The sequence below is a fragment of the Opisthocomus hoazin genome, chromosome 2 (assembly GCF_030867145.1).
Source record: "Opisthocomus hoazin isolate bOpiHoa1 chromosome 2, bOpiHoa1.hap1, whole genome shotgun sequence".
Lineage (NCBI taxonomy): Eukaryota > Metazoa > Chordata > Aves > Opisthocomiformes > Opisthocomidae > Opisthocomus > Opisthocomus hoazin.
The window spans coordinates 90,352,059-90,593,765 of NC_134415.1; the positions used below are offsets into that span (position 1 = coordinate 90,352,059).

At 43.4% G+C, this 241,707-nt stretch overlaps 5 protein-coding genes and 1 long non-coding RNA gene across 13 annotated transcripts; 2 read left to right on the forward strand and 4 right to left on the reverse strand.

The window, feature by feature from the left end:
• Nucleotides 1-51,184: 51,184 nt before the first annotated feature.
• LOC142360594 (uncharacterized) lies at nt 51,185-68,148 on the reverse strand. Its single transcript, XR_012763224.1, has 4 exons — nt 67,788-68,148; nt 62,593-62,681; nt 52,142-52,213; nt 51,185-51,214 (listed from the first exon to the last, which is right to left on the reverse strand). It is a non-coding gene; the product is annotated as an uncharacterized LOC142360594 (long non-coding RNA).
• AKIRIN2 (akirin 2) lies at nt 68,143-85,187 on the forward strand. Of its 3 annotated transcripts, none has more exons than XM_075414401.1 (5): nt 68,144-68,782; nt 79,662-79,805; nt 80,415-80,549; nt 84,439-84,510; nt 84,827-85,187. In XM_075414401.1, the coding sequence occupies exons 1-5, from the start codon at nt 68,584-68,586 to the stop codon at nt 84,835-84,837; spliced, it is 561 nt and encodes a 186-aa protein (XP_075270516.1). In that variant the 5' UTR covers nt 68,144-68,583; the 3' UTR covers nt 84,838-85,187. The 3 variants fall into 3 exon arrangements, with proteins under 3 accessions (XP_075270514.1, XP_075270516.1, XP_075270515.1); XM_075414400.1 differs by having other exon boundaries at nt 68,146-68,782; nt 80,400-80,549; XM_075414399.1 differs by lacking the exon at nt 84,827-85,187 and having other exon boundaries at nt 68,143-68,782; nt 80,400-80,549; nt 84,439-84,805.
• A 5,838-nt stretch (nt 85,188-91,025) lies between these two features.
• On the reverse strand, nt 91,026-133,857 carry ORC3 (origin recognition complex subunit 3). 4 transcript variants are annotated; one of them, XM_075414394.1, is made up of 20 exons: nt 133,776-133,857; nt 131,567-131,621; nt 128,783-128,880; nt 122,106-122,250; nt 120,711-120,815; nt 119,779-119,933; nt 115,713-115,849; nt 113,425-113,584; nt 112,502-112,615; nt 110,517-110,650; nt 110,007-110,070; nt 106,636-106,752; nt 105,657-105,736; nt 101,806-101,939; nt 99,523-99,605; nt 98,924-99,021; nt 97,887-98,028; nt 93,943-94,059; nt 92,754-92,833; nt 91,026-91,586 (listed from the first exon to the last, which is right to left on the reverse strand). In XM_075414394.1, exons 1-20 carry the CDS (start codon nt 133,797-133,799, stop codon nt 91,481-91,483), a joined length of 2,148 nt encoding a protein of 715 aa, XP_075270509.1. In that variant the 5' UTR covers nt 133,800-133,857; the 3' UTR covers nt 91,026-91,480. The 4 variants fall into 4 exon arrangements, with proteins under 4 accessions (XP_075270509.1, XP_075270508.1, XP_075270511.1 ...); XM_075414393.1 differs by having other exon boundaries at nt 99,523-99,608; XM_075414396.1 differs by lacking the exons at nt 122,106-122,250; nt 131,567-131,621; nt 133,776-133,857 and having other exon boundaries at nt 99,523-99,608; nt 128,783-128,869.
• Nucleotides 133,798-177,397, forward strand: RARS2 (arginyl-tRNA synthetase 2, mitochondrial). 2 transcript variants are annotated; one of them, XM_075414398.1, is made up of 20 exons: nt 133,798-134,004; nt 134,981-135,054; nt 135,666-135,771; nt 139,130-139,213; nt 144,147-144,244; nt 145,277-145,332; nt 146,852-146,935; nt 151,231-151,307; nt 154,825-154,980; nt 156,897-157,003; nt 157,622-157,717; nt 160,048-160,108; nt 164,294-164,370; nt 165,915-166,039; nt 170,132-170,199; nt 170,298-170,407; nt 171,443-171,538; nt 174,265-174,339; nt 175,253-175,316; nt 176,685-177,397. In XM_075414398.1, exons 1-20 carry the CDS (start codon nt 133,798-133,800, stop codon nt 176,769-176,771), a joined length of 1,908 nt encoding a protein of 635 aa, XP_075270513.1. In that variant the 3' UTR covers nt 176,772-177,397. The 2 variants fall into 2 exon arrangements, with proteins under 2 accessions (XP_075270513.1, XP_075270512.1); XM_075414397.1 differs by having other exon boundaries at nt 133,868-134,131.
• Nucleotides 177,398-178,062: 665 nt separating this feature from the next.
• On the reverse strand, nt 178,063-199,196 carry SLC35A1 (solute carrier family 35 member A1). The gene is made up of 8 exons (XM_075414402.1): nt 199,012-199,196; nt 196,178-196,355; nt 188,122-188,281; nt 187,584-187,736; nt 186,621-186,687; nt 183,266-183,442; nt 181,617-181,751; nt 178,063-180,292 (listed from the first exon to the last, which is right to left on the reverse strand). The coding sequence occupies exons 1-8, from the start codon at nt 199,100-199,102 to the stop codon at nt 180,162-180,164; spliced, it is 1,092 nt and encodes a 363-aa protein (XP_075270517.1). The 5' UTR covers nt 199,103-199,196; the 3' UTR covers nt 178,063-180,161.
• An 842-nt stretch (nt 199,197-200,038) lies between these two features.
• On the reverse strand, nt 200,039-218,897 carry CFAP206 (cilia and flagella associated protein 206). 2 transcript variants are annotated; one of them, XM_009939013.2, is made up of 12 exons: nt 218,653-218,897; nt 216,884-216,967; nt 216,466-216,556; nt 215,249-215,437; nt 214,824-214,982; nt 213,692-213,900; nt 211,107-211,226; nt 208,388-208,586; nt 207,535-207,672; nt 205,286-205,479; nt 204,071-204,214; nt 200,039-201,018 (listed from the first exon to the last, which is right to left on the reverse strand). In XM_009939013.2, exons 1-12 carry the CDS (start codon nt 218,758-218,760, stop codon nt 200,788-200,790), a joined length of 1,866 nt encoding a protein of 621 aa, XP_009937315.2. In that variant the 5' UTR covers nt 218,761-218,897; the 3' UTR covers nt 200,039-200,787. The 2 variants fall into 2 exon arrangements, with proteins under 2 accessions (XP_009937315.2, XP_075270518.1); XM_075414403.1 differs by lacking the exon at nt 215,249-215,437.
• Between the last annotated feature and the right edge of the window lie 22,810 nt (nt 218,898-241,707).

Genomic DNA, 241,707 nt, shown 5'->3' on the forward strand with positions numbered 1-241,707 from the left:
TCAGGAGTGGAGCTGAAGAAAGATCCAAAAGGCACGCAGAAGATGAATGAGTGGGCTGGATCCAACAGATAGGAGATACCAGTCATGTCTGCAGTTGGGCTTGAAAACACTTTGATGTTCCATTATTGTCTTCAGGCTTGTGCCCATTACTGTCTGGTCCCACTCATGTTCTGGCCATGACCTGATTCTAACTTGGTTGCCACCCCTGAATCAAACAAGCCCTAACTGTGTCCTGTGGTTGGAACTGAAGGCCTGGTGCCCATCATTGATACACTTGCCCTAGCCCCCTCCAACTGCGCAAAATGAGTTGAAGATGCTGACAGATCAGGATGGCTGGGTGTCAGCTGTAAATGATTCTGCACAACCAGGGAATCAAGGAATCATGCCTTCAGGCATGGCTGCAATAACATGTGAGAGTTTCAAGTTCAACCCAAACACTCCATCCCAACTCTGCTGCACTCCCACATTTGTTCTGGAGCAGTTATTTGCAAGCTTATAAAGAAGAAGAGTAGTCCTCTGATGTTTTGTTTTGTTTTTAGCCAGATCCATCCCAGTGCCTCTTCCACACATGGTCCCACAGACAGACGAAGCAGCAGACCTCAAGAGGCAATGAGCTCTCATGAAACCCTGGCTAGGAGTAAAGTAGGCAGGAGCTGCAAACACCAGTCCAGCCACTGGAAAATATATGCCCGTTTGTAGCTGTCCTGTTTCCCGTCACATTAATGCTGAAAGGCATTTCCTTTATCTTTCGAACATTCAGAGAGGGGAAGAGGAGCTAAGCTCACAGTGATTCTCGTTTCATGGGCAGGATACAACTGGCTATTATGGAGGCAGTGAATGAAGATGATTAATCATCACTCACTTTTTCAATCCATCAGATTAACACGGGACATACCTGCCATGTGGACAGTGTCCCTGCTCAACCCCATGTATACACAGCTTGAGTGGTGTGATTCAGTCTCACACGCCACCTTCTGAAGGGAAGAGACAGAGCCGTGAGTCAGTAGGACATGGCTCCAAGTGTTCTTAATGCAGTAGTGTCAGCCTCATCGAGCAGTGCTGAAATATTTATTAAACACAAACACAGAAGTGATTGTGCCTTCCTAACTTGGCGAAGCTTTCTGAAGAGTCAGAAGGCACAGCGCAGATCAGCTTAATTAAAATGTTTCATTTCAGAAGCTAATGATCCTCGTCCGGCTACAATGAACTCAAGGAAGAAAACAGAAAAAAATAAATGAACTAAGACATTATAATGAACTGTGGGACATACTAATAAGTGTGCATTTCCTTTTGTGATGCCCAGTTCCCCTTTGTGTACATACCAGCCAGGAAGCATATATCAGATAAAACAGATGATAGCTACGCCAAGGAAATCTGGGACCCTTAGCTGGTCTAATGGCTCAGCAAGCATTAAAGCTTCATTAGTAACTACAATGGAAATGAATAATGACTGTAATAAATAATGAACACTTGGCCCTTAGATAAGATGTACTACATTTCCCACTGTATATGCCAGTAGTTATGAGTATTTATAAGCTACAGTCACAAATGACTGGCTTGTGCTAAATGTAGCTTGGAGTAGGCAGACAAAATTTTCTTGGAAGTCTCTGGGCCAAATTCATCAGTGACGTCAGCGATACTTTCAGCAGTACCATTTGTCCCCCATCTGTGGAAGCAATGTGCAATTCAGTGCTTTAGAGTATTTGAAGGAAATGGCTACAAACGTGCACATAAAGTTTTGCTCTGTGTCCCTGCTCTTTGAACCCAAGGGTTCCTTGGGGCAGTCTGTAGGAAACTAGGAGGGGAACCAGGAGAGGTCTTGGGGAGGAAGCCTTTCCCAGAATCTGAAGGGCCACAGCTTCCTTGGGTGGGGAAGGATCAGACACCCGGGGCAGGAGTCAGAGGGCTGATGCTCTTTTCCCTTGGAGACCCTGAATGTGAAGGTGCCTTCCCATACACCCCCAAAGTTTGTTCTGCCTGCCTTCCCCAGCGGATGTGTGACCGCCACCGGTGTGTGGGAGAAGCCACTCTACGGAGGACTGCTGCGGGCAGTGCTGGGCAGGAGTCACCAGCATTTGCTTCCCCAGGTGCGCAAGTGTTTGAGCAGACCAACTCTGGAGTCACACTTTAATTGCTGGTCATGCAGGGGCACTTCAGGGCTTGTAAATTCAGAATAATAATTCAAAGCAACAGGTTCCTTAAAACAGCCAGTCAGTGACATCCCATCCTGCAAAGAGAGTGAGTCGAGCAGTGCTGCCAGTCCTTAGAAAGTGCCTAAGCTCTTCTGTGTCCCCTTGTCAGAGTCCAAAATGACTTAGTAGATTTCATTTTCCCTACTCCCAGGGTTCACTTTTCAGCCATATAAGGGGGAAAAAATGTTGCTAATATACCAGAAAGCTGGAAACATTAAAAAAAAGGGGGCTGTGGAATTTCTGCCAGCTAGCTGCAGGGGAGTGGGTTTCAGCCTGTGGTTTTATTAATCGCAGACCCCTATATGGCTTCCAGGAAGGTGCATAAGCCCAGAAGCTAGATGAAAGTCAGCTGCTAATGGTAGTTCTCTTGGTTAAATACACCCCTAGAAGTTCTCCACAGCCCCCCAGGGATCTTTGACCATGGGCTAAAAATTACTGCTGTAGCAGGGTAGGTATAAGAAAGAAGACAACCTCACTTGAGCGTCTACTTTCACAACCCCTGAATCCATGGGGAGCTGCTTCAGGGGCACGGGAAGGACGCAGCAATGATCTGGGTTTCATTGCTAAGGGACAGCGAGGCTGCCTGGTACCCTTGTGCTATGCTGCTGAAGAGCTGGATGCTCAGCTAGTAGAAACCGGTGCGTGCTGTCAAGAGAATTTGGACCTTGCAGTGCATTTATTTAGCTGTTAAAGGCACTTTCAGTGCTTTCAGTAAGCAGAATGTTTTCACAAAAAATTGGAGGCTTTCAGCAGACAGCACTGCAGTTCCTGCGAGGACTACACCTATGAAGAAACCCTCTTGGTAAACAGGAGGAAGGAGAAGGCCTTTTTAATCAGTGGCTGCAACAACATCCGTTTCTAGTAAAGCCTAGATGAGGGGCTACTCCGTCTCAGACAACATTTGCTCTGTTGGCACAACCTGTTGTAAGCCTGGTAGACTGAACAAAACATGAACAGAGACCTATTAAAACGTCAAGCTGCAAAACCCACAAGCAATGGAGGGTGTAATTACCTGGAGAACAAGTGCAAGGCTTTCTTGAACACCTATTTCTTTTCTTTGCACCAGTATTTTCCTGGCAGCTACGTGTGCTCTATCTACCAAAAATACATGGCCATCACAGTCAGCAGGGGAGACAGAGAAGTGGATGAGTTATGAGCAAAGCTGGACAAAACAAGAAGACAAACAGAAGCAAGAGCTTCTTAAAGATCGATAACTTTTTTAAATGCCAACAAAGACTATGAAGGAAGGCAGGCATATTTCTTATGAACAATTGTTACAGGGAGAAGAGGCAGCTGAGATGGGATATGAAAAATCTGAAGATGACAATGCCTAAAGGGAACAGCGTCATGACATTTCTTCAGGCTCCCAAAGTAATTCAAAAGGTTAAACTGAATTTCTTTAATCAGACATTATACTGAGTGGAATCTCTACAAGTAAAATCACATCACTGTATGACTGACCTTTCTTCTGGTAAGGACTTAAAATATGTATTTTTAATCAGTCAGAAGCCATTATGTTTATGAAAGAAAAATCAGCTTTTGAGACAAAATTATTTATGTGAGCAATATGGTTTTTGGCAGGCCAGAGTCACCAGAAAGTGTACTTTTCACAACTTAAATTCAGCCAAATACACAAGTACAGCTTTTGTTTTCCAAAACAATTGTTTTTTTTTTTTAAGGAAAAGAAAAGCAATTAAAATATAATCTATTTATCTTTGCTTTCTCATTAATGTCTTTGGTTCTTTCCCTAACAAAAGAAGGTATAAATCAATGATCCATTTCTTCAAAAGAACTAATTCCGCAAAACAAAAGAGCTGTAAGTGGATAAAAGCATCCCCCAAGAAATCCAAACCTGCCAAGCTCTGTTTTATTTTGTATTTCTCAAAGTCAAAAATGTCTGCAGTGAATATTTTCATATTCAGCCTCTGTGAGAGATCCTCTGAGCCAGGTTTCAGCTCAGAAGAAACTATTTTTCCTGTGAGGAGAGTGAGGGAGTCAGTGAAAACACAGCATGATAATACCCCTGTCGCCTAAAGTTTAGGTATAATAATTCCAGAAGGCACCACTGTAATGCACTTTGCTGAGGGATTCAGTGGACACATTGGTAACCATGAGAACAAAGCTCAGAGGGCTTGTGTGGAAACTTGAGGTGCAGCAACCCCAACATGAAATATACATTAGCCATGAAATCTGGTCATTATACAGCATCTCTCTGAGGGCTTTTCATGAAAATTCATGGCTGTTTTGGAACGAACCCGGATTTCAGAAGGACAGAGCTGCCATACCTCAGCATTCCTAGCTGGAAATTTAATGACAGAGAGGCAGAGCGCTGAGTGGTATGTTTCCTCATAGACTAGCCTGGCCCCAGGGAGGACAGAGATGGAGAAGGGTCCTTCCCACTGGGGCTGCAAGATACTGGGGAGAAGCCCTGGGCCGGTGGGTACTGCTTCTCCAGCCTCCAGCCACTGCTTGCCTGTCCCTGTCCCACAGGGCCATGGGACAGACGTAAGACAGGAGGTGCTAGCAGAAAAACATTGCTGCAAGGAGCCTGATCACAAGATGCATGCTGGGGGCTGACCAGACACTCCCCGGCACGTCAATAAGCATTTTATAACCCCGTGAGATGCACAGGGCCTTACATTTAAAAATGAAACTGCAGTAGAGGTCATGCACCCTCTTGTTCTCCACCACTTGACTGCAGGATTTCTCCCCAGACTAATTTTGCTCAAAGTAAAGCATAGGTGAGACTCAGTTCCAAGCAAGCAGGTGCCTTCTCTGTGAGTGCTCTGTACAAATTACTCTGTCAAGAAAATGTTCCAATTCAGGACTGAAGCTCTCAATAATATCGGGTAATGCCAAAATTGAGGCTACTGCAACTTTTAAGGGGGTGAGAAAAGCCAAGTTATTACTGCTAATAATGCATTTGCATTTCTTGGACCCCTTTGATCTGTCTACAACAATGCACTCCATCCCAGGGTGATACAATCAGCCTTTGGGTCTGAGAAGTCAGCAAGGGGCCACAGCCAGCGTAAAATACAGGCTTGAAATTCAGACCAGTTAAGGTTGGCGTTTTCTTAACTGACATCACCCATCTACAAGTCAGTCTCTGTGTTTGGTAAAGAGAAGGGGGCACTTCCAGTTATCCCCTCCTAAAAGAGATGAGAGAACCAGCTTTCTGAGAGATGCCCATCTCTGCTTGCCTGGAGAGGAGGCTTAGACTTTTACCTCAGATGAAGCGGAGGGTGTTTCAGCAGCTATGCTTCCATGAGAGGAAACCAGGAGATAGTGGCCTTGGAGAGCTGTCAAGGCTGTGATTTTTAGACATCGCTTTCAAAAACACTCCAGTGAAGAGTATGGCACTTCGAGGTCTTGGAGAAAATAGACTACAAACAGTCTCAGCTGGGCTCAGCCCTGTGTCATGAAGTAGCCAGGGTGGTCTCAAGCTACAAAGAAGTTATGCAAGAAGTCTCTGCCCTCCAGAAGCACACAGCCAAACAAATGAGGGATGAGAAAGATGCAAGCAAGCAGTAAATATTCCCTCTGCCTCATTTAATCAATATGGCAAGATTTGCTCTGGGTTGAAATGAAATCAATTTTCTGATGAAAAAATGTTTGAATTAAATTGTTATTAAATATTTCACCTGCATCCAATTTCCACAGAGATTTTAATTCAGTGTTGCAAAAACTTATGAACAGATACACTGTTCTTTCAGATGACAACAAAGGTACTTAGATTCAGAAATGCTGTTATGGTGTTGTACACAGCCTGGTTTCCTCATGTTCCTGTGCTTCAGTATCAGCGAAGCGACCAGGTACCACAGCCAGGTGAGCCCCATGACACCTCCATGGAGACACAATGGTCCATGCCAGCAGACACAGTCACACCACAGAGCCAAAGTGGGAGTGAGAAACATCTAAACTACCTTGCTCACTAGCTAGCACGTCAGATCTGAAGTATTTCAAGTTTTTTCTCAAAAACACAGGTATTTTCTGCTGAACAGTTTTGCCCACCTCCCCTTCACTGTCTCTGAAAAACGTCATAGGAAAATACCTGTTTACTAGCAAAGTCTAATTTGTACCCAGGGCAGGTCTCAGTCTCATGAAAAATGTGAAGATGGGAACCTGTCCCAGTCTTTCACTGGACCCAGCCTCCAGAGCATATTGTGCCTCCAGTTTCAATTAACGTCTGCAGGAACTGGGAACACATGACACTAACAGGGCTCAGGTCCCTCCAGGCTGACAAAGGTCTAGTTAACTGAACGGTTACCTAAGGATGTAGTACTGGTTAACTAAGGATGGAGTTCATCCATTGCACTGTCGGCGCTCTAGGAGAGCTCAATTACAAGCAAATTCACCTGCAACCACCCGAAAGCAGAGATCCATGTTGGGCATTTGTAGGCCTATCAGTTTCATCCTTGCTTCGATGAAACAAAAATGCAGTTTCCATTATGCAGTTGTCAGCGATTATGGGGAAATCACATGGCTGGGTTCCAGGTAAGGTGCTAAAAATACAATCCTGCAACCTCTTCATAGCAGCTTTAACGCTGTGGCTAGCAGAAGTCTATTAATAAACTCGTGTGAGGAACTAGCATAGAAATTTTCTTTTGGACCACAGCTGGGAGAGCGAACCACTCATGAATTTTATGTCCTTTTTAGTTTTCTTTCTTCTGAGAACTAAAGTTTTTTGCTCAGATAGTGAGAGCTCTTCAGCATCAAAAGCAGAAATAATTTTTTGAAGAAAAGCACCTTCTTTATAAAAAAAAAATGGACTAAACAATTTGAAAACAGAGGTGAAGATGCCAAAAAAAGAATCTAATCTTTTCCAAAATGCATCTGTTTCTGGGTCTGGAGTGGCACCATTCACTTGCAAGCTAAATGTAAGTGGACTTGAAGTTTTGAAAAGTGAAAGGAAGAAAAAAGAAAAAAGAATGTTAAAAAAAACCATTGTCTCCATTTTAAGATTTTCTACAAGAACGGTCATTTTCCAGCCTGCATGCACTTTTTTTCTGGCACAGGGACAAGTCCTGAGAACTCTGTTAGGTCAGGACAGATGGGATGGACCTTTTCTGGTCGATGGGTGGCCTTGCAGGTCAGGAAGCCCCCCTGGTCCCACAGGTCTCCTGTGCCAGGGGGCAACCCAGGTCATTTCATCACAGCACTGAAAAAGCAATCTTCTTCCTAAACCCTCCCAACAGCTTCAGCTCACATAACTTTTTGGATATGGAACACATCCCAAAGCCTAAACACAGGCTCGGATACCTTGGCATGTATCAAGATACCTATCTTAAGGAGCTGGTGGTTTTCAGAGGCTCATAGTTTCTAACTGTTATTGACAATCAAATGGATTTAAGCACATAGCTGCACTTTGCAGTGATTTTCCCAATGTATGAAAACTCTGGCCCGCATCTTCTAAGCGGAACTTCTGCAGCAGTCAAAGGAGCTAACTGTACATCCATCCCAGGGGTGCTGGTAAATCTGCCCATATTCAAAGAGTTTACAGGGGTGCTGAAGAGCAATTGTCCTCCAGGGAACGCCACAGCTAAAATCTACTGTCATAGGGTAACAAAAGTATGCCTCGCTTGCCAGCTCTTGGGGCTGCCTCTGGATGGTGCAGGTCTCAGGGTTGCTGTCTGGACACAGGAGAAGCTTGACCCAGACAGCAGTGGGAACTGAAACGGCCTGAGGAGTGGTGCAAGCCCAGAGCTGTGCACACACAGGGAGGAAAGCAAGGCAGGAACAGTGGGCTTGGAGGTGTCCACGAGTGCTGAGGGAGCTGGCAGATGTCATTGCTGGGCCACTCTCCATCATCTTTGAGAGGTCCTGGAGGACAGGAGAGGTGCCCGAGGACTGGAGAAAGGCCAGTGTCACTCCAGTCTTCAAAAAGGGCAAGAAGGAGGACCCAGGGAACTACAGGACAGTCAGCCTCACCTCCATCCTGGGAAAGGTGATGGAGCAGCTTATCCTGGAGCTCATCAACAAGCAAGTGGAGGAAAAGAAGGTTATCAGGAGTAGTCAGCATGAATTCACCAAGGGGAAATCACGCCTGACCAATCTGACAGCTTTCTATGATGACATGACTGGCTGGGTAGATGAAGGGAGAGCCGTGGATGTTGTCTACCTAGACTTCAGCAAGGCTTTCGACACAGTCTCCCATAATATCCTCCTAGGGAAGCTCAGGAAGTATGGGCTGGATGAGTGGTCGGTGAGGTGGATAGAGAACTGGCTGAATGGCAGAACTCAGAGGGCTGTCATCAGCGGCGCTGAGTCTGGTTGGAGGCTGGTAACTAGTGGTGTCCCCCAGGGGTCAGTACTGGGCCCAGTCTTGTTTAACTTCTTCATCAATAACCTGGATGAAGAGTTAGAATGTACCCTCAGCAAGTTTGCTGATGACACCAAGCTGGGAGGTGTGGTAGATACACCAGAAGGCTGTGCTGCCGTTCAGCGTGACCTGGACAGGCTGGAAAGTTGGGCAGAGAGGAACCTGATGAGGTTCAACAAAGGCAAATGCAGGGTCCTGCACCTGGGGAGGAACAACCCCATGCATCAGTACAGGCTCGGGGCGGAACTGCTGGAGAGCAGCTCTGTGGAGAGGGACCTGGGTGTCCTGGTGGACGACAGGTTAACCATGAGCCAGCAGTGTGCCCTGGCTGCCAAGAAGGCCAATGGGATCCTGGAGTGCATTAGGAGGAGTGTGGCCAGCAGGTCGAGGGAGGTTCTCCTTCCCCTCTACACTGCCCTAGTGAGGCCTCATCTGGAGTACTCTGTCCAGTTCTGGGCTCCCCAGTTCAAGAAAGTTGAGGAACTACTGGAGAGAGTCCAGCGGAGGGCTACAAGGATAGTGAGGGGATTGAAACATCTCTCCTGCGAGGAGAGGCTGAGGGAGCTGGGCTTGTTCAGCCTGAAGAAGAGAAGGCTGCAAGGGGACCTAATATATACTTACAGATATCTACAGGGTGGGTGTCAGGGGGATGGGGCCAAGCTCTTTTCAGTGGTGCCCAGCGACAGGACAAGGGGCAATGGGCACAAACTGAAGCATAGGAAGTTCCATCTGAACACGAGGAAGAACTTCTTCCCTCTGAGGATGACGGAGCACTGGAACAGGCTGCCCAGGGAGGTTGTGGAGTCTCCTTCTCTGGAGATATTCAAGACCCGCCTGGACAAGGTCCTGTGCAGCCTGCTGTAGGTGACCCTGCTCCGGCAAGGGGGTTGGACTAGATGACCCACAGAGGTCCCTTCCAACCCCTACCATTCTGTGATTCTGTGATTCTGTAAGCAACAGAGAGCCAGAGATGTCATGGCAGCTATTTGAGCTCTTTTTTGGGGTCTGTTTTATCTACATGGAGGAGAGAGGGGTCAGGGTGAAAAGATTATCTTTGCCAGGGCTGCTGTTTTTGGAGGTACGGTGGTGAGCCCAGTCAGGGCTGTGAGGTGAGGCTGGTAGGATCAAGATGCTTGGCCGTGCACAGAAGGCTCTCAAACAGCAGGGTGAGTGCACGCATGAGTCTGCATGTATGTCCCATGTGCACAGACATAGTGCTGTTGTCACTCAGCCCACGGCATGACTAGCAGAGCCTTTAAAAAGAAACCACACACGCACAAATATTTTATGTGCATGCCTTATACATAAGGCATGGGCCAAACGACTTGCCCACACAGTTCTGAAATGTACCCTTTTAATCCCTTTGGTGCCAAGGAAATGTTATTGACTACAAATGGTGACAGGGAGAATTGCACAATCCAGTCCATACGTATAAAAACCAGCAGGCTGAGCATAAATGCCTGTTTGAAGGAATACAGATGAATCAGTAATGATATTAGAGTGATTAGCCAACTGCCTTAATTGATATGTACAAAACCATATGTGCTTATAAGCTTACAAATGCTAACTCATGCTTATCACCATCTGCACAGAAAAGCCACAGTAAATTTCCTTTTCCTAAATGCAGGTTTGTCATTTTAAAAGAGATGGGCTGGGAAGGGTAGTGAAAGGCTGTGCCATGAAATGTCCATCGCCACTGGCACGTGGGTCTCTCTGAAACTGGATTTGTTCAGTGACTATAATAGAGGTTGGTTGTTGTCCAGGTCAGGGAAAAGAGATGAGAGAAATTTAACAACCAGCTTTTTAAGCAGAAAAATAAAAGCAAGTTCTTGTGACAAATTACGAGGAAGGACAGTTGTACATTGGGTCCCCTTCCTCTGCAGCTTTCTCCTGGCTCTTTCCTAGACTTGTATATGAACCCGCAGGAGAATGCTAAAGAAGAGCAATCCAGAAGTACCCAAATGACTTACCAGTCCACAGACAGGTCACTGGTCACCAAAACCGTTGGAAAAGCAATGATGGCGGGAAATGGCCAAGTGTATATTTTTCCCCAAAGTTGCTGTGAGAGCCTTTGGCTGGAGGTACAAGTCCTTATCACCACAACCAGGTGGGGTGTAGGGCGCTGTCTGAATTGCTGCAGAACAGTTCATGTCCATGGTCCCTCATCAACTTCAGGCAAAATCAGCTGCCTTTGTTTAAAATCAGGTGTGATGGTAGCTAAGCGAACAGCAAGAAGTAGCCTAGAATAACAGTCCCATTGCCAGGAAAATGATTTAGCCTGACTGGAGTGCTCTTGTGTCCATAAGCCAGCTCTGCTGGCTCTGCTGTGGAACCCTCATGCCAGGAGAAGAGCAGCAAACAACTTTAAGAAATGATCTCTTCAATCACCAGCAGTACTTGCTAGATGAGTCCAGGGCAAAGGAGAAACAAAGGTGCATCTCACCTAAAGTCAATAGCAGCAATGTAGATATAACCATGTGAGTTTGGTTCCTTTCTAGTTACCGGAGAGCAGGCTCTTCTAAACTCTAAATCCTGTGCTCTGTTTTAGTTTTTACATTAAGATGAGGTGAGTCACAGTGGAGACTCCACCAGCTACATCAACCAGAGCTCATCTAGCTACAGAGGGACCTCAGAGGGACTGTCTCTGGTGCATTTCGTGTATCCCGCATGGGTTGCTTTCCCTGCTAGAAGTTCTTATGCTCTCTGATGCTGTTTAAGCAACACTAGCAAAATAAAATCTTTTCGCTGGCTTATCTTCACTGGCCATCCCTTGGCTACAAATACGCTCCAGATCACTCACAGTCAAGGGCAATCAGTCATATTTCTGCTAATGTAGGCAGAACACACAACTGCAGTGTTGATACCAGCTCCGTGACTGGCCCTGGGGAGACAGCTGACACCCAACCTAGCATAAACCTCTCAAGATCATTGGGTCCCTCTGATTCAGCAGAGTGAGTTACGCATCACGTATTGGTTTTGTCAAGTAACAGGTGCCCTGTAAGGTTATGGGACAAATCCATGAAGATATTTAGGAGCTTACATTTTACTAAAAATCAGGAGATAAAGGAAAAAAGGTGCTTATACATCCCTGTGGCCTGAAGGCTAAGTCACTTCGTTAAGCAGCACAGATGAAAGTTTTATCCTGTCTATCTCCATAGCAAAATCCATCAGGCTTTTCTGTGCTGGAGCCTGCCATTTTTGACTTGGGCTTCACGGCAGAAGACTATTAAGAGAGAAAAATTGATAAGGATTCTCCTGACACTTCTGAAACACAGAGGACATGCATGTGTGACAGGGACAGGTGAGTTACTCTCGTTTTAAAAATCCTGACAGCGCTGTGCATTAATAGTGCCATAAATATTGTATCTGTGCTGCAAAGGAAGCTGAGAAGTTGTTATAATTCAGTTGTCACCATTGTGCTGGCACTGTGTTGTGTCTGGGTGACCTGCAGGCTCAGAATAATAACGAGGGCGATTCATCAGACCCCACTAGTGACAAAGTGGAGAGGGAGTATGTGATGGGTAAAGCCTTTGATCACATTAGACAATACCAGCTGAAGGAAGGATTGGGTGGGAAGGTGCATGTGAAAAGTACAATTTTTAGACAGGTCCCAGTAGTTCTCAAGTGACAGGGAATCCCTGGGTGCCGGCAATAAGTGTCAGTCACTGCCAATTTAACAGGTACGCCTGAAACAACTCACTCCTGAGGAGCTGGCAAACATGGCAGGGGAGCAAATAAGTAAGAACCTGATCCAGGGGCCCCCAAAATGTCCCCATCCCACCTGATGCTTCATGTTATTGCACCTCAGAAAAAACAATGTCTGGTCAAGCACAGCCGGTACGGGAACAAGCTCCAGGCCACCATCCAGCCTGTGTGTGGGCAAACTATGCCATAGGAACAGAGACTCCAGGTCATGTATGGTGGGCACCAGCACCTTGTGCATGGGGCCAAAACAATACAGCTTCAGTGCTTCCTGAGCCAGGCATTTGCAGAGCAAATCAGCCTCTTGGGAACCAGCTGCTCTAGAAGCCCAAGAAGCTTGGATTCGATGTAGAGTCAATATGTATGTAAGTCAGTGTAGTACACATTAAGTGTAGTGATGGATTTGAAAATCAACAGTAAATATAAAGCCAGAATCCAATGGAAATTTCTAAAGGCCTGTAGCAAAGCTTGTCTGTGATTCCAAAACTCAGTTTTACAACAAATATGGCAAAATAGAGCAACAATAGAACTCTATGTCAATAGCTGTGCTATAGCGAAAAAGAATCAGAAGGAACTTCAGAGGTCATCCAAATCACCCTCGTCCCAAGGAAGAGTCAACAATACGATTACCAGCTTGTTTAACCTGTATTTAAAAACCTCCAGTAGCTGCAATTTAAGCTGTGTGCTTCTCGTCCTACAGACATGGCAAAGCGGTTGTTCTCTTTCTCTTTACAGGTACTTTTAACAAATTTGGAGGCTGTTATCAGTCCTTCATTCTTTACACTCTTCTGGCCCATTTAGTTTAGTCTTTCTGTGGAGCCCATGGTTTTGAGATGTCAGTGGTGGTGTTCTCCTCTGCGTTATCCCCAGCTGATTCACGTTTTCTTTGAAGAGCAGCATCCGAAACTGAGCTTAGAGCTGCAGCAGAGGCCCTTCCAGTGCTGACCAGAGCAGGAGGAATATTTCATTTATGTTGCAGGTTAAACAGCTGTCTATATTCCCCACTGTAAAATTTACCCCTTTTTTTTTCATCATATAGACAGAGTTGGCTTACAATGACCCTGCAATCCATTGAAAACTGTCGTCTTTTCTGCAGATTTGCCGAAAACCGAGGATTTGCCATTACATATTTCTGTAAATGGCTGTTTCTACCCATGTGTGCTACCTTGAACTTATCCTTGTTGAAACTGACCCTCTTTATATTCCGACCATGCCTCCCATTTGGGAAGACTGTTTTGAATTTCCAGTCACTTTCAGCATGTTAGTAGTCCCTCCCAGGTACAAATCAGCTACAAATTTAGCAAGCATACATATTCTAGTCCATCATCCAAGTCATCAGTGGGAACACAGAACAGAGTTATGGCATCATCATAGCATGTCTTTATAGCATAGAGTAGTGGTTAGTATTTTAATCTAGAAGAAAACCTAAAGCCATGACCAGTGACATTTACAGGTGGCACAAACTGTGACATACTAAATAACCGCAAGTCAATTATACAAGGAGCTCAAGATCATTTCATAAACTGGATTCATCTGAGAAGCATGAATTCTAATATGCCAAAATGCAAATCAAAAGCATCTTTGGAAATGAAGAATGCAAGTCACACCTGTGGGATGAGGAAGTGTGTTTTGGAAATTGTGGCATTCAGACTTAACCCACTGAAAAGGGATCTTGAAGCAATACAGCAGCAAGGCATAACAACAACCCATGTACAAGTAAGCAGTAAATCATGAGGAAGAAAAAAACATCCAATGAAGGGATCTCTTAAAGAGTCAGAATGTCTCCTACATAAATATTTCCCAAGTTAAAATTAAAATGATAATTCATTTTTTTAAAAGGCTAGCAATGCACTTCTTTCAGATACCTTTCCACCTGAAAGATATCATCAGATATCATATGCAGATCAGCGCCTAAGATCTTCAGTGCCAGCATGATTGCTTACTCAGTGAAAGGAGTGGAGACTTTTGTGCTGTTGTCAGACACGAGGGCAGATTTGTGTATTCAAGGCACCAGACGGATGTGTGGGACAAAGAACAGAATACTGCCGTCCCCAAAAGAGTGTGCAATAATCCATTTCAAAGTCTTAGGCTGTAAGTTCAGATATGCAACAAACCAGCCGTTTCCATTTCTGAAAGTTTTAAACCAGGAAGTCTTCTTAGGTAGCCCCAGCTTGCCAGTATATCTGATCACAAATGACCTTTATGAATTATGGACTAGTATGGTTTTACAGCTGCAGAGTTGAGGCTGGGAGCTCTGTTCTGTGATCATTAATTTCACACAGCTGAATAGAGACCACTGAGATCGAGTGACTTGCCCAGAGACAGGTGACAACTGAAGAACTGAATGAAGTTCTTCAGTGCCTGAACCAAGAAGATTCAGGGCGATCTTATTGCTGAAGCTTTAACATGGGCTTTATTTGTTCTGCTGCAAGACCAGCAGGAAAAACCACTAACAGAACATATCTTCTAGGGGTTCATCAAAGAACAGAACAGAGCTCTTCAATTCCCTGCTAACAACTTTCCACAAACAGGAAGAAAGATTGCAGAGAAGAGGTGCAATGTCAGACCCCACATGGCAGCATTCTCAACCAAAGAACGAAAGTGCAGCAGCTGCCTGGTTTCTACCTCAGCCTCACAGTTAGACAACATCAGACCCTCACTGGGTCTGAAGTGCCACCCATCTCATCCAGCCCATTACCTCCAAGGATGGCTGTCTTGGATACACCAGAGGCTGGTGTGAGATCCTTCCTATACCCATGGCCGCAATTATGCAGGGTTATGCAAGTCTGCACTGGAAAAAACTCTGCCTATTTTGAAGATAGCATCGCAGTGGCAGCCATCTATCTAAACCTGCAAGGAGTTTCATCCAAGTAGGCTTCAGGATCCAGTGCCCTGGAGCACCCTGGGAAACTTTAAAAAAACAAGAGAAGACTTCTTTTTGCTGCTCGGTGATACTGAGAAAAAACTATTGTGCCAGTTTTCCCTAGTTGAGGTGCAGCTCTGAAATCTCCTTTATTTCCACATTTTTAACGTTTAGCTGCCTGAACTGGTCCCATACAGTACCGTACAGCTCCATCTACTTTCTAATGTATTTAAATGTATGCAATATAAGTGTGGCTACAGTGCAATTAAAGTGCCATTTCTGTTAATTTTAAATGTCAGTGCAATTAAAGTTCACAGATAATAATATTCATAGATCTGTAGAATTTCCTGTGGATTTTTTCAAGCTCCCCATTTAATATTTCTGGAGATTTCCATATGTGAAAACTTCATCTTCTGTTATCACCAGTGCTTGGTTAGTTGCAGAACTTCCTTACTCACAGAAGTACTATCTTTGACCTAAGGCTTGCCTGTGCTGAGTATCTGTTGCAGACTGATACGTGGTCATGCTAGACTTACTTTTCATCATTTTTTATCAAAAATCACCTGCAATTTTACAGTTCTTTAATCTGCAGACAACTTTACTGAGATACAGGGATAGTCCATCCCCATGCACACTGGAAACGGATAAATATCCTAGAGAAACAGCTACTGCATCTGCAGTGATCTCCTTCTGCTTTCACACAGGGCTATGCCAGTGACAGGCATCATACAGCCTGATTTTCGGAGTGCCATGCTGTCCTGGGGGCTTTCTGGCTGCCCTGTACCCTCCCTTTGCCACGGCTAGAGCAGAGCCAGACCCTTGCCACTGCTCCTGCCTGAGAAGCCCTGGGAACTCTTGTCTTCTTATTTGCTTCCCTGGTGAAAACCAAGAGACTCTTCCCCTCTGGAGATAGCAAAATTATTTATGTGTAGGAAATCTCAGGATTCCCCTGAATCATCACTGGGGTGCAAGTGGGTGTCTTGGAAAGGGAAAGCCGAAGTTCACATTTGCAAGGCCAAGCTACTGAAGCAGTAGGATGTTCTGGTTGGGTTGTAAAGAGATTGTCACAGCTTTCTCTTAACCATCCTATCACCTACAAGTCAGCCTCCCTGCCTCTGCTACTGGTGCAACTTCGGGCGTATTCTTCACAAACAAAATCAAAAGCAAGAGTTCTTATGGACTGTGCGTACCATTGGAGTATAACCCCTCCAAAAAAAAGAGGAAACCACATTAACTCAGCCAACAGCACACGTCGGGCAAGTGTACAGCCACTCCTGTCCCCAGCATGGAGAGACATCTTGAAGAAGACAAGCACAGCAGGCTTTCTGTGCAAGCACAAACTTCCCTACACCACCTTAAACAGCTTTTTTAGGTTTTCCCAGCTCTGGGTTTGCTCAATATTTTTACTTCTCATGTATTTTAACTTTGCGTGTTTAGTGCTAGATAATAAGAAAAAATCTGACACCATCACTCATCAAACAATTAAGGATGATTAATTAAACCTACCACAATCTCCCACAAAGTATGAAGCAAGCTTCATGCTATTGCAGTTATACACTAGTTTATGGGAAGTTACGATGATTCACGTCTAACATAAAACCAGCTGAGCACCTAGCTGACATATGGCTTCTGACTAAGGACACGGTGCTCTTAGACCTGGAACTGTTTCCTAGAGACATTTTTTTTCCACCATATGCCTTCTCCGTGCTTTGGCAAAGGACCCTCATTCCCAGCTTTTAGATTGTAAAACATGCACAAAGCTGTTGCATTAGGCAGACAACCCTCCTCAGCCTGCCTCCACCTTCCCTTCTTCTCATCATCGTCCAGCTACTCAGAGTATGGAGAAAGACATTCCCTCTCCAAATGGCCACTGAAAAGCTTGAATTAACTGGAAGAGTAACCAGGTTCCTCAAATTGAATAGAGCAATGAGAAAGCACTGAAGTCCATGGTACAGGAATACGGCAGTCAAATTGCCCTTTTCAGAAAGTAGCTGATATCCTACCACCTGCGATTTTTCACATTAGTTCATTCACCCCAACAATCATTCAGGTCACCTTACAGCACCACTGTGAAATACTTTTTTTTTTCAAGAAACTCCATATCCTCCCATGGAGCCAAAGAAGAGGTACCCAGGTCCCTCCCAGTGTTCCCAGTCAGAGAGTACAATCCAACTGCGCAGACCAAAGCTTTTCACGACAGTGTCTTCTGCATCATTTTTTAGCTTGTCCCAGCTCTGCTGGGACATTGCTGACACATAGCAATAAAGCAGCACTATTGGATCTCACATGTCAGAGCCCAAAACTGGTTCCTAGATGGGCTGTTGCAGAAACAAGTCTGGGAGAAGAGTCTGCTTGTTTCAGTCTCACCATCCTCAGGAGTGTGGCTCTGACGTCGCTGTGTGCATACAGATGTTCTCACAGCACGCTGATGAGGTTCAGCATCAGTGTGCTTCCTCAGTGAAAGCACTTGGGAAATGGCTGTCACCGACTTGCAAAAAAAAAAACAGAAGGAAATGGGACAAAACAAAGAGAATGTTGTGGATTATTTAACTGGACCACGAACCCCTTAATCCTGTTGCTTCCTAGTGCACAAAAGTCCCAGGAATCTGAAGGTTTTACTCCAAAATAGCAGCGTGGTTGACATGAAAGTAGTTTTATCACCATGGCAGAATTCAATGGCTACTTAAACACGGCTGTGACAGGGGTGAGGGGCTTGAGCCTGGTGGGGTGGACCCTCCTCTGTAGACACCTGCCTCCCTCCACCGACAAGCGGATTGCCCTTTTTTGGGTGGCAAAAGCAAATTATGTGGGGGTAAACTCCACCCAGCCTGAATGCACTGTGAAAGGTTTTCCTCATAGCCCTGATACCAATTCTCAGGCAGGAACATACCAAGAGCCAACAAACCTTGAGTGGGACCTCCTGCTGTCCACGCACCAACACTCCCATGGCAATGCCGGTGGGTTATTGCCGTGTGAGGGTTATCCCGGGCAGGCTCTGCTGCCTGCTGCGGGACGATGCCCTGCTCCATCACCTGCCATCCCCCAAGACCCCGACTCCCACGGCAGACTGATCACGTTGCAATAGCATCTCCCTGAGCCGCAGTGTCTGGAAAAGACGGCGGAGATCAGAAAGCAAATGTAGGAAGCTACACACCACAAGGAAGGATATGCTAGGTTTTATGGACTAAAGAGAAATCCCTCAGGGAGACAGTCCTTTGCATCATAAATAATGGATACACATCCTGCTGCCAAAGGAGACACCTATGGAACAGTTTATACAGCCTTATAAAACAAAATATTTTTGTCAGCCTGCTTTGCCTTGTAGTAATACCAAAGGAAAAGGAAACTTGTAGACAGCAAAAAATGAGTTGAACACATCTTCCCCGAAGTCTGCTGGATCCCAAGAGAATTTTTCTTTCTGATTTAATAAAGAAAGTCTGAATTCATAAACAGCTCCTTGAACTGAAATTTCTCCTTTGCTGAACTTGTATTCAGCCTCACTACCTATGTCTGTGATCTTGGCTTAGCATGATGGTTCATTCAGATCTGTCCAAAAACTGATAGCTCCGTAATCGTTTATGCAAAGAAAACCTTATCTGTTTCAAGCATAAAGTCTGATGGAAGAGAAAACTTACAGTTACAGAGGGCAAAATATATTTTGTCCTTATTTGGGCTGGTTTAAGCTTAGGGGATTGTAACACAGAGGGTCTGCTTGTTAATTTGTGTGTTTGTTTTGCTCTGGGAATGCAGCTCTTAAAACAATTAGTCATCTCAGAGAAATTAAACAGAAGAAGCAAATATGACTGTGAAAAAGGTATTATTCATGCCCACATTAACCAAAACACTCTTTTTCTTAAAAAAACAAAACAAAACTGTTACTTGATTTGAAAACTTATTGGGGCTATGAAATGCAAACAACTCGGGGATTTTCAGCACTCATGGGCAGGGAGGGAGAGGGCATGTGCCCAGTCAGGAAAGCTGCCCATTCCATGTGGAAGTAACGTGGCCAGAAAATGGATTCTGTGCAGTAGAAAATGGCTCTGCCGTGGCACTGAAACGGTGCTGCGTTTCAGTGTATTCATCATGAATTACAAGCAGCACACTTGCACAGCTGACAATATTAATATTCTGACCTTAATATTCACATTAGTATTCTGAAGCGACCCAGCCAAATTGAGTTTATAGCTTAGGTTAACCTTCCCGCTTAAACCCCCAGCTCTCTTACAACACAAAATCAGCAGCCTGCTAACGCTGACCGTGGCAAGGGATACCCCAGCGACAACCAGGCAGGAGGGAGGAAGGAAAGACACTCTAGGATCTCCCTCAGGAACGGCTGTGCCCCTTTCAGGCACACTTCTTGCCTTCTTTGGGATGGAGCCACAGGGGCACAGCCTGGCTCCACAGCACGACCAGGAGAAGCATGAGCATGCAACACGGAGAGCTTTGCTGACGCAGAGCTCCAAGTGCACCCTAAAACATATTTTTGCCTGCCACAGAGCATTTGGTGGGTACTAGTACCAGCTTGAGCTATCAGGAGGTTGGTTGGTCTACCAGGGTCATTGAGGTTGCAAAATCCATCTCTGACATCAGACTGACCCAAGCACAAACCTGGAGTCACCCCCGTTTACACCTCGTGGGTCTGTTCTTCAGACGATGAAGCAGAAAAACACATCTGGAGATTGGAGAGAGGGAGATGCCTTTGCTGTTTACAACATGTCAGGAGCATGAAGCAGGTACAAGAGCTGGGGTGGCCAAACGCCCTCTCCCCTCCCTGTGTACATACGGGGCCAGTGGTGGAGTCAGTGCCTGGTGGAGTCTGCCAGCGAGGACGGGTCCTCCTATTCCTCAGATGGGGACCACTCAGTTCCTGTCCAACGTGGAAGGGATGGGTTTTGGGGCTGACCATACAGCCTCCCGTTGCCTCTTGTGAAGCCAGCAGAACTCCCATCAAACTCCACCCAAGGAGGACACCAGGAACTACTGAAAATCTCCGTGCACAGATGGAAACCACAAGAAACGTCCATTTTTTCTTAGATGTTTACATTTTCCAGGGTTATTTAGGGATATTATTGAAAAAGCACCAGTCAGGAACAAGGAAAAGTGTGGCAGAGAGGAACGAGACCCCATTGTATTAGGGGCTGTACAGATCCCAAGAAGACACAGCCACTATGATAAGAGCAGGGATCATAAAACATGAATAGCCAACTTTGGATTCCTCGTCAGTGATCTTTTTGTATGTGGTGGCCCATGAATGCTCATGAAATGCTGTGTGTGTCACACAGAGATCATATTCAAAATGGTGCTGCTAAATCATATACAGGCAGTAGCCGCTGCTGCGGAAAACACCAGTTGTTCCCCTTGCACATCATCTGATGCTCCAGGCATGCTTGGGGAAGCCCTGGCCTGCCTGGCAGACAGCAGCTTCTCTCCTTTTATAAGCTCAGTAAGACAGAACTTTCCCCTGTAAAGAAACGCTGGGTTACTTTTGGTCATTTTTAACTTCAGCCGTTCAGTTCTGTGTTTTCCTTAAGGTCATGTTAAAGTCTTTACAATCCTTGCTTTGGATGGCAAAGAGAAAATGTCTGTCTTTGAGAAAAAGGCAACAAGCTCAATCTTTTCCTGCTGCATTTGAAGCTGCCAGGTAAAGAAAGGAAAACTCTTGCCGCATGACAAGGGACTCTCTTGGAGATGGCAACTTGTCTCATCTGTGTTTTTGCTGCTCCTAGCAACCCTTTGACAACACTGTTTATGTCTGAGATGCACAGCACAGAAATATCCAAGATCCTGTTAAAGAAAGCAGCTGGGGACAGACAATGCAACACAACTCATCTTTATAAAAGTGCTCTTCACGTGCAGCGGTCCCTGGTGTCCAACAGCAGAGCATCACACACCAATATGAGGCTACTGGAGCACCAGCCTTGAAGATGTGGGGTTACACCTCCCTACAAGCACACCACAGGGGATGCTGCCTCCTTCCCCAGCCATATGGCTGCTGGGAGTAAGCAGCGAGCACGAGCCCATGCCTTGGATCACGAGGACAGATTCATGCCAGTCATGATCTGCCATTACTTCAAGATGTGTTGAACAATGACAGTGGACAATCTGAATGAGTAATGGTCAGTAAAAAATAACAGCTTCAAAACCTGTCCCCTGCTAATGAGCAGAAATAAATGTTGTAGGGTGTGATTCAGAGAGCTTAATTGGTCCTGTGTCTTCTGAAAAAGCGGTGTCAGGGTCAAAAGAGTTTAAAACTAAGATGCGGTATGGACTGAGCACAGCTGGAGACCAGAGCCAAGCAGAGGTTGGGTCAACATCTGGAGATCCAAGAGAACAGCAGTGACTGGAGGCATAGCAAAAGGATAGCAAGGCTATTAACGAAAAATCATTAATTTCTCCAGAAACTAAATATATTGCATGTCCTGTGCTTCCCACTGATGTTTATAATCAAGTGCCAAGTTGCAAAGAAGAGGATCAAGACCCTGGAAAGCATGAGGCGGCTCTGAGGTGCTGCTGACAGCATGCAGGGCACACAAGGGGAGCCCAGCCCTGAGCAGACCATGGGGACAAACTTGGGAGGCTGTGAAGATCCAGCTCTGTCCTGCAAAAGAAGCAAACCTGTCTGAAGGTGTGCTACATGCAAAGCTCAGCGCCACAACTCCCATGTGCAACGCCTGTCCCTGCTAGCAGCCCATGTTTCACATACAAACACAACCATGGCTGGTCCTGGAAGGAAGAGTGTTTCTTCTTCCCCTGTGGTGATGATTTTAGAAGCAAAATACTAAGATTTGAATGTTTTATTTTAGCAGCGGATACAAGGAGTATGTGATGGCCCACTCCAGCAGCCCCTTTTCCAATCCAGCCTGATTTGGTGTCATTTCACTAGTTTGATGTCAATCTGTGTCTCCGCTGCCTTGACAAGGGCTGTCATTTGCATTAGCGGGAGATTAGAGTCGGGTCTTCGGTAGTCACTGGCAAACATTGGGACTGGAGGGATAATTTTCATCCGTAATCAAGGCTACAGAATAGCAGGCAAGCGGTTACGAGGCAGTCTCATCTGGGGTCTAAAGGCACTTAACTTGCAAATGGTGTTTGTTCTGCTCTCCTTCGGCAGCCCTTCGGTGTGTGCGCACATCTGCGCCTGGGAGCAGAAGAAGGAACCACATGCTTTATCAAAGATGACTGAATTCAGTATTCATTTTAAAACATTAAAACTTCAGATGGCTTCCCCGGGGTGGCCTTTATGTGACACAATTACACTGTTACTGAAACTTCCTTTCTTATTCTTGTATGACTTTCACTGGGGAAAATCACGCTGAAAGCAACAGCTATTTTACAAATATTATAGTTCTGGCTCTGACTGTTTGCCAAGACTTTCCATTAAGTGCAGGCTATGTAGAGTAAAAATACTGTGTCAAGGCCAATATGCACCAGGTAAAGTTTCATTAAACATCTTGGCTTTTATTACTCTGTTTGGCCAAAACCAAATAACATTACCTCTCCTTATCAGAAGATTTAACTTGCATGCAAGCCTGCTTTGATTTTTATTGCTGGTGCTTTTAGGAATCTCTTGAGTAAATTTTCAAGGTATTTGTAGGCATAAACAACAGCAGAAGGACCAGCAAGGTGTGCGGGCTGCCTCACACACTGTCAGCCTGATGGGAGAAGCAGCAGAGAGAAAGCAGCTCAGCTGTGGTTGAACCCAGGACATCCACATGCATGGACGGAAAGGTGCTAAGGCTTTGGGACAGTTACAGCGGTCATTTTTTTTTCTGCTAACTTTCCTCTTTCTCTTGATCCTAGCCCTTGCTTTTTGGCAAAACCCTTCAGTGATGATCCCCTCACCTTGTGCACATCATGTCCTAGAGGGACAGAAGCACCACCCCTATATGTCTTATTGTTAACACATGGGGTCCAGGTCAGACAGTAAGGAAAGGGTGTTTGGCCAAGGTTGCCAGGGCATTTTTAATGGTCACATTTGAATGTGAGAGCCCTGGGGCACTCTGCCAAACCAGTTTTCTCATTCCCACGTGGCTGAAAAGTAGGCACAAGGCAACTGCAAGGGTGAGGGAGGAGGAGTGGAGGAAGGCTTGGCCAGAGATGTTCTTGTGCCTGCTCTCCCACTTTCACAGCGATGGCACCCCCGTGTGCCTTTCAGAAATGTCACCATCTCCTGACTGGTGCTCCAGCTTACCTTACGCAGCCGCGCCTGGGGGAGCAGCACTGTGGTTTTAAGCTGCAGGAAAGTTACGTCAGCTTGAATGGGCAGGTTCCACTTCTGCAAATGTCACCCAGTGAGTGGTGTGGCCTCTTTTGGCCTACAGCGTTGTAGGCTCCTTTGGGCAGCCACAAGAGGGCAATAGGACCAAACCTAGCTTCTCCTGGCTGCGATGTCCCTTTCAGCAGAAAGCAGGCGCACGTAGAACTCATCCCTGCAAGATGCTGGTCGCTCAGTGAAGAACACTCGTTCAGAGCTGCCCGGAGTCAGGGAGATGCAGCCCTGGACCAGGAGCATCGATTAGGTCCTGCAGCCCCCAGCCAGGTCGGCCTTGCTCGGGAGCCATGAGTGGGGCGCAGGCGGAGAGCCATTGCTGATCCGCTCCCCTGGCCCTGTGTGGGGCCCAGCAAGGAGGGGACACTGCCAGTTCTGGTGCAGGAAGCTCAGTGGGAACTGCTCACCCTCTTTGCTCCATGGGAAGCAATCAGAGTTTTACCACTGCTTTCAGGACACAGCATCTTCCAGCTCTGCAACCTACCACCAGCAGGCACGTGTAATGACAAATGCTGTCAACATATTAAAATAATTGTGTCCTTTGACCATATTAAAAGCTGACGTGGTGTATTCTCACCATAACAAACCCCAGTGGGAACTGGATAAATGTTCCCGTCGTGAAAGTACACATTGTAGAGGGGTTCAGCAATTAGCTGCATCAGAATAAGGAAGAAACCTGCTATTTGCATAGAACATCACTGTATTTTACTTCTGTGCTTTCCATTTAGCAACCTTCAAACATTTTTTAAAGAGACAAGTAGAGGCAAGGACAAGAGGGAAAGCTGTATGTTTACATGCTAAACACAGTGTGCCTTGAGAATGGCAAAAAAGTCATATGACTGTTGAATCCAGGTCGGCTCTGTGTGAAAAATCTTGCTAATAGGCCTCATTACCACAGGGAAAATTAGTTCTTGCTGTTGGAGTTGTTATAAATGAGGGCTGTTAAAAGCTGAGTTTATTACTGTGAAGCTGGACTGTATTTTAAAATGTTATTGAAGATTTTCCAGTTACCTAATAATTTTATTAGGAACCACTTAAAAGATCAGCTGAAAACGTGGTAATTTCTGCATAATACAAACAAGACTTACTCTTCAGCACGCCAAGCTAATGTGGTTTTATATTTAAGGTTTATGTAAAGCAGCCATGGAGGTTAGAGATGCTGCTAACCTCCACGTGAGAACTGACTTACTAACAGAGATCAGCCCCACCAATACGCCAACGGGTTTTGAGAAGCCCCCCCTGAAAGCCTGTGGGGTGAACGTTAATACCCAGTAGGTTAAAGGGGACTACCACACACTGGGGACTGGCAATTCAGCTCCAGACAACTGGCTCAAATCCAGACCTAGTCACCAGTATCTAAAAGTAGTTAGCTCTAAGCAGCCTATCAGCCAGGGCATGATGGTCTGGGTTTCTCACGGACACCAGCCCTCACTGGCAGTCTCAGCAGAAGCTGGAGGTTAAGTGTGCACCTCAGCTGACCTGGGTTGAGCTCCCTGTGGAGCAGACACTGCTAACGGTCCCAGATGTTGTGTCAACAGAGGAGAGCACCCAGCTTCCCAGCTCAGAAGTTGAAGCCTGCTGGGCATATTTAATTCAGGTTTTAAAGTCAAATCGCAGGGCGAAAGGCATATCATCACTGCAAAGTTAACTGGACTTGCCCCAGCAAGCCATTGCCCCAGCTCAAAGACGTATCTCCTTGCAAAACCCTTTCCTCTGAGGTGGTCTACGAGGAAGCACAGGCTGGAGCTCACACTAGCACAGTATTTTGTCTGCGGTGACTTGGATGAGAGAACACAGATGATCATCACATCATGGCTGCTCATTCCCCCAGAAAGGCCCTCTGGGACTGGGAGGGGTGCAACACAAGTTTTCCCACTCTTCAGGACATGGGAATTCAGGACAACCTTCTCATTGCAAAAACTGGGAGCCACGGGATGTGCCTCACACCGTGGAGAGCTGTGTTGGCACGGGCATAACAGCACCAGGCTCCCTGCAAAGAGTGGACACCAGTCCCACAGACACCAGTCCGGCACCGGCAGCTCGGGTAACTCTGCAGCAGCGACGTACCCTGCTGTAAGGGATACGGCAGGGACAGCTGAGGAGGGTTTCGTTCCTTCAGCTGGATGAAGGGAGGTCAGGACAGGCCACAACTTCATCAGCTGATCTCACAGTGGTGACCCCTCACGGCGCAGCCCAGCAGACACCAAACTCCCCCTTCCATCTGCCTCCGCCATTTCCTGGAGCCAGGAGTTATGCAAAAGGTTTTGCTCCATTTCCCTCCATGGCTATCATGTCAGCTTGTGGGTAAATTGCCGTGACAATTAGGGAGAATAATGGGAAGATGTGACATATGTTTCTTTTACTCCAGCGCTGTCTGCTGAAAACTAGAACAAAAAGGTACCAGGCAGCTTCTTCCCTGCCTCTGGAATTTCATAAAGGGTGACTCCGAAGCGTTAAACAGGCAGAAATAATTACACTTGCACAGACTAAATTAAAAACAATGAAAGCGCATGATTTTCTTTGTAGCAACCCTTGCTTGCAGCAGTTCTGTGTGTTTCAGATAAATAGAGTGGATGCTGCGAAACCTTTTGGAGGCTAATCAAAACCTCTAACACAACAATAAAATCTTCTCACAGCTGGAGCCAGAGAGCAGCATTAATATTTACTAGCCAATGAGTATATTTACATGAAAGAGAGGATTCTAAGAGTATCTTCAATACGCAATTAAGGCATACACATAGGCTTGAAGGAAAATAAAATAGGATTTTTTTATTATGTCTATGCTAACGTCTCCAGTAATGGGCTAATAATTACAAATGTACAGGCAAGGTTCTTGCAGTAGAGAAGGCTTTGCTGCAAACTTTTTTCTCATTTAAGCACATCTCAAAGTCAATTGTGGCTTCTAAATTGTAGGACACAGAGGAACAAAAACCAAAGGTTTAATTTGGGATCAACTACTTCACCACACAGCTTATCAAGTAAGATGCAACTATGCATATATTTCACAAACGCACAGCTAACAATAGTACCTGGTTGGTGTTCAAGGCTAGAGAAAAATGGTTTGGAGAGCAAAATACATCCCTTTTAAGTAGAAAATATGAGGTCATATTCCTTTAGGTCTGCCCTTGTCTTTGGTGGGGTAGCCTTGCCCGGGCTGGGATCTTGCAGTGATGATGACCAAGAGCTGTGAGCGTGTACATCTCACAGTCCATAAGAATAGCAGGGCTTGTGAGGTCCACCTGGGTTTGCAGCACAGGGCACTGGGGCACACCATTTACAGCCCTGCCCTTCACAGGTAGCTTATTTCCACTGTACTGGCTTTTACTGACACATAATGACAACTCTGTGTCAAGCCAGAAGAATTAGAAGCTTTTAATATATTAACCAGGTGGTTTAACAAACAGGGGACAAAAGCATTTACGGAGGAGGTGGGAAGCCGTGTACGTCTCTCCATCATAACTCTCTCCACATCATCTGCACTGTCATAAGGGTTTTCCCAAGGAATGTTACATGTCAACACAGCCGCCTTACGGAGCCAGTTGCGTTTGCATAGCTCTTTTATCATCTGGTTTTAATTATAATGGTGCAGTAGTGCATGTGGCTTAGGTACAGTAGCTTACAGTGAAATGCTCTGGACATTCATTCCCATTTGTGCCAAGAAGCACCTAACTCCAGGGATGTTAGTAAGGCTTTGCTGCATTAGGACCTCAGTCTAATCCTGTCATTCTAGGCACGTTGTTTTTCATCTTTATGTATCTGTTATTCATTTGAATTTCTGCTACAGGAATATCAGTAGAATATCCTGTATATCCCACACCAAAACAGCTGAAAGATGGGAAAAGGAAATATTGTCGGTGTTCAATGAATGATCGCCTGCATCTTCTTGCCTTGAAATGTTTGAACAGTAAAAAAACTGAGCATCAATCTTAACAAAAAATATTGTATTGCTTCTATCAGTCATTTGTGGTTCCTTCTGTATCTTTCAAGGTTCTGTTATCCAAATGTTATCAAAACTGTATTGCTAGTGAAGGTCTTGAGCTTCATCCCTCTGTAAGGGGTTATTAAAAGCGAAAAGGGAAAGAAATTCAAACACCAAATTTATTTACCTTTTTTTGATTGTTTCTCTCAGCTTGCCTAATGGAAAGTCACAAACATCAGTTTCATGTTACTGGAATGAGTTTCACTTTCAGGTTGTCAGAGCTGCCATATTATGGCTGCCAGCACTGCAGGAGGATATTTATTGCTTGAAAAGCAACGGCTCCCACTGGATTTAGAAAACAATATAATTGCAGTATTTTATAGGGCTTAAGTTTCATAAATGCTGGAGGTGATTGGCTTCTCTCCCCCACCCTCAGCGTCGTTTCCTTCTCCCCCCCTCCGCTCCCCCAGGCTAGGTCTGGGACCACTCCAAGCCAGTGATGTTCTCTGCATGACAAGCGTGCTGACTTGCTGAAAGGAGAACAGCATTAATTGCCAGCTTAAGCCTAAAACCGCATGAGGGAATTGCTAAGCAAGGCTCGGGGTCAGGTACAACCAGCCTTACCCCTCTGAAGCCAGGAACGACACCAAATGTCATCAGACTACCCACACGCAGAGCACCCTGCTGCAGACCCCAGAGTGACCCTAGCACGTCAGAAGGCAGCATCATGCTGGCTTTCATCTCCCCAAACCAGCTATGTTAATTTTCATTCGGGGGGTAAGAAACAACAGTAAGGCCTTGGAAGAGATTCACGGGTTTGAGTGACGGAAAATAACTGAACATTCCTGTAACATTCAGAGTAAAGAAAGCAAGACTGAGTCTAGTTTTTATTTTGTTCTATCTGCAAGCCACATTTTCCAGAAAGAAACCACAGAGAAAGGAAAAAAAAATGGTAAGAAATGGAAAAGGATGGCACCTTAGAACTGGTTAGAGATAAGGAAAGCAGCTCTCTAATTTTAGGCAGAGACAGCAAGAAATGTTAAGAAAATAGATCCCAGTCCCTGGGCACAACCCAGCACTTGGCAGAATATTTAGTCAAGCCTTTGACATTGTTCCCCACAGCATCCTTCTGGAGAAACTAGCTGCCCATGGTTTGGGTGGGTATACTCTTCACTGGATAAAGAACTGGCTGAATGGCCGAGCCCAGAGAGTGGTGGTGAAAGGAGTTAAATCCAGCTGGCGGCCGGTCACGAGCTGTGTTCCCCAGCACTCAGTTTTGGGGCCAGTCTTGTTTAACATCTTCATCAATGATCTGGATGAGGGGATCGAGTGCTCCCTCAGGAAGTTTGCTGATGACACCAAGCTGGGTGGGAATGTTGATCTGCTCGAGGGTAGGAGGTCTCTGCAGAGGGATCTGGACAGACTGGATCGATGGACCAAGGCCAACTGTATGAGGTTCAACAAGGCCAAGTGCTGGGTCCTGCGCTTGGGTCACAACAACCCCATGTAATGCTACAGGCTTGGGGAGCAGTGGCTGGAAAGCTGCCCGGTGGGAAAGGACCTTGGGGGTGTTGGTTGACAGCCAGCTGGACATGAGCCAGCAGTATGCCCAGGTGGCCAAGAAGGCCAACGGCATCCTGGCTTGTATCAGGAATGGTGTGGCCAGCAGGAGTAGGGAGGTGATCGTTCCCCTGTACTCAGCACTGGTGAGGCCGCACCTGGAGTACTGTGTTCAGTTTTGGGCCCCTCACTGCAAGCAGGACATTGAGGTGCTGGAGTGTGTCCAGAGAAGGGCACCGAGGCTGGTGAGGGGTCTAGAGAACAAGTCCTACAAGGAGCGGCTGAGGGAACTGGGGCTGTTTAGTCTGGAGAACAGGAGGCTGAGGGGGTACCTTATTGCTCTCTACAACTACCTGAAAGGAGGTTGTAGTGAGGTGGGTGTTGGTCTCTTCTCCCAGGTAACTAGCGATGGGACGAGAGGCAATGGCCTGAAGTTGCATCAGGGGAGGTTTAGATTGGATATTAGGAAAAATTTCTTTACTGAAAGAGTGGTCAGGCACTGGAACAGGCTGCCCAGGGAGGTGGTGGAGTCACCATCCCTGGAGGTGTTCAAAAAAAGTGTAGATGTGGCACTTCGGAATATGGTTTAGTAGGCATGGTGGTGTTGGGCAGATGGTTAGCCTTGATCTTAGACGTCTTTTCTAACCTATGATTCTATGATTCTATGTTTCTATATTTTCCATAGGATTTAGGAAGAAATTTCCTTCATTTTTCCACACAAAATTTTCCGTACAAAGAATTTCCGAGCCGAAAAATACAAGAGAAATACATAGAAGTGCTTTAGCTCTGGGCCTTGAGTAGGGAAGCCATAGTTTAAAGTCACACAGAGAGTCCATAGGAAGATGCACTCCCCAACACGGCTTAGCAGCGTGGTCCTTCCCCCACGGTGTCAGCCAAGCCTCTCCTTCCCATCCCTGCACAAAGGTTATTGGGTGTTGGAGACACAAAATGCAGGTGCCACGGTGGTTCAGCACCGACATGCACTGCAGGTGGGGACCTCAACAACTTCAGCATGGCAACAGCATTGAAGTCTGTCCCAAAGGGGATACAGAAAATACCAGCAGACACTCAAAAGCAGAGAGCCTTTCTGGAAACAATCGCTTATGAGGGGGTTTAGAAAAGTTGTCTGAGGAAAATATGCAAGAGTTGTCCCTTTCAGAGCTCATGGGATGTAATTTCAGAGGCATGAACGTTTGCAGAAACTAGAGTTTCAGACACAAAATAAGTATCTTCAAGACTGTAATTATGTTTTTAAAAAAGAGAGAGTCAACGATCCTTGGCCCTATATGGAAGCTGCACAAAGCACATTTAAATATATCCTAATGAAGTAGGTGATGATTGCTTGAACACTGAACAGTCCCTAACCAGAAGCCTCTTCTAGAGAAAGTTCGAAGTGCTTGTTTTTCTCCTGCTTGTGGCCAATGTTTACAGCCAAAGAGGAGAGACAGCACTACTTAAGCTGATAATCAGCTTTTGCTTCTAACACAGTTTCAAAAGCTAGCTGGGCAGGTAACAGTGTATGAGAGGTTTGAACGTGTCCAGGGCTGAATTTATGCTGACACTGGACTGTGCTGTCATGCACAGACCAAAGACATGAGCTATGCAGCTGCTGCCAACAAGCCCTGGAAGCTGTTTATTCTGTCCAGTGGCCAGTTTTTATCTAAGCATGCACCAGCTAGGAGCTTCTCTGGTGACGTGAGCTTGCCCAAAGCCACACTTCAAAAAGGGTTATCAGTTATTTTCAGAGGAGACCAACGCAGGCATTAGCAGAGGGTCAGAGGAGATGTCACACCCGCTCTGACCACTGCTCAGCCAGGTCAATATCCAACCCTTTGTGGTGTTCTGGATGCCTGATGGCATGGGACACTCCAACCCTGTTTATGTCCTCACTTCTTAGGGTTTTTATTTCAGTGATCTCTGTGACCTTACAGTGATGTTGTTCATATCCATGTCTCTAAAGGCATGGCCCTTTGAGGTCATGTCTGTAGCTAAGGTGCATCGAACAGGTAGATGGTGGGACCTCATTCTCCAAACTGACTCATCACCTCCTCAGTATCTTGATGTTCCCAAAGTAGAAGACAAAGGATTTTATTACCTGCTGCCTGCATTTGTATAGCACTTGCCCAAGCTGTATTTGGTCTCAAGATCAGTGGCCTCACAGCAAAATACAAAAATTTAGATTGCAACAGATTGACCTGGTGAGAGTTGCCAACCGTGGCTTTCATAGCTGCTCTGACTGACTCCAAAATACTAAGGTTCCTCTTTGCTTGTAAAAAGTGTGGCTTGCAGAGCCTGTCACAGCATGCTGTAGGGGTACAACTAGTTCGTTTCATAGCCACTTCATAGTGCCTAATGCAGCACAAAGATAATTTCACTCTACAACACTAACTCCCAGGTTGGTACAACAGATTAAACTGATTAAATCTGGGCCATATCACCCCATAGGGCAATTCATAATGTCAATGGGGTGTTAAATGGTAAGAATTGTCCTTTTAGCAGTCAAGTCACACACCACCCACAGCCCATTGGAGTGCCCTTCTGTAAAGGTCTGTGTCAGGCCACGGGCCATGATATCACACCTGTGAGTCACCATGAAGGACCACCTCACTGAACTTTAGGTAACACGTGTATCTGCAGCTGATCCCTTGGCCAGTTCACAAAGAATGGGAGGGAGATAACCCACTGTGTACACAACGCTGACAATACTAACTATTTCACAAAATCCCGTTTCATTTTCCTGGGAAAAGCTGCTTTTGATCAGGTCCTGATGGGGATTTCCAGACCTCGACTGAACCAGCATTTGCTTCACTTGTGTTCTGGGCCATTTGGAGGTGGTTTCCAGAAAGGTCAGTTCCCTGCTTCTGCTGTTACCTTGGCTGACAACCCCAGGACATGAAGCACAGTCCCAGCCCATACCTGGGACTTGTCTCCTGTTAAATCGCAGATGTCCCAGGCTGTTCCCACCAGCTCTGAGCTATCTCTGCCACCAATATCATGTTAGGAAGCCTCTTTGTGCACCTCAGCACCTCTGCAGGGTTTATTGTTATTAGAATTGGCTTAAAGGAAGCTTGGAGGCAGCCCTGACATAAGCCATTACCTTGTCAAGGGCATATAGTTGTAGCACTGCAATTACAGGACTCTGCAGAGCCTGGACCTACAATACTTGTAGCCCAGAAGCAGCTTGTACAGGCTTTTTCCTGAAGCAATGAGGTAAGTTAGTAAAATGCCATTGCCCTTCGATTAAAATGCCATTGCTTTTAGAGTCCCATTTGCACATACAACCTTTTCTCATTGAATGAACCAGAAAGCAGGGCTCTTCTTCCCAATCCTACCGCACTGAAAGGGTCTCCTGCATCCCCCACCCCAGAACACACTCTCCCAGCACAGCTGAAGGGAACCAGCACATCAGGGCCACCTCTGAGCTGTGAAAGACCAAGGGTCAAAGGAAAGCCCATGGATGGAGGCTCCTCTCTGGAAAGATTCGACTTCTCCAATCTGTTTGTGTTAAAATCTCAAGGGCATTTAAACCACGAGGTCTAAGGAGAGCAGCTGCTGCAGTGCCACTCCAGAAAGAAGCAGTGTCCATTATTAATGGGTATAACCCTGCTGGTTTGCAGATCTCCTCCTCTCTAACTCCTGCGCAATCATCACACGCACAGCACTGTAGTGCCTATTCCTATCCCAAGGCCTCCTTTTGAGATGCTCCTCACACAGCCTGCCAAATGTCAGGATGGACAATTACCTCTGGTGATTGACACGAAGGAAGAGAGCTTTGGCAGTCATTAGCAGAGGCCTTCAGTACAACAAAACACACTCATCTATTTTTCTTCCTTCCTAAAACACAGCTTGTGAAGAGAGAAAGAAAAGGAGAAAGAAGAAAGAAAAAAAAAAGAGAAAGAAATAAAAAGAGAACAAGCAAGCAAGCTTCTTTTCCTTTCTGCAAATTAAGAGCTCTGTTTTCAATTTTTATGGTTTTTAACCTGAAGAACTGTACAATTCTCTTTTAAAGAAATATATAAATTGCCATTTGATAAAAAGAAGAAGTTTGCTCTCTAGTGGCTGAATTTAAATAGCTCAAAAAAACACAGGCTGTGAAAGAAAGGGAGAGCTTCATCCAAAATGTGCTCAGTTCCTTATCTTTGTGCCACTAAATATTTGCTCTTTGCCAATATTTACTATTGAACAACTACCTATGACCAGTGTGACTGTACTAAGGAAAACCAAAGTGCACAGTGTTAAGATCTAAACCTGTGGAGTTTCCAGTTGGAAAAGGAAATTACTTCTGTCTCTACATGCTTCCTGAGGTGGAAAGGTGCTAGGATGGAGTCTGAAGGGTGTACTGGTATGGAGGAGCACACTGCACAACCCAGTTGTCACTGGCCACAGAAAGCTTACAGGGAGTCCACTGAGGCAGTGGGTCATTCCTGCACTATGGCACTTCCATCCATCACGGTATTTTTGAGCTGAGATTGGCTTGTGCCACGAGTCAGGATGTCATGGGATGGGAGAGCGCAGGACCTGGGTAGTTGAGGTCAGGAGGGAGCAGCAGCTTTCCCCTGGCTGGGAGGAGGACCACAGATGCTGCCCAGGCTCCTGCACCCATCCCTGACTCCAGGGCACCTTGCAAAGCTGCACAGTCCAAGTCAGGATACAGAAGAGACTTCCACATTTCTGCACCTTTGCATTTCTGTCCCTGGTCTTCATCCTCAGGGATTTTAGAACAAGAAGATCCAGTCTGCTCCCCGCATCCAGTCCTGCCCTCCTGTTTCCTATCACAGAGACATCCATCGCAACCCCTCAGACCACATATAGACCCCAGCATCTGGGATCAGGACTGTGTTTCTGAAAAGTGCTTTTCCCAGGGTAGTCCCACTGCCTTTAAGAGAAGAAGGTCAGTGTCAGGTTGTCTGTGTGCCACCACTACCTCATTTCTCTGCTTACAGCATGTATGGCAGGAGAAGCCGGGTACTGCAGCGTGATGGGATTAGCCCAGCAACGGTAATGAATCAGACGTTTCCTATTAACAGCTAAGAGAGAAAGGGAAAAACAAAGAAACAAACCAAAGCTACAGCCTCAGCAAAGGCAAACCCCATCCAGTTCTCAATTTCTTTTAGTGCTATTATTTCATGGAAAAGCCCGTGAGACCTTACGCATCAGCAGCCAGATGGAGAAGGGGAAGATGCAGATGAAAGCGACAGCCAGGTCTCGAAGGCCCAACCGCTTGCGAGGCCCATTCCCAGGCAGAGTAATTGCCAATCAGAAGCAAACTACTTTATAATTAAAGCATTGTATGAGCAAGGGGATGTCTGGGGCTTTTCCTTAATTGCTAGATGTGGCAGGGAAGCACAGAAGCATGGAGAGAGGGGCTCAGGCAACACTTGCTGAAATCAAGGAGGGTTTTGCCACCGAGCTAATCCAGGGCAGGAGCACAGCTAGGGCAGGCGCAGAGGCAGTAGCAATCCTCCAGCCAAACCCTGTTCTGTCTTAGCCCAGGAGAGCATCTACACCACCTCCTCCTCCACACAGCTGGGGCAGGCAGGGGCACAGCCAGGCCCTTAGGGATCTCATTCCCAAAAGAGGAGCCCCAAGCATTTTGTCACCGTGGATCATGCAAGTTTGGACCGTGCCCCACTGCTTCTGCTGCTCTTGCTCCTGGTCTGCTGCCCAGCTCGCACGCTGCTTTGAGGAGCCCTTTGCAGAGCACGGGTCCTGAGAAAGTCCTCTACTGGGGAGTCCTTCCCTTTTCTTCCCATCATTCCTTCCCAGAAGATACGTCTAGGTGTTTGGCCATGATGTTGACTACCTCTCTTAGCTGCCCTGCTCCTAGTGCTCAGGAAATTCTCTTTTGCAGCTTAAAACCAGAGAGAGAGTGAAGTGGTTATCCAATCTGGTCTCCATAACCCGGTCCATTTGGCCTCCCAGGACTGAGCCCCTCTTGAGCATAGGTACATCTTTGAGAAATGGCGTTTATGGGAGAAGAAAAGCGGGGTGATAAAGAAAGCCCATTCCTGAGACCGAGCACTGGGTGTGGGAGGATCTCACCCCACAGAGCAGAAATTCTATTATTGGATACGACTGTTGAATTTTAATCTTGAAACAAATAATGTATACTCATTTACAGAACAAAAGCATCCACACCTCAGTCATATTTCATCATTATGGCATTGCAGCATTTTGGAAACTTCTTAAAGTTTGAGGTTAGTAATAGTGTAGATGAAAAATGCAGAACCAGCTTTAGAAACCATTTCTGAGTTTAATCAGACCCCTGGAGATGAGGAAGTGACTGGGTTCGTTTCTAGGGCTGTCTTTGGCTACAGCATCATTTCCTACTATGAGCTAGTCCAGAGCGGCACAACATCAGTGAGAACCAGACCCAGGTTTTGGGGCTCTTCGCAAATCCCTGACTTCCCCAGTAATCACCATCCTCTTCCAAGTTTTTCCAGCACCAGCTGCTACGGTGTGCTCTCATGCCCAACATCAGCTGGACCACACGGAGCTACTTCAGAGCAAGATGCTATTAATCCGTCTCAGAAGGGACCACCAACCTGTTCCTCTGATATAGGGCAGCAACAATATTGCTGAGCATACAGTTAGGTTGATGTTGAGACTAAATAAACCAGAGCTATGCTGGTGGGACTGGTAAAACAAAACATTCTTCTTCCTGGGGTTCTTCACTTCAAACAGGCCTGAGGAAAAACAAAATGTGTATCAGCATTCTCCTTCAAATATCAGAGCCCTTCCAGGATGTGGAAGCATCATATATTCCCTTTTCTTCCCATGAGTCCTTCCAAGAGACTATACCTATTAGCTTGGCCATGATATTGGACTACCTTCTCCAGCTGTTCTGCTTCTCATGCGATAGAGTCTAATGCCAGAAAGGTACCACTGTGACTGTCTTTTCTGATCTCCTACATAACCTGCCTCAGTGAACATCCTGGAAGTGATCAGATGTCCACCTTTAGGAAAAACACCATGAACGTTACGTTTCCTGTGAGGGAGAAACCACCACTTCAACCTTGGCTGAAGTCATTGAAGTCCAACAACTATTACACTTACTATAGGAAAATGCATCTTATTTTTGTTTAAGTTTGCTTACTTTCAGCTTCCACCCACTATTTTTTCTGTTCATCTGCTGGAACGAAGAGCATTCTGCCATTAAATATCTGTCCTCATCCAGTTGATGGTAAGCAGTGACCAGCCCTCTTCTCAGCCTTCTTTCCACTCAGCCAGACAGAGGGTGGTCCTGGAGACTTTCTAATGTGCTGCCACTTCTGTTCCCAGATTTGTGACTTCATGTTACATGTGTGTTGAAGCACATGTTGTTCGTTTGCACCCAGCTGAACAACTGATCCTCCTATGGCTGGACCTTAAACATTCTCCCTCATCATCTGCAGATGTCATCAGTAATGGGTCCTCCTTCCACAGGGTCAACAATATTTTCAGTAGAAACACAGCTTTTGGATAATCATTTGTATCTGTACTTATGGATTGATCCCCAGCAGTCACTGAAGACAAATCTAACACTGTTTAGGCAGATCAGAACCAAGAAAGTAGGTCTTCTGTGTAGGATGGAGGATCTTGTCTGGGAAGCAGTGATCCCAGAAAGGGCATGAGACAAGGAAGCAGGCTGAACACCAGGTTCTTGGGATGCCATGATGTTTGCTGGCCAATCTGATCCCTCTTTAATAAGGAGAAAGGGCAGATCTTGCCTGCCTGGAGGTATAAATCTGGCAGGGCTAAGCCTGAAACCCTGCCTCCCAAATGGCTTCCCCTCAGGAACAACCCCTCCTGCCTACAGATCGTAGGCCAACCTGGGTGAGAAGGACGTATCCATTGAGGTCTCCCTTGGCTTTTGAGGCTGGACACGATGTTCCAGATGGAAGATGAAGTCATCTAAGTTGCTGAAATGTCTCTCCCCAACCTTACAGAGTGTGGGGAGGCTGGCAGGAATGGCAAGCAGATCGGGAGGGGAGGGGGGATGTGTTAGTTCAACGTGACAAGAGTAGAAATTACATTGCACCAAGCTTTGATGTGTCCCCTAATAACCTCTCAGGAACAGTTTTTCTGATTTCCTTTCTGGCACTGTCACACAACTAGATTAGATTTTGCTTACAGACAATCCAACCCAGGCTTCACCAAAACCTAGGGCTTTCTGAACAGGACACGCTGGAAGTTTGTTAGAGTAAGTCACACTTCAGCAAAGCTGAATGTTGCATAAAGCGGCTCTTTTTTGACCAGCGTTGAATCTGAATGAATTCCTCTTTTGACTCAGCTTTCATTCCCTGGCATCTAAGACCTTGTGTCCCTGTTTTTTAAAGGGTCTTAGTTCCCATCTCACTGAAACTGAAATCAGGGCTGATTAATTCTGTTGACTTGGGTGCTGTGCTGTGAACAGGAGATGTCTTTTAATGTAGCTCAAACTTCTTTTAAAAGTGTATCTAAGGAATAAAAGTGAATGATGAGGTTGTTCTTATGTATTCTTAGTGTTGCCAGGGAAACCATTTCCTGCCTGTATTTATCCCAATTCATCTCTGTTTTTCAGGGAGGGGAGGTAAACCATCCAAAATAAACAGACAACACTCTTGAAATGAAGGTACTTGTTAATGAGATGGGGTACCCCCAAGGTACACAGCATGGGATCTGGTACTTTTCCAGTCAAGGTCACTAGTTGAAATACATCCTAAGTTAATGGCTTCTGGAAAAACACCTGATATAACAAATGGACAGTCTGTATTGCTGGTGGTCTCTGTCTAGTCCGTCTCGGATGGGGCTGTATCTCGGGAAAAAAAAAAGGCATTAATCAGCATTGTTGTGTGCAGCTGGCCCTTGAAGTCCATTCCCACCTAGAGCTGGTTCTTCCAGACCAGATTTGACACATGTCTGGAAAGCATTGCAGGGACTTGGCAATCCTGTGAGTAAGGAGAGGCACTTGTGGTGGGCCCACAGAAGCACTTGTGGTGCTCACAGAGCACCTTGCAGAGGATCTGAACCCCATGCAGGACCCTCAATATCACTGCCTGCCACAGGCTGACAAAATGTGGCCAGGACCCTTGTTCCTCAGGAGTGAATTGAATATATCCTTAGAAAAATAACAGAGGTGGAAAGAAACATGTGCAGCGGCCATTGGCTTGGTGGGATTGACTGCACATGAGAAAGGGTGCCCATCTCTTTCCCTCTTCCCAAGAAGGAGTCCAATACTCCTTGGAGGGGGATGGTTACATCCACGTTTATGCCATTAACCTAGACCTCAGTTTCTCACTTTTCCCGCGCTCTATGACCTCACCCCATGAGAAGTGGGTAACAGCACTTCTCTATCTCACAGAGGGGTAAATACATAAAAAATTGAGACGTGGAAATACCATCTTCTTGAGGAGTAAAAACATACTTTCAGTGACATTATTGCATAATTATCCTCCTGTCTTCAGTTCCCAACAGACAACACATCACACCCCTTGCACTTTCTAAGTCCCTGGCAGCAAGCAACCCTCTCGAATGGGAGCCCCCTTTCTGGAGATCTGAAGATCCACCTTGTCCTGGAGGAAAAAAAATAGCCCTGGGGCCCCCAGCCAGCAATTTGCACACAAGGTCCATGCAGACCCGATGGGCTGGTGTCCAACATGTGGCACATCACAATGTACAAGGAGAAAGCACAAGCATGAGGACCAGGATGCTGCCACATGCTTGCCACAGGTGTTCCCTTTGGGGCCACCGTGCCACCACTACCTTATTTCTCTGCTTACAGCAGAGTGGAGTAAACTGGAAGCCAAAACCCATGGTGATGGGCCCAGCAGGAGGGAAAGCAGGGTGGAGGAAAAGGTACCATGCTTGCCCTCCTTGTCTCTGTTCAGCTGTTCGTATCTCCCTGCCGTGTTTTCCATTTTGCAGTCTTAAACATTCCTCATCATGTCAGAGCAAGAGTTTAGTGGGAAAGCCCTCATCAAAAAGATTATATGCAAATACATTAAAATCGGAGCATATTGCTGGAGATGTATGTTGTGGATCCCGTGGGTGTGTTTGGCCTGTAGCTTTTCAACTAGAGAGTGCTGATTAGGCTGAAAACCAAACCCTGTGAAAGCCAAGGGCATTCTTCCAGTGACTCCAGTGGGTCGGGGATGCGGCTCCTCACGTTTGGTGCCCAAGCATTTCTGTTGATGTGTGAAGGAGGTGGCTGACCTGGCAGACACTGTGCCTGGCCATCGGGCTTTGCAGGACCCTGGGACGGGAAATGATGATGAAGGGTGATGAAAAGTTGGGGAGGAACTGGGCCCTCACCCAGGCACCCAGAACATCCTGCCATTTCTTCTCCTTTCCTAAAAGTGTGACCCAGCGTGCAACCACATCCCTCCTGGGAAAACAACTGAAGCAGTGTTTTGAAATACAAGCTCTCAAAACACTGCAAACTTCTGCATGGGCCTTTTCTATTTCTGAGAGGGTTTACTTCATTCGTCTCAATTGCCAGCAAACTTAGACTACGTCTCATTAAGCCAAAAGAAGAGTGGTGATGAAGGATTTAAGTAATCAGCTTTTAAACCAACCTAAATGAAAAAGATAAAACAGCTTTATGGAGACAGGCTATCCATCTGCAGATGTCACAGGCTGGGTTAAATTAGGCAGTCTCACCACACCCCTGCATTTGAGATAGCTCTGAGAGATAGCTAAGCACATATTTAAACCCAAACCAAAAGCAAACACACCAAGCTGCTCGAAATTATGGGCAGAGGAGTTGCCTATGCATTTTCTGATAGAGGGTGAGACTCCCTTCCCATGCCTTCGGCTGGTGATGGTCAACCCTGCAGCATCGGTCCAGGGCTTGGTCCGGGGAATGAGCTGCCAGGGGCAGGGGTGGTGGGGGAATTTCTGGCCCTAGCTTCCTACAAAAGGGAACATGCAGGGCGCTGCACCCTGTGTGTCGCCTTGAGCACAGGGTGTGCGTCAGGGGAAGGAGCAGGGAGGCAATACATGGAAGCAGACCTGTTGGATTCAGATCAGAAAATGTAACTGCCTGTAGAGCTGTCCGGGCTCAGGGTGAGAAAAAAAATCATGCTTACCAGCTCATGGAGCTGTCCTGGGCAAACCGGGGTGTGCACGCAGCAACTCCATCAGCAGAGACCTTTTGTCAGCTTGTTTTCAAGGAGATCATAGTTGATAGCTGCACCACAGACACTGCTTTCGGAGCCCTCGACCGCACTGCCATCACACCAGCCTTGCTTCAGTACTCTAGGGCAGAGCAGGAGTTCTCGGCTCCTGGGACATGGGTTGCATCTCGGTCTTACATCCTGAGACATTAGGGGTGAGTGAGGCACAGAGCTCTACCAGACCTGTGCTGCCCCAGTGCAGAGCCAGACTGGGGAGTTCCTGCACAGACCCCCAAGGGCTTAGGGACAGGCTGGGCTCGTGAGCCTGGCCCAGCAGCAAGACAGTGTCAGGACATACGCAGGGAGAGAGCAGCAGGCCTCCTGGGGTTGAGCAAAGGGCAGCAAAAAGGAGGCAGGAGGAGGGCTGGGGACAGGGCAAGGAGCTGGACCCAGGCATGTACCGAGTGTTGCCAGACAGAAACAATGCTGAGAATCATCATGTGGGCAATTGCTGGAGAGGGAGCCTGACACGTCCTGAACCCTCACTGTGTCTTAGGAAAAAACAAGTATGTTCTTGTAAGTAAACATGATTGACCTAACTTTATCATACTTTGCACCTCCTACCTACAACAACCTACACGACACTCAAGGCTCTTAGCTATCTGGATCAAAAAAATTGTTTGGAAAGCTACGTTTGCCCCAGCTATGTCACTGATTTTGGTCCCAACTGTTTATACTAAGGAACTCTTACATGTACAGCATACGTATTTTGAATACATAATATTGAACTGCTAAAAAGGCTTTTGTTTTGTGTTTTTATTTAGAGCAGTTCTTAAATCAAGACCTAGTCTGTCTCTTGACAGTATTATCCCTGCAACTTTCTGCTGTTCAGTAGATGGAAGGATGAAGTATCATTACGGCTTCTTGCCAACATGCAGTATGATGCAGCTAATTAAAGAAACATAAAGTTCATGTGCGATGCTAAAGATCACTTCTGTGCCTCTGAATGCACACTGGCATTAAATCAGCTGGGTAATGATGGGATAATTTTGTTCACCATTTTAAGTTGAGGTCTATACAGTCCATTATAGGAAGGAAATGTCATCTAATGATTTAGCTGAAGGTGATGTCAGATTGTATGGTCTATAATTTAAGCCAGATTTCTAATAATATTTTCATCTGGTGACTCTGAAGTATGAACTGGAATTGTCAAACTTCTGAGCACCCTTAAGCATAGGATACTTAAATAGCTGGAGACGCCAGAGGAGAGGCTCACAGCCTTGCTGCCCCTCTGCTGCCCCGCGCACCTCCTCCAGCTGGCAAAACAGCTCTCCGGGGTGGCATTTGCTGTATTTGCACAGGTAACGGCTGGGTGCACATGACGGCCTTACCCAGGCAAGAACCGAGCAACAGATGATAGGAAGCCTGAGAATAGGTGTGTCTCCTGCTCACACCCACGTCGCTGAGGAAAAACCAACAGGAAAACTGTGGCTTTGAAATGAGCAAAGGCAGTACAATAGAGTTAACCCTGGTAAACACATGCCTGCAGAGAGACAGGTGGCTATACCCAGAGCATCAGTGGTTTAATGCCAAATGTTGTAATAAACAAACAAATAAAATTTTTGCATTGCTTCAATACTGCAAATTTAAAGTTCTCTTTGAATAAAAAAAGACAACAAATCTCTTTAGATTTTGCATTTCTCAGGTTGTGTGTAATATTAGCACACAGCAGGGGCAGTAATTATTTTTTAATGAATAAAGATACATAAACTATGTGCCAGCCACAAAATCTCAGGGGACTGTATGTCACTTGCCCTCAGTCTCCACAGCCTCTGCTTGGAAGCCCATTTTACACAACCGGCCCATGCTGCATATCAGGAAGAGCGTTTCTAGGCCCATACTCCAGCCCCGTCAACCTTGGGGAAACATATGCCCTGGGACTTTGTCGGGTTGACAGTCCAGCTCTCGGGGCTCAAGGGATTGAAATCTTAACGATTTCAGGCTTCAGTTGCCATTTACCATTCCGATTTACCTGACCCACCAGCCTTGTACATCCCAACCCTCCAATCTCTCAGGCTGTGGAGCCCGAAGTGTTAGCAAAACTCTGCAGCAATGATGTGCTTGCACAAGGTTGAGGAAACAGGACAGATGAAAACCCAGGAAAGCTGGGCCATGACTGGCTGCCAGACACTGTGTTGGAGCAAGAATCACCGAAAATGGGAGTGTTTCCAGAAAGGGCACTGGCCACATCATTCATTCCTGACAGAGCTATGCAGCTGTTATTTAAGCCAGTCCTTGTCATGCCACAGTTCCCTGATAGCATCAGGAACTACAGGGACACTTGTCAAAACAGGATGACATCTAAAGATAGCATTGAACCTAAGGGAAAGGAATTTAAAAGAAAACAAATCACCATGGTTACAGCATAGGGTGAGAAAAGTGTTCCCTGTGTGTGGAAACCTGACTTGGGTGACCTTTGCTGAGATGGACTCCTGAGAGCTGCACAGAGCCAGCGAAAGGAAAACAGGGGAGTCTGAGCAATAAGCTAAGATATTTTAGTGTTCAAGGTTGTACAGCACAGCTGTCGCAAGTCAGACAACCCTGTGGAGCCCAAGGGCTCAGCCCAGGGGGCTCGGTGACTTGTAGCCACAGCAACTGGACCCCACATGCTGCTGCAGCGCTGGCAGTGAAGGTGGACATGCCAAATCCTCCACCACATGGCCAAGCACCTCTACCAACCCATCCAAACATCCCAGCCAAGCCACAGCTCAGAGCCGCGACCCAGTGATGCGCGGAAGCCAGTGTCAGGGTGCCTAACACCAAGCCAAATGCCACACAGTGCAAAGCTTTGATAAATTAGCTCTGGCTGCTCACACTTGTTTAAAATCGTTGGTGGGTTAACCTTGTACGAGCGTGCCCGGTGCTGGACGAGGTGCTGCTCACCCGTGCTGCTCTGCCTCTCGGCTGCATCATGTCCTCCCATGAGTGGCAGAAAGGCAGCATAAAGTCAGTGGCTAATCTGATAGCAGTCATGTGCCTGCTCTTGCCCAGCGCCTGTGGAATTGCAGCATGGGTCTGTAAAAGCGCTCATGGCTTCCCATGGCTTGGGGAAGGCCAGAGTCTGCTTATCTGTGCATCTGCTGGTGTATGAGTAAATACTTGGGGGTAAATTGTCACCCCTCTGTGCAGCTTGAAGCAACAGCTGGGGTACCACCTCGACTCTTGTCAAAGCCCATGCATTGGCTGGTCTTTATGCACGAGTGGTGAGCCTTCTGCTACAGCTCCACAGCAGCTTCTCACTCAGCCCCTGGCCAGGAGAGTGGGGAATGACAGGAGCAGTTCATACCTTTCACAGTGACTCCATTCCCTCCTGCTTCCCCCAGCATTGCTCTGCTTTGTGGCTTCCCTGACCTTTCTGTGATCCCAGGTCTGACCTGGAGGAGGGTTCCCACTGTATTGCTCAGCCTGAGCAGAGATGTTGCATGTCGCTACAACCCTTTGTCGTGGTTTAACCCCAGCTGGCAACTAAGCACCACGCAGCTGCTCTCTCACTCTCCCCTGGTGGGATGGGGGAGAGAATCAGAGGGCAAAAGTGAGAAAACTCATGGGTTGACATAAAAAAAGTTTAATAGGTAAAGCAAAAGCCGTGCACACAAGCAAAGCAAAAGAAGGAATTCATTCACTGATTCCCAGCAGCAGGCAGGTGTTCAGCCGTCTCCAGGAATGGAGATGGAGCAGGGCTCCATCACATGTAATGGTTACTTGGGAAGACAAATGCCATCACTCCGAACGTTCCCTCCTTCATTCTTCTTCTCCCCCAGCTTTATATGCTGAGCATGACGTCACATGGTATGGACTATGCCTTTGGTTAGCTGAGGTCAGCTGTCCTGGCTATGTCCCCTCCCAGTTTCTTGTGCACTCCCCATCTTCTCATTGGCAGGCCAGTATGAGAAGCTGAAAAGTCCTTGACTGCTTAGCAACAACTAAAACACCGCTGTACTAACAACGTTCTTCTCAAACTAAATCCAAAGCACAGCACTGTATCAGCTACTAGGAAGAAAATCAACTCTATGCCAGCCAAAACCAGGACACACTTTGACCAACACAGCTACCACGCGTAAGGCTTCTGGCACAGATGCAAGCTGGTTGTGCTATCAGAGTAGTAAAAACATAATAGAAACATTTGTCTACCCAGGCAAATCCAAAGGAAGTTCTTGGTCTTCTCTTCCCTGCCTTCTGCATGCTTCTATTTCAAACCTCACAAGCACTCAGGTAGCTAGGTATCCATCTTTCACCACCATGTGAAATGATGAGACCCAAACCAGAAGGATGTTGGTGTGAGAACTACTGGCACTGTATGTTTCTGAAACTCTTCTGAGCAACATGGCCAAGAAAGTCCTGCTTTGGTGACTTCAAAGAGAAAGTCCTCACAAATCCTCTCGCTCCTGAATTTCTCATTTGATACTTTTATGTGCAGTGGCCTTCTCTCCCAAGGCACTTTGTGCCAAGTTATGGCTGGATGGACTTTCCAACAGTGTTTGCAATACTCCAGAGGGGACAAATTTGCACAAAAACGTCACTTCCGTGCTGAGCTCAAAACAATGTCACATAACCAAACTGTGTGATCTGATGAAAGTTTGTTCTGATGATGTAATCCCAACCATGTTAAGTAACACTAAAGGGTGGCATTGCCATGGACACACAGTTTTTGCAATCCTCCCTTTTCTAGCTTACTCATGCACTTTAAGTTGAATGCAGCTGAACTAGTCCTCTATTTTCAGTAAAGTCCATCTTTGTATTTCTGACTGGTCTCTGTCTTCTTACTACTAAGCAACAGTGTATTCTTAGAGTTTTACTTTTACTGTACACAGATAACAGACAAAAGCAACAGGCTCAACATACAGAAGCAATGACAAAATTACTATACAGGATAGCAAATTTACAATTGCACCTTGCACTCCAGCCAGTGGTGGGTTTCTCTGTGGTGTGAAGGAAGAGGTGTGGTGTGAGGGCTAAAGGTGCTTTAGCCCTCTAAAAAGTACCCCTGTTAACACCAGCCAGTGCTGTGACTGCTATGGTGTACCACATCCTTTCTCCAAAATGCTAAATCAGTATTTTGGCTATGTAGACATTAAACATTTAAAAAAAAAAAATTAATCAACAGTTCAAAGCATCTGACTGAAATTCCCTTCAGCTTTCACTTCCCACTCTTCTGACACCATCCTTTCAGTATCTCTCCAGCCATCACAGAGTCCAGCCAGAGAGGAAGACTGAACAAATGCCGAAGCAGACAATGAACTTTTCCAGAATTACTTCATCTGTTGCAAATAAGTCGGCCTGTAAAATGCAATGGGAAAGGACAAACTCTTTGCTATGTTTTTAATTTGCTACACACCTTCAATATCTGAGTTAAAACTACAAATGATTATACTGTGGAGCAGAACCAAATGCATGATGGAGGCTACAAACAGATTTTATTGTTTACGTGTGGCCACTGCATAACATAAAGCACCCGACCATTTATTTCCCTAAACCAGTTGTATCAACACATCAGAAGGCACTGGGTGTTTTGCAGTTGGTTTTCATTTTTTTCCTCAGAACTATGTTGCAATATAGTTTTTAGCACGGAAATTTATCAAAAGTATTTACAGTTGGTTAAAAGTTCAAAGGGGCAAGATAGGAATTCAGATTAACTGGAAACCTAAACAAATATAAAGGAAAATGAGGATCAGATTCCAAAAACCTTGAAGTCTACCTCGGAAGCCTAACAAATGTTCTTGATTCGTGTTGGTTGTTAAAGAAGTGTAAATTCCATGATAAATTGATGTAGCTCCTGGGATGAATAAAATCAGTAATGTAATAACATTGAGTTAATACCATGCTGACGTTGATTGAGAATGAGTGCATAGAATTTGAGGTCTCCTTCCATGCACAAGGAGATATTAGTAAATCAGAGCCAGACTGCCAGTTAAACCTTGTTATTTCAGTGCAGATGAATAAAATAATGCATGATGAAGAGAGTAGGCTGAGAGTAAAGCTATTCAGGTGGAAGCTGAGTGTTCAGGGAGTCTATGATTCCTGAAAGGGAGCATGTGAAGAAGCCAATAATGCCCTCAGAAGGCTTGCAGAACCTGATTGCATGCGATTTCTTTTTCCATAGTTATTTCTATACAGGCAATGCCAGCAGGGATAGTTTTGAAGCAAAAGATCTTTACTCCAAGGAATGGGGCTCCAGTTCACAAATTAGTCTTCGCAATTTGTCTGCAATTTAGACCTGCATTATTGCATTCCCTTAGCATATGGTGAAACTGGTTGGTGAATGGGCCTGCTCCAGCTCCTAGTAGACCTGTTCCCTCTGGGCACACTCAGTATTCTTGCTACTTATATTTCACCCCTGTCAGGGGTGGAGAGTCAACACTGAGTGAGCTATAGTCCTCTATGAATACCCTGCTGAGAGCAACCAAAGGCTAATGGGAGGAATTTGTGGTTGCTATTATACTAACTTACACTTCAAGTCCCAAGTAAGGTTTAGATAACTAGGAGTTATGAGAAAACTAACAGAAAACCCAAAATAAAATGAGTGTGTGCAACAGAATGAGCAAATGAAGCCTCATTTCTTTGTCTTTCCTTCTTTACCCTTCCCCACTGGGATCCTCTGATATCTGGTAAGACTTCTGTCTCAGCAGAGGTGATATTTGACTTATTCACTCTCCCAATTTTCTGGAAAATTAATGTAACTTTGATATTGCTGAGGCTTCTATGCTTAGCTAGAGTTGGCCATCAGCGCAGCAGTCACTGGGAGGGATGAAGAGGTGATGAAGAGGTGCACATTCACAGGGCATGAACTGTAAGCTAGGTTTAAAAAAGTGTTCCCTTTATTATGATTAATGAAGTGGATTTGTTTTGAAGCAGGGAAGGGAAAATGGCTGCAGAAGTTCAGGGTGCTGCCGGGTCTCGACAACTACCTTTTGGAGCAGATGTGGGGAGGCTGCAGGAGCAGCACGATGACAGGAGTGACTTGGCCACACGTATGCAGAAGGCCATCACAGAGCCAGACCTCGGATTTCTCACTTCCAGCTATTCACCTTCAGAAAACACAAACAAAAGTCTCTCTTCTCTTGTGGCTGTGAGACTCACACATCAGCTGGATGACTCCTCTGATAAAATATTTAGACATCTGTTCAGACTCAACATCTAAAGTAAATCTCTCCCAGGCAAAGACCCCTTCGCTGCCACGATGAGAGACTCCTTCATGCCTGGGGTTTGTGGCAGCCTCGAACTCTCTGTAATAGCTGTGCTGGGATCCGTACTGCAGGCCCTACTGGTGATGAATAATTGCCTGACCAGTTAACAAACTATTCAAACTGACTCCTATGCGTGTACACCCTCCCCAGATGCATTGGACTGGAGGACTTTGCAGGGTGATCACCTGACCTTGCTTCCACTTGACCATCTGCAAGTTTGGCCACCAGCTTCAGTGGAAAGGGGAGACGAACCCTCCATGCTCCACAGGCTCCCTATCAGATACCGGTGTCTTCTAATCGCAGTTCATTGCGGTGTATAACTGTAGAGGCTGGTAAGTAATGAGGGAGTGAAGATGTCAGACACAAATACCCTTGAAAAAAGCTATTCTAACAAAACCATGTCAGGATCAAGAGAAGCACATTATCCTCAAGTTTGTGTGAATGAACCGGGGTTATTTGGCAGCTCTGTAGCTCATTCAGCTTTTTTTTTCTCTGAGTAAAACACCAAACTCATTCATTACAGTTCGCTTCAGGGCTCTTGGGAGCCACCCTGAAAGCTCTCCATCTGCAGCATGGACAGCTAATCTGGACAAATAATTTCAAACAGTTTAAGAAACAGTTTGATCCCCTAGGTAAAATAACCAAAGGTTAAAGGGACATCTTGGAGTGTATCTGCAGAGAATATAAATTGAGCTGTTTATTCATTCTCTCTGGAGCCTGTGCAAGGTTCAAATTGAGTTTATAAGCCTATCACCAAAATTCATTTTATAGAGTACCTTAAACATAAACTCCCACTCAGTCCAATCAAAGCTTTTCCAGCATGAAGCAGCTGAGCTACAATCGGTTCCCTTGTTCAGTCAGCCAAGTCAATGTTCTTAATCAGTATAAAAACATTAGAAGTCAAATGGTGTTTTTTAATGAAATGCGTTTGATCATCTTCCAAAGAGGTGGCAGAGGTCTATGGAAAGAAACATTCCTGCCTGCTCCTAGAAAACACATGTGAGCCCTGTAAAGTGCCAGGCTCTGAGAGGACCCTGTAGCTCGCTGATGACTGACCTAGTTATCCCAGGAAGAGGGTGCACCCCCTCACTCTTCACTCTAATCCACCTCCAGCCTGAACTCTTTGAGTTCTCTATTCCTGAAAACTCATTTATCTCAGCTCCTTCCACTGGATAATAATCAAGCCCCTGGGCTTTGCCAAAGATCAAAGTACGATTGCTCCAGTTGTCTCCGTTTCAAAATCTATTGCTTCTTTAGATGTTGTCATTGCTTATTCAGACAAAGCGACCTTATGCTGAAAGGAAACCCCACAGCAGCTGCAGATTAGAGACAGGACAATGTTTAGGAAGTGATGTATGCAGCACAGCATCCCTCTGTCTTTCTGGGTGCTCACTCAGTTGCTTGAGAGAGAGTGGATGTACACCCAAGAGCACTGCACGGACACAGCTGTCCCCAACAGCCACTTGTTGGTAGCACTGCTACAGGTCTGTTACAAACACAGGCCCATGGATGACAGCCTCTGCTCAGTGGTCATGCCATGTACACCCAGATGAGCTCCACAGATCAGCACGTCTGGCTGGAAGTTAAGGTCCTCTTTTGAACTTCTTGAACGTAAAGTCAATTCTTCCAGCAGTAGAGAAGGAGCTCCCTGGAGCCCACAGCCCTACATAGCACAGACAGGGAGAAAAATAACTAGCAATAGGATGAGAGGCAGTGGCCTCAAGTTGTGTCAGGGAAGGTTTAGATTGGATATTAGGAAAAATTTCTTTACTGAAAGAGTGGTCAGGCATTGGAACAGGCTGCCCAGGGAGGTGGTGGAGTCACCATCCCTGGAGGTGTTCAAAAAATGTGTAGCTGTGGCACTTCGGGACATGGTTTAGCAGTCATGGTGGTGTTGGGTTGACAGCTGGACTTGATGATCTTAGAGGTCTTTTCCAACCTTAGTGATTCTATGATTCTATGAAAAGCCACATCCTGGGCTGTCTGGTCCAGGACACCGATCACCCTGAGCACACTGGGAAATCAGTCATATTGCCCAAAGCTTCAGTGTGATTTGGGGTTGTCAAGCAGCTGGATCTCCCCACATTACAAAATGGAAGAATCAGGACAATACTGTCTTGCAGTCAAGTCCCTGATAGGCTCCCAACCCTCCTGATGTTTCTGTGCTACAAATGGTCTTATTCCAAAAGTCTTCAAGCACCGACTGCCAGAAACCATTTTACTACCCAAAGAGTAGCTCGGGCATGTGCCTCTACATGGCTGAAATAAAGATGATCAAGCAACATTCATGGCACGGGGAGTAAGAACCAGTGGGGAAAATGAGGCTGTTTTAGGAAATATAATTATTCTCTGGATTAGCTCTGGACTTCAAACATTTAGGGCCAGAAAATTAAAGTGAATTAAATTCTGATCCATGCAATTAAGTTACAGCAACAAGACAGCAGGGCCTTTTTCGATTCACGTGCTGGGAAAAAGAAAACGTCCTAACTAATGAAGATGCACTTCTGCATTCACGACATCCTCTCCTCCCTCCAAAAGGCTGTCCACAGAAGTGGGCAATAAGACCAACGTAACTGAGATTGTTTGAGGAAGATAGCTTACCGACAAGACCTAGTCACACGTGCAAGTAAGTCATCAACAAACATTTCAACTGTGAAAACCAAATTTGGCAGGAGAAGCTTTTTTTGCCATTGGAACTATGCTTGAAACTAGGCATCACTTGCAGTCATCAGACTTGTTGGACACATCACTACCCCATGGAGTTTAATCAGCAAAACCATAATCTCTCTTTAGGATAATATGGGCAGATTCTTCTTTCCACAGGGAGGCTTTGGGAGGCAGGAGGGATGTGTCCACATACTGGTTGGTGCAGGGAGCTGACTGATAGAAGGAACCTCCAACCAGGAGGCTGGAGTGGGGAGGAAGGAGACATTTAACAGAAAATTTTCATTTCCGTTTCTTTGTATTCTGATATCTTGCGCATCTGCAAAGATCTGATAATTTTAAAGAACTTCAAATAAAAGACAGGAGAAGTACCTGACCAAGCCTACTGGTTTGTTATGCATACTACCAATTCAGGCAAGCAGACTCCCATAAAGCCTGGACGACTGAGCCCCACTCCATTCACAAGATAAGAGCAGGAAGAAGAGAGCAGGTGAAGTTGTCAGAGATTCCACACTTTTGAAAACAGGAACAGTTCCTTGGGTTCCTAAAGACAGACTTGCGATGAAATTTTTACACCCACTTGTTAAAATCTTTATCTGATATCCTAGCAATATCCTGTGAGTAATCCCTAGCTTCAGGAACTACACGGATCAAGTATTTTTGTCCTGATGTCACTATCGCTTTCATAAATAAAGCACAGTCCTGGTTTTTTTCCAAATCTCCAGCAGTCAAGGTAGAGTTGAGGAGATGTACATTGAAGCATACAAATCTCAAGAACCTCTCCCCAGGCTGCTGATAATCCATCCTCTCTCCAACCATGTCACAATGTCTGTAAATCTACAGAAGTCTACACACGATGTCTAAGTGTTGCAGCTAGTGCTTTTTTATGCAAAGTATTCAATCTAAAGGAAAAGGTAAGCAAATTACTAGTTAAAGAATTAATTACTAGTTAAAGAAATAGAAATGAAGCACTGTTATCTCTCATTTTTGCCTTGTTAAGTGCCCACCAAGCTTATCAGCTTTGCCTTGTTAAGTGCCCATCAAGCATCCTCCTTGTGCATCCTCTTTTCTTATCACCACACAGTGACAGGCAACTCAGATCTTCCCTCCGCGAGCCTGACCACCTTACCCATATCACCGATCCCACAGCCCTGACCAGGTGCGACCACCCACTTTGGCACCCACACAGCCCAGTTCCATCTTGGTGCTTCTGCCCAGCTTCTTCCTGTTTGCTAACAGAAGCATGTTTGTGCTCAATTATAACTGCCATGCTACTGAATCACTGCAAGATACAGGACAGGAATTGAGTCAGGAGATTTCTAGGAATAGCACATCTTTGTGTTGCTGAGCTTTAGGGATTTGAAGAACCCATTTCTTATGGGTAATGAGATCTCCTCATTCAAATTCCTAAAAGTGAAAAATAAATGCCTTGTTCTTGCAGTTCTTCGTAATATAAATCACATATCTGTGCATGTCAAATATTGTTCACTTGTACTTTTCACCTGTAGTATACAGTGACAGAAAATGATTATACAGAGTAGTTGCTGCATTGTCATTGAAGAAGGCAGCTGACAACCTGGTTCGGTTCATGTAAAGCCTGTCAACAAGACTTAGAGATGATAACTTGTTACGCACTGTTGACTCTTAGTCATGATATTTATTGTGCTCTGTGTGAGATAATGGCAGGTTTGATCCTGCACCTTTGATAACAGTATGGGGTTTGTCATATATTTCAGAAGGAACAGGATAAGGAGGGTATCATTCTTTCTTCATTTTTGTTTCAGCCAAGTGAGAGGAATCATGTAGGACATCAACTGGAATAGTTCAACATAAAGCTTTCATCCTTCCCACCTTGTCCTGGTCACTAGATGTTGACACAGTTAGCTAGTGACCTAGATATCACTAGGATGATGACAAATGTCCATGTTGAGCGATTTTATCTTTGTTTTACTACAGCACTTCATGTGTATCCTCTAGCAGCCAGTGTTAATTGTTGTCTGAAGCAGGATACCAGACTTAAATCTGTTTGTCCTAGCATAGCAACCTCCATTTTCCCATAAATAAGGTGGGTGCATTTCTTTTTCTACCTGGCAGACTGGATGCAGTGTCTGTGCAAATAGTCACTAGACGGCCCCCTCCTTGCAGCCTCCACAAAACTAAGTCCTTGCTTCCCATATTTGCAGCACAGTGCCACAGTGTCGCCTGCTCCGCGACCCCAGGGTCCTGGCAGAGATGACTGGGCAGGCTTCAGCTGGCAAAGCAAGTGGATCATGGAAGACAGAGTGGCAGAAAGGCAAAAAGGGGTCAAGGAGATGTAGGGGTTGTCTCACCCACCTCAGGCACAGCTGGAAGATTGCCTACCCATGCTCTGTCATCCACGGGGCTGAGTGCGGTGTCCTGCCCATCCTGCACAAAGAATGAGTTCTCTAATGCATCACAGCCAAAGAAACTTTGGGTGCTCGCATTTAACATGAACAAAGAGCGACAGTGCCACTTCTAATTGCAGGCTGAGGAATTTAAACACAGCAGCTTTCACACAAGCCCCAATAATAATGCAAGGAGTGAGGGTCACAAGACCTCTGATGAGAAAAGGAAAAGGAGGAGAGTATAAGGCTCAGATCGTAAGAGGAGTATCAGGTTGTGTTTACGTAGCTAGGTAGGTAGTGTGATATGTGATTCAGATGTTTTTATGAGCCAGATCCATATAAATGCAAACTGGATAAAGCTTCCAGATTTCTTTGCGGTTCCATTGTGCTTTAAGGAATTATCACACTCCTGATGCTGTGCTGGAGAGGAAGAAGGTGACTTTCCCCCCAGGTGAAGCCTAGCTTGTCATGCAACAGCACCCGTATTTTCTCAACCAAAGGCTGCACAGCCACTTTGCCAGGAATGGGAGAGCCACACCCCATCAGCAGAAAATAGAGGGGATTGCAACAAACATCCCTTAAAAAAAATGTGCAGATCATAATGGCTGCAGGCCACAGCAGGCCATTTTCTATCCTTCAGTTAGTGATCTTCCAAATGACTCACCAGTGAGCATTGCATCAAGGGACATGCAATCTGCAAGGGCCATATCTAAGTATTCATTGACAGGACTGGTAGCACCACTTCTTTGAAGATTACCCAACTTCTCTTTATAACATCTCATTTTCAGTTTGCTCACAGCTCTGCCAACCCTTTATCAGTTCCAGCTCACATGTTTCAAGCTTAGTGCCAACCTACAGCTCACTGCCTGTTTGTTGGGTTTGGGAGTTTGGTTTGGTTGAGTTTGGGGTAGGTACTGTACTTTTCATTTATCCAGTTCAGCTGTTTCTAAGAGAGATTTTTCAAAAAAACAACAACAAAAGTTGTGTCTTTCTTCCTATAATTGCTCCCCGTGGCAGAGAACTGAAGTTTGTCAGGCTGATGGTCAAAAAGAGACTAATGAGAGAAACCTGAGCAATCTGAGCTAAGTGCTGGAGCAGAAGAGAAGGGCTCGGTCACTCGGTGTTTCACACAGACACAGAGCAGGCGGGGGACCAACAGCGACTGGTCAATCTCAGCCCCTCTAAATTGATGCCTGTTACCACATGGCACCTACTGCCTATTTATGCAGCACTACGACAGACAACATCATCATGAAGCGGGTTTGACCATCTCAGGAAGGGAGCGCTAAGCTGAACAAGGCAAAGGCATCAGACATGGGGAAGCAGGCTTGCGGGCAAGAACCCACCATCAGTGTGCAGTCTGCAGTCACTGAGTGATCCACTCATTCCTTGTGAGGGTGACATCTGCTTGGACCAAAACCAAGAGAACGACCTGTGAATCTGTCGTTGCTGTCTGCCTCTGTCATCAGTTTTCTTTCAGTCCAGAGAAAAGAGCCCTGCCAATTCATACAAACTAATTTAGAAGAGATTCTAACTAGTTTCTGGAGGTTAATACATTCTGTATGCTCCGGGCAGATACATGAGAACGATAGGCATGTGGCTACTTCTCGGACTTGGGAGATTGTTACGCCAGAGAGCCACCATCAATCAATCAATTAACATTGATTAATTAGGGGGGAAATGAAGGACGGCGAAGATACTGTAATCCTGTTTTATGAAAAATGGATCTGAGCATGTGTAAACTCCAAGCGTTGCTGAGCCATGGGCCCTGCAATATGAGGTGTCTGGAGTGGGATCAGAGACTCTGTGTGGTAGGAACAGAATCCTAGGGGTAGGAACAGGATCCTAGGGGAAGATGAGCTGCATCTTGGAGGAGGAAGAAAGGCTTTCTGCAGGGAGACCAGGCAACTATGTGAAGGCTACAGTAATAAAAGACGATGGATGACAGAAGAGGTAAAAGAAATTAGAGGGCTAAAGCTGGAGAAAGGGAGGGAGTAAAGCAAGGTAGAGATACTTGGAAGGGGGACTAATGCTAAGCGGAGGCAGGACCAGTGACAGTCTGTCCGCTTCCCACTCTCTCCGTTTAAGGACTGAAAGAGGACTAGAGAAGCTAAGACTAGCTCTTCCTACTTCCCAGGCCAGTCCCACCTGTGCCATGGCATATTGGAGAGCCCTTGCCACAGCCAGGCTGCAATGGAGAAAAAGCAGATACTAGGTCATGAGTCCCCCATTGGGGTACAGGCTGGTTCCCACAGCTGCATAAGGGTGTGATGGGATGTAGCCTGGACAAGTATTTGCAGCACCAGAGGGCACCAGACAGCAAGGAGCAGGTGTTAACTGGGTCCTTGGGGCTACAGACCTGAGGGGGTAGGAACAGGGGGCTGAGCTAGAAAAGTAGACAGGAAGGGCTATATGTCACGAGGGTCAGGGTGGCGATGTCATTTCATTTTTTCATTTGCTCTTTGTGACTGAGTAAATCTCAAGGCACACAGCTTCTGGGATTTCTCTCTCTGCTCTGTCAAATCAAGGAAATGAGGCTACAATGTAAATTTAACCTACCCCCTCTACTGCCTCTACCTCCTTTCAACTGGGCATGCCCATAACATGCATACCCCAAACATGGCTTTTCAGCAAGTGTAAAACGCTTTGAGGAAAAGGGAACCACCATAGCTACCTCACCTTGCAGTTGTGGTGAAACTTGCGCTGTTGGTCTGTACGGTCAGCACTCGTTTACAGCCCTAGAAGCAATGAGACACCTCATAAACCTTTCAGCCCTTGCACTGTCTCTCACAGCCCCCTCAGCCTAACACCAATGATACCATCTGCACTCCCCCGGTGTCTGCCACCGAAGCCATTGGTCTCAGTTGTATTCCTGCCCTCTGTTAACAATCCTGGTGGCAAGAAGGCCCAGAGGCACTCCCCGCGACACAAATCTCTGCACCGATACACTCATTTGAACACTGGAAAAACCAGGCTTCCTTTTTCCCTCTGTGTCCTTGTGCTCTGAAATTAGATTTCCTTAGATGTAGGGTAATTAAATACGAGTACTCTCCTCAGAAAAGGCACATCAGTCAGGCCATAGACCTAACTCTTCAGACGCATAACAGAGAGAAGTATTACATCCTGCCTGCACAGCCTGCTCAAAACCCAGTCTCAGGGCTCTAATGGACTGTTGAAGAGAAGCAGCTGTGGACAAAGCAGACTTCCAGCCTGGGAAATAACTGGGGGAAGAGAAAACACCCTACCTGGCATGATGATTTATGGATGTGTTCGGAGCAAGACTTTCAACTGTTCTCCAGCTACACAGTCATCTTCCTCTTTCTCCCCTACAAACCAGATCCTCTAAATACCCCATTTAGCTTCTTCCCCACTAAACTTCTTAGTCAGGTTGCTTCATTTCTAGCTTTGGATTTTGTCACAGTAACACAGTAACTGCTCAGAGCAATAAAGGCCTCCTTTGCAGAGGTCATCGCAGGGCCTTTCAGCTAAATTAGCTGCTTTAGTTCTGACAGCCTCTCATTTAAACTCACTTTCTTACTGCTCTGCTTGAGTTTCACAGCAAGCTGGGCCACCAAGACTGAAAGGATGTGGTCTACCAATCACACCGGAGATTAGCAACACCTTGTTTTGGAATGAAACCTAAGAAAAATATGAGGATGCGGCTGAATAGGAGTAAGTATTCAGAAAACCTTGATGTGTCGTCTTAATCATCTTCCTATTCATGAACGCACTTGAAACCTCTTACAAGGTTATGATAAGGAGCTGCTCACCAGTGTTACAAAAAGACAAAGCGTTCTGTTTTTTCCCGAGCAGCAAGTTACAACATGCAAGCGAACGTTGTGTGCAGAATACTTTTCACCTCCATGTTCCCATCCAGAACTGTATTTACCCTTGATAAATGATGAACTATGTCCTACAGCTGTGCTACATATTTCAGACTAACAAGGGCAGGAGGAAGGTCAGACCGATTCTGGAGCGCTGTCTATCGAGACAAAGGGACTCGTGCTATGTCACGTGCTCTCTATTTCATGTAGCCTAGCCTTAGACTATTTCCCGAATCCCTTGTTTTTCTGAGGACATGGCAACAGTTTATGTACACTGCTCTGAAGTTAAGACCCGGCCATCTTGTGTGTTTTTCCCTTCCTCTACCAAACATTATCTTGTTCCTTTAAACCCTGCTTAACCTTACTGCGGTTCCTGTTTCTCTGCAGGACCCATACACCAACAAGAGAAGTGAAAGCAGCTATTTCTGTTTCTTTCCACTGCTCTGAGCAGTGCCTGAATGCTTGAAAGTGAGTAAGAGCCAGAGGCATCTCCAAGAGGCTGAGTGAACATCCAGTTCCAGCTCAAAACAAAAGGGATCCATGAACTAACCCTCTGGTGCAAAATTTCTAGCTAGCACCCACCTAGTAATGGGAGTTTGCTCTGCTGTCAGCAACACATGGTCAGACTGCGCAGGAGCTGAACACTAAGGCAGCGATTCATCTCACTGAATGTTAGCTGTCTGAAAAATTCAGATGGTCATCTATGTCTCCTTAGCACACAATGCAGACAGACAGAAAAATAAGGGTTCATCACACCCACTTCATACATAATTTGGGCTGGAACATATTGTTCCTGGAAGGTGCCTCTTTGTCTCCATAGCAAGTAAAGACTGGTGTGGGCTAGAAGCTGAGCTGTCGGATGGCTGGGGTTAGGTGAGAGGCATCGAAACCGTCTTGAACAGCCACGTTTATCTGGGTCTTCTGCCAGTCTGTGCATTTGCATCTAGGATCTCCTGATGCTGTTACTTCCAAGGCATCCAGATGGCTGTTCGGTGGTGCCTCTGGTGACCCCATATCTCTGTTGCTTTCTGGCTGGTTTTGTTCTCGGGAAGTTACTTCCCTTCAACCAGGAACACACCTCTAGAAGTCCAAAGACAATGGGCTATGTGGAGTTAAAAAGGGAAGGTTACATCTCTCCTGCTCTTAATGGTGTCTGAAAAATGCCCAAAAGCTGCCCTTAAAAGAGCAGTTCTGTGAGCAGTGTAACTGGTGACTCCAAATTTCATATGGATTTCTGTTTACAGTTAAATTCTCTGATGCTTAATAACGTAAAAATGCCAATTACAGCTTCCGGACTTGGGGAGGTCATAATGATCCACTCCCATGTAAAGTGTCTGGTGTCAGCCATGAGTTCTGCCTGTTCCTTTCCTCCAGTGAAGGCATACACAGGGTATGCCTCTTCTAGAGAGCCAGCTACTGTACTGATCAGAATCGGCCTGCAAGGTCTAAGATCTGGGTAGGACAGCAGAAATACATAGTAGTCTTCCAATAAATACAGCAAGCCTCTTAAAACCACAAAAATAACCCATTTATACTGCGAAGAAGTAAACTAAGAATGGAAATACTTTTCGCTCTGTGCAACTTTTCATTGAAGAGTTTCCTTCACCTCTGCCTTCTTTCCCCGTTACATCACACCTTTGAAGGCACAGGCCTGGCAGACGGCAGGAAGAGAGCAGTTGTTTTTGTTATTATTTAGATATAGAGCACCTTAAAGTAAGCTAGTAACTGCTGAGTTGGGTGGAGAAGGCTTCCTGATGGAAAATTGTGCCTCTCTTTCCAGAAAAAAAAAAAAAAAAGAGGAGGTACTTGGAAAGATAAAGGGCAATTCAGACCTTTGAATGCTCTTATCATAAAACTGAATACGAAATAATTACCATAAATGAGGCAACTAGTTCCTACACCCTCTGCAACCTGGATGACATCCTTCTGTGTCATCAAAATAAAAGTTACTTGCAGAAAACACATTACTTACAACCTTATCTCAGCCACGTGAGCTCACACGTACAAGAGGAGAAGACCAAAGTCTTCTAAATCATCTCTCTGCAAAGAAATGAACTACAAAGATTTTAACTCTATTTCCTTCTCCAAAACACTGGCACCAGGACAGGCATGTGATTTTATCCCTAAACAGGGTGTTCCTTAGGCTCTTTGCCAATGTAATTGGCTTATTCATATCCTTCCCTTCCAGATTACCTCAGGGTGATTTACATCTTGGAGGCCTATAAACACTGATGATTCAGTACATGAAAACCAAAAACATTGTTCAGTGTCTGACAGGGTCCTCATTGGCTTTTGCCCCCAAATTGATTGTTCATATTGGAACAACCTAACATATAATCAACCTCTGACATAATCCTAATGTTATACAGACAAAAGAGCTTCTAAAACACAATGGGACTAATGTAATTTGTTTTTTACGGGTGTTTCTAGGTACTCAGCAGGAGCAAGCCAACAGGCAAGATTTTCAAATGTGAAGATACAGATGCTCCCAGCCCAGCTTCTTCAGTCTACTGGCCATTTTGAAGACTGTCTTCTTCTGATTTTCCATGAACAAACCACTGGGACTGAGGTGTAAAGAAATGCAGATACAAAGAGAATTTCATTTTCTCTCTCTGCAAAACATAACTTTCCTTGTAGCAATTCAACAGCTACTTAATATGGTGTTATTTAGAGCGAGCAGATGGACTTCCAGTGAATTCAGAACAAATTTCCTTCACATGTTGAACCTGAACTCTCTATCTAGGAAATGTTTTGCAGTCCAGTTCAGGACAACTTTACCTCACCTAACACAGAAACAAGCATAGACTTGTATTCCTGAATAAAGAAAAGGCTGAAAGATGTTTATTTTGCCTTTTTGTTGATGAAAGTCTTGGAGTTGCATGTGTCTCTCTCTTTTTGTAACATGAACAGTTTTGATAAAGTAGACCAGAAAACTTTACAGAACATACTTCTCTGTATCTTTGGTAATAATTTAATATATACTTGTCTCAGTACTCTCACAAAAAGCAGTCACTCAGTCTCCCTTCAGGGGAAGATTACTACACTCCATACTCAAACAGACTCCATTTTCTCCTTCATTACATGCCTCTGCAGTACTTTTCCTAAGCAAGCTCCCTGCTTCTAGACCAAACTTATTACCAGCTACATGGCCGCTCACACAAATCCAGCACCCTTCCAGTACGTTACCATTTTGCCTTCCAAAAAATTCTCCATGCTTAACACCCATGTCCCTAAGATCATCAACCAGCACTTTTTAATCCATTTCATGGTAAGATTTCCACAATGTCTTTAAATGCCACAGGTTGCTTTGTAAGGCGGTTCTCACCATTCTGATACTTGTTTTCATAAGGACTTTGGCATATCAGCTGCTAATAAAGTTTGTATTCTTTAATAACAGAGTTTATGCACTTAAATACCTGCCAGAGGATGAACAAATCTCTGCCATGTCAGCTGAAGTATTTCAAAGTCCAGCACTTTTAAATCAGCGCAAATGCCTTAAAACTCGTTTCCCTGTTTGCACTGACAGTTGTGGTTACAGGTGTTATGCACTTATAAGCTCTGCTTAGATATTAAAACTTGCACACAAATTCATTCACATTTGCATTCACTGAGTGTTTATCTACAAAAAATCTGCAATACATTTGTCATGCCCACATTGACTCTATATAACATGTTCACACAGAAGTTCCAAGCAACATCACAGAATTATTATAGTCCACATATGTAAATGCAAGTGCACCACTGCATGAGGCTTTTAATATATAATACAGGAGAGCAAACATGTAATGAAATCGTGGGAAGAATGAGGGGTGAACTCCCTAGAATTAAATCATATATGTATATAATTTTTATGAAAGGCAAGAATGTTTCACTCCTACCAAATACTTTAAAAACATTTATACCACACACAAACCAGTAAATAAAATTCAGATCTTACAAGAAGTGCACTGTAGGACCTGATCATTTAGAGTATTAGTGAGGCATTGCCTAACCGAGAGAAATAAACCCCACCCTCCAGACTCACTGCGGGAAAGTGGAGAGCTGGCAGCCCTGAGAATTCCTCCTCTTTGATCCACAATGAAAAAGGATAATAAGGGTGTACGAACTCACCCTTGCCTAGTTTTCACTTTCTTCAAGGTAAAGAGTTATGCTGATTCAGGACTCCGGTCGTGGCCCAGGAGAATTTTGTTCTTATACTCCCCACACATCAAATCTCTAGCTTTTAAAAAGTTCTCAAGATTTTCCCTCCCTTTCCTTAATTCAATCAATTCTAGTAACAGACGCTCCTTTGTTGCTTGTCACCAAAGTATTTTAAGCACTTTGAATCCTGTCTCATTTTATACTTGTTTCTAAAGGAGTCAGTTCTGGCCTTCAGCTCTTTGTTTTCTTTCAAAACCTTATTGAACGAGCTGTGCTCCTCTGCGTTCACTTCAAGGACACCATGTTTTCTTTTGTCATGATAACTCTCACTCTGAAATGCCTCAAACTTACAATCAAATGCAAAAATAAAACTCTCTTTTCCATTTACTCTTCTTAATAGCATCCTGATGGCTGCGCGTTTCAGAAGGACATGCTAGGGGTAACAATGCAGAAAACGATGTTAAATCCTTGCTCGTCATAGCTCAAGCAAGCAAAGCCGTTAATGCATTTTATTTGGCAATGTCCAGGTTATGTCTCTATATTTACAGTTTATGTTGCAACAGGGACTGACAGCTGCAGTAGGTCTGGCCCTCCCATCTGCACTGGGGCCACGTTAGCAGTGCCTTCTCTAAAATATTAAAGGTAAGCATGTGTTGTGCCAGCATTGGGTATTGTATGGAAAACCTGCTCCTGCTTCCACCCAAGTCAACAGGAAAACAAAACAGTCTAGGAGTCAGAGCTTTCCTTTCTTTATTCTTATTTAAATGACAACCAGTGTTTTATGTGGTTGTTTATTAAATAATAATAATACAATAATGCCCAGAGGCTCCAATTAGGACTGGGAAGTCACTGCAGCGGGATTGTGCAAAGGCAGAGGAAGGGACGGCGGGCTGGGAATTGGACGGCTCCCCAGCAGCGGGGAGCGTGGGCTGGAAGCCAGGTCCTCTCGGCAGGCGGGAAGGGCTGCTCCCAGCACTCCCCGTCACCGGCAGCAGCTGAGCCTTTTGTTTGCGTGGGAGTTTGATGTTCCTTGGGTTTTTGGGTTTTATCCGTTTGGGGTTTTTTAATGTCAAGATATAGAATAACCAGGAAGACATACAAAGAGGTTTTCTTCAAAGTAGCTGAGCCCCCGCAAAGGGAAAAAAAGGAGTGTATGTAGATGTATATGCTAATTCTTAGTAATTAAAACCAGAGTGCTGTGCTGGAGCTGTGCACAGGCTTTATTAGCTAATATTAAAACAAAGGGCTGATTTGCCTTCCACAGAAATTTCACCTTGGCAAAGCTCCGTGCACTGCAGCGGAGTTACTCCTCGCTTCACAATGTGAGCACAGGATCAGGCCAGGAGCCCTCAGGAAGGACTTGAAAGCCGATAACGAAACAAAAGGACAAACAGGAGGCACATGGGGAGGACAATCCTAAGGAGCGGGATAAGAACAAGCATGTTGCTCTTGGCAGAAAGTAACTAGCAAAAATTAATTGCGTAGCCAGCCTCCCGCTCAGTTCTTTTTGTTTTGTTATGAAACAGGATTTGTTTTTATTATAGAGGAATGGGATATATTTCAGCAGAGACATCTGAGCTGGACAGGCTTTATGGCAGAAGTACGTTTTATGGGGAGATTTGAATCAAGACAGAGTGGATTCGGTTCACAAGATGGGTGCAGTTGTTCCAGGCTGAAACAGAAAGGGCAGCTATGAATGAAAGCCCTCGGAGGAACACAGGAGGAGGGAAGAAAGGCAGCAAGTGATCAGAGGAAAACTGGGCTGGACCAGGGCATGTGGGAGCAAAGACACAAATCACGAATTCAGGCAGCAGCAGAACAATGCCGGGCCCCAAAGGTGAGGCCTGAAATCAAAGGGACGAACAACCCAAGAAGGCCCAAGAAGGGGCACAGCAGTGGCGAGATGCTGCCGCTCGGTGAGGAACAAGGCGGGGAGGGTAGTGAAAACTTTATCTGCTGGCATGGGGAACAGAGGGACCCCGAACTGGGTGGAAAGGAGAAGCTAAAGATTCCCTGGGAGAAACTTCTAGAAAGCTGGTAATTTATATGAGCATCTTCAGGCTAGAGGTTACCTAAGTCTGGGGAAGAATTTCAGAAACAAGATCTGAGGTGGGGAAGCAAGGTCTGAGACGGGGAAACAGGTCATTGGAAATTCTTCATAGAAGAACAAGTATGGCCTAAAACCAGCGTTCATATGTGGGAGAAAAGGGAGCAAACGAGCTTGGAGCATGACAGTATTACCTGTGGTGATGGATAAAAAACAAGGAAGAGATTTGCCAGCAGAAGTTGGTAATCATCTTCTGTTTTATGAATAGAAAAGTTAAGCTAAGTGAGAGGTACTGCACGGGATTGGCAAAGGAGGGCAGAGACGGGGAAGCAGAGGGGCAGATGGATCAGAGGTGAAGCAGCAGCTTAAGCAGTGGGTGTGTATAGATGGTACAGCTCGCATACATACCGCCCGCCCGCAAAACCAGGGAGCATCCCAGAGGTCAGCTGCAGAGGGAGGGAGGAGGTTTTTGAGAACAAAATGTAGCCAGATACTGTCTGAAAAAAAGAGAAGGATGGAAAAGACAGGTAAGATAGTGACAGAGAAGTTGAACCTGTAGTAAATTACCTGGGAAAATAAGAGTTTTAATTCAAGTCCTCAGTTCTTTGTTGCTCTCTGTAGAAAACTGAGTTTAATAAAAGTGAAATTTTCAGCTGGCTTCCACTGAGTTTCCACACAAAATTTCCAAAAAAGCAACAGGTCTGCAGTGAAAAGTACATGCCCATTTCTTCAATGTGCACAAGCTACAGGGCTACGTGTTGCGAGTGAACAGAATGGACAGTGTCTTAAATCTCCTCCTACACCCGAGGAAATTCGTAGAAAATAGTTAACACATCTCAGTTGTCACTGTGTCCTATGCTGTTTTTGTCACTAACATACTAGCACGGAAGAAAAGCCTGACCTTCACTATATCTCAGCCTGACACAGCTGTGTAACCTCACTGAGGATCGGGACTCCAGTCCACTGCAGCAGTCGAGGCATTCACAACTAACTCTGTGTTTGACCTCAGTGGCTCTTAATTCAGTTCAGTATTGCCTGTGTGATACTTGGCCTGTAATTTTTTTCACCATTCCACTTCATTGAGTTTTTGGTTGACTCGATTCTACTCTCCAGTTAATATGTAATACCATACTGCTCTTTTAGCCTTGCAATCACTTATGAAAAACTAATTGTCCCACAAAGATGTGATAGAACTTTTTAGAAAACATCTTTGTGTAAGAAGTGTACTTTTGCCTTCTGCACAGTGGCAGTCTTTTAAGGTCAAGAGCAAAGCAGAATTTAGTTTAATGCAGCGTGTCTCCAAATATTCAGGCAGGAAACATTCTATATGAAGTCTAAAAATCTGAATTCTTTACAAGAGAAGAAGGTAGGAAGATAACAGATAGGCATAATGTAAATGCTCATGCATTAAAATGTTTGACAGTGGAGGGTAAGGGTATGCAGGACATGGGGACGTAAGACCTTCTTTCCTTAGGCTGCGGTAACATTTCCAGTACCCCATGACGCTGCCCTCCCTATACTCCACTACTTTTGGCAAACCTCCTCAAGGTGGTCATTGACAATGGATGGAAGAGCGCACTGATCCACACTTCCCAGTGTTGACGCTTTCCTGAAATTGTCAAGGTAATTGCAGTAGTCAGAGCTGCAAAATTTTACTCGCTGCTTCCTAATTATTCTATGTCCAGGTCTGTTAGCACAATTCATGTGCATACACCAGTGAGTCTAGTAATTTTCCTTTTATAGCCTTGAAGTATTATCCTGAATATAGGTGAACTGACTCAAATGGGTTATTACCGCTTCACCTCCTTGCAAGTAAAAAGTTTAGTTTCACCGTGACTTTGGTGTTGCCACCTGATATTATGAAATGACTGCAAGGACTTCCTGGGTCATTCACGATAGTCTTGCTCCACTGAAGGAAACCATACCACACAACCTTTTTTCTTGAAATACTAGGCCTTTTCTAAGGACCATCTAAGCCTCGTCTGAAGATTTAGGTTTGATTTTGTGTATTTTCACCCACACTACTGCTACTGGAAGAGTGCTCTGGAAAATTCATTCCTCTGGAAGTTATAAATCTTCCTCTTATTTCCAGTTTGGGTGAGGTAACTGCCAGTTCCTGTATCAACACAGTCTGCATCACTAAAATAGATCTTAAAAATCTCCTGAACTTACCTCCTTCTTGCACTTTCAGAGACACATCACAGACTTCAACAGTTATTTGGTTGGGCCAATAACCTTTAACTAACAACCCCTTAACTTCTTCCAATAACTAAATTTTCCATTTCTGTTTTCCTAATCAGCCTGGTCACCCTTTTGTGGACAAGTTATGGCTTTAATTAATCTTTCCTGAACATGCATGAGTGGAAGTATATACAGTATTTCAGATGAAGTAGGTGTTTTCAATGTCTCTACTATTGGCAAATATACTTCTGTAGTTCTGCTGGAAATACCGTAGTACCTTGGGCCTAAGAAATACGTTTTTCCTATAGAAGGTCACTCCATGTTGCAGGTTCAGATCATAATTTTTTGGTACAGTTTACCAGCACAAGTCTGCACCTAAAGAAGCAGAGCCGACCGTCACTGACCTCTGGCTTTCATTCCTGTGCCTGTGTTTCCCTTCCCTATCCCTTGCCAGCACTATCTGTGCAACTGTATAGCAAAGCCGACCGAGAAATTTATTCCATTTTTCTTCTGGCTGTTTTTCCTACCTTACAATTCCTGCACTAATCCCCATTTTTTCATCTTAACTAATCCTTTTTCACTTGGCACCACACAAACGCTTCACTGAAGTCCTGACACACAAACTCCACTGCATTTTCTCTACAAAATCTGCAACCACAGCGTGTGCCCGGTACCTCAGTAAGAAATCTTCAGCATGCATGGCCAAATTCAAGTGGAATGACACTGCTTAATGTGACTTTTGATCACTTGGGGCGAGATGGAACATGCCCTAGAAAACAGCTCAGCTAAGTGGTGGTCACCGTGTTTGTGAGCATGACTCGTTAATGAGAAATGAGCCACTGTGTGAAGTGGGAGTAACACGGTTAGATGGCATAAAAGAAAAGATAAAGACTGTGAGGTGGCCCCTGCACCAAATCAATAGGCTGTCTCAAGGAAAAGGAAGAGGAAGCAGAGTCAAGATGGTATATAAAGAGAATGAGAGGAAGACAGAAAAAAAAAAAGAGAAAACAAAAAACAATGGGGGAATGGAGCAATGGCAGCAGAGGAAAGGGAAGAAAAGAGAATGCATAAAGACTAACATTTGGTCAACTACAACATTTCCATCACAGTCCCAAAGCAACACACTGAAAGGGTTACTTCCCCACTCCATTCAGAGCTGTACAAAGGTCAAAACGCTGTCCTGTGTCTGGACTTGTCTTTTTTACAGGTGTCACGCTTGAAGTGCAGATCCAATAAAATCTAGCACAGCACCATTTATAAATAAGCTCTCCCATTCCCAGTATTAATAAAATATGCTTGTACAATTTATTTTTAAAATATACTGTATAATTCTAAAGGAACCCCATGTAGCTCATAATGGGACACTGCAAATTGGTTATATAGTAAGTAAGTAAAAGAAAGAACAATACAAACAGTGGTTTGCAGCCTTGACCTATGGTGTTTCCTGCCACAATGAAAGTAAAAACACATGTTCCCTGACAACCATCAAGCACTTTGTCACTGCTGTTGGACATTTTGCTGCCTTAGGGCTTATCCACGTGCAAAGCTACATTGGTTTAGCTGGGTTTAATTTACTGCAAAGGGCTGTGTGAATTCTTCTTTTGACTTACATCAGACTTCATTCAGTTTAGCTCAACAAATTAAAGGTCAGATAAAGCCTTAGTAACTCTGTTGATCAGGACAATCATGGTTCTAATCAATTGCTTACAATTATAGTGCTGCCTGCATTGGCAAAAGCTTGCTCTCTAGTAGCTTATCTTGATGAAGTTTTGCCTGATTCCTCAGACTGTTTTAATTGACTCAAATTGTGCCTGAATTGTCCGGATTTGGTGTCATACGAGTTAATGTCACTGAATCTTTTCTGCTGCTGAATGCAGAATATATATATAAAATACTAAGTTCAGTGTGACAAATACTAAGTTCAGTGGGAAGTGCCGGCTATTCCAAAATTTAATTTTTTTTTCAACGTTGCACCCAAACACAGGCACTTCTCAGCATACAGACGAAGGCAGGAGTGGCTGTCTTGGTCACGTGTGGGCACAGGGCATTCCAAATTAAGCAAGTGCATCATACACATGCTGAAAGACACTCAGGGTTTCCTTAATTCAAAGCCTGCGAGAACAACTTTGCCTCAGTCTTCCCGGATGAAGCGCTTGGTCAGAATACTTAAGACTGTTGCACGAACACAGGGAAACTCACTGGTTAGGGAAATGTAATGGAAATGAAGAATTAAATGAATGGAAAACCAGACATCATAATTCCAAAGAAGAGTGTCCACAGAAGGAGTTATACCTGTATGGTAATAGGAGGACAATTATAACACTGTAATAACATCAGTACATTTCCTGAGCCTTGCTATGGAAAACCAGAACTCGTCTCAGATTTACAAAGGCTTGTCAGCATCCTCCTCACCAAGGAAACACTCCAAGTACTTCCTCTACAGAGGAAAAAGTAACAGCAGAGGCATCATTTAGCTGTTTTCTGTAATTAGTTTTACGCCAAGGCAAGTTGGGAAAACCTATAATGAATTTCACAGAATTGTTCCAACATCATCATGAGCTGTCACAGAAAGCAGATTGTTAATCACTATTTCTATTTTCGCTGGGCAAAATGGCTCTCCTAGGTCACCCCACTGCTTGAAACCTCAGTTATGCTAAAAGCAGCAGAGCCAGATTGCCAGCACAGGTACCAGATTCGTGTTTAGACTGACTGGGTGCTGTTATGGCTTAATTAACAATATATGCCACACATGGAACATGCAAAGCAAAAAAAACTTGCTTACAAATGATAGCAAGGTTTATTATGTGGTTTTTAAAATGTCATTAGAGAAAGGCCAGCTTATATTTCACATGACAATGAAAAAACACCAAGGCACTAAAATTTTGTGCCGGCATATTCCTGATTTTACCTTCCAAAGGCAACCTGTCTCTACCTTCACAGCTAAATTAACAGGATTAGGTACAGAACAGGTGAAGGTTACATGTGTTTGGGGATTTATCAACTCCCATCAGCTTTTCCACAGGGGTGAACTGCGACACAGCTTATCTGGGTTAGGAAGCCGAACAGGAAAGAGCCCTGCTCTTCCCACAAGCAGCTACGGTTCCTCGAACCTCGTCCCTCACCACCTTCCTTCAGCAAGAACGCCCTTTACGCAACTGCAAGGACACCGGTCGCTCACACCGAGACCCAACCTTTGGCATCGCGCGGCCTTTTCTGACGTGCCCTGAGCTGCTACCGCCACCCGCTCCTCCCACAGACGCCCCCAAACGCTCTTTGCCCCCACTTCACACTCGGACAAGCGCCCTGCGGACACGCAGCCGCTCTCGGACCCGCCCGGCGCCTGCGGTAACGGCAGGCCTGCGGTAACGGCAGGCCCCCGGCCGCGGCCTGGCGGGGCCTAGCGCGGGAGGCGCGGCTCTCACCCCTTTGTGTCCCCGGGACCCGAGGGGAGCCCCTTCCCCAGGGCCGCGCCGCTCCCTCGAGGGCGCCCAACCGCTTCCCGGTGACGGGGGCCGAGCCCGGCTCCCCGCGAACACCACCACCCCATCCCCACAACCCGCACCGCGACCTCCGAGGGGGGATTTAAATCAGAACCCGGAAGCCGGGGCGGGCGGCGCGGGGCATGCCGGGATTTGTAGCCCTCCCGGGCCCTGCGCTGCCGAGTCGCTGGGCCCGGAAACCACGAATCCCTTGAGCCTCCGCGGCCGCCAACGCCCCAGGAGCGCAGGCGCAGTGCGGGGGGCTGGTTTTCGAATCCGCGGCGTTCTTATTGACGTCATAGTACTGGTGCGGGAGTCGCAGGAGGGAAGCGCTGCCGCCGCCCGGGCCCAGCCGCCATCGCTCGTCATCGGCGGCCCCGGACCGGGTAGCCGGGCCCGGCCACGCGCCTCTCGGCCCGCCTCTCGCCTCACCACCGGCCGCGGGCGGAATTGGCCCGGCCCGGCCAGGGCAGGGCGGGCGGCGAGAGCGGGGATCCAGCCGGCCGAGCCGGAGCCGCCGGGGGGGCCGCGGCCGCTCCCCAGAGAGAGCCCGACGGGGAGGCGGCGGAGGCCCTGACGCAGCCGCCCCCTCCTCTCACCGCCGCCCTCCCTCCCTTCCCTTCCCCCAGCCCGCCCCAGACAGCGGGGAAGGCGCCTCTGGGCAGGGCCGGCCGCCGCCGCCGTCTCCCCTGCCCGTCGCTCCGAGCCCCCTTCTTCCGCCCCGCCGCCGCCCCGCGCCATGGCTTGCGGCGCCACGTTGAAAAGGACTCTGGATTTCGACCCGCTGCTCAGCCCGGTGTCCCCGAAGCGGAGGCGATGTGCGCCATTGTCAGCCCCGGCCTCGGCCTCCTCCTCCTCCTTCGCCGCCTCCTCCCCGCAGAAATACCTGCGCATGGAGCCCTCGCCCTTCGGAGAGGTGTCGTCCCGGCTCACCACAGGTGAGGGAGGCGGCCGCGCCGTGCCCGCAGCCTCCCCCGGGGTAGGAGGGGGGGGTGGGGGGGGGCGCCGGGGGACCTTGGCGGGGAGGGGGCGGCGGGTGCGCAGGGCAGGGGGCTGGCGAGGAGGAAGAACAGGGGTGGGGGGGTGGGTGTCGCGTCGTGTGTGTGTGTGTCCCCCACCTCCAGCCATTTTCTGTCGGGCTGGGCGGCTGGCAGCGGCGGGGGCCGGGGCGATCCCCGCCCGGCTTGGCACCGCCGCGGAGGAGACACAATAGAAATGGCCGTTTTGCAGCAGGAGAAGGGGAGGAGGGACGGGGAAGAAGGGGGGGGGCGCGGGTTGAGCCGATGCGGGCGGGTGGCCGCAGGAAAGGGGTTGGGGGGGGACGGGGACTAGAGAAGGGGATCCGGGGGAGGGGGGGGGGAACAAGGGGGGGGTCTTTGGTGGGGGAGGCTCGACCCGGTGCGGAGGGAAGGGGGAGGCCGGCGCTCCTCGCGTCGGGGACGGGCGCGGAGGATTCCCCCCCCCCCCCCCCGCCTTCCACGGGTGCCTGGCTGGGGGGGGTCGGGGGGAGGTGACGGCGGTGTCTGCGGGGCCGCGGCTCGCTGCCAGCCTGCGCCCGCAGCCCGCCATTGCCGGCGGGGCCAAGCGCTGCCCGAGCCGTGCGGCGGCACCTCCTCCGGGCGGCCGGGGGCGCGGGCCGCCGCCAGCCCCCCGCGGAACGGCGCTGGGAAGGGGCGAAAGCGGGGGAAACAAAGGGGCGATCCCGCACCCAGTCCCGGGGGTCCCGGCCTGCCGCCTCCGGAAAGTTCCGCCGGGGAAGCCGGTGGTGCGGCGAGGGTTCGGGTTGCCTTTAGGGCAGATAAAACGGAATCGGGCGAGAACGAAACGCTCTTCACGTTCTTAGCGTGCGGGAGAGCCCAGCCGACCGGCGGCCCTTAAAGCTCTCGGTTCCGCTGGTGTCGTCCATTAAAAATCCGTTGCACCGGCGAGCAGGGGGAGAAGGCAGGGGTGAATCTCGGCTGGGCGGGCAGGGTTGAGCGGCCTTTGGCACGGTCGGTGCGGCGGGCAGCTCCCAGCGAGGCGCGGGGGGGGTGGCTGAGCTGGCAGCCGTGCGGATCCCGCGTCCTTTGTGTGCGGGGGGAAAGCCCTCGGCGGTCCTTGCGGCAGGGTTCCCAGAGGCTGGTGCGCGCCGTGCTCCCTTTCACGCAAAAGCTGGCCCCGGATTACTGCTGGTGTTCCCGAGCAGCGAGTTCGAATGTGTTTTCAGATGGCCATCTCCTCCGTGCAGGAGGACAGTGCCTTGTTTCGATTTTCCGAGTTCTGAAAACTCCGCAGTAGAACGTAATTTTTTCACCGGTTTTAATCAAATTAAAAAAAAAAATGGCTATGGAGGAAACACGTAATTTTTTTACCGGTTTTAATAAAATTTAAAAAAAAAATTGCTATGGAGGGAACACGTAAAGGGCATACAAAGTACTTGCACTTGGCATCAGTACCTTGATATTTTTTTTGCACCTCTAGGAAAAGATCTTGAATGAGTCAGCGGTCTGGGATGAGAGTTGTGATGGATGGCACTCCCTGGTACAGCGAGGCGTTACATATGCTTTTACATAGATGTTTAAAATCAGAATTGACTCGGTTCTTTTTAGAATATAAGTGTTGCTTCGTTTCAAGGATTTCTTTTGGCTTGTTTCTTTTGGATTTGGAGAGCTTAGGTTATGAATATTTAATGTAAGTATTGTCCAGCCAGTAAATGTGTATTGCTGAAAGGAGACAAGTCAATAAAATTTTCATCAGTGATAACCTACTGCAGTATTTGAGGTAATACCTAAACTGCTATGTTAATGATTCTGAAGCTCTTAAAAACTAAAATGTTACCGAAGTTGAGCAAATACAAGCCTCATCTTCTCTTGAGAAAACCAGAAGTGCAGATGGTAATCCATGTGAAAAGGTGATTCTGTACGGAGAAGGGTGTGTTTTATGTAAGCCCTTTGTGTAACAGAATGAAGAGTGAAGGACAGTAAATCAGAATGTCTCTTAGAGCACTGTAATGCTCTTGAGCAAAACTTGAAGCGTTTATAAATTGTGCACATTTACATAGATTTTGCTTAAAAGCCCCCTCTGTGGTTTGTAACAAGAAAAAATATGTTTATACAGTGCTAGTGCAAATGTGACTGTTAAGCAGCTTTCTTAGTTTTTACTTTGAGTTGAATTTAGGGGTGTTAAGACATTGTGTATATTTCATTTTGACCATCAGGGAACAAAATAGAGCTTGTAATTTTTAAGGGGCCACTTGGAAGATTGTATGGGATTCAGCTCATCTAATTTTGTAAATGTACATCTGACCTAATAATTTGTGGTTCTCTTGATAGTTGGTTGGAAGAAACAGACGATTTGTTCTACAGCTCTGGCTTAAGATGAGGCAAAGCATGCTGTAGAAATGTGTATTGCTTTCTGTTGACTGTAAAGTGAACTTACAGGACCATTTCTGATGTAGATTTCTACATTTGGATCGGATAAATCTTGCTCTGTGCATGAAAAGAATTCCAGTCTGATTTTAAATGTTCCCAACTGAGTCACCATTTTATTCAGTTTTTATATTGGGAAATTTAGTAACAATAGCCAGAATTCAGTTGACTTATGGTTTTGTCAGTGTGTTACTGTAATACTTAGGCTTCCAACACTTAAAAAGTGGCTGTCTGAATTATGTTTAATGAAAATTAATGGTCATATGAGATCAGAGCTCTGCATATAAAACCTGATGCTGATACTTTAAGTTCACGCTTCAGCATTTTTCTTCTGTTGGATACTCTGTCCTCGTAGTGTTTAACTTCACCCAGTGGAGACTGTATCAGCACCAGAACTTCTTAACCGCATGGTTAATCATTTCAGAAATGAATTATCTGGAAGCAGAATATGGATTGATTGAGGGGGGTGCTGAGAACTAAGAATACAGTGTGGTGTTCAGATGAGAGAACAGCTGTCTTTATAGAGTGGGTATAGGCAAATAAACGATATGTCTGAGAGAGGGTATGCTTATTCAAGATGAAATTTATCTCTCACAAGAGTGTTTTAATATTTTGTGGTTATTTGAACAGCTGTTAGGTCACTTCCATTTTCTCAATGAATTTGGCAGCCAAGCTGTAATTGTGGCTCTACTGTCTATACTTTCTGTGGAATTACGCTTATTGGCTTAAGCATATTCTGAGTATGTTTGTTAATTTTTGGATACTATTGTTTGCATCTAGAATTATGTTTTTAAAATTGTGTTCACTATAAGCCATGCAGAACATATCTGCCTGGCATAAGATGGGTTCAATTTTGAAAGAGTGGCTCCTCTAAGAAGTTTTTGACTGTGTGAATACTACAGATGAGTTTCACTTTTATGTAAGTTCTAGCTATAAATGAGAATGAGACTGTGTGGTATTATCAGAATAACTGCACTTGGGTCTGGATGCCTGTGTGTAACGCCTTTGTATGTGTTCAGTGTCCTCTGAAGTCCTAAGGGTGCTGTCCTGTTTCAAAGCTGTTAAGTGATTACTAGAAGGTAAAAGGAGGAAGCAATGGCAGTATTTTTTTTTTTTTTTCTCTGTTCTCTGCTGGATGTTCTAAAGCATTATTTGCAGCTTTAGCCTGATGAAAGATTATGTTCCGTGGGGGGGGGGTGGAAGAATAAACTACACAGAAGTTGTTTTTAAATTTGAAGGCAGGTCAGTGTTAGAAAGCCTGCACGTCTGGATATTGCTGAGACTAAAGTGGGATATACAGTCAGAATAAATGGGGGCAGGGAGGAGGGAGAGGTAATGTTGACTTTAGGGATTTAAATCTACTAAATCATGATATATAGTAACTGAGAAGACAAACTGAGACCAGTAGCTTTCTTCCATACTCCTCACCCAAAATCAGAGGTTAACATGCAGCTGGAACTTTGTAGAATAAAAAAGAATGATGTACTTGAAAGCAGTTTGTGAAATCACTTAAAAATCCACAAACTTTTGCATCTGCACATGCAGTATTTTCCTCCATCTGAAACACTCATCTGCCTCACCACTTCCCCAGCAACTAACTGATGTTGCAAACCAAAAATTGTAGTGGGTGGGGTTATTGAGAACAATCCTTCAACTCGGGTCACTGGTTGAAACCAAGCAGAGATAGCGTCAAACGTTTGACAGAATATGGAAATTATTGAATTTATGCAGTATTTAGTAAGGAGTGTGCATAATTGGTATCTCTGAAGGCAGTTGTACGGTACGTGTCTGTGGTTAAAGATGGCAAATGGAGTTCGTTGTGAGAGTCCCTCTTTCGTGAAGGACTCTTTACAAACAGAAGGTAGAATAAATTTGCCTTTAATGTATACCTTTTTATTTCACAGAATAATCTGGGGAAAGAATGGATCTAATTGACACAAATTTTCAAAGTTAATGCAAGAAGAGTGAGAACTGGTAGTCTTCCCCGTAGATTGCCCTCTTGTGCGAACTTGACTACTTCTGTCTGAAACTTGGTCAGACAGTGGCCATGTACAGGTTTGACTTTTAAATGAACGGATCTAGTGGCTTTGGAGTGTGACACATTAGTAGTGCTGCATTTCTTTCTGCTTAATTTCTGTTTTGTTAATATTTATCCACATGTGTATTTATTGCTAAATGATCTTGGTGAGATGCCAGGTTTCTCATTGTGCTCTAGTGTTGTAGAAATCATTAGGATTTTAAAAAAACATTCCCATCCCTTTTTTTAAAAAAAAGCACATAATGGCTGCACCTGGACTTGATAATTTAATTTATATGAGAAATTTCTATGTAGATGCCTGTAGTGACTATAAATGTTAAACACCTTTGGTCGTAGATGTCATAAAATGTTGAAGCAGGTTTTTGTTTCAGTGGCAAGTCTGATAAATGCAGTGTGACCTTTTTTTATGGGAAGAGAAAGATACAATTGCTGTGTCTCATACATTTTGCATTGCTTGATTTATTTTTCATTCCTCAACCCCTTGATCGGGAAAACTGGGGTTTCCTGAAATAACACATTTGCAGAATGAGCTAATGCATATGTAGCCATCTGACTTGTTGTGGGAGAACCAGAACCTTCGTCAGATTGAGACCCTGAGTAATCTGATCTCGTGAGGTGGCCAGCTCTGTGCCTCGGAATCCATTGCGAGCTGCTTCTCTCCGTTCTGTAGCTACAGACACTGGTTGTCAAGTGTCAGCATGTCCCTGTTATCACTGTTCTCTCTGGCACTTAGAGCATGCTCCTCTGAGGTGAGCATGATTTCCAAAAGTATACATTCATTACTGAAGTCTCACAGACCATGCCTAATTAAGAAATGTAGCTGGAGTGATTGATGTTTATGACCAAAGCAAGAGAGTAAGAGGAATATCTGGGTTATTTTAATTTCTGTCTGTACCTGTGGATTCCCTGGTTAAGTAGATGTAAAAAGTGGAGAAGACTGTTACCCGTTGCTCTGCTGTAGTGCTGCCCTTAGGGGAAACTAGCTGCTTAAAATTAATGTTGTGTGTCAGTAGTCTGGTGGGGAGACCAAAACTAGGAATGTGGTAACATCAACTAAATGTTGAATAAGGGTGGTGGCCTAATGGAAGTGTTACAAATTTGAACTAGGACAGCAAAGCAGTTTTGCTTTAACAGGAGCTGAAATCCCTGAAGATGTATGCTGTTGGCATCAGGACAGCATTAGATTGATTCACTTAGAGGAAATCTCAGGCATGGTTCAGGTTTGAATGCATATGTTGAATGGTGACATTGCAAACTGAAACCTGAGCTATAGGTTTCATTTTGGGCCAGGAAAACTGCTACTCTGATTTCAGCCTGTTGAGTCACCTTCCTATGTGTTTTGCCAGAGTTTCCTTCAGCTAAATGAGAGAAGCCAGGAACTGAGATGAAAGGTTGCTAGTTCAAAAATCAAGTGTTGTCTTCCTATGCCCCCTCACCCCCCCCCCCCCCCCCCCCAAAAAAAAAAAAGGGAAAAAAATCCTTCAGGGGAAACAATCAGCACCTTCATAGTCGATAAGCAGTTATTAAAATGGAGAAAATAATTGTTTACCTTCTTACCTTTTAAAGTGGAGCTGCTGTTTCCCTTGTACATAGTTTCTAGGCAATTACAGATCAGGATGAAGTAATTAGATGACAGAACTGTGAAAAAGAATAACTTGCCTTTTTATCATGAATTAAAGGAAGTAAGAAGAAGGCATCACTCCTGGGAAATGAACATTTGGTTTTGTAATCCATTAGTGTGACAGATCATATTTCAGATGTCAAACTTGAATTCTGAACTGCCCCCTTCATGTTTCGTCCACTATTCATTAGGTGTGAAAGCAACTGAAATGTGATGTTTTGGTTGCCTGATCATACATCAGATTCTGGAAAAAGAATGGTGTGAATGCTGTCCATCTTAACTCAGTATTTCATGAACATATGTACTTGACTTTATGCTCTTAAGTACACAGAGCTCTAGGTAAAAGAGTATTCTGTGTATTTCGTTATATTCAGGTGAATTTAAGTGAATCTCCTATGCCTTTAGTGGTCATAGTGAGACAGTAGCAGTCTTTGTTTGTCATTCTTTGTCTTAGCCTTGAACCTGAAGGAGGAGAAGGGGGTGTATAATACAGTCTTGTGTAACTCACCGGGATTCGTGATCATCTTGAGTTTGAAATATCATTTATGAAGTATGCATTCGGTGTGTTGGCAGTGTGGCTTTTTCTTGCTGCTACCCTAGATTCAGCAGGCCTGATTTTTACTTTCAGCACCTCTGCCTGGTGTTTCTTGTTAGCTAACTCTGTGCCTGCAGAGGTGCCTCTAACCAGTAGGAAACACTCAGCACAGGGGATAAAATGAAATTAAAAAGAAGCTGAGGATAGGCCACAGTGACGTGTGTTTGATCACATTAAAAATATTCCTTTTGTCATCTCATAAATGAAATCATTGCCTGACATACAATGTCTGATTTGAACTTCCGCACCTATAAGACGGATGCAAGTCTTCATTTAAAATACCTAGTGAGTTCTAATGTATAAGATTCAAGTTCTCACTTCAGTTTTATAGTCTTAGAGAAGCTCACTTAGATTAGGTTTTCTTTAATGAGTGCACTTCCAGATCCTGAGTTTTTATATGTAATGCAATTTGTTAATTAAAATGCATGTCATTGTCGAAAAAGACAGTTTGGGCCTCCACATTGAGGAACTTTGTTAAAAAACTGTCCTGTGTTTGACACCAGTTAAATGCACATTTTGATTCAGTAGTCAGCTGCAGAGAGAATAGTAAGAGCTAATTGGAAGTAAAGAAAGTTAAGAAACTGAACTTGAAAAGGCAGGAAGGTTTTCTGGAATCAAAATTAGTCTGGAGAATGCGATCTGCTAACTTTAAGTGTTGTTTAACTGGGCCAGAGTTTTAAAGAGCTTTACAGTTAAATGTCTGCCATGTAGGTGTTATTCAAAAGTTGTCGAGTTTGCACTGCCTTAGTATTTCATAGCTTCTTTCAAGTGCTGAGATGCATTCTAAAATGTTTAGAACAGAGTATGCTTGTTCATCAAACATATTTTGTGGGTTTATTAAGTGAAACTGTAAATGCCAGCAGCAACTTGGTGCATTTAAACAACTTTTCTTACTCTAGTAGGTTATGAAAAAAAAAAAAATTCCATTTGGCATTCAGGTTTTCATTTAACATCAGTCATAAATATTTGCAAATTTACACTTCACAGTGGTTTTTTTTAAAGTCATAGATTTTATGCCACTGTATGTTAATAAAAATGACTGCTCAGTCTTTGCAGCTGCAAAAATGTGCTTGCTTAGTTTGAAGTATTGCTCGTCTGATCATTCATGTGAGAAGTCATTGAACAGTTTGATGTTATGTTAAACTTGTGTTTCTCGACTATCAATCTCCGCTTTACAAATGGTGGAAATGAGGAAGTATGAGATGAGTCATTCTCACAGTCATCCTGCCTGCTAGCAGCACAGTACTGAGTAGAGCTTGTAGTCTAGTTCTTCGGGCTGAGCAGTAGTGCCTTAAATCTTGCAAGCTAGACTAAACGGAGGAATACCATTTACCAGAGTTCGGTCAGGACTTCAGATTTCAGGCTTTTTGTCTCCTGGTGGCTGCTTGCAATGTAGACAGTGTATTGTCATGTTTAAATAGTCCCCTTCTCCATCCCACTTGGCTTAGTTTTATACCTTTACCTGAAGTTACAGTAATGCAAACTGTCAAAGTGGTTTTGTCAGGATGGGGATCTCCTAATGTATCTGTCAGTGGTGTTTCTTGAGATTTTTGATTTTTCAGAGCAAGATTTGAAGACGGCAAGTTAACAAGTGTTGCCAAGTTAAAGTAGATGAAATTACTGTAATATCAGTGAGATTTCTGTGTCACAATATAATTTCAAATAAAATCATGTATCCTTGGTTCACAGACCTTAATTTTCTATCACAGTTGTTACTCTTTTCCCCAAGTCAGTACCTGATTTCTCTGCCTCCACTCCCTGGTCCCTCCCTGCCCTTGCTGTTGCTTTTCATCCTTCTATTCTGACTGGTATTTTAACACTTTCTCTGAATTATTCCCTATTTAATTTGCAGGGGTTGTTAGGACTGGAGGAAATCTGGCTGATGATTGTTGTTTTAACTCTTGGAGTTTTATCCATTGATCAAAGTGCTTATTTTTTTTTCTTAATGATTTTGGTGGTTAATGTGGTTTGAGAAGGTTTATCAGCAGGTTTCTAAAAAAGAAGATTTTTAGTCAAAGTTGTTACATCCGAAATTTGACTGATGTTGTAGCTCATACGGAATTTGGAAAGTATGCCCAAGACGAAGCAGTCATAGTGAAGGATGCACGTGATCCGTTAAGGTCTTCAGTTAATGTAAATACAGTGTGAATGTTTGTGGTCACGTTTCTCATAGTGTAGACATGCTTTAGGACAGATGTTATCTTATGAGCTAATTTGGTTCCCACTCAAAATTATGCAGTATCACTTTAGTTAGAACAGCACTGGATTCTGAGGAAAAGTATTGTTTTACCACCATCATGCTGTTGACTAGAAACATTGCAGGGCCATTCTCCAACTGATGTGGTGTGTATGCATGTGACAAATTCTACATGGGTTTCTATTTAATTTTGGAAGCCTGACTGCATCTTGGTTTAACCTGTTTATATATTTCTGTACCATGCTGGAGTGGAGTATGTATCTTGTCCTACAGAAAATATAAATCCTTCAGCCACCCTTGAGAATTTTTTTCCCTGCTTTCTCATAGGTGCCTTCTCTTCATTTAATGTGCATCTTTACATCTTCTGCATTTGCTGCTTCTTTGACCAAGTTATTGATCCCTCTTTAGGGAGCTGAAAATCGTATAAACACTCTTGGGCATGGGACTGAAAAGGTATAAACCGCAAGGCCTTCATCAATGGACAAATGCCAAACAAGAAGCCTTTTTACTGAAAATGCTGGTATTCCTGTTGACTGGGAACGGTTTCCTCTCTTCTATGAGTTGGAAGCCCCCAGACTGATTTATGGAATTGAAGAACCACTGCAACAGTTAAACCTCTGAACTAGGAACTGGCAAATGTTTGCTTCTGCTTGGTCTGGCGTAGGCTTCAGCCACTGACTGCATACGCTGGCAGCTGAAGTTACTTGCTTCACATGGTTGCTTACTAGAAAATGTTCAGATGGGGAACCTCAATAGTGTCCTGTTTACAGACCTGAAAATTAGTTGTGAATTTTTCCTGGTATTGTATTGGCAAAATGCCAAACAGAAGTAGGAAGGTACTGAGTGAGTGGAGTCCTTTGCAACTCTGCTATGATCCCATTGATTTATGTGCATCTGAGTTTTGGAAATCTGTCCTTGCCAGAAGTTTGGAAGTCTCAGTGGAAGCTGATACTGTAGGGAAATTTTTTTAAATGCATTTGAAAGTAGGAATTCTCATAAAAAGGGAGTCTTTGGAAGTCCCTTTCTGTGAAAGTCTCATGTAAAAAAACAGAAAATGGCTGCTTTTCCTTCCCTTCAATATTTTACATTGCCAGAGGATATGCGGTTAGGGGACTGATATACCCAAGAGCCTTTTGGTACATGGAATTTCAAAGAGAAGGCATACAGGGTTGATAGTTTTATTGCAAGGATTACTTTTTCCCCGATAATTCTACAATAGAGATTATTAAAAGCAATTGCTGTATTTTATTCAGTGCAGTCAAATTCTGAACTACTTATTGCGATACTCCTTCAAAAGAGACTATTGATCGGTGCATTGTGTTTATTCGGCTAGATCTGAGGCTGCCAGAAATGTTGTGTAAGGCTTTTGTGTTTCGCCTGTCGGTTTCCAGTTCTTTGAGCTTTTAAGCAGTAGTTGCTTTATGCATATTTTGCCTAAATTGTGTTTTCCTCTCCGCTTTGCTGCCTATATGCCAGTAACTATACAGAGAGGAATGGTATTTCATGTACATGTTTCATTCTGGGAGTTTTTTTTTTACCGTTGACTGTGTGAATGATAAATGCTGTCTGGGGCAGAAAGGTGATTGCAAATTAAATGTATGACGGGAAGATGATGAATACCAGTAGAAGTTCCGTAGCCTGATTTTTGTACGTGTATGGTTGATAGTTCCTAAATTTTAACCTAACGCTGTGTTAGCAGTACTCTGGCACCAATACCTGACCTTAAATAACAGCATTTTTGCTAGCGTTCTGGTGAAAACAGTCTGGAGTTACCTTTCTTTTAGCTAGTTTCATTGTATGTGTCTTAGGTAAAACATAGTGGCTTTTGCAGGCCATATTTTAAGAGTCTAGCTTTTGTCATCTGTTACCTACAGTTTGGTCTTTGAGTGGAAATAAAGTTAAGTGAAATACTGAAATGTAATTATTTTAGGTTTGATTTTCTTACTGTTTTTCTTTCAGAACAAATTCTGTACAACATAAAACAGGAGTACAAACGCATGCAGAAGAGGAGACACTTAGAAAATAACTTCCAGCAGACAGATCCTTGTTGTTCTACTGATGCACAGCCACATGCATTTCTTCTTACTGGACCAGCTTTGCCAGGTACGTAGAAAATTATGTGTAATTCTGCTATGCGTTCTTAAACTCTGTTTGTATAAATTATTTTTCCTAGTGGTTTATTTTTCTGGTGGTTTATGGCACCTTCTCACCAGTTACGGTTGCTTTTTTTTAGCAATACTGGCATTGATCTGGAAGATTGTAACTTCTCATTTTAGGAATTGGTAGGACACAATGCTTGCATTGTTTTCAAGAGACCATCCTGCATACCCTGCCACTGATACTCTAATAGGCTTTTGCAAAGCAGCTGTCTTCACAAAAATGTACTGTACTGTACTTTTTACATAAAACAGAAGCAGAAGTTTGTAAATGGCAGCTGCCATGTAAATTGTTTTCACAGTGTTTGTGTAACACTCTTGGTGTTTTGATACCTGTGCGTATTATCCATTGTTGATATCTTCCTTTTGAGTGTCCAATTTTACTTCAGTAGTAATTAGAAGTGTTCAAATGGCAGAGAAAGGTTTCTCCAAATGTACTTTAAAGTTCCTTTAATGTAAAAGATGTGAAGAAGACTGATTATAAAAATGGTTTTGAACTACTTGTAAGTGTAAATTGGTATGCCCAAATATTTAATCTTAGGTACTTCATCTGCAGCATCATCACCATTGAAAAAAGAACAGCCCCTGTTTACTCTCAGACAAGTTGGAATGATCTGTGAACGTTTGCTGAAAGAACGTGAAGAGAAAATCCGTGAAGAGTATGAAGAAATTTTGACCACAAAACTTGCAGGTATGTTATAGTTCAAAAAAAATGCTTTAGGATGAGTTTGAAAGTCCTCTCATTTTTGTGTTAAACTGTTTTTTCTGACCTAATCTAAGGAATGAGATTGCATACAGGACAGAGAAAATGCTGTGTAGTCTCTTTGATAGGTTTTTTTTTTCTTCTGTGCTGCCTTGGATAGAAACTATGTCTCCTGGGTATTACTAATCATTGGAAACAGTGGTTCTATTTCAGATAGAACTTTCTCTTGCTATCGTGTTTGAATTGATCATTTCCTCCTCATTTTTTTTGCCAGAAAGACTTTCTATTCTACTGGCTTAAGAGCTCTTTGTGCAGGACTTTTTTTTTTTCCCTGCTTGGGAACTGACTTCCTTTTTCTGTTATTTGGCAAGAAGACAGTACCTAAGATTTCCCTTTCTCTTCCCAGCACTTACCATTACGCTGCTGCCAGTGGTGTTTAGTATTTGCTTGAGCATCAGTAGTTCAGCTGCATTTCTGATGCTCTGTGTTGAATTGTTGTGTTTTACATAATTCGGCTGGTAGTTTTGGCGTGTGATGCCAACTGATGTGGCATGTGATGTGATGCCATTTTCATAAGGATCACGTTAATGTCAGCATTGTAAATACGACCTTTCTTTAGTTCATAGAATCATAGAAAGTTTTGGGTCGGAAGGGACCCCTAGAGGTTTAGTCCAACCCCCCTGCAGCGAGCAGGGACACTGCTAACTAGATCAGGTTGCTCAGAGCCCTGTCCAACCTGGTCTTGAATGTTTCCATAGTTGTTGAAGTTCTCTACTTCTAAGCATCTTGCTAGCATTTGAGCACCTGAATTCTGTTGCATTCAGAGGTAGGTGCCTTCGCAGTGTGATTTGGTGTCTAATTGAATACTTAGTGTAATGACAGTGAACTACTTGGCAGCAAACCTGCTTTTGAATACCTGTGCCTGTTCTGCTTCCCACCTGAAAACACATCAGAATTAAAGTTTGCTAATCTCTTCAGGTGTGCCCATGCCGAAAGTCACTAGCCTTGTGGCAGGCTGGTGGGTTGCCTGTGACAGTATTGTCTCTGCACCTGAGCCTCTGTTCATGTTCTGTACTTGCTGATCTGCCACTGCTGTGTAAGAAATTACTATAGTTCTAAGTCCCTCTTAAATCTACATCTATTTACAGCTGTAACTAGAGCCCTAAATACTTAGGTTGCTTTGGGCCTGATATTCCATTTCTGCATTTTTCTTTTTAACCTGCTTCAGACTGATGAATTAGGAGACTGCAAGGCTTTTGTTTTTTTTTTGATTGGTGTGTGTTGGGAATTGGGTCATTTCTTGTATTCTCTTAAATGCATTTCAGTTAGCAGTGATCATGATAACCATTTGAAGACCAGAGATGTTTACATTTGTTTCAGACACCTTCTGAGAACAAACTTGTAGTTCTTTACAGCTGGAACCCCTCTGGCAAGTTCCTTACATGTGCTCCATCTGTCAGTCCCGAAAGGAACATTTTTATTTCTGTGTTTGGGAACGGAGGGGGATGGTTTCCGTTTGGAGGGTTGTGGTTTGCAGAGAGATGAGTTAGGTTTACTTGTTCTTACGATGCTGGTCACAGAAAGAGCTGTTAGAAAGATCATGTTACTGCGTCCCATATGTCAAGCCAACAGTAAATTTGCAGCATTCTATGGGAATTTAGAAAGAGAGATTTGCCAAAAGAATTTAGAAATTTCTTATGTGGAAGGCCAGTTACGTTTTTCTCCTGACAAAATGATTCTGTCTTTTTCAAAGCTCTGTACAGTAAGGTGATACTCATTCTTACAAACTAGTGAAGTCAATGGAAATGTAACTGGGAAGTCTGTAACAAATCTCAATTGAATAGCTTCTTTCAGGTGACTCAAGTGAATGTTTGGATACTTTCCTCATTACTTTCTGAATCACGGTTTTCTTGTAGGTAGTTAGCCAGACACTGCCTTTTTTTTCCTCTTCCCTATGTTCTTTGTGAGCAGTTGCCTTTCATGCAGTGTGTTTGATAAATGGAAAACTCAGATCACTTTAATGCCCCGATTTCCCCTCCTGCCTCTGTTACCTGAAACCGCTGTGTTAGCATAAACTTGGGTTTGCAAGATCCTTTGCTGATTTTAAAACCAGAGGAATGTAAGGGGCTAAGAGAAACTTTAGCTTGAAAGGGTTTCTAGAGTCTGTTGTGAAAAACAGCTTTTTGTACTAAAGGTCAAGTCGTAGAGTGTAGTAATCATGTTTGTATTCATGGCATTTAGCCACCTTTTGACTTAAAATAGATACTTAGAACATACCTGACACAGGATACCAGCGGTGTAAGTTCACTTAAATTTTCAAACAGTTCGCTGTAGGTTGCTCTTACCTTTGGGCTGCGTAACTTTCCCAATCTGAATGCCACAAGAAATGGGATTTTTAGGAACGGTGCATTCTTTAAATTTCCAAAGCCATAATTTGAACAAAGATGATGCTACAAAGCAGCTGTGTGTGTTGACTTAAACCTTTGAAGAAGAAAGCTTGCAAGTGGGTTTCTGGCCTTTGATACATCCTTTTAGAAAAAGTTCTAGTTGCTGTTATTTTTGGAGATGGTTTCTGGGCAACAGATCCTTCAATCTGCTCTTTGTGTTACTTTGTTGTTTGGCAAAGATGCTCGCATGGCTGCTGAAAAGCCATCAGTCAGAACGGCAGTGAAACAGAGGTCCTGCTGGTGGGCAGAGGGAAGTGGCTGCCGTGACCGTGGGCCCCTTCAGTCAGGGATGAGTGTCCATAGATCCTGGGGTCAGGTCCGCACTTCTGGCTGCTGCTGCACTGCTTGCTGATCACTGATACCCTGTTTACTTCGAAGGTGAAGCTCATCCCTGCAAGAGGATGGGGACTTTAATGGGGCAAACCTGTGGGACTAGGAACCACTACAAATCTAACTGCATTTTTGGTTGAAGATTGCCTTCTTTGACCTTGCCCTTTTCTCAGAGCACACCACATTGCTGCACATATATTTTTCCACAAGGGAGGAAGGGGAATGGAGAGGAGCGGCATCTGGTAGATATTACTCTCCTTGTTCAATTTCCTAATTCTGAAAGGTGATATCCTGCTGATGAGTGCAATATTATAACTGAATAAAATATTGCGAATGGATTTGTATGTATGTGTGTATAGAAGAAATAATCTTTCTGGAAATTAACAATGCCTAGTTCAAAGCTAAATTAATACGTTTGAGATCTAAATTTCATTTCAGATTACAAAGTAGCGGTTTTCATGAAGTCCGCAGTCAGCTATATAGTTGTCTCCTATTGTGGCTACTTTTGTGATTGGAATTAGTCAAGGGTTAGTCACTTAGCATTTCATCCTTTTAGGCTGTCGTTTGATTTTCTGGTGGTCACCAAAAATAATTTCTAACTCCGTAGCAAGTACTCTTCCTGTACTTCTGTGTTTCCATTTCATTAAATTAATTTTCTTGCATCTGGTAGTGATAGGAGCAGAGAGAAGTTAGTTTCCAGCCCCAGCCCTGTCCTCAGTGCTACGTTTGCTTAACTGCTCAGCCCCCATGATGGATCTGTGAAATGGGCACACTTCATTACTTCAAAATACAGTGTCTGATGCTTAGCTATGTGTTAGGTATATTGATTGTGCATGTGCAGCATAATTCTCTTTGAGCATATTGCTGTCTTTCCCATTACAGTAGTTTGTAAGGGAAAGTTTTAATTAAGGGGACATTTGCTGCATTGTTATTCTTGGGGATGGAAAAGAAATGGCAGCTATGAATGCTGTAAAGTCACTTAAAACTACTGTTAGTGGATGCGTGTTCTATTTATATGTTTTGTGTGTATAAAAAAGTAGCCTTGAATATTTTTCAGCTTGAGTTTATATACTCACACTTCTAATGCTTCATGCTTGCAGAACAATATGACGCATTTGTGAAGTTCACGCATGATCAAATCATGCGACGATATGGAGAACAGCCTGCCAGTTGTGAGTATCTATTTCTTCTGGTTCCTATAGCAGCATTAAATTACTGAATGCTCAATAATTTAAGCAGCCATTGTTTGTTGTTAAGCTTCAGCTAGGCCCCAGGTTAAAATACTTCATCTTGGTAATATGAAAGACCGAGGTTGAAAAGAAGATGGGAGATAAAATGCAGCTTTTGTTTAAAACACCTAGAGCTGACTCCCGTAACGTGCTGTTTTTTTATTTTTTAAGCAGGTTGTGATATTGCCGTAGCAGGTTTGTGATAAGAGCTGGCACTTGTTACCTCCATCATTAACTCTTGGGTTTTTTCTCTTTCCAGACGTTTCATGAATCACACTGTCTGCATACGTGGGCTGCCCTATACACCCTGTTTTATTGTTGCAAGCTGTCCCAGTAAAGACTTGCAGCAATGCCATACTTTTTCCCCCTGTGAACACAGGTTATTTCAAGCTTTTGTCAGTGGCAACCACTCTTATGCAGCAACTGGTTTTGGAGTGCTCCCTGATGTCAGTACCACCTGGATGTGGACCTTTGCTACCTGTAATAATACCAGTGGCCTCATTTGCTGTATCATTACAATTTGGCTTCTTATGTTAATAAGTTTGAAAAAGTAAAGGATTAAAGCTGGTGTTCTAGAAGTTGCCCTTCACTGGTTGTGTAAATAAAAATGTAGAATGACACTTCTGACTGAAGTTAGTGTGGTTTTCATAACTGTGCACTACAACAAAGCTGTAATCACAGTTAAGTTAGAATGTAATCCCAGGACATTTTTAAGCAAATAGCCCACAGTACTGCCTGTGAAATAGTGAAGGAGGGCATTTCTGTATTCCATGACTTTTTTGGGGGTTAAGAATGGGTTTATATGATTTCTCATTTTTGTAGTTTTTATTTATTCTATCAGTCTTTAACAAATGTTTATTGCTGCAATTTTTCAGTGTATCATTGTTTTACTGCCCTTGTAGTACTGGAATTTAGTTGGAAGAATAAAACATTTACTTCTAATCTGTTTGTTTTTAATATGCAGGTGGAACTTTGCTGTGTATGAATAAACTTAAATCTGAGTGTTTAATAGAAAACTTTATTTACTAGCAATAGCTGGTGGATCAGAATTTTAGATCAGGAGAACGAGGTGGATGAAAATCTCGGGTAGTTCTTCAGAGGGGAAGAAAACTTCCTTAGATTGGCTGTATTGTTTGCTGTGTAGAAGCACGTTTGTTACAGAACTGACAAGAAAATGTTGATTTAACTTGCTGCAGCTGACTCAAACAGCTGCGCTCATCTTCCTTCAGATGTCAATGACACATCAAAGGAAATCTGTTCATAAGGTAGAGCAGGCACTTGCACCACAAGCTGGAATTATGTAGGTATTGGAAGAGCTAAAGGTGTTGTAATCTTTGTGTTCAGGGTTGAGGAGTTTGTTGTCGGATACATTCAGCTATTTCCAGACTGCTTTATCAGTGCTGGCTGCTGCTGTCCGTGCAATTCTGAGGGAATGCCTGACAAGTTACTACATAGAATCACAGAATATGATGGCCAGTCCAGATCTGTGTGCTGTGGGGTAGAAGCATGGCTTACCAAATGACTTGGGTTATCTGCTTTGGGGACTTTAAAGCAGTTTCAAAGTAATGCTTTGGTTATAAACTGCTGTCTTCTCTGACTTACTATCAGCTTCTGGGTAAGCGGAAGTCTGTTGTGTTCTAGATCTTTGTGCCATTTCAAACTAACGGAAATTTTAGTTGAAACGTAATTGAAACTTCAGCTGGTAGATACACACATGTGATGAGCTCTAGTTCTTAGTGAACTTTTATTCACTTAGCAGTGAGATTACAGGTTCAGAATTCGTCACAGTATCAGAGTATTTTCTTACTCCCTTTCCTGAAACCGATGTTACCTAAATATTTGGATTATTTTTAGTATATTTCCAGATTCTCAGAAATGGGAAATCTTTGCTAGGCTCCCCTTTCAGTCTTCTGTTACTGAATATAAAGACAAAGCCATCAAGGGCTGTAATTTCTGTTGTCTGCTTCGGGGTTCGCAGCCCCGCTTCTTCCTGCTTCTCATGTTTTGACCTCCTCTTAACTTGCCCAGAGTAGGAAAACCACTGTTTCTAGGTGGACTACTACCCAAATTCCAGCATCCTGATACATCTCCTGTATCTCCTGTGTTCTAGAAGATCCTTGTTCCGACTTGATAGAAATGTGTGTATACCTAACTGATTATTTGAGATAGGAGTAGAATTAAGATACCAGCCATTGTGATTGTCTCTGCATCTCAGCTTATCTTTTCCTTTGGGATATTAAGAGTTATTATAAATAAGAAGTGACGTCATGTTAGCGCCCAGCCACTCCTGCGCTGCTCCAAATGAATGCATAATAAGCAGTCTTCTGACAGCTTAAATGTAATGCCACCACGGGTGCTTACGCATCACAGCTGTGGTATGCCTAATTTGTGACCATTTTGAAAACAAGCTTGCATTCTTTGAAATTTTTAATTTTCCAGCCTGATGCTTGTTCTGTCTTGGACTTAAGACTGGCTTCTTTCCTAGTCTTGGTGCCAATATCTGATGTGATGAATTTCACGTGAAAGGCTTGTTCTAACAGGTGACTTACTCTTTAGCAGGAAAATGGTTGACTCTTTGATTACTGTTGAAAAAAATTAGGAAAATTGGGGTGCTGTGAGGAGCAGGCTGGTGCTTAAACACAAACCTGCTGCTTTGGAGAGCCTTTTCAAAGGCTTTTGAGTCAAGTAGAAATGGGTAAGATTCAGTAACTACTGAATTCTTGGCACTGCATTTTGTGGTGGCCACATGTAGAATATTTTTGCAAATTGTATGTAACTGCAGTGTATCCAAAAGCAAAGCAAGCTGAGGACTTAACAGTGAAACCAAACAACTTGGTTAACCTGTTTTAAGGTAGTGATGTGTAAATTCTTTTGAAGCAGATCTGTTACTGTGTACTTTAAAAGCAGCATGGACCTCATAACTATGATTCTTGTGTCTAGATGTGAAAGCATGTAACCATCAGATTATGCACCATTTTTCAAGGTTGAAAAGAAAGGAGATTCAAGCAATTTTGTGTGCTGATGCTTGAGATCTGCCTGTGTCCTCTTGAACAGCAAGACCGTTAGCAGATTCTGGCTAGAAATTGTTGCTTTGTGGAGGCGCTCTCTATGCCTGAGATGCAAATTGGGAAAGATTTAGCTCTGTGATTCCACAGGGGGGAGGGGAAAAAAAACAACCCGGGGCTGGTGAAGTATTAAGAGTTCATGCTCTTGTTGTGAACCAGTGCTCGTGACCTTTGTATGGGAAGCCATTCTCTGAGATGAAAAAATGTGAGGATGAACGTTTGGCTTTTACAGGCACCTGGCTTATTCTTGTATTTTACTGCTGTTGTAGGGCTCAGGATAAAAGAAAAATTACCAAGTTTGTGTTTGAAACCAGTTACGCAGTAGTGTAAAGAGGTGTCCAAGAACAGCATCTGTAACAGTGGAGAAAGAGTAAACTATTCAAACAAGAGTTAACATCCTTTCAGGTCTGATTTTTGGTAGTATTGTTGAAAGATGTGTCTGCTGAAGAATCCAATACAGTTACCAGTTCAGAGGTGAGGTTTTACACTGTTACAGTTCCAGAGCTGGTACCACATTACAAACATTGGCCTTTTCTTTGTTTTGTTTTGTTTCTGTGTGCTTTCAGTGAACATTGCAGACAGAGAAGGTTTCCTGGAATATCTGCAGAACGTGTTATTACTGTGCAGACAGTTATAGAAAGTAAAATTTTAAAATTACATAGATATTTGCAGTTGAAATCTCCTGTGTTTGTATTTCAGCTAGGGCCATGTGAGGGTGAGTTTGGAATATTTACAACAAAAAGTAGTAAAATTAATTGTATGAGAGGAGCCAAATGTAAAATTCATACGGCATAGGCAGATTATCTGCCAGCAGAAAGCCTGGTGTTACTAGACCCCCTAGTCCCAGAATTTCATTAAAGGAGGGAAAAGCACAAGCTGTGTTTTCGTAGCTGTAGTATCTCTGCCGTTAATGGCATTGGTTCAGCATTTAGCGATGTTAAGCTCTTTCCAGGCAGCTAGGAAGCTGACTGCAAAGTCAAGCTTCTGAAGAAAGGCAAACGGAATGAAATTTATGACCAGTTTTGTTTAGTTTGTGTTTTTAACTGTCCAACCTTCCTGCCCTCCTTGCTGAAGAAAATGAAATTACACAGTTCTGCCTACATAATTTTAGTCTTAAGTATTTCCCCTTTATACATCTTACAGTCTGAAGTGCCAGGTTCTGAATTTGACCCTGAGAAACTGTATATAGCATAGCAAACATGTAACTTTAAGCTTCAAAATTTATGTTATTAGTTAAAGGGTAGAAACAGCCATTAACTATTGATTTTTCTGTTTTGATGTCATGTTGCCTGTGTATTTGGGGGTTAAAAGCCACACACTGTTGAGGCTTGCTTCTCTTGTATTTCCAAACATTTTACCTTCCAAAGGTGTGAAAGTTAGAGGGTGTGGGCTTGTCTTGTGTTGGGTGAGGCTGGGGAGGAGAGGCTGGAGGCAGGTGGCTGAGGACAGCTGTGCTGGGCACTTGGCTCCAGCTCCTCCTGCCGATATTCAGCTGTTTTGCTGCTCCCTTTCATCTGTCAAGTGTATTTGCAAGATAAATAGGTGAGGTTCAGCACTGAGGAGGGCTATCCAGCATTTCCCCCTTGCTGAAACGTCTCACTCTGCTGCTTGAAATCCTTACGTACAAAGACCACTATGGTGGAGGTGCTCTAGCTGGGTCTCTGGAGTGAGGAACATGGGTTTATTTACCTCTGTGTCTTGGTGGAAGAGAGAAACTTTTGCATCTGTTCCGCTGAGATACTAAAAATCCTTGCTCTCAGTTTTCCTCATGACATTTCCCAAGTTGTATGTTTAGGCAGTATAAAAGCTGATAAGCTGCTCATCCTCCTCAGCCTCTTAATTTGCCTGGCAGTGTTTAGAACTGGGCCCTCCCTTAAGCACAGCAGGAAGTGTTACTCTGTGTAATTAGAGCAATTGGAAAATACATGACTCCTACCTTCTTTGAGGGTATTTAAAACAAGCCCAGTCTATCTTATATACATTCCTGGGTAAACAGTCTGGTAAGTTATAGGGTCTTGTAATAGGACTTCCCCCCCTCCTAGAACAGATCTGGTTTATGCAAGTGGTTCGGTCTTCAGTGCTCCAGGCTATCATTTCCAGTTGTTCTGAGTAGGCTGAAGTGCCAGTGCAACTAAGCGAGAGGATCTGGATTCTAGTGGCAGCTGAACACGTGCACTAAAACCAGCACTTAAATGCCTCAAATAGAAGGAAAGTGAAGTCTGTAATCCTGTCCCAGTCCGCTAACGAAGTCTGGGAGTTTTCTGGAGGTAAATACCCAATAAACTAAGTAATCGCCAAGTTTTAAGTAGGCTGGGAGGGACAAAGTCTAAATGCTTTTCTCTAACTGCAGCCCTTTCCTAGGTGATAAGACTGACCTGAAGTCTCCACCCATCTTGTTGAAACACATGTGTTGGGGCCCGTGGGAGTTTATCAACGTATGGCAGACACACACGCTGTCCTGGGGGGAATTTCCCCTTTGGTTTCTAAGGCTTTTTCCATGGTTGGAAAACACAGGACACTGACATCAGCGTATACACATTTGCTCCCCAGACTGAGTCTGAGGGAGGGTGAAGCTCTAAGATCTGCAGTGTAGCTTTTGAGTGCCAAAGAAAAAAGGCTGGGCTGGTTAGGACATACCCATGTTACTCTGATACCTGGAATCGGGTGTATGTTTTTTCTTAACCTCAGCTCCCTGGGGACCAGAACTCCAGCAAGGACACAGGCTTGGGCACAGCACTTTTGTGGCTGTATGTTACAGTATCGGGCACTGATCTGTGACTGACCCTAGGCAGCCAACAGCAGCTCTAAGAGCTTGGGCTCCAAAGCAGAAGCAGCCATGAGCCATTCCAGTCCAGTTCCTACAGATGGTACAGCACTGGTAACCTGTACTTAGGTGTGGGCACTGCTCTGTGCTGGTGGAAGCTAAGGGCATGCACCCAGGGCTTGCTTACTGCCCAGGGCCAGGTGGCCAAGAAGGTTCTTTGATTGACAGTGCTCAGCTGACCGTTCTTCATGCTCAGCCAATAGTTGTTACTTTCACACAGCTGTTCCCTTTGCCTGTGTACAGTACAAAATCCTCAGCAAAAGAAAAACTTACAGTGTGTACTTTAGGTGTGGATTTTACTGCCTTCCTCCGATGTGCGTGAGTGCCATGCTCTCATTTAGTCTAGGCTTACACAAGTTCCCCTGACAGCAAAAGTCAGCTGGTACTAATCAACTTCACTAGAAAAAGGGAATGATTTAAACAATTTGCTTTTGCTCTTCTCAAAGAGCAAAAATTTGTATCTTTAAAATTATTCTGTCCCTTCTTCCTTCTCATGAAGGAGTTTTCAGGGAGTTATGACCAGTCTTGGTTTGAAGAACATGCAGCAGAGGGTAAACATGAACGCTCACTGTCTTTTTTAGCATACTGGTTTTATTTATTTTTAAATCTGTAGTTCAAGAATGTGGAAGGCATTTTATAATGATGACTCAAATCCCATCAGCTTATGAGCAAGTTAATATTGCTTCACTTCTGTAGCTTACACAGCCAGTGTTTTCCTTTTCGCTTGCTAGCCTGAATTATATCAGTACCATGTTAAATATCACACATCAAAGATTAAAACTGGCACAACAATACAGCATTTGGGACATGAGCATTAACAGAGCAGTACATTACACAGGGAGGCTGAGTATTAAAAAACAACATTGCTATTCAAGTCTGCCCAGGCACTGAAGAGTGTCTCTGCGAGCATTCAGTCATTGTTCACTTTGACTCAACATGCAGAGTTGGCGAGGACTCATTTAGTAGGAACACAGCCATTGCACAATGTGACAAAGAACAGGTTTATTAAGATTTTGGTGGCACATTAACAGCCTCCCCAGGTCAGCCTTGCCACGTGGTCGGTTTTCTGCTTGCTAGGTTTTATGAAGCCCAAGAGTTCCAGTTCAGAAACAGCTCGAATAAAACGAGCACTGGACGTTTCAGTAAAGGAAATGGAGTATGTTTTTATGACACATTGATGGAGACAATCCATTCTTCCTCTGGGAGGGAAAGATTTCTAAGTCATGGCAAGGACAGATGGCACAAACCGTGTTGCACACTAAAATTGTTGGAAATAAGGGCAGAGCATGATTTGCCCACAGAAGCACAAATCTTCAATCTAATCAGTATTTCTTTTGCTACATGCATACAATGTGGCAGTGAAGGAAGAGTTCCTTTCCCCATTGCTAAGAGAAGCTTAAGGCCTACAAAGGTAGTAATTTTGTAGTCTCTCAGAAAAAGGAAGAATTTATACTTTTACATTCCTTGACAAGAAGATGGGAAGATGACACACATATTTTTTATGGTTTTGTGAAACAGCACCACATTTGCTCTACTCACTAGTCACTACACCTTTCTTCTTGTGTTCCAGATGCATCTGTTCTTGAGTTAAATAGAGAATTTAGTTTTGTGTTAATTACCAGCGGAGCTGGCAACAAAGCAAAGGCCTTATACTAAAGGAATGCTAAGTGCAGTATTAAAGCATATAAATGTTCTTCATCTCTTCTCTGTGGCAGCACTACTGGTTGTAGCCATGAGTTTTGGTTCTAATGCTCCTACTTTAAATAGGAAAAGAACTTAAGAATCAGGACAAAATGAGAAGTAGAATGGAGAAACTAAAATTCTCAGCTCTAAGGTACTAGAACTCCTGGCTTCTACAGAGATACTGCTTTTGTAAGCATTGCCTCTGCTGGTGCTTCCATCTTCCTCATCGTAAACTACTGTCTCTCTTTCTCCATTTGCTCTCTAGGCCACAGCTAAACCTGTCATCTGTTGCCCAGTAATGCTCTCCCCGTATACAGCAGCTGTACCAACTCTCAGATGATTTAACCGAGTAGAATAGCTTCAGCTTGTTTCAAGGACTGTTGGTTCTGTTCCAGATCCAAACAGCTCCTACGGACAAAAGCTGCTCTCTTACCTCGCCACCCCCAGCCCAATTATTTCAGCTCATCTATTTCTCTGACATTTTCAGTACATTAGGGCTGTTTAAACTGGTTGTCTTATTTTTCTGGAATTAGTTATCAGTACACTTGAAACTGTATTTTAAAAATCCCGGTTCATTAATCCTGTAAGCATTTGAGAGAAATGAGAAAGGATACTGGATGATATCATCCACCTGGTCTGAGGAAGCTGCATCTGCGTTTGGTCCCTCAACTGCCATCACCACAGTTGAGAAAGCCTAGAAAGGGAAAAGCAGCACAATTTTAACACATTTCATAGACAGACAGAGCTGCATATAAAATAATGAGCTCTGAGCTGATGACTATCACTCAGGAGGAATGAGATCTCTGAATGATAACTCCACAAAATTGTCAGTTCAGCAGCAATCGAAAGAGCAAGCCAGGTTATGTATCACCACGGCAGAAATGCGGTATGAAAGACATCATTCTGTGTGAACTCGTGTGCCTGCATTTTAAATCCCAATACAGTTCCGGTCCCCAACCCGTTCTCACAAAAAATACAGAACTGGAAAACATTCTCAGAATGAGACTGCTCAAACATTCTGGAAGAACAAAGGGGATCAGCTGGCTGTGAAGAGTTCTATAAAATCGAGGGACAGTAAGAAGCTGGGTGGGAATCTTCTGTCTACTTTTATTTCTGATACAGAAACAAGGCAGCAGCAAACAAAACAGAACAAGTAAAAGGAGTGTCCTCTGCATCGCACGTAGTTAAGCTACAGAATTTCTTGCTAAAAGTTATACTGACAATGTAATCCAGGTATGCTTACAAAATACAGAGAAACCATTCCAGCTGAGGAAACTTTAGAGCTAAAACATGATGGTGAGCTAGGGAGTAGTTGGAGAGTATGTCTAATATTAACATATGTTCTCTTGTTACACTCTCTCTGCTTTTGGTGACCGCAGGAGACAGGATATCAGGCTAAAAGGACCTTTGCTCTTCCCTAGCACAAGCATTCTCTCCCAGAGCCCCATCTTGCCAAAGCAGCAGCACTTGCCTGTTCCCATAAAAGTGTCACGGAATACTTAAAAACAAAGGAGAAAAGGTAGCTTTGCCAAGCATAAAATCTGATCTGTGCAGAGCATAGAATAGAAGCAGAAGCAAAAGATTTCATCATGGAGTAGTAATGCTGAAAGTAAATGATTCACAGTAGTCAGAGGAAGACTCTGTGGGCTGGTGACTGGCGTTACCGTGTGTTCTTGCACAGGGGGGACTGAGGTGTGCAATGATTAAAGTTGTCAAAAGGGGCACTAAAGAAAAGCAGACATGCAGCATAAAGATAGAATACTTTTGAAAGCAGGTAAAGGCACTGTTTGCATTGTCACATACCTCTAACCAATCGACAAGATTGATTAATCTGCCACACTCCAAATGAAGCTTATACACAATGCATATGTCAGGGGCTTTATTAGAAATGCTTCCTCCATCACTCTTCAAAGCTTTATTCTGATGAAAAAAATATGAAGGCAGTAACTTTGATCAGTTTCTAATCCTGAGCAATCTCTAGGTCTAGATATAACATTATTTCAGGAAACTCACATAGTAGTTGTTTTAACCAAATATTTCCTAGTTGTGTGTTTAATGGCAAGTTGATGGTACAAAAGAAAAAAAAAACCCACAGGAAAGTAGGAAAACGTACCATTAAAAACAACAAACAAGCAATTAAAAAAAAAAAAATCACCTGGGTACTTCACTCCTGGTGTCCCTCTTACAATTTTGCACGCTTATGCAGTTTCTACTCTAATGAGTGCTTATGTGATTAAGCTTTCCCCCAATTCTTTTGCTAGTTCTACTTGCGTATCAGACAATACTCTGTTCTGTGGATTCAGGGAAAGAAACTAGTCGTGATTTGCCTCAGACTGTATTATGTAGAAAACAGAAGTGTGTCCCTCCCCCCTGCCCCCCTGAAAAGAAAGAGGAAGTCTTAGTATAGTTCTATCATCACATGTACTAAAAAGCAAAATTGCTTCTCTCATCTCGGAGTTTTATCTCTGAACTGTAACAATCACTTCTCTCTGGCTTGAAACTCGGCACCTATAGAGGCAAAAGCCTGATTTCTCACAAACTATTCTATATGTCAGGAAATTCAGGTGATCAGCACTGAACCATTTACTTGAGAAGTAAAAAAGCCACTTGAGCCAGAAGCAAAAGTCTCTGCAGAGCTGTGGAAATTTACAACATTTTGTATCAGTTCATAATTATTTTTTTCTGTTTTCAGTTTCATGCACTCCAAGAAGCCGGCTCTCTCAACAGGAAAACAACCACTGATCATTCCTTTCAGTTCAATGAAATTTTTGCTAAAATGCTTTTATGTGCTCATAAAATATACCAGTTACTTTTGGGAAGTCTGTAAAGCCCTAGCAAGGATACCTTCATAAATAACTGCTTTTCAAGACAGGAAAGAAGGTTGTGCAAAGAATATAACTTTGCTCGACCATCTCTAGGTTACCTTTCATAGATCTCAGTCCCTGCAATTTGTGAGACTTAGATTCAGTTTGGACTCTAGCACTTGCGAGACATTTCACAATTTCCAGAAAGCCTAACAGTTTTCAAGCTTGTTTATCCTGTACAAGGAACACAAAAGCTGCAGAGATTAGGTTAATGCCTGTCAGTTCAGTCCAGATGGCGTCCAGATAAATTCAGAGTAACACAGCTAAACCCTCAAAATGTTACAATCCAGACATGAATTTACCCAACTATAATTCAGGAGTGTACCATAATAGTTTCAAATACTACTGTGTTACTAACCGGCCCAGGTGAATTTACACCTTCTGGCTGATCTAGTGGGTCACCACTGCCCAGAGGAACGCCTAAGCGTTTCTCTTTCCCCCTCTGCTACTTCACCTAACTCTGTGGCTTCCTACCACTCGCTCATGTGCCGACTCTCGCATTGCTGGACACTGCATTGATTTTCTCATCTTAAGGCCAGAACAGTTCTCACAACCAAGACAGGATGCAACGCCTAGAGCAACTGCACTCTCCTGGAATGGGTTCATCTGTAGAAGTTAACATCTGGCTGGACCACATGCAAGCGCCAAGAATGATCCAGGAAAGGTATTCCTGATGGGCACTGCATGGTCTCTGCCAGCACCTGAAAGAATTCAGCCTCACTTGTGCTAATGAGGCCAAGTCTTTACAGTATAGCGGCAGGGAGCTGCAGCTGCGTGCGGTGAAACCTCAGCTTCCTGAGGCAGCAGCAGACACACTGTCCCCTGAGGAAATAACCAGACCGACAAGCAGGAAGCTGCCCTAGAACGAACAGCCAGTTGTGAAACCACCCGTACAGCACAGAGCTGCTGCTGCAGAAAAAGAGAAGGGTATGGGAGCGGGAGCAACCCACAACACTGCTGATGAGGGGTTTCTCTTGCTTGACCCTGCCCCAGAGGCTAGACAGAGGACAGACTTCTACCTTGCTCTGGAATTGATGTTACTATCTGTCCCAGGGACTAAATGTGAGTATTCGCTTTCCCTGATACGGGAGCTTAATTGCAACTCAAAAGATTTTCATTTCATAGCAATCAAAGTGTCTTCATAGGTAATAGGGCTCATTCCTTGACATCAGTGTGAAAAATTGCCCTTCTACTTGCATCTAAACCCCAGGAAGATCCAAGATCAGATTTCCTTGTGCTGACACCATGCTAAGCAGTGCCTTACTGGTATTCAGAGTTGTAACTTGTGGAATTTTCAAGGGATCAGTGAAAATTAAATTACACTTTTTTTGAGCGTTGTTTTTTTTTTTTTCCAAGGGTAAGTATGATCCTTGGTTCATGTTTTGCTAAATAAATAACTAGACTGGATACCTGTAAGAAATGCATCACATATTAATCATCTGCTGGTACTCCACTGAAGCAGATCCTTTTCTGTCCTAGCCTTCTGGAAGGTACAGCTCAAGAAAACTTTGCTTTGGTCATGGCCCAGTAAAGTACAAGCCATGCAAAAGTCATAATTAAGAAAAAATATTTCTTTGACTCACATGGATTAAAATGCTAAGAAAGGGACTCAGCCAATGCTGCTGCTGTTAGAAACTCTGCCAAACCTTGAAAATCTACTCAGAAAATAACAGAAATATGTTCAAGTATGTCAAAGAACAAAGTGCAGGATGAAAGGGCTTTAAATACTGTCAACTCATCAAAGAGAATACTTATTCAACACATCAGTATCTAGATTTTGTCAGCTGTCCTAATTATATTTTTAAAGGTTTTCTAAAAATACAAATTACTGAGGTTCATATTAGGTCTCTTTAGCAGTAGCCCACTTGCTACCTACTGTTTTCACAAATAAACTCTTTAAGTGGTTTTAGAAATAACTCCTGCACACAGCAAAACTTGCAACCCTCATTCAAACAGAGGCACAGTGCCAGCAAACCCAATAGGAACCGGGTTGTAGATTTCAAAGAATGATCTTTATCGAGTACAGTTCCTGGTAAGTGTTGGCTTTGGCTCAACATGCCATCACTCAGATACAGCTACAACCCAGGTTTTCTTCAAAACTGTAATGACATTTTTAAGGGAAATGCTAGGGCAAGAGGATAACTCCCAAGTAGCATCTATAATCAAGGACAAAAAAAAAAAAGTATGTTCACTCCTTTTCCAAATCGTGCTCTATTCCTTTCTTTCGGTCATCTTGTGAATTTGATTTATGAAGGAAGTAGAAAACAGGCTGCTTTTCTTCTCTAGAAAAGGGTAGGGTTAACCAATAGAATCGATGACAGTCCTTTTCTTGGACTTGGAAAAAAGATAGGATGTGAATACACAACAGATATTAAAATAAATTTAAAAAGAAAAACAAAGGACTCTTTAAATATACTGCATTTAAGCTATTGTTAATGTCATCACTCCGCCTGAACAGAGCCTTCACCTTACAGCAAGTCTACACAGGGAGGACTAAGCCCCAGCCCTGTAAAGAAAGTCTCTGGAAAAAGCCACAGACACGGTCTTTTTCCCCATGGACAATCATCCCATTTGTAATGGAGAACAAAATGACTTTTCTGCTACATCTACAGGAGAAAGAAAAGATCATGACTACAACAGGCTCTGGAAAATGGATTCCCCATATAAAACTCTTTCCATAACTTGCATTATTTCAGCCAGACAGATTCCCTAGCTCTTTGCAAAGTCCCCAGTTGCTTATCAACAGTAACTTGCTGGTTCTCTGCAAAACAGCTGAATGCGTGCCAAGATTCATGAAAGAGCAAAACTAAGCCTTACACATCATCCTCATGTGCAGCCTTCAGAAACTACTCCAGCACCACAAACAACTCGCTTGTTTCTTACCTTCAGGTAGCAGTACGGGTTATTCAAAGCTGTATGAAGTGCAGTCCTCGGGGCAGCATTTAAGTGCCCACGGAGAACACTGGCTGTGTTGAAATACACTATCTCATGCAGAGTCTTGTGGTCTGCAGGCACAAGGTAGTTTCTGAAAAAGCAACATGAGGTACGGGGGAAGGAGGGGAGATACAAGCTTTACCTTAAGGGAAACAACAGAAGCCTACTGCAGTCAGAGACTACAAGAACAAGTGTTTCCCAACCAGTACTGACAAATCTGAAAAAACAAGATGAACAGCGCTGAAATCAACTCTTAAGCAGGGAAGTCAGTTATTGCCAGCTCTACATCTAATGGATTTAGCATAGAACTTTAGCTGGGCCACTGACAAAATGAAAAATAAGGGCAGCAGCTGAAATGCCAACACCAGTCACGTACTCTGGTCCTTATCCATCTCGAGGCCTCATGATGACTCTCTGCTCATCTTTGTCTTCATATTTGAAGCATTTTTCTTGATACAGTCATACTTCTGTTAGCTTCTCTGCCTCTCCCCCCAAGGCTCTATAATTAACAAGTGCCTTCATCTCTTCCCCCACCCCAAGCCTTTCACATTTTCTGCTACAGAGCCTCCAAAACCCTATCTGCTATGCCTTGCTCACCAAAACAGTTCCCAAAATAGATAGGATATCACACTCGACATCTATAGAGTTTCATAAGTAGAACAGATCAGCAAAGATTAGGGTAAAAACTCTTGACTTTATTTTTCCACATATACCCAGTCCTCCCTCAGCTTTTTTTTCCTGTAGCCAAAATAAGTTGGTCAATTCATCTGCCAATTGCTTCTACTAATCTATGGAAAAGAGATTTTTATTTTTTTTTTAAATTATTATTTTTAGAGCCCCGATCAAAGAAAAAATAGGAGGAGACAAGTGTGTGCTTCATACTGCAGGGACCAAGACACAATCTTGACAAGATTAACACATTAGCAAGATTTCTGCTGCAACTTATGGTGCAAACTAATGCAGGAATATAAAACGGGAAAGCTCACCTTACAAGACTGTCTATATAGTCAACAACTTCAAAACGAAGCATTTCAAACTTTGTCAGTTTCTTAGACCGCCTTGATTCCTTCAACTCCAACAAAGTCTTTAAAAAAAAGTGGTGCATAAAACTACATGGGAGGTAGTTGTTTGCTGGAGAACACAATCTATATCTGGAGAACACAATCTATATGTTTAACATGTATAATTAATTTTTGCTGGCACGTCTTCACTGATGATGTCTGAAAGTGTGATTGTGCAGTTATTTTTATTCAGGCCAGTGTATTCAGTTCTCAAACTGGTAGGAGTTTGGGAAATTCAAAGAAATATGTATTAGGCAGAGCGTGTAATTTACAAGTTAAATAAGAAAAAACCCTCTAATTTGCATTTTAAAATCCTAGTTTATGACAGATATTTTCTATAATTTTCTATGTGTCAGGTGGGCCTGACATACATAGTTGGTACTTATTCATTCATTTTCAAGAAGAGTTACTTATATACAACCTTTACTCAGAGCTCCAGCAAGCTGGGAGGAACTAACCATGGACAATTACATCTTAAAAGATTCAGTTAAGGAACTAGTCAGTAAAGCCTACGCAGGCCTAACCTTCTGAAGATGATAAAGGTCTGTCTTCTTCTGGAGCTCCTTTTGTGACGATACGGACACATCTCGTTCTTGGAAAGCTTCTGCTACTAGAACAAAACTAATGTTTGGTATGTGGGGTAAACTTAGTCCTGACTACCTAAATAAACCCCCTAACCCAAGCAATCTGAGAAGTGTTCAGTTAACTTGTTCACATGGACCCAAACACAGGCAGCTTTTGAGTCTTGCACCTTGTAAAAGATATTGTTAAAATAGGAGTGTGCAGTGCAGCTTAACCAACAGTAAGTAACTGACTGAAGCAATTCAGCCCTGAGCAAAGATCCAGCACAAGCCTTGCACATCACTTGAGTTCTCCTTATGTCATCCTAGGTCATACTCTCAACATTTGTAAGCTGGACAGATAAGTACTAGATACTACTGATGTTTTAGGAGTATTCAAAAAAGCCACACATTGCCTATTTTTTCCTTCTCATGTGCAAAAAAGCCACTAAGGAATGAGTTCTCTCTACTTTACCCAGAAACTGCAACCAGAGCAGCAAACCAAAAGTGTGCTAACATATTTCATTGTCCAGTTTTATTCTCATCTTAATTTATAACAAAATTTTGTTTTCATGGCCATGTAGTTTGTTGATCAGTTGCACCAATAATTAGTAAATTTTAGGTAAAAACAAGGAAGCAAAAACTCCCTAAGCACAATCAATGCTAGGATGAGTGATAATCAAAAGAAAAGGTAACTAGATTTTCTTGCCTTACTTATGAAGATGGTAGTAAGACGGGGATTCTACCTATTGATCACAGGTAAAGCTCCCATCAGCAGTGACAATCATGATACATAAAAGCTTTTGGTGACCTATATAGATTGAGTTGGTATTTTCCAGTGCCCTGTGGACATCTGTATTTGTGTTGACGACTTCAAAACAGAGGACTTCCTCTCTCCACTACTACACTGAGGTATTTTGAGATGTTTTTTATCAAATCCTTCAGCTCAAAATAGACTGAACATAAGGATATTTTGTTTCCTCAAACTTCATGTTTTTATTTTTTCCAGTTCATTAGGCAGTTGGGAAGATGGACTTTGTTGTTGTTGTTAAAAAAAAATATTTTTGGACTATCCTTTCATTCTAAGGGCTCTTGTGGGAGATCTGGGTATATAACATTTCTGGCAGACTTCTGAAAATTCCTGCTGTGAATCAACACAATCACAGAAAAATACAGGCAGAAGTCAATACTTTTTTTCCAAACTAGATGAACCTTTAAGTTTTCCATTGTAGTTCAGATTCCTCAGTACTGGTATCTTCTGTGCCATATACAGCTTTTTGAAAGTGATCGCCTATTTCCACAGCCCTGCTATTACTACATCTATTCAAAAATACACAGTACAGGCAAGAGCCAATTCTTCTGAACAAGCCTCAGTTAACCCTAGAACGTTAGTTACATGGCATACTATGTTACATAGTACTACCATAGTTAACTAATATTAGACTGCATTTGGTGGCTTATTGCCTACTTGTCCAAATGCTGGGTAGCACCCACACTGATAACGAACTTCATTTAATATACATAAAACAGGCCAGATGATAACCACTTCATCTTCAAAAGGGAATCACAGGGGAGCACTCCTCTGTAGTTCAGGGGAAGCAACAAAATTCCTATTCCAGAAGAATGCTGGAATACGTCATAGTCCTATTTCAGAAGGGATACCGGCAGTTTCTGTTCACCTGCCTCCGAAAGACGGAAGAGGCTGCTGCTTCATTTGCCTTGCTTAACTTCCAAATATGTCCTCTACCATGAACAATCAAATATATGGGCCCGACAAGTGACAGCATGTCAGCAGAGCCCTGACCACTGGCACCTGGTGTCCTAGCTCTTCTATGAATTTAACTGAAGGTGAAAGAACTTTATATACATTTGGATTAAATACCATGTCATAAGGAAGTCTGCTCCTATTTATATCTGGTTTTATTTGTTAAATGTTTTTAATGATTGCAACATCTGGTAAAATGCTCAAAGTATGTGTATGACAGATTTAGTCAGTAATGTTTGCTGATCTGTCTAATGTCTTATCTTCTATCACTCTTCCGTATTATAAAAAGCATGATCCACATACCAATAAAGAATATAAACATTTCCTAATTTTGTGCACGTACTTAAAAATACTAAAATCCTGAAAAATCTGATGGTTTGATGCAAAACCAGGCTATCACCAGGGAAAATGATACCCATTGGTCACATTATAAAACAGCTTTCATACAATCTGCAATGGAATGTATGATGGTACACACCCACCTTCTAGTTTCTGAAATTGGGTCAAGAACTCCTTCAACTTCTCTACTGTCTTATCAAACTCCTTGCCAGAAGATGACACAAAAATTTCCACACATTGTTGAAGCATGGTTACCAAATCAGACTTATTCAGCATCCTAAAAGACACAATTGTTGGCTGAAGTTGAAACGCAGAATGATGAAACAGCTTTCAATGTTTTTAGTTGAAAAAAAGTTTAAAATTAATTTGAAAAACTCCTTATAAAAGAGAAAACCTCTAAGATTCAAGCTTTCAGTATTGCAGTAAAGTCAATTTTTTCTTTGCTGTCATTAACAGAAAGAAACAAATCAACTTGGACAGATGTCCTTCACGTTTTCCTGCAGAACTGACAATGAAAGTTTTTCTGATATTCTACCTAACAACACTTGCTGGACACAGAGTTATAAATTTAAAAAATAGAGTATGATAGGGTTCATAACTCATTCCCAAGAATGGCAAATGAAATTATAAAAGAGCCCCAGATTACTCTGTATTCACACATCCACAAAATCCATTACTCTCTGTGATTCAGAATGATTCTCAAATAAAATTTGAATTGCTGTTTTCTGTACTTCATTGCTGTAAACCTGACCACCACTAGAATCCCAGAACCATTTAAGATGGAAGGGACCTCTTGAGATTATCCAGCCCAACTGCCACCCTAGCATTTACTGACTTTTAATTATGTATTAGGGCATTTTATAAATGTCACCAAGCACTGCTCAGTCTCAGAATCTTCATTTAAAAGATATCAAAGTAAGTCCTTGCAAATATCCATAAATGAAATCCAGAATTACAGTCATTGCATCAAGCCAGTACCACTACATATGCATGTCACTTCGATGGGTTCCCATTGCTAAACACTCTGGATCTGAAAAATCACGCATGTGCATGTGTTAATAGCCGCTGTTACTAGCAGCCCCTCCCAGCCTTTTCTTGTGGCTTTGCTTTGTCTTATACAAAACAAAGGTGCTAACAGTTTAAGGATTTTAGAAGACACAAAAAACCACAAAAACCAGAGCATGACAAAAGAATGAAATGAAGGTGATCGGTGTGCCAGGCAGTGAGTGGGCCTCCGTTTCAGCTACCTAAATACTGACTAAGAAATTTAAGGAAGAATTTAGAAGAGGCTGCGGAAGCTTTACGGCTGTCTGGGGAGGCAACTGCAATTTGAGCTTCAGTTTCTAACTGGCAGTTGATACTAAATGCTCATAAAGGCTAGAATTTGAAACTTCAGTTTATCTGATTCAGGGTTATGGATTTTTGCAAGTTAGGTGTTGCCTTCAGATACACTTGTTTTGTACAGAAAAGCACCAGGATTTAACAACAGAAAGGGTGACCTTGACCACATAAAAGGCTAGAAAACATTTTGAAACTGTCTTGTAGAATACAACGGGTAAACAAGATAGCCTTCTTCCAAGTCAGACAAAACACCGCAATAATTAAACACCAAAGATGAAGAGAGAATAACCAGATTTGGAGATCGGTGAATGGGAAAGAACAAATTTATTTCAGCAGTATTATTCAAAAAGAATCTGCAAGTTCTAGAAAAACTTTTTTACTACAACAACAGGACTACAGGGCCCAAAGTACAGGCAAGAGGATGGTTATCACATATCAGGAAACAGTAAAGGATCCTTTTTCAACCTTTTGAGCTTGAGATTACTGCAAGGTATTCCAGGTATCAGAGAGTGGGGTTAAGATTTCGATTTGATTAGGAGACAGGCCTAAAGCAGAAAGGAAGATTATTCAGAGACGAGTTATGAACGAGAAGAAAGGAAGCTAGGACAAAAACCATGGAAGCTCTTCCTGAATGCTGAAGTGGGGAATCATCTGAGGAAGTGGTAACAGAGACTGGTCAACACCACAGTGACAACCAAGGGCAGGATTGTGATAAGCAGTATGTGATGAATGGCACCAGTGATTAGGAGACAAAAACAGAGTACAATGTCTAGACAGAAGACAACAGGTCAGACAGTCCTCAAAGTTTTGCCACCTAACAGCTTGATCAGATCTCCCAGCCAGTTAGCTCCCCATAACCAATCAACTGAGACACTCTCCAACATCTCTTCATCTTATCGCTCTTCTGATTGGATTAATCCAGTGTGAACTAAAGCTTACACACTCTCTCTGTCTCCCCATGGTGTTTTTTAGACTCTAGACAACTAGATGAAAGTAGAATAACTATTTTCTAGATTGCTAAAGTTAGATCATCTGGAACACCATCTTTGGGGAGAGCACGGATAAAAGCCAGTCCAAGGTAAGGCTGAAGTACAGAAACAAGGAAGCAACGAACCACTAAAGGAACTCAACGTAACAGCTGAAAACACCACATTCAAACATAATTCACCAGGGGCAAAAGAGACACTTTGTTACAAATCAAGAAATAAGCTGATGAAAAGCTTCTCTATTTTTTACTTTCTAAATACAAGGAAGAAAAGATGAACATTGAAAAGAAGAATAAGGGATGGGAAGGGGTGAACATAAGGATATTAACAGGTGATGTGGCCCCTGGGAAGGCAGAGGTATTAAGGAACAGTGAATAATAATAATGATCATGATCACTGTATTTCTATCAGAAGCTCCCACAGTGGGAGCCAGGACCAGAGGAAAAACAGGAGGGAGGTGAACACATAAGGAGATAAAGGGAGAGCAATCCAGAATCTCATGGCAGCATCAACTTTGAGATAGGAGAAGAGGCAGATGAATTCAGTGGAAGAGAGTAGATAAAACATAGGAGGAGAAAAAGGAGAGGAAAAAATGGCCAAGAGTTATTAGAGATTACAGAACAGATAGTACAGGAAAACAAAATGACACATTCGTGGGGAAGGGTTGATAGGTGATTAAGTGCTGTCAGGAGAGTCAGAGAAGGATTAAAAAGGAAAGACTGTAGAAATGACAAATCAAGCATGTAATCCTTTCAAAGGGATGAGGGTAAAAAACACAGCGCAGGCGATGTGTTAAGAACCACTCAGCGTGGCAACAGTACAGTTTGAAGAGTAAGTTTCCTTGTGTATATGAGCCCAGAAAATTATCCTCCACCCACCCACCACTGACATGGTTTTTCTATGCAATTTTGCTGTCAGACACATGAAACCTCACAAGCTCAGAGGCTCCTGAAGAGGCAGTTACGTTAACGGTGTTGCATCAGCCCCTTGTGCGACAGAACCGGTGTATTGTTTGAATGCATGCAGCTACCAGGAAACAGCCACTTGCCCTGATTAAGCACATTTAAAAGTCTGTAGCTGCAACTTTGCAATTGAAGGGGTTTCTGTTAAGAAAATGGGCTTAGATGACACTTCCATTTTAAACACTGACAGACAATACAAGTGTAGGCTCTCCTAAAATCCTAAACTCACAGTAACACAAAAAATTAACTCAGTCTCTGTACAAACTGTCAGAAAAAGAAGGCAGGGGGAAAGCAGTAAAATAAAAAAAAATAAGAAAGGCCTTAGCTACTCATTTGGAACAGATTCTAATTTTCACAACAGATTAAAATTTAGCCTGACTAAAACTGATAACGTGGTTGATAATATCTAACACAATTGTACTTTACAAGACAAAACCCAGCTGATGTTCTCATTCCCACACAAAAATCTTAGTGGTTTCAGCATAATTACTCAGGGCATAAGAGATATTAGAACCTGGTTGAGTTTCATGGAAAACAGTAGAAAGACAAAATTAAAACAGCAGTCAATTATACTTGCAAACAATCTGACAACTAGCTTCGAACAGGTAATATCCCCAGCTTTAAGACCCAGAATAACCGATGACTGATATTCTCCATATGTACAGTGGTATTAAAACAAAATGGGGAAAAAAAAAAAGAAATCACCTTGCCAGCTGAAGAGCTGACTTATACTCCTCTGTCTCCCACACTTGGTTTTCCAAACACGCACAGTGCAGCTCCCTGATCTGCTATGCAGGAGGTGAAGAAAGGATAGTGTTTTACAAACAAAGTAACTCTTACAAACAAGCTTTTCAAAAGTAATATGCAATTTCTTTGAAGCTTCTTTTCCAGAGATGCAGAATGATTGCAAAAAGAAATGAGAGCATTTAGTATCTTTACAGAGCTAAGCTCGTAGTGTTGCCACATTCCATGTGTTGCTCTGCACCAGGTTTCAAACAACTAACATTCAGATGAAGATAACTGCAGAGAACAGAAAGGAACTCCAATCAAATGCCCCAACTAAAACATCTTTTTATTCTCAAATACTGGGACGGTTCATGCTGATTTTGTAGCTAGGGACAGATTCTAATAACAGTGTGGAATACATTGAGAACCAGCAGACAAGTGCACATGCACAGAATGTATTGCTCTTCTAGTGGAAGAAGAAATTGTTCAGTGTGAGAAGGTGGATTTAATGACATTATAGCAATATTGCTGTTAAGAACAATTATCACTGTTCCACTACAATCATTTTATTCTGTACAGAAGGTTGTTAAAACTCAGTCTCTTAATCTGAATTTGACTAGCAAGCTAAACGGTGGTAGAAAAGTATACATTGTCTGCAATGCATACAGATAACCCCAGATGTGGGAAAGTCAATGTGCGGATTATTTTGCTGATCTGTGCATCTGCCGCCTCCTGGAAACTCGTTCCTGTTGACTGACAAGGTATCATCCACACCACTAAAGAAACCACATGCTGTTGTCCTCTGCCCATAGCAAGAAAGCATCTGTCTCCATTTTAAGACGCAGGGAGCAAAGCAGCAGAGTAGTAAGCAAAGAGAAAGAATAAATACTTCTTCAGATATCATACCTTGAAACAAAAAGCTCCCATGTTTCACTAAAAAGGAATAACAGTACGTCACCTGCTTGCCCAAAGGATGCTTTGGAAGAGAAGATGTGAAAACATGAAGACATCTCAGAACTGAAACATAATGTTCATGGTAAACATGCAAATCCTCCAGCAACTTCTGTGTTATTTCCTGCAGTGACAGAATAATTGTTTTATAAGTCATTCTGACATCCATTTATTTAAAACTCTCATAAAGCACTTAAAATGACTCTGAAGTTTTGATGTTGTGGTGTGCTAGGATTTAAACCACCAGTGTTAAACTAAGACTACTATGCAAAACAGCTGTATTTCAAGTTCAGTGTAATCACATTGCATATCATTAACTTTACTTTATTCCACCTTCTCACTGGAGAATTATAATTGGTTAGCATTATTATTTTACCATTTTAAACCACATTTAGCCTTTAGATTTTGTATGTCATCTCACAAAAACAGGACTATCTATACACTATACCTTTAATAGGTGATAAGACATTACATAGCTACTTTTACTCAAACCCTTATTATCTGCATTTTTATATTACAAATGCATTTAAAAATTTATTTCTTATATTGTGGGTGGCTGCTGTATTTATTAGTTAGGTAAAAAGACCAATTCACAGAAAATAAAAAAAATATGCAGTTGCTGTTCCTGTGTGCTCTTAATTTGACTTCTGTTTATTCACAGATTGAGAATTGCAGAAAAAAAAGTCATGTTTTAGGAAAAAGAAATTATTAACTGCTGCCGCTACTGAATTTACTGGATTGCATCTCATTATCACTGGCCACCCATGGAAGCATATATAACACTTCTGGAAAAATGCACTCAAAATTTCTAGTAGCTGTATTGAAGTACTTTGGGCTCATTACATTTAAGTTTGTGAATCAGAAGATCACCTCTCACCTATCTTCAGTTACAGAGGAAAAAAAACACAGGATTCTGTACATATTTTATTGCCATTTTGTTCAACTGTGAGCAAACTATTCCAAATGGAAAGAAAAAAATAACACAAGCCACTGAAGTTATCTAAAATTAAACCGAAACAAGGGTATCAAAGATTAAAAAGAAAAGCAAAACTTTATCTGCAGGCAACATACAGAAGTATTGACGTGGAAAGGTTAAGTATCATAGTGCAAAGACTGAAAGTAACAAAGACAGTGCTGCAGAGAGCTTTCTGATGTTAAAAAAAGTTCAATATGACTAAAAACATTAAAGACATTTCTCCCCACAGACTTTTTATCTTTTAAAATTTAAGGGTCACCGATACAACAATTGTTTAAATGATTTCCAAGACCTTAGGGTAGACACAAGTTTGTATTATAATTCTAAGCAGGATCATTAAAAAAATAAATAAGTATCCCCACCACAAAATAAGCTGAGAGAAGAAAACACATTCCCTTTAATGCTGCTACATCAATATTCTTCCCCCAAGCCAAGAGCATTACAGCATCTGTATTTCCTTCATCTTGTTTCCCAGCTCAAGCCTGGTGTAGTTAATATACATAAACCACAATGCAGTAGGACTATGTATTTTGCCAAATAACAGAGTGAAAAGGCATATTCTGTTTTAGAAGAGTTTGAAAATATTATCACAAGACTATGCAATGTTATTTCCATAAATATAGATTGTCACACATAATTTCAAATGAAATTTGCCATGAAAGCTTTCAGACAGTTGTAAGTAATTAGGATGCAAAATTGCTTTTAAAACTGATTATTCTGAATAGGTGGAACTCTTCCCATAGTTATTAAAAAAAGTGGTAACAACACGGAATATAAATTGCAGCTGACGAAGAGTATTGCAGGTTTAGGTGCTAAGCCTGAACAGCAAGTTTACCTGGTCCTGAACATGAACAGTAAATTTATATGAACTAGTACCATAGTGATTTTGAACATGTTTCCAAAGTTTGGAATGATACTGTAGATTTGTATGACATACAGAAGAAACAGCACCTTATTAATGCAGCAGTACGGCCTTTTCTCCCCAGGCAGACTACACTGCCAGCTTGGCAATGCAATAATAGTCCTGCCCCTATTGTAGGGATTAGAACAAGTGTCTTCCATTAAAATTTGTCTTAAGCTTCATATGCACATAAGCACAAGAATTCCAGCTTCTTTCCCAAACTTACAGGGTAAGGCTTGTGAAATGCTGGCTATATTAATAAACCTACAAAGCTTAAAACATATGAAGTTTAAGTTGATGAGTATTCAACTTTCAAAGTAGCAGCCCATCACATGGTCTTTAAACAAAGAAAAAGAGTCTCAGCTGCTCATTCCCAGTCCTTCCTTCCTCCTGTCTCAGCATTTATGCACCTGCAGAGTGAACGGCACTGGGGAAATCACTCTGCAGAAACAACCCAGCAAAAAAACTCCTAAGTCTTGTCTTTTTTTTGCTCAAGTTACTTTAATTGCATTGTTTCTCTGAGAACATTCATTGCACAGCCACACAAGCAGTTGTGCTGGCACATCTGCTGAGGTGTGAATAAACAGCAAGGAAACAGCTGTAGCTTAAGCTAATTTTGCCACTGAAGACTATGGATCATAAAATCATGTATAAATTATGTCTCGCCTTGACTACTATAATTGCACTGCACTTGCAAACTTGCCTGCTACCAACCTCTCTTCCAGCCATTAATATTGTTCTTCACACTTGAAAAGTCCTTACAGACCAGGCAGCTCTGCTAGGAGAAATTAATTGCTTTATCTCTAGTAGTATCACTTGCCTGACAGGTTAGCTACACTTGAGATGAAGTTGGGAGAAACCCTTTACCCTGGGCAATGCTTCTAATGGAAGTGGTTCAGCTGGTGAAAATAACCAGCAGATCTTTGTTGGTGAATTCCTAAAGGTCTCACAATAGTAGTAGCCTGACTTTAATCACCTGACAAACCTTCAGATAAATATGTAACATAAATTAAATTTTTACTCCTGTAAGACATCTAATGTGAATGTGTGCCGCGGGACCCAGACTGCCCTACTGAGTTCAATCAGAAACTACACAGAGGGTATGGAGGATTAAGAGCTTATGAAATAACGTCCAAAATTACTTGTTCTTTAAACACTTCACTGACTTTCCAAGAAAGTCAGTCTGAGTAAGCATTAAAAGACCAGGCCATAAATAAACCTTGTAACCTTATTTGTAAGTAGTTATATTTCTAGACATAGGTAAAAGTCGATGTAAGAAAAGTTGTACAGCTCTGTTTAAAGGTACACCTGGCAACCCTAGAGATCTGGAATTTTGACCAGCTGATCCCAGTTCTCCATTACTGGACATGAAGCACAGTATGTACTTTATGAAAGATGTTATGCGGAACTATACATCTTAGTCTTGTATTTTATTATGCCCCACAAACTAATACATTGGGGAAGTTATTTTTGCTCTCCAAAGACATTCTTCAAATTTTACCTTTAAGTAGCTGTCTGTTGTCAGCAGTGCAATCTGTTTCTCTGATACTTGACTTTCCACATACCTGATGGCAAGAAAAAACAAGAATATAAAGATAACAGAGTTAAAAAATTCAAAAAGATTATGCTACTATAAGGGTTTCTTCGGAAAGATTCAAAAAGTCAAACCCAGCAAGCTGAAAGACCAATCCAAAACTTTAGAGATGATGCTCCAAGCCAGCTTAACAAGTTCAAAAGTGATTTATAGATAAAATAGCTTGTTTCTGTATTAAGAACAAGAAAAAAAAAGTTCAAATGATTACACATCACAGAAGCTGTACTCTCTAGACCAGAATATTAAGGCTTCCCAAAAGTATTTAGAACTGTCCTTCTTTTGATCGATTTACCTTTGCTATACAAACATATGCACAAGTGATCTACAGTTTTCACAGAACTACATTAACAGATTCCTTTTACCTTTTTTAAAGCTGACTAAATACAAGATTGTCCAAAAAATTATTTCCCCTTTTACCTTCTGAAAGAGGGCAGTCTTCGAATGTTTTCACACTGATCATGTGATAAAGAATTTACTCTCTTCTTAGCATCTACCAGCTGGCAACACAGTATACTAAGGGGCTGGGAATAGAAGTGCTCCACAATACAGAGCTGAAAAACAAAGCAAGAACCAGTGATGTTAATAAAATTCATCCTCCCTGCTATAGCTACCCTTTAATGCTTTCTTATTACTACAGTGCCATATACTACAATGGTAGTGATGATATTCCTTTAAAAAAAAAATCATTACAGTTCATAAATATTCCAGAAGTCACTACAGGACACGGATTATTCAGTTTTAAATACAGTCACATAATTACTTTTTTTGCTGTATGCACTGTTTGTATTCAGTACCTCATCTTTCTCCCCCTCTTATATAATGGTACCTACAGCTTGTCGTATATTTTCTATTCACTTCTGTGAAGTACGGCATTCCTTAGGTTACATATTCAGCTCCAATGCTCACTAATAACAAAGAGTATACTTAAAGATATGAAAAGCAACTACTGTACACAAGCCAACTCATCACATCCTACTTTCAACTTCTGTTCCACGTACACAAAAATACACTGCTAAGCTCTTACTATGCACACACGCAAATGCGCTTTATCACTGATTTCAGCTGCACTAAATGTTTGTAGCATCAGGGCCTTGCAGAATAGTAGCATACACTCGTCACATCTATTCTTAAAAACAAAACAAGATCCCAATCAAACAGACTACCTCACTAAAAACTTTTAAAACACAAAAACTGTCTAAGGGGAAAGACACTTCCTGACAGAAAAGTTAACATCACTCCTAGACATAACGAGATGATGGTGATCTCTTGTATCTATCACTTAACTCAGGAAATCTGATCTGAAACTGGTTTGTCCTTGAATGCTTTTAACGCACAAAGACATAGTCATGTGCTGTCAGGGCTAGGACTTGTATTTTCCTATCAGGCCAATGGGGAACCATTAAATCCCGGTGACTCTTTCAAATAAGAGGAGTTGAAACCCATGCAAGCCCATGCAGGCCTGTCTGCATGAAGAGCTACTACAGCCATACTACAGCCAGGTATTCTCCTGCCCACGTGTAATCATTGAATCTTAGAGATCAATGAATCTGAGACACTCTAAAGGTATATGACACTAAAAGGGCATGTTCTACTAACAGGTTCAGTCATGGAACCAGGCAAGAAAGAAACAATTTCATAATGCTGCACTAAAACAGATTACAGGGACTACAAATTCTTCAGAGAACTCTTGTCCACTATCCACAAAAGCTACAAGGAGACTCAGACACAGAAATACATCTAGATATGACAATCTATATAAGCCAATAAAAATGTAATTATCATGCTCTGTACAGACTATTTTTGGAAAGCTTGAAGTCTTCTACTGTCTCCTCAGAGAGCAAATGTAACTCCCACATTGCTGCACCGCTGCTTGGAGCACAAGCACCACCTACTCTGAGGCAAAAAGTGACTGACCCTACAGCTCCTATTTCCCTGAAAAGGTAAGAAGTGTGCATCCAGAAACTGCCAGAAGAGTCCAAGTGGGGAAGAGACACTGCTGTAGCCTCCCACACCATGACAAGCCGGAGTACAAGGATCTGGTACAGGGGATCAGAGCTGGAGAGTTCTGCCAGGGGTGTTAGAAGTTACAAGTTCATCTACCGCAAAATATATGTCCTTCTACTCACTAAGGCAGGCTACCCTTTCAAACATTTTTTTTTTTTGTGGCCAAGTGAGTTTTTACATGCTTATTCATACCTGTTCTATGAGTTCTTCCTTGAAACCTTAGCAGTTAAGGTTTTAACTTTAAAACACTCACCTGTTCACAGATCCAAACTATTTCCAAAGACATTTTTTCATCCAACTCAGTGACAGCAAGATTAGGATCTAAGAAATCTTTTAGTGCCCAGTAATTACCCTTTGTTTTCACAACCATAACTTGAGTTCTTGTTACCGTTGCCTACCTGAAATCCTTTGATAAAATTCTGGACAGAAAAATCATGGTACAAGAATATGTTGATGAGAACCTGCAGAACTTTCTCACCCAGTTTAAAGGGAAACTGGGATGTCAGAAGCAGCTAAAGGAGACAAAAAGGAAAAGTAGCCATAGCAGAAACTCTTTCCTGAATTCATCTCAGCAAAATTTATACACACAATTTAATACAACTCTCAGTATATGTTAGCATTCAACCGAGATACTAAATGCACTGCCAACTTCTAAAAACAATATTTCTACTAAAATATCCATGCAAAGATTGATTTTCAGTTTACTATTTCACCACATTTTTGTAAGTACCTTTTACTAATATGCAACATTTGAAGTTAGTTTTGCCTAACACTATTTTTGTACTTACTTTTAAAATTAGTAACAACAGAATAGAGATTGATGTAACAACCAGGGACATCACTAATTTCAGCATGCGCAACAGCGATATTGGAAATCCCGCACAAAGCGGTGCACCAAGAATCGCACAGGCACAGCATCTACATGGCTTGACCATTTGGATAACTCTGCTCATTTTTGACAGGCAGCAAAATTCAGGCTGAGCTGAATTTTTCTATGTTTAAAGCTATCTTTTTCTGGAACAAACTAAACTCAAATCCAAGCCCTACTTTAATGAAGAGGTGGGAATGTCAAAGTGTAATTAACTGCCCAAGTATATATGCACAGATGTCAACGTAAATGAAAGATGAAAGCAGATGTGCAAGTGTGTCTCAATATGAGAAGGAAGCTCTCACTATTAAGCTACTCTGCAGCTGTGAGTAGAAATATCCAAAGTCCACAGCTCTCAGGAACAGATTCTATTTCAAAACCAACTTTTAAAGGCCACACATGTACACTGTGCTTGAATACACACACACTCCTCCTATTCAGAAAGCAAATTACCTTGTCAATTATAGTAGACAGGTGCTCCTTACAGGAAAGGGACTGGAAAAGCTCTATGCACAGCAGAGAGGAAACAGAGTGAGGAAGCAAGCTGTGGATAATCATTGGAGATGTAGCAATTCCAAAAATCAGTACTAGAGGTAATTCACGGATATGCTGACTAGATCATGGGGGAAGGGAGAAAAACATAATAGTTACATTACAGAAAATCATGAAACAAATGCATTGTGTTCCTACTACAGCACTGAGCTTAGATGCAGAAAGGAGTCAGTTAAAAGATTTGTTGCCAGTAAACCAAAAGAGTTTTGATGTGGAGTAAAATTAAAAAGAAAGAAAGCTATTTAAAGCCCTAAAGTAGAAAAGCAAATTAAATTATATTTTAGGATTCAGATTTCAGGAAGTGGCATAAAAAGCATCTTTTCAGTTAGAATGTTGTACTAGTCCTACCCTCCCAAGAAGTTGTATGCTGAGAACTGAATCTTATGTTTGTTTGTTTTTCTTTCAAAGAAAGAGAAAAAATAAGAACAGATATTAAACAGCTAACAGTCTCAAGAAAACTTACAAATTTTACACCATTTAATAATTTTAAAATATGAAACCTCTCTAATGTTCTATGTTCCCATTATACTTAAAAAAAAAACCAAAACAAAAAGAATTCCAGCTTGTCCAGATTCAATCTTCCTCTTCAGACAATTTTTCAATATATGCTTTGAGAACTGATACCCAGGACTGAATGCTGTATTGCTTGTGAACAGCACACAAATTATACAAAATACAGTGATTGCAGTACTATTTCATCATTATTTTCCATTTTTTGTTAGTTTTAAGGAGATACAAATTCTGCTATCTTAAATATCTTCTAGGTTAAAATTGACAATTTATTCCTTTCCTCTGTTGTCACCACAGGAACTTCTTGACCTTTGAGTTTTAATTGTTATCCCATAATTATCTCATTTCTCTAAATCCTCAAAAGTCATTATTAGATTTAAACATAAAGCCAATAAACTTCACATATTACTGCCCACTGCTGATAACCTAAAAGAGTATTGGACAGAAACTGAATCTCGCAATTAACAAACCAGAAGAACCTCTCACATTTACCCACTTCACCCTTATTAAACATGTTTTAAGACTGAAATGGAGAGAATAAACCCAATCTCTACAATTATCCCAAAGATCTTTTCAAAGTACTATGCAACTCTTCCAAGTTTCTGTTTTACCCATCTTCTACTTTACTTTAGTCAAGACAATCTTTAGTTACAAGTTTATTTGAATCTTCTAAACCTTTTTTCTGAAGAGACACACAGTCTATGAAAAAAAAGTGTATTTGCAAATAGTGGACTGACAGCCCTGAACTGCACTTCATCTATATTCCACATACTCGTAACTAGGCATTTATCTTTGACACAAAAAGTAAAATAAAACACAACACCTAAAAAACACTTAAAACTACACTGTCCCCTGCCTTACAGCCTATTTATTTCCAGGTAATTGTGCATTTATGCTTTTACTTCTTAAAATATTTCCCAGAGAACCCACTGCAGATCTGAAGTAAAAAAATATTTTTATTGTGGGTCTCTCAGCAAGTGGAGTTGCCTAGCCTTGTTTAGAGGTAATGTCAGGTGTGCACAGTGCAGCTGAATTAATTGTATAACTGCAGCCCCAATTCTGCTGAAACTATAGTTTCAGCCTGGGGACTAAATGTAAGATGCTCTTTTTGGAGAACAGCATGGGTTTTTTATTAGAATGCATGAGATGATATTGAGGAAGACGGGTTAAGGAAGGACAGAAGCACAGAAGCACCTGAAATAGTCAGCTACATATTACAGATCCTGGCCAACATTGAGAAATTATCTGGGTAAGTTTTACATACTCCTCTATTAGTAAGCCAGTGACCTTTAAGCAGCATTACATCAGTAGTCACATAACAAATATACTCTGAAAACAATTTAATAAGTCAACAGAAGAAAGATCCAGGCATCTTAAAAAATTAGTTTCACAGTCACAAATTCTGTAACAACTAGTAACAGTAAATCCTCTTATGTAAAGAATTAAATCAGCCACCCAATATCTCAACCCAGCCCTTGGGCACTCTGCTTCAGAGTCCCAAGTTAGCTTTAGGATAATTTTCCCCAAAACCTAGCAAACAGGTTTTTGCTCAATCGCTGCTGCAAAGAAGCAGCATCAGTATTTGATTCCAGCTCTCCACTGGCCTCATTGTTACACTTCAAAACAGCTGCAAACAGAAAATGGGTAAAGTGGAAGAATTAAACTTCAGGTGACGTTACCTGCTGATGACTATGAAGTCTTGAAGCACTTTTGTGGTGAAACTTTCCATGTCTTTGAATATAACTACAACTGGAGGAGACTGCCAGTGTCTAGAAGCAGAAGTTCTTTTTTTGCTTGGAGTTTTAGAATCTGTTTTCTATAAAGCCATTCATTATGCATTAATAAAAAGATGACAGGAAAATGAGAAGACTGAATCACAACTACTGTATTAGAATGCTCCAAAGTGACATGACTGACTTTTTGCTACAGTTGTACTAACTACTAGAATCTAGAATTACAACTTTTCTTCCTTCTGTTTGGCACACCAGGAAGTACAAAGAATAAACAAATTTTAAAAACCCACATTCCAACAAAGACAAGAGTAGCTCTGTGGGACAGAACTGGTGAAATCCTGTTGGGACCAAGGGAGACGACTTGAGTTGTGTACATGGACGTTGCCCATTTCCTGTATCTTTACTCAGTAATAAAAAGAGCATATATTCATTAAACATTTATTTAACACACTACTTTGATGAAGTCATCATAAAATCAAATCTAACTTTTATTCATGACAGAAACAAAACTTAAAACTTCATTAGTTTTATTAAATACAAAGATTCAAAAACATTTTGAAAGTTATTTTCTCACTGCTTGTCAATGTAGCATGGACTGCAGATAAGATAATGGCCCATTAGCACTAATGCGGTGCCTTTCCCCTGGATGGCTGCTCTGTCTTAAAGTTTTGTTTTAATGAACAAAACATCTCAGCACTCCTTGGAGAAAAGCATCTGGCATGAAGTTGATACTGTGTTTTAAGCTTCTAGTTCCCAGTTAAACATATGATAAAATAGTACTTAGAATCATAGAATGGTTTGGTTTGGAAGGGACCTTAAAGCTCTTCTCATTCCAGCCCCCCTGCCAAGGGCAGGGACATCTTCCACTAGACCAGGTTGCTCAAAGCCCCATCCAACCAGGCCTTGAACACTGCCAGGGAGGGCGCAGCCACAGCTTCTCCAGGCAACCTGGGCCAGTGTTTCACCACCTACACAGTAAAGAATTTATTTCTTACATCTGATCTAAATCTACCCTCATTCAGTTTAAAGCTATTACCCCTTGTCCTATCACTACAGGCCCTTGTCCATAAGTCCCTCTCCAGCTTTCTTGTAAGCCCCTTCAGGTACTGGAAGGCTACTATAAGGTCTCCCCGCAGCCTTCTCTTCTCCAGGCTGAACAGCCCCAACTCTCTCAGCATTTCCTCACACGAGAAGTGCTCCAGTCCTCAGATCATTTTTGTGGCCCTCCTCTGGACCCACTCCAACAGGTCCGTGTCTTTCCTGTTCTGAGGGCTTCAGAGCTGGACGCAGGACTCCAGGTGAGGTCTCACCAGAGCAGAGTAGAGGAGCAGAATCACCTCCCTCAACGCGCTGCCCGCACTTCTCTTGATGCAGCCCAGGATGCAGTTGGCCTTCTGGGCTGCAAGCACACATTGCCACATCATGCTGATCTTCTCAAGAATCAAAACCCCAAACGTCCTTCTCCTCAGGGCTACTCTCAATCCATTCTCTGCCCAGCCTGTATTTGTGCTTGGGATTGCCCCGACCCATGTGCAGGACCTTGCACTTGGCCTTGTTGAACCTCATGGGGTTTGCACATGCCAAACTCTCAAGCCTGTCAAGGTCCCTCTGGATGGCATCCCTTCCCTCCAGCGTGTTGACTGCGCAACACGGCTTGGTGTCATTGTCAAACTTGCTGAGGGTGCACTCAATCTCACTGTCCATGTTGCTGACCAAGATGTTAAACAGTGCTGGTCCCAACATCGACCCCTGAGGAACACCACTTGTCACTGGTCTCTGCTTGGACATCAAGCCATTGATTGCAACTCTTTGAGTATGACCATCCAGCCAATTCCTCATCCACCAAGTGGTCCATCTGTCAAATCCATGTCTCTCCAATTTAGAGACAAGGGTGTCCTGTGAGACAGTATCAAATGCTTTGCACAAGTCCAGGTAGATGATGTCAGTTGCTCCTCCCTTATTCACCGATACAGTCACCCCATCACAGAAGGCTACCAAATCTGTCAGGCACAATTTGCCCTCAGTGAAGCCGTGTTGCCTGTCACCAATCACCTCCTTCTCTTCCATGTGCCTTAGCATAGTTTCCAGGAGGATCTGCTCCATGATCTTGCTGCGTACAGAGGTGAGACTGACTGGCCTGTAGCTCCCTGGGTCTTCCTTTTTGCCCTTTTTACAAATGGGGGTTATGTTTCCCCTTTTCCAGTCAGCAGGAACTTCATCAGACTGCCACGACTTCTCGAATATCATGGACAGTAGCTTAGCAACTTCATCCTCTAGTCCCCTCAGGAACTGCGGATGCATGTGATCAGGTCCCATGGACTTGTGCAACTTCAGGTTCCTTAGATGGTCTCGAACCTGATCTCCTACAGTGGGTGGTTCTTCATTCTCCCAGTTAATGCCTTTGCCTTCTGCGATTTGGGCAGTGTGGCTGGAACACTTGCCAGTGAAGACCAAGGCAAAAAAGTCATTGCATGCCTCAGCCTTCTTCATATCCCAGGTAACCAGGTCTCCTGTTGCTTTCCAGAGAGGGCCCACATTTTCCCTAGCTTTCCTTTTATTACCGACCTGTAGAAGCTTTTCTTGCTGCCCTTGATGTCCCTAGCCAGATTTAATTCTATCAGGGCTTTAGCTTTCCTAACCTGATCCCTGGCTGCTCGGACAATTTCTCTGTTTTCCTCCCAGGCTACCTGTCCTTGATTCCACCCTCTGTAGGCTTCCTTCTTGTGTTTGACTTTGTCCAGGAGCTCCTTGTTCATCCATGGAGGCCACCTGGCATTTCTGCCTGACTTCCTCTTTGTTGGGATGCATCGCTCCTGAGCTTGGAGGAGGTGATCCTTGAATATTAACCAGCTTTCTTGAGCCCCCTCTTCCTTCTAGGGTTTTATTCCATGGTACCCTACTGAGCAGAGCCCTGAAGAGGCCAGAGTCTGCTCTCCTGAAGTCCAGGGTAGCGAGCTTGCTGTGCACCCTCCTCGCAGCCCTAAGGATCTTGAACTCTACTATTTCATTGTCTCTGCAGCCAAGGCTGCCCTTGAGCTTCACATTCCCCACCAGCCCCTCCTTGTTGGTGAGAGCAAGGTCCAGTATAGCACCTCTCCTTGTGGGCTCCTCTATCACTTGGAGAAGCAAGTTATCATCAGTGCATTCCATGAACGTCCTGGATTGCTTATGCCCTGCTGTGTTGTCCCTCCAACAGATATTGGGGTGGTCAAAGCCCCCCGTCAGGACCACGGCTTATGAACATGAGGCTGCTTCTATCTGTCTATAGAGGGCCTCGTCCACTCCGTCTTCCTGGTCAGGTGACTTGTAGTAGACCCCCACCATAATGTCACCTGTCCCCACTCTGCCTTTAATCCTGACTGATAAGCTCTCAGTCAGCTCCTCATCCATCCCCAGGCAGAGCACAATACACTCCAGCTGTTAACTGACACAGAGGGCGACAGTCCCTCCTTGTCTCCCCTGCCAGTCCCTCCTACAGAGCCTGTATCCTTCCATTCCAACACCCCAGTCACAGGTGCCATCCCTACCAGGTCTCCATGACGCCAATAAGACCATAGGCCTGCAGGCATGTGCACGTCTCTAACTCCTCTTGCTTGCTCCCCATGCTGCGTGCGTTTGCTTAGAGGCATTTCAGCTAGGCTCCTGACAAAGCTGATTTACTGGCTGGAGTTCCTTTGTGCTGCTCTTCAGGTGCTCTCCTGCTGACCTGTGATCCTTCTCCAGGCTCTGGGCATTTACTGCTGGCCCTAGCATTGTTTGTTTGTTTTCTTTTCCCTTGTTTTTCAGAATTCTGACATTCACACCTCATCAGAAACTAACTCCACATTTGTTATATATGTTACAGATTTATATTCAAATCACCACAATCTCAGTTACTTCTTAGTATTAAATGAAAATCTAACCATTTTTTCCACTATGGCACAGAAATTTCAGTTATTCAATTTCTTTTTTAAAAGCATCTAAAGGTCAGGCATTTTTATAAACTGGTGATATGAAAAAAAAGAAATCATACCTTTGTTACACTCTCATACCAGTTGATAAGAGAAGTCATTGAACAACGTATTCTATTCTGAGAAACCTGCACACAGTCGTCGTCTTCCAGTGAGTCCACATCTATATAGCAGTTCATCAGCTGCCCCATCAGCTTCTGCATCAGATTTTTTATGCCTTCACAATACGTTTTTAGACACACAGTAAAGGCATTTGGTTATTCGGTAACACTTCTCCATCTCATACTCTAAAAAATACCCCGAGTTATTACTTACTATTTTTCACTTTTCTAATTATTCTCCTTCTCTCTCCAGAATGCACATCTCATGCTCCAGAATGCTTAAAGTATTCACGATATGCACGTCGTTAATACAATCAAAATTATCCTATTAATTTGCTTAGATAGCAACAATTCAGGTTAAGATGTTGGCCCTGCACCTTTCCTGAACTCCAGCCACACACTGTAAGAGCGACCCAAAAATAAATAAGGCAGCCAACCCACAGATCTGGGGACGCTGCCATAAGGGATTTTAATCTTTTTACCTAAAAAATAAAAAAGGAGCAAGGAGAGTTTGACAAAACTTTATTCTACCCGTTCCCTCACTGTAATGACATGACTGTAAGCATTTAAAAAGTAGAATGCATACATACACTGTCCAATGAAACAAGAGGAAAGCCAACCTACAATATCAACGTGCAATACACTGAGCAGCACGCTCTTGACATTTATGCTACAACTAAGTAGTATTTCAATCTTCATTGTTTTAAACAGAACTGGATACCTCTTAAAATACAGCAGGCATTACTGCTATGTTAACATGGGACTGAGCAAATCTTTAGAAGGTCTTCAAGATCCCACCATCCCATTATTCTTACATTTGGGGGCATAAGCAAGAATTTCTAGTTAATTCATGGCCTATTCAGATGAAGAAGCAAAGCTATTGCAGTATTTACCTGGGCAATCTTTGGCTTCCAGCAAGGCTATATACGGAGTAACATTATTCTGAAGGACTTCTGAGAGACTTCTAAAAGTCAAGTTATGATCCGTAACATTTACACCTAAAAGACAAATTTATAAGAGTATTTTTCCTATCATTTGTGACCACAGTGATTGAATAATAAACTGAACAGCAGACAAAAACCAGAAGATATCTCAAATATTCAAGGAAGGAATGAAAAGCGTCACATCACCTACGAGGAAAGATGAAAAACTAGCACAAGATTAGACATATATGTTAATACTAGCTGATTAAAAGGAACAGGGAATCACTGCAAAGACCCCTCATATAGTTTGGGTTTTTTTTTTTTTTCAAAGAAAGATTTCTCAAGGGTGCAAACTTGCAAGAAGTAGGACTGGTTTTCTAACTTCCCTGCTACTCATACCCTCAGAAGCCATCCATAGCCATCTAAGGCCTGCAGACAAGAAGATGAAACTCACCTACTCTAGAAGAAGAGCAGTGCATATACCTGAGACTTGGATCCTCAAGTGGCTTATGTAAGAGGGAAAATTACTATGAGTTAGTATGAACTACAGTCTGAATTTACTATGAACTACTCGGTATTTAGTGCCTTTGTTAACATCCTTAGTCAATCAAAAAGAACAAGCCCCTCCAGCAGGCAATTCATAGCTTCTTCCACAGAAAATACAGAGCAGGAACTTCTCACTTTCTACTACATACAAAAACACACCACCTTTCAGGCTTTGTTGGTGCTCACATGGTAAATTTGACACACAGCCCTGATTTTAGGTTGCTTAAAATGAACCACTTAAAATGCAACCAGATTGCCTTGAACCAGGTTTAGGATCACAGCTATAACCCTTTGAAAGAAGCAGGGAGGGTGAGGTGGAAAAAAGACTTCAGAAATTCACTAACTTCAGTAATAAGATCTTCAGCTATTTTCTTCACCCTCTGCTCCTTTTCCAAGATAATGACACTGCTTTACTACACATAAAGATGCACTGCAAGAACATGTATATCAGAAATACAGAAGCTGCATGATTCGGCAGTTAGTCACAGAAACCACCAAGCATGTTGGTGGCAGAAACAGGGACAGAATCAAAGCACCTCCAGTGCCTCAGGAAAAAAAAAACAAAAAACACAAAAAACAAATCACTACCAGCTGCCCAAGACAGACCTTTAGGGAAGATGCTACCTTACTGCACTATTATGCATACAGACAAAGTGAAAGGACATCTTATCCTGCTTCCTTCTCCCAGCCCAATCTCTTCTCATTTCTGAAGCTGGTTTTGCTCACAGTAATTGCTGGAAGTCAGCAATACATTTTTCTTTGATCTCTGTGTCGGTTTTAAGCAGATGTACATAACAAAAAACATCTTTAAAAAATTACCTAAGATAAGAGCTGCAGCAGGGATTTCTCTGGACTTCATCCGACAAGTCCATTCTGTTGTCTTCTCTTGGAACTGAGAGTGAGACCGTCCCAAAAAACTTACTAGGTTATCAAATAACTGCTTATTTAAGTCTTCCTGTATTTGCTGTAAACAAACACAGAGAGATTTTATTTATAAAAATGTGGAAATACCAGAGTATCTTCCTTTTCCTACCCCTTTCCTGCATAATTTTTAATACTTAAAACTCCAGGGTAAAAATTTAAGTAACACTAAGTTTTCCTGTGAACTATAAATGTACTAATTTATTCACTGTGTGGCAAACACAGACATTTCCCATTTTGGAAGTTCTGGTCAAATGCCTTAACAATAACTTGGAAAGCTTAACTGTGTTGTCAGGCTTTAAAGAAGAAGAAAAAAACAACCATACTGACAAAGTATAAGTGACATAGGAGGAATAAAACAATATAATGAGTTTCTGGAAGAATGTTCAGGAAAATTCCTATCATTCCCTCTTGACTTACAAAACACCTGTAAACATTTTTCTGAGAAATCTGTATGAGAGTAAACATTCATCCCATCCAAATCTAATTCAGAATGAAAGCAAAAAAAAAGAAACAACCCCCTCCCCCAAAAAAAACAAACAAAGGAAAATATTCAGTATATTTTATAGGAAAAAATACTAAACCACAACTGCTACATTTGCTACACTGTCTTCCCTTTCAGGATGATTTTCATACAAGAACATGTATATGCAGGAAGATATGGAAAGATGAGAGAAAGCAGGGGGAGACAAAACTTTTAAAGGCAGATATATAGTGTCAGCATTTTGTATTTCTTTTATTATGTATGTGCCTTTGAATATCTGCCTCTAATCCAAGAATATGCCTTCTGCTAGAACAGACAAAAAAACCTGTACTCTGAAGTTCAGGATATCAGTATATACTCTAGAACATAGATGTCAGAAACAAGATTAAACCCCTGCCCCCACTAAAATCATCATCAAGATTTATTAGCAACAAGAAGTGACATACACAGCACTGAACTTGATTTTAAACAAAGTGGCAAAGGCCATCTCTAGCAGCATTGATGAGGCAGCTATCAAAAGGAGCTGTCACATCTCCGGATTACACACTGCCTGCTCAAAAACCTGAGCTCCATTCTCATTATACAGAAGAGTTCCTGTTGCTTTCCTGAACAACTGATAAAACTGTACACAAAGTAATCTTACTCTTTTTACCCTCTACTTATTAAAAAGTACTCTTCTGGCCTTTCTGATGTTGATTATGCACTTCTGAGCTCCCACCTGATAAAATTCTATGGCAACTCAGAAGAAACCGTAACATGTAATTTTAAAAAGAAGAGTTTACACCATCAGCTTTATAACAGCTCCTGTATTACCATACATTCCATAACAACGCTCTCAGCTCCTGCTTCAAAATCCATCAGACCTTGTGCTTCTTCTGATCATTATTGTACATGTTTTCCCTAAGCTGCCCTAAGAAGCACCTGAATCCTTACTTTGCATGGTTACAGTATATATTTTTTCTTCCAATGAGCACTTGTGAAGATGGAATTCAGTCTGCCATAGCACTACACATTTCGTAAAATCCACCAGTCTTCTTGTCAAAACAATTTTGTTTCTGGCACTACTTTGGTAGTGTTCCAGAAAGTACACTAGGCTGCTCTGCACCTCAAGTGTAACTCATTTACTTGCATGACACTGCTTACTCTGGAAAAGTCATTTGAACTGAAAGTTCAGTCCCTGCTACAACACTAGGTTTGGTCACAATTATCTGTTGTGAGGGCTGAAAACCATTATCTAAAACATTAGAGCTAAAATTACCATATCACAGCCCTGCACTTAGTCTTTTTGTTTCTAACCTGGATCCTGGTAGTGCAGCTGGAATTCCTCACTTTACAGGAAGGGAATGTTTCTGAAAGCCCTTGATGAGTTGTATCATAATAAGAACATTTGCAAGGCCATTGCTGACAGCAGGGGTCAAAACTGGGATACCTTCCAATACTGAAACAAAAAAGGTCCAAAAATCTACCTTCCAAAAAACAAAGGACAGTTCCTGCAGTACTTTTGCCAGCTTTTCAAGTTGTGGAAGCCTGAAAGCATATTATCGCCAAATGACAAGATGGCGCTGCCACAACTGCAGCACAGTTTATGACGGACATAAAAAGGCCAAGAGTGCTCTGCCACAACCTACTTGGAGGTCAAATCCTATTCATTCCTCAACATCTCAGACAGATAACAGCGAACTGGGAAAACACCAGCACAATCACATGGCCTGCCAAGAAATCATGAGGTAGCAGTACCGTGGCAAAAACTTTGGCGAATATCCTGCTAGGCTCCCTTAGCACACTACCAGAACCCCTGGAATAAAAGAACAAACCGACAAGCCACGCATTTCCCAGGTATTCTGCCCATGGATCAGGTCTACTACACCATGCTTTGAAAGTATATAAGAATAAAATCCTAACTGGATAAAGCCCTCACCTACCTGGTCTGACCTCACAGAGGACACCACTTTGAGCAGGAGTTCAAACTAGAGGCTTTCTAAGGTCCCTTCCAACCTGAATTATCACACAATTTTATATGTAAGAACAGTCATCACCTCCCAGTTTGCCAACGGTGGGATGAAAGGATGGTAATTCAAAACTTAGTAAAAAAAAATATATCAGAGATACCCCAGAAGTTGGATAAGGAAAACTCTACATATAGCACTAAAAGTAACTGCAGGTAACCTGCCCTTGGGTAGGCAAGGCCCATATCAATTTGTCAGCGTAGGATGAACTGTCTTCCACCAGGAGGAGAAAGTACAAAAGACAGTATTTGGCAAACTCCTAGCAGACAGACTCAAAGAAAACAAAGAGTAGGAGATTTAGAACAGGAAAGGGGGAGAGTAGTAGATGTTGTCTACCCCGACTTCAGCAAGGCTTTTAACACTGTCTCCCATAACATCCTCATAGGCAAGCTCAGGAAGTGTGGGCTGGAGGAGTGGTCAGTGAGGTAGACTGCGAACTGGCTGAATGGCAGAGCTCAGAGGGGTGTCATCAGCGATGCTGAGTCTAGTTGGAGGCTGGTAACTAGTGGTGTCCCTCAGTGGTCAGTACTTGGCCCAATCTTACTCAACTTATTCATCAACTACGGGCCTGTCAGCCTGACCTCAGTGCTGGGCAAGATTATGGAGCGATTCATCCTGAGTGCACTCACCATGCATGCGAAGGACAACCAGGGGACCAGGCCCAGCCAGCATGGGTTCATGAAAGTCAGGTCCTGCTTGACCAACCTGATTTCCTTCTATGACCAGGTGACCCAACTAGTGGATGAAGGTAAGGCTGTGGACGTCATCTACCTGGACTTTAGTAAGGCCTTTGACACTGGTCCCCACAGTATCCTCCCAGAGAAACTAGCTGCCTATGGTTTGGATAGGTGTACTCTTTGCTGGGTAAAAAACTGGCTGGATGGCCAAGCCCAGAGAGTGGTGGTGGTGAACGGAGTTAAATCCAGCTGGCAGCCGGTCACAAGTGCTGTTCCCCAGCACTCAGTTTTGGGTCCGGCCTTGTTTAACATCTTTATCAATGATCTGGATGAGGGGATCGAGTGCTCCCTCACAAGTTTGCAGATGACACCAAGCTGGGTGGAAGTGTCGATCTGCTTGGGGGTAGGAAGGCTCTGCAGAGGGATCTGGACAGACTGGATCGATGGGCCAAGGCCAACTGTATGAGGTTCAACAAGGCCAAATGCCGGGTCACAACAACCCCATGTAATGCTACAGGCTTGGGGAGCAGTGGCTGGAAAGCTGTCTGGCAGAAAAGGACCTTGGGGTGTTGGTTGACAGCCGGCTGGACATGAGCCAGGAGTGTGCCCAGGTGGCCAAGAAGGCCAACGGCATGCTGGCTTGTATCAGGAATGGTGTGGCCAGCAGGAGTAGGGAGGTGATCGTGCCCCTGTACTCGGCACTGGTGAGGCCGCACCTGGAGTACTGTGTTCAGTTTTGGGCCCCTCACTACAAGAAGGACACTGAGTTGCTGGAGCGTGTCCAGAGAACGAGGCTGATGAGGGGTCTAGAGAACAAGTCTCACGAGGAGCAGCTGAAGGAACTGGGGCTGTTTAGTCAGGAGAAGAGGAGGCTGAAGGGGCACCTTATTGCTCTCTACAACTGCTTGAAAGGAGGCTGTAGTGAGGTGGGTGTTGGTCTCTTCTCCCAGGTAACTAGCGATAGGACGAGAGGCAACGGCCTCAAGTTGTGTCAGGGGAGGTTTAGATTAGATATTAGGAAAAATTTCGTTACTGAAAGAGTGGTCAGACATTGCAACAGGCTGCCCAGGGAGGTGGTGGAGTCCCCATCCCTGGAGGCGTTCAAAAAACATGTAGATGTGGCACTTCAGGATACGGTTTCGTAGGCATGGTGGTGTTGGGCGTATGGTTGGACTCGATGATCTTAGAGGTCTTTTCCAACCTATGATTCTATGACCTGGATGAAGAGTTAGAGTGTACCCTCAGCAAGTTTGCTGATGACACCAACTGGGAGGAGTGGTGCAAACACTGGAAGGCTGTGCTGCCATTCAGCAAGACCTGGACAGGCTGGAGAGTTGGGTGCAGAGGCATCTGATGAAGTTCAACAAGGGCAAGTGCAGGGTACTGCATCTGGGGAGGAACAACCCCATGCACCAGTACAGGCTTGGGGCAGACCTGCTGGAGAACAGCTCTGTGGAGAGGGACCTGGGTGTCCTGGCTGCCAAAAAAGCTAATGGCACCCTGGGGTTCATTAAGAAGAGTGTGGCCAGCAGGTCAAGGGAGGTCCTCCTCCCCCTCTACTCTGCCCTAGTGAGACCCCATCTGGAGTACTCTGTCCAGTTCTGGGCTCCCCAGTTCAAGAAAGATGAGGAGCTACTGCAGAATGTCCAGCAGAGAGCTACACGGATGATTAGGGGAATGAATGCATCTCTCCTATGAGGAAAGGCTGAGGGAGCTGGGCTTGTTTAGCCTGAAGAAGTGAAGGGACAGAGGGGACCTTATAAATGCCTACAAAGATCTTAAGGGTGGGTGTCAGGAGGATGGGGCCAGACTCTTTTCAACGGTGCCCAGTGACAGGACAAGGGGCAATGGGCACAAACTGAGGCACAGGAAGTTCTGTCTGAACATGAGGAAGAACTTCTTCCCTCTGAGGGTGACGGAGCACTGGAACAGGCTGCCCAGAGGGGTTGTGGAGTCTCCTTCTCTGGAGATATTCAAGACCAGCCTGGACAAGGTCCTGTGCAGCCTGCTGTAGGTGACCCTCCTTCGGCAGGGGGGTTGGACTAGATGACCCACAGAGGTCCCTTCCAACCCCTACCATTCTGTGAAAGAATGATTTTCCAGATGGCAATGGCTCTGTGCTTCTGAGTGGTTAAGGGAGGCTTTCACTATGATGGGCTGTGCCTGCTGCTCTGGGAGAAATCATTGCAGAGCACTAGGAAAATAACCCACCACTTCTTCAACCTGAAAATCCTGCAGCCACTATTGGTGATGCAGAAGCATTGTCTCAAAAGCCTTGACAACTCTGTGCCAAAGAAAGCAGATCCAAGAAAAGGTCTTCCAGAATTATCTACAGAATGTCATATTCCCTATAGTCCACTGGGTAGCTGCCAATGCAGCTTCTGGTGCAGCTGACAACTTTACTGCCAATGCTGGTAGCTAATCCATCAAGCTGAAGCAGTTGGCAGGAAGACACCAAATATATCTCCACAAACTTCTGTGTTCTCTCTATAATCAGCACCACTACGTACTGCACTGTTTTGCACAGCCTGGCTAGTTACGGTTTGAAAAGTGTGCCGACTAGACAAAGTGAGATGGATCATGGAACAGCAGGAACAGAATTAGAGGAATTTATGAGTTTAGCCCAAGGGTCCAGATTGTAAGCTACATCCGGCTGGCTTCTACTGTACATCCCAAAACAAACTTTGCAAAAAAAAAAAAAAAAAAAAAATCTCATAATGTCTGGAGCCCAACAGCATATGGAATGCTTGCCCAGAATCCTTGACACTGAATAGCGGAGGAAATCGCTGCTGTACGGAAGCAATCATTCATACTGTACTACAAGCCAGCTGGCTGTAGGGACACAACAACAGCATGCCATCTAACACACAAGGATTAGGAGGCCACAGTTCAGTACAAAATTAACCAGATAACCCCACTGATACTGCCCATACTAATTCAGTAGACTACGCTTGCAGCTGTGTCATTCAGTATTTGATATCCATGCAGTTGTATTCACACAAATCCACTGTGAATCATGGACTGCTATGAACTCTGTAACACTGAGGTCAAGGGCAGCCTAAAATCCTCAGAGGGCTGGCAAGCACGTAACTGAATTGAAGGCAGAAAACAGCAGTATGCCAGGAATTAATAAAAAGGATAATTAGTAAGAAGAGAAGCTTAGAAGCACCAGCTTGAAGCATCAAAAGCATGTAGCTCTGTGGTTAGAAGTAATGTGTAATTGATGCATTTATTATTACTATTTTATATTCTGGGGAGGGATTTCAGTCTCAGTCAATATTTCTGTCCCTTTTATTGCTTTAACTAATTGCCCTTGTAAGCATGCAATAAAAGATCTCCAGAAACAAGGAAGGAAGCAACGTTGTTAGAAATACAAAACGCTGCTTTAGTACTAGGTGCAAGACTCACCTCAGTTTCCAATTTGATCTGATTCCATAAAGACTGGCAAGCAACAGATCGCAACTCAGCATCCTCTGAATCACTGCTTCCTTCTCTGAAATCATTAACTAGAAAGACAGAGAGCAAAGGCAAGCACAAATAAAATTATTAAAATAAAACACTTTTTGTTGAGAACACCACAAAGCACCTGGCTGAAACAAGATCATCTTAATATACATATATATCTGCGGGAGATGACTTTTCTCTTAACCAATTAACTGCTGGTATCTGTTAGAATAAGCGAGGGAAAAAGCAGAATCCATTACCCAAGTATGCAGGCAAAAGGTAAAGAACTAGCTTCCATCTCAAGTCCCAGATGAGCTAAAGGTCAAATCAAAACAAACAGTCTTTATTATTAAAATAAAATTTAAAAAAAAAAAAAAAAAAAAAGACTTTTGCTTGCGGGTCTCTTTCACCTATTAAATACTCAATCCTCCTTCACTATTACCGTCAGATATGAACCATAAAGGCTTGCAAGAATAGATACATGAAAATCCTTTCTGTTCCCCAGGGAAGAAGCAGCTAACACCAATTTCCTGAAAATAATAAGGTATACTGGCAAAGGACTGTCAGGTTACATGAAATACAGATTTTTTTCTTTTTTCTAAATACATTTAACCAATAAAACTATGCTACCACAACTTCTAAGCACAAACCAGGCTTACATTTCTGGCTCACTCCTAAACTGCCTCTCGCTTCTACACAAGCTCTTTTTGAAAAAGAAAAGGAGAATCAGATCCGTTTTGGTAAAGCAATGTCTTGGCACATTTTCTGAATACATCTGGCTTCCCAGGTGCTGCTCTGCCTCACAGATGTGAGCATACAAACTCCCGACCAGCTTCCAAATAAGAAGAAAAGACAGAGCTGGGAATAAAATGGGATACTGAATAGAAACTAGTATGAGTGATATTTTTCTCATTGTTTTTCCTTCCACCACATTCACACAGTCTACAGTTCCCTTAAAAAAAAAATAAATAAATAAAAAGCAGTACAGGCTTGGAACCATCCTTCTCCTCCCAGCATGCATTTAGCAGGCCTGCTGTACCTTTAATGCTTCACTAACACCACCTGGAAGAACACAAAGACTGAAGGTTAAGTAAATGGCCTGTTAACTGTTGTTACAAGGTGACATTAAACATAACAATTGATTTTCTTCTAAATGTATGCATATAAAAAAATAAATTTGCTAGCCATTAACGTGCCTTTAGTGGCCATTCAATGGAGCATCAGCAGTGGTCTGATCTCTACAAAAGAGCTGGTTGATGAGCGGATCCAATCTCTCAAAGCATTAAAAACACCCAAAACAGCTCTGTAAATGACAAACAAGAGGCATCCCACATCCTCCATTTTCATCGTCTCCCCTAAACACACATCTCATTTCTATCCCTAACAAAAAACACTTAAAATACATAACCCACTCTGATTACACAGGTCTCAGGCTTTTAGTTAACAAAAATCCAGCCACCACATTACCGGTAATATACCAAGGCGTAACATTCTTTTTGTACTACCAAAACTCAGACTACAGGTGCAAATCTGCACAGAAGGCCTCGTGTGATGCAACAGCATTATCAACTACCTGCTGGGAAGTTTCACAACTGAAACTTCACACTTGACAGGTTTGGGCTTCCAAACTGGACAGATGCACATCAAAGTAATGTTTATTTAGAACACCATTCTACCTAGCTGCTATGAGCAGCCAAACTAGCTCCCTTCCGCCTCTCTTTTAGGTGCAGTTCAGTCAAATTTATTTTTCTGTCTCAAAGCATTTGCTAGCTAGAACAACATGTTTAGTACGACTTATCCAAGCACTACTAATCTTGCAAAAATGAAAAGATAATATCCAGTAAGGGGTAAAATTTCGATGTGGTTCAAGTGCACAGGTCCTGGTTGTTGGTTTATTTATCTTGCAATGACAGACTGGATTCTACTTCCCTGCCTCTCATTCCCTGAGCTACTGATGTGCCAATTGTTATGGAAAAAAAAATTCGGGGTTCATTTTAAAGCAGGTGTTACAGTAAGTCCCTCTGGTAATGAATGAGCCTGTGGTGATTTCCACAAAAATCTCGCCTTACTACTTTCCCCTCCCTGTTTTTTTAACACAAATTGTCACACCTTTTGACAGCTCAGGTGCTGCCCCAAAAAGTTTAACCTGGGAATAAGAACAGTAAGTTTCCTAACTGAGTCTCAAATAGCAACTATTTAAGCAGCATTATTTGTGGCTCCAACAAGTCCTGTTCAGTCTCTCTCAAATGACAAGAGACTTGTACACACAACATAGAGGCTGAAGAAAATAAAATATATATAACAAACACTAGTGGAGGACAGCAGCCATGGGATTGTCACAAACGGCTTTTCTTTCTTCTTTTCCTCAAGCAACTTAGGCAAACTACCGAGAATATGATGAGACTTATGAATGGGATATAATTACTGAGTCCCACAGCTTAAAAGCACCTCATTCAGACTCTTTAGATAGTTCGTCAGTTAGTGAACAATTTATGGTAGCATGGAAAGGAGTTCTCCTGTAAAAAAGAAAATTGCAAAGATAGCTATATGATCTTGATTGCTGAAGATGAAAAAAACATTTACACTAGCCAACAATTTGCTGGGGTTCCTCTGAAGAAACGCGTTTTCAGCCATATCGACATCAAGGACCAACAGAAATCCACATGCAGCTATGACCGAATTCAATCAGATGTGGTGAACCTTCCAGGATTAACCCAAGCATAGCAATATATATCAAAATGCACTAACCTGTTTCATGAGACACCCTTCTCTTCTTTGGACTTGGTTTAAAAACAAAGCAGCCCTAGAAAATAAAATAAATTAAAAAAAACCCAAAAAAACTTCAATATGAGCATCAATCTGACTGGCTCCTGAGGCCACTTCATTCTCCTTTAATTTCAGTGTTCCATTAAACCAACAATTCGAACTGAATTGCCAGCATCTTAAGGATATCAATTTGCATGTTGTTCCTTTATATTCCCGTTTCAAGCTGGAAACTAGTAGAAGCTGTATCCCAGCATACCTGGGAGGAACTTTTTCATCTTTCCATTATGTTCTTCAATTTAACCATCAACTAGAACAGCAGCAGATTATTTGAAGCACCTCACAACCTCCAAAGAGTTTAGAATCAAGAGGAAACGATTCCCTGGGGACACATGCATAGAGTTTTCTCAGTACAGTTTCAGTTAAAAACAAACCAAAGAAAGCATGAGAGGCTGGGATAAACAGAAAAGATGATCCAGAATAATGCAACGAGTATCATAAAGTTACTTACAAAAGCCAATGACACCCTAGTTACAGAGGAAAAGTGCATCTCAACTCGAAAAAGAAAGATGTTTAGAAGCAGAATGACAAATGGTTTAGAAAAGGTTCAGATCAATAAAAACGCTGGCTCCAAGCAGGAAGAAATAAAACACAAGTATTAAGCTTTGAATTCTGGAAGATTTTTTTCCTGTTTCCTCTAGAAAATCTGAAGTGTCTCCCCTTACCCCCTCAAACAAAAACTCTTTTGAGTAATTAATTTCATGTATATCAGAAATCATATGCATGCCCCAACTCTCACTGTGAGGTTCCTGCGCTACAGCAAAGGGGAAGGAAACACACACGTGTTGAAGACAGATAAACAGACTGATTCAATCCTATATTTCTCAATGGAGATGCTTATATCACAGAATCACAGAATGTTCAGGGCTGGAAGGGACCTCTGTGGGTCATCTAGTCCAACCCTCCTGCCGAAGCAGGGTCACCTACAGCAGGCTGCACAGGACCTTGTCCAGGCAGGTCTTGAATATCTCCAGAGAAGGAGACTCCACAACCCCTCTGGGCAGCCTGTTCCAGTGCTCCGTCACCCTCAGAGGGAAGAAGTTCTTTCTCATGTTCAGACGGAACTTCCTGTGCCTCAGTTTGTGCCCGTTGCCCCTTGTCCTGTCACTGGGCACCGTTGAAAAGAGTCTGGCCCCATCCTCCTGACACCCACCCTTAAGATCTTTGTAGGCATTTATAAGGTCCCCTCTGTCCCTACTGCTAACCTTAACCACAGGCCAGATAAAGGCCTTCAGCTCAGAAATAATATCAAGGCGATAATGGATATTTAAGTGTGAGTGACAGCACTTTTAGTTTTATTTCTCCACCAAATTAGTTTTGGGGTAAGACGTAATTAGTGTTTCAAAGCGGCAGCAAGATGCCAACAGACTTCAGCTGGAAATAGAATTCGTATAATCATTAAGGCTGGAAAAGACCTCTAAGATCATCAGGCCCAACCATCAGCCCAACACCACCATACCTGCTAAACCATGTCCCGCAGTGCCGTATCCACACATTTTTCAAACACCTCCAGGGATGGGGACTCCACCACCTCCCTGGGCAGCCTGTGGCAATGCCTGACCACTATTTCAGTGAATAAATTTTTCCTAGTATCCAATCTAAGCCTGCCCTGACGCAACTTGAGGCCAAATAACAAAAGCACAGCCCTACTGCTCAGTTCTACGTGAGGTTTACTCCAAGTACGAACGCCCTTCGTGCGTCAGCAGGACCGCGCAGCAAGGCAGGAGGACTGACTGCCATGAGGAGAAAAAGCGCCTTGGGGAAAGCGGGACCGAGCGGGCGTCAGGGCACGGACGGAGAGGCCACCAAGCCCTGACACAGCAAGGGAAGGGACCGGACAGCGGAACGGAGCAACCGGGAGCCTGGGCGCAGCGGAGGCGGGAAACGGCGGCGGACGACGACGGGAAGAGGAGCAGCCGGGGACGCGACGGGGCCAGCCGGCGGGGCAGCACCCGCGCCGCTCTCCTCAGGGCGCCCGGAGCGCACCACCCCGGGCGGACGAAGCCCCCGTCCCGCCGAGGCCGGGGAGCAGCCAGCGCCGTGGGGACGCCGGCCCCGCCCGCCGCGGCACCAGGCCCGGAGCGAAGCCCGGCGGCCGTCTGGAGGGCAGCACCCACTCCCCCCCCCCGCTCACCTTGGAGACGGAGCACGTGCTCATGTCGCCCCACTCGCGTCCCGGGCCCGCGCGGTACCGGACGAGCGGCCCCGCCGCTGACGGAGGGGGAGAGAGACGGAGGGGCCCGTCGCGCTGGCTTCGCCGCTCTCCCCCCTCCCCCGCGCAGTGGGACAGCCCTCTCCGCCTCTGCTCGCCCCCCTCCGCGCCAAGCGGGACCAATGGGCGATTCCTCCCCGTTCTGAGAATGGTACGACCCAGCCCGCCCCTGGGCGGGCGGAAAGGCGAGGCGGGGGGGGGGAAGGGACGGCTGCGACCTTCCGCCTGGCGGCGCAGCCATGACAGCCTGTTCCTTTCGGAGGAGCATCGCTTCCCAGGTACGCCGCTCCCTCCCGCACCTTGGCCGGAGGAGGGGCGCGCCTTAACCGAGACTTACCATTTGCGCCCTCACCCAGACAACCCCCCCCCCCCCCCGAGCCTCTCACAGTGGGCCCGACCCGGCGCCGAGAGGCTCGGCGCGGGCTTCCCTGCCCCGCCTCCCTCTGGCGGCTGGGCCCGCCCACTCCCCCACGCGCGGGTGAGGGGTGTCCCTTCCGCCCGCGGCCCGCGGCGGGCGCTCTGAGGGGAGCGGGGAGTCCTCACGGACCCCTCATGGCCCCCTCCGCCTCCTACCGCGCGTGCCGCAGTCCCTAAAGCCTTAACTCGGTTTCCCCGCCCCGTGGGCTTCAGCCCGGCGGTAATTAATCGGGAGATTGGCGGGAAGCCATTGGTAGCTCGTTGGTGAGGCCCTGGCACGGTGTGAGCCTCCTTGTCCCCCAGTGAGGCTCACACAACAAGGAGGCGCACACCGTGCCAGGTGGTCCCCCAGTGAGCGGGATAAGCTCACTGAGGTGTGTGGCGACTACATAGGTCGATGAAGGCGTGCGAGGGTTTGATGGGATCCTTAACTTGGGGGGGAAACCTGCAGCTGTATGTGGTGGTTTGTCTTACTTTTTCTAAGGCTCCTTTAACATTTCTTGAGCTGTATTGGGGTTTTTTTTTTTGTTTGTTTTTCGGGGTTTTTTTGTATTGCTTGTAATAGTTAATAAATACTTGCTTTTTTACCTGGGTTGAAAGTTGCTTTCAGATATAAATGGTGCATCCCCCCACGAGTATTTAAACAGCGAGCTGTATTTTTCCTGGATCTTTTTTTGCTTATGCCACTTTGTTCTTCATTTCAAATTTAGCTTTCAAAGGTTTTGGATCTGCCAACAGAAAATTTAATAAAGTCCATATCTGCAGTTCCAGTCTCCAAAAAACGGTAGTGTTTACATTTTATCTTACAATGTTATGCCATGTTTTGTTATTTTCTGTTGTGCGTACTGTTGCAAGAGCTTAACAGGACTTTAGGAAAGAAAATACAGAAAAAAGAAACCTAAGCTAGTATACCAGTCCAATGATAAGAAGATACCTAAACCTAACTGCTGTATTTTTTCAACCAAGCTCAAAACAATTATAATTGCTTAAAAAGCTCTACAAATTATAGGCAGTGGTTGAGAGGCAAATGTTTCAGCATGAATGATCTGAATGCGAAACTGCTTAGGACCAACGTGAAGTTATTATGGATTATTTTTCAGTGTCCTGCTTGAGAGGTGTAATAATGTTAGCAAGTAAATTACATTTCTTCATGAACATAATTTTTGTGCGTTCTGAAATTATGTTCTCACCATATCTGCTTTCTGAGTGTATTAGTTAGAGTAAGGGTAATATCTGGCCTTCTGTTGCATCTTTCTAAACACAGTGAACTTTCAAGTATCTGTGACTGGTTTATGTTTGCCGATTAGACTTGTCATATGCAGAGTCAGTTTGGATCTGACAAATCTTCCCATCATTTCAACACTTTTTTTTTCTGATTTTCATCTTTTTTTTCAGGCATGTTGCTGATTTCCAGCTTTCCATTGCTTCTGTAATAGAAGACAGTTCTGGTAACTGTTCAGCACAAGATCTTCAGCTTCAAGCTCAGAAGCTAGCTGAAAGGGTATGCTAATGCATTAATCTTATCTATTTGATGAAATAACTGCAGACTAGAGGTGCAACAAGAAATGGTAGTCTTGGTAGTCTTTCTCTGTGCGTGTGTAGTTTAATGACTGCACCTAATGCAGCTGTACACGGAATCTTCACGTGGAATTGGAGAAGCAGTTTCAGTTAAGGTTCATGTGAAATTGCTGTTTTCAAATAGTTTGAGAGTGAATAATATTTGTGAAGTTAGGAGGGTATCTCTGTACTGCTGCGCAAAACTTGAGGAAAAAATTGAGCATGTAGTGGCTTGAAAAATCAAAGACAGAAAAATCCAGCACTGGGATGGCAATAGAGGAATTTAGCTTGTGGGTCAGACAGGCCATATTTGAAAATCCTTTACTGCTTGAAATTGACATTTCTTAGAACAGCAATGATTTCAGATGTGTTAGTCTGGGAAATGGCAGTAACTGAGGTGTTAAGACTAACTACAACATGAAACAGAAGCAGCATGCAAAACACGGTCTACAGAAGTGACACAAATCTTGAAGGAAGGGAAGGAAATAAAAATTTGGAGAAGCTGGCGTGCATAAAGTTGAACAAAAGTGGGATCAGAAAGGTGATGCTGAGGTTTGAGGGACCGTTTGAGCTGAGAAAAATCCTTTACAATACAAAAATGTGTTGCTGATGCCAATGTAGAGAAATATAAACTAGGAAGCTGTCTCAAAGTTAGTTACAAAGTGGAACTACATCACATAATGAAAGTGCAAACAAGATTCTTCATCTGCAACAGAAAGAGCAAGCTTGAGAAAGAGTCAGTTGGTTTGCTGTATGTTCAGGAGTTAAAAAGGACAAATAAAAACAGCTGTAATACTACTGAGGAGCTAAACTATTTCTCTATTTCTCCATTTCATTCTTCGCTGCTGAGAAGTTGAAGATAGCCATATGTTGGGCACATTCTTGTAACAGATGAACATTCTGACACAGGTGAAAGAAGAACTGATGGTGCACAAATGTACAACAAAACGTTCTGAAACAACTTAAAGGTGATAGAATTGTAGAATGGTTTGCTTTGGAAGAGACCTGCAAATGTCGTCTAGTTCAACCCTCATGCAATGGGCAGGGATATCTTCAACTAGATCAGGTTGTTCAGGTTGTACTTGATCTAGAACCATAAAATAATTCCGGTTGGAAAGGAACTTGAGAAGTTATCTGTTCCGGTCTTCTCCTCAGTGCAGGCTGTTGGGGGATTTTAGATGAGGTTGCTCAGGACTTTCGAAATCCTGTCAGGTTTTGAAAGCCTCCAAGGATTTGACAGCCTCTCTGGGCAACCTAGTCCAATGACTGTAACATCAAAATAACATTTTTTTTTTTTCCTTGTGTCTAGTCTACCACTTTAAAGACAGCTGCTGTTCCCAGTGGTTAGAAAGCTAGAAATTGTCTCTCTCCTTTATTGTTTGTGGCTCATTAAATAAACCTGGGACACTTAGCCCTACTTCTTTACACAGAACAGCAGTTGTACTGGTGAAGAAGAGCAGACCATCAATATAAGCCCCAAAACTAGATAGGCCGTGCTGGTTAGACAAAGGAAGAAAATTCCATTAATTGCTTAGAATGGTTTTTGCTGGGTAGTGGATAAAAGAGGTGCATTTAGTATAATTTGTTTAGACTGATCATGTCATCCACAAAGAAGGTAAGCAGTGTAGAAATTAGCAAAATTTGACCATATATAAAAGACCAGCGGAGAGACATAAGAATATAGGCACTGATCAGTTTTTGTCATGATAAACAGTTGATGGAGTGCCTCGAGGTTCAATAGTATGTTCTTAGTCACTTCTGAGGAAATAGGTCGCAATATTTGAACTATAGATATCTAGGTTAGGTAGAAGAGATGGAAGTACTTCTTGTTGACTAAAATAGCCTAAACAGTAAGGCAACACGATGCTAAAGGAAACAGAATGTGCACTGACATGCTGAGAATTGTCTGTCAGAAAGGTGAGAACTGTCTTGTTTCTGTGGGCTTTAGATTTTGTCTGGCTGACTGGTTCTTATTTCATCACTGGACTGTGAGTTCTCTGTGGAGGGGACATTGTGTTGTGGGTTTTTTATGCCCCTGTATGGCATAGTGGGATTCTGGTCCAAGCCTTAGGTAAGGGAAGATCTGGTTAGTAAAGAACCACAGGACAATTGGAGGAGAGGTTGTTAATGCTATGGAGAGGCTAGGTGAGCGCTCATATTAAAGAGAGATGAAAAAATAGATGACAAATGACAGATTATGTAGAAAAATGTTTAGCAGAATAAATGGTATGGAAAAAGTCCAGTGGGAATTTCTGTTTTCCTCTACCCTGTAACATAAGTAAAAAGGACCTTTCGTAAAATGAAAGAGTGGGAAATTCAGAGTCAATACAAGAACTACTTTTTCATGTAGGTTGTGAATAAACATTGGGATTTGTCGTTATTGGAGTTTGTGAAGGTTAAAGAACTTCAAGGCTAACCATGATTTCATCTTCTGGTTAAGTTAGTGCCTAAGTTGGAGACCTGGCGCGGGGGTAGAGTTGCTTCTTCATGCCAACGAGCTTCAGTAGGAATGTATAGCTTACCTCTCTCAAAGATATTAACCAAGTGATAAAGTGATTCTGTTGTCTGTTATGTGCTTTCCATCTCTCTTTTTTTTTTTTTTTCTTTTTGAAGACAATTTGTTGGTTATGAAAGACAGCTACTTCAAACCTGACAGGTTGAGATCCAAAATTCTCAGCCTGTGAAGAGAAGAAAATTTACGTGAAGAGGAGGCTGACATGAGGGCTTTGGTGCCCAAATGTTCCGTATGCGTTCAGAATTTTCAGAACGTGCCTTATGGAAATTTTAAATGACATTTTTAATAAATTCACCTTTAACATCTTTATTTTGTAGCATTGGATACTACAGAACATTGTCATTATAGTCAGAAACTTCAAGAAACAGCAGTCCAAAACTTCTGCCTCAGGATTTCTTAATGATATTGATGTAGGTTTTTTTTATTTTAAATGCTGTCAGGTACTGTGGAAGTTGCCAGATTATTTCAGCTTTTGTGTGTACAAAGAGATCAACTACTGCTCCAGTCAGGATGAAACACAGACTGTACATATGCAGGGACTGAAGTAAAACATATGTGTGACATTTCAGGCAGAGTTACATTCAGAGTTATTAAGCATGGATTGAAAATAATAAAATCGTCCCTTTTCCAACAGGATTGATTACATGATCTATTTGTGATTGCTTCAAACCAATAAGAAACATTTAATGTTTACAGTGGATTAAATTAATACTTAGAATGGATTGAATTACAATTTTCCAGTTTAGCTGTTTTCATATAGAGCTTCTGCTTTGTTTTGTTGTTTTAGCTAAAATGTGATGCTGTAGTGAGTGAAATCAGTGCTGGTCCAGGAACAGTGAACTTTACGATACACAGGGATTTATTAGCAAAGGTGAGTACTATTTTTCAGGTGCATTAAGGTAAAAATAAATTCGTCTATATAAACCTATAGAATACTTACTGTTCTCTTAGGAAGGTATTTTATATGTAAGACTTGTCTTTTGTAAGTTCTCCTCGAGGATCCCTGTTGCTGTTTTGTTATGTAGGCCTAGAATTTGGAATGAGGCTCACTAAAGTTTATCCTTATGGGAAACAATGTATCTACCATTCGCTGAGGATCCTAACTCCTCTTTTTCCTCTCCTCTCTGCTGTAAAAGGCAGGCATGGCATCTGCTTTGAGTTTCTACGGTATACAACTCAAAAGTTTTGATCTTGCATGTGAAGATTCTTATTTAGAATATAGAAGGATGATAAAAAGATACCTGAAATGAAAGTATTTGACAGCAGATCTATCATTACATACTTTGCTAAAAATAAAAGGGGGGGAGGGAAGATGTATTCTTCGAAGTCCAATGCCTGCCTGAAATCAAAAGCTTCATTTGTTAAACTAGTCACTTAAAGAAAGGAAGATACTGCTCAATCTACAAGAGTAGTGTCTGAGTTGTACTGTCTCTGGATTATTTGCAAGAACTTCATAAAGAGAAGTGTATGGCTTGTACTGTTAGTCTGGGGACTGAATGAAGGCTTTGCTAAGCCAGTTCAACTGATTTGTGGAGCAAGCTACATTGTGGTATTGTTCATGGCCCTAATCTATAGGGTTAGCAACTCATGTGGAAAAGGATATTGCAGTCTTAGAAAATTAACCACATGTGAATTAGGGGCAAGAAATCGGGTCTTACCTAATGCTGGTGAAGCGCTCTGCCTGTCAGGACTTTCACTGAGTTGCTTAGGCTTGTAGTCCTCTTTTCCTGAATGGCAAGACCCTTTCTTCTTGTGAATTGCTAGTGCTTAGGCATGCCTATCAATCAGTTGCTTTATTTATTGCCTTAAAAAAAAAAAATCCCTTTAATTTTTCATTAGCTGTTTATACATAAATATGAACATAGCAGCTGACTATTCACTGAAAGAGTAGTTTCAGTGGTAAATTTTATTCATGGACAGGATTTCAAAAAGTGCTTTACCTGTAGGGTTTTTAGTCAGTTTAATGATTCAAGCAAAACTATGTGTCTGGCCTAGTAGAGTTTTGCTGGGAAAAAATGTAGAATTAGGACATGTAATTTTGTATTGTGTCACTGAGGAGAGAGGAGGAGATAAAACCTAGCTGTGACTTTCACTGATAAGAAGAATAGTATGTGTCTAGCTTACCTTCATAGGTGCCATAATAGGAACAGAATTAACTGCTACCTTTTTTTTTTTAATTTATCCAATATCTATTGCAGAAGAATTTAAGGTGATTTTTGGAGGAGAAAAAAAATAAAGATTCCACTGAATGGAGTGAGATTTCCACTTTAGTTCATGTTGTTAAAGACCTCTATGATCTTCAAGAAGTTTGTCCAGTACATAACAGCTTCGGATGTTAGGTTTTGTAGTGTGTTGGTGTTGCTAATGAGTGATTTAGGCCACTTAAAGAATCACTGACAAAGGTATTAGCAAAAGTGATTTAAATAGGAATTTATAGAAGTCTGATCTAACAAAGTTCAATATCAAGGTTCACTCTGTTACCTACCACATGGATGGAACATACAAAGGAAAATCGAGTAGAAGCAAGATTTATTATACAGAAACTGAAGACAGAAAGGGTAAGGGACACCCTCCCTTTGAGTCATGTGGTCCAGAATGGACCCCTTTGCTTTCTGAACTCCTGCTCAGAGGAGCCCGCGTGCAGCTGATCCAGCCTTATCCTCAGACTTAACCAACAGTTTATGTCGGAAGGATTATATATGTCTAGCATCGGTCTAAGGTTTATTCACAGATACACAGAGAATCACAGGATTTTAGCAGCACTTACTCATTGATTTATTTAGCATTAACATAGTGATTTAATAGGATTCACTACAGTCACAACAGTGGAGTGTTTATGATTTGAGTCAATTCACACATACGCGCACATGGACACAAAGATATATATATATATATATAAGGGTACCTGTTTAAAAATTCCCCTTCAGTTAAGTGAAATATTCATTCAAATGTCTCGGCAGTTCTCGATGGGCGAAGGTTGAGCCTCAAGAGTGAAGGGTCCCTGGAGTTCAGCCAACGTCCTGTCTTCAGTGATGGTCCTCCAAACTTTGCGACCTTAAGAGTTTGTGGGCTCAGAGAGGCGACCCACTCAGAGGGAGGCGCTGGTCACAGCCCGCTGCGGTCCAGGAGAGCTCAGAGGGCCTCACTTGGTACCACTGTTTGTTGGGTCACAAGATAATTGACTTTAGGCATCAGTAAATTTCCATCCTGGCCACAATCTGTATTAGGTAATTCTGGTATCTTGGCAGTAACCGTACAATTCCCATACTTCCCAGACTGTACAGTTCTGACATTTACCAGGCGGGTGCGATCTGGGCAGCAGGAGTTCCAGGTGTGGTCAGGGAGTGCCTGATCGGCCCAGCTTGCAAAGACAAGAAAAGTGCCAAGTTGTCCCAGCTCACTGCTTTTGTAATGAAGGCAAGAACACAATGTTGGCTGGTTCTGAGATTGCCAGGTGGCTTGGTGAGGGGGCTGCACCACCACAACTGGCATCTGTCTGACAAACTGAAGTATGTAGGGTAGGTACAGGGGCTTACCTTGCTGTATGAATGCATTACTGACAATATAGTCAGCATAGGATTCCTCTTCCCACAAACTGTTCAAGCTGTTGAGGAAAATATTTTAAGGCATTTTTACACAGTCTCCTTACTTTCGAAGTAGACACACTTTTGCAGGGACTCTTCACAGTGTCCTTGCACACTCACAAGTGAGGGAAGGGAAGAATCACAGAATCACAGAATCACAGAATAGTAGGGGTTGGAAGGGACCTCTGTGGGTCATCTAGTCCAACCCCCCTGCCGAAGCAGGGTCACCTACAGCAGGCTGCACAGGACCTTGTCCAGGTGGGTCTTGAATATCTCCAGAGAAGGAGACTCCACAACCTCCCTGGGCAGCCTGTTCCAGTGCTCCGTCACCCTCAGAGGGAAGAAGTTCTTCCTCATGTTCAGCTGGAACTTCCTGTGCCTCAGTTTGTGCCCATTGCCCCTTGTCCTGTCACTGGGCACCATTGAAAAGAGCTTGGCCCCATCCTCCTGACACCCACCCTTCAGATATTTGTAGACATTTATAAGGTCCCCTCGCAGCCTTCTCTTCTTCAGGCTGAAAGATGACTAAGAAATGATCAGAAATGATCAGAAATGATCATGATTCAGATGGCTAAGAAAGAGTGTTTGGACACATGAGGATTAAACAGGGAGATTTCTTTGGCACTAAAGGACTAGAAAGCAGGCAGGCTTTTGGTGCCTAGAAAATCCTAGCAGTTTTAGTAGAATGCAAATGCATTATTTTTTCTTCTTCCTGTTATAGAGTTAAGTGACTTTGTGGTTCTGAGGAGGCTTAAATTCTCACAAAAGTCTCCTGTTTTTCTGTTTCCGCATTGTATATACATGCTCTCTTCCAATGAGAAAGGAAAAGAATATTAAGCAGATGCTATTCCTAAAAAGGATTAATGAAGAAATACAGTGGACAGTGATGCAAGGTAACTAGAAAGAGGTAGAAACATTAATGTGCCTCATGTTCTAGGATGAACAATGAAAGCAGTTTAAATTTATACTACCAAAATTAGAACTGGCTAAGCTTCTTTTGTCTGTGTTGCTTAAACCACTGGTTGATGTTTAAATATGATGTTAGACTTATGAATGACCCAACGTTCCATGAGCTGTTGTTGGAGTCTAGTGGCAGTGAAATGATGGAGAGGATTCTGTAGTAGTTGTTTTGTCTCTCAAATTGTCTTTAATGATAACCATGAAGACTAAAACTCCTGTACTTTTGTGTGAGATTTCCTGAAGCAAGAGAGCTGTGTTCATGTGCTATTCAGGTGACCTGCATACGTGTGGTAATGCTCATGCAGTCAGACCTTACGGGATTTCTTGTAGGCCCTCAGTCACAAGGAGTGTGTGGGAGATCTGATGTGTCCCAAGGTGCTGGACCTATGTGATCTGGCTGTGCTGTGCACAGCGGGTGTCCCCTATTTTCACACCTTGACAAAAACCTTGGATATAGGACAGGACTCATAGGAATTTCAGAGAAATGGCCAAACACCTTGAAGTGTGCCTAGAAAAGACATGTTCATGGGAAGAGGATGCTTTTGAGGAAGCCCAGAGGTATGGTATGTAGCTTTTTTAATTAATTAAAAAAGAAAAAAAAAAAAGCCTGTTGAGAATATTTGGGTGCACAGTGAGGTAAATTCTCTAGTCAAGCTTACTGCTCACAAGCACTCCTACTTTTTCATCCAAATCTATGGTCTAATTCTACAAGGTACTCTTTTTTATTTTAATATGTGTTATCTGAATTAGGAGAGGTGAGGGTACTGCTTAGAACCCTGTTTATGTGAGAAGTCTCTAATTTTACATGAGTTCACTGTTCTACCCACATTCTTGGGCTGAGTTTCTTTTTCTGCCCACCAATTACCCCTGGGTTACTCTCTTGCCCTTTCATGTCATGTAACTAAAAAATGATAAAAAACTGGGCTTTCCACTCCTCTTTAGGTTTCCACCAAAATCAGCCTTGATTTTCACCAAAATCTCTGCCTATAATTTCCCCAACTTTTTAATTGTTCAGATGCAGTTTTCAAAAGTTAATGGCATTTTCATCCGCACATGAGATTTTGTTTAACTGGCAGATTAGCCACCTAATTGCTATTGTGAATAAAGGCTGTGGGATCAGACTCCTGTGTGATTTGTAAACAGTTTTCCTGATCATGCTTTCTGTTGTTGAAACATATTTTCCTTTCTCTCTCTCTTTTTCTTTTTTTAATTTCTTTTTTTTTTTTTTAATTTTTTTTTGTTGTCTTCCTTGTGGTTTAGACTGTGGTGCAGCAGGTGCTGAAAGATGGCTCAGAGTATGGAGTAAAAAGTGAACTTTTCTCTACGGTGCCTAGACAAAAGGCAGTGATTGAGTTCAGGTAAGCACGTGTGATGAGTCCTGTGAGAAAATCGCCTTGTCTGCTGATTGATATTCATTGCTGTAATGTGTGATGCCTGTGAAGTTAAACCATATTTACAGTATTATATTCATCTGTATTTAATACTCTGATATATTTGACAAGTAGAGTAAAAGTTATGTGTAGGGAATTGAGGCTTTTTCCTAGAATATATTTTTGGTATTTAAAGAGTTCATGCTTCACAGTGCCCTCTGCTAAGAATATTCTCATTTAGTGCACAATAGCATTCAGTTTTTAAGTAGGCTTCTTGTATTTTGTTATCAGGAAGCATCATCTGAATTTTCAGCCACTAACCCGTTTCTTTTTTCACATTAATACCTTCCTTCCTAACTTGCTAAAGCAGCCAGACATTTCTCTTGCTAAATCTTCTCAATTGCTGGCCCCAAAGTTTCTGTCCAGTGCAATTTGTTCATGGTCACCTGCTCATGGAATGAGAGGTGGCTGACTCAGATCTCTTTATGTATAAATATTTTTGTTCGTTTGTACTCCCTATGCAGGCTTCCACAGTCATGGAAAGAGAGCACTTGGCTTTAATTTGGAGTGTGAATTTTCATAGCTGAACTCTCATTTTATTATCAGGGGTAAACATTTGTGGGTGCAGGCTTTTTTTTGGGGGGCCACTGTTCGCAGAAGAAGCTGTGAGTTTAGCTGCCGATTCTTGTACACAAGATCCCCTGTTCTGGTATAAGATTTATCTCTAAAGGTATGAGGAGAATGTTCCATATGTCCAAAACATGAAAAAAGTGTGGGGTTGTTTGTGTGGGGTTTTTTTCCCCTCTAACACTGTCTGTTACGTGATATTGGAGGAACAGCTGGCTGGATAGGAAATTTTGCTGTTCAGAACAGAAGCTAATCAGGGAATTTTAAGGGGAAATTGAAAACTGTGGGTTTATTTCAGTTCTTCTTCTATGTGCATGAGTTTAATTCTTTTGACTTGGTGATCTGGCAGTCTTGTACGTTGAGCAAACGTTATTTGTGAAAATTTTGTTACAGCTCCCCTAATATTGCCAAAAAGTTCCACATAGGACACTTGCGTTCCACGATAGTAGGTAAGTCTGCATTTAACTGTCTCCTAAAAGGGCTTCTTTGTCTCCCTGTTTCACCTGACAGCGGAACACTGCTAAGCTTTCACTCTTCTAGCAGAGTGGCTGTGTCAGGCTCGACTTGCTAATTAAAAACCTTTTGTTCATTATGCAGTGAATAGAAGAGCGTGATGTGTTGCTGGCAGATTTATTAAGTCACACGTAATGTAGTTTTATGAGTGTGAACATTAAATGAAGTATTTTTAAATTGTTCGACAAAGACACCCAGGGCAGTTTTCACTGAGGTGTTATGTGAGTTCTTTGAATTTTAAATTTCCAATTTGCACTGGATTGCAGAGTAGTCATAGTTATGTCTTGGTGGCTGTCTTGCAAAAAGCTTGCTTTTATTTGTTAATTACTTTATGGCAGTATTATTAACACAGTTGCTGTCATTTGTAATGGAATAATTAATAAGTTTATTGTGTGGTACTCCAATTGCATATAGAAAACATTCTTTCTCCTTCCTTTCCCTCTCACAATAAAAACTAGTAGGTTATTAGCAGAAGATCCTATAGCATATGTGCAGCCAATAATGTATTAGTTTTTAATTATATTTAATGTATCATGTATAATTATTAATTACATAAAGGTAGTAATTCTGCCTCTTCATGGACTGATAGTTGAGTGGAATTATGTATTTTTGGCTCTTTATATTCTATTTCTGGACCCTTTACTATAGAAAAAAATACTTTCAAAAATAGTTCTATAGATCAATGTTTGTCTAATGGTAAGAGTATGAATCGACTACAGAGAGTGGAATTGAAAGTAATTGCAAACTATAATACAGTGTGATAATAACAGGAGAAAGCTTTCTGCATTCTTTTACATCAGTATTGTATTTAAAAGGTACCCTTGAAGCACAGGAAAATAGAGGAAGGGATGCAAGTATTTTGTCTTTGTAAGTCTATGGTTGTAGCTAAGCTCAGGAGAAAGATGAAGGGTTTTGTTGTAGTAACAGAACCAAGACGTGCTTATGTGATACAGTAAGTTTGGAGCATATCAAACACCTGGTGCTGCTCCAGCAGTGTACAGAGATTCAGGACTTGAACTGAACTCAGTTCTCTAATGTCACAGTTAACTGCAGTTTGTGAATTTGAATACTTGCTTAACCTCCTGATATGAGGATGTCTTGACTATAACGGGAATTATGTTACTGCCACATATCTGTGAGAATACAAGAAGACTTTAAAAGGTGTTTTGCATGTTCATATACGTTGCAATATGTGCATGCACATACACGTGTATGTTTTTATTGTTGTTGTATGAGACACTTTATGGCTCCTTTCAAATGCCTAGCCTTGCTTTTCATGCTCAGAATACTATTGGTTTTAGTTCTGAAGTATTTTAGCAAATTCTGTGGAGTAGTTCGTCCGATTGCTTTTCCTCTTTATTTTGAATACAGATCATATACATATTGAAAAATGTTCTGTTGGGATGGGAGACTACCTGCAACTGAATAGTAATACCAGTTTTGTTTCCTTACCAGGGAATTTTATCGCAAATCTTAAGGTTGCACTGGGACATGAAGTAACAAGAATAAATTACCTTGGTGACTGGGGCATGCAGTTTGGTATGTTTTGATAATTGCTTCTCCTGTTCCCTTTTCTACTGTATAATATGGTCTAGGTTTCCAACTTCAGTTTTTGCAGGACCATTGGATTCACTCTTTGTCTGTGTTGTGGTGTTTTCTTTATCTCTTTTTTTTTTGTTCCCTGTGGAAACAAGTTCATTATTCATAGAGCATAATTAACTTCCACAGCAACTGCGTTTGGTAGGTTGAGGCCTGGACAGTTTGTATCTTTAAAGATATCCCAACACTTCCCCCAAAATACTCAGTTTCTCACTAAAATGTAGCAAAAGACGGGTGTGTAGGTGGAGAATGTGCAAGTGATCAGGCCCTAGAAGACTGTCAATCTTGCATGCATGCGCGTTTGTGTGCACACTCCTACTTATTCTGAAATGTCCATCAGAGAAGTGAGGACTGAAAAATCCCCTCATGTGCTGCCCAGCATGGGCTGATATTTATTCCCTGACCAGAGATCATTTATATCCAATTGCTGGATCTGTAAATATTCCTCTTATATGGCAGATGACCCATCTATAGGATTCACAACTTTGTTGATTTCAGTTGTTAATCTTGCATTTTAAATTGATCCATATTCTCCTCTCCTTTTCTAATTTCCTCCCACAAGCTTATTTGGACATATTTTTAGGCATTTAAAAAAATATAATCATACCCACTTCTTCGTTCTTGAAAGCTGGTATACCTGTGAAAACTATAAAACTCCCCCACATGTTTTGCAGTAGGTTCTGAAAACAATGTCCATACGCTTCTTTTTAAATGGCAAACACTTCTTTTTAAATGGCAAACACAAAGTGCAACGTCTGTTAAGCGGTCGCTTTTGCTCATTCCAGCCCTTATGCTGCCCCCTCCAGTTTCGCTGGTACCAGTGTTTATGTGGACATTTATGAATCAGCTTTATGAACAGAGCTGTGTTAAAAACTTAGTGTAAATACCCTACTTCTACTCCATTTCAGATTCAGCAGTGTAGATAACTAGAATGTATTCAGTTCTACCCATTCTCCTTCTAGAGTGTAAATTCCTAGGTTTTAGATAGTTGAATAAAACATTCTTATGACTGTGAGAGCAGTAATAGAATATTTTTTCCTTGGTTAAATTATTTCTTCCACAGCTCATCTTTCCTGATCCTGTTTCTGACCAAACAGCAGTTTATAGCAGAGCTTTGCTTCACATAGGATTTTTTTCGTAGGAACTGAATACAGAATGATTTCACCTAAAATTCAATAAATTTCATCATTGCATGTTTCATTCATTTTTTCCCCTTAGACATAATTTCATCACTATGTTAGTGTGTATAATGAATGTGGCAATGATAATTAAGCAATGAAATGCAATGTGGCTAAAGGGCTTCTCAGCTGACCTCATTCACTCTGTCTTTGAAGATACTAAATTGTACTCCTAAGTCTGAATATTGGGAATTTTATGGATTTTAATACAAAGTTTCCTGAAGGTATAAAGATCACAGTGCCTGTTATTTACCTGTGTACCTGTTGTCCAGCACACAACTGTTAGAATCATGCTTTTGACCTAGGAGTTCAAACTGCTTCTTTCAAAATGGGTGCTCACCTCTTTATTTGGGCTGGCTCAGCTCAAATATATGACAGAATCATAGAATCGTAGAATCATTAAGGTTGGAAAAGATCTCTAAGATCATCAAGTCCAACTGTCAATGCATCACCACCATGCCTGCTAAACCATGTCATGAAGTGCCACATCTACACATTTTTTGAACACCTCCAGGGATGGTGACTCCACCACTTACCTGGGCAGCCTGTTCCAATGCCTGACCACTCTCTCAGTAAAGAAATTTTTCCTAATATCCAGTCAAACCTCACCTGGTGCAACTTCAGGCTATTTCCTCTCACCCTATTGCTAGTTACCTGGGAGAAGAGACCAACACCTGCCTCGCTACAACCTCCTTTCAGGTAGTTGTAGAGAGTGATAAGGTCTCCCCTCAGCCTCCTCTTCTCCTGACTAAACAGCCCCAGTTTCTTCAGCCACTCCTTATGAGACTTGTTGTCTAGAACACTCACCAGCCTCATTGCCCTTCTGGACATGCTCCAGCAACTCAATGTCCTTCTTGTAGTGAGGGGCCCAAAACCGAACACAGTACTCCAGGTGCAGCCTCACCAGTGCCGAGTACAGGGCCACGATCAGCTCCCTGCTCCTGCTGGCCACGCTGTTCCTGATACAAGCCAGGATGCCGTTGGCCTTCTTGGCCACCTGGGCACACTGCTGGCTCATGTCCAGCCAGCTGTCAGCCAACACCCTCAGGTCTTTTTCCGCTGGCCAACTTTCCAGCCACTCTTCCCCAAGCCTATAGCATTGCATGGGGTTGTTGTGACCCAAGTGCAGGACCCGGCATTTGGCCTTGTTGAACCTCATACAGTTGGCCTTGGCCCATCGATCCAGTCTGTCCAGATCCCTCTGCAGAGACCTCCTACCCTCGAGCAGATCAACATTCCTGCCCAGCTTGGTGTCATCTGCAAAATTCCCGAGGGAGGACTCGATCCCCTCATCCAGATCATTGATAAAGATGTTAAACAAGACCGGACCCAAAACAGAGTGCTAGAGGACACCACTCGTGACCGGCCACCAGCTGGATTTAACTCTGTTCACCACCACCACTCTCTGGGCTTGGCCATCCAGGCAGTTTTTTACCCAGCAAAGCGTACACAAGTTTCATAACAAATATAGTCATGCTTCACAAAATTATAACATAGGAATGTTATTATAATGGTCCTTTCCCAGAAGCAGAGCTATAATTAACGATCTGTCAGCATTTCTATTATAACTGCTGTTGTCAGAGGCTTTAAAATGTAATAACTGAAAACATATTTTGCTGAAACATGGTAGAGAAGTCCTTAACCTTTAGGTGGTCTGGGGGAAGGTTTCTTAAGGTAACAAAGCTTCTACAGTCACACTATCTGTCCATCTGTCTTCCTGTCACTCTGCTCCTAATGAATTTTGAACTCATTGGCCAACTTCAGCCAGATCTGACAAAGAAAAATATCTCCAAGGGAACAAATTTCTTTTGGTATTGTGACAGTTGGCAGCCAAGTGAGGGTAGATATACAACGTAATGCCCTCTGGGAGGGAAAGTTAACTTCTGTGTTTAGCGTGCCGGCTAACCGTTCAGCACATCTAAGTCAGAATCAGTCCCAACACATGCTGCATCTTGCCAATAACTGAGTATAACAAGGGCTGGGGATAGTTTGGGGAAGAGAGAAATGTGTGGAAGGATGTATTTGGTTTGAATAAAAACTGGCAGTCTTGCTGGGGTTGGAGTGTGAAGCCAACATTGAAAAGTGGAATGTGTAGGTACACTAATATCTAAGAGTGATCATTAGGAAATCAAGCTCCGATTGCTCATAGAACAAGCTGTCCTTAAAGAAACTCCCTTTCAGTAGGATTAGACTCATTTTATTTCCTAAAACCTAACTTGTTTCTTACTGGTCTGCCATGGCTTCTATCGCACTCTGTTTCCAAGAGGGAAGTTCTTGAGACAGTGCTGTTTGTTTAGTTGCAGAGGGCTTTTCAAAGGGATACCTCCATGCTTGTTCCTCATATGCTGTCTTCACATCAGTCCTGGTCCTTGTCAGCTCAGGGGAATGATATGGTCTTAAAAGCAGCCTTAGAAAAGCTAAGAGGCTGCAGGGTTAATTATTGCTGGATTACTGAAGGAGTTAATAGGCTCTTTTGATTTAGACAATAAGACTGGGGTTTGGATTTCTTGCCCTTTCAGATTGCTTTCAGAAAGTGCTGAAGCTAAATTGGATACATCAAAAAAAGCTGCATATTGTCAGCATTCAGCAAAAAGTTCCCATGAAAATATTGCATGAGTGGTATGTGGAATACTGGTGTCCCAGTTTCTATTGTCCTTGAAATGATAATACTATTAAGGGAGGAAGAAAAACAAGGAGTTCTGAGCATGTGCTGTTGCTGGACTGTTTCCACTGTGTGGCTTCTCATTTACAGCTGGTTGCTGTGGGAAAGATAATTCTTTACAAGTCCAGAAACACAAATTCCATTTATGAGGAACTGAAAAATCAACGTGTTATTTCTTACTACTTTCTAGCTTTTAGAGTTTTAGGGTTTTTTTCATGCAGTGAAATACTAGGTTATGCTTTAGATTTGTTTTTGTAGCATACACCATTATATTGTTTTAAAAAGTAAGGCGTTTAGTTTATTACATACAGTGTTAAGATTAGACTTGCTTATGAAAACAACAGAACAATATACTCTGGGCTATTGTCTAACTCTGTATTTAATTGTCATTCAAGGCTTATTGGGTGTTGGTTTCCAACGCTTTGGCAACAAAGAAAAGCTAAAATCCAGTCCATTACAACATCTTTTTGAGGTAAGTTCAGAGAAGACCAACTAGGGACTTTGGAGGACAGTCCATTTAACTTAGCTGTCAGTTTTGTACAGAATGGTATGTCTGCAGGGTCGTGATGTGACTCATGTTGGATTCAAATGACATTGCTTGAAGGACTGGTGCTAGCCTGGGCCATGGCAGCAGAGACAGGTTTCATTAGACTGAAAAATATGCCCCATAAGGGAGGTAATCATATGGATACTTATGTTGCATTCATTGCTGTTACCACTGCAGCCAGCTTGACTGATATCAACTATCCTAACTGGGCATAGGTGACCACTGACCTCATTGTGTTAACTGCAGTGGAAATGGAGTCTTGTACCTGATGCTGTAGTATGTTGATGGCCAAAGCTGTGAAAAGAAGTGGCATGTATGGTGTAAAAATCCTCTTGTTAATAGTATTTTTAGGATAAGTAATATTTAATTTCCATTGCTCAATACACAATTCACTGTGGTTGGGAAAAAGGATCTTTAAAGTGTTTAGTATCAAATATGGAGCCTTAGCATATATAGGTGAAGAGGAGTGACTGTCACTTTCCAGAATACTGTTCTGGCTCTGCAGAACGCTCTTCTTTCTTCCATGAGTGTGAAAGAGCCAGGAGCATTAGAAGGTGCAGTTTCTGCTGGCAGGCTTTCAGGAAATGCCTTTCAGCAGTAGGGAAGGCTGTTTCATTGTAGGAGGTTGCCCACCATGCCCACCAGCACGATGCAAGTGCTATAGATTGCGTTTCTGTGTGTCAGGGACAAAACTGACTCAGTGGAGTGTCCAGGACAGCACTAAAGATTGAGGTAGTTTAACAAGCCTTGTTTTTCCAGGACTAATATGGTTTTGGTGATTGGTTTGCTCCGTTCAAATATGCCTAATGTCATCTGAGTTAGTATGTATTTCTTCAGCTTTACCAGTTCCTATGATACGTCTTGTGTCATACAATGCAATGAGCAAAAAAGGTTTTCATCAATCATTTGATACTTGTAGGTGGTCTTGGGTTGACAGCCATGCTGGGCCTAACACGTATACTGTATGTGAGAGGACATGACTTATGTACTTACCTGCACAACCATAAGCACAGGGGGACAAAATTTTCTGAACGGCTAATGTTCAAGGCCTCATCCTTCAAAAGAAAGATCTCGCATGTTAATGAGGCTTTGTCAGGGTTCTTGTGTGGCACTGTCAATTGTTCTTTTACTACAAAGCTGCGCTGTACTTCACCCTCTGAGCTGGGTATGGGAACTATTTCTAATGCCAGTGTTCAGGCAGTGTGTCACAGGATAACTGTGACGCATAAATCTGTGCACTGGCAAAGGAACAAACTGTATTTGAATACTTGGGTGCTCTACAGCTGATAGATATTAGGCAGATTGTTTATGTGGCAGAGTAGCTCCTGCTGAGTTTGCCAGCTTCTTTGACATAGATAAATTTTGTTCGCTTGTTGCATCCCCGAAGTCAGCTCAAGAAAATTGGTAGAGTCTCAACATGGAGGTGTTGTACAGCTGTAGGACTGATTTAAAGAGATGACAAGAAGTGGTCACATTCTTGTGGTTGTGTATTGCTGCAAACTATTTACTTATAATCTCAGTCCGTTCTTAAGATTTAAATTTTGAACACTTGAATTTTGCACTGAAGCTCTAAAATACCATTTATTGCAGTAACATGTAGGCTTTATGACCTTAAAAAAATTACCTTGAAGTGTAGAGAACAGTATTCAGTCAAGCTGCAAAAGGTTCTAAAACAGCAGTTGTCCGAGACCAAGTTAGTTTCTCAGATATTCCCCATTTTTAACTGTTTGTTCAGCTGTATTCCTGGTTTATATCAAAAACTGAGACGTGTTTCAAAGTGGTTTTTTTCTGCTGTTGTGTGAAACTAATCTTTCCTATAGTTCATTTAAAAAGAAAATTTCCTTAGCACTATTTCTGTGTAAATAAAAGTGTAGACAAATGTACCTTTCCAAACCTCCTGGCACATCAAAGATCGGGGGGCTGGTGTTAGAACGTGTGAAGCTTCTGATGGGGGAGGGGGAACATTGTTCTTGAAAGGGTTAAATTTTCCCTCTACTTTAAATATCTTTTTTGTGGCAGAACTAAGCAAACATTAATCTTTGCAGCTTGTCAACAGTACTGCCTATTAAAATCTCTAAAAATCTTGAGACATAAAAGGAAGGGGTAAAGTTCAAGAGTTTTGCTGTGGAAGCTTTTTTTTCCTTTAATAGGTGAAATTTATTTGAGCAACATATCTTGGGAAACTCCTTGTCTGAATATTGCAGGAGTGAAGTTTTTATATTTTTTTTTTTAATCAAGATTGCAATGATTTGGGGATCAAAACTCTCTCAGAAAGACTTAAACAGCATTGAACTATTTGGTTCTAAACACATTGTGTAACTAGTTAATTTAATTATTTTTATGTAGTACTTTAACTTTTTAAAAACTTTTCCATGGGCTTTCAAAATGCTACATGTGGAAAGCAAGGAATCATTGTCTGGGAAAATATTTGGTTTTTAGACATAAAGGAATATGTTATCATAGAACAGAATCATAGAATATCTCAAGCTGTAAGGGACCTATAAGGATCATTGAATCCAGCTCCCTGCTCCTTGCAGGACTACCTAAAACCAAACCATATGACTGAGAGCGTTGTCCAGACACTCCTCGAACTCTGACAGGCTTGGTGCTGCAGCCACTTCTGTGGGGAGTCAGTTCCAGTAACCGACCACCCTCTCGGTGAAGAATGTTTTCCTGATGTCTAGTCTGAACTCCCCCTGACGCAGCTTCATTCCATTTCCTCGAGTCCTGTCGCTGGTCGTCAGAGAGAGGAGATCAGCACCCCCCTCCCTGCCTGCTGCCCTCTTCGAGGAAGTTGTAGACTGCGATGAGGTCACCCCTCAGCATTCTCTTCTCCAAGCTGGAGACACAAATATGTTGTGCGTAGATAAAGTTGGCTAATACAAGAGTTTGTAATGCTTTTAGCAAACTGACAGTGCATATGTGTGTGTGGTCAGGTGCTGACATTCATATGCTTGACTTCAGCCACAGAGACACAGCATGTATTAGTGTGGGTGCACAGTACTATAAGTAAGTGACTTGGTTCAGAACTGTTGTGGGTTTTTTGAGCTTGTAAAACATTGAGTCATATCAACTTTGTGATCCTCTGAAGAAAAGTCTTTAGTTTAAAAGTCTGTGATGGTTTCTCTTTCATGCATAAATTATTCTATATGCTGCTGCTGCAATTGTTTCAACATTATGAAGATGACAGTAGTGACAGCAGAAAAGAATTATGGCCTTGGTCTTGTTTCAGGATAAGCTGCACATTTTGCTATTGGAGTTTGGACTACTCATTCATCCTTTAAATAGGAAATGTGTTCCTTTAATACAGCTTTACAATTTTGACATTACAAATATCATCTTTAAATGTATTTGTATTGTTCTCCTAGAACTTTGCTCTGCTTATTTTTATTGGAGGAGAGGATTATACTTCTTCAACGTTTTCAGTGCCATTATTTTTTAGGTGTATGTGCAGATTAACAAAGCAGCAGAAGATGAAAACATGAAAAAGCTGGCTAAGGATTTCTTTAGAAAACTGGAGGAACATGATGAGCAGACATTGTCACTTTGGAAACAATTTAGAGACTTCAGTATCGATGAATACATCCGGATTTATAAGGTACAAATCATCCACTGCTTTTTCTGTGTCGTTGATAAAATGGTCTCTTTGTCTGTTGCTCCATCAATCTAATTGACAGCGCACAGCACCTTGTCATCCAAGAGACTGCCAAGCAGCGAACTGACTTAGGAACAGAAGTTGCTGTAATGTTGTCAATTCGTTGCCTTTCCAATAAACTTTACACTGTTGTGCAGAAGATGTTTCTAAATATGCCAGGTTATGCCCCATTCTGTTTGGAAAAAGCACAGTAGTTGATTTAACATCCAAGCAGACTGTCACTTTAGTTTCTGACAGCCTAGATACATTTTGTTTAAGGGAGTCCATGTAATTGACCCTTTGACTAGTTTTCCCTTCTCAGAAGCCCTGAAGCTAGGAGTATGGTGCTAGGCAACAAAGCACGTCGGTGTTAGATAAGTACTGTTCAGTTTTGCTTAATCTTTGAAGTCAGCAACAACCCACTAAATTGAACAGTTTCCATGTAATAAATTCTATTAGGAGATAACTCTGTTTTCACACTTCTGATCTTGCATTATAATGCAGAGCTGTGTATGTTGCATATTAAATTGAGTGTAAGCAATTATAGCAGCAGGAGTTTACAATAGTAATTAGTACAAAAGTTACCTGCAGGTTGAGTTGAGCTAATACACAGCCATCTGTTGCATACTGTAATCTCAAGAATGGAGCCAGTGTCCACTGTTTTGTGAGAGATGTTTGTGCCACTGACCAAAAATGAATCGTATCAATTTGGGAAACAGGAGTGAGATATGCTTTCTGTCACTGAATTCAGTCTCTTGGTACTAATACTTTGTAATCTTACTGAAGAGTCTGTCTGAAAACCAGCTAGTGTTTTTCTTTCCCATATTCTTGCAATGAAATTCTGGAATGGGTGCCCAGTTTTGATGGGCTTAGACATTTTTTTCTAACTCCCAGCTCCAAAGAATTTGTGACTCATTGTATACCACTTCCTTGTTCTAGTATTATTCTTCACATAAAATTGCACTTTTCCATCTCCTTCCTCTTGATGTAGTTGTAGAAATCGCGTCTTCTTTCATCCTTGATTGCAAAGTTGAAAGAGAAATGGCCTGCCCTTTCCTGAATAATCCACATAACCTGGCTGTGCTGTAATTTCTTCCCTGAAACATATCACTGGATTCATGCTGGGTACCCTAAGTTAAGATCTCGTGAGACACAGCCTGGATAATTCTAGTGGAAAGCTGATCTGTTAGGGTAAGCGGGTGTTGGGCTGTGTATGCAACTGCGTCATGATGGTCACTCATCATTAATCACATGATGACTGATACAGCTCGATCTTTCTCTCCCAATTCCTTTTCAAACTAAAAAGTATCGAGCTGATGGACTGACAGCTTTGTTGCCCTCAGTTAAAAAACATGTATTATTACATTTTACCCGGTTTTGCCAGTTAAGGTCATCCTGTCTCTCCTAGGTGTACCCTCAGCCTTCCTGGTAATGGTGATTTCTGTGTGCTCAGCAATGTTTGTGAGCAGCCTCTGCTTTTTTTTTAATATTATTTCTTTTAGCATCCTTTTTAAATAGGATTGTTTTCAAGTCCAGATAACTTCTCTGCAGTCCACTGGTTTGGCGTCCAGCACAGCAAGTTAGAGACCTACCTCAGAATTTTTGCACAATTGCTCTCTCCAGTTTACTCCTAATTTCTCATGAACATTATATCCAACATTGTATTGAACTCGGGGAGATTAATTCTAATGCAGAAATCAATTAAATCAAAATCAAAAGATCCTTTCCTTTTAACAATGAAGTGACATTTCCTGGAATAAACTTGATCTTTGCACTCTACCTGACCTGTGACACAGACCTATCATCTGACTTAATTTGAAGAAGTGATCAGCCTCAATCTAACAATGTTTCCCTTCTTTGATATTCTTGGAACTTTTCAGCGTCTAGGAGTGCACTTTGATGAATATTCTGGAGAATCATTTTACCAAGAGAAGTCCCGGGAAGTTCTAAAGATGTTGGAGGAAAAAGGACTCCTTCAGAAAACAATGTATGAACTCATTATTCAATCTATTGGTGTAGTTGACTTAAGAGCTCAATTGCATTTCAAATGAAATATGATGAGTGAGGTGTGTGCATCATCTAAAGGGAAGAGTTTTCCTTAGATGGTTTTGGTAGCTGTTCTAGTAGAAGGCCAACAGCATTTGTGCAGTCACAGCTAAAAATTAAGTTTGCCTTTTCTTGTGGCTAGCACAGAAGCCTGGCTGTGACAAATTGGGTACAATGGCAGCGTTCAACTCAGAGTGGCCTTTTAGGCTGTTAATTAGTTTGGTAGCTGCATGTGCCATTTAACAAGCAGAATCAGATGAGATCCTTGCCTTGATGTGCTGCCTGGCTGAACTGGGACAGATGCTGTAGTCATGGAATGCACCAGAATATGGGCAGTTGGCTCCCTGGCATCAGCAGTGGTGACAACAAACTTAGAGGAATAGTCTTCAAAAAGGCTTAAAGGATACAGTAATTCAAAGAAAAGAATGAGATTGTCTACAGGTGGGGGGGTTCTATGGCAAGAGGCCTTCATTTCAATTCTGACCTCTATCTTACCTGAACTTTACCTGTGTTTTGGATCTGGCTTGCAGTTACTTCAGTGTTTTCTTTCAACTTACAGAAAAGGGACAGGAATTGTGGATCTTTCAGAAAAGAAAGACCTCTCATCATTTTCCACTGTCATGCGTAGTGATGGGACATCACTTTATATAACAAGGCAAGTAAGCCCATCTGTGTTTCTTGATGTTTATTTTGCCAGTAAACTTTTGTGCATGATTACATTTCTAACTAGTAGTAGAGATTTTGAAGCTTTTTTTTGCTGGGATGGAATACCTTGACAAATGAGTACACTGGAACTAGCAATGTAACTATGATGGGATGAAAATGGCTCAGGAAAAACAACTGCTTTTAAATACTTTTCCTCCCCTTAAGCAGTCTCTTTCCATAAATCATAAAACTATCTGCAGCTACTGACTCTGAAAACAAAGCTGGGATCTCTTCATCTAATAAACCTTTGCCAATAATGAAGGTTTTAGAAAGACCGTTGCTTAAAATGTTTATTGGCAGTGTGATGCAGACAAAAATGCCTTGTTCAGTCATGTCTTCCTTGACTCAGTGGACCACCAGCACTGTACCATCAGTTTTATCACTGTTTTCCTGCCATCTCACCAGTATGCCGAAATTCCTCTCGAGTATTTTAATATGGAAGCCTTAACAGTTTCTTTGTGCCAATAATGTAAATAAATCAGATGTCTACCCCTCAGGGCAAACTGTGTACAGCTTTTCAGGACGAGGGTATTGGAGAGATGCCGCAGTCAATCCTGCACGTTAGGGAGCTGCTGATCCTGTAGCCAGATGGAGGCAAGGCTGCTACAGCTCCATGTCCGCAGGTCCAACCAGTAGTAAGGCTGAACGGCTGTTCGCAGTAGGCACACAAACACACAGATACACATACACAGAGCCAACCAACCAGAGCAACACAGACAAAACCACTCAGCACTCAGACAGCATGAATGGCTTCATTTTGTTCCCCTCTGGCTGATTAGGGTGAAGGTCTAATAGTATGAATCAATATACGTGTATGTATGTGTATATATTATCTATGTAAGTAATATCCATATGTATTATATGTATAGAGTACATATACACAATGTGGATCTTCCCAGCAGCTGAGTTTCAACACTCAGGCTGCCCGTTAGCTGGCCCCTGAATCCCCAGGTCTCCCCAGTTGCTGACACCTGGGCATGTGAGCCCACAAGGCCCACAGCCCCGCTCCAGTTGCTGGTACAGACACAGCAGATCCTTCCACTAACTGGGCTTAGACACGCAGTCCATCCAGCAGCGGGCCCTGGATCCTCACTGCCCTGTTGCCTCCTACATAGAGACACACATGTACACAGGCGGGTCTCTCGGTTAACCCCCAGGCCCCGTGGTCTCTCCAGCAGTTGGCCTGGACGCCCTGATACCAGCAGTACAGACTCCTCTGGGTGCCTCATCTTTGAAGACACACATGTACCTGGCTCCCAGGGCACTTCACCTATTTGCTGGCTCGTTCAGCTTGATATTTGCTGTCAGTCACATGTGGACATGGGTGCCCACACTCCAGTTGTTGGCAGCGCAGATGCCTTGCCCCTGTAACCCATGGTGCGACTCCAGTTGCTATCACTTAATTTCACTTACCCCTAGTCCCTTCAGTTGCGGGCGCCACAGACACATGGCCTGTATGAGCTACAGTCCCCAACTCCAGTTACTGATACTTAGACCTCCAAACACACGTGCACACAGAAGAGAGAGCCCCTCACCCAGGAAAAGTTTAAAATGGAGTTTAATGAGAAGACAGGACAGACTGTGCTGATTAAGGTGCAGGGCACAACCTCGCAAACATACTAACCAGCAATCGGTTTACAAGCCTCCTGTCCCTTTTGTCATCTTCTTCTCTTTTCCCATCTTTGGTTTCTCCCCTAAGCATCTCTTGTGGAAATGCAAAATGCTTTCCCCTTACATCCCATGTGTCCCATGTCACTTAGGCAGTAACCTCCCTCAGTCAGAAGGTGGCCTGGAGAGCTGCTCCTGGTGACCCCTGAGGTGGGTTTCAGACTTGGACATGGGGCTGATGGCTCTCTTGTGACAGGCCTGGGAGAGGCTCAAGCAAGTTGTTTCTCTGTACTACTTCGTGTGTGTGTGAAGATGAGCTTTTTCTCATATAATCTAACACTGAGCACTGGGTTAGTTTTCCAGGAGAGGGTTGTTTCTCTCAAGCCTCCTAGTTGATTGATTGTCCCAGCAGGCAGGCAAAGACCAGACTTACTATGTGCATAAGAACTGTTTCCTCAGTAATTTTCATAGCTAGTCATTTAAAAAAACATTTCAAGCACGTCATGAACAAAGTATATATGTATACATGTCCTCTTTTTAATGTAAGGCATACATGGACCCCTCTAATCTGGCAGTCCTCTTCCCTCCGTACGAGTAGATTATTTTCCCAAGAGGCAAGTAATGAGGTATGTTTGAGTGAAAGTCCAAATAGTTTCTCATTATCTCTTTCAGAGATATTGCTGCTGCTATAGACCGAATGAATAAGCATAGCTGGGATACTATGATTTATGTGGTAAGTAATTCAAGATTCACCAAGCACTTTTGAGCCTGACTCTTGCCAATAATCCAGGGGGCCTCTTGCTCCCAGTATGACTTTGGCGCATGGTATTTTTGGCAGTAAAATAGGTGCCCTTACTGCCCAGCATCAGTGACTCGATGTGGCAGTTTATTGGTTCTGTTTCAGTTCATGACCCACAGAATGGTTAAAAAATCAGCTCTGGAGTTATTCTGTGTTTTAAAAATTCATTGCAATTCATTTTATAGGAACTTTTACTCAATTGACAGTGTATTTTCTATGTAAATGTTGTAATTAATATTTAAACAAGTCAGAAAAAGCTGTTAGTGTTATAAGGGGTTGTAAAATGTTAATTTAGATATTTAGAAATTAATGTTCTAAAATTAATCTGTCTGCTCTAAAGTCCTGATATCTTATCTGAGATGTAAATTTTTATGGCTTTGAACAGTGCCTTGGTTTCATTATGTAGAAATTGCACATCAAGTACTGCTTAATCAATGTGGACTAAGCAGTTGTAGACAAGGAATCTTTTTATATTTCTTGGATTGATTATTTTGCTGTTTAACAATTCCAACAGTATCAGTAATGAATAGCAAGATTATCTCCCCACTGGTGTGAAACTTTTTTTGCTTTAGTATCATCAAGGACATACCACATGGGGCTTCTAAATTTTCTGTTTCCCAGATTTAGAAAAAAGCATTTTGAAAAACGTCTTCTATTATGTGAAGTCAGTTAATGACTTATGGAAAAAATCTGTAGGTTTCTGGCATGTTATTTGTGATGTGTTTAGTAATGCCCATAATCTTGTCTGGTACAGCTCTTTAAAAAGCCAATATAATGTTACAAATACCATGATTCAGGGGAGGGGTCAATGAACATAAAATTAAGCACCCAGATAGTCTAAAGCGCAACTTTTAGTGAAGGCACATTCCTCCTTTTATTTTCAGTCCTCAGGAAGTTTCCAGTAGCTTGCTATTCCCACATGTGGTCATAGAACAGGGTTTTTTTGGTTGTGGGTTTTTTGGGGGGATTGTTTGGTTTTGGTGGGAGTTTTTTTGCTTCTGCTGACCGCACCACAGTAGATTTCACTGGCGGAGTGAAGAGCAGCGTGGCTCTTAAAGTGCAATGCATTAGGAGTTAAGGAAGCTCCCTGCCTAGTTCATGTGGGTAGGTAATTATTTGTACTTTTTATATCATGAGGTAGTAGAGACCAAGGCAGAGAAACAATTAGAAAGAAAGAAAATAGTTGGGTGGGTAATTTGCACAAATTAGGATGGGGGCTGAATGTTAAGCTAATGGAGTGAGCAAGTACAAAAGCAGTAGTCTTGAAGTTGGCTGGCTGCTCGTAGCTGAACTCCAGTAACTGTTCAGTTCCTTGCCTGAGCCTCTTTGATCTGCTCCTAGTCCAAACAGATATGCAGCGAAGCCAGACTGTGGTGTGATTGATGTGACCATTATAATCAACATCTCATTCAAGTTGGAAATGACAGATTAGCCTGTCTCATCCTGTTCTCTCAACCTTGCTGAGGTTGCATAGTTTTTGGATAACATGGTTAGCATTTCTGTCATTTCTGACTTTCTGAGGGCTGAGAAAGTGGGTCATAAAAAGGGAGGGCGGTAACATAAACTGTTAAGAGAGCTTGTGGGACAGACAGCCTGATGAGGGAATGACCAGCCTTGCTGAGTTTTGCTGCTCTTTTGTGGCAGTTCTTTGTAGTGGGTTGGGACTTCACTCAATGTTGCCAGAGGCAGGAGGACTTCATGGGTTTAAGCAAGAACACTAATGATTTTAGTCTTTAATTATTAAATACAAATGTATTTCAGAGTCCTGATCTTGTTACAAGAAAATTATTAGAGGCTCTGAAGTCTTATTTCATAAGATTATCTTATTTTCATCAGATCAACGTGTTTAAAATAACGTTGAATTTGTTTATTAGTTGTAATGCTGTAAGTCAGTGCATTCACCAATTTGTATTTTTTTAAAAAATCCTACTTGTTTCATAAAAATGCAGTGATACGAGCTAAATATTCAAAACATTTAAAAATGTGTGACGTATTATTAAAGAGGTGCTAAGATTCTGATGAATCTTGCATTCAAAACAGGAGATGAAAACACTTTTATATATAACGAATTAAATATAATCCGCGCTGTCAGACTGCAAACTTCTCCCTTAAAGCTAACCACTTGGACTACATTTGGACATGTATAATTCTGGGGCCTATATGGAAAAAATTGCTGTTCTTCATAATACGAATTTGTGTTATTTTTGCCATGCTGTGAAGCTATGAAAAAAAAGTAGTTTTATGAAATGGTAGTGTCTGCAGGTTCAGCTTTTTTAACCTGCTTACACATCCATGTTTTGAGTATTGCTTTTAGGCAGAAATGAAGTTGTGTGTTACTCCTAGTATTTATTGCCATCCTTCTTAACAAATTTCGTTTTCATGCAATTTTAATTACATGGATTGATCAAGCATAATGAAAACTCATTGTTACGCTTCTTGCCATATCACGCAGCATCCCAAAAACACAGGAGCTGATACTTAGTGTACGGGTGGCCAGCTGAAACCTGGGATTCAGCTCGTAGTGCCTGATAAGTACACTTATCTTGGCCTCTCTTTTCATGTTCTTATTTCCATGGGAATTTAAAGAATTATTGAAAAAATCTATTTGATTGTTATGAGATTATTTTCTGTTAATGGTTTTAAATACTCATCTGTATGCTATTTCTGTATGTGTTGGTCAAGACGAGTAATAACAAACTTAAGGCAGCTTTTAGTTTAGTTCAGTTTTAGCTGAAAATTCTGCTCTGTGAACAGTCACGAAGAAGCAATTAAGTTCAGAAAGACTGGAGTCTTTTGTCAGTGAGTATTGTCATGATTTGTCGCAATATCTACTCAAAGAAGACTGTGGTGCTCCAAAGAGGCTTTTTAAATGCTGTGATCGTGGTCCAGGTGGTGAGGGATGTGCTGTCGTGCAAACAAAACCAAACCAGCTTCTGTCATGGAACGTATAATCTCTTGTAAAACAGGAGAACAGAGATTAATGCAGACCTAGAGGGAAGCAGAGGAAACAGCAAGGCAGCATTGGCCAGTACAGTGAGATGGCCTTAGTCTGAACTTTATGAAGTTTATTGTGAGAGAGATCTGGCTTTGTTACAGGGTACAGAGAGCTTCTCCCATACGTAAGGTGCATGGAAAAGAGCTTGGAAGGCCGGGTTTGAAATGCTGACCACCGCTGCCCGTTTCTCAGCCTTGCTTGCAGATCAGCACAGAGCGGGGCGATGCGTAGGAGCGGAGCAGGCTGTAAGGAACTGTGAAAGAGGAGGCAGGTGCCTGAGGCTTGATGTAATGGCAGAGCTCAGAAAAACCGCAGATAAGCACTTCACTCAGTGCTCACTCCCCGTCTTGGAAAACCAAACAAATAAGGAAATAGTGGTTATTTGGTTATCACTGCAGTGTTCTCTAAGGAGCGATAAAGGAGTCTGAGAGATGTAGTCAAAGCAACTAGGTAAGAAAGTGAACTTTGTAGCAACAGCTGTAGCTAGAAATGCAAAGATCACTGTTAGACATAAAGAAATTTCCATCAGAAACTGCCGTGAGTCATAGGAGAGAGGAAGTGGAAGGGACCACAAGATATATCATTAAGACGGAAATGTGATCATTTATACTTTTTTTTTTTTTAATTATGCACCTGACTTATGACGTATAGCACCACAAATCATGCTGGAGACAAAAGAAACTAGTGGGCTCGAGAGAGAGATTTAAGAGGTGTTCTGTTTCTAAGCCAAAGGAACCTTCAAGTTTGGTGGTGTAAAACATGGGAATGTAACAAAAGCAGCAAGGTTCTGAAGTGAAAATGGAGGCATTTTGTTTGATGGGCAGCTAGCAGATTATGTGAAACTAAAGAACATCAAGGTTTCATTTCAATTCATGGCTTTGCCTTCGTGACCTAGGAATAATCATTTCTGAAAAGGTCGATTACTTTTTCTGAAAAGATGGAAAATCCCATTGCCATGGATTCCAGCTGTTACATTTTTCAAGCCTTGCCTGTCTTCATAGGTCTTAATTCTGCTTGCAGTGACTTACTGGCACAGTATCTCTGGTGTTGTGTGTTTGTGTGTTAAAATCTAATCCTTGTCAAACTTGGAGTGTTTTCTAATATGCATCAATTCTATTCCTTAGACAGATAAAAGTCAGAGTAATCACTTTCAACATTTGTTCCAAATACTGAAGCTCATGGGTTATGACTGGGCAGAAAGGTATGTATTTATGAATCTTAATTATATACTTTTTTTTTAAGAAGGGGTAGTATGTCCATTGGAATTTCAGTGGAGTGCTCTTTTGGAAAGAATCTCCTGATTGTGTGCACCTACCACCATGCTGTAGCACATCATATAGGCATTTTGGATGAAACTAAACTGCAGGTTACCTCAAGTTGTGTCAGGGGACGTTCAGATTGGATATTAGGAAAAATTTTGTTCCTGAAAGAGTGGTCAAGCATTGGAGCAGGCTGCCCAGGGAAGCAGTGGAGTCACCATCCCTGGAGGTGTTCAGAAAATGTGTGGATATGGCACTTCAAGACATGATTTAGCAGGCGTGGTGGTGTTGGGTTGATGGTTGGGCTTGATAATCTTAGAGGTCTTTTCCAACCTTAATGATTTTATGATTCTATACAAGATGTGCTACTGGTGTGCCACTAATGAACTCCAGAGTGCAAGCAGACATTTGGCCTGTAGGACCTAACTAATGCTAGTCCAATAATGAGTTAAAAGTAAGAAAACAAAACCCTCGGAACTGTCTGCAATGTGGGACTCAGGTCCTTGGCACCAGCTTTTTCACCCTGTATGCCCGCTCCTGCTGGTCCGCTTTATTTGAGAATGGAGACGTTGCCATGTGTTCAGGATGTGAAAAACAGCCATCACTCTCGTTTCACAGGTCTTTCGTAACTGCTTGATGTAAAAAAGGGAAACAATCTTTCAGAGACTTTATGGCGTAGCTTCTGGGATGTTGTGTGATCGCATATGAAATGATTACTTCTTGAAATATGATATTTTAGCGGAGATCTGAACCTGAGTTTGGATCATGCTTCAGGCCTGAAATATCTATTGCAGGGAAACGTATCCCCGCTGTTATTCATTGTAATTACCAATCTTGTTAGCAATCTGAGCAAAGGTCAATAATGGATCTGCAGACTAAATCATATTCTTGTCTGACAGACTGCATGTCTTTTGTGGTTAAATACAGGATTTTAGCCTTCAAGAATATTAGTCTGCCCCCTTTCACAGTGCTTAAAGTTGCACTAAAGTTACCTTAGGTTATGGATCCGGAATAATGCTTGGGATTATTGTGAGCAGAAGTAATGAATGTTTTATTATTAGCAATGATTAATTACACTTTTAGTTTAATGTGGCCACAATAGAACTGTTATGACTCCCTTTCTAATGTTATTAACAGATCTGTGTTGCCACAGTAATTTGATCCATCTACATCCTGCCTCTCCTCAATTTATTGCAGTTTATTGCATTGAGTCCTCTGTACTAAAGCTAGTAGCAAGAGAGGTTCCCAAGAGCACGCAAATGACCAGGTTATCATTATTCTGATCATAATTTTCCCATTATATAATAAGTATGGAGCTTTGGTTGCTGAAAGGAGAGTTACTGATCATATCACCAAGCTTCCCACGTTGGAGTGCTATTTATTCAGCTGTTATTGCTCTTTCCTGGTAAGAATCCAGCTCTGCAAACACTGCAAACATTTCTCTTGATTAAAATGTAATTTTAGATCCTGCTGCTTTTCAACACAGGTGCCAGCATGTGTCTTTTGGTCTAGTTCAAGGGATGAAGACTCGGAGAGGAGAAGTAATTTTCCTGGAAGATGTTTTAAATGAAGTTCGCTCAAGGATGTTACAAAACATGGCTTCTGCAAAAAGTTAGCTATTTCAGGTCTTACTAATTTCTTTCGATGTTCTGTGTTGGTCAAAAATGTGTCGTCTCTTCTACCCTTCACTTTTCCCTGCATCAGACTAATCGCAGTGATGTGCCCTGATCTGTGCACTTTTTATATCTCCCATAATACAATGTTAATCCTTTGCAACTCTGTGAATTTCCCTAAATTACAGATTTGCAAATTTTAACATTCAGTGAAATTATTTCATCATGCTTTTGCACTTGGAAGGAAGTACCAGCCTTTGGGGGACAACAGTTGCTTTTTTCTGGAGGGACAAACTAGTCAATAGTGGGGTTGGGGTTGGGGCTGGAGGTCGGGGAGCAGTCAAGATTTCATCCAAGGATTTGTAGCTCTGACAGTTTTCTCTGGCAAGATTGGCTGCAGCTCCTGCCTTGTCACCCTCCCAGCTTTGTGACTCTTTCTGGAGTCCCCAGGAGTTCACAGCTCTGTGGAAGGGGATGTTTGCCCACACCTTGGGCCGTTGCCTCTAGATGCCACAGAGATTCGTGCAGTTCCCAGAGAAAGGCTGCCCCCTCCTGTGCTTTCTGCAGTTACGTGCTGAACCAAATCTGTGAACTGGTCAGGTGAAGTAGTGAATTCACCTCAGCTTTTTTAATCCAGATCATTTTGCTTGTCGAGCGGACAAGGAGAAGGGGGGGCAGGCAGAATGACAGAAGGGTGACCCTTGATTCAAAACAGTTTTACTGCAGAGACGAACGGAGCTTAGAGCTTCAGTTTAAAGGTTAGTATCATAGCTGAGTGCAAAGCAAACTTACTTTTATGCTGCACTTGAACTGACACAGCAGAGGTACAGACCCATGTTCCATTGCATGAAAAGTAGGTTAAAAGAACAGCTAAAAGAAGTAACATGTTCAGATGGCACTGCAGCATTTCCCAGAGCTCATCCATTAGAGCCTAAATTCTACCTGTGCTTGTAGAAATTTTCCCCATTATGTTTGAATTCCTGCCTTACTTCCTTGTTCTTAAATTAGAAATCTTAAATCCCTGACTCATAGCAATGTCTTCAATGTTTGAAAAGTGGAAGATATTACAAACTTGTGTGTGGCATCAAAATGCCTCACTGTCATTGAAAAGATTTTGGGAGCTGGGCATCTAACAGCCAATGCTAGCTTTAAAAATCATGCATGCGTGGAGCTGAGCTGGTTAGTTAAATGTCTTTTTGTATAAACTCTTTCTTAGCTGTTAACTGTACACAGTTGTTCTGCTATTCAAGTTTCCATAATTGGCGTCCTTTCTCTTTCTAATCATCTCAATGAATCCTGCAGTACATGTAAGTCCTCTCTATAATGTCTGTTACTTCCTTTGCCACTTTGTTTTCTCTTAGTTTCTCTTTGTCTGTCTCATCAAGCGTCTGAACAAAAGCCTGAATTCTGAGACAGTTGTTCTATTTTGAAGCAAATCCCAGTTATGAAATGTAATAATGAAATCTAAACATATTTGTCTTTGTGAATGAATAGCCAGTCTGAGACTTCTCAGGGCTATGAACTATCCCCACACTTTTCAAGCTTAGTCCTTTCTGAATTGTGCAAATAGCAAAAGTATGAGTAGTTTGAACTACTCAAAGTTGTATCAGTTTGCTTTGCTGACCTGGCACAAAAGAAATAGCAAAGCAAAAGACAGAAATCGAAGTGTACTGAAACTGTACTGTAAAACTGTTTCAGCTTAAGTGGTGCTTTAAGAGAACGTCTGAATTCTCCATATTCTGCTGTTAGTGAGAAATCAGCTGGGACAGGAAATCGTAAGCTGAACTCTGCAAATTCAGTAGATTTCATATACCACATTAAAAAAATGTGCTTGGCCCTTGCTAAAGTGGCACAGATTTGCCTTGTAAAAGACTATGACAGGAAACCTCCTTTCTCTCCAGCAGAGACAAACAGGAAGAGGACACCCTGGTAGAGTGCACTGTGATCTGATTTTAAAAATAGAAAGCGTTATGTGTATCAAAACCATCGCCTTTTCACTAGGCAAGGTTGTGGGTCCAAACACAAGCAATTGATATCCCAGAAGATCCAACATCTAAAGTGCTGTTATGTAGGCAAGTTTACTGATGAACTGGAGCACTAGCTTGGCCCTGTGAACTTCCCAGTGAGACAGGGAATGAAGCAGGCCCTTGGGTGAATTTCTGTACACAACAGCATGCTGCTTGTCTGCTGCAGAATGTCACAGGAGTTGTGAAAAAGCTGGAAATAGCTTTGCAGGCATGTCTCTGCAGCTGTTGTGAGGACATTCTCTCTTAGACTCTTCCAGATTAATTAGGTTTTATAATTACAGACTTAAGTTCAGTCTATTAGTTAGAGGAGCTTTGGAGAAGTTCTTGCCATGTCTAGCAAGGGAGAAGGGCAAATCGTGCCTGACTAATCTAATGGCCTTCTATGATGGAGTGACTGCATCAGTGGACAGGGGAAGAGCTACGGATATCATCTACCTGGACTTCTGTAAGGCCTTTGATACAGTCCCCCACAACATTCTTGCCTCTAAATTGGCGAGATACAGATTTAATGGATGGACTGTTAGATGGATAAAGAGTTGGCTGGATGGCTATGTCCAGAGAGTTATATGTCAGTGGCTCAATGTCCAAGGTGGAAACCAGTAACTGGTGGTGTCCCTTAAGGGTACATACTGGGACCAATACTATTTAATATCTTCATCAATGACAGAGTGGGATTGAGTGCACCCTCAGCAAGCTTGCGGATGTGGTGTAGCTGATTCACCTGAGGGACAGGATGCCATCCAGAGGGACCTGGACAGGCTTGAGAAGTGGGCCTGTGTGAACATCATGAACTTCAACAAGGCCAGATGCAAGGTCCTGCACCTAGGTCAGGGCAACTATTGCTATCAGTGCAGACTGGGGGATGGATGGATTGAGAGCAGCCCTCCAGAGAGGGACGTGGGGGTACTGGTGGGTGAAAAATTGAACATGAGCTGGCAATGGGCAGTTGCAGCCCTGAAAGCCAATTGTATCCTGGGCTGCATCAAAAGAAGTGTGGCCACCAGGTCAAGGACAGTGATTCTCCCCCTTTACTCCACTCTAGTGAGACCCCACCTAGAGTACTGCGTCCAGTTCTGGGGTCTCCAGTCCAAGAAAGACATGGACCTGCTGGATTGGGTCCACAGGAGGGCCACAAAAATGATCAAAGGGCTGGAACACCTCTCCTGTGAGGAAAGGCTGAGAGAGTTGGAGATGTTCAACCTGGAGAAGAGAAGGCTGCAGGGAGGTGTTGTTATTGAAGCCTTTCATTATATAAAGCAAGCTTATAAGAAAGATGGAGAAAGACTTTTTCACAAGGGCCTGTAGTGACAGAACAATGGACAATGGTTTTAAACTGAAATAGAGTAGGTTTAGATTGGAAGGAAGAAACTTTTTACAACGAGGGTGGTGAAACACTAGGGTTGCCCAGAGAAGGTGTAGCTGCCCCCTCCCTGGAAGTGTTTAAGGCCAGGTTGGATGGAGCTTTGAGCAGCCTGGTCTAGTGGAAGGTGTCCCTGCCCATGCCAGGGGGGTTGGGCTAGATGACCTTTAAAGGTCCCTTCCAACCCAAACCATTCTGTGATGCAGTTCAGGTTCTCTGAGTATAGTCAGTTTTGATATCTACAGTTGGTGGAGTGAATACTCCCTCAGTGTACATCCAAGTGCTCCATTAGCCATTGGAACCATTTTTCTTCAACTATTTGTGGCTCCCTATCGCTTGGAGTTTTTAGACAAAATCTGAATTTCCCTGTCATTCTCTTCCTGATCTTAGACATCGGCCGTCTGAATTGTGAAGAGGAATTCAGTGTAGTCTGACTAGCCTGTTGTAATGAACCCTTCTGACCTTAAAATCTGTGTTACACATATTAGGGGAAGTGGGGAAAAGCCCATCTGAAACAGCTGTAGCTCAACTTTTAAGAAAGATTTGTATCCTAGACTTTTTTTGCTGCATGCATCCTGACAGTTTCTGTATTTCTAATTCACAGTTTTAGAAGATGCTGTTTTATTGGCATCTCCAAGTCTGAGCAAGGGAGTCGTTATGCTACTATGGAGTTAACGATTTCCTCTTCTCTGTTTCTCCTCAGCAACCAAAGAGGTAGAAGACCCTATGGAGACAGCAGAGAAAGTTGGTCTTGCGGCACTAATAATTCAGGTGAGTCTGAGCTGACTCCCAAGGTGTGTGCATCTTCTGTGAAAAGTTAAAATTGAGATGAAGAACCATAACTAGATGACATTAATTTGTTGTTGCAGGACTTCCGGGGCCTTTTGTCATCTGATTATCAATTTAGCTGGGATCGAGCTCTTCAAAGTCGTGGAGATACAGGCGTGTTCTTGCAATACACCCATGCCAGACTCCATAAGTAAGAGAAGCGTTTGCATGCAGAAGTACAGCTTGACATGTATTTTAACCTTATTAACTTACTGCTTTTTTAAGTAGTAGTGTTAACTCCTTCCCTAAGTATGACACATGCTCACTTTTTCAGCAGAGGTGTGAGTTTAGGGTAGGAGTCACTGAGACTTCCCAGAATAGCAAGCCAATTAAAATGAAATTTCCACCTCCTTTCCACAGGGCTGAGCTAACTGTCCATGTGGTTTCTCAGTTCTAGGAACAGCCTCTCTATGTGGTTGCTGCCAGTGATGGAGAATGGCGGCCCTAGGATTAAGGAAACTGATGTAAAAACCAAAATGCCGTACTTGTAAAATGCACGAAATCACAGAACTTAGATATTTTTTGCTGCCACTGTAGCTAGTGTTCTTTTATTTCGCACTGTTGGTAACTAAGGTTAAAAGCAGACCCCTTCCTGTTGACTCAGGTCAAACACCTGACATGTTTAATTATCTATTTAAAAGCATTTCAGAAGACTCCAGTTTGAAGAGTTTTTTCCAGTTATAGTAATGTCAGAGCATTTTTAATGCAGACATGGATATATATTTTCATTAAAAGCATGTAAGATACCTTCCTGGATCAGGCCGAAGGTCCATACCAACCTGGTACCGTGTCTGGGGCAGTGGTAACAGGAGGTGGTATTCGGGGAGAGCATGCAAGCCCAGTCCCTTTCTGTAGTCTATTCCTCTCATACTCCCTTGTCATCTAGGTATTGGTGGTACTAGGGTACCGTTACTGGGGTGTTGACTGCCTCCCTAGTCCTTCTACCGTCAGCTTCTGGACCTGTTGTCCATGCATCTCTTTAATCCTGTTAACACTGAATGGCTAGCACAATTTTTTTTTTTTTTAATCTTGGGTTGAAGGCAGCTGGTCTGTCTCAGTGTGCCGTTCAGCTTGAGCCGGAGATGCCTACCCTTTTTTCTTAAAAACACAAATTGCTATTTTTCTTGTTGAGCTTTGTGAACAAGAGTTTTTCATCCCACATTTGTTTTGCTTTCTTACATTCTAGTTTAGAACAGATGCATGGGAATGAGCGGCGAACCGACATTAATGTGGAGTGCTTGCAAGAGCCAGAGGCCATCTCTGTTCTTCAGCATCTTCTCAGGTTTGTCTGGTTTTCTTTCCAAATACCATTTCCCTTAAAATAAACTTATGGATTTGCTGCCAGCCTGTTGAGCAGGCACAGACTGCACAATCACAAGAGAAAAATGACTGTCAGGCAATGGCTTGTCTGTTGGGTCATACTGGTTGCAACAGTAGCCCTCACTTTAAATCTGCATGGACTTTAGGAGCCATATGAGGGAAAAAGCAATATTGGAACATACTCTGTGTACGTGAGCCTCCTAACTATTTCTTGTCCTCACAGAAATATGCTGATCTATATAAATATTAGCTGCAGATTTACTTGATCCCTCTTGCTCTGTTTTTGTTATGTGGGAAGGGGGAGAGGGAGTGCTCTTGGGTGAGGTGAAGTATATGCATGCACATTCAGTAGCTGAACATCCTTCAGAGCTACTGAGCGAGCACAGCTAATGCTTCTTAATAGCAGTAATGTTCTTCATTAATTCAGTCTTAAAGTTGAGCCGTTCCTGTTTTCATTATTTCGTAGGTGTGTAATTAAAATACGGAGACAAGGGAGTTGTCCATGTTGCACAGCCTGTGATGGAAGTAATTGAGGCTTTCAGAATTCCTAGTGAGAGGTCCTACTGCATGGAGTGCTGCACAGTGCCAGAGTTAACTCCTTTGGCCATGCCAAGGCCTGCTTGAGGGCATCTGTTTAAGATTTGGACTTCCAAAAGTCCTGCCTGAGTCCCAGGTGGCTCCTTTCAGCCTGCAACTGTAGGTTGCAGAGTCCTGCTGTTAACTGTAATTGCCTCAGGAGGTCTGCCTGCAGCTCATCGTATGCTGTGTGCTCTCTTGAGCGACAGCAAGACCAGGCAGCTCTCTAAGTAAGACCAGTAGTGTCTCATTTATCCAGTGCAGTTGTATTTCACAGAAAACTCCTGGGTCATTTCTCGGTTTTTATCAAATTAGTGCACAGCTGCCTGTCTTGTATGTGAAAACTGCCAGGGTTAATGTGTTTCAGGGTGATTTGCAGAGATTGCTGCATCCCAGACGTGTCCATTTCCAAACAGAGGTTCTTGCTCCACTGTATGGCTCTTGATTTTATACAGCTTCAGGTCTGCTTATTGCAAAGGCCCTGGAGTCTGGCCAGGCACTGTATGAAATCTGTGTGAAACATCTCCTGGGGCCTTGGCTTCCAGCAGAAAGCAGTGTTTAGGTGATCCGTTAGACCAGGCGCTCAGTGGCGAACAAATTCACATTTAAATGTCCCATGATTTCAGGAGTGACAATTACTGTTCAGTCCTCCTTGTGGGTTGCCATGAGTAGATTCTTCTTGAAAAGTTTCCGTGATAAGCACCCCTGAGTTGTTGGAAGCTCTCTTCTCGTGGCTCTGCTTCTGCTGTTTGAACAGCTACCAAACATTTGCCCTTAAAATTAGCTGACCAGTTCTGAATACCATTAACTTTGAGGACTAATGAATGGTAGTTTGAAGGTAGCATGTATATCCCTGCAAAAGTGGACTTACTTAACTGATGAAGTAATCTAACAAGCTGTCATAGACCAACACTGAAATGGCAGCTTCATGAAGCAACAAAGGTCATATCAAAAGAGGGGCCTCTTGGTTCGATACAGCCTTTGTTGCTTCATGAAGCTTTATTAATGGCTGTTTGATGGTGCTTGTTAATAGTAATTTTTCTATACCTATGTCGCTTGTCTGAGGAGCCAACAGCTGCCGGTCTCTAAGCTGTCCCTAAGGCAATGCAGAGGTTCCCCTGATGTTGTCTCTCTCACATCTGCTGCAGGGTGGTGTAAAGGCAGCGACCTTCCCTGTTTGAACAGCGGCCACCTGGGGCGTGCTGGCAGAGCTGAGCTGCTGAATGCTGGTGTAGGAGATGTTTTCTAGCTTACCCACCAAGGGAATGGGGAGTCCTCGCTCCCCGGTGCTGTAGCTCCGATGTGAGCACTGAGCCCTCCTCGTGAGAGCTCACTGCCCAGTTCTCCTGCAGCTTGCCTTTACAGGAGGGCGATCCCAGGGACGCTCAGCTTGGGCGTGCTAGCAGGGGTGGGCCTGGGAGCTGAGCAAAGACCTGGAAGTCCACTTTGAATCTGAAATCTGTTCAGCCCCAGAGGTGTTGGTGACTTCTTGCAGGCTGTGAAGAAGAGGATGTGCACAAGTGGGTAACAGAACACATGAAGAACAAAACATGCATCTCCATGACTCTGCCTGTATTATCCAGTTTAATACTGTCTTACATAGTCGATTTTATTCCAGGATTATGTAAACCCACTTTGTTTTTGCCGCTTCTAATGTTACAAGATTCCTTTTAGCTACTTAAAATTCTAAGCTCCATTTACTGAAGGCAGCATCCTCCAAGGGACTATTTTGACTGCCTTGGTTATTTAATACGTGTTTTTTGCTCCTAGGAACTTACAATTAGTGTTGAAATGTAAAACCAGACATAATGTTCCATGAGCAAATATAGCTCTTGTGTTCTCTTTGCTATAGCCTGCCTCTCTGAGCTCTGCCATCTACAGTGCCTGCACAATCAGGAGCAGAAGCAATCTCCTTGAATAATAAGTAAATGAGGAAGAAATAATCATTTGTGTGCTAATTATGTGGCTTAGGTCTGGTTCAGAAGATTATTTTTGTTAATTCTGCAGTTGTGGTTGTGTGTTTATTCTCACTTAAGCAAGTCTGATGAGCCTTATATCCAAGTACACCTTCCTACCACTTTACCACCACAGACCCCTTTTCTTTCTTCACAGGTATGACGAGGTCCTGTATAGATCTTCTCAGGATCTGCAGCCCAAGCACATTGTCAGCTACCTCCTCACACTTAGGTAAGGTGATTGCTGGTACTGGTGTGCGTCTCTAGTAAGGACAGGACTTCCTGAGCTGGCTTTGCAGCCCTCACACCTCCACTGCTTTGAAAAGTAAAAATGGTGGGAAGATGGAAATTTGTGGGACAGTTTCTCTGGAGCAGGAAAGGTATAAAGTAGGCTAGCAAATAACATAAATAGTAGAGATTGAGGCTGGAACCACGAACAAAGGAGCTAGGAGCCTACTCAGAAACTAACTGCTTTCAAAAAAAAAGAATCACTTGGCCATAACCCGGTGTCTGCACCCTAAATCACACTGGTCTAATCATGTCTTAAAGGGCAGATTAGAGTTGGTAATGTGCTCTTAGATCTCAAAATTTCAGCTAAGAAATTTTGTCGAAACCCTGTTTAACCACGGGTCTCAGCCTAGGTGTTGAGGTGGCCAGAGCATATTATTGCCGTGACTCATACTGCGTATGTGCCCTCCGTAGGGAGGGTCCCCTTCGGGACGGGTCCGATCTAACAGCACGGTGACACTGGCGCAGACTTGCTGGAGGCAGCTGTCGAGCCTGTGTGGGGGGAAGGCTTTTCAAGTTGATGAAAAGGGTATAAGGAATCACGCACCTTGGGAATGACAGGGCAGGCTCTCAAGGATCTTTCCAGGCCAGTTTTGGGGGGGGAAGGGGAGGGGTTTTTTTGTTTGTTTGTTTGTTTTGTTTTATGAGCATTAGTGTGATGATGGCATGCCCTGACAACATGCAGGCTACAGAAAACCATGCCCTCCCTCAGCCAGGTGAAAGAGGCTGCTGGAAATACGCCTCTGGCATGCTGCAGTTGCGGCTCTTCCAGTTCTGCTGCTTTCTGTAGCCCTTGACACTGCTCTTGTCAAGAGACTTGCTCGTTCTCACCATTTCATTTCTCTTTTCCCTTTCAGCCATCTGGCAGCCGTGGCACATAAAACTCTCCCTGTGAAAGGCAGCGCCCCTGACCTAGCCCAGGTATGGCGCAGCGGTGTTCGGTGGCCGGGGTCTGTGTAGGGCGTCCCAGAGGAACGATCCCCAGGGCTTTCCCAGCCCAGCTGGGTAACCACACAGGCGAATGTGCCCCTGCGGGCTAGCGAGCTGGCTCTCCCGTGGGCGGCACCGCGTCGGGATGGCAGGGGCTGCTGTTGGCGGCTGCGCCTTCGGGAAACAGCTGCTCTGCCTGATCTTCCCAAAACAGAACGCTCCATCAGGACAACTGCTCCAAACCCAGTCGAACCCCTTTGCTTCTCATCGCCTTTCCTTCTGCACTTTTGAAAAGGAAACATTTGGGCGCTTAACTTGCTGGTTAATTTCTGACGGTTTCCTTTAGTGGTTATGTGGGAAGACAGAGAATTAGGAGATAACTCAATCTCTCCCCTCCCTCTTGCCACCTGCATACCCCAAGTTGACTGTACTGCCTTTCTAGCTACAGCGCTGAGGCTGACAACTGTTAACGTGCAGTTCTAAATAGATGCAAATTATTTTCTATTGATCTCCCAGGCAATGACTGACCCCTTCCCTGCTCAGTAAATTATACACTAATTATACTGCCTTTTTGATTTCCTTTTTCATGTATTTCAAAAGCAGCTACCTATCTGATTTTTGGTAGGAAATAACATTTAACTGTTGAGCTGTGTTGTGGGGGGAAAAAATGTCAGTGGCACTGATGGAGCTGCACTCGGTAGTTGAGCTTAGATGCTATGGGTATTCCTGCCTCTGAAGGTGGGTCCATGTGTTCTTGGGAAGAGCAACAAAGACAGTCCAAGCTACAAGGAAAATTTCAGTTCCTTATTCTGTAGAAAAAAAAATTCATAAATATCTTACACTGTGAAAGCTTTCAAGAACTGTTTTTTGGAGTAAGGTTGATAGAGCCCTTCCCAAACAGCCATACACCAACAAGGGTGTGTGGCAGTTTCAAAGCAGCCCATGGGTGATTGACAGCCTCTGACTCAGACACAGTAAGAAGAATTCCAGCAGTCTCCTCAAGCTGTAACAGCCTGTGGTGCATCAAAGATTTGTCTCTTTTTAGTCATTGCTAGCTCCTCGGCAGGCATCTCCTCTGGTCGCTCTGCCCTGAGGGTACCAGTCTGGACTGGACTCCCCTTTCCAGCTTCCCTCTGTTGATGCTGCAGTGGGCGATCTGCAGCTGGTGTGGAGTCTGCCAGCACTGGTGTGTTACCCAGTGCTGGGGTGACGTGTGTCCCCGAATCCCAACGCCCTGCACGGGGACGGAGGATCCACACAGCGTTCTCACCTCTGACAGGCTGCTCCTGCCTGCTGGCCCGAGAACCACGTGCTGTGCTGTAGCAACGCTGTGAACTGACGGCTCTTCTTGTTTTCCAGGCAAGGCTCTGTCTCTTTCAAGCTGCACGCTCGGTTCTAGCGAACGGAATGAAACTTCTGGGCATTACACCTGTAACTCACATGTAACGAGGCTGCACGCCATGTAAAGGCACATCTCGCAGTAAAAGGATTTTTTTCAAGACACCATAAATACTCTCCTGTGTGTCATTGCTAGCGCAGCCTGGGAACCCTCTGTCCGCTCCTGGAGGTTTCTAAGCGCCCTCCTACCGACCGCAGAAGAGCTCGCGTGGCGCAGTCATCCGGGGCCCTCCCAGTCGCCGTCTCCCAGGCACGCGGCAGGAGTCGTGTACTTCAGCCGCCAGTCTACCTGGTATCCCCCATGAGAGAGAACTGCTCCGCGATTCCCTCTGTCAGCACAGCGTCCTGCCGGGAGAGGCAGTGGTACTGACTGCGCTGCCCCGAGCACTCGCAGGGCTCCTCTTCGGCGGCTGCCGTTGTGCGCAACAGCCGCAGGGGCTCCGTCTGCTGAAACGAACCGAGTCAGACCACGCCAGAGAATGTCTTCCTGGGTGCTGTGCTGCGCTCCCCTTCAGTAGCGTTAGCCAAGGCCAGCTGTCACATCCTGTTCCTCACCCGCTGCTGTCACAGTGCCAGTGCGATGGCGGGGCAGGAGGGTTTGTGGCCCAGCTGGTGGAGCAGGAACTATGGCGTTCCCTCGGCACCCCCGAGCCATCACACCACTGAGGAGAGGAGAGGAGAGGAGAGGAGAGGAGAGGAGAGGAGAGGAGAGGAGAGGAGAGGAGAGGAGAGGAGAGGAGAGGAGAGGAGAGGAGAGGAGAGGAGAGGAGAGGAGAGGAGAGGAGAGGAGAGGAGAGGAGAGGAGAGGAGAGGAGAGGAGAGGAGAGGAGAGGAGAGGAGAGGAGAGGAGAGGAGAGGAGAGGAGAGGAGAGGAGAGGAGAGGAGAGGAGAGGAGAGGAGAGGAGAGGAGAGGAGAGGAGAGGAGAGGAGAGGAGAGGAGAGGAGGAGCCCCACGTGTAAGGGGCTGTGGGTGGCTGCTCCCACCTCCCAAACACCCAACAGTACCCACCACCAGAGCAGCTCTGCGGTGGGACGCTGGTCAAGAGTCACAGAACAGCTGGCAAAAGGCAGAGAGGAGCATCCTCTGCCCCTGGAACAAAATTTAAGCCTGTCTGTTACCGCTCTTTTTATCATGCCCCACTTTCACGTAAAACCCAGCTGATTAACTCATGTCTGAAGGAATCTAACCAGGCTACAAACTTGGTCACTTCTTTGACTCCATTTTGAATGTAAAGGAGTTGCTCAAAGCACCAAAGTCAGTTTTCCCTCAGTGCAGAGTTGTAGTTTCTAAAAGGGTTGAACTGAGTGAGGCCCCAGAAAATGAGGGAGGAAGTTGAAATTATAGAGTTGGCACTCATAAATTAAATCAGAGCATAACATGCGTTACAGGAACACTTTTCAAGCATCACTGTTACGCACAAAGAGCGTACAAATAAAAATCTTCTAGTCTGACACTGAGTTGACACATCCATACTGAAGCCAGAGATACAAGAAGACACATGAACCTTCCTCTGTACAACTGGGGTTTGACAAAACACATAGAACAGAATATCCCTCTGCCAGCCACAGCAAGTGTAAAAAAACATTTGAAAAGTGAAAGAAAATCTGCAACTGAAGAGAAACACCAGTCTCTCGTTCTGACTTTTTAAACGAAAGAGTAAGTGCTGCTTCTGATCGCTCCTGGGTGAGTGATGCCTGAAACATGGTTACTCCTGGTGGAGCTGTGTCAGGACACACTGGAATTATCAGGAAAATTAAGGTTTATATGAAAAATGTAGCATTGCTCATCCATTAAGGAAAAGCATAAAATCAAAAGGAGCTCTAGGATGGGACACAGCTGCAGCAGGCATGCGAGGAATCCACTCACACAGCAACTCCCTGCAATGTACCATAGAGGATGGAGCGGAGTGGAGACTCTGTGGCCCCGCTCCGTGATGATAAAGCCGGAAGAAATGGTTCTCTAGAACTGATAAGCAGCTCATCTGGCCCCCTGAGCCAACAGGTTTTCGAAACCTTGCCAGAGTGCTATCCTCTCATGAACTTTGCTCGTTTTAATATCATTTTAATACCAAAACACACCTCCATCCCAAAGGCTACCCGCCTCCGAGGTGCGACCACTCCTCTTTGAGTCTGCGCCCTCGATTTTTTGTAAACTATACCTTTAAACGTGAAGCGAGAGAATTTTACACCAATCAATCATGATAAAAGGTATGTATGACTACAGTCACTCAAACTCCACCTTAAATGTAAAAGGATATAAAAATAGCCAGGGAAATGGGGGATTTTGGGAGAAGAAAATAACACCGTGAGCAAGTCAGGAAAACTCCACCTCAGACTGCCTCTGACAGCCGGGATCGGCCGACGGGCTGAGCCTTGCTTCTCCCCGCCTTGGGATGCCTTGGGTGAGACTTAAACTAAGCGCTTTTCTCGGGAATCTTAGAAATCTCTCTCGAGAGTTACTCCCTAATGTCTATAGCCAGGCTGTATTATTTATAACCTTTTCACACGTTTTATATTTGCACGTGCTTTCTTGCAGACAGTCACTATCACCGGCAATTCAAAAACCTCTATACCTGTTGCACAAATAAAACTGCACTGTTTCAGTAGCCAGTTGTCACAGATTCTCACTGAACGTGACCAAACGCGGCCGTGCTAGTTCATGAGCACGACTGGACTGAAGGTGCAGACCGCTATTAGTGTATCCAGAATCGTGGTAGTTTAATATACATATTAAACACGACTGGACTGGTAGTGGCAAATTGGATATCACTCAGAATTTAAACCTAGCCGCACCTAGCCTCTCACTCTGGTGAGGAGAGTTAGAACGCAAGGGGGTTTATTTTCTGCCAAATTACTTCATCCCTTATAATGCAACACACACGAGACTGATTGCATGGAGGGAAAAAAATACTGTCAGTTCATCATAAAAACAGTCACTGGAGAAGTACTCTGTTCATCTCGTATGTATCACCTGGAAGAGAAACTTTTCCTGTCATTAATCAAACTGCAATTGCTAACTAATTTTAAGAGAAAATGCTGGCAGTAATTGCTCTTTTTAATAAATTCTTATGAAGCTTTTGGGCATTTCTGCCCTCAAAGGGCAAGACAGTTTATCAAATACAGAAAGAACCAATTTCCCTCCATTATATACATTATGTACAGTTGAGTGTTCAGTTCCTTCATTCTGCTTTCCTTGTAAGTGGACTCTTCATTGTGCGATGTGCGTGAAGAATACCTTCAGTAGACACCTGTCCAGCTCCTCAGCCATGACGTAGTGTCAGCCACTGGGAACTTCATGTGTAAAACAGAACTAACTTCTGCTTTTAGTTTATCCCACTTAAACCACTTCATGACTAGCTTAAGGCTAATTTTCAAAAAATGCACGGTTTTTTAAAGTCCATTTTTTCTCTTGTCCATCTGTCCATTTTTATGACAACGTCACACAGTAGCAAGTCTCTCTTTTGAGTTCTTAGTCTCAGCTGACTGGATTTTTGTGGTGTCTTGTCGAGGTAATCCATAGAGATAAATAGAAATGCACACCAGGAGAGCGCCCAGGGAGAAGGTAACAGCTGAAAGGAGACAAAATAGTTTATTTAAACACCTCCATGTAAGAAGAAACCCTCAGAAGACTAAGCTACATAAGCTGTGATGATATCTGAATGACGGTATTAAAGTTACTCAAAACTAAAGAGGACAAGAAGCTGTTAGTAACTCACAGAACCTAGGATTATCCTCTGTCACTGAGAACTCTCGAGTGTTTACAGTCCCCACACCATTTCAGTTAGTCTCCTATCAGCAAGAACGTGGTGATGGTCAGAAATGCAAGCGTGAGACATCGCCTGCAGTTCCAAGTGCCATCTGACAGGCTTACTTTACAATAAACTTAATGATGAAGACAGTGGATGGGGTAAAGTAGGCTGTGACGACACACTTTGTTTGCCTTTCTACTTCTGGACAGGGTTAAGAAACACTTTAGTGAGACTTTCACAGAAAGGTCACCAGTCTAGGTTTGAGTTGTGTCAAACATCAAGAAAATGTTCTGCCCAAGTGCGTTTTTAAACTAGTTGTGGTTTTCACAACTTGCTTTAAGGTGCTCTTTTTCAGCCAAACACTGATGATTTTCTCCTTAAGTTTCATCTCACTAATGCCACATCAGTAAGCCAGTTTTTCCACCATCACACCATACCATCTAAAAAATACCCGAAACTAAACAGTGAAGGATGGAGCAGGAGCCACTGGGTACAGTATCAGACACAGAGTTCATCAGGGAGAAAATCCTTTGGAGCTGCAGAGCAGCCCAAAGCAATCTGCCATCTCCTCCCAGAAATGTCCACCACGGCAGCCATCACCCCAGCTGCTGACTCGCCCTCACGTGGCGTTGGCCACAGCAAACAGGGAAGGCAAAAGTCAACGCATCAGCAGGTGTAACTTCACAGGGATGTGTAAAGCCCTTGCAGAAACAGCTGAGGAATGAATTTGGCACTGGCTGTACTAAAACCAACAAGAAACGATAACGTATCAACAGCAGTCGCAGGCAAACAGCTGTAACACACACTAAACTGCATCAGTTTAGTGATTCATGAGTAAAGCGGTATGAACTCGTAAGCTGTTGAGAACGGAAAGGACCTTTCCATCTGAGGTTGCAGGATGCCTCCAGAAGAACAAGCCGTGGATGCCTCTGAAAGCAGAGATCATTAGGCACCATGTGTGACCCACGGCAGATTGCACATCAGTGCACCAGAGTCCTGGGAAGAACTGAAGTTAAAACCAGAGGAATTCACAGGAGGCACAAAGGGTGGCTTTGGTCTGACTGCGCACGGCCCGCCAGCAACCCCCCAAGCCAGGAAGGGAACGCGCCCCTACGGCCAAGTCCAATGGCGAAAAGGCACGCACTTATCTGGAGGCCAAAGAGGATGACCGAAGCCACGGTGGAAAGAACAATGGCTGCCGCTGCAGAAAAGCCTTTCATGATGTTATCTGTGTACTTAACGACAATCGAAGTGTAGAGGCCACCGACGCTGGCGAGAACTGGAAAGCAGATAACACGTTTCTGTCAGTAAAGGTGCAGCAGGTTACTCTTCAAATCATCCATTTTACTCCACTGGTGTACTTCTTGTTTGGGCCACGTCGTCCTAATTGGCCATTTAACGCAGCATTCAGCAAAATGTGATCACAGAATCACAGAATCACAGAATAGTAGGGGTTGGAAGGGACCTCTGTGGGTCATCTAGTCCAACCCCCCCGCCGAAGCAGGGTCACCTACAGCAGGCTGCACAGGACCTTGTCCAGGCGGGTCTTGAATATCTCCAGAGAAGGAGACTCCACAACCTCCCTGGGCAGCCTGTTCCAGTGCTCCGTCACCCTCAGAGGGAAGAAGTTCCTCCTCATGTTCAGACGGAACTTCCTGTGCCTCAGTTTGTGCCCATTGCCCCTTGTCCTGTCACTGGGCACCACTGAAAAGAGCTTGGCCCCATCCTCCTGACACCCACCCTTCAGATATTTGTAGGCATTTATAAGGTCCCCTCGCAGCCTTCTCTTCTTGAGGCTGAACAAGCCCAGTTCCCTCAACCTCTCCTCGTAGGGGAGATGCTCCAGTCCCCTCACCATCCTTGTAGCCCTCCGCTGGACTCTCTCCAGTAGCTCTTCATCCTTCTTGAACTGGGGAGCCCAGAACTGGACACAGTACTCCAGATGAGGCCTCACCAGGGCAGTGTAGAGGGGAAGGAGAACCTCCCTTGTCCTGCTGGCCACACTCTTCTTGATGCACCCCAGGATCCCATTGGCCTTCTTGGCAGCCAGGGCACACTGCTGGCTCATAGTTAACCTGTCGTCCACCAGGACACCCAGGTCCCTCTCCGCAGAGCTGCTCTCCAGCAGGTCCACCCCAAGCCTGTACTGGTGCATGAGGTTGTTCCTCCCCAGGTGCAGGACCCTGCACTTGCCCTTGTTGAACCTCATCAGGTTCCTCTCTGCCCAGCTCTCCAGCCTATCCAGGTCACGCTGAATGGCAGCACAGCCTTCTGGTGTATCTACCACACCTCCCAGTTTGGTGTCGTCAGCAAACTTGCTGAGGGTACATTCTAACTCTTCATCCAGGTCGTTGATGAAGAAGTTAAACAAGACTGGGCCCAGTACTGACCCCTGAGGGACACCACTTGTCACCAGCCTCCAACTAGACTCAGCGCCGCTGATGACAACCCTCTGAGTTCTGCCATTCAGCCAGTTCTCTATCCACTTCACTGACCACTCATCCAGCCCACACTTCCTCAGCTTCCCCAGGATGTCTACGTGGCATCTAGTAGATCAGACAGGACTCATTTAAAGATGATCTACTTGCTACTCAGTTATTCAGACTGCTGTTTCAGCACAATTTTCAACTGAACAAGTGAGTAATTTCCAAGAAAATTATACTTTTAAATATGATCCCCCAAAACACAGAAAAAAACAGTGTCAGACTGTATTTGTAGCTTTCTGCAATCAGTTATATCATAGTTAAAACAGCAAAACAGTGTAACAGGACCCTAAAACCACAAGATACTTACAGATGACAAACCAGACGTAGCAGGTATAGCCATAGAAAAACCCTTTCTCGAGAACCTGGGCTCCGTCTCGCATGTACACACCAAATAAAGTCACCACAATCCCAGACAAGTACATCTGGATATTCCTCACCCACAAGGAAGTATCTGAACTCTTTAAGACCTTCTCAAAATAAACTCCTAAAAAAAAAAAAAAAAAAAAAAAAAAAAAAGGTTTCAGTGTTTCAGTGAGATGAAACGTCATCCTTAGTGATTCACGGTTCAGTGTTTTACAGCTGGACAAGACTACAGGAACCATCTTGTCCTACAGACCATTCTAACATGCACCTTCCCCAACAGGGTCATTGTAACGGGTACGTAACATTCAAAACAGATCCTGTTTCTCTCTACAGTTGTTGTAACAATGAACCTCATCGACAACTGAAGCTACTCCTCGTTTCTGTTTGATTTGCCAGGCTTCTGTCCAGCAGAGTTTCTTCAGTACAATTCTACACCAGAAAAAAAGCATTTCCCCTTGGCACCTGGTATTGTGTCCCCAGGACAGGATTTATGTATTTTAGTATGACATAGAACTTTTTTTTTCTTTTCCCCCTCCATTGGGATACTTAGCATTAAAAAATTAAAAACGGGTGGAACTACATTACCTCAGTACTAAGACTGAAAATTCCTCGGAAGCCTTGTGCTCACAGAGTACTTGGCAGAGTGGCGACATTCTGAAACCACAGCTTCAGGGGATTACAAGAGCAAATCAAAACCAATGCCTTCAGGTAACTGAAACTACAGATCGATTTTCAGGAAATGGAATTCCTTTTAATCTAAAGCTCTTGTTCACAGGGCCATGCTGACAAGCATTACTTTTATGCTTTGCATTACTGAAATTCCCCAAATCGCTTTTCACTGTTCCACTGGGGAGGTGTGTATCAGACTGAACGGCCGACACTTGACAAGGCCATTGCTAGCTGCCTTTTTAACCATGGCTCCCGCACCAGGACTCTGCTGATCTCTGGAATTTCCTCCGCATTTCGAAACACAGAGGGCAGTTTGCAGGACTCAGACTTTCTCAGCCAATTCCATGACCTCACGGTGCAAGCCCTACTGACTAAAAGTTTGTTGCTGATAACGTCAGCCAAGATCCTTCATACAATACGAGAAAAGCATATGGAACTGACAAAGATGGCAGAGAGAAGAGACCCGTGGGTTAGAAGCCCTGCACACACACTCCTCCTGAAATCCCTGAGTTAGCTTCAAGGAAGGTCCTGCTACTCTTATACTCATGAAAAATGCAATTTATTAATACAGCACAGTGAATATTTATGGTGAATAAATTAGAGAACAGGTATTTCAGGGGTTCAAATTAAAAAAAAAAAACAAGGAAATATGAATATACATTTTTGAAGTTTAAACAAGATCAACAAAAAACTGGTATTGTTAATGACCGCAGTGCTTAAAAGAACTCACAGAAATCTATCTTGAGATTTCTGCCCGCGGAGAAGACCCACAGAGCACAACCAGATGTAATCAATTGTGCCAGAAATGTGGCTTAAGCATGAACCATACTTGTAAGATTTATAAACTACGGAAACAGTAAGCAAAGCAAGGAACTATGGTTTCAGATGTCTGAAAATGCATAAAAATCACTCCCCTAGGCAAGGTGAAGGGAAGTATGGGTGCTGTTCAGGAGAAATTACTCTTCAGTACGGTTTCAAGTCACAAAAGATCTGCCCTTATGTATTTATCCAATGCTTTTATAAGCATTGTTGGGCCCCTGGATGTTTGGAAATTACCCCAAGACCAGCAGTTTGAAGAAAAAAATTCTTTTCCATCTCCGAGGGACAAAAACACATAACTTTTTTGACTTTGCTGGAATAATACAAAACACTTATCATGGTCAGTCCAGAAACTGAAGGTTTAATGCCAAAGTAACTTCATCATGTGGGTGGGGGAAGGAAGCGGAAAGGAGTTTGAACAGGATTTATGTTTTCAACATGTAAAGCCCTAAGGGCACAAGGAGCTCCACAGATGAAATACTCTTGTCGTCCCAGCTGCCTCAAAGCTACAGCTGTCAGTAAGGAAACACCCAAGCTGCAGTTCTTCTGTGGGAGAAGAGAGCTGTATGTGTCTAAATCCTCTGGAGCTGCCCGCAGCAGCCCTTTCAATGGTCAGAATTTGCGGACCTTCAGAAGCACCGCTATCTCCCCATGTTATCAGGGAAAGCTAGAGAGCTCTAGGGGACTCTGAAGGCTTCACTGTGAATGCTGTATTTTGTCTCAGGGCTTAGGAGCATCTACCAAAATGAGTAAATTTATAACCTTCCAGGAAAAGCTGACTGAGCTCTACACAGTCTTGTTTAGTATTTCTGCTTCAAAGTGCCCATTTCACTGAACAGACACCAAACAAGAGTGACATCCTCTTCCTTTCCCCCCCTGCCAGCCAGAATGTTTTCCAAGAGTAACAAGCGTGCGTGCACAGCACAAGATTATTCTTGCAGGACTGTATGGTACTACAGGTGAGTGCTAGTACCTTGTTTCCTTACAGAGGGAGGGGGAAGAATCTGGTTGACAGACAGGAAAATATGCTCCTGTGAGCCAAACGTCAAATTAAGTAGTAATTTGCATTCCCTTATTTCTTAGCACCAGCTCACCTGTCCTCCAGTTCTGGTCTCCTTCTGCAGAAGCCACAGAAAAACTACTCTGAGGGGAAATGCTCTTTGCAAAAAAACCGAAACAAAACAGCAACAACAAAAAACCGCAAACAACAAAAGAAAAACCCACAACCAAAAATCCTTCAAGGAGTTTATCTAGGCTTCCTGCCACTCATCTTCCTCCCTGCCTTGCTTAGGCTCCCTCTGCAGCTCAGTTTGTCCACCTCCAGGAGGATGACGGCAATGTGTATTTCGGGGCTGAGCTAGCGCAAGAACTGAGTGAGGAGCTCAGTTCCCCTTATGAAAACATACTAGCATTTCACGTGATCACCATCAGGGAGCTATTCACTCTAAAGCCAACATTATAAAATTGATGTACATCAATTAATTGTGCTGAGCAAGCCATTACAGATGTTCCCCACAGTATTTTTCTAAGCATTTGAAAGACGCTTCCACTTCCAAACCAGCCTTCTAAGTTGCATCACGTAAAACCAACAGTATGTGCTCGTCGTCATTTGCTTGACAACCGGAGTAATCATGTGATGAATCTGCCATGATTACTGCAAGTAGAAGGTAATTATGGGCAGAGGCGATAATGTCCTCCTTTTTTATCTTACAATCAACAAAGACAGTTAACGAACATAGAATGCTCTGGTTTAAACATCAGTAGTTCTCCAGTCCTTTTGATGTGACCTGCATACGGAAATAATACTATACCTGCAAATCCTGAACACAACACAGCAATAGCAATCGCTCCAAACCCCAGCCATGGATTCTGCTCCACCTGCAACATCAACCGTTATTTTAAAAAGGATGCAACGCTTCAGTAATTTACAGCAATCAATTCCAGAGCTAGTCCGTTAAGTACAGCAAAATTATTATTTCATTATGGTACGAAACTACTTATACAATATAAATTTATAAATATAAATAATGTATATAAATTGTATATAAATAATTGTATGTAAAATATATTTATTTCTTTATTCTGTATAATTTCTAAGTTTATACAATATTAAATTGCTTAGCTAGAGCTGCCCTGCACATTAGCTCGGAGCGGCTGTGGGGCGTTTCACTCTCCGCGCGTGTTCTTCCCAGTCCTCGCAGTGCTCAGAGGCTGCAGCCAAACCTCCCAGCTGTGTGACCTGCCTTGCCCACTAACGCCTCTGACCAGCAACTGAGACCCAAGAAACAGAAGACACTTGTTTTTTTCCTAGCAGGGGATTAGGTCAGTGTCTCTGAAGGGTGTGTTTAAATGACATGCCCACACCCACAAGGCATTGGAGTTTCGCTCCTAATTCCGCCAAGTGCTTCGATTCCAAGTTCTCTGCTCCAACAATTACAATGATACCAGGGCCAACTGCTGGAAACATTGTATTACTCAGATGCTCCTATGAGGGTGCATTACACTGATTATGATGACTGTGGTAGTTAATACTAATTGTAGCTGTCAGGTGCCTTTCCAACAAGTGAGACTGGAGCAATACCGCAAGCCTGCCTGAACTGGTACACAATAAACGTGAGCGATCGAACCAGCGTTCGTGCTGTAGATGAACTGGCCGGAAATACGAAACGGGTGCTGCTGTGTGTAGTGTAGGAGACCTTATCTGCTGGGAAGTGAAATGCAAAGTATAAGGCAGATTATTCTTCACTGTGAAGTGGCAAAACGTAAACTCTTACCTGGACTTTCGTAGCCTGAGCAGACTTGCACTGAACAAGGGTAACACCGCCGCACAGCATGAAGACCGAGAACCACTGCAACTTGCTGAGGGAACGGTTTAGCATTAGGACTGTACATAAAGCTGTGCACGGGATCTTCAACTGGTACGTCACCTAAAGAGGGGAATATATGGTGTAGGCCATGTGGTTTTATGAACTCCTCCAAAACAAGAAAATAGAATAGAGAATTCGACTACAGAATGAGATATCAAATTTTATATTCTTTGATTTCCTGCAGATCCTTGGGGTTTTTGTACCATCGCCGATTATAACAAGGTGAATTTGAAGTGACTCTAGCAGTGAGTGGGTCAGCTCAGAAAACCAGAGCTCTACAACAGAGTGTATGCTCTCAATAAAAGCCAAGTGACGCTTTGGAGTAACATTAAGGCTGACGAGAGCACTGTGTGCTGGGCACACAGATACCTAGCACGCATGCCTCTTGAGACAGTAAAGAGAAATGTATTTACAGATCAGGTGCCGACAAAAGCATGTATATTACCTGGTAGACTGCCGCATCCAAGTTGCTGAGAGCCACAAATGCCATATTGTTCTGGAGAGCATACACCAAAGACGGAACACTTAATTTTAGCAATTCTGTAGGACTTCCGAACACATTTTCTTTTAAAGATGTTATTAACCTTGCCAGACTTCCAGTTTCTCTGCAAAATAAAATATTAATGTAACTGAGGGCTCTCTTAAACTGGTGTTTGAAAACAGAAATCAAATCAATGAATCTTTTGGGAAGGCTGAAAATTTGTTCTCAATAATCAGTTGTGCCTTCTGCTCACTGAAGAAAAATTAACTGGAAAAAAACAGTGAGATTATCACGAAGTCGAAACCCCTGAGGGTGAAGAAGACATTCTGGAAGCAGGAGGTTACATTCATAGAATCATAGGTTGGAAAAGACCTCTAACATCACTGAGTCCAACCATCCACCCAACACCACCATTCCTACTAAACCATATCCTGAAGTGCCATGTCTACACGTTTTTTTAAACACCTCCAGGGACGGGGACTCCACCGCCTCCTTGGGCAGCCTGTTCCAATTCATTAATGTGTAACAAATTAAATAACCGCCATGAAAAATAAACAGTGAAGTAAGTCGCTAAGCATACAGGCAGTGGGACAGAAGTTTGTGTTCCCCCCTCTTTTTTTTTTTTTTGCTATTAATATTTGTGTATGATGTCAAATGTCCGTGATTTTCCAGATCCCCTTTAAACTGGGCCTCACAGTACAGCCAAAAAAGATTGTACCCGTGCACGCTACTGAGCTGGAAAGACCTCTCATTCCTCAGCCAGCCTTGGGTTCCTCTTCTTGCTTGTGCCGTGGGCGATGCTGGACTGGCACCAGCACACACGTGAAGAGGCCTGGCGGGGCGTGTGGCAGCTCCCCGTCACCTTGCATCTCCACACATCTCCTTCACGTAATTACAGCATGCCAAGAGCAGGTAATGTGGAAGAACGTGTTGCTTCTTGCTGCTGTCCCCTTTGGTGGCTTGCTCCTAGCTTATTAAAGCTGACCTCTGCATTGCTAGTTCTCTCTCTCATCATTTCTACATCAATATGACATTTCTTGCTTATTTGTCACTGCTACTCAAATCCTCCAGTTCCCTTCCCAGCTCTCCCCAAGTCACAGAATCACAGAATCACAGAATAGTAGGGGTTGGAAGGGACCTCTGTGGGTCATCTAGTCCAACCCCCCTGCCGAAGCAGGGTCACCTACAGTAGGCTGCACAGGACCCCGTCCAGGCGGGTCTTGAATATCTCCAGAGAAGGAGACTCCACAACCTCCCTGGGCAGCCTGTTCCAGTGCTCCGTCACCCTCAGAGGGAAGAAGTTCTTCCTCATGTTCAGACGGAACTTCCTGTGCCTCAGTTTGTGCCCATTGCCCCTTGTCCTGTCACTGGGCACCACTGGAAAGAGCTTGCCCCATCCTCCTGACACCCACCCTTCAGATATTTGTAGGCATTTATAAGGTCCCCTCGCAGCCTTCTCTTCTTCAGGCTGAACAAGCCCAGTTCCCTCAACCTCTCCTCGTAGGAGAGATGCTCCAGTCCCCTCACCATCCTCGTAGCCCTCCGCTGGACTCTCTCCAGTAGCTCTTCATCTTTCTTGAACTGGGGAGCCCAGAACTGGACACAGTACTCCAGATGAGGCCTCACCAGGGCAGTGTAGAGGGGAAGGAGAACCTCCCTCGTCCTGCTGGCCACACTCTTCTTGATGCACCCCAGGATCCCATTGGCTTTCTTGGCAGCCAGGGCACACTGCTGGCTCATGGTCAACCTGTCGTCCACCAGGACACCCAGGTCCCTCTCCACAGAGCTGCTCTCCAGCAGGTCCACCCCAAGCCTGTACTGGTGCATGAGGTTGTTCCTCCCCAGGCGCAGGACCCTGCACTTGCCCTTGTTGAACCTCATCAGGTTCCTCTCTGCCCAGCTTTCCAGCCTATCCAGGTCACGCTGAATGGCAGCACAGCCTTCTGGTGTATCTACCACACCTCCCAGCTTGGTGTCGTCAGCAAACTTGCTGAGGGTACATGCTAACTCTTCATCCAGGTCGTTGATGAAGAAGTTAAACAAGACTGGGCCCAATACTGACCCCTGGGGGACACCACTAGTTACAGGCCTCCAACTAGACTCAGCGCCGCTGATGACAACCCTCTGAGTTCTGCCATTCAGCCAGTTCTCTATCCACTTCACCGACCACTCATCCAGCCCACACTTCCTCAGCTTCCCTAGGAGAACATCATGGGAGACTGTGTCGAAAGCCTTGCTGAAGTCAAGGTAGACAACGTCCACGGCTCTCCCTTCGTCTACCCAGCCAGTCATGTCATCGTAGAAAGCTATCAGATTGGTCAGGCATGATTTCCCCTTGGTGAATCCATGCTGACTACTCCTGATAACCTTCTTTTCTTCCACTTGCTTCATGATGGCCTCCAGGATAAGCTGCTCCATCACCTTTCCCAGGATGGAGGTGAGGCTGACCGGCCTGTAGTTCCCTGGGTCCTCCTTCTTGCCCTTTTTGAAGATTGGAGTGACATTGGCCTTTCTCCAGTCCTCGGGCACCTCTCCTGTCCTCCAGGACCTCTCAAAGATGATGGAGAGTGGCTCAGCAATGACATCCGCCAGCTCCCTCAGCACTCGTGGGTGCATTCCATCGGGGCCCATGGATTTGTGGACATCCAGATCACTTAAGCGATCCCTCACACAGTCCTCCTCGACCAAGGGAAAGTCGTCCTCTCTGTAGGCTTCTTCTCTTACCTCCGGGGCCTGGGATTCCTGAGGGCCAGTCTTAGCACTGAAGACTGAAGCAAAGAAGGCATTCATTAGCTCTGCCTTCTCCGCATCCTCCGTCACCAGGACACCCGCCTCATTCAGCAGCGGCCCCACGTTGTCCCTAGCCTTCCTTTTGCTGCTGATGTAGTTGAAGAAGCCCTTCTTGTTGTTTTTGACATCCCTTGCGAGCTTCAATTCCAGGTGAGCCTTGGCCTTCCTCATCGCATCCCTGCATGCTCTCACCACGTTTCTGTACCCTTCCCAAGTGGCCTGTCCCTCTTTCCACATTCCATGGACCTTTCTCTTCTGCCTGATCTCCGCTAGAAGCTCCTTGTTTAACCTTGCAGGTCTCCTGCCTCCTTTGCTAAATTTCTTTCTCAGGGGGATGCATTGCTCCTGTGCATGGAAGAAGTGTTGTTTAAAGAGCGACCAGCACTCATGGACCCCCCTGCCTTCGAGAGCCCTGGCCCACGGGATTCCTCCCAGTAGCTCCTTGAAGAGGGCAAAGTCAGCCCTCCTGAGGTCCAGGGTTTTGATCCTGCTTATCGCCCTGCCTCCCCCTTTCCATTCTGCTCTCGCTTGGCCACTGACAAATATGAACATCCAAAACCACTCCTGTCCCTCCCACAGGCCTCTCTCAACTCGTGCCCTGTATTGCGTTTGAATTTAACGCTCCTTTTGGTGCCATTACACACACATGAACAAACGGCTCATATCCTCCTCAGTGCCCCAGGAGCCCAATGCCCCGCATTTTACCTAAGTCCCAACTACTTTCCTTTTACAAATGTAAATATGGCATCTACCTGCCCTGAACTCCTGTTATGCAAAATTAGCAATCTCTCTGTCCCAGGCTCCTTCATCAACCACCTTGTTCCTGCATATTCTCCATTCCTGATCAACACCTGACTCTCTGCTGCATGTTCTTCAATTCTTCCTCTCCAAAGATCTATGGACTCTACCATCTCATGATGCTCCTGTCCAAGTTGCTCTCCTCCCTTGCCTTCCTCCCTGCCTGACACCAAGACATAACTCCTCTTCTCCTTTTTTTTCCTGTCACAAGAGCAGTCTTTATCCAGGCAGCTACCAGGGATTCTTTTTGTCATTTTCTCATAACAAAGAGCAGACACAAAAAAACGGTGTCAGGGGCAGTACAGTTACCAAATGGAGGTGAGTATGGTTTCCCACACTCTTGCTGTACAAGTGAGGTCACGTGCAAAGCTCTTTCCTAACTTAAGGGAATACTTTGCTCAGTACAGACTTGGTGACACCAAGCATGTCACATAGGTGTCTTTTGCAAGACACGACTGGCCACAAGAAGCAGCCACTGACATGAAAATCTATAGAGAAATAACACTTAAAGCAAAGTCTGCAATACAAGAAGAGTAAGAGTTCATGCTACAGCTCACCACGGTTAATTGCACTAGATATAGAACTGCGTAAAATGTTATGAGTCATTGACATTATAGACAACAGTGTTGGTTTACTTACTCCTCGATATTATTTATTATATCACCCAGCACTGGGAGATAAGATGTACAAGAAAACCTAGAGTTCCTGCTAATACCCAAGTACAGCTGGACTAAAGTGCTTCTATCTCAAATGTCTAACTGCAAATAAAATCTAACCGGCACAGATACAGTCCTACTCTGTGAGCATAAGAAGTCCAAAAATGCCATGTGGTAATGGCTTCTTCCGTTTGTCAATACTAAAGTGGGCTGTCAAACAAGAAAATAATATTTAAACTACACCTGCTTCTGTTCCAGACCACGCTCCGTGAATTAGTTTAAAGTCACATCGCAGCAGTAATAGCAGTTTTTGTCTACTTTGACTTCAAGTGTGGCATTTCAGCAATGAAGAATAACAGCTGTGCAAGTAAGCACCATTTTCACTTTAGTTTTTGAGAACAAGAAGATGAACTATGTAATGGTTCATCTTTGCAGTGGATGTGCTTTCTGAAGCATGCACTTATCAAGAAACTCTACCGGTAAGCTGAATTTAGTACAAAGATCATGTGGAGATAGATTTAAATCTACACAAAAAAGAATTTAAAACAAGCCTCTGTGTACTGCTGATAATGTAAAATAAAGTGCCAAAGATGTACACTGCAAAATCAAATAAGAAAATAAAAAATTATCTAGCTGGAATTCAGCGTTCTTGATGCTGATCTAGATTAGACTTATAAAACATATTCTGTTTTTTTTATAGGTCTGAATAGGTGAGAGATACTAATAACAATGAGTTCTGCAACAGAAACATGCACTCGTTAGGAAAGCTGAAGTTAAAATTGGAGCTTGCAAATCAGCTCTGCTTCTCCTCATCCATTGCTACGTAATCACGCACCATCTAAGCCTGTAGACAACACAATTACCAGATGGCGAACTGGACTTTAAATAAATATGAGAAGTTGAGAGCACAGTTGAATAAATAATTAACACAGCTTAAACTATCATAAAGTTCTCTTCTGAAAGACAACCTATTTGGGCATTCATCCATTCAATCGGCCTTCCAGGAAAAATCTTAAAAGTAAACACAGTGAAGGCATAGTGTAAGAACGTGTAAGGAAACAAACTCTGCAGCCGGAACAATGCCAGAGTCATACTCCGGTACCTTGCATACTGCAGTAATCAACGCTGGCTGTTTCAAAAAGGTACCCACCCAAACATATCCTGCTGTACAGAAAAAACAGATTGTATTCTATCCTCTAACTGGTTATTAAACCACAAAGGCACCTTGCCTTGGGTGAGACAGATTGGTTAGGACTTTAAAATTGGAGGAAGCTGCAAAGGAGATACTGAAGGAAACTGCTGGAATTGATGCTGTTTAGCATATTTGTAAGTTGTCCAAAATGGGAGATTACTAGGAAATGGGCAAATTTTGCTGATTATACTCAATTATATGCGATATCCAACAGGAAACTTTCAACAGCTGCCAAAGGGTTTCTCACTACACTGAGCGGAATTCACCAGATCTTTTGCCATCTGAGAAACAGCTCAGTTGCCTGGGCAGCAAAGGCAGGCAGCTGGACTCACCAGCAAGCGAGACGTCCTACCAAGGAGAGGTGAGCATGGCCTGACGAATAGTGTCTGCTGGTGCCCATCTCTCTCTAAGCTATGGAGGAAAAAAACCCACTGGCTGACCAGATCAGAACAGATATTTTAACCTTCCAACAGCTCAGTGAATCAGATTCATCCCATTTTAATTGGCAAATAATGCTCAGCTGCCAATAAACGAGAAGAATCACAGGAAATGAGAACCCCAAAATACAGCAGCCATCTCTAAACCAGTTACGGGCATTTGGGAAAAAAGACACGAGTCGCTCCCCGACAGTGCCAGCTCAAGGCTCAGCTGGGCTCAGAGAAATGAGGAGAACGTTACGAATCCACACAAAAGGAACCGACACCAAGACAGAAAGCACCTTCAGCCCTCTGCCTAATGCCACGGCATGTTCACGTCCTGAACACCACATGCAGTGCTGGAGAGGAGTAACAATACTGGAAATGCTGTGGAGATGGGTACTAGCATGCTCACAGAAAAATCAGACCAGGACTCCCAGCTTAGAAAATACATGAGTGATGAAAACACAGCACAGATCTATAGAGATACAAAAATAAAAATGGGAAGGGGGAAGTATTTTTCATGATGTCTGTCAACACAAGAAGACAGAATCCAGTGAAGCTTCTACATCAAGTGTTCATTAAAAAGTACTTTTTCCATGCACTGTGTAATTACATTGCAGAAGTCATTTCACAGGTTCAGTAGAACTAACAGTGCAACAAGAAACTGGGCAACACACAGAGGTGAGGACCGTGAGGGGCTACAGCCGCAGTGTGAGCACAGCTTCCAGGCTGGGAAATCCATACGCTTCTGCCACCAGCTACGGAAAGCTTGGCCCGTGCTTGCTGTACTGCCTATACCTCTGTTCTCAGCATCCCCTGCCGGCTACAGCCAAAGTGAGGACAACGAGCTCCGTGGATTTTTGACTGTGCAGAGCCGTTCCAAAAACATAATAGACTTCTGAGTTAAAAGCAATTGTCTTTTTAATTATTTCAATCAAAAAGACTGTTCATACTTTTAATGAGCACAGTATTACTGACCCTTAACAAAACACAGATTGCTTGCCCTGCTGAACTAGGCCTCGCTGGTATACTATGAACAGCCTGGGTCCCAAGTGCACAAGAACAGATTTGAGAAATTATATACACAGGTGGGGCCACCCACAGGTCCCTCACCATTTGAAAAACGTGAGCTGCTGCAGTCTCCAGAAAGCAGGCTGGCTCAGGATCCACACTGGCCGCAACACCGCAAGAACCACAGCACAACCACTCGTCAGCGGAGACACTTCTGCCAGTATTTTGTGCTGGCAGAGTGAGAAGCCCAGGGTGCATAAAAAGAAAAATAGAAATCTGCCACCAGCCACATCTGCCTTTTCTAACACATTACATTTAATGAAAGGTTAAACAAAATGCAGTATGGCACAGCTGCCTTACCAAATGCAAATATTGTCTCATTTCTAAACCAAATAAAACATAATTTTGTTATGAAGTAGAAAAGATCTGATAAAAATCTGAAGTATGCCATGTGACTTCATCATCCTCTAGCACAAGACAGCCAGCCTTCTGATGTAACAAAAGCCTCAAAGAGACAGACAGAGACCCTAAAAGAACAAATTCTACCAAACCAGCAAGAACTGGGCTTTGGAGAAGTGCAGAATATGATTCTTCCAAGAATGCAGCACAAGCAAGCTGGAAGACAGCAGACTGATGGCCTCCCTACTTCAGAAGCTCACGTGTGGACCAAAGTTCTAGTTCTTAGTGGTAGTCTGAGGTTACAGAAACTCTGATGTTTTCTGACCACACAGCCTTTCAGCTTTGATTGCCCAGGTTAACAGAGACAGCAAAATGTTTCTATTGTTTGGGAAATTCTGAGTAGGATCATTGCAATTTTCTGTAACTCAGCAGCCAACGGCTGGCAGTCCAGCTTTCACCTGCACCAATATTTTAAAGACCCAAAGCATCGCAGATAATCCGTGCCGACATTTTGAACCCACTCCAAAGCATACAAAAACAGAAAATATGCAGAAAGGACACACCTGAACATATGGTGTTTACAAAGCAGCTTCAGTTGAGCAGGTCTCACAAGCTCTAACCCACTCCAAAATGACTCTTGCACAGCACGACTATCCAGCCACATTCTCAAACGTACCTGCGCTTCGGTATCTTAGAACCTGAGGTTAGAAGCTGGGATTCGTTTTCAAAATACTGATTAGCATTCCCCTACTTACTTAGCCAAGATGCCCACACTCAAGAACAACTTGATAACTTCAGTGATGCACACAGCCGTCGTTGAAAAGTACAGTTCTGTCTCCACTGTCCTTGTGTACCGCAACGCGACCGTGTACGTTGCAGTAACCAGGGTCATCACCGTCAGACAGTACAACTTGAACAGTAAGCTGACATTTTCTGAAACACAACAAAACAAAAAAACACACAAAGATGATGACACAGCATGCCCTTCCTTTTAATTTAAGAACTGAAACAGGGTGTTCTCCAGCTGGAGGACTGTGCCAAATACTACGGTGGCAGCACACAATAACTACAATGTTGTGAAGCACTTCTTATAAAAAGTCTGTTAAATTTTAAAGTCTATTCTAGAAGAATATTGTATAGAAACACCAGGTGTTTGAAAATAAGATGTCCTCTTGCCCTCACCCTTTGTTCTAGAAAAACTAATCATAGACTAATATTTATCAAATAGTAATTGAAAAGTCTGTGCTTTCCTGTTCTTTAGCTGACGGTAAGTGCTCGCCCTGAAATGGCAGCTGATCCTCTCCATGTAGCATGTAGCAGACTCGTAAAAGCAAAGACAGAGGAAAAGTTCAGTATCAGCAAAGAAGGGACTCAGTCTAGCAATCGTTAATAAATAAGGCAGCATCTCCTTCAGCCTTATTTTCCACCTAAATTAGTAAGAGAAGAGAGTTTTGCTCGGAACAATGATGGGACTTCAGACAAAGGGCTTTCTTGAAAAATTATTACTGTAGAAAACACTAAGGTTACAGGTATTCAAGTACATTAAACCATACAAGGACTATGTATCATCTGTGTTACTCCCTCCATCTTCCCCGCTGCTGTACTCCTACAACAGCAGCAATTCTCCTACCAGTTCTGCCCCGGACCAACGACTGCCCTGTGCAGCTTGAGAGTTTGCTTGTTCCATGTCTGCTGGAGCAAGACAGCTTTCCATCCAGCCACCCTCCTCTCAGGCCTGGGAGTTTCACCTTGTGGACGCGGCCAGACCACGGCAGTTCGCTCCCGTGTCAGAGAATGGCTCAGACTGCGTCCGTACCAGTAAAGAGAGCAGTGCCTGAGTCCAAACAGGACTTCTCTGCCTGAAGGCACGACCCACAACATGAGACATCAGCAGATGTGGGGTGTCTACAGAACCATTTTTCAAACTGGTAAACTATTCTTTGTTACATCTGGCATCTGATGGGTGGATGTTGGTCATTCAGCACCATCTTTCACGCCATTATCTCTTGTGTTCTGAATATCCTAAAGAAATGTACTTTAATTGGTATAAGTTTATGTTCCTCTGCTGATTAGGGAATGAGCTAACAGATAAGCTCCGGGCAGATTTGTAATAACTTTGTTCATTTAATATGGGAATGAATTGCTGAATCCAGTGCAACCGATGTTCTGGTTCATTTTTCTTTCAAGCCAGCGATGTCTTCTGTTGCACAACATTTCTGCAAGGTACAGTTAATACCTCATGCTGCTGCAATCATTTAAATTAGTTACTTCCTTACAGATAAAAATCTCACCCACGTCAGTAACCACTTTTAAAAGGTAAAGCCAATTAGTTTTTGGACTAACAATGCTTAAAAGAGACTTACAAGCTGTAATCCATTTTTAAATTAAGTTTGGATTGCGGGGAGGGTGGGGGGGGGCAGTGGGAATCCAAGGGCGTAACATCCAGGAAATAAAATTAACCCAGTCCAGTTTTACACAAATGTATTTCCCAATACCCTTTCTGTCATCACTAAAATATCATTAACAATGTGTTTTTGCACATTAAGATTTTAAGTCCACACGCTACCAAGTTAAAACGAAATTTAACACTTGCCTCTGTTAACAACTCTTAAAAAAAATAAATCAGTGCCCCAATCCGGCAACAGTTTGCAAACCTGGGTAAACCTAATGCAGCAGGATGAGATAATGAATCTAGTAACTCTGCTAGATAGTCCTAGTGTTACATTCAAAGCTGTTTCTAACTCATTTTCAGCCAGAACATTTCTCCAGCCTGGCTCAGGCATCGGCACCAGTTCCAGCGCAGCACTGGGGGCAGAAGGAAAGCACGGCTGGGGCGCCTGGGTCTTCTGCTGCTAAGCCCAAATTTGCACTAGCTTAAAAAAGGAAACAGCTGAAAGAATCTGTTGTTTCTCTCGCTGGCTTCGGTAAACGAAACGACTTCCAGCACAAGGAATCGGACAGCCCCAAAGCCCCAGGGCACAAGCGCGGGGCTCCCGCGCCTCCCACCCCCACAGCTCGCCCAGCCGCCCCGCCTTCGGGCCCTTCCCCTCCCGGGGCTCCCCCTTCCCGTCCCCGCCGAGCCGGCTGCCGGCAGCTGAGGCGCCAGAAACCCGCGGGCGGGCTCAGGGCGCCGGGGGGTGCCCGTCTGGGCCTCACGGCCTCGGGCCAAGCCCCGACGGCGCTGCGCCACGCTCAGACGCTCCCAGGGCGGGAACCGGCGATGGAGGCGCCGCCGCTACGGGAAGGGCTGCGGCTGAGGGTGGTCCTAACAGCGGGGGAGCGGCGAGCCCCGGCCCGGGCCGCCCACCGCCCTGAGGGACGGCAGCGGGACGGTCACGGTCCGTCCTGAGGAACGGTCACGGAGGGCGGGAAGGCAGCTCTCCCGCGCGCCCCCTCACAGCCGCCTCCCCCCGCGCCCGCGGTGGTGGCGCCCGGCGCCGCAGCCCCCCGCGGGGAGGGCGGTTCCACTCCCTCTGCGGCGGGGGAGTCGCCGTCTTTTCTGGGGGGGGGGGGGAGAGGGATAGCCCCCCTTCTCCGGCCGCACCTCCCTCCGCGAGGCACGGCACCCCCCTAACGAACGCGCCCTCACCTTTGGGAGCCGACATCGTGCCCGCGGAAGGCGCCAGCGCCGCCGGGCCGGAGCCGCCCGCCGGCACCCGCCGCTCCTCCCATCGCACCATAGAGAGCGGCGCGGCCGCCTAGAGCGCCCCCCGCCTCCCTCCTTTCACCATCGAGTCGGAGGCGCGTCTCGCCCGGCCCTGCTCTCTGCCCCGGCGCGGGAGGCGGCGGCGGGGCGCGGCGGCAGGGTGCCCCCTGGCGGGCTCGCCGGGTGCCCGGCCTCGCCGCCCGGTGCCCGTTACTCCCGGCGTTTACCGCTATTGAGCCGTAAATCAGAAAACAGGGGCGGCCTCACCCCGGAGACAGCGGCTCTCCTGCTGCCGGCCCGTCCGCCTGCCCGGCGCTCCTCCAGCGGCGGCGCCGGCGGAGGAGAGACCCCCGCCCCCCCCCACCCCCCGACCCGGCTGGCTGTTGGCGCGGGGGCTGCGGGCCGCCCTCCGCCCCGCCTGAGGGGGCCCCGAGGCGACGGAGGTGCCGCAAGGCCGCCATCCAAATGAAGGAAAACGCCAGTTCAAACGGGCGGCCGCTGAGCGTCGTCTCCCCCTCCGCGTGAATGGGGACATTTTGAAAAGTAACCTCGCCTTGGTTGTTTTCCCTGAGCTATTTCGCTGGTAGTAACCGCCCGGGAATCTCACACCCGAATTCCTGGCTGCCAGGAGTGAGCTCCGAGGCACTGCCGCGGCTCTGCCGTGCCAAAACCGAGCCGTACGTCGCAGTTGTGTTCCCCAGTGTGTTACAGCGCTGCAGTGGCTGCTCCAAATGGAAAAGAGCAAGTGGAACAAAAGGGATTGTTGCTCATCAGGATTGTCACTCAACAGCTTTCTTCTAAATAAATGTATTTATGGGTTCTTAAAACACCACTTTGTCAGTTCAGAGTAAGAGCTGTAACAAAAGGTTCAAAGCGAAGGATGGTAAGAACACCTGGAGATGACAGCAACAAAAAGTGTTTCGTTAAGCAGCAACAGGGTGTTTTCTCAGAATAGAAACACTGCGGCTGGTAACAGCGTTCAGGTTTTTATTAACAACTCTAAAAAGCAACGCCAGCTCACCGCTGAAAAACATGGAGGGCCAGCACATCTGGCTGCTACTGATTAGTTCTTCTCAAAAGAATAAATCACCTAGGGGAAGCTACTTTAACTTTCTTTGTGCTCCTCTCCTGGTCACCTTCTTTGTGTAATGCTTTGTGGATTTGTCCCAGTTGTGTAACTTTAAAAAGCGAGGCCTTGGAGACAGCTAAATGAGAAAAGAATGCCACCCTGCACGATGCCATGGAAAAATGACCCAGCAGCTTGAATCTTCGAGGTTGATTATCACAAGGTTTTGTAGCAATGACCCAGGAAAGCACAATGCACCGTGCTGCACCTGACCAAAAAAGAGACCGAGAAACCTGAGCGCACCCTGTGCAGTCACAGCTGCGCACCCGGACATTCTGCAGACACTAACTTGGGGAGCTCTCTTCTGTTGCTGTAAAAAGCACCTCTGTTTTAAAGCACCCCCTACTTCCATTTGAGAAGATGACTCATCTTAAAGCTCAAATGGTTCGGGTTTTCACAAACAGAAATACTAGCTGGGCTGTAATTTCTATCGCTTAATGCCAGTCAGCAGCCCCAACAGATATGGTAAACGAACTAAACCGACTGCTCCTGGAATCGACAGACACAGTAAAACATCTTGTATCTTAATTCAGATCTATGCAGAGATTTTTATGTGTACATTCAATATGTATCTTCAGGTTTCTCATTTTCACCTAGGTTTCATCTACTGCTCTTGTTAAGTCCACTTTGACCATATGAGTAGCAGGAGATGATCCTCCTCGGAGACCTTCCAGGAAAATCTGTGGTCTGGGTACGTTGCTTGAGCTGTCACGCTTCGTCTGGGTGCTGACATCTCTTGGCAAGTACACCTGGGTGGAGCTCTCTCTTCTCATATGGCTGAGATCAGTCTGCATGGCATGAGTTAATCTGCGGCGCAAATTGGCCTAAAGACACACAAAGAACCAGATTAAGCAAATTTTTGTTTGAACATTTTAACACTAGTGCGTGCATAGATGCGTTTGTGTATTTTAGATCTATGGGCTTTACAGACCTGGACCACGGCCCACGTCACCCTGCTGTCAACAAACAGTCGCTGCTGGGATTGGGTAACTCCTGCGCTAACAGGATCTGTGAACAGCACTGGAAGTAGCCCACACGGTTTTAAGTCAGCTTCTTACTGCTTTCGTATTTTCCTTTGGCCATTGTGCTTCAACTCTTTGTTCAACGCTGAAACCTTTGTTTTGTGAGAACAAAATGTTGTTTTTACGGTAAGCTCTTCCACTGCTTCCAATTAATTTCAATCGGCCTGACAGCACACTGAACGGGATGGCAGGCTTGGATAAATCTCTTTGGGCAACCTAAAACCAGTTTGACGATCCTCAATCTTGCAGATAACTCAGCTACAAGATCAAGTCTTTGCCTGGTTTCTACCAAATGTGACAAGGTTTGGGGGCTGGTGTCACAAAGTGTCAGTTAAAAGGGAAAAAATGCCTTCTTTTGAGACTTTGCTCATTAACCCCTTGGCAAGGGGCAAAAGTTGACGTAATTTATGATTAAAGCTCTGTTTAATCACAGAAACAACAAAACCACTTCTCGCAAAGTGTTGATATTACAAAGTCAGCACTCGAAACAACAAAACGTTCCTTATTCCACTGAGCCTTCTGTGTCAGCAATGATGTAAAACACTGGAAATCACATGACATAATGTTGTCATCGAAATATGCAAAATCCAGTCTCGTGGTGGGATCCAGACCCCCACATTTAAGTGAGAAGGTCCCTGGAGTCCAGTCCAGTCAGCAGAGGCGGGAGTCAGTGGAAGCTGGGGAGTGATTAAGTTGGCCAAACTGGGTGCTTGTTTGTACCAGGGTGAGCCAAAACGCTCTCCAGACTCCCCTAGTGAGGTCTCTCTCAGCTGGAACAGAAGTTGAAGCACCTATATGTAGACACATTTTGGTATCTTAATCTACAACTGAATGTTATGCACAGTGTCATTGTGGAAAACACAGAAAAGAACAATAAGGAATTTACAGAAGAGGTGGCATGGAAGGAAAGACTGTATTTTAGGGTGTTGCTGACAATTAAAACCAGAGCAGGCATGAGGTACTGTTTCTTTGTTAAGTTTATCCCTCTTGAGAACTGAACGAATGCTATTGCAAGGAACTATGCTTGCACTGCGAAACAAATGTGAGCCAAAAATTTTACTTCTAACATCAAACAAGTATTCTATCAAAATCATATTTTAACACTTCATATCAATGCAAGTTTTCTGGCTAAGTATGAACAACAGAAAAAAACCCCAAGGCATCTGAGCTCATCCTATAACAAAACCCGCAAGTATGTCCAATGCTCCCCTAAAGTATCAAACTCACAGATGCATTGGTAAGTTATTTCTGTTATTTTAGCACTTTGATTTCTAAATGTTGTATCACCTCCATATTACAAATTCAGCATAGTCACTGCAGACAAAACACTTTTGCATGCTTCTGCAATTTTTTGTTTCAACTCAGCACCGCTAATATCCCACATGGACAGCTGAGGCTAAAACACTCTTAGTACTTTAAAGTACTTCCTTGAAATATTTCAAACTAACGAGCTACAAATTTGCTTGTGAATGGTCTTCATGCTCAGCTATTGGAAAACATCCACGTTTGCTTATGCTAAAGCTAAACCACTGACCGCATCTTACCTTTATTTATGTACTTTTGTCCATTACAGATGCAAAAGAGGCTTTTAGCTAGGCGTGTTGTAAACCTAATTGGCTTCTTTATAGACCTCAGTAACAACTATTACTTAGAATCCTTTATAAGCCTGTTAACACTGGCAAGACTTCTCAGTCCAAAGTTTTGGGTTCCTTTTATAACGTTGGAGATTTCATGGCAAAAAGAACAAGAGAAAGGAAACAGGCTGCACAGCAGACCACAGGCCTCCACACTGCGTCTGTTCACAGAAAAAAATAATCAGCCCTGCAGGACTCTGTGTGCAGCTGATACTGGTAACTTCAATATTCCCTGTACTCAAAAGTTCGTTTTGACTGAATTGCGAAAATCAGGTGCTATACCTTGACTACTGCGTGTGCTGGCAAACCCTAGAAAGAAGCTTTTAACATATATGCTCTTACTTTGAAAGTTGTATGTGGACAGCCTTCTGTGGACAGGCTGTGATTTCCAATCCATCAGAATATGATTGTGATCTATCAACATGACAATGTAACAAACATTTCCTTTGGGTTATACACACAACGCAACACCTACTTGCTCTGTTTCTTTCCTCTCCGGATTGGTCCTACATGAAAGAGGGATTATTTTTTTCCCAAATAAAAGCAGAATTGGTTTTAGGAAACTTGAAGAATCAGGATAAAATGAAAAGTATTTCATTATGTCAAAAAAAAACAAAAGAAAAAAAGAAATATAAAGCCTCATGCTTTGCTGCCTTTCAAGGATGGGTAAGTTAGTTCAAAGCAAGCTTCTGCAGGGTCAGACACGTCCAAAGGTATTCCTAACCATTCTGTCTGCCAGTTAGTACATTTTTCCTCCTCTTACTTGATGGTGATGAATATTAATATAAATTCCTCAATTTGAAATAAAGTTTTGCCTGACCCAAACCTTCCTGCAACCCTTGCTTCCTTTTTACATAGATAAACATATAGCAATACCTTCAACCTATTAAATTTATTTGAGTGTAGAGAAATAACTTTAAAATTCAGTGCCAATCAACAAATGTATTACTTAAAGAAGGCCACTGAAAAATTTGGACTGAATAGAGTTAGCAGTGGAAGCACTGCTCAGAAACCTGGGGAGAAATATGGAAAAAGAGGGAGAATAAGAAAGTCTAGAAAAAATTAGAGAAAATACCTGGAAAAAAAATATTGAGGCAGTTGTAATGGAAGTGTGCATCTTCGAATAAGGTGAAATTTATGTTGCAAGGAACTAAAGTTTGCCATAATTTATTCTGAACTTTGTTGTCCAACAACGAAAATTTGGTAATAACAATACAAACCAATTTTATAGCTTTTCTTCTCAGTTCCCATTCATTCCATTCATAGGATGTCACAATAGTTGGAGGCAAGATATGAGTATCAGTCTGAGCACTGCTGTCACATTTTGTGGTTGGTTTCGTCAAACATTTGTCTGCCTTTCTGGCCTGAATGAAAAAAACCCACCAAAATCAAGCAAGGCATTAATGAGAAGCATACAGACATCTAAGAAAAATAGCATATGGATATGCTGCTTTTTAAAAGCAAATAGAAACCTGCAAACCACAAGTGGATAATGATTTTTACATTCATGTTATTTTTGTTCCCTCTGCCCCCACTAAAAAGAAGAAACCATTACGTACTTGATGGATTTAATTTCTGACAGAAAACCCTTTAGGCAGAGGCCACAGGTGAATTTCAGACTCCCACATCCCGAGTGAGAGCTTAATCATTGGATTTTGGTAAAAAGAGGTGTCTCCCCGCAATATTTTATGAAGCAGGCACCTCAGTTTGTCTTTATGAATGGACTAAAAATCACAAATCACAATTAAGACAAGTGCTTACATCTCTGCCAGAGCTGGGATATGAACTATACCTTTCTCACCAAGGGCCAGTTCAAGACTGCATTCTTTCCATTGCTAGGCACCTAGAATTCACAATGGATCACAGAGAATGTCTGTGAACCCAAATCAAGCCTTTGGATTTCACATAGTAGCACTGTTGCGTTCATTATGAATGTCCCCTTTTATTTTGTAATATATTCCGTACCTCCTGTCCCCAGGTATCACTACACCCTCGTCCAGCACATACTGATGAACTGCTAAGCTAACGCTCCAGTTAATACGATATCTGGCTTATCTTCTATTGCATTTATTTACTGTTCCTCTAAGCTACTTTTGCAAAAATGAGGAAAAGAAACATCTGACACAACCCAAACCATCCTATGATCCTATGATCTTCCTAGGCTAAGGACAAACAGCTTTTATCGCTGCCACAATCCTTTGGCTCTACAGATACTCCTGTGAAGAGGTAAGGTGAGAACAACATTAAGGGAAAATGTTTCTTACGAACACCCTGAAGACCTGGACAAGATGGACCTTCAGACATTCTGTATGATAGGCAGATGATTATACTTCTTGCCTAAAGATGGGTATCATCTGTTCTCTTTACGTCCTAGAAAGGGCAGATCGACCAGTGACCCAACAGCTGTTGGTGCAAGACACATGGGCAATGTGTACCTGTGCACACGAATCAAGGTATTCAAACTGATGACGAAGCTCAAGCAGCTGAATTAGCTCTGCATGCTCTTTTGCTTTTTCTACATTCAGCTGAATGAACTTTTCTGGATCTTGAGCAAAGATGTATGCCGCTTCTCTGGAACTGAAAACATAACATCTCTCCTTGTGCTTCAAAATGCCAATAGCAGGATTTCCTAAAAAAAAAAAAAAAAACAAAGCCAAAACAAACCCCACAAAATAAAATCATGAACAGTATGATACTGAAACAAAAAAAAATTTGTAATCAAGGTTCTGTGTTTCCCTCAAGTCAGTTTCACTTCCTTTTTTACTGAAAAAGGAAAATCTGAAATTTTTTCTGAAATCAGAAGAAATCCCTGAAAGTAAGCTTTGTTAAATACAAGAAAGTCTATTTTGTTAGGTCAGTACAGCTGCTTTTGATCAGTTCACACCCAGCATGCCTCAGTGCATGTCTGTCAGAAAAACGACAGATAAAACACCCTTAGCAAAGGCGTAAGAAAACAGCCCATACCCACAAATGTTTCCCCTGTAATCCCCAGCAAATATTTGACTGCGGATCAGCAGTCATTTATACCAAAGGGCGTAACACTGACATTAACTGAAGAAGCAGATGAAGCAGCTGAGAAGCTGGACAATAACTTGACAGAGAAAATGAAATGTCAGTAAAGGCCAAATAACTTATAGAGGAAAGCACGACGACAGTGGCAGGCTCTGCTTTAGCTGTCATTGCCCAGGAAAGACCTAGAATCATCATAGGCAGTGCCTTGAAAATACTAAATGGCGCTACTCAGTGGCAATCAAAAAAGCAAAAAGAATGTCAGGAATTATTAGGATGCAAGCAGAAAGGGAGAAGAAAAAAAGCATTATAACAACCTATATGCTACATTTGTAATACTACATTTTGTTCCAACATGACAGAATAAGAAGAAGTAAAATGAAGGGAGTTGGGACTGATCAGAAGCTTGGAATACCTTTCGCAGAAGGAGGGGTTAAAGAAAGAGGCCTTTTCAGCATTAAAAAGAAGCAACTGAAAAGAAATAATATGATACGGGGTTATAAAACCATGAATTGTGCGCAATATAAAATTACTATTTGCTAATTTTCCTAATAGGAAGATTATCAGGTCTTTGATGAAATTATCAAGCCAGAGTTTAAAACCATCTCAAAAAGGGATACCTTTTCATACGATATATAATTATAATTGTGGGAGTCTTGACAATAAGAATATCCTGTGGCAAACTCTAAACGGAATCAAAAAGCAATTAGACAAATGAAAAACCTCTGTCAAGGATTATTCAACAGAAGTTTACAGACTCAGCATTTATCTGAGGAAATCCCATAACCACTAACTGGTAGAACAGGTAAGGATATAATTAAGGAAAGATCATTCCTACTTGATTTCTCATAATCTTGAAGTGTTCATGACTGTCCACGTCCAGAAATCAGATACAGGGCTAGAGTGACCTTCAGCCCAACCCAGGACAGTTGTTCTCATATGCAATACTAAGTAATTTACACTGCCATTACAATATCTATTTTTTGATACTGCCAAGTAATGGCAATATTTTTCCCAGTCTCCTGTAGGTTTAAAAAAATTCTGTATGGATAGGTTCTATGAAGGATAGGGAAACAGAAAGCATGAACTGATGGGGTAGCTGAAATAAGGCTTGCTTTCAAGACACACAACCCTAGAAGAAACCAAAAAATTTCCTATGATTAGTTGACTTAATCAAGTGCACTTTTGCATCCTTTTCAGAGAAGATTTTTAGTGCTTTGTAACAACTATTTAAAAACCCATATGATGTAGGCATGAATGGGTATGTTTGCAACACACAGTTACACAGAATAGAAGGAATGACCGTTTTCCTGTGGCTGTGTTACAACACATTAACAACGGTAAACAAACCTGCTTTCAGCTGCAGTGTAGGTTATACAGAGACACACACAGCAGGAAGAAACATTTATCCATCCCATCGCATTTCTGCCTCTGCTTGCTCTGGCCTGCTTTGTCTTGAAGCCCTCCTACCTTCTATTTAGGGCAGTTTATTTGCGTATTTTTAAAAGAAAATTACTTCAACAGGGGAAACAAGTTATCTGGGGTGAAAATTACAAACATGAAATTACAGCACTCCAGCTTTGACATAAGAGGATGCATTCAGAACACGTCTGTACATTTTCCCTAGTACTTGTGCACATGTAAATTATGGAAAAGACCGAACTCCAAAGCATACCTGGGAGGGTGAGGCCTTTCACACCAATTGCATGTGCACAGAAACCATGGTACTGGATTAGCAATTGATCAAAATTATCAGTAGTCTCTGGAAAAAGCCATTCTTGGTTCTTGAAATCAGAAACATTCACTCTGGTTCCTAAGAAAAGGTTTAACAAAGGAAGGACTTCAGTAACAAAAACATTTCAGATGTTTAAAATACAATAATGTTACAGCATGACCGGATTACTCTGGTCTTCACAGGACGAGCTGCAGTGCCAAGATCCCAAAAGCCAAACTTTAGCCCTGTGGTAAGTGAGATACTACTGCAAAATCAGTCCTGCAGGAGCCTTCTTTAGTAGCATTAGTTTTCTTTGGGAACAGGGGACAACAACAGGAAGGTGATATCTTATTCTTCTATTTTGTTTTCACCCACTCAAGCATTGCAAATCCCCTGGAGTATAAGTTGGTTACTAGGGATACCATCTTACAAACAAATACTTCTGGTGACCAAAGCCCTGTTAAATTAGCTTTTTTATTCCCCCCTCCATTTCAGAAATTCTGAAAGGTACAAAAAGACACAAAGAAATTTAAGAAATTTAAAAAAAAAAAAAAAGAAATATGCTTCCCTGGTCATTCTGCCATTTTTATAAGGTATGTTTGTATCTAGTAGCTGTATTTTAATTTGACATATGAAAATAAAAGCCCAAACTACATTACATGCAAAATAAATCCACACACTACAAGACTCATTTTAATTTACTGTGCAAATTCTGATTATTAAAAAATCAATGTGTGGCACCTTCTGTAAAGAAAATTCAAACTAAAAAATCTTGGAAAATGAAGGAAGACGAAAAAGTAACAACTTTCAGTACCCATGGTTTCTCTTAACCTTTCCTCATCACTTTTCACGGCCACTCCTTCCAGAAGAGATGTTAGCACTTCCTCAGGAAAAAGCTGTGATTGGATTTCCGAGAACTGTTGTAGATTGTTCGTCATATTTGTGAGGAAGCTTAGCAGCAGTATCTCATCCTGAAAGCTGGTCCAGAGGTTAGAAAGTGCAACAAAGAGAGGCTAGAAAATAAAGAAAAGTATCTGAAATCCAGATTTGTTTTATGCCTGCAGTGTAACCCCAGTGCTGTGCACAATGATCCCTGCTATCAACAAAGCCGGGCTGATCTCCAAGGCCTCCAGCATCCCGAAATTCCAGGGGAACTCCAGGGTGTTGTAAGAGGAGCTCTCATCACGTATGCCCAAAGCACGTACATCCAGCATGTGGGCCCACAGGCCAGAACGGTGCTTTTCTGCGTTTTGCTCCAAAGTCTTTCCCAAATATGTTACTCTGAAACCATGCTTGGAATTGAGTGCTTCACTGGCAATACAGTTTTATAACTGAAAATAAGGTGTACAGGAATAAGAAGGACCAGAAGAAATGCACCTGGGTCAACTACTAAATGAAGTACAACCACACCTACATGTACAAACTATCAAGTTTTGTTATTTTGCCTGCCCTGCTTCCAGAGTGACGTGGTACCACAGCCCCCAGGCCACCACGTGTGTCAAATTAGTGGGGCACAAGCGTCTCTGGTACAGAGTTCAGGACAAAACTGGAAGCTGCCACTCCCAGCAGCGATGCTGACACACAGGTGTACGCACATACCGAAGAGGCCTACGAGCTTTGAGTATAAATGCTGATTTCAACGACAGTGACATAAAATGCACCTTGTCGCATCTAAACACACAGAGCATTTATGGGAACAGATTCAACAAATCCGCAATGCCCACTAACAACGTTCTCTTTTATGCACGTTAACAACATTATTACAAGAGCAGCCAGCAGAGTCAGCTATGGAATTCATCAGCATCACTAACGCTGTGGAAATGTTACAGTAATAAAAATGGAAGAAAACAAAGGAAGGGCAGCAAGACCAAAATCATTCTTACTAGAATAAACAAAGAATATTAAAGAAATCTACTATGTTTCCTAAAACAAACATCTACTGCAAATACAGCCTTAATCCTACGCTTTTTAAAAGGCAGAATGCCCTGCTTCTCTACATTTGTAGAGGATTCAGCTTCTCAGCCACTAGATGAAGACAAGAAGAACTGTTTATGTGGTATGTTAATAGAGAAATCTTTACCTACAAAAGACCTGAAATCAAAAGACATTACATATTCTGTCTTCAGCAAGAAGAAAAAACAACTAACCAACGTGAAGAGAGAAGAAAATCTGGGAAGGGAGCAGACAACAGCAGACAGGTCTAAGGAAAAGGGTAGCATGTGTATCAGTCACTTAAGCCCCATGAAGATATAGAAGACCAGAAAAAACTGCTTTGAGCAGCTGGACAAGAGGGGAAAATGTTCTCCAAACGAGAACATCTGGCTTATAAAATCACAAGCACATATAAACTGAAGCATCAGCTCACATCTGAGATGTACTTCAGTTAAAGTGCCGTTCCCATGAGCTTCCAGCTCAGATACCCTTATGAGAAGTCTAAAAAATACCCTGAGTAGGTCGGGGGGGCATGATGTTCCTTCCTCTCTCCTCCACAGTAGACTTTATTTTGCTTTCTAATTATTTGTTTAGAAGGATGAGATATAACCTATGTATGAACTGCATGCTAGTTCAACAGCTAACTACAAGGAGTTAAAATGACAGACATACCACACAAAATAATGAGCTCTTCCATGAAAAGCACATTAAATGAAGCTGGTTTCTGACATATTTCTCTCCCATCTCCTTCACACCATGCCATCATAACAATCCCAGGTTTTCACAGGGTCACTGAGCACCCTCCTTCACAATACCTGCAGTTCGCATCACTCTTCCCTCTTCCTCCAGCACCTCCCTCCCACGTCCTGCAGCTCCCAACGAAGGGTGAAGCAGGACAGAACATCTGCGGCGCAGAGGGACATGGCTGCTCACTGGCCAGAGCGCACACAAACGAGCAGGTCATTGTGGCACTCCCGTTTCGGGCTTGGTCTTAGGAGGGCTCTAAGTCTATCCCTCTAGTTACTTGTTTTTCACAAAAGTTGAAAAAAATGACACGTTTTGAGGTCTCCGGACTGACAAATTGGACTGAAACCGGCCAACAGGTTCAGCAGCTACTGGGAGGGGTAAGAGGCTGAAACCCCCATCACAGAAACCTGATTTCTTCAGAAAAATGATCTCAAGGAGTCATACTGTAATTACAGGAACTGCTATCTGAAAGGACTTTAAGAGAATCACACTCTGATGTGCTGTTTTCTGTCATCATTGTGTTCTTACTATTTCTGCAAGGAACAGGAGAATGTTTACACAAACCAGGAAAATATCACTGCAAATCTACAAATACCAACAAAGGACTCAAGACACCTAGAATAAAATACCACTTAATTTTTTCTGCCCCTCTTTGTACCTTGCTTCACTTTTACCTGGAGATAAAGTCTTCTAGTTTAGTTGCCCCTTCAAAAATCACAGATGCTGTTATAATAGAAAACAATGTAGCCTCTTTCTTAACAAAAACTATACAAAAATATACACAAAGTATTTTGCAATATTCTAGTTATTTCTTATAATTAAGAAGAAATAGGTTTTCCATTCAAAATACTTACAAAAACTTCTTTGGTATCTATGGAAACCTTATTCTGCACTGTGTTTTTCAGCTGCTCCATTGTTGCTACAAACTGCACATTCGTCTTTTCAACTTCTTGAGCACTTGTAATTGCATCAGACTGGAAAGAGAAATTACTTCAGACAGTAAGAACAGAACTCAGACATAAGAAGTATGACAGCCAAAAAATCAAGTGTTTAGTAATAAGTATTTACTCGGATCTCTTTATTCAACTATTTTCAGACAACTGTTTTATGGAGCTTTCTACAAAATACATTTGTCCTTAAGTGGTCAGGTGTAAAACCAGGTGCTTCTCTCAAACTTACACTTGGAATCTTTACAGAAAACCTCTACATTTTTATAATGAAAAGAACAGGAAAAAAAATGAAAAGACAAATATTTTTCCAAGCTTTACAGGAAAAACTCATAAAACTGTGCAGTTTCTCAAAAGACAAATTAAAAGATCTTCATAAACAAAACAAGTTTCAAGAATTTAAAGTTGTATGAAGTTGTATGTTCAAAGACTTCTGATGACTCCATGTGTGTTGGGGATGTCTGCAGACTAAAGCTGAGGTGATTTCTGCATTGAACAAGAAGATTTTTTCCCTCATGCCTTTTGGGGCAGAGTGACTATCAATATGCAAACAGGAAAAAAGTCCTACTTTTTCAGGCCTTTGCTAATGAAATTAAACCAAAAAAAAAAGGAAACCTCCAGAAATTAAATGGAAGCACAGTCACACTGCAGCAAACAAAGCCTACAAAGAGGACGACTTTCCCTTGGTCGAGGAGGACTGTGTGAGGGATCGCTTAAGCAATCTGGACGTCCACAAATCCATGGGCCCCGATGGAATGCACCCACGAGTGCTGAGGGAGCTGGCGGATGTCATTGCTGAGCCACTCTCCATCATCTTTGAGAGGTCCTGGAGGACAGGAGAGGTGTCCGAGGACTGGAGAAAGGCCAATGTCACTCCAATCTTCAAAAAGGGCAAGAAGGAGGACCCAGGGAACTACAGGCCGGTCAGCCTCACCTCCATCCCGGGAAAGGTGATGGAGCAGCTTATCCTGGAGGCCATCATGAAGCAAGTGGAAGAAAAGAAGGTTATCAGGAGTAATCAGCATGGATTCACCAAAGGGAAATCATGCCTGACCAATCTGATAGCTTTCTACGATGACATGACTGGCTGGGTAGACGAAGGGAGAGCCGTGGATGTTGTCTACCTAGACTTCAGCAAGGCTTTCGACACAGTCTCCCATGATATCCTCCTAGGGAAGCTCAGGAAGTGTGGGCGGGATGAGTGGTCGGTGAAGTGGATAGAGAACTGGCTGAATGGCAGAACTCAGAGGGTTGTCATCAGCGGCGCTGAGTCTAGTTGGAGGCTGGTGACAAGTGGTGTCCCTCAGGGGTCAGTACTGGGCCCAGTCTTGTTTAACTTCTTCATCAACGACCTGGATGAAGAGTTAGCATGTACCCTCAGCAAGTTTGCTGACGACACCAAACTGGGAGGTGTGGTAGATACACCAGAAGGCTGTGCTGCCATTCAGGGTGACCTGGATAGGCTGGAAAGCTGGGCAGAGAGGAACCTGATGAGGTTCAACAAGGGCAAGTGCAGGGTCCTGCACCTGGGGAGGAACAACCTCATGCACCAGTACAGGCTTGGGGTGGACCTGCTGGAGAGCAGCTCTGCGGAGAGGGACCTGGGTGTCCTGGTGGACGACAGGTTAACCATGAGCCAGCAGTGTGCCCTGGCTGCCAAGAAAGCCAATGGGATCCTGGGGTGCATCAAGAAGAGTGTGGCTAGCAGGAGGAGGGAGGTTCTCCTTCCCCTCTACACTGCCCTGGTGAGGCCTCATCTGGAGTACTGTGTCCAGTTCTGGGCTCCCCAGTTCAAGAAAGATGAAGAGCTACTGGAGAGAGTCCAGCGGAGGGCTACGAGAATGGTGAGGGGACTGGAGCATCTCTCCTACGAGGAGAGGTTGAGGGAACTGGGCTTGTTCAGCCTGAAGAAGAGAAGGCTGCGAGGGGACCTTATAAATGCCTACAAATATCTGAAGGGTGGGTGTCAGGAGGATGGGGCCAAGCTCTTTTCAGTGGTGCCCAGTGACAGGACAAGGGGCAATGGGCACAAACTGAGGCACAGGAAGTTCCGTCTGAACATGAGGAAGAACTTCTTCCCTCTGAGGGTGACGGAGCCCTGGAACAGGCTGCCCAGGGAGGTTGTGGAGTCTCCTTCTCTGGAGATATTCAAGACCCGCCTGGACGGGGTCCTGTGCGGCCTGCTGTAGGTGACCCTGCTTCGGCAGGGGGGTTGGACTAGATGACCCACAGAGGTCCCTTCCAACCCCTACTATTCTGTGATTCTGTGATTCTGTGATTTAAGTAATTTTGTGTTTTGCTTGACAGTAGCCAAACTCAGCAAGTTACGTACTAAGTTCAGCATGACAAATGATGTAGGTTCTCATATATTAAGATAAATTTTATTTATTTCTGAATCATTTTTCTTATATTCCTGTCCTGTACAAATAGGCAACTTGAACACATTCCATGTGCAATAAAAACCCACAGGATACAACATGATGGTGTCTCACCAGAAGGATGCAAAGGAAGGCCTCATATTGTCTCACATTGAACAGTGCTTCTTTTAATTTAAAAGAACTAAGCTGTGTATATCTGTGTTGGTCCTCCTGCATGGCTTCCAACAGAGCTGTGTACTGGTGGGCTAGCATATGGCAAGTGTTAAGACCTTCATCGACAGCCCGTGTAGCTGACGGAATAGTTTCACTGAGAATGGCTGGCACTGTTTATACAGAATAAATATGAGATACATATAAAAAAAATTATTTAAATCATCAGCAAAAGATTATGGTGCAGTATTTGAGCAAAGCAGACCTCCAAGAAAATTTCAGAACTTTGTCCTTATGTTCATGCATTTGCAAATGCTCGCATACAAGATTCAACCACTGTATCTTACTAGCCAAGTAGTCCCAAATAGTCAGAATTACGAGTGTGGAAATATCACAGTCAAGCCAAGGACTGTGAGAAAACTTGCTTTATAGTAGATGCAGTTCAGTTGATACTACTGACATGGGCTTCCTGAGAGACTTCAGGCAATCTGCACAATTTTCAATTCTCAGTTTCCTCTGAAACTGGGCTGCAGACCTGTCTTACAAAGAAGTCTCCACACTGAGCTACAGGAATACACGCATATTCACAAAAAAATTTCCACTGATGAGGATTCAAAATGCAAAAGATTTCTGAGAACATGCTAAGAATCTGAAGAGGTTATTCTAAGTTCCCAGAATACAGATAATGTCCCAGCAGCTTTTATCACTTCTCATTACACATATGCAACTGAAAATTGTAATTGGACTGACAGTGTCCTTTCAAGATTTTCATTAAGTGCTTTTAAAGGCAAACATTACATATTTAATTCACTTAATGGCAAGGGATCAGGGAAAAGTTATCATGAGCTAAATTAGCGCAAGAAGTTAATACGTAGAATCCTTCCACATCAACCGCATAGGATTCCCTCGTAGCTAAATAGTAGCCTACATGGAAACCTGTAATTAAATGCCAAATATGTACTTTTCGTTCAGGTTTACAGACTCTGAGTCAAAGCTGTTTGTCTAGAGAGATGTGATATTACTGGAGCCGCTTCAGTGAAGAAGGCCAGGGAGAATTAATCAGGAATACGCAGCCCAAACGCAGTTGTCTACTCACAGTCATCAATGCTGCTTCCTCCTTTCCTGCATTCCTTGTTGTACAGCCGAATTCCTGTGACTAGCATGGCAAGATTTTTCAGTTGTTGCTCTTTGTTCTTCTTACTGAGTGAGATGAAAGTAATCATCTCTGTCTGGGGGAATACACTCTGCAGGGCAGCTAGAAGCATTACAAAGGGTGAGAAAACCCTCAATATGAGGGAACAGAAAAGAAAATCATTAAACAAGAAAAAATGCCCTCTCCTGAACAACGGCAAAAAGTAGGAACTCCACGGCAAATTTAGACTTCAAGGCTGAGCAGTGACAGTTTGGGTAGTAAGCATTCATCACAGCTTACCGCATCTATATTGAAAGATCATCAAAGAGAAGGTGAAATTTTATTTTTCAGTACGAAAAGCTGAATTTCACAGCTGGGAGTTTACTGACCTGTTACCTCCCTGACAACCTCAATATCCGTTGGGGATCCCAGGCCAGAGCTCAGCAGCACGTAGCTAATGATCTTTCGATACACGTTCTCCATTTCTTCTTGCACACGAGGACGACTATCTGTGATATCTCTGACTACAGGAGCCAGCCTTCCCTCCAGAACACGGTGCTGCTCACTGACTAATTCGGCTAGGAAAGCAGGATTGTTAGAAAGTGTTGTCTAAAATTATTTGGCTTACGCAGAGTGTGCAATAATTTTCCACAGTCAGAGCACCAACTTAAGCTTTCTAAAGCACTTTCTGAAGTTATCTGATATGTGGAAGAGCTGTTCAAGCTACCATACCACGCATACACACACACACACACACATTTCATACACACCTGAAGTTACACGACTAAATCTGAGCAATACTCAGGATCTCAGAATCTTATTGGACTTACTGAGCTTACTGAGTCCAGAACACTTTGGAGCAGCTTTCTAGTTTTGCTAATTTTTTGTTTTAATTCATGCTAACAAGAAAACATTTGCATGACATGACCTCCCCGCACAGAAATGTTTATTTTTTGTCTGCTCTCCTCATGTGTCTTCTGTGTCCCAGCCAGCCCTCACTGTCCCATTGAGATCTGAAGTTACAGTGACAGCAGAGACATTCTCCCCCATGTCATTTTTCTTCTACGTTCCCATTCTCAGACCAAAGGAAGTTACCACCGACAAGACCAAAACATATTTAGTTAAATATGTTAAATATGTTAAATATGTTAAATATGTTAAATATGTAACTGATTGTTCAAGATTGCGCATCTCAATTAGGGATACTGATAAAACATCAAGCTTTCTTTCAGATACAAGCGTGCAGTTCTGGGTACTGGCTGTCTTTCAGATACACAGGTGCAGTGCAAGCTTTTCCCGCTGAAGGCAGCTAGCCACTGCACCCGAAAGCGTAATTGTTCTCAAGCGGTCTAATACATTACATTCAGTAAATCTCTCAGACAGGATGAGATGAGTGTACTCTCAAATCTAATATGCATTTTTTTCCTATTATAACCATACTGAAACACCATACTTCTACACAGCACATTGCTCCAGGGGTTTTTATTTTGCTTTATTGCCAGCAGTCATTTAACAGGAATCATTATTAGCCCTACAGAGAGAAATATTAAATGCTAAACTCAGAATCAACAACCTCATCGAAAACATTTATTTATATTGAAATTACCTCGGTTTGCATAGTTCATATCAAAGTAAACTTGCATCTTAATTGTGCTCAGGGATGGGTTTGTTGTGTCAAGCAGCCTGGCAACACAGAGCTAAGAAGAGAGACGGGGAAGTGAGTTCTTTCCCATCACAGGGAAAACGTCTGAACTGATGGTGACTGCACTACAGGTTTCACATCAGCAGCAGAGTATCCCCCCCCCATCATTTGCTCAACAGACTACAAACACTATGAAGTGTAAGGCATTTGTTAACACCAGGGAACACATAATCCAGTCTTTAGCTACAGAACTGTGGGAATAAAGTAGCATTAAAAATCTGAAAGTGTTTGTATCAAAATAAAATTTTAATTACAAGAACAGATAGCAAATAATGCTAGAGTCTTAGCTAAGTACTGACTCCCAACATCATGTCAGAATTACCTGGATAAGATTTTGCACATCTTTTTTCGCAAGGATTTGATCCACATTAAAGTCATTTCTTGGATCTAAAACAACAGTTTTCACCTAGAAATTGCCAAAAGAAAGCTATTAATTCGTATCTCAACATACGCTGTTTGCAACCAACTGTTTATTTTCTGAAAAATCTCAGATGCAGTCAATACTTCTTCACTATTCTTTTTTCCCATTCAATCTTCAATACTGAAACAAAGTTACTTCATTTCATACATTGCCAGTTTCAATCTCAGTTCTCAGACATTAGTGAAAAAAAAGATCTATTTGTGATGCAAACTTTGTAGAGAAGTACTTAATTAGAGCTGCTTTAAAAATCTCCTGGAAAAATATTTTTCTAAGTAATATCTTATAAAAATCCATCATGGCTGTTTATAGACTTCTCGGATGGCGTTTTATGCATCAGTATAAATGTTAACCGTTTGGATAAAAAACTCATAGTGTTCTGCATAGAGAGAAATATGTGTGTGTTTGCAACTGGTATCTTGCCAGCCATACGCGGAAGTTTTTTGCCCCTGAAAATTTTCATGCTTAATTGATTAATGCTGCTTTTGAGCCCATTTTATTTTTTTATTTTTTAAAGCCACGGTGTCACCTTTAGGAAAAAAAAAGGCAGACTAACAGTACTGCTGTGAACCATTTACATTCATATACAAGTTTATCAAGAGCTGATTCTGTTCTTATACCATCAATAAAGAAAGAACCTAGCTCCATCTCTCTGCAGACACAGATTTGCAGATCACAGCATCACACAGAATCACAGAATGTTCAGGGTTAGAAGAGACTGCTGTGGGTCATCTCGTCCAACCCCCATCGGACTACATTCTGCAGCAGTGCTGTGTCTCCTAAGAGGAGATGCCAGAGTGTATAATGTTTCTTAGGATACTTATAGTTGTTTACCAAGGACAACACTGAGATTGATTCAATTTAGTTTTTAGCTTAAGTAGGATTCAAGCCCGCTCATTCAGATATTCAGCCCATCTATACTACCTGGCCCTGCCTAAACAGAGAAACAAATAAAAGGATTCATCACAACAGAGGGAAGAGGTAAATGTCGAAGAATAAATATAGCTGCTGCAATAAACATTCACCTATGCGTCACGCCTTTTTGTTGATTTATGAGAGAGTGGGAAGAAAGGCTATTAAAACTTGGGAACGCTTCTCATTTTCGCTTTAGAAGGAAAAAAATGGTTTGTCTGCCTGCAGAAAAAAACTAAGGGAGAACTCTCCTTCAGAGATCAGAGTTCCCAGGACCTTCTCAGGGCCTTATACTCACACAGATAGCAATCAGAGGAATGAAATACTGTTTTGGGTTTCTAGGACCACGCACTGAATACCACTGAATGCCCCTTTAAAGCTTCCCAGTGCGGGCTGTCAGTAACCAAGATGTTTCAAAGTTCAAGTCACCCCTGAAAGCCTCGGCTGCCGCCATGGAGCTGCTGTTGGAAGTCTGTTGACTTTTAAGACTTTGGTTTACGTCCTCGCTTTGCATCATTCAGTCCAAGCAGTGCCAGCCAGTGGCTTTGGGGGAACTTTTCATCGTATGTAAAATTAAGCCCCTGACTCACGAAAGCCTTAAAACTGGTTTGAACTGCCAAGCGATGGGCACCTGGGTTCGAAACTTCTGATCTATACGCTATCAATGCGTATTTATCTTAATATTTTACAGATCACAACAGAATTTGAACGTGATTAGAACATGATAACAATAACACGCTAGGCATTTAATTTGCGCTTACCATGAAGGCCACCAAGGTTTCAGGAACGGTTTGTCCCCGGGCGGCGCATTCTTCTCCGATTTCGCGGACGATTTTCTTGATGACGCCCTGGGCCTGGTCGGAGGACATGCCGGACCCGCACACGCATCAACGGGGTTAACGCTGACTGAGGACTTCGGGTGCGCCTTCCAACGCCTCTCCTCAGGCGGCTGAGGGTCTCCCCTCGGCCCCGCTGCTCCCGCCGCCCGCGGAACCTCCCTCCCTCACCTGCCCGCCCCGCCAGGCCGCGGGCCCGGCCGGCGGCGGAGGGCGGGGGCGGCCCGCAGGCGGGCGCGCGGCGGCCGTTGCCATGGGGACGCGGCCCGGCCCGGCCCGGCCCGGCGCGCCGCAGGGCCCGCCGCGGGGAGCGGGGTGGGAGCGGGTGGGTGCAGGAGGTATGTGCCTGTGCACAGGCGAAACGTAGATGTGTGTGTGTGTGTGTAAACAGGCATACACACCGCACATAGGTACACGTACCTGGGTATACACTCATGTCTCTGTATCTGAATGGGCAAAACGCATATATGGGTGTAAGCAAAACATATATACCGAAATATGTGAGTATACATATACACAAATAAACGTGTATATGCATATACAAAACAAAGAAGTGTATGTATATGTGCACATTTATATATGTGCTCGCAGCCCAGAAGGCTGACTTTGGTTGCACCAGAAATACCCTGGGCTGCATCAAAAGCAGCGTGGCCGGCAGGGTGAGGGAGGGGATTCTTCCCCTCTGCTCTGCTCTGGTGAGACCTCACCTGGAGTCCTCCATCCAGCTCTGGAGCCCTCAGCACAGGACAGACATGGAGCTGTTGGAGCGGGTCCAGAGGAAGGCAACCAAAATGATCAGAGGGCTGGAACACCGCTCCTGTGAGGAAAGGCTGAGAGAGTTGGGGCTGTTCAGCCTGGAGAAGAGAAGGCTGCAGGGAGATCTTGTAGCAGTCTTCCAGTACTTGAAGGGGCCTACAAGAAAGCTGTGGAGGGACTTTTTAGCAGGGCCTGGAGTGATAGGATGAGGGTAATGGTTTTAAACTAAAAGAAGGTAGATTTAGACTGGATGTAAGACATTTTTTACAGTGAGGGTGGTGAAACCCTGGCACAGGTTGCCCAGAGAGGTGGTGGATGCCCCATCCCTTGAAACATTCAAGGTCAGGTTGGACAAGGCCCTGAGCAACCTGGTCTAGTGGAAGGTGAACCTGCCCATGGCAGGGGGGTTGGATAAAATGACCTCTAAAGGTCCCTTCCAACCCACAGCATTCTGTGAGTCTATGATTCTCCTTCGCGCCCTGGAGGAGCTGCCTGCAGAGGCTGTGGGCCATGGCCCCCCTCCTGCTCTCCCTGCTGATGGGATGGTCCCTCGTGAGGGACCCCAGCCGCCGCGCTTCCCGGCCCTCCAGAGCCAGGCCTCTGGCCCCCATGTCCCAGCACTGGAGCAGCCAGGCAGCAAGCGGCTCACCCAGCTGGCAGGTGAAGTCCTTCACACCTCTCACACCTTGCCAGGGAAGAGGCAACACGCGCCTTCCACCTCCCGCCTGCCTCCTGACACCCCCCAGGGCTGCTTCAGTCCCTCCTCCTCCTCCCTCACCGACAGGGTGGACCTCTGCTTCTGCTGCTTCTCCTTGGAGGTAGCCAGCAGCCGGACCTTGGTGGCAGCCGCCATGCCTATTTGCAGGTACCTGGTCGCAGAGGCCCTGTGAGGCTGCTGGGAGAGGGCCTGGTAGGTGCAATCCAGGCCCAGCACAGCCCCAGGAGCTGCTGTCGTTTCTCGGCATAGCTGAGACACCTGGCCTTCAGGTGCCCCACCACCTTGGCCAGCCTCTGTCTGCTGGGACTGCTGCACTGGGGGTCTGAGCCGGTGGCAGGGGACAGTGGGCAGCGGGGGGCCTTGGGGACTCTGTCATTACCCTCACCAGCAGCAGCCAGCTTCCAGGCTGGCAGCACGCAGCAGCACGAGTATTCCCATGGCACAGACATGCTCGAGAAGCCGGGAGTCTGTTGCAGCGTGGCCAGGAAGACCTGTCCCCTGGGGAGAGGAGGAGGAAGGTGCGAGCAAGATTGCCTCCATGAGATGGTCCCTGGGGCGGTGGGACGGCAGCGCTGCAGGGGCCAAATGCCAGGGTCAAGGACACTTTTACCATAGGTCCTCCTGGGCAAAACACAGCAAACAGCGGAGGCTGAATGCAGCCATTAGTAATCTCAGCCAAGTAACTGCCACACAGCTATAAATTCAGTCTAGCACGCTTCGATCGAATCCATTGTTATCTCAACCCCCTCCTCAAGCCCCATGTTGGGCGCCAAAAAGGACAGTGGTGGGTTGACCCCGGCCACCAGCAAAGCACCCATACAGTTGCTTGCTCACTCCCAACCCCTGCAGTGGGGCTGGGGAGAAGATAGGAAGACCAAAAGCAAGAAAACATGTGAGTTGAGATATAGACAGTTTAAAAGGTAAAGGAAAGAGGGAAAAAGCCCCAACCAATTCAAAGGCAATCACTCACCAGCTCCCACAAGCAGACAGATGCCCAGACTCCGAGCAATGGCCACCTTTGAAGACAAAACCCCCAAAGACAAATCCCTGCCTCCTCTTACTCTACCTCAATTTTTGTAGCTGAGCTAATGATGAGCATGATGTAGCTGAGCAACAAATCCAAAGCACAGCATCACAGGGGCTGCTGTGAGGAAAGTTAACTCCATCCCAGCCACACCCGGTACAAATAAATATATGTATACACCTACAAATGCATACAATACATAGATATATGCACATACATATATATATATATGCACAAAACGTGTGTGTGTGGTACACAGCAAGTGCTGGGCGCTGAGGCAGCACAGATGAGACAGCTTCCCTCTGCGATGCAAGCAAGAGAGCTAAGCTTGCCTTCAGGTCTCACGCTTGCTGCTGGAGGTGGCAGCTCCTCGAGGTGTAGCAAGGCTACAGCCCCAAGCAGCAGCCCAGTGAGCCCCAAGTTCATCCTCAGCTCTTGCACACACCAGTGAGCACACCGTTAGGATGACAGCAATGCCTTGTTGTAACTAGTTCAGTTAGTCAATACTCTATTAATGTGAGCTTTTCCATGTCAGATAGAGGAAAGAGTAATAGCACATTAATTAAATCTACAGCCATGTCCCTAAAAGGCAATCAAGTAAGCTCAAAAGGCACAGGAAATGCAGGGATAAGAGCTGACAATCTACACCAGTTTTCAACTGGTTTAATTTTTTTCCCTTCAGTTTCAGGTCTCAGACAGAGAGTACTCTGCTGAGAATCACGATGAGATCGAGACTGTAATTTTTTTCTTCTGCGGCCTCAGACAAGTCACTCTTGTCAGTAAAATTAAGATGATACTGTGCTACCTGGCAAGTAGCTGCAGGATTGCATCTGTGTTCTCAGTGTGTATACAAAGGTACAGTGCAATGAGTCCCAGCATTACCTGTGGGAAAAGCTTTGGGAAGGTCTGTGGAACTGGCATCAAAATAATCCTGCAAAGGACACTGTAAAGTCTCAGGTTTCATTCTAGTAGCACAGCTAACGGGGCTTCTTAATACATCTTCTGCACTCCTATTTTAGAAAATCAATACCCATAAGATCAGTAATTATAGCAGGACGTTTATCAATAGAACAAAAATCTACAGGAACACTTTTTCCACAAATTGCAGGAGGACCAGCTTTCACGGCCCTTCCCAGAGCAGAATTGTGTCGCTGTTAGTGAGCTTAACAGTCAGAGAAATTCCGCTCTGCGCTTCCCAATAAATTGCACAAAATACATCTCTTCTGCAGTTGCAGGTGGGGAGGAGCAAGGGGAGGAGATGACTGTAGTTCTGGGGATTAAAAAAAAAAAAAAAAGATGGTGCCACTATCAGGTTTCTTCCTACAAAAGCAAACTTCAAAACTCAATGATAAATCTTGGTGCTCAAAGCAGTGACAGTAACACTTTCTCTTGAAAAGATTGTCAGCTAAAGGTGGACAGTTTTACAGAGTTTAACCAAATATTATCTGCAGTCAAGATGGTGGTAGAATTTGCAACTGCACAGCCAGAGAAAGCCCGTTCCCACCCCATCAGGGTCAGAGGCTATGGCTAACACATTTCCAGGCTTACACAAATACCTTCAGAGAGAGCAGAAGCCACAGGTACGATTTGTCCGGGTTTTTAGTACATATGCAGAGCCTGTATAATTGTGCAGTTTTTGATTGACAGTTTAAAGATTTTTTAAAGACAATTTAAAGACTATTTCAATAAATACACTTTCCTTTTGGTATCTGTGGCCACGTCTACATCTGCAAGTAGCGCAGCCTCTGCAGAGCAAAGCAGTCGGTGCTGAGGACGGAATGGCCACACCAGACGTGCTTCAGTGGTTGTTACTCAGACTAGCTTTAGTCTGGTCCCGGTGACTGGTGGTGCATTTGGGGCTGGAGTGCACTGGGGGAACTCCTGGAGAACACCTTCAAGTTTAATTTAACTAAAAAGAAACTCGGTTTGCATGCTCAAAGCCTGCTTGAAGCACAGCAGGTGAGGACTATCAAGAGATTCCCTCCATAAACACACACTTGATCCTAAATAAAAAAACCCCACACACCCTGACACACACTGACGCACATAGTCCCTCTGAGTTAGCAATATTTGCAGTCATGTTAATTGCTTGAATATTTCCTGGAGGAATAATAAGATATAAGAACATCTTATGTCAGTTGAAATAACTGACATTCTTTTATAAACCCAGTTTTGCTGTTGTCAGTAGGATGCCTGCAAGCCAAAAAGCATTCGATTCAGAAGAGAAAACACTGGGAATAAATATTATGAGTGACTATATTGCAGTGTTTCTGCATTCCTTTTGCAGAAGCTAACATATGGAACTTCTGCAAAGCCATCAACAGTGCTAGCCCACACCCATAAATCCCAGTAGGATATATATCCAACTGCCTTATACACTCCTAGGCTAGAGGCTGGAAGCAAAGAACAATGTATTTGCAGCTCAGCTTACTGATATTTTAAATTCTGTTATTGTTTTAAACCTTTCAGTAGTATTAACCTGTATTTCAGATAGTACCAGAATTGAAAAGTTACAGACTGCCAACGGAGGGAGGGAGGGAGGGAGGCAGGAAGGAAGGCAGGAAGGAAGGCAGGAAGGAAGGAAGGAAGGAAGGAAGGAAGGAAGGAAGGAAGGAAGGAAGGAAGGAAGGAAGGAAGGAAGGAAGGCAGGCAGGCCAGTTATATATTTTAAGAACATCATAGTTTCAGGGGAGGCTTGCATTTAATTTGTTGGTAAGCTACTGAAGACTTCAGGTCGCAGAACACTATTTTATGATGAAAGGAGTTGAATTTCTCCCCTGGAATTAGTATGAATTTTAAGTTTTAAATGCAGTTTCTGGAAATGGAGGACTAGTTTGTGCAGTAGTGGTGTTGTTGTCACAAAAATGCGAGTTCGTTCTCGGTGTGCAATGACCAATCTCACACACTGAGACAAGAGATTGTTTATTACAGAGTTGCGCAAGTTTGGATGCCAGGTGAAACCAGCACACCTGACTCACAAAAGGCATCAGTTCTTTATTCACTCTCTTCTCAAGCAGTTTCAGCCCACAGGGCAGTCCCAGGCTGCTGACGGGTTACATCATTTATGTAGCACTCGGTCAGCACTTTCACACTGCGCGTATTCTGTGAGGAAGGGTCCAGAGGTCTCTCTCCTAGGGGGTGTGATTTTTAGTGTTACAATGTATTATAATGAAGGACAGGTTCCTCTCGGATATCGCTTCTTCGCCAAAAACCAGCTAAAACCAGCCAGGTGCTAACTAGCATGCTTCTCGGAGTGTTCTTATCTCCTCCAAGGACAGCTCCCTGATTTAGAGGTCCCTTTTGTTCATCATTTTGGCAGCTTAGAGATAGAGGTTTTGAAACACATTCCTAACTCTTCTTCTAAGTAAAACAAGAGAAATCTATTATTCTGACTATATGAAGGCCTTTATGAAAACATTGTAAAGGCCCCTGGAAACTTGTTAGTGTAGAGCCTCTCAGAGCCAGCCGGGTACGAACTCTAAGGACAGATAAACTGTTCCCCCCAGTGGTGTGCCTCAGCCATTGACTGCCAGCAAAACCGGGAGAGTAAGAAGATTGTTGGCTTTGTGAAACAAGGATTTTAAATGTTATTTTGAAGAGCCATTAAAAACGACATAGCAGTTTTTGAATTGCTGTCAAGGTTGACACCCTAGCGCTTGCTTCAAGGGAAAGCATATCACCTATTTGATGAGTCTGCTGTGGCATTAGACTGGCGATCACATTGAGAAAGTCACCTCTTTCTCCAGCTATATCCAGGATTTACTCGACAGGCCACTCAAGCCTGAGCACATCCCCTCATTTTGCCAGTGTGGGGACAAACTTGCAGCTGGGTGCTCTTACACCACGGATCTGAAGGTCAAACAACCCAGAACCAGCGACGTGACTCTGTGGGTGAATTTAGGGCACAGTATGAGCTCTTGGCAGTCACACGAGACAAATGGAGAGCCTGCATGCCAGGCGACACGACTGCCAGGACAGCAAGAAGCATTGCCCTGTGAAGCTTCACCCATTGCACCAACCCGTGGCCTTGTGCCCTTTGGAGAGGCTAGGCTGAGGAAGAGCCTGTCTGAGCTCCTCGCAGACAGTCATGTGCACCAAGGGATTCTGCAACAACTGCTCCTCCAGTCATTCTCACTCATCGCTCATCTGAAAGAGACACTAATCAAGTTAACCTTACAGCTCAGTTAGCCTCTCCCTGTGCTCTGGCCTCCTCTGACAGAGTGGCCTGCTGGTGAGCAAGCATCGTCCCTCTGGCCTGAAGGTCTTCTGCTGTCAGAAGCAATGCAAGGCACCAGTTAAAGCTCTTTGAAGGTAATACACTTAAGTGCAGGGATTTACAGCTGACAATGCAGGATCCAAGCAGAGGTTGAGTTACTGTCATTTTCTTCATCTCTGAAGTTAAAACACAAGCTGTGTGGTGCAGATTTTTGTTTGCTACTTTTCAGGGTCCTGAAACTACCTTGTACCTTGACGCAGAGATTAATGTTCACTTGATGACACTTGATTCTTCCCAAGGAGCAGTGCAAGGAAAGCCTGTATTCACACAAGAATGAAGCACCAGTCTCTTTCGAGAAGGAAATACACTCATTCGGTCTGGCTTTTGTTATTTCCAAAGAGTCACACAGAAGTCTCACAGTCAGAAATCTATCTTGTGAGGGCAGACATGTCATGGCACCTTCTTCAGTTTGTCTGTTGGTTCACAATAAAACCAATTTCCGAAGCTAGGACTGTTTTGGTGTCCTCCTGTGCAAGATTTTTTTATTCTCTCTTCTTCCTGAAACCTGCACATCAGCAACCGGAGGCCTGTGTCCTCATGCTGCCTTGCTTGGAGCAACATACAGTGCTGGCAGTCAGTGCTGACCAGCTCATCTTTAAGGACACATTCACACGAGAGCGTGCAGCCCTATTTTAAGTTTCCAGGACTCTCCTGGAAAGCTATGTAAGTGGTATGTATATATCCATTTCAGGCTTATTGGGGCACAGTGCAGACTAATAGTTCACATGTAAAGGAATCCCAGATGACATCTATAGCAATTAATTAAGGTATCGTTAAGGGTTTGAGCCTCCCTTTTATAGGATATTGTAAAGAATGTTAGACTGCTCTTCTGTGTTCTTCTCCCAGCTCTATCATTTTGCTGAAGTAAAGAAGAGATGTCTGCGTATGTTACCACTGTGTCTCCCCCTAATTCCCACTATGTCAGAATTTCACTACAATATGAGAGTACCTAGCAGGGAGCTTAGGCTTACTCATTGTACAGGGAACTCAGACCAGGGAAGCTGACAGTTGTCCCCAGGATGAAAGTGTCACCAAGGCAGCAAGATTTTGCTGGACTAAGAAGTCCAATTTGGCTTTTAACTTAGAAATAAAAAAATTCATTTGCAGATAACGTGGCACAAAATGTTTACCTTTCATTTGAGCATTTCTTGAAAAAAACCCAGAAGCATAGAAACTCAGTTAACAAATGCACTATTGTTAGCCTGGATCCCTTAGCAAGCACAATGGATGCACTGTATTTGCCAGGTTACAGAAAAGGGTGTGGAGCAAAATTATTTGTCCTTCAAACCTTGAGAGCTCTGGCATTCGCTGTGCAGAGGGAGGGGAGATTCCAGACATACCATCATCGAGCGCCTCAACTGGAAACTCCTGCAAAAGATGCGTTGTTCATCTGTATTCAGCCAGAAGCACCCTGGGCCACATCCAAAGCAGTGTGGCCAGCAGGGCGAGGGAGGGGATTCTTCCCCTCTGCTCTGCTCTGGTGAGACCTCACCTGGAGTCCTGCATCCAGCTCTGGAGCCCTCAGCACAGGAAAGACATGGACCTGTTGGAGTGGGGCCAGAAGAGGGCCACAAAAATGGTCAGCAGGATGAAACACCTCTCCTGTGAGAAAAGGCTCAGTGAGCTGGGGCTATTCAGTCTGCAGAAGAGAAGGCTGCGGGGAGACCTTACAGCAGCCTTTCAGTACCTGAAGGGGGCCTACAACAAAGCTGTGGACAGATTTTTTAGCAGGACCTGTTGCAATAGGACAAGAGGTAATGGATTTAAACTAAAAGAGGGTAGATTTAGATCAGACATAAGAAAGAAATCCTTTACGGCAAGGGTGGTGAAACACTGGAATATGTTGCCCAGAGAGGTGGTATATGCCCCCTCCCTGGAAGGGTTCAATGCCAGGCTGGACAGGGCTCTGAGCAACCTGGTCTAGTGAAAGGTGTCCCTGCCCATGGCAGGGGGGTTGGAACTAGATGACCTATAAGGTCCCTTACAACCCAAACCAATTCTATGATTCTGTGAATCAGTACCTAAGGCTCCTAAACAATATTAACATTACATTAACATTTCAGTCAAAGGCATCAATAAAAATAGCACAGAATAAGAGTTTTTTCCATTAATCATCCCTCTAAAAAAATCTGCTGAAAATTAGACCCAGGACTTATCATCTGCTACTGATACAGATCGAGTAGTTCCCATATATTCCTGCTGATTTGTGTTTGAAAAGAGCTGCAGTTTGGCCAGAAGCACACATTGCTATTTCATGGGTTAGGTAGATAATAACTAGTCCTTATGTCTGTTCAGATGATAATTCAGAAATGTTAATTTTTTTTTACAGAAGACCACCTTCTTGTGCAATGCTAAGATGAGTCATTGCAACAGCCCAAAATCCCACCAATATGCAAAAAAAACCCCACAAACAAGCGATGCAGTAATTATTTTCCCACAAGCTGAACAAGTGTCAGAAACAACTGCTGGGCAGCACCCCACATTGATGGGATCCATCAAGAGATCCAGGACTCAGGACTTTCTTCTCAGTTCAGGCTACAGGAGCTTCTTCCAAATTTATGGAAACACAACTATCCAGTACGCAGATAAAGGAAAGAATCTTACAGGAAATATGTTGCTATGGCTCTGACTCTGTTAGTAGAGAAGAAAAAGTGCACTAATAACGGGAATGTGTTTATTCCAATTTGTAAGTTAACTTCTCACTCAGCTCACTTTTATCGAGCTACAGACTTCTCACTGATGTACCAAGATGCTCTTCATTCATCTGTTGCAAAGGAAGGGGATGATCAGTGAATCAGACAAGGGAGCAAAGAAGATTATTATCCACACTACTACAGAGCCGTCTCTGAAGTGTTTTCCCCATGTCAAGAAATGAGATGGGAACCAAATGGATGCCCTTGCAGTTACGTACAAATTTGCAAATCGTTCTCCAAAATTCTGAATTTTCTTGCCCAAAAGCAATTCTATTCCCAGTGCAGCTTCTCTCCCCTAAAGCAGCTATTAAAGCTTAAGATCCTGTCAATTTGTCCTGAATACTTGGCAGAATAATGCTTTAGAGACCTGTGCCCGTTTGTAGTGATCTTCAAAAGCAGTACTAAGGAGTGGAAAAAAAGGGTATTTTAACATCATGGGATGCCTGGTAACTCTTGGAAAACCAGAAGGATTGCTGAATTAGCACTTCTTCTTACCTTTTAGCTCAGAAATGAATTCTAAGATATGCAGCACTGGCCAGCTGTGACTGCTTTCTCAGTTTGGCATGTCAGCTAATCTTGATAATAGAAATGAAATCGATATTGAGATGGAAAATACCCTGAGGAGACAGGAAACCAATTTGTGAAATTACAAGTACAGAAAACATGTGATGTAGAAGTAACTATTTAACCATAGACGTAAAATGTGACTGAAAAGGACTTGGTGATGGTCATTAAGTGCATCTTGCTGAAACAAGGACAGGTGTACTGTTCCTTGGCATACACAAACATTTGAGAAAGATAGACAGTTTTGCTTTGAATAAAAGGCATGTCTTGTAAGAAATTTTGAAAGTCCTTTGCTAGGACAGTTTACCATGCTGACTCCCTCTGACCTCCCATTCAACTCCTTCCCATGACAAGGAGACAAGTGAAATGAAACTGGAGTTTTCTCCAAGTGTTTATCAAGGTGTGTGCTGGAGGCTTAATGCTCGCTCTTCAACCAAGTTTCTTTATGCTATTCTTTGTGGTTAGTTCTAGCTTCATACATGTGCAACTTCACACTATTTCAATTTTAAGCCCCCCCAATAATATGGGCAGAGGATACTTGTTCTTGGAAATAGTTAAGCTGGGTCATCTGAGTGACCATCTGAGTATGACAAGCTTTGTAGGACAGACAAGGAAGTTCTTGTTTTGCTTTTCGTCTGTGGCTTTAGTTAGTTTTCTGTGGGCTTTATCTTTAGTCTGGCTGTGTTAATCTTTTTGAACTTCATTTAATTCCCTCCACTTGTATGTCAGCATATTACTGATGTTTAAGCAGCGATGAACTTGAAATGCTGCTCCTAGCTCAGTTTCATGAAGTCTCTCTGTTCTTAAGTGAGTGTAGTTCCTTTAGTCTATCAATTATCAACTTAGTCTGATTGTAAAATTTTGTTTTATAGTATTTGAAGGACTGAGTCATTTGTATTAATAAAAGACACATCACGTTAGCTGTCTTCAAGATTGCATACACCAGGCTGAGAACTTCCAGATATTTTACTGCAGCTTCAGTGGAAGCTATAACCTAAAGACAATTTAGGATTTAAGTGTAACTGTGCAACTTCAGGTTTCCCAACCTCTTTTCAAAGTTCAGTTTGGGATAGCATTAATTAAAAATGTAAGTGTCCTCCTGGCTGAGGTTTAAAAGACAACACACAGTAAGCATTGACACTGTATTTCACAAAGACAGAACTCAGGATTGAGCTTTGACCTACACTATCAAAGTAGTAACTTCAGATTTGTAAAAATGGATACTTTGAGCAAAGCAAGGATTTTCATGCCAGTTCCAAGCCTGGTGGCTGCACCTGATGTTTTTTTTACTTCAGAAGACCTTCAACCCCTTTGGTCAGCTCTACTGCTCTTGAAAAGGACTTTTACTTCACATTGAAGAATATCCCTTTTCTCCTAGAATAAGAGTTTATGAAGGAACCCCACACTGGCATTAAAGGTAGCTTATTTCTAAACTTCATGGACAACCGTGAATGCACAAACTGCTCTCAAAAGTACCTATGAAACTCTGGAGGGATGTTTTGCTGAAACACCACTGATCCTTTCTTTGGACTCTTGATTACGCTTGGAGGCTTCACAGCATTGTAGATAATGGACATCTAAAAGGGTAAATAAATATAGAATATCAAAAGAAAGTACGTGGTTACAGCCTGTTAAGATCTGTACCCTCTCTGTATCAGACATCTGGAAGTGCCTGAAGAACACCCACAATGTAAAACTTCCCCAAAATCTTGAGTTAATAACTACATATCAATGGGCATATCTGGCAGTAAACCTGTTTATGTCCCAATCAAGTAGCACCTGCCCAAGCCACACCTTAAAATGTGAGCAGCAGATCAAACATTTATATGATACCAGACTGGAATATTATTGCGTTCAGGGCAGACATGAAATAGCCTCTTGCTTTGTTCCTGCATTGCATCCCATACGTCTAATGAAGACAGATATTCGTAGCACCCGCATCTGTGGTGATCTGGGGGATGAGGCAGTCATCAAACTACTTTGCTTGTAAAAAATTCCCTACCCTGGTAACTCAGAGCAGCCTTGCAATGAGCTGCAGAAGGGGCTTCTGACCAGCATGTGGAGCAAAAAGCTTTTCCTATGTCCCATGGAAGACTTGGGGCTAGCTAGAGGCCTGCAGCTGAGGGAAAGATGTTTCCCTCTTACCTGTGCTGACAGTAGCAGAGTGAACATTTCCACCATTTGGGGCCAAGAAGAGAAGAAGAAAATACAACAGGTAAGAAAAACAGACCATGTATATAGCTTGGGGGGAGCGTGTGAGGGTGAAATAAAGCTAAGAGATGACTGTATATGCATATTGTAATTCCTCAAAGACGTTTGTTTGCCACTGTTCACACCACTCTGTGCTGGTTCTGGCTTCCTTGACCCTGACTCCAGTACATTAATCAAAACCATTGAAATACTTGTAAAAAAATGTTGTGGTGTCTCCCCTTTGCATACATACTGTGTGTGCATGTACAGCGACACTGCATGATGGTCACTTCCAGGGAGAGGGAGAAAGAAACTGCTGCAAAATATCCTTCAAGAAGTTCCTGCCTGCAGCATACATTCAAGAAGGTGGCTCTGAAACTGTTGTCAATCCTTTTGACAGTCTCAGCAGACTCACCACTTCCCTGGTCTACACACATTAGATTCATTAAGATAGCTTGCAAGGAAAGGGGAAAGGTGAAGAGTTTTGCCAGCCTCAGTAAAAAGTCACACTGATACCAGCTGATATCCAGCTTTCCCAGCACATTATGGTTAGTATCATGCCTGCAAAACTTTTTACAGGAAGGATAATTCCAGCTTTCAAAAGATAGAGCATTAGCGCCGAGAGTTGTGGAAGGAGATCTACAGCAGTGCTGGGAGCCTTGCTCACAGTGACAAATCCGCACAGCATGTTTCAACTCAGACACTCTTAATGACATAAATTTGATTTACCAAAACACTTGGTGTCCAAGAGGAAAGAGGCCTGACAGAAACATAGTGCGAGCCAAGAACAAGCCACCACCTAACACCAGCTGCCATTCTCCCTGTGGGGTCGTAATGGTTCTCGTTATTCCCCTGGGCTTTGGACCATAATGTACCTCTCAGGTTTTCCAGCCTGCTTCCTGTGCAAGCATTCGGTTGAGAACAGATCAGTAAATTGCAGAAGCACAGATTTTTTTTATCCTAAGTAAGGCTGCAAGGCAATTATAATTAAGATGTATATTGATTTTATGTTTAGGATTACAGTATCCAAAAGCCATTTTTTCTTCTAGAGGAAAAGAAAGATATGCAGTTTCAGTATTCTCACAGGAAAAATAATTCTAGTAAAAAAAAAAAAAGCAAGCAAGCAGCAAGGGCTTTAGAAACTTACTGAGCTTATAGAGTTGAACCCATATTATTCACTTCCAAATGAGCTTAGTTCTTTCAAGCAGTCTTTCAACATCATGAATGTCCTTTTCCACTATCAGACTTTCAAGATCCACTCCAGGTCACTCAACATATTGGTGCTTAGATAGAACCAAGCACAGGAACGGATAAAACTAAGATTTTTGGGCTTTTACAGTATTAGAAGCTTTTCGTTCAGGAGGATCTTTGAACAATGTACATTCCAACATCTTAACCTTGGATTTAAAGCTAAAACGACTGGGGGCACATACTGAAAGAGCTCGGCTGGTGTGGTGTGCATAGAGAGTCCCAGGTTATTTTCATTCTGAATGGAATAAAAGAAAGTTTTGCTGTCTTTTTGGCAGCTTCCCAGGAATTCTCTGGCAAGATCATAGTGGTCCCGCATCATACTATGAAAGGAATCCAACTCCTCATTGTCCTCAGTGAAAGCCCTGCAGAGGATGGTCTCTGTGGTGCTCAGTTCAGAATTGGCAAGCCTGCAGGAGCATGTGTCAGCTTGCACAGCACAGACACAGATCAAGGGCTCAGTCACACGGGTGCATCTCTAATTGACCAGTAATAATGTCAGTGAATTACAGTTCATGTCCCATATGCAGCGCACTGGGTGGCTGGTGGTTTCTGTCACATTGCAATGTTTCCAGCAAAGTCAGCCAGAAACTCTCTAGTACCCTGCCAATGCAGCCCCTTTTGGCAGCAGAATTAAAAGCATAAGAACTTTTCCTTGGCAGTAAAGTTAGTCATTCCAAGCTTTCACTTACAAAGCTCAGCTTACTGAACTGAGTATTACAGCTTTATCCAAGTCATGCTTTGAAATACAGATTCTTTCACAGGGTTTGTGAGATGGCATGGGAAGTTTTTGCTCTTGACTACAGCAGTCAGTTTCACCTAATGTAGTTTGTAACTGAAGAAAGGAGCAGTCCAGTTTGTGATGGAGATCATATTTCTCTCATTAACAAAGAAAGCATTCCAAACCATTTAGGAGTTTTTATCCAGGAGAGGTCAGCAAGTCTTTTATAGAACACTATCTGTTTAATAACCAAGAGATGAGTATTATTTAATGTATATATATTCTGAATGTTACCTAGTTTCCATTCTCAGTTATCCAAAGATAAATTACTATTTATATTTAATCAGTCTCTAAATAGAATGGGTAAATAGTGTAAGGTGGTTACAAGAATAATGGTTTAGCAGCTATTTCCCAATACTGATTAAACACATTAAGAAATGGGAGAGGCATCTATTTTTTATTTCCTTGAACTGCCTCCACTTCCTCATTACAGTGATGGTGTCTGTTTTCTTTGCTTTCTGGTTCTTCTTCATTAGCACAAGGATGCAATGTTTGGGTTAAATATATTTATAGATGAAAGTCAGAAGTCAAACACATTTACAGTTTGGGTTTTTTTCTGTTGTGGAATTCAAGAGCTGCCCTGTGAAGAAACACACCTCAGGTAGTTAACTTTAAACCTAGACTCGTCCAAGTTACTGCTCACAAGTGATCACTAATACGACTTTTAGTTTCTGCTGGAACAACAAGTTTTGTAAAAAAAAACATCAAAAAACAACATAAAGCAAAACAGAGTCAGTCTTAGAGGAGAAAGAGATTAGGAAAAGCTTAACACAAATGTTACAGCAGTGGCCAGCTCTTATTCTGTATTCCCCACGTGACTGATGATTATGCATTAAACATGCCAGCAAGCATTTACCTTGTTCTCTATTGACAAAAAGCAAAGGTCCTGTTTTAGGACCTACGTACCATTTCAGGTTCTACATATATCTGTCCTGCCTATACTCTCAACTCTCCCCTTTTAAAGAGGAATCAGGTCCCTGATCCAGTTCGCAGCACCACAGCAAAAACGGTTGGGCCAGAATAGAAGAAGAGGGCAGGGAGGACAATACTTTAATACAATTTTACTATGGGACACTTAATTCTGTGAAAATGTGGCCTTACTTGGAGGTAATGCTAATGCTTCTTTAGCAAGGCGAGGGTACTTTAATTACCTGATTCTGAAAGTGAAGGGGCGCAATCTGTTTTCAACATGTAGCTCCAAGTCCAGAGTAACTTTCCAGTTTCAATGAGGAAACCCTCCTTTTGTATAAATGGGGAGAGGCTGTACGAAGAGTTGTCCCCAAAGGATCCTATATTCAATGCTGCCTTGTAGCCTTGCAGTACCTTGAGGAACACTGACACTTCAGCGTCAGTGCTGACCCAGCTGGCATGGAGATACTAGCCTTGCCAATGCTGGAAATGTTTCAAGCCTGGTTCAGTGCTTTGACGTACCTGAGACACATGTGCCCTGGCTCTTTTGGGTTAGAGAGTTTGTTTTCTGACACTTTCCTGAAGTGTTTGCCAGCAACTCTTCATAAAGATCCTCTTCATAAGTGCCATAAGCTACACTTTCCTGTTTCTAGGACTGCCCATCTTCAGATGACTTGCATGCACGTTCAACCATGGCGGCTCCTACTATAACTTGGCAAGAGCCTTCACAAGTTTCTGCTATGTATTTTTCATAATTTTTCTGCTAAAGTACCAGGTGAGCTGTATAAATGATTCATTTCTAACTCATTATCTTGCACCCACGCATGTACTATAAAGATTGTAAAGCAACCTTAGCCATAAAGTGCTTTAAATACTGTGAGCTGGTGGCCAAAAGAAAAAGCGCTCTCTTTTTTATCTAGCTAAACAAGAATTGAGAGAACATTGGCTTTGAGGGTGCAGTTACTCAAAACCTTCTGTGTTGGTTCTACTTAACAACAAACTAATGAAAAGACTTAAGGAAGCATTATGAATTCCCTTTGCAGTACCTTTTCAGTGTTACACCTTCCTCTTCTTCAAACACAACGGGCTCTTTTCTTGCATATTACATTTCACGGGCAAATTTGATTTAAAACAAAATTGGTTTCATTCACATTCCCATAACCATGCACTTATAAGCAAGAATATGCTTGTATCCAGGTGTTCTGGCCAGGACTCACTGCAGTGACACAGAGGACAAAGGAACATACCTATCACGTTCTCACCGTATCTCCTGGTTTAGAAGCAGATTAAAGAGAATGGGGCACGAGCACAGCAGTAATGCATTTACTTGCACACACATTACTTGCACTATCTAAGAACATTTCTGTTTGAATTCACTTTTTATGAGAACCTGTCGAACATCCCTGAATTAAGCTCTGAATCTAGAAAGTGTGGTAGTGAGACCTCCTGGCTAGCTCACTTTAGTTAACAAGTGCTGGCATCTTGATTCCTCCATCCTTGCAGCCAGTTAAAAGTCACAAGCCAGAAAGAGCAAGTATTTGGCAGTCAGAAGATGTTAGGCCTTAGAGGAAGAGGTTTGGGACCTTCAAGAGCCACTTTCAAGGCTATTTAAAGCTATGTCTGTAAACAACAGCTTGTGTAGATCGTTTATCAAGTCAGGCTGGAAATGTAAGAGAATGTGTATCCCGCTTAATAGTATTATGAGAGTTAACTCCTCAGTTCTAGTCCAGGTAGGTAACCTTTCTAAGAATTCATCTCCTCTTCTTACAATGACTTTTAGTTCAAAAGTCTCCAAATGTCTTTCCTATATACAAAGAAAGTGTTTATAATACAACAGTATACAGAAAGCCATTTTCCTCAAAAGGATACATTCAGTTACAGATTATTATTGCTATTAGAAACGTCCTTTGTAACTGAGAAATGAGATGCAACACCTGAAAAATCACCAAATGTGAATAGTGAGGTTGTTCAGCTAGAAGCAGGAGAGCAGAAAATGGGCTTTATTGATGAGATGGAAGCTTCTAGTCAGCTGACCCAGAAATAAGCATTTCTTGCAGACAGATGGATTTAGTATTTCAAAGAGAGTGTCACAGAAGGGCTTCAGGTGTTAACTAGAACAGCTAAGTATCTCAGCAACAGATTGCTACCAATATAATTAAATTATAAGATTCTTCAAGGTGAAGTTTAAGGCTGAAGGCCCAGGTCACTGCCTTTTAAATCCACATTAAAAATCAGAACTGGATATAAATCAGGCTTATAAACCTCATACTAAAGAGGGACTATCAGACACACATCAAAGATGGTTAACACCTTAGATTAGAGTCAAAGTAGCTCAGGCGCTAGCCTCAGAGTTAACTACTCTTTTCCAAAACCTAATACTTGCAGTTCTTGGCAGGTAAGGAAAAAACAAAACCCCCACAACAATCAGGAATCATTGTGGCATGCCATAGGCAGCACAGGCAAGGGAATGCACCTTTTGTGGCTGGCAGCAGTAGTACCCAGAGTCCTGCAATTAATCTGGCATCAGCAGTATAAGTTTGCAGGAAGCTGCAAGAGAAGACAGAATGAAGTGGAGCTCAAGTTCGGCCAGCAATATTCCATTTATAGTGAGGCTTAAGTTTTCAAATAAGCAAACTGGAAGTGCCTGTGCCTTTTGGAAAGTTCATTAGAGGAAGGAAGAATGCAATCCTATGAGAAAGATAATGGAAATATATGGTGCTCAGACACCTTGTCGCATAGTATTTCTCTCCAGCCACTCAAGCTTTGGGACAAGCATAACAGAGGACTGCAGCTGTATATTGGAAAAATCTGAGTATGGAAAAGAAAGGCAAAATCCAGTACTAAGAGCAAAACAGCCATACTCTTAGAAGAAGCCAGAACAAAGTGCTAGAGACTGTTTTAATAAAGAACAAGACAAACTGTTAATGATCAGCTAGCAAAAGAGCCAGGATTTGGGCAGGCCACATCATAGTTAGGGTACAGAGGTTTTATTTATCCTTCTGCTTGGAGTTAGTTTACTAGCTATTGTTAGTCAAGCTGTTTGTGTAACTCTTGGCTTGCTCACTGGCCCAAAGAAAGCTAAGGTGACATGTTAACTGCTAGTCCCAGTAAACTGCAACGAAGGAGGTATATTTCCTCACTCCCCAGGATGTTTCTGTCCTTGCTTTTGGCTCATTTTTCCTTCTGGAATTTGTCTTTCCCTCTGGTCACCACTGACACATCCCCAGGCAGAATTCTCTCCTAGATATCCCCAAAACATCCATGTACTGTACCAACTAGTCAATATTAACGCCAGTTGTTCTAGCATCCGCATCTCCCACCAGTCACTTGATGCATTGTGCAATGAGTCACTCGTATTCCTTTACTCAATCTGTATTTTAGCTAGCAGCAAACATTAACGCTGAGTGGTTGATAATTAAGCCCAGCGAAGGAAATCAAATCAGTAACTTAAATCACAATTACTTGGTTTATATCTGTGTGGGTACACTACATCCATGCATAGACAGAGCGTATTCATTCTGTGGTCTGTTGCCTGTGAGGTGCTGTTGTTCCTTAATTGCCTCACATGCACAGACAGCGTGCGCTCACACTCCAAATGCTACCAGCATCATTAGTTCCTTTCACACTTCATTCCCCCATGCCAGGCATTCAGAGATTTCACAATCTGCATATCCCCCTTTTACGACATCACAGATCTCTTCTGCGGACCTTTGAGGGACTAACGAGCAAGATGTCACTAGTTTATTAATTAGCTGCTTATCAGCTGTACCGAACAGCTCCCTACTAGCTCAGCTGCTCAGCTACAGCAATTAGACAACCCACTTTTCAGTCTTTTATAGCACTGCCTTAGACAGAAAGTTTCACTGTTCCTGAGACTATGGTACTTTGGTGATTTTAGACATCTCCTGAATGACTAATAGAGAAATCCTGCTTTCTATATTATTCATTGCAGCATTACAGCTCCCCGTTCTAGGTTTTGTCTCATGTACTCCACCATCAATATGTGGCATCACTGGCACCCCAGCATCCAGATGTTATCCGAAAGCTTCTTTATTTGCATCATTCAGAAGAACAGTCAAAAAGCATGTATTCACGCTCTCTGTGATTCAGAGTGCAAGTAAAGTGGGTAGTGTTACTTTTCACACTGCAATCCTTCTCAAATGAGAACAAAATCAAGCCAACAAACATATGATGTCTCTGCTTTATGCAATGAAAGGCTTGCTTGTATGTCTGAACTCCCGCTTTTTATTAGCTACCAGTAGCTCATGTACTCACAGATTTCATCAATTAAGTATTTGACATGCAGAAACTTACAGGATACGAAAAACGGCATTTTTTTCAGCTTGACAATCAACCACAATTCATACTGTGCAGGAAGTACAACTAAAAGGGGGAAAAAAATCTCTTAAATCAGGCTTAGTTAGATACTTTACTTTCTAAAATATTTCTGTGAAATACCAAATGCATCTATGGCAAATGGCTCTCCAGGTCCCATAGCAAATCTACTGCTTGCTATCCTGTCTATCTATTGATACTGCAGAGCTATTCACTCAGGTCAAGATGTGGCTCCTTTCATCTCCACACAACCAAGCGCACAGACGTCAGAGAACATGCTGTTTTAAGCAGAGCCAACACAACTTCACCTTGACATTTGAAAGCAGTAAAACAAAATGTTTTTCCTTTCCCAAAAGGCAATGAGAAGCAACACAAGTGTCTAACAGACAGTTACATGCTGTACATGCTATGCAGACACTGGTGAGTCAGTCCTGAGCTTGCCTGCAGTATATGTATGTACAGACCCAGCTGACCAGATCCTGAGCCCCTGCTGCCTGTCTCCAAACATGCCTCCACAGCTGTAGGTCAGGAGAGGCCTGGGATGTGCACTTACGGGGGCCCTTGGTCTTGTCTGGATGACTCAAGTACCCAGGACTAAGGTCCACCACAGAGAACACTTACACCTGCAGACACTCATGGTCTGTATCAGTCACTGCCACTGTATCCCAAATAAAAAGTGAGCTAACCCTGTAAGACAGGGTACCTTTTTTTTGAAACAAATGCTAACAGTAAGTCATTGCAGAAGTATATGATGATTATGTTATATCCTTCCCTGTAGAGTAGAACAAAAAAATCTACTTATCGATCACCGTAAGAGAACTCAAACTGTGTGTTCAAAGGGGAGTTGAAGAACTTCTTCATCTTGGTTTTCTGACATGCAAGGTGCAGAATTGTCCCTCATGTTGCCTCATGCACAGACACATGCGTGCAAACCATATCTCTGGTAGCTGGTCCAGACTTATGACCCCACCAGCAGCCAGCCCTCAGACCTCACAGCCTCTCCAGTCACTGGCTTTGACCATCTGGTCCGTCAAGTAGCCAAACCTTAGATGTTCTGGTCTCTCCAGTATCTTAGATTTACGGCCACTCCATCACTTGGCTCCCATACCTCTTACCCTATTTGTCGGATAGCCTGTCTTGATTTTCGCTGGTGATTACACACTGATGTGCACACCCACATAATATGCACTCCAGTCTCTCCAGTCGCTGGCACCCTGAGCCCACGGCCCCTGTCATCTGTTGTCCTACTCCAGCTGCCAGCACGTAGACCTCCATGCTTACGTACATACACAGAGAAAGCCCTGCACCCAGGAAGAGTTAGAAATGGAGTTCAATGAGAAGACAGGACAAAGTGCACCAGTCAGGCACAGGGCATGGTCAGCCCCTGTTTACAGGTAACCAGCCTCTTTTATCCACTGATCCCTCCCTTTTCCCACTCATTTGCTTCCCCAGCCCACCTTGATCCCCCTTTCCCTGCCTTTGGTTCCTTCCCTAAACATCCCTTGATAAGCCTTTTTACAATCCCTGTACAATCCCAAGACGCTTTTCCCTGCACCCCATAAGAAGTCCCATACCTCCAGGCTGTATCCACCCTCAGTCTGCAAGGTGCTCCAGAAAGCCTCTCCAGTAGACTCACAGTGATGGATCTCACTCCCAGTCCACGTGGCTGATGCCCTCCTGGGATGCCCCAGGAGGGGCTGGATTGGAGGCTCGTTGCTCTGACTGGGTTGTTGGGGTTCCCCCAGCTGCCGCTGTGCCTCTTGGCTCCACGATGTGTGCTGAGGTGAGCCTTTAATCAGCTAACCCAACACAGAGCATTCATCAGCTTTAGGTATTTCACAATGCAGCTGCTAGTACTTTAGTTCCAGTATGTTACTCCTATAGTTTCAAAAGACTTTTGTGCTTAATGCACATGTAAATATTTTCTTTAGAAAACAGTTTATAGGGCTTATGGAGTATTTCAGACTGCTGAAGAACTTTTAAGATGTAAATACAAGTTTTATCTTGAGCTCGGTGCAGTTTTTTGCATTTGATTAGACAACAGTGAACACGAAGTTTGGATTCTTTTCATTGGGAGCAATGAAGAGGGGAAAGGAACCAAGAGCATCAGCTCTCAACAGGAAGAGCTTCCACAATTCAGTGAATTAAGGTTTTACAGGCATTTACGTCAGAAATGGTGCCAGAGCGTGCCAAATATCTGTTCAAAGTATTTCATGTGAATTAAACTGTTCCACAAGAAACCAGTGACTTTACTTGTCTTCACTTTGTAGTTTGGTAGAGTGATGGATATCTGTGAGGTTATTCTGCTTTTTTGTTTTCTGGGGTTGATTTTGAGCATGAGGAAAAGAAGGCTGCATAGATCATTCTCTTAAAAATTCCCTTATGCAAGATGTCTGCTGTTGTGGTTTAACTCCAGCTGGCAACTAAGCACCACGTAGCCATTTGCTCACCCCCTGTGGTGGGATGGGAGAGAGAATCAGAAGGGCAAAAGTGAGAAAACTCTTGTGCGTTGAGATAAAAAAGTTAAACAGGTAAAGCAAAAGCCGAGTACACAAGCAAAGCAAAAGAAGGAATTCATTCACAGCTTCCCATCGGCAGGCAGGTGTTCAGCTGTCTCCAGGAAAGCAGGGCTCCATCACGCGTAACGGTTACTTGGGAAGACAAATGCCATCACTCTGAACGTCTCCCCCTTCCTTCTTCTTCCCCCAGCTTTGTGCTGAGCGTGACATCACATGGTATGGAATATCCCTTTGGTCAGTCGGGGTCAGATGTCCCGGCTGTGTCCCCTCCCGGCTTCGTGTGCACCCCCAGCCTGCTTGCTGGTGGGGCGGTGCGAGAAGCAGAAAAGGCCTTGACGCTGCTTAAGCACTGCTCAGGAATAACAAAAACATCCCTGTGTTATCAACACTCTTTTCAGCACAAAGCCAAAACATAGCCCCGTACCAGGTACTGTGAAGATTAACTCTAAGCCAAAACCAGCACACCTATGGACAGTTTCCTTCACCATATTATACTTTCTAACACCTGCAGTAAAGGCCAGCCTTTGCACACTCCTCAGCTCACGCTCAAGGTGCTATACAGTGTTTTCAGATTAATGGGTATCAAATGAGATAGACACAAAGCTTTAGTGAATATTAAGCAAATGCTGTGAGAAGTCTTATTACACAGTGAAGACGAATCAGATGTTTAGGCAGGCTGCATCTCAGACCCAATCAATGTATTGGGGCTGGTCTAAAGCTGCACAGGCTTCAGGCACGTATGAATAGATAAACTTTTCTTTCTAAACATTTTTCCCCACAGAAAAGTTATTTTGCGTGCCTACTGGCACACACGTCCTGCTCAAAAGCTGTCTCTCAAGCCAGGTGAGTTTTCAGAGCATGTAACCACTCACTTGCAAGTACTCTACATAGACATACAGTTACATAGAATAACAGCCCTGTAAATCTCAGATCTCTAGCTGCAGGTATTTAAAGCTTCTGTGTCTTA

Coding starts and splice junctions, on each gene's coding strand:
- AKIRIN2 (XM_075414399.1), top strand. CDS start 68,584: ATGGCTTGCGGCGCCACGTTGAAAAGGACTCTGGATTTCGACCCGCTG. Junction 79,806..80,399: donor TACTGGACCAGCTTTGCCAG/GTACGTAGAAAA, acceptor ATTTAATCTTAG/GTACTTCATCTGCAGCATCA. Junction 80,550..84,438: donor TTTGACCACAAAACTTGCAG/GTATGTTATAGT, acceptor TCATGCTTGCAG/AACAATATGACGCATTTGTG.
- RARS2 (XM_075414398.1), top strand. CDS start 133,798: ATGTCGCCCCACTCGCGTCCCGGGCCCGCGCGGTACCGGACGAGCGGC. Junction 135,772..139,129: donor CTCAGAAGCTAGCTGAAAGG/GTATGCTAATGC, acceptor TTGTTGTTTTAG/CTAAAATGTGATGCTGTAGT. Junction 145,333..146,851: donor CTTGCGTTCCACGATAGTAG/GTAAGTCTGCAT, acceptor TTTCCTTACCAG/GGAATTTTATCGCAAATCTT.
- ORC3 (XM_075414393.1), bottom strand. CDS start 133,799: ATGAGCACGTGCTCCGTCTCCAAG. Junction 122,251..128,782: donor AGATCAAATTGGAAACTGAG/GTGAGTCTTGCA, acceptor GTTTGTTTACAG/CAAATACAGGAAGACTTAAA. Junction 113,585..115,712: donor GACTTCATAGTCATCAGCAG/GTAACGTCACCT, acceptor CCCATGATCTAG/TCAGCATATCCGTGAATTAC.
- SLC35A1 (XM_075414402.1), bottom strand. CDS start 199,102: ATGGTGCGATGGGAGGAGCGGCGGGTGCCGGCGGGCGGCTCCGGCCCG. Junction 183,443..186,620: donor GTTGTGTTCAGGATTTGCAG/GTATAGTATTAT, acceptor TTTTTTTTTTAG/GAGTTTATTTTGAGAAGGTC. Junction 181,752..183,265: donor CTACGTCTGGTTTGTCATCT/GTAAGTATCTTG, acceptor TCTGCTTTCCAG/TTCTCGCCAGCGTCGGTGGC.
- CFAP206 (XM_009939013.2), bottom strand. CDS start 218,760: ATGTCCTCCGACCAGGCCCAGGGCGTCATCAAGAAAATCGTCCGCGAA. Junction 208,587..211,106: donor TAGATACCAAAGAAGTTTTT/GTAAGTATTTTG, acceptor TTTATTTTCTAG/CCTCTCTTTGTTGCACTTTC. Junction 204,215..205,285: donor ACCTTGATTCGTGTGCACAG/GTACACATTGCC, acceptor TTTTTCATTCAG/GCCAGAAAGGCAGACAAATG.